We start from the raw sequence: 288358 nt of genomic DNA, 5'->3' as shown, positions 1-288358 counted from the left end.
CCCAGGCGCCCCAATGTTTATTTATTTTTGAGAGACAGAGAGCGTAGTGGAGGGGCAGAGAGAGAGGGAGACACAGAATCCGAAGCAGGCTCCAGGCTCTGAGCTGTCACCACAGAGCCCGACGCGGGGCTCGAACTCACAGACCTTGAGATCGTGACCTGAGCCGAAGTCGGACGCTTAAATGACTGAGCTACCCAGGCGCCCCCTGATGATTTTTTTAATTTGACACCAAAAGGAGAAGGAACAGAAGTGAAAATCGACAAGTAGGACCACATCGTACGAAAAAGCTTCTGCACAGCTCAGGAAGCAATCAACAAAATGAGAAGGTGGCCTACCGACTAGGGGAACACAGCATATCCGATTAGGGGGTTATAGCAGAAATAGATAAAGAACCCACACAGCTCAACAACAGTAACAATCATTTCATCAGAAAATGGGCAGAAGATCGGAAGAGGCGTTTCTCCAAAGAAGACAGACAACAGCCAACAGACACGTGAAAAGATGCTGAACATCACTCACCATCAGGAAAATGCAAATCGAGACAATGAGATACCACCTTACGCCTGTCAGAATGGCTAAAATCGTAAAGACAAGAAAACAACCGGCGTGGGCGAGGATGCGGAGAAAGGGGAACCCTCGGGCACCGTTGGTGGGAATGCAGACTGGTGCAGCCACCGCGGAAAACGGCGCGGGGGTTCCTCAAAAAATTAAAAACAGAAATACTACTCCACTTCTGGGTTTTCATCTGAAGGAAATGAAAACGCTGACTCGGAAGGGTGTCTGTCCTCCCACGTTCGCTGCAGCATTATTCACAATTGCCAAGACACGGGAACAGCCATCCATCGACAGGTGAACGGACAAAGAAAATGCAGCATAAATATGGGGGAATATTACTAGGCCATAAAAAAGAGTGGAACTTTGCCATTTGCGACAAGGACGCATCTCAAGGGCATTATCCTAAGTGAAATTCGTCAGATAGAGAAAGACAAAGACTATATGATACGATCTCTCTTACATGTGGAATCTTAAAAAACCAAAAACCAAAACCAGGATCATAGATACAGAGGATATTGGTATTTGCCAGAGGCAGTGGCTGTGGGGTAGATGAGATGGGTGAAGTGTTTTTCTTGTTTAGTTTAAATGAATTGAATAACTTGTATTTTTTTTTTGAAGTATAATTTAGGGCGCCGGGGTGGCTCAGTCGGTTGCGTATCCGACTTCAGCTCATGATCTCGCGGTTCGTGGGTTCGAGCCCCGCGTCGGGCTCTGTGCCGACAGCTGGGAGCCTGGAGCCCGCTTCAGATTCTGTGTCTCCCTCCCTCTCTGCCCCTCCCCTGCTTCTGCTGTCTCTTTCTCTCTCTCAAAAATCAATAAAAGACTTTACTGACTCAGAATGTCAGCAACTAGGAATTTGAAGTTTTTCCCATTAAAAAAAAAAAAGGGAAGTAGGAATATTTGCTTCTATGAAACAGAAAAAACTAAAACGTCTACTTCTTGAAGCACGTTTGCCAGAGGCTTAATACCGTCAGAACCTACCCTCCAGAGTAGGCTGTGAGGAGGCCAGTCCCGACCCTGTCGGCTTTCTGGGTCTCCTTCCCAGGCCCCTGCCAGGGACCCCTGCCTCCACCCCAGCTCCTCACCAGCCGGGCCTTCCCGCCCTTCCTCCCGCGGAGGGCCCGTCGGAGGGGCGAGGACAGCTCAGGGCTCCGGAAAACGGGTCTTAGGTTTAGGCCACGGGCTTTCCTCCTCACTGGCTGCGTTCCTAACTTCTCCCAGCTCCAGTGTCCATCAGTAAAATGGGGAAATACTAATTCCACCATAATTCTCAAATTAGGGGCGCCTGGGGGCTCAGTCGGGTAAGTGTCCAACTCTGGGTTTCAGCTCAGGTCATGATCTCACGGTTTGTGGACTCGAGTCCCACGACAGGCTCTGCGCTGACAGCGGGGAGCCTGCTTGGGGATTCGGTCTGTCTCCCTCTCTCTCTGCCCCTCCCCCACTCATTCTCTCTCCCTCTCTCTCTCTCTCTCTCAAAATAATAATAATAATAATTCTCAACTTAAAGGTGAAATGAGGTCGTGCATCTCGCACATGTAACATTGCGCCTGGCGCTCGGTCGGTTCAGGCACTTCGCGTGTTTTAGGTCACACAGGAGGAGCTGTTGACCAGGAACAGCGACAGGGTGTGCCGCCTGGTAAGGGCTACCCGGGCACACAGAGGCAAGTCCACGTCCCCCACTTCTAACTGGGGAGGCCGGGTCTGCATGCTGGCTGCCACGACCTCAAGGGAAAGAGAGAAAGAAAATCAGGTGAGAAGACCGCCTCGATGCCACTTTCCGGAAGTAACTACTGGTAACAGCGGGGCCGAGATTTGTACCATTTCCCAGGAGAGCAAAACTGGGGCAGCAGAGAAGGAAGTTTGGGGGGTCTGGAGAGAAGCCAGCTGTGGAATGGGGATTGAGGCCTGCTCTGGTCCTGATGGGGGCGGGGGCAGGGGACGGGGGTGGGGAAGAGCAGGGGGCAGGGGCTGGGGTGGGGGGTGGGGGTGCTGGAGGCAGGGGGCAGAGGGCAGAGAGCAGGGGGCAGTGGGGAGGGGGGAGGGGGACAGGACAGGCAGTTATACACACGCCTTCCTTACACCCCCAGCCCTCTCCGCACCGCCTTTTCCTCTGCCTGCCACATTCTCCACGTCCCGTGTCCACACGTGTCCCTGGTCCCGGGCCACCCCAAACAAGGACGGTCTTACTGACCGGGGACCGGGGCGCCGCCAGGCCGCAAGGGCGCCGGGCAGGGGAGTCCTTGGCACGCACTTCCCGGCGAGGCTGCGCGGGCCTCCAGCACCAGCTCTTACTCCTAAAAGCCTTGCAGGGGGCACTCGGGCCCGAGCTCGAAACCTGCGCAGGCCTGACTCTCGGGGGGCCCCGTGACCCCCCCGGGAGCTCCCAGCCTCCGGTTCTGTCTGCCTGCAGCTCCGGCCCCCCCCCCCCCCAGCCCAGGGCCCCTCAGCTCTGTGGGAAGCTGGACGCAAGTGTCCTCCGGGGGGTGACGCCCTCCTCCCTCTCCCTGGAGGTCGAATCCAGCCCTGCCCTGACCGGGTCAAAGGGCCGAAGCGAAGGGCAGGCGCCCTTAGCAGGTGAGGTCCCCCTGTGCCGGGTGGGCCCCGCGCACCAGGGACGAGCCAGGGCTCGGCAGTTGCAGGTCCTGGGTAAGTGCGTGTTGGTGGATTTAGGCCCGGGAGGGGGTGGCCTGGGGGGGGGTGAAGGAAAGATGAGGGTCACCCGTCACCTAGGCCAGTTCGCCAGCGGGCACAGCGCCCAGAGGCCGGGATCGAGTGTCAGACATGGGTGTGAGTCCTGGGCCTACTCTCCAGCCAATGACACTTGGGTGACTCACTTCACATTTTTTTAATTTAAAAAGAATTTTTCTAACATTTATTTCTGAGAGAGAGAGAAAGACAGAGTGTGAGTGGGGGAAGGGGCAAAGAGAGAGGGAGACACAGGATGTGAAACAGGCTCCAGGATCTGAGTGGTCGGCACAGAGCCCGACGCGGGGCTCGAACCTACAAACTGTGAGATCGTGACCTGAGCCCAAGTTGGACACTTTATCGACTGAGCCCCCCAGGCGCCCCAGGTTTTTAGCAGGGTTGAGCCTATCACTCTGGCCCCACAGGGACGAACCTGGCCCACAGGCTCTCGGGTCTGGAGTCGAAGCCCGGCGGTCTGACTCACGCGAGGGGCCCACCATGTTCTAGACCGCGTGCTGGACCACTCCGCAAGGTCTCACTGCACACCCGCCGGAACCTTTCGGTGAAGCGTGATCCCCTATTTACAGGATGAGACCTGCACACCGGACTCGCTAACATCTCCCGGTTGCCCAGCTGAAAGTGGGAGGACTAGTGCACTTGTCGCGATGGGCACCCGGCGACGGATGGACGTGCCAAATCCCTACGTCGTACACTTGAAACGAATACGACTGTAGGTCAACTAGATGGAATTAAAGTAAAAATAAACTACCAGCAAATTGGCAGTGGCGGGGGGGGGGGATTGGCAAAAACCAAGACTTGAACCCAGCGACGCTGATGCCAATGCCACAGGCGGCCAGCCCCTGGGGACACGCGCGAGGGACACTGGCCTGCATGGGGAAACCGCAGTTCAGTCCGGCTGTGTGGACGGCACACCCAGCCTCGGCCCCACCAGCGACCAGCGGCTCCATGAGAGCTGCCCCTGGGCCTCGGCATCTTGTGTAAGGTGAGAGAAAAATCATTCCCCCCACAGAGAGCGCTTGTCTGGACCCAGCGTTCAGCAGGTAAGAGGCCCGACAGAGCTGGCAGCTTCCACCTTTGTGTCTGGGCTCCTGCCCTCCCTTCCTGCACCCCAGCCACTAGGCTCTTCTCTGCCATGAGCTCTGGTCCATTCTAGAACAATCTCCTGACCTGCTCCCAGGGGCCGGGACGGAGCAGAGTATCTTTCCAGCTCTCAGGGTCTAGCCCACAATTTCTTGTCTTTAGACAGTGCTCCCCACAGAAGGGTGGGGGCACCCAGTAAGGTCCTGGAGTTCCCTAGAAGAAATTAATATTAAGCATAAAAAAACAAGAGAAGAGGGGCGCCTGGCTGGCCCGGCTGCTAGGACGTGCACAACTACTGACTTTGGGGTCGAGAGTTCAAGCCCCACGTGGAGGGTAGAGCTCGTGTAAAAAAAAAAAAAAAAAAGCAGGGAAATACAAAATAAAACTTTATTCAAGCAACTAAACAGCAAACCAGAGAACACTTTGTTCCATGGGACACCTAGGGCAGGCGAGTTAAATATCTGCGCACTTTTCTAATTGGAACAATTTTAAGTTGCTCGTACCTTTCCCGTCTGTAACTCAAAGCGAACAGCCCCGCTCACGTTTGTACCTCTGTGTCCTCAACCCGGCAGCAGGCCAACCCTGCCTCAGGCTCCGGCTGGAGGACGTGACCGAAGGAGCCGTCGGCTGCAGGTCTGCAGACCTTCTTGCCGAGTGGGACTCGGGACCGCCCCCACCCACCGCCGGCATCAACCCCCGGAGCAGCGTCCCACAGACGGGATGGGAAACCAGCGTGGCCCGGCCTGAAAACGTCTGAGGAGGATTCGTCACAAGGCCCTGCACACTAGGGAGCCGAACCCGGTCCTGCACAGCCCCTCGGGGATCGGAGGCCTGGTGGCCTCACTCCTTCTTGCCTCCAGGGGCCGGGTTTCTCGTCAGGAGCTTCCCGGAGTTGGAATGGGTCAGCGTGGACACCGTGGGGGACTCCAGCTTCACTCTGTCCAGGAGGGTCTTCTTGAGTGCGGCCGGGGAGATCTTCTCCTGGTCGGCCATGGACTGCAACTCCCTATGGACAGAACCCCGCGGGGGTTACGGGAGCCCGAGCTTCACGAGGCCACCCGGTGCGCACGACCCCGGGCCCCCAAGAACCCGAGCCCGCCCCAAACCACAAGCCCCCAGATCAAACACGCCCGGAAGCTTCTCAGAAGTGCTCTTTAGCTACGTGTGAGTCACCACCAGGTGTGCAGCTCCCCACGGTGCCTGCGGTCACAGGAGGAGTCGGCATGGAAAAGCCCCGGGTTTGGAGTCAACGCTTCCCCGGCCCTGCCTCCACCACGTACTGGCCGCCTGAGCTTGGGGACGTCGTCTCTGAGCCCCACCTTCCTCACCCTGATAGATCACAGCCACCCCACCACCACGGCCACGGTGGGCATTAGCGAAGTAAGGCCTGCAAACTCTCAGCTGAATCAAGTCTAATGAACCGTGGCTCTGACCGGAGCACAGACTCTGACGCCGCTAATGGACCAGGGACGGCAGGATCTGCCCGACGGGGCTGGCCCACGGGCCACGGGGAGATTAACCCACCGTGTTCGGATATAGGAGGCCTCCACGGCGTTGATGAGCAGGGAGCGGAAGCCCCCGCTCTCTAGGAAGTGCAGGGCGTGGATGGTGGCACCCCGGGCGAGCACACGTTGTCCTTGAGCTGGCCAGGGTGCTGCTCTGACGCCAGCAGCATCTTGGCAGCGCCCTGGGGCGGGAGGGAAGGAGGGGGGGCGGGAGCGGCCGGTGGGCCTTCGGAACTTCCACCCTTCCCCACACCAGCCCCGCCCTTCCCCAGCCTTACCCCGGCTTCCCCACCGTGCCCCACCCCCAGTTCAGGGACCCACGGAACCCCCATCCCACACCCCGGTCCAGAACGTGCAGCGTGTAGATACCAACCAGCAGGGCCTGGGCCCCCAGTCGGACGGCCAGGCGCCGGGGCAGGCCCATCTTCACCCCGCCATCAGCCAGCACGTCCAGGGCCATGAATGCCTGCGGGGACACTCGCTGAGCCCCAGGGCAGCAGGCACTCGGGGCATTCCCTAGGGCCCACTCTCCGGGTGACCGGAACTGGCGACCAGAACTGGCCGCAGAGGCTGACCTCCTCCGCTAGCTGGCCACGCCCCCAGCCCCAGTCTGCCTACAGCCCGCCTGCCACCCTCCGTCCCCAGAGGGCCTCACGTAGGCAGGCCCGCTGCCGCTGAGCCCGGTGACAGCGTCGATCAGGTCCTCCTCCACCTCGGTGCAGAAGCCCACGCTGCTCATGAGCTGTTCCAGAAGCTGCCCGTCCTCCACCAGGGCGTGGGTGCCCGTGGCGTACACCGTGGCGCCCTCCCGCACCACCACGGGCGTGTTGGTCATGCAGCGAATCACCTTGGGGGCCGGCTGGAACGCCATCAGCTTCTGGGACGCGGAAGATGCCCAAGTGAGTCTCTGCGGCGCAGCTTCCACCGGCACCCCGCCCCCTCCCACAGGAGCACCCCGGGGAAGAGAGGGGGCACCTTCTCCACAGAGCTGATGGTGACACCGGCAGCACAGGAGACCACGATGTGCCTGGCCTGCACGTCCGCCCCGATCTCGTCCAGGATGAAGGGGATGATGTGCGGCTTCACGGCCAGGAACAGGACGTCACTGTGCCTCACCGTCTCCTTGTTGCTCCGGGTCAGGTTCACGCCCATCTTCTGCAGGAGGAGATGGTCCAGGCTCAGGGCGCGGGGCGGCCTCGCTGGGCCCAGGTCCTCTCCGGGAGCAAGCGAGCCCCTGCCAAACCCACTCTGCCCCTGCAGCCTGGAATTCCTGTCCCTTGGGGAGTCTGCCCCTCCCCCCAGGGGCCCGAAGTCCCCGGTTCCACTACTAGGCGGGCGAGCTAAATACCAGATACGGACCAGCTTCTCCGAGGCAGCCAGGAAACAGCTGTCTCCCATCCAGGGGTTCGCATGGAAAGAGGCGCAGGCAAAGGGAAAGGTGAACCGGGAGCGCCAGTGGGAGACAGAGGAGTTGGGTCCAGCCTTGGACCATGAATGGACACCTGTTCGCCAGGCCGCGCGGTCTCCGCGTGGTCCAGGGGCGACCCGGAGGTCACCCCTCCGCTTTGGACTCCGAACTGAAAACCGGGGCCCTCCAGTTCTGGGAGCTGCCCAGATTTAGGGTGAAGAACTAACTCAGCCAGCTTTCCCAGCGATCACTCGTGCCTCAGAATAACTCCGAAAAGGGGCTACCGTGGGCTCCGCTTTGCAAAAGAGGAAACTGAGGCTCAGCGTGGTTGAGCACCTTAGCGTCGCACTGCCAGCAGGTGAATTAGGCAGTTTGTTCGCCGCGCATCAGTGTGCCGGGCGCTTAGCACACCTCGGCCTCCATCAGTGTCGGGCCCACCCCGCGCCGTCCGCCCCCTCGCCCGCCCCTCGGCCCCGGCCTCCCCGGCCCCGCCTACCCGGAGCGAGGACACGGTGGGCAGGTCCATTTCCGGGGAGCTGGCTATGATCCTGTGGGCCGACAGGATGCCTGCGGAGAACGGGACCCGTCAGCCGGCGCCCCCGGGAGTCCCGGACTGGGCTGCGGCCCGTCCGCCCCCGCGCGCTCACCTGCGGCCGTGAAGCCCCGCGCCAGCGCACAGGCCAGCTGGCCCGCGCCGATGAAGCCCACGCTCATGACCGCGGGAAGGGGCTCGGCGCCACCCGGGAGCTGCACGACGCTGGGCCGACAGAGCCCCAGAGGCCCGCGCGCGCCCCGGAAGCCAGACCCGCGGGGCTTCCGGCGGCTTCGGGACCCCTCCCCACTGCCTCCGCGGCAGACGGCGCCGCGAGGGCGGCCAATCCGCGGCCAGAAGCTCGACGGACCAGTCCGCGGCCAGAACCTCGGACGGACCAGTCCGCGGCTGGGAGCTCGGGCCGTGTGCCCGCCCCTTGCGTCCGGGATTGGGCGGTCGGAACCTCCGGAGCGGAGGCCGGAAGTCGCGTCCCCAGCTGGCGTGTTCGTCTGGGGGCTCCTCCAGGCGTCCGGGGGTTCCGGGCGCGGGTCAGGCGGAAGTGTGGCCAGAGTTGTGCCTGGGGCGGACCGGCGCCGCCGACTGTGGGCGGGAGGCGTCACCGGGTTGCAGGGATGAATGGGGCGGGGATCGGGCCGGCTAGCGGCGGCGCGCACCCGGCTGAGCGGGGCTGCCGCTGGAAGCTCCAGCTGCCCGCTCGCTCCCGGCCCGCGGGCGTGGTGGCCGAGCAGCCGGTCCTCGGCTGGAACCTGCAGGGCTCCCAGGAACTGGTCCCGAGGCGTGGTGGATAGGCTCCTTTCCGGTGCTTGGGAGGATGGACTCCTGAAGTAGGGAGGCGGCCAGCCCCCTGCCGGTCGACCGCCGTCTGTGCTTCCTAATTCGCCCTTCCCGGTTGATCACCCAGGCACCCACCTGCGGGCAGAGCGTCCCCCGTGGGAACCGAGACTTCCCCCTGGAGCGCAGGGACCGCCCTGAGCCTGGTGTCCGACCCCAAGACCGTGGTGACCTGACCTTCACTGCCCACCTGCTCGGACCCACGACCTGTGTCCCACACTTTCTTTATATGAACCTGGACATGCTTTGAGCACTTTGGAGACGGTCTTTGAGACCCTAGTCTGCAGTCTCCGGGTGGTGGTCTCACCGAAATAAATTCCTTTCCTGTTTCCCCACCATCCGTCTCTCTCTGCCTTTGATTTTGTGCGTGGCCAGCAGCCGAATCTGGTCTGTCTGGGACCCCCAGGGCCGGGTACTCTCGCCCCCTGCGCCCTGGGTACAGGTAGGGCCCCGCCAAGTACAGGGAGGTCTATGCCTCTGCCACCCCACCACTCGGTGTATACGCCCCACACACCGGCGGTTTCCACTTCCATCCGCAGTAAAGGTGTAAGTAAGGGGCCTCGGGGACCGGGTGACAAAAAATACGGAGGAAGAACGCAGCATCCCTGAAGGGTTCGCAGGAGCGGGAGAGACCGTGGCCTCCCCAGCCCCGGTCTGCCGGCGGTTCCGCAGCCCCGCCCCTGCCCCCTCCCTGCACCCCTCCCTGGGCTGGGAGCTTCCTCTACCTGCTCCCCCTGAGCAGGCCCCACCCTCTCAGTTCTTGCACCCTTAAAGGTGCAGGCCAAATGTTCACTATTTTTATATTAAAAGTTTTTATTTGTTTTTATTTTTTTTAATGTTTACTTATTTTTGAGGTTGAGAGGGACAGAGCCTGGGCAGGGGAGGGGCAGAGGGAGAGGGAGACACAGAATCTGAAGCAGGCTTCAGGCTCTGAGCTGTCAGCACAGAGCCCAACTTGGGGCTTGAACCCAGAACGGTGAGATCATGACCTGAGTGATGTCGGATGCTTAACCAGACTGAGTGCCCCCAGGTGCCCCATAACTTTTTCTGATTAGAAAAGGAATACAGGCAGGGGTGCCTGGGGGGTTCAGGTCAATCAGACTCTTGATTTCCGCTCTGGTCATGATCTCACCACCTCTTGAGATGGAGCTCCTCGCTGGGCCTGAAACCTCAAGATTTCTCTTTCTCCTTCTGCCCCTCCCCTGCTCCGGCGCGCGCGCTCTCTCTCTCTCTCTCTCTCTCTCTCTCAAAAAAGAAAGGAATACATGCATATTGAGGAAAATACGGGAAATACAAAAACAGTAAAAGTTAAAAAGGGTCAAAATCACCTACAATCACACTTCCTAGGGATAGTTTTTTGGAAACATTGTTGGTGTATTTCCTTAACGTTTTATTTTACAGGCGTATAGACTTTTCCATCTTTGGAAATAAATGATAAACGTAACAGTCTTGAAATTTCTATACTAGATACGTAGTAAGCATTTCCCAATGCCACTGAAAAGTTATTTGAAACAAGATCTTAGTGACTACTTGGCATTCCATTATGTGGACGCGCCACACAGATGTAACCGCTGTCCCAAAGGTCAGAGTGAGGTCCATTCATTGCACAGATGCCTACCAAGCCAGGTTCTGGGGAACAGCCATTGGCAAAGCCAAGTCCCTGTCCTCACAAACTTACATCGGTTTTTAAAATTATTCACACTACTGTGAGGAAACCTTTGCCTAACTCTTTGGTTATTTCCTTAGTTACATGTGGTTAGTGGCTTTTGTTTTTTAATATTTAAAAAAATTTTTTTTATTTTAACGTTTATTTATTTTTGAGACAGAGAGAGACAGAGCATGAGCAGGGGAGGGGCAGAGAGAGAGGGAGATACAGAATCTGAAACAGGCTCCAGGCTCTGAGCTGCCAGCACAGAGCCTGACGCGGGGCTCGAACTCACAAGCTGCAAGATCATGACCTGAGCCAAAGCCGGACGCTCAACCGACTGAGCCACCCAGGCACCCCATGTTTTTTAATATTTATTTTTGAGAGAGAGACAGACAGACAGAGTATGGGCAGGGGAGGGGCAGAGAGAGGGAGACACAGAATCCCAAGCAGGCTCCAGGCTCCAGCCTCCGAGCTGTCAGCACAGAACCTGACGTGGGGCTCGAACCCACGAACCGTAAGATCATGACCTGAGCCCAAGTCGGACGCTTAACCGACTGAGCCACCCAGGCGCCGTAACATGGTAGTGGCTTTAAAGGCTCCCCGTGACGGCCACCCTCCCCTCCTCCCTCCCTCACCCCTACCTCCTCCTCCATTCAGGGGGTTTCAGCTGCTGAGGCCCCTCCCCCCTCCTCCCTCCCCACAGCGCCCGCCCCCCTTCCCTGACAAAGTGCCCCCACTTGTCCAGGTGCTTATCCCAGGGGCCCTCCTTCCTGGCCTCATGAGCAGGCTCCCATGTTCTAGGAATGGACGTGACCCACACATGACCCAGGGAGGATTCTGAACTGCTTCCCGCTAACCCTGTGGCAGAGCCCTTGCCCCCAACCCTTCCTGACTGAGGAGGTTCTCCAGGAAAGCACACTGTGCGTGCAGTTCTTCCAGCAATCCAGCAATTCGTGTTGGCTGTAGAAAGAAAAATGTAGTGTGATCAAAGGGAAAAACGATCATTGCTTTTAATCCCACCACCTAAAGAGATCCCACGTGACTCTTCGGAGTATAGCTCGACGCCTCTTTGGCTGACAAATCGGGCACGTATTACATCTGCGTCTGATTTCTTTTTTTTTTTTAGTGTTTATTTATGTTGAGAGAGAGTGGGGGTGTGAGCGGGAGAGGGGCACAGAGAGAGAGAGAGAGTCCCAGGCAGGCTCCATGCTGTCTGCGCAGACCCCGATGCAGGGCTTGACATGGGATCGTGACCCGAGCCAAAGTTAGGAATCGGATGCCACCCAGGCTCCCCACTTCAAGTCTTTGGGACTTCCTCTTCTGCCTCTATTGGTTCCCACCCTGCTGGCAGCTCCCGGCTGTGATCTGAGTCCGGCCCCCCAACACGGAGGACAGGGAGGGACAGAGGAAAGAGGCCGCTCCAGGTGGGCAGGGGGCAGGGGGCAGGTGCTGTGAACACAGGGAACTGACCTATGAGGCCTGTCTTGGGGCTGCAGGACGCTGGACCCCCGCACCTGCCCGCCACGTCCTAACAGGTCACAGAGCGGCCGCAACGGGGTTCGGTCACCCATACCCTCCAGATGGTCCCGGCGCCACATCTCTGTCTCAAGGCCGTCCTTGGGGCAGCTTCCCGGAGAGGGGTCCCGGGGCCACATTGCAAGGACAGGAGAGGAGGTGAGGCGCCTCCATTGCCCGGGTCCAGCTCACAGGTCAACTGGCAGTCACGTCCTCTCATTGACCTTCCCAAGTAGCCTCATCTCTGTGCCTCCAGCCAGAGAAAGTTCTCTGCTTTGAAGGACTCATGTGATAAGATCAGATATACTTGGGTCATCCAAGATCACCTCCTCATTGTGAGGTCTGTAACCTTAATCCCATCTTCAAAATCCCATTTGACATGTAACCTAACGGGCTCCAAGGACTGGGGGGGTTGGATGTACTCGGGGAGAATATTCTGTCTCCCGCACTGTCTCCCTGCGCTGATGAACACGTCCTTACATTTTGAAACAGAGTCAATCTCCTGGATTTGTTTTTTAGCTCACATCGGATGATGCGAACAGACTCGTCCCTGCCCCTGATGGAGTGTGACTGGCTGGGGGTCCACAGGTCATTTAGAGCCACGGAGAGGTCACGGAGTAGCTGGTAGGATTCTTTAGAAGGGTATGATATCCTTCCTGTAGAGAAAACAGCTGTGCCTGGTGCCCACAGCATCCCACGCGGAAGGCTGTCTTCTGGAGGTGACCTAGCCATCTCTGGGTCAGAGCCACGGCCTCCCTCCCCACCTCCAACGGTATGCCTGCCACGTCCTCAGACCCTGGCTGTCCAGAGACTAACGCCACCTTCCCCTCCACCGTCCAGTTGTTCTTCGTTAGCTCTGCGGGTAAACTGAGTCCCAGATCTTCAACAGCCATGCAGAAGGGACTCCAGCTGACTGGGAAAGGTGAATGCAGGGGGACTGCCCGATGTGGCAGCTTCCAAATGACCCGGTGACTAATGCCCGGGTCGTCAGCCCGGCACGCTTCCTGGGGCTTGCAGCGGGAAGGAGCTTTATAACGCATTCTCCACAGATCTGCATCGCCTCGGTCTTGATTTCTTCACCTGAAAAATGGGACTAATAATACCTACCTCAAGGAATCCGTTGCAGGAATTAAGTGCTGTCACGTATACAAGGTGGCCTGGTTTATGGGGAGCGCTCAGGACGTGTTAGCTTGCCTGCCCCACCACTGTCACCCCGTGCCGTGTCCCCATAAGAGTTAAATTCTTTCTTTTTTTTATGTTTATTTATTTTTGAGAGAGAGAGCACAAGTGGGGAGGGGCAGAGACCGAGGGGAACGGAGGATCCCAAGCAGGCTCTGCTCTGACAGCAGCGAGCCCGACGCGGGGCTCGAACCCACGAACCACGAGATCGTGCTCTGAGCTGAAGTCGGACGCTTAACCGACTGAGCCCCCCAGACGTGCTTTCTAAAGCGGAGGCACATGTGAGCGATCTAGTTTACTAGTTTTGGAATGAGACTCCGGGGAGGACACACAAACAAAATGTAGTCCAAACTTGGCGATTTCTGTCTTCGGCACCCCAGAGGTTGGGGGTCTGTCACCCCCTCTCTTCATGTCATCACGTGACCTGGTTCCCTGTTACCGCCCCCGTTCGTCTTGTGTAAAGAGTGCTAGAAACAACGAACCGCAGAGACCCAGTGAAACATCACTTTATTTTCTTTGGGTGGACACTCCATTGTTTTTGCTACATTTGTTTTAAAAAAGGAAACACGCGTGGGTTCTGGTGGTAAAATCTCTAAAACGGGGGTGGGGAAAGAAGCTAACTTTGCACAGGCAAAGCCGGGTCTGGGGAGGTGCGGGTGAGGGCAGGGCTCCCTGCCCCAGAGGGTAATGACTCTTACAGCTCATTCCCACCTCCTCCTTTTTCAGAGGAACCCGGTGGCCCAAAGGCTGCCCCATCTGCCTGAGGTCACAGGTGTGGCCCTGCTGGCTCCAGAAACCAGGTGTCCTGGGTCCCTGCCCACTGCCCCCAGCCGGACGCCCCTCGTCCTCCCTCCCAGCCATCTCCCAGGGAGCGGGGGACCCAAGGGCGTTTACAAAAGTCCAGAATGGGTCAACGTGTTGGGGAAACGGTTGTAGGGGAAACGGGAAGTTTTTGGTTGTGTTTTAATCCCTCCTGCCATAGAGTAAATCAGTCTGTTTCTCCCATTCTCATCATTGGGGTGTGTTGTCCCCAAGCTTCGTTGCGAATTTGCCAGAGAAGGTCCCGGCTGACCATCTGTCCGTGCTTGGCTACATCCTCTACAGAGCAGTCTGGGATTCCTTCTGGAATTTGGCAATCCCGCTGCATTAGTTACTCCTGTAAGTGCTTGGGGTGACGGAGGGACAGGAGGACAGGGGGAGGGGCACGTAGGCAGGAAAGTTACCGCAGGGGCCAGGGCTATGGTGCTAAATTGGAAGATCTGCACCAAGGCCCCGGGCGGTGCACGGGTCCATCGGAGACCTCGGTGGCCACGGCCAGCCCTAAGGCCCCAGCCTCCTGGGCACGGGCGCCCCGTCCCACGCGCAGCTGCACTTCTCCACCCTCATGTTGGGCAGGCTGACCACCTGGGGCCTGGGCCTGCCGCCCTCCTTGACGCCCACGATCAGGGGCAGCGAGGTCGTCTCCGAGGCGACGCACTGTCTTGGCCCCGGGAACGGCCGCCTGAAGGTCGGGGGCTCCGGGGGCTGCTGGCACGCGCCCACACACTCGTAGGCCAGGAAGCCCGGGGGCTCCAGGACCCAGTTCTCGGCCCACCGCATGCCCCGCAGGTCAACGTAGGTCTCCTGGCGGCAGCAGCGGGCGCCCTCCGTCGCCTCAGGGTCGCAGTCGCCCTGAGCTCTGCGGGGACGGGAGGGGCGCAGGTCAGCTGAGGTCACGGGCCTGGGAGGGCACCCGGGAGGGAGATTTACCGCCAGCTCTCGTCACGTTGCACAGGCTGGGGTTTGCGCCGCGGACGGGGAACCACCAATAACCAGACCCTGCGCAGTACGTGGCCTTAGTCCCGGGACGGGGGGGGGGGGGGGGGGGGGGGAACCCCGCGTCCGTTGATTCCCACGGCGCCCCTGGGAGACCGCACGCCAACCCGCCCGTTCGTGGGGGCCCCCGAGGGCCCAGGCGCCTACCCGTAGGCCCCGAGGCCCAGGGTGTGCAGCTCCAGCTGGGGCTCGCCCTGCCCCGTGCCCTCCTGGCCCTGGGACGCGAAGCGGAGCAGCGTGTGGGCGCCCGAGGCCCGCGGGCCCAGGTGCGCCCTCTGCACGGACACCTGCAGCAGCAGCGGCTGCCCAGACCGGCCCAGCTGGCGCCAGAAGTTCACGGCCTCGGTCACGTCGAAGGCCTTCCAACCACTCCCCTGGAGGGACACCAGCCTGCGACACCCGTGGAGACGGGGGCCTGAGCTGGGGCTGGGGACACCCCCTGGGGGGAGCCTGCCCCCCCCCACACACTGGGCCCACCTGCCCCCTCCCCCTCCCCTCCCCCTCTTCTCTCCCCCCCTCCCCCACACTAGGCCACATGCCACCCTCCCCTTCTCCCCCTCCAGCCCCCTCCACCTCCCCCTTCCCCCCCACGGGGCCCACCCACCCCGTCCCCACTCCAACAGTCCCCCTCCCCCCCCCACTCCCCGCCAACCCCCACCCACCCTGCCTTGCTGGGCCCACCTGCGCCCCCTTCCCCTCCCCTCCCCACTGGCAGCCCGGCCACGGCCTCCCCACCTGGAGTCCACCAGGTAGGTGCGGTTCGAGCTGTCCTCGTGGATGCGCAGCCACTCGACGGTGACGCGGGCGCGGGCGCCGTGCGGGGACAGCCGCTCGAGCCTGCGCAGCGCCGCTTTGGGGACCGGCTCCTGGAAGAGGCGCAGCACGGCCTGCACCAGCTCGCTGTTGGGCGGCAGGCGCCCCTCCATGCCGAACACCAGCACGTGCGTGGAGGCCTCGGCCGCCAGCAACCTGCCCGCCACCTCTGGGGACGGGAGCAGGGTCAGCAGGCAGGTCAGGCCCGCTGGGAGGGCGCGGGGCCCAGAGCCAGTGAGCAGAATCCCCCAGGAAGGCAGGGAGAGGTGGGGGCGGGGCCTCACCTGCACAGCCGCCTTTTTTTTTTTTTTAAAGTTTATTTATTTATTTTCATAGAGAGACAGAGAGAGCGAGTCCAAGAGGGAGAGGGGCAGAGAGCGAGGGAGAGAGGGACTCCCAAGCAGGCTCCGTGCTGACAGCGCAGAGCCTGACGTGGGACTCGATCCCACGAACCCCGAGATCACGACCTGAGCCAAAACCGAGAGTCAGACGCTTCACCGACTGAGCCCCCCAGGCGCCCCGACACGCAGCCTTCTTTAGGGGAAGGCGCTCAGCTAAAGTGGGAGGGCCAGCGGAGAGAGGGAGGCAGAGAGCCACCGTGGATATCTGTGGTCACCAGCTGAGAGTGGCCTTTCCAGGAGGGAGGGCAAGAGCCCCGACTTCCTCTCCACTCCCTGCCTGAGGGGCTCCTGCCCAGTGAAATGTCCCCAACCGGAGGAAGAGGCACCTGGGGCCTGTTGCCAGCTCCTGTTCCCCAGAGGCACCAGGCCCCATGTCCCCAACGCCTGAGGCTCCGGGCTGACGGTGGGGCCACCTGACCACGGGCCACGTGGCCGCCAGCGGTCAGCTCTGCAGAGCGTTCAGGACCAGCCTCCTCGTCCCCAGGCCTCCAGGCGCCTGACCGGCCAAGGCCATCCTCCCTGTCACTAGCCCCAAGTCCCCTTTCTCTGTCTCCCCTCCTCCCACGGGGCTTCTGCACCCACGAGGGTGTCGTTCCTGCCTCGCCTCTGCCAGTGGGGCCCCTGGTGCAGACGGAGCCCAGGGCCCCAGATGCAGCCACGCTCACAGTCCCGTGGAGCTCCCCACCCCCACGACGGCCACCCCGGGACAGGCCCGCTGGCCTCAGCCTCCCCGCTCCCAACGAGCACCGGGCTGCGGTGGGAGGGGGACCTCACCTCGGACCCTCTGGCTGAACCTCTTCCCGCGGGAGTGGGCGCCGTGACTGCGCCGCAACAGGGCCACGTACTGGGCCCTCACGTGGGCCGGGGTGACCAGCCCCTCCACGTCGCGCTGGTCCAGGACGGGCGCCTCGCGGAGGCCCAGCTGCCGCAGCAGGCTGGCCCGCACCTGCTCGCCGGTCAGGGCGGCCCCGGGGCCCGTCAGGGGCAGCGCCCAGAGCGCCCAGCACAGCCACAGGGGCCTCATGGTGCCGCCCGGGGATGGGGGGGCGGGGGTCAGAGCGCACGCGTCCCCCGAGGAGGCTCGGCGAGGGTCCCAGCCCGGTGTGCGGAGGACCGGGCCCGGGCCAGCTTTATAGGCAGCCCTGAGCTGGGCCCGGGCGGAGGGGGGAGGTCACACCCCTCGGACCTCCTGGGAGCTCAGCAGCCAGACGGTCCTTGGGCCTCGAGGAGGGGGCCGTCTGGAAAGGGCACAGAGGCCCGTCTGGATGCCGCACCAGCCCGGGGCCTCTGGCTATTGCTGTCTGGGCAGCTCAGTGATAACTTTAGTGTCTGTTGAACTTCCCTGGCCCTGCCCCAGTCCTAGTCTGCGAAAAAGGGGGCCTATTCTGGGAGAACGAGAGTCCTATTAGGAGACCGTTTAAGTCTCTCCTGGAGGCTAGTGTGGGTCTCCGTTTGGTCATCAGGCAGGAAGGACTCTGGGTTCCTGCAGCGAGCTTCCCCAGAAGCCCCTGGACCCATGTTGCCCCTTTCTCTGTCCCTGCCAGCCCCCCACCCCCCCACCCCGGCTCCCCTCCACAGGCCCTGGGAAGACTGTGTCCCGTCCATGACAGAGGAGGCCCCTGCAGTCAGGACCATCAGGACCGGCTCTCCAGGGGTCCCAGGAAGAGCAGTTTTGCAAGTGTTTGCTGTCACATGACAGACTCGAAGCTCTTTAGGCAGGAACTTCATTCTGGGGGCCCTCCATGCCCTAAAACAGAGGCCACAGCTGCCCAGAGTCTCGTCCTGCCCACAGCCTCAGGTATGGCGCCCACGGGGGTGGGAGCCCCCAGTGCCACAAAGCGCACAGTTGAGACTGGCTGGGTTCAAATATGGGGCGGGTCTAATAGCCAGCAAGTTCCTTACGCCTCGGTGCCTCAGTTTCCTCATCTGAAGGATGGGTAACAATCCGGTCTACTTCACAGGGCTGGTCCGGAGATCAAACGGATTAACACGCAGAGGATGTTCAGCCCGGCCGCTGGCAAGTAGTGGGTGCACGATAAGGGTTTGCCACCCTGATCACCTGTCCACCCAGTGCACCTCCAGGGCACGGCTTTCCTAAAAATGCCAGTAACGAGAACAATCGTTTCTCGAGTGCCCCCTGTGTGCCAGGAAGCCTTCTAAGCTCTGAACACGATTCACAGCAGCCGGAGGCGGCAGGCGTACCCTCCCGACACGCAGCCAGAGCTCTGCCCAGGGAAGGAAGGTGTCCCGGCTCACTCAGCCATTGGAGGCCAGGAGGCCAGTGCCCAAATCTGTCCCCAGAAGCCCCTGTGTGGCGCAGGGGATTTGGGGAGGTGCAGGAAACATGTGGGCCTCATAGCCCAGTGTTCTGACACGGCCTGTGCCTGAGCGCCAAGGGGCCCCGCAGCCAGGAAGCCCCCCGCCTCCTCTGAGGTTCGCTGCGTCACTGACAGGTCTCCCACGCCACCCCCCTGCCTCTGTGCTCCCACACATCCCAGGCAGAGGAAGAGAGAAACTTCTCATGCTCAAGGGCGGAATTGCCACCATGGGCGTATGCATATGAAATATGTAATAACCTGTAATAATGGTGGGAGGGGGCGGTGCTTAGAACTGGAGGAATAATAACACTGATCGTGAACCTCATGGTAACAGTGCCTGCGGCTTACACACGTTCTGAGTGCTTTGCACATATTAACTCTTTTGTTTACACTCCGGTGTAATCCACATGTAACATTGTTAGTTTCACGTATACAAAGTAATGACTTGATTTGTTTACTGGGCCACCTGCTCCCCACAGTAAGTCTGGTTCACATGGGTCACCACACGTAGTTACAGAATTGTTCTCCTTATGCCGAGAGCTTTAAGATAGTACCGAAAAAAAATTTTAATGGTTATTATTCACTTTTGAGAGAGAGAGAGCGTGAACGGAGGGGACAGAGAGAGAGGGAGACCCAGAATCCGAAGCAGGCTCCGGGCTCCGAGCTGTCAGCACAGAGCCCGACAGAGGGCTTGAACTCATGAACTGCGAGATTGTGACCTGAGCTGAAGTCGGACCCTTAAGAGACTGAGCCACCCAGATGCCCTATTGTCCCCGTTTTGGAAAGAAACTGAGCCACGACACTGCTCCCTGGCTTGCCCGAGGTCGTCCGAAGGGAAGGAAACGGGTTTTGGCACATATGTCCCCGGTACGTGGAAGGGTAAGACAGAAACCCGGCAGCAGCCGGACCAGAGGAGAATCGGGGCCTCAGCTCCTTCTCCACCGCCCCCGCCCGTCCCCACCCGCCTCGCATCTGCAGAATTAGTGTAATTCACAGGCAGGAGCCCATGTCAGAGCTCACGTCTCCCATAGTCTGAACGCCCCTGCATGGCGAGGCGCCACCCCTCCCTCCCCGCCCCCCCCCCCCCCAGCGGCCCCACAGGCCTCCCGCTCGCTCTGGGCCAAGTGCATTCTCCCGCAGAAGGGAAGCTGTCACTTTTCTTGGTGAGTGATTAGCAGGGACTTACTTGATGCAAACATTTGGGCCAAAAGGTGCAGAAGTGTCACATTCCCAGGCAAGCGGGACCGTGTCCCTTAGTCCTGGCAGCTATTCTGAGCTGGTGTCCCATAAATATGCAACGGTCCATCACCCTTGCCGCGGGGTGAGCGGAAGCCCGGTGGCTTATCACTGGCCAGTAGGTGCCAAGGAAGTAACACCTGGGCTGCCTCTTGCATGCCAGGGAACCCCTCCCCGGGCCCCCAACATCCCGGCCCCAGGAGCTCCCTGGGGCTGGAGCCTCGCGGTGAGGCCGATGGGCCCCTGTGCTGGTTCCAGCAAGGACGAGGTGTCACAGGCTGCTGTGAGCGGACAGGATGCTCCCCCCCGCCGACACCTCTGGGAGCCCCCTGTGCCCCAAGTCCCTTTTGCACCAGGGGTAACTGACCGGTTACCCTGAAACTTCACTTTCCCAAGAAGAAAGTCAAGCAGAAAGACCTGCAGACCTTCCTCTGCTGGAATCTCTGCCTCCCCCAGGCCTGTCACCGTGCTACTGGCCTGGCCTCCCAGCACGGAGAAGACTCTAGAGCCGAGTCCTGAGTGCGAACTGGACTGCGAGTCAACACCCAGCACCTCTGACTGAGGAATGGGCTTCTGGGCCCGGGTGCTCAGGGGGCCGTGGGCACCTGGGCAGGTGGCTCTCCAGGATTGTGGGGACCTCCCTCAGGGGAGAGCCTGGGGGCCCTCAGCTCCCACCCCAGAGGGACTGCCCCACAAGGTGCCCCTAATTCTCCCCCCGCACCCCGTACTCTGTAGCCTCAGGGATCTGAGAGCTGAAATGCACCGTCCAGGCCATTCTGCCCGCCCCCCGGTTTTACTTTATTTATTTTTTATGTTTACTTGTTTATTATTTTGAAAGAGAGAGAGGGAGAGGCAGAGAGAGGGGGAGAGAGAGAATCCCAAGCAGGCTCCGCACTGTCAGCACAGAGCCCAATGCGGGGTTCGATCTCATGAACCGGAGATCCTAGCCTGAGCCCAGATCAAGCTTACCCGACGCAGCCCCTCCAGGCGCCCCTCTCCCCCACCCCCACCTCCCGTTTTCAAAGCCAAGAAAACCGAGGCTCAGAGAGGCGACCACTTGGCCAAACTCGCACAGTCACGGATGGCTGACAGTTGAAGCCAGGCCATCCAGTTCCCAGGCTGAGAGCTCCTGCCTCACGCTGAGGCCGGCAGGGCACACCCGGCGGCCCCAGTGAGCTGGGGACTCGGTCAGTCCGGGTCGGGCTTGGACTGGACGGGGGCCACAGAAAAGCAGACAGACAGGCAGCCCCCCTGACTCCTGAGGTTTCCTGGGCACAGGCTTTTGGTCCCGAATGTGGATTCCAGGCCGACTGAAGTTCTGCTGGGGAAATAAAGTAATTGGGCAATTAGCCAGTGGCCAAAAAGAAAAAACACGAATGTGGATTGGGACGCTTTTTCCGAGGGACTCATCAGCCAGCAGGAGGGAGGGTGGTGGCCTTTGTCATGCGGAGCCGGGAAGCAGGCCCACCCTGCAAACACTGTGACCTGTGGACAGTCTGGTCTGGCAGCCTGTGGGGTCAGAGTGGGCTCGAAAAGGGGGAGAACTACGAAATCACCTCTTCTGACCTCGTGGGAGGAAGACTTACAAAGCTGTCGAAATCAGCCCTCGCTCCCCCGGGGCTTTGTAAGGCAGAAGGCCAAGCCACTTACCACCCTGTACTGTAGGTTTCCAGTTCTGTAAAGACCTTTTTTTTCAGGTTTGTGTGTTTGTTTATGAAAGAGTGAGAGTGAGAGAGAGAGAGCGCGAGCTTGAGCGGGGGAGGGGCAGAGAGAGAGGGAGGCACAGAATCGGAAGCAGGCTCCAGGCTTCGAGCTATGAGCACAGAGCCCGACGCAGGGGCTCGAACCCACGAACCATGAGATCATGACCTGAGCCGACGTCAGATGCTTAACCAACTGAGGATCCCGGTGCCCCTTTCTCGTGACTTTCCTTTCTCTGCCTTACTTCCTTGTAAGAATACGGTATATTGGGGCGCCTGGGTGGCGCAGTCGGTTAAGCGTCCGACTTCGGCTCATGAGTTCGAGCCCCGCGTCGGGCTCTGGGCTGATGGCTCGGAGCCTGGAGCCTGTTTCCGATTCTGTGTCTCCCTCTCTCTCTGCCCCTCCCCCATTCATGCTCTGTCTCTCTCTGTCCCAAAAATAAATAAAAAACGTTGAAAAAAAAAAAAAGAATACGGTATATAACACACAGAACATGCAACCTACACGTTCACCAGCTATGCTGTCCGTAAGCTCTGGTCCACGGCAGGCTGTTTATTGGTGGTTAAACTGGGGGGAAGTTGAAAGTTCCACGCAGATTTTGACTGCACAGGGGTTGGCGCCCCGACCCCCCCCACATCGTTCAAGGGTAGGCAGTACTCCGCACCCCTATGCATGCACACTCGGGCTCAGCACACGACCCAAGTCCCCTCCCTCCTCCTCGGGTGGCCGGTGCACAGCCCAGCCTTCCGGCTGGCTCCGACCTCTGCGTCGGGGACTCCTTGGTTCCTGCGGTGGCTCTCCCTGACCCGGTGCTGCCCGGCCCAGTCTTTCTGCACGGCTTGGCCGTGGTAGAGCCACAGCGCGGGCCACCCTGAGCTTTGCAGGAGGGCTCCCCGCCCCGCACCTGCCCCGTTCTGGCACCTTCCCTCCCAGGTCAGGTTTATTCCGTGGGCGAGCCCCGGGGTGCGGTGATTTCTGCCCGGAATCACCCAGGAAGCTGCAAAATCATGGACGGCTGGACCCCAGGCCTCCTGAGTGTGCCTCGCTGGGCTACAGGGTCCAGGAATCCGACAGACGCAGGGGGGAGGCTGGCTGGGACTGTGAGAGCAGGCCTGTGAGGGAGACGACATCTGTTCTGCCATTAAGGGCATGGTAACCTGGCCCGTTCCAGACAATTCCTTGGCTTCCTGATTGCCTGAGAGAAGAAAGAAAGGGCTCAGGAAAAAAAAAAAAAGGAAAAGAATTTTTGTCGTGAGGTCTTTTCTGGGCTTTACCTGAGCGTTCGAGAGTAAGAAGAGAGGGACAGAAAGGGGTTTCTCTCTCTAAACGCTCCAAACAAAATCACGATCTATGCAAACGGAGGTTCCTATTCAACACTCTGGAGTTCACACCTTGTGGGTCAACATTTCCCTCTAAATCTCTGTTAATTCTCGGGGCGCGGGGGGTGGGGGCGGTGCTCAGTCGGTTAAGTGACTGACTTCAGCTCAGGTCATGATCTTGCGGTTCGTGAGTTCGAGCCCCGCGTCGGGCTCTGGGCTGACAGCTCGGAGCCTGGAGCCTGCTTCGGATTCTGTGTCTCCCTCTCTCTGTCCCCCCTGCCCCTGCCCCTGTCTCAAAAACGAATACACATTTAGAACATAAATAAATAAGTATTCTCCACCACCACCCTCTCCTGCGAAAAAACTCTTTTCTGTCTTTCTGGCTATCTTCACTTTCCAGAGCCCTGGCCCAGGAGCAGGAGGCCAGTGCTAAGTCTGAACCATGGCGCCTCTGCCTGGGGGACCCCCAGCCTGTCACTTCTGTGACACAGACCCAGGTTCCTCCTCCCGAGCACCCCTGGAGGCTCTCCCGAGGCCCAGCCCAGCTCCCCGCACCCCCCCACCCCTGCCACCAGCAGCACCCTGGCCTCTCACAGAACAGCCCGGGGAAGGTCAGCTACTGGCTGGCCCTCCGTTTCTTCTTTGCCTTGGAGACAGTCTCCACTGGCAGGTGTAACATAAAGTTCACTTCCTTCATGAAAACCCCTCGCTGGTGCTCTGACCACCGCCTCTCTCCCTGCCCGGTCCTCCCTCTGTTCCCTGGATGCCCTTGACCCCTCATGGGAACACCGGGTGACACTCCCTCTTGGCAATCTGGTGCCAGACAGAGTTATCAGCTTGGCCGGGGACGGACAGCCTCTGGTTGGAACCAGTAATCCTGCCCAGCCCGGTGCCTGGCAAACAGCTGGCACTCAGGGTTGGTGGGGTGGGGATGGGGGGCAGGGGGAGGGAGGAAGGGACGAGAGAATACATGGGTGGGCGAGTTCTTTTTTTTAATCTTTATTTGTTTATTTGGGGAGAGAGAAGGAGAGCATGAGCAGGGGAGGGGCAGAGAGAGGGAGAGAGAATCCCAGGAAGTTTCTGTGCTGTCAGCGCAGAGCCCGATGGGGGGCTCGAACCCCCAGACCGCGAGATCGTGACCTGAGCCGAAGTCGGACGCTTAACGGACTGAGCCCCCCAGGCGCCCCTAGACGGGCAGTCACATTTTCCAGGCGGCAGGTACCGAGTCGGTCATGTGGAGCCAGAGCCCGGGAGCAGCAGCAGGGAGGCTCTCTCGGCAGGGCGGCTGATAGCGGGGAGGAAGGATGTGTGGGCTCTCCGGGGGGGACGGGGCAGGTGGGCTAAGGGCACAGGGGGCCCCCGGGAGGCCGCAGCCTTTTGTCAGGAGCTGTCTGGGGAAGGAAACGAGCTTTGGCCCTTTTGTCCCCTCCGGCCTGCTTCCCCCACTCCCCACTCTTCATTAGGGAGTGTGACACCGGGGCCACCGCGCAGCCCCCGCACCTCCTGGGAACACCTGTTGCTTCCTGCGTGGCTCTTGCTGCCCCTTGAGCATTTGGCTCCAAGAGGTTCCTGGTGGGAGCTGGTGGGGTTTCTAAAGAGACGAGTTGGGGGGCGCCTGGATGGCGCAGTCGGTTAAGCGTCCGACTTCAGCCAGGTCACGATCTCGCGGTCCGTGAGTTCGAGCCCCGCGTCGGGCTCTGGGCTGATGGCTCGGAGCCTGGAGCCTGTTTCCGATTCTGTGTCTCCCTCTCTCTCTGCCCCTCCCCCGTTCATGCTCTGTCTCTCTCTGTCCCAAAAATAAATAAAAAAAAAAAAAAAAAAAAAACGTTGAAAAAAAATAAAGAGACGAGTTGGGGGGGGGGGTGTGCGTGCGTGCGCATGATGTGTGTGTGTGTGTGTGTGTGTGTGTGTGTGTGTTAACTTACACGACCCGGTGGACGCCCCGCTCAAAAACCCCAGGTGCAGCCCCTCCCCCGCTCGGCAGTCCATCCTCCCCTCAGAGTTTCAACAATCCCGTGGGTGACTTGGTCCCTCTGTCGCTTTGCAAACGTGTAAACAGCACACGCAAGCCTGGCGCCTCGGCCCCGGGGCCGCAGACGGTCTGTTGTGTCGCCAGATAAATGCAGGGGTCCTGCGTCTGCTCTGGGGTCACCCGTGCCGAGCCGGTGCTCGCAGCCCGGGGGACAGCTGCCACCTGGGAAGACACGCGGGAAGACAAGGGGTCTGCCCAAGTCTCTCCAGGGACAGGTGCCTGGTGTTGAGGCTCGTGGCCGAAACACCAAACACGTACGTACCATCTCACGGAGGCCGGGCCACGGGGCCAGGAACGGCTTTGCTAGATGGTTCTGGCCCAGGGTCCCTGGGGGTTGCGGTCAGGACCACAGTCAGGGCCGCAGGGCGGCCTCCAGCTGGGCTCGCTCACCCCTCGTGGACCCAAGGCAGCGACCCCAGGTGGAACTCTCCAGAAGCTCCAGGACGCAGCTGGAGGGAGGAGGTCAGGGCTGGAAGTAGAAACCTGGGAATTGTCTAGATGGAAGTCGAACGGGATGTCGCAGAAGCCAAAGTCTGAGACCCATTCTGGTTTTAGTTTCAAATGTGACACTTTGGCATTCATTTTGATTTTTTGAAATTCTCAACTAAGACAGTATTTATCTTGACTCCTGAGTTTCCGGAGCCTCCTGAATGTCGCGTGCAAGCTGAGTGCGTCACTGACCCCCCCTCTGGTCCCAGCCGTCGTGGGAGAGGGGATGAGGAGGGGGCAGGAGGGGAGGAGGCTCGGTGGAGACAGGCCCTCGCCCCTCCGGCTCCCTGTGCCCCCCTCCGCTGTGGCCACATCACCAGGCTTGCTCCCGAATGTGGGAAAGGTGGGAGGAAAGCTTAGAACTTTCTAGAGGCCAGCCTCAGCCTCTGTGGGACGTCTCCGGGCAGACCCCCCAGTGGCCTTTGCCCTCACGTCAGTTTCTTCCCCGGGGGTTGGCTGAAGCCCGTCTAAGGGCAGAGCCCCTTGTGAGGAGAAGAGGTAAGTCCAGGCAGGGACCCCAAATGGTGTCCCATGTCCCCTTTCTTCAGCAGGACCAAGAGCAGGGGCAGGCTGGGGCCCCGTGGCTGCCTGCCCTTACCCCCATGGCGTGGCGCCCACGGTGTGTGTCTGTCCGGGGCTCCAGGCCCTCACGTGTCTCTACCCTCAAAACAGTGGAGGCTGGGAAGGGAAACCGAGGCCAAAGTGCCCAAACTAATTCCATGTCAAGGCCACGCAGCCTGTCAGGGGCCCCACCGGGATTTGAACCCAGGGCCCCTGAGCAGCCAGACTGCCCCACGGCTCCTTAATCTCATGGGGAACAAGCCCCTGATCCCAGTGGATGGGCCACTTCTGGGTAGGGGGCTCAGTCGGTTGAGTGTCTGACTTCGGCTCAGGTCATGATTTCGAGGTTCGCGAGTTCGAGCCTTGCGTCGGGCTCTGTGCTGACAGCTTGGAGCCTGGAGCCTGCTTGGGTTCTGTGTCTCCCTCTCTCTCTGCCTCTCTCTCTCTCTCTCAAAACTAAATATTAATAAAAAGGAAAGAGAAAAGGAAAGGAAAGGAAAGGAAAAGAAATAGAGTGATGAATCAGGAAATGTGTGCCTGAGACCCAGGCCAGACCGGCTGGCCTCTTCCCCCAGCAGAGACCCCCCCCTCCCTGCTTCTGAGTGGCCCCAGTGCCTCCTGCCAGGCAGTGTCACCCTCTGGTCAGGCCCAGCTGGCCCCTGAGCCATCGTCCCCATCCTCAGAACAAGGAGAAGGCCCAGCCTTTGCAGGGTTGTTAAATCAGTACTTATGAAGCACTTAAAACGGTTGCCAGAACACGGAAAGCCCCAGGTAAGTGCTTTATAAAATAAAAAAACGAAAAGAAAGGATCCCAGAGGCTGTTTAACTGACCCCAGGGCCCTCAGACAGGACCCATCCACAGAGCAGGGATGGAACAGCACAGCCTGGGCGGCAGGAAGGGAACATCACGCAGGCAGGTGGTCAGTGAGGACCCCTTGTGAAGAGCTGGCGGTCAGCAGGTGTGTTTACAGGAGCCGCCTTTTTTTTTTCCCAAGTTTATTTATTTTGAGAGAGAAAGTGTAAGTGGGGGAGGGGCAGAGAGAGAATCCCAAGCAGGCTCCACACTGTCAGCGCAGAGCCCGACGCGGGGCTCGAACCCACAAACCTCGAGACCATGACCTGAGCCGAAGTCGGGCGCTTCACCAACGGAGCCACCCAGGCACCCCTTAATGTCATCTTTATACTCTCTGTGTTTTCCAGAATTCTTGCAAGCTTTTGTTCCAGAATCAGAAAAATGAGGGGTTTTTTGGGGTGGTTTTTTTTTTTTTTTTTTTTTTTTTTTTTTTTGGCTGTTTTGAATGCACCGATGCTGGTGTTACAACAGATAACTCGTCACAACAGACGGCGTTACAATAACCTGCCCGCTTAGAACCTTGGGTGAGTGACGTAACCAGTGACACTGGGTCTGGTTAGGCACAACGAGGGGCGAAAAGAATGCCAGATGCGGCGGCCTGGCAGAAAGCGCCCATTCCCTGACTCGTCCCTTCGCCACGCTTTGTGCCAGAGGGGATGCCGCGGGGGAAGAGTCGTGCCCACCCCAGGGACGTCAGACTCAACCAGGCTGTTTATGGATTGGCTGTTTGCTGCCCTTACACTTTGGGAAAACGTTCAAGTGCTTCTTGGCCGCACAGGCTGAGCTACACTCCTTAACCCACAAAGTCAAAGGAACTTCCTTCCAAGCCCTCAGATGTAGAGCGTTTGCGAAATGGTCTTGCAGACTAGAGAGGGGACGTCCACGTGGCCGACAAACCCCAGCCTCGCTGGTCATCGGGCCACAATCCGCTGTCAGGAAGGACAGAAAGGGTTGACATTTCTCTGTGTCTCCCAAAGCCGAGCGCATCCGTTCCTATGACCGGCGTAGGCGTGTACCCGACAGAAAAGGGTCACGCGTTCCTCAAAAGCATGTGCTAGGACGTTCATAGCTGGCCGTCGGTGATGCTCCCACACCGGAAACCATGCAAAAGTCCGTCGGTCGTAGAACGGACGCGGCAGGGCAACAAATGTGAATGGACAACTAGCCCGAGCGGTATGCGGAATCCCACACGGACATGCGCACAACAGAACTGACTTCGCGTTCGGTTTCCGGAAGCCAGGATGGCATGTGCCCTTGGGAGGCGTGGCCCAGGAGCAGGCCTCAAGGGGCTTTGCCGGTGCTGGTGACGATCAGATTCTCACTGCGCGTGCTGGTCACACAGTTCCGTTGTAAACAAGCCACCCTGTGCACTGCGGCTTAGTCACGGGTTCTCTGTAAGTGACATTCAGCGGTACATTTATTGAAAGGCCCCATTGGGGCGCCTGGGTGGCTCAGTCAGTTTGTTCATTTCCATTTGTTTTGTGGGCACCAGGGTGGCTCAGTCAGTTGAGCGTCCGACTTTGGCTCCGATCACGATCTCGGGGTCCATGGGTTCGAGCCCCGCGTTGGACTCTGTGTTGACAGCTCGGAGCCTGGAGCCTGCTTTGGATTCTGTGTCTCCCTCTCTCTCTCCACCCCTCCCCCGTTCATCCTCTCTGTCTCAAAACTAAATAAACGTTAAAAAAGAAAAGAAAAGAAAAAAGAAAAGAAAAGGCCCCTTAATGAAAGGACGAGTTGAGAGCAGGAAGCAATACTTCCCTAGAACATCACCGAGGCTTGCCCGCCCTCGAAACCAGGGCCTGGTCGTCTTTCTCTCACCACGTAAGTTTACGTGTTTCTGCAGACACGCGTGATTGGAAACTAAGTTCCTTTTTGCGTATATTGGATCGATTTCCCCCCAGTACGAACTTCTGAATGCAGATGAGTGGAACTTGGGCTCTTTCTCTGGGGAAAATTTTCAAAGAAGTTTCTTATGTTGCCCTGGGTTTCTTTCTTCCCTGTGGTTAAACGATTCGACAGGCTCTTTTCTCAAGCTCTTTATTTTTCCCCCAATGTTGTCAGAGTCTCTGTCTCCTACATCCTGTGAAAGGAAGGAGAAGAGCCTGGGGTGGGGTCCCCTCCCTCGGTGTGAGGTGGGGGGACCTGACCCTGTCCCGCTGAGTGATCCGGGGGTACGGGCGCGGGGACGGGTGGGAGCCGGGACCCCGATCGGTCTAGGTCGGCCCCTTCCCAGGCCGACCGCCGCCTCCAGTACTGCTGTTGTAGATGAGCTTGTAGGACAGTCACAAGCCACGGGTTCAGCCAGGCGCCCGTGAGCACATCCTCCCCAAGCCTGGCAGCTGTGACCCAGACGCGGCCTGGGCCTGGACGGCCCCCCTTCCAGGAGGGGAGACAGACAATAAAGAAGACGCCAGAGAAACCAGATAAGGGAGAGGAAGTAAACAGGGTCATGAAAGAGAGAGTGACAGCGGTGGCCTCCCCGAGAGGGGCGGGGGGTCGTCTGGGATGGAAAGGGCCAGCATGAAGGGGGGTGGAGAGGGCCGATCCAGGGAGGCAGCAGGGGTGTGGGGCCCAGAAAAGGCGAGGTGTGTGTTCCAGGAAGTGGCCCATGCGGCTGCAGACAGAGGCAAGGGGCAGGGGCTGGAGGAGGAGGGGGTCTCCGGCCATGGGAGGGCTCTGACTCAGAGCCCTGGGAAGCCGCTAGGAGTTCTAGGCCAAGAAAAGTGACACGATCTGATTTGCATTTTATGTTTTAAACTTTTATCTATTACGTAATCTCTACCCCCACCATGGGGTCAAACTTTTGACCCTGAGATCAAGAGTCACACGTGGGCCGCCTGGGTGGCTCAGTCGGTTGGGTGCCCGACTTCGGCTCCGGTCACGATCTCACAGCCCGTGGGTTCGAGCCCCGCGTCGGGCTCTGTGCTGATGGCTTGGAGCCTGGGGCCTGCTTCGGATTCTGTGCCTCCCTCTCTCTCTGCCCCTGCCCTGCTCATGCTCTGTCTCTCTCTCAAAAATAAACATTAAGGGGCGCCTGGGTGGCTCAATCGGTTAAGTGTCCGACTTTGGCTCAGGTCATGATCTCGCGGTCCGTGAGTTCGAGCCCCGCGTCGGGCTCTGTGCTGACGGCTCAGAGCCTGGAGCCTGCTTCGGATTCTGTGTCTCCCTCTCTCTCTGACCCTCCCCCGTTCATGCTCTGTCTCTGTCTCAAAAATAAATAAACATTAAAAAAAATTTTTTTAGGGGCGCCTGGGTGGCTCAGTCGGTTGAGCGTCCGACTTCGGCTCAGGTCACGATCTCGCGGTCTGCGGGTTCGAGCCCCGCGTCGGGCTCTGGGCTGATGGCTTGGAGCCTGGAGCCTGCTTCCGATTCTGTGTTTCCCTCTCTCTCTGCCCCTCCCCCGTTCATGCTGTGTCTCTCTCTGTCTGAAAAATAAATAAACGTTAAAAAAAAATTTAAAAAAATTTTTTTAAATAAAAAATAAAAAAAAATAAACATTAAAAAAAATTTTTTTTAAATCAACCAATAAAAGCCCACATGTCGGGCCACTGCAAGTCTCCAAGCCCGGCACGTGTCAGGGCACAGGACGCTGGCCTGGAACTCGCATCCATAAGGGCTCTCATTCCAGCAGGGTCTGGTCCAAGAGCCCCACTCACTCCCGACTCCTGGGCTTTGTCTGACCGCACAGGGTCGTAGCTCCAGCCCCCCAGCACTAGAAGGCACTGGGCCCAAGAGGGGTGCTTTAGGGAAGTGCCTCGTTGAATCCTGAGGCCACCTAGGAGGCAGGGACGCTGGCCCCTATTTCACAAGTGAGGACGTAAGGCTCACGGAGGTCGAATGGTCAGCCAGCCGGGCCGGGGTGGGGACGAGGTGGATTCTCCTCGGGAGACACTCAGACCCTCACCCAGAAACCCTAGGGGCCCCACAGGGGCAGAGGGCGACGCAGAGGTCCTCAGAGGCCTTTCTGGCACCTTCCCCTCTGGGCCGCGGGCTGGGCCCCGCGGGCTGGAGGCTGAGCCCGGCCTCCCCGAGGGGTGCTCTGGGGCCATTCTGCGGAGGGAGAGGCCGGCCGACCAGGCCGGGCTCGGGGAGGCTGGGCGGACGAGGAGGCCGGAAGGTGATGGAAACAGCAGCGCCTCAGAGCCCCAAGTCCTCGGCCTCTCTGCGTCATGTGCCTGGGTCAGTACTGGTCAGCCTCAGTGTTTTGTCTGTAAAACGGGGTGGAAACAGGGTCTGCTTTGAAGGGCGGTTGTGAGAAGCAAGATAGAAAGTGTTTGCACAGCGCTGGCGCTCAGATGCTGTGTTTATCTGGGGAGGCCCGGCGGGGGGAGGTCTGCTGGGGGCTTCAGGGTCAAGGGTGGCCGCCAAGCCTCCCCGCTCAGCTCCGGGCACTAGCTGCGTACGGGAGACCTCGGGGTGGCACGCGGAACCCCCCCCCCCCAGCTTGACAGCCATGTTGTGTCAGGGGCGGGAGAGTAGCTTTCGACCCCCAAGTCACAGATTAGGTAGGGAACGTGGAGATCGGGGCGGGGAGGGGAAATAATCCGTTTCACACCCCCAGTGATAATTCCGGCGAACCTTCCCCTGTATGTCCTGGGACGTCTTCCCGAGGTATAATCTTTGTTTTCGCATAATGATCTTGCGTTCTCTACGCACGATTTTTATATGTGGCCGCTCTTACCTGTACCCCAGGTGCGATATTCCGTTCGTACATCTTGCCATCATTTTCACCCGTTCTTTCCCCTTTACCCAGTTTGGGACTCTCCGTTTTTCCAAAACCCATGTTTCCATAAAGAATGAATGCCCAAATGCTTTCAAAATTGTTTTTATCAACAAACCCTATTTCTTTATATTTTACTTTTGTTTTTGAGAGCAGGCCTGCGCATGCGGGAGCACCAGTGGGGGAGGGGCAGAGAGAGAGGGAGACACGGAATCCGAGGCAGGCCCCAGGCTCTGAGCTGTCGGCACAGCGCCCTCCGCGGGGCTCGAACGCACGAACCACCGGGAGATCATGACCTGAGCCGCAGTCGGAAGTTTCACCCACTGAGCACCACCCCCCCAGGTGCCCCGCCCCCCAATATGTTTTATAACACAAAAAGGAAGCGGTTGTCAAATATGCAAATTCCTCCAGCAGAAAACAAGAGTGAGTAGGAAGGAAGCATTTATGGAGAAGCAGAGGTTTGGGGGGGACTGTAAATGATGGGTTCACGGCTGCGGCGCGGAGGCAGAGGGGAACTGGGAGAATCCAAGAGCCAGGAAGGACTGAGTCTGGTCCAGTCCAGGCCGGCCGCCTCTAACCGTAAGCTGTCCCTTATTCTGTGTGGGGGACGGTGGGTCTGAGGGTCTGAGGGACCCTCCCCGCCGCCAGCCCCTCCTCGCTTGCCGATCCCGTTTGTAGGCGCCCAGCTCCCCCTGCTGGCAACAAGGGCCTGCCTTCCTCGCAGAGCTGGGCGGCGAATGGAGACCCCTTGCTGCATGTAGGACAGACAGCCTCTCACACGGGCGCTTGGGCTGCTCTCGGATTTGCTTTCGGTAAACCATTCAGTTCCGGTCATTTTCCTTAACAGCCGTCCAAGGCATCCCATGTCGGCAGGCGCAGGTTTCAAACACACCCCGTGGATGGGCCGTGTGACCCACTGATGAACGGGGAGAATATTTGGAATTCTATTATCGCCTTATAGGATACATCACATTAGTCCAACAGTACGTTCCCTCGTTCAATAACTATTACCCGGCATGAACGAAGCAGGCAAAAATCTCTGCCATGAATGGAGCTTATTCTCCGTGGGGGGAGAGGGATATTTGATAAGTAAAATAACTAGTAGGGAGCATTGGCAGATGGGAAAGGGCAGCGGCTAGTCCGGACCGAGTGAAACACACCAGATTTCAAAGACTTATTACCAAAACAAAACAAACAAACAAAAAAAGCGAACTATCTTATTATTGTCTTATATTGATTACATGTTGAAATGATATTTTGAATGTATTGGGTTCAATAAAATGTTCGTTTTCCTTTTTTAATTTTTTTTAATGTTTGTTTATTTTTGAGAGAGAGAGAGAGAGCATGAGCAGGGGAGGGGCAGACAGAGAGGGAGACCCAGAATCCCAAGCAGGCTCCAGGCTCCGAGCGTCAGCCCAGAGCCCTATGTGGGGCTCGAACCCACAGACCACAAGATCACGACCTGAGCCGCAGTCGGATGCTTAATTAACCAGCGCCCCTATACTCTTTAATGTGACTGTGGGAAAATTTCAGATTACGTGTGCGGCTCACGCAGCTTTTCTATCGGACGACGGTGGTCCCCAGAATACTCCGGCACCTTCTGTTTATTGAGCACCCACAAGCTGTCAAGCATTTACCTACAATCTTATTTAAGCCTCGGGAGCCGAGAACGGATAGGATCCCCATTTCGTGGCAGGTTTAGGGACCGGATGCTCGGAAAGTTTACGTAGCTCGTTTGAGAAAACGCTACTACAAGGTGGGAAAGGCAGGATTTGGTCCACCAGGGCCACACTTTGGGCCGACGCTTTCTGGCCAGTCAGCACGGCGGCAGCACTGAGGCAGCCCCAGCCGGCAAGATGCCCCTTCTGACAGGTCACTTTAGCTGGAGGCTCCTTCGTCGGTTTGGCCGAACCTTCCTGGGAAATGCGCTGCAGTCTGGGACTCCTCCTACACTGGCCTCCCTTCTTCCCTCGCCTTCCATGGGAGTCCTGCGTCTGGACCCTTCCTGCCCACTTCCGCACAGGCCCCCAGAGGATCTCCTGGACGTCTATCTCCTCCTAAAAGACCTCCATTCATGGACAGGTGGACATGTTAAACAAAAAAAAAAGAGTATTTGCAAAGAGATCAACTTGAGGGATGAGAGGAAACGTGTCCCCATGAAAGAAACAAGATCTGGTTAAGCGTCTGACCAACTTCGGCTCAGGGCATGATCTCGCCGTTCGTGTGTTCTTGCCCCGCGTCGGGCTCTGTGCTGACAGCCTGGAGCCTGCTTCGGATTCTGGGTCTCCCTCTCTCTGCCCCTTCCCCACTCACATTCTGTCTCTCTCTCTCTCAAAAATAAATAAAAACATTTAAAATTTTAAATAAACATTTAAAAATTGAAAGAAAGAAAGAAAGAAAGAAAGAAGAAAGAAATAAAAAAAGAGATTCGCCAAGCCCAGCGTGTACGTGCACATTTATAAGACCAAAGCCAGCGTGACCAGGTCCGATCTGGAGGGAGAAAGATTTTCTACGGGAAAAATCTAACTGTTGAATCGACAAGGACATGAAGAGTGGTAAACGGCAGACTGGATGCGACAGAAAACTCAGGTTCCGTGGGAACAGAGCAGAGAAAAAAGCAACAATTGAGTAGTAGGAAAAAAATGGTCTAAAATAAGGCCAGTCTTGAAACCTCAAAAGGGTCACCCGATACTAAGAACTATTAAGGAAGAGACCACGCCTAGAAATAACCTGGCGACTTTTTAATGTTTTTTTCATTTTTGAGAGACAGAGCGCAAGTAGGGGAGGGGCAGAGAGAGAGGAAGACACAGAATCCGAAGCAGGCTCCAGGCTCCGAGCTGTCGGCACAGAGCCCGACGCGGGGCTCGAACCCACGAACCGCGAAATGGTGACCTGAGCCGAAGTTGGCCTGACGCTTAACCGACCGAGCCACCCAGGCGCCCCACCTGGTGACCTTTTTTGATTGAAGGAGAAAGAAAATATAGAAGTGTCTAAGGAGAAAAACTCACACCGTATGTAATGAAACAGAAATGACACTCAGAAACAGGCATAAAGCTTCTTCCTCTTCCCTGACACCGAAAAACAATAGCAAACATCTGGGCGTTTGAAAGCCAAGGTTTGGATGCCCCAGTCAAGGCCTTGCCTGTGCGAACCAACAGAATGCCGGCCATGTGAGGGTTCAGAAAATGCACCACTCACATACTGTTGATATTAAAAAAGAAAAATAAATTAGGAATACCAGAGGACCAAAGACAAAAATAAAGAATTAAAGACCTGGCCAGACTTCAGGCAGCCAAACGATGAACACTCATTTGGGCCCAAATAAAAACCCGAGCCATTACAAAAAAGGGAAGGGAGGGGAGTTCAGATATAGTAAAAATAATAATAAATTAATTAATTAATTAATTAATTAAAAGCAATTAACGGAAACCAGGAAAAACATAGTAAAACCTCTGGAAGGTTGTTTTCTATCACCATGAAACGAATACTCAAGACATGCTTGGAAATACCAAAAAACGCACTTCCTTTTGAAACTTCAGTCGATTCCCTCTGTAGACACCTGAGCTCAATCCCAAGATTTGTTTCGGCCTCGGAAACGTCGGGCCAGATGCTGGACGTACGTCTGCACCTCACTCCCCCTTGCAGACTCTCACCTGCCCCAGGGGGAATCTACAGATCACAGGGGATCGCAGAAATGGGTTTTTCTTTCTCTGAAACTTGAAGCCCCGTGATCCCTCTGAAGTCATCTGATTCGGGGCCATCTGCTGTCCCGTTTTGCCCAACCATGTCGCGGAATGCCAACCAAGAATTCCTGCCCCCTCTGTGCAGGGCATCGTGGCAGTGACTTTCGTTCAGGAAAATCGTCTGCAAAATCAGATCACGTAGGGCGCATGGGCGGCTCGGGTCATGATCCTGGTTCGTGATTTCGAGCCCGGGGTCGGGCTCCGAGCCTGCTAGGGATCCTCTGTCCCCCTCCCGCTGCCCCTCCCCCGCTCTGTCCCCTACTCTCTGTCTCTCTCTCAAAATAAATTTAAAAAAAGAAAGAAAGTTGGGGCGCCTGGGTGGCTTGGTCGGTTAAGCATCCGACTTCAGCTCAGGTCACGATCTCACAGTCCGCGAGTTCGAGCCCTGCGTCGGGCTCTGGGCTGATGGCTCAGAGCCTGGAGCCTGCTTCTGATTCTGTGTCTCCCTCTCTCTCTGCCCCTCCCCCATTCATGCTCTGTCTCTCTGTCTCAAAAATAAATAAACGTTAAAAAAAAATTTAAAAAAAAAAAGAAAGAAAGAAAAATCAGATAACACCAACAGCTTAGAGAGTGTCTTCTAAGTGCTGTGCAGGGTTTAGCGCTGGACATTTATACCTTGTGTACCCTCTACCACAACCCTACCCCTACTCCTTTTACAGGGGGCTGGCCTGATTCCAAGAGAGGCCAGTTCACGTGTCCAAAGCCACACGGCGAGTGAAGCCGCGCGAGAGCCAGGACCACAGGGTCTCCAGAATCCACACTCTCAACCGCGACACTAAGAGGCGTCGCTCTCCCCGGGACGAGAGCGCGTCCGCGCGAAACCAGGCACACCGTCTCATCCCACTGAGTTAAGACTCAGAACGGGTGTGTCCGAACGGTTCCGCCAAGTTCAAATGACCCCTTCGGATCTCAAAATCTACGCATCTCTTGGGAGTTTGCAGACCGATGCAGGCGCACACGCATCCGTAGTGCGATAGCAGAGGGTCGGCTTCTGGTACGCCGACCGGCCCTCCCGTGACTATGAACTATAGACCCTGGACGGGATATAAAAACCCAGCTGAATACACTGCCGAAAACCAGGAGCAGGCAGAGACCAGAGGGGCGCTGACACTTAGAAGAGGCAAGGGCTCTAGGGAAGTCTCCTACTCTTACAGCTTTGGCCCCACCCCTGGGCACCGTCCCCGGGGACTCGCACACCGAGGAAATCTGGGAGGCACAGGATAGAACCGATTCTCCGCATCATTTACCGCATCCAAGACTGAATCTGAAGCCGTCTCATGGGTGAGGAATTGGGAGAATGAGACCCCTTCTCAAGAGAGGCCACCAAGACTGACGCCGAGATAATCCAGTGTCAGGCTGAGCAAACAAGGGAGTCCGCGATCGTTAGGGGAGGACTCAGCTGTCCTAACCGTGCTTAGGGATGTGCCGGAAATCATGCGGGTAATGTGAAGGCAGGAGGTGCCAGCAGAGAGACAGAAACTTAAAAAAAAAAAAAATCCATAAAATGGAAATTGTAGAACTGAAAAATATAAAATCACAAAATCCAGTCAGTTCCTTATACGGGCTTAGCAGAACGGAAAGGAGATCATCAGAGAACCTTCTACACAGCAGAAGTTGATAGGCACGTGTGCGTGGGAACGGGGTACAGAACACTCAGGCACGGAAGGGACCACACAGAGGCCTGCTGGCGCCCTTGTAGGCAAGGTCTCTGAAGGAGAGAAGAGAAAACATAGGACAGAAAAACAATCTGAAAAAACAATGGCCACAATTTTCCCAAATCTGATTAATGGTATTAAGTTTACAGATCCAAAGGGGCGCCTGGGTGGCTCAGTCAGTTAAGCGTCCGGCTCAGGTCATGATCTCACGGTCCGTGAGTTCGAGCCCCGCGTCGGGCTCTGTGCCGACAGCTCAGAGCCCGGAATCTGCTTTGGATTCAGGGTCTCCCTCTCTCTCTGCCCCTGCCCCTCTCATTCTGTCTCTCTCAAAAATAAACAAACATTAGAAAAATTAAAAAAAAAAAATTCTTCAGGCCAAAGGGAAATGATACCAGGTCTCTAAGTAGGAATGAAAAGCATCAGAAATGGTAAATATGTGCATAAATATAAAAGACTTTTCCTCTTAATTTGAAATACATAACAAGACCATAAAAGACAGAGATGGTAAACAGACCTATACAGTTGCAAGATTTCCACATAAAAAAAAAATTTTTTAATACTTGTATTTGAGAGACAGAGACAGAGCGTGAGCAGGGGAAGGGCAGAGAGAGAGGGAGACACAGATTCCAAAGGAGGCTCCAGGCTCCGAGCTGTCGGCACAGAGCCCGACGCGGGGCTCGAACCCACGAACCGTGAGATCGTGACCTGAGCCGAAGTCGGACACCCAAACTGACTGAGCCCCCCAGGCACTTCTCAAGATTTCCACATTTTATGGGAAGTGATACATTAACTCTAGGTAGACTGAAAACCTGAGAATGTATATTGTGACTTCTAGAGCCTCCGCTAAAAAAATTATGTGAAGACAGTACAGCTAAAAAGCCAGTAAGTTAAAATGCAATTCTAAAATAAAAAACTAAGCCAAACAGAAAACAAGAAAATGATAAACTGAGGGACACCCGGGGGGCTCAGTCAGTTGAACATCAGACTTCGGCTCAGGTCATGATCTGGCGGTGCATGGGTTCGAGCTCCACCATCAGGATCCTCTGTCCCCCCCTCTCTGTCCCTCCCGGCTTGTGCTCTCTCACTCAAAGGTAAACAAACATTTTTAAAAAATAGAATAAAATGATACACCCAAATCGAACTATACCAATAATCACATCTAGTGTTAATAAACACACAAAAAAGGCTCAGCCTAGGGCATCAGGCTGGTTCAGTCGGTGGAGCATGCAACTCTTGATCTTGGGGTCGTGAGTTTGAACCTCATGTGGGGTATAGAGATTATTTTTTAAAAATCTGTCTGGGAATGCAGGCTGGTGCAGCCACTCCGGAAGACAGGATGGAGGTTCCTCAAAAAACTAAAAAGAGAACTACGCTACGACCCAGCAATTGCACTACTAGGCATTTATCCAAGGGATACAGGTGTGCTGTTTCGAAGGGATGCATGCACCCCCATGTTTATAGCAGCACTATCGACAAGAGCCAAAGTATGGAAAGAGCCCGAATGTCCACTGATGGATGAACGGATAAAGATGTGGTGTGCATACACACACACACACACACACACACACACACACACACACACACAATGGAGTATTACTCGGCAATCAAAAAGAATGAAATCTTGCCATTTGCAACTACGTGGATGGAACTGGAAGGTATTATGCTAAGCGAAACTAGTCAGAGAAAGACAAAAATCGTATGACTTCACTCACATGAGGACTTTTGAGACAAAACAGATGAACATAAGGGAAGGGAAACAAAAATAATATAAAAACAGGGAGGGGGACAAAACAGAAGAGACTCATAAATATGGAGAACAAACCGAGGGTTACGGGAGGGGTTGGGGGGGGGAGATGGGGTAAATGGGGGAGGGGCACTAAGGAATCTACTCCTGAAATCATTGTTGCACGATATGCGAACGAATTTGGGCGTAAATGAAAAAACAAATAAATGAAATTAAAAACTAAAAAAAAATCTGTAAGTGATAAGGACATAAATAACTAAGTAGCAGGGCCAGAACAGAGAAAAGTGTGAGATCCAAGTATACGGGGTCTACAGGAATTTCCTTTCTTTTAAATAGAAAGACACAGAGAGGTAAGAAGTGAGTGAACAGAAAAAGGTATGCAAACAGCATCAGAAGGCCGGAGAAGCTCTAATTCACATCAGATACAGCGGAGTTGGAAACAAAGGACGTCACCAGAGGTAGAGAGGGAAGTTTCGTAGAAACTCCAATGTAAGTCTGGAGGCCAGGATTCAAGGGGAGGTGAGGGGAGCGCTGAATTCTTTTAGGTAATTCAAATGATTCCTATACATTCATTAAATTAATTGGTTTCTCACATTTTAAAGAAGATGGCTAAGGAGATAGCAAGATGGAGAATTTAGATGATTAAACCATTACTGAGTGCCGACCATCCAATCCATGCCTGGCAACACGGATGTGGTTTTGTCACACACTGACTCTGGGTCTGGAGATTCCAGGCAGAGATGTGATTCTCAGTACTCAGTCTGACAAAGTGGATTATTTCATTATGTTCCTAAAGTATAGCCTAGGAGATCCTGAACAGTACCGTCCACTCTATTGCTGTGCTGTGAATGATCTCCATCTCCACTCTCCTCTACGGTAGCAACCAGCTCTGAGCGGCTCTCGAGCCCTTGAAATGTGGTCACGTTTCATGTGTCACAGTGGAAATCTTAACATTTTGGATGGATCGGATCAAAAATATATTACTCACATTAGCTTCACTGTTTTACTGTTTTTGATTTTCCTTTTTCCAGTGTGTTTACTGGCAAAGCCAAAACTATGTATGTGCTTTGCATAATTTTTATCAGAGAACAGTGACCTGGAAGGTGGAGAATTGTGCCCTGTTGGAATCCTGAAAGTCACCCTTGTCCTGGGTTCATGTCTAGGCCAGGTAGTACATGCAGACAGAACGGGGGATCCTGCTAAGTCTGGGTCCTCCTTGCATCTCAGCTCAAAGCCCTGGACATTTTTTTTCTTTTTTTGCAATGTAAATACATATCTTTATTACTTAATTTTATACCTTTATAAAATCTATATTAATTTAATACCTTTCCTATTGTTTTTCTGATGAAAACATACATACAATGGCAGAGTAGAAAATCTTAAGATTTAGAACATATAAAATTAATAGAAGTCTCATTCTACCATTCAAAAAGAACACGATAACATTTCTGTTCACCTTTCCCATATTGACACAAGAAAATTTTCCCTTAGTTTTAGCTGAAAATTTTCTTTTTATTATCTTTTCTTAATGTAAATATTATTTTAATTACTATTTTTCATTTTATGACTTTTTCTATATGTACCATCCCTGATTCTAAACTCCTAGACTAATTTGGTAGAGAAAAGACATGTAATTAATGTAGCTGTTAGTGTTTTATCAAAAACACAGGCATGTGTGTTTCAGTGAAGAGCTAAAGGTAAACTCCTTGTCCCACACCTTTGCTAAGAAAATAAATATGCCTTCTGTGTAATTACTCTACATCAAATTGTGTTTATAATTAATGGGTCTATAACCTGACTAAATTACTTTAAGATATAATGATTACTTCTAATATTTCATCTGGGACAAAATTTAAACTTTGTTCTAGAGGTGTCCTGGGACTGAGGTTGGTAGAAATGGGTATGGATTGTGTTGCAAATAAAAAAATGGGACCTCTCTTTATTCTCAAAATATTCTCTTTTTCCCTCTTCACCCTGCAATTTTGACTAGTTATTATAATTGGTGTTGGAGGGGTCAGGTCATTTCCCTTCATGTAATTTATTTTCAAAACAGAGAATGACAATGTGTGAGACCAGGATTCAGCTTTTGAAACACAAGCACTTAATCTCCAATGGTGTCCCTGTGTCTGTAGAGCCGCACCTGTCCACACAGCAGACGTTGGACGGTGTGCACCTGCATTCCCCATGAAAGCTCTGTTGCCATGGCGATGAAATGATGTAAGATGCCCGTTTTTCCAACTGCCAGTCTCTGAGCTGAGCACTTCAAATCTGATAGCGAGTGAGTTCTCAGATCTATACCTAGCGTCTTCGAAGATGGGCAATCTGATTTGTTGCTGCCGTGGTATGTTCATAAAGATCTTCTTAACACTGTCTGCTACTAACTGGACAGTTATCTGTTGCTCAAAATATTTTTCCATGGTTTAAAATCTCCTCTATCTGGTCGTTCGGAGTTATGAATATGTTTTATAGTTTTGTTTTATCTCTTGATTTTCGGTTATTCTATCAAGATAGCTCTCTTGATATTTTTTCTTCATTGAGAAAAGTGGCCTATATCCTGCACCCCTTTCTTGTCACCACTAGGTATTCCTAGGAGAAAACATATGGCAATGTCTATTGTAATGTAGGATCTTTTAAAACTCCAAAAGTATGTATTCAAATTATTCATTACAGAAATGTAGAGTGAATCCAGAATGGTTGATATGGAAGGTATCCATCATTGTTTTTAACATGCTTTCCCTATAAGCTTTATACCAAAAATGGGTACTGGGTTCAGTATTTGGGGAGATGTGTTCCTTCATTCACATAAAGAGTTGTCCAAGAGAGACCTTAAGAATATGAGAGTTCCAACAATTTGTGGCCCCCAAACACACATTTACTTTTATCCTTTGGGTGTTATCCAGAATTACACTGTATACATTGGATCACTCTGGAGAAGAAATGATCACAGAGAGGGAAAGGAGAAGAGGAATAATTAGCAGGCCTCTGCAAAGTAATGGAGAAACCTGGGTAAAAGGGATGGCTGTCTACACCACCTTGCATAAAATCACATCAATTGCTCCCTCTCTGCTTCCTTCATGTTTCCCTCCCACACCTTGTTCCCACGCCTCTCCTGCCAGGAGATAGATCACATGCTACACGTTCCTACCCAAAGAAATAAATAACCACGAAAGAACACACATCCATTTCTGGAGGTGATGGGTATGTTTAGTACCTTGGTTATAGTGATGGTGTTACAGGGGAGTGCATAGGAGAAAAGTCATCGAGATGTATACAATGAATGTGTGCAATTTGTTGTAAAGAGAGGGAGACAGAGAACATAAAGTTAAGGCAGCAAATGTTAACAGTTGATGAATCGCAGTTAACAACTGATGAATTCGGTTGATCAATATATCAAGATGCTTTGTGCGGGGCTTGAATTCCTCCGCCCACCACCCCCACAGGTTTCAAACTGTATCAAAATTAAGAGGCCTAGAAGCTGTGAAGAAAGGATTTGTGCATTCCTACTTAGCGATGCAGGATGTAATCTGTCAACTGAGAGAAGAGGCAGAGCTGAAATAAAAACAAAGTTATTTATCTGGGGTCTCAGAATTGCAGTTTGGGAAAGACACATGTGGGCAGCAACCAAAAGAGTGCCTCTACCCTCCCCACCCCCATCCAGGGAAGAAAAGTAAGAGGTTTTTGAAGACAAAAGGGAATGCTTGTATATGTCATTTACTAAGAATTCTGATGACCAAGATTGGTGTTGGTGGCAGGAGAGTAAACTTGGTGACCGTACCTGGTTTCTAAGGCTATCACTAAGCGGGGTCTCTCACTATAGCAAGCTGCGGGTGTTTGGGCAGAGGCCCTGGAAGACATGCAGTTTGGCCCGGTTCCAACACTTGTGGTTCTCCTACCGGTGAGGATGTGCATAAGGCCCATCTCCTTACTGGCCTCTGGCTCCATTTGAAAACCTGTTGACATAAGTGACTCTTTCATTTCACCTTTCACAATGTAATATATTGAAGAAGATAGTATTAAGAGGCCAAAAGTGAAGCTTGGGCTCATGTCCGTGTTGTGTTGAAAGCAGGCAACCCAAACTCTAAAGCCCCTTAATGCAGTGGCTGGCACACAGCGGGTCCTCAATATATGGTTCTAGTATATGGGGGGGGGGTGTTGGCTACCAAGCAACCATTTCACATTCTCTGGGCTCCCCAGGGACTCTCACTGGAGATAGTGGGGTGGTGGGATTGTGGCTGAGACTCCCCTTGCCCAGCAAGAAGCAGGCGTAGGTCTCAGGCCAGGCCAGTAGGATGCTCCCTCCTTGGAACGGGAACCTCCAACCCCTGGAGCTCCTTCCACCTGAGTGGTGGCACCCTAACCACTCCGTCCTTGCCAGGCGACTATTCCCAAGGGTCTCTCTTTCTGGAGCTACCTTGCTTTCAGCCCAGTCCTCCAGGCCCCCCTTGGACTCTGGGAAGGCCCATTATCCTTCCAGCTTCTTTTCTTTTCCCTAGGCTAGTGAAAATCATCTTCTCTGGCTTATGGCACTGACAAATGGAGACAAGGGACTCTGAATCTCCTCAGCAAGAGGGCTGCTCTGAGCTGTCCCCAGTCCTAGTGACCGGAGGGCTGAAACCCGGGGGGCTCTTGAGGGCAGGATGCAAGTCCTTTAAGTGGACTTCAAGGCCTTAACAGGACCTTGGAAGACTGCCAGTCCTTCTTGTTCATGCCACTCCAGCCCCACTGGCCTCCTAGCTATTTGTCCCACCCAGTGGCACCCTCCTACCTCAGGGCCTTTGCACTTGCTGTTCCCTTTGCCTGGAATGCTCTTCCTCCAGAAATCCCCCAATCTACTCTTCTCTTCTTTGCTCAATGGCATCTCCTCACGGGGCCTGCCTCAAGCACCCTACTTCAAAAATACACCTGTCTCCTTCGCCTACTTCAGTTTTCTCCAGAAACTTCCAACATACCACATCATCTGCTTATTTATTTTTCTGTCTACCTCCCACGCCCTGTGAGGGCAGGCTTTTGCCCATCTTGCTCACTTCCGTATCCTCAGTACAGTAACCTGGCATGTGGTAGGTGTCAATAAACGTTTGTAAACCCGAGTTGCCGTCTGGGTGGACGCGGTCAGGAACTTGGTGGAACGAGCGTTGGTCGCAAAGGGTCTTGGCTGACTCACTCCTGGCAGACAAGTGCCCTATTGGGGTCCTGGAAGGATCCCTCTCTGCCACTCTCGCAGTGACCTGCGTGTGGGGGAGGGAGCCACGTAAGGCCTGGCCAGTCTGGGTGGAGAGCCACTGTATCTTGGAAGACCCAATGATGATGATGATGATGATGATGATGATGATGGCAGCTTTTATGGTTGCTGGTGTTTTTTCCTAGGTCTCTGTTAAGTGCTTTATATTCACTATCTCGTTTATGTCTGGTATCGTTCCGAAGAGGCGGTCCTATTACATCCATTTTATACGTACACATATATTTTAATGTTTGTTTATTTTAGAGACAGACAAAGCACGAGCGGAGTCGGGGCAGAGGCAGAGGGAGACAGAATCGGAAACAGGCTCCAGGCTCTCAGCAGTCAGCACAGAGCCCGACGCGGGGCTCGAACCCGCGAACCATGAGATCATGACCTGAGCCGAAGTCGGACACTCAACCGACTGAGCCACCCAGGCGCCCCTATTACATCCATCTTAAAGATGGGAACCATGGGGCTTGGAGCGTGTCCGTAACAGGCTCCACCGCCTCAGGCCACTTCCCTGCAGCCCGGCCAGGAGCTGCTCCAGGAATGAAGGATACATTTCCGCCCTGCCCAAAGGAGGGGGAGTGGTAGCTGGGCCGCCGGGCGTGGGAGGCGGGGCTTCCCGCGGAGGCGGGGCTGCGGGTGGTAGGGGCCCAGAGCGTGCGTCGCCCCGAGGACCTTCCCGCCAGGGGCCAGGCTGCGCGGCGGCAGGGCAGGCGGCGGCTCCTCCTCCCCCCTCCTCCTCCCCCCTCCTCCCCCCTCCTCCTGCCCCCTCCTCCTCCCCCCTCCTCCCCCCCTCCTCCTCCCCCCTCCCCCCTCCTCCTCCCCCCTCCGCGCGGGCGGCGGCGCGGCGCGGCCTGACGTAACCGGGCGCTCGGCCCCGCCCCAACGCGGCTGAAGCCTCGCAGCCAGAGAGCCGGCACCGCCGCCGCCTGGGCTTGGAACGCAGCGCGAGCGGCCATGGCCTCCGGCGCCGCAGCTAAGCGGGCGCAGGGCGAGCGGGCGGCGGGACGGCAGCCCCGGCCCCGTCCCCAGCGCTTGGCTGACCGTGTGCCCCCTCGTCTCGTCCCACAGGCCGACACTCGACGGAGGCTGCTGCGCACCGTCAAGAAGGAGGTGGGTGCCGGGGGCGGGGGCGGGGGCTCGGGGCGCGATCCTGGGGGAGGGGGCTTCCAAGCCCCCCCGGGGAAGGGTCTGGAAGGAGAGGTAGCCGGTTTCGGCGGCGGGACGGCCATTTCCGGTTTGGGGCTCACCTGGCTGGGTATGTACCTCCCGCGGAACTGAAGGCGGCCGAGTTTGGGGGTGGGGGTATAGGGGGACTCTGGATGTTTTTATGCTGCGTGCAGGGGCGGGTGCAGCGGGAGGGCCCCCCGCGTGTGGGGCACCCCTGGATATGTGTGGGTAGGACCTCCTCTTGTGGTTGGGTCTCAGTCAGGTGAGGCCAGCGCCTGGGGGTGCTGACTGGGCGTATTGGGTGGTGGGGGGCTGAATGGAGCTGCAGAAGGGAGACCAGACTTCGGAAGGGGGGAAAGGTTCACTGGAAAAATGCCCCTCATCCCAGATCTGCCCTTTCCCGCAAATTCTCAATGCTTGGAGCCACCCCCAGGAGCCAAGAGACTCCCCCCGCCCCCATCCCTGAAAGCCCCTGGCAAGTGGGTTACTCCATTTGTGGGCTCGTCCCCTGCTGTTTTGGCAGCTGGGTGTCCCTTAGCCCCTACCCCACCCCCACATGCAGTAGAGTGAGAAGCAAGCAAGGTTCAGCTGTCCCTCTGCCCCTTCCCTCTCCTTGGGGCCAACTGGGAACCCAGTCCAGCCTTTAGCTTCTAGCCCTGGACTGCCCGCAGAGGGGAGAATCCGTAGTGGTTGGTTCCTGGGAAGCATTTAGATGCTTGGACCGTGTGTGTGCGTGTGTGTAAAGCATGCACACGCCTCTGTGGGCGAGGACATGTGGCTGTGAGTGTGTGCCTCTGAGAATGTCTGTGCATCGGTCTGGAGATATCCAAGTACATCTTCTTATCGCGTGTACACGGGTCTGTGTGTTTATGTGTTTCCGCGAGTATGAGGTGCATCTGTGTGATGCATGAGTCTCTGTGTACATGGGAGAGGCCGTGACCGTGTACGTGTGATTGTGTGTGAGTCTGTTGCCTTCCTTACGTGACTTCACATCCTGGGACCCTGCCACTGCTGAGCTGCCCCAGCCCTGTATCCTGAGTCCTCAGCCTGAGACCACAAATGCCCGCAGCCCTTGGGGGCTGGCCTCATTTCTGCGCCTGTGGATGTGTGTTGAGGGTGTCCGCCTCTGGTGTCATCACTGAGCACCAAGAAGCCCCTCCCCTCCTGGTGGCAGACAGCCACCAAAGGACAGCCTTGAAGCCGGGACCGGTTGCTGCCCCTCCCTGCGCAGAAAGCTCGGGCATATGTGTCTGCGTGTAGGTCTCTAGGTGTGGCGCGTCCCGCGTTGTTGAAAGAATCAGCTCCAGGGCTGACTGTACATTATAGCGTTTCTTCTTCTTTTTTTTTTGTTTTGTTTTTTTAACGTGTATGTATTTTTGAGACAGAGAGAGAGCATGAATGGGGGAGGGTCAGAGAGAGAGGGAGACACAGAATCCCAAGCAGGCTCCAGGCTGTGAGCTGTCAGCACAGAGCCCGACGCGGGGCTGGAACTCACAGACCGCGAGATCATGACCTGAGCCGAAGTCGGACGCTTAACCGACTGAGCCACCCAGGCACCCCTCATTCTCGCATTTCGGAATAAGGTGGGATGTGTGGAATTCCTCAGAAAGGCCCAGATGTTTCCAGTTTAGCCCTCTTAGAGGCCCTGTGGGGACCTGAAGAAAGCTCTGTGTAGATAGACCACCTTCCAACAAAACATACAGACCTACAATATTCTGATGACTATGTTAGGGGAGGGTGTCTCTAGCACCTCCCCGAAAAGCCTTCAGGTTAAAAACCTGCAGACTCTTTGCTCATTGTTTAACCAAACCTGGTTGTAATATGTGCTCTCCAGATGTTTGCAACTGGAATTGCTGTGTTTTCAAGGAAATGGTTGGCTGTTCAACTGGGAGTGGGGGCCACAGGCAGAAGAATGTGTGAACAAGGCATCTGCCTCTGGGCAGGGCTCCAGCTGGGACCCTGGTCCCAGCTCTGCCAGCAGCTCCCTCGATGCCCTGGACAAGTCCTTTCCCCTCTCAAGGACTCAGTTTCCACACGTGGAGAAGGAGCGTCCTTGGAGGTCCCACCCATGTCAGTCTAGTTTGGATTATTGGCCGCGGGGAGGGGGGGTGGGGTGGTGGGGTGGGTATACTTTGCCCCTGGTGACCAGAGGTGTGGGCGTGCATCCTGCCTCCTGGGAGCAGCCGAGTTTGGGGCATGGAATGAGCTTTCTGCCTGACAGGAGGCCAAGGCCATCGCCTGATCAGAGAGACTGTGTGGCATCCCCCTTGGTGCCTCAGGGGGGCAGGGACAGAACCTCGCAGATTTGGGCAAAAGGCCTCTAGCGCCCATTCACTCCGGATCTGCAGTCAGAAGGCACGGCTTACAGTAGTGAGTTGGTGGCTGATTCTGAATTCTGTCTTTCTTGGGGCACATCGTTTCAGGAATCAGAACTTCCATTTACTGGAGGCTACTCTGTGCCGTACCTTGTGTGGACAGGTAACTTTCTGAGGTGAGTGCAACTGTCCCCACTTTAGAGACAGAGAAACCGAGCTTGGAGGGGAGGCGTGAGTTGCTCAAGAGCATATGGCCGACAGGGTGCGGAGCCAGGGACTTCACCCCCAGGTCTGTCTGGCACAGAGCCAGGTTTTTACCTCTCATAACCCAAACGTGTCCATCCACGTGTCCGCAGCACTGCAATGTCAGCACGGGTGGTGGATGATGTCCATCGCACGGATGTGAAAACTGGCCCAGAGAGAATAAATGATGTCCCAAGGGCAGAGAACAAGTAAAGGACAAGTTCAGGTCTTCTGTTTGTCAGCCCTTTGTTCAGCCCGGGTGCCCCCTGAGAGCATGGCCACAAGCCCATGTCCCACCAAAGCCGACTTCCTCTCTCCTTCCCTTTCTCTGCCCACCTCTTTGGGGAACATCTCCCCCCCAGTATCAGAGAGCCAGGCTCCAGTGGAGTGGCATAGGGAAGCTCTTTGCCTAGAGGATCGGGAGTCAAGTCAACTCTTCCTTCTCCCATTTTCTGGGTTCAGAGGAGCCACATCCCTGCCTGTCACAGCCTTTCCCAGAGACACCTCCCACCCTTCTTTCTGGAACTGTTGGCGTAACAGTCAGTTGCTTTTTAATTTTTTTCTATTTAAAAAATGTTGTACTGTTTTTATTTATTTTTGAAGGAGAAGGAGAGACAGAGCAGGAGTGGGGGAGGAGCAGAGAGAGAGGGAGACCCCGAATTCGAAGCAGGCTCCAGGCTCTAAGCTGTCAGCACAGAGCCCGATGTGGGGCTCAAACCCAGAAACCGTGAGATCATGACCTGAGCCGAAGCCGGACACTAGTGCACTGTACCATCTGAAAAGTAGGAAGAAAGCTTTAACTTGGTAGGCTGTTACCAAAGACCTTCTGTAAGTTAGTTTTGGAAGTTACAGGAAAGACAGAGATCGAGCAGACAGTGTTTGGATCATTAAGGTGCTCATAACAGAATAGAGCTGTCCCTGGGGTTTTTGAAACAGGAAACTTTCTGTAGTTTTTAAAAATAATTTTCAAAGGAATTCATTTTTATTCATGGCCATTTGTTCACTTCACAAGTAACTCTTAAGTGCCTGTTAGCTACTAAGTGTTATCCTGTTGTAGAATACAAACGTTCCAAAACCAGTCTCTGCACCCCAGGAGTTTGTTGTTACCACTGTCCTTTGTATTATTTACTCTGTTTAGTGCTTTCTAGGTGCCAGAGTCTCGTAGAGCTTATAATTATCATTGTTATTTTGTATTGGCATTTGTTCCAGTTACCGTAAGTTCCCGGTGAGGAATCCGAGTTTTCAAAGACTGGGTAGAACCTACGGTAAGCGTGCAGAGTGAGTAGTTCAGTTTGCCAGGTAGAGAGGCAGAAGGACCAACATTGGTGTGTTTGACAGTGTTTGTAAACTATCACGATTACGTGTTTGGTGGAGTACACAGCAGTGCAGAGGCGAAGGTGTACGAGTGAACTTAGCAGGATTTAGGAGCAGCTGGGTTTTGCTGGTAGAAAACGTGTGCTATGGCAATGGTTGGGAATGAGGTGAGTACCTAGGTAAGACAAGCTTATGGAAGTTTGTTAGTGCTATAGAAAGGAGTAGATCTTACCCGATAGGCCTTGGGAAATTTCTTTGGTAGAATGCTTTTAGCGGCAAATAATAGGTGACTTCTATCAGTGACTAAAGCAGTAGGAAACAGAAATGTTTTGATGGTTCAGTGATGTCATCAGGATGCCAGTCGTCTCTTGTTCAGTTTTGGAGTTGGTGGTATTTTTATTTCTCCTTTCTGGGGTGGCTAATTAGCAACGGTTCCAGGTATCATATTCTCATGGGAACACCCAGTGGGTGGGAAAGACTGCTTTTCTTTAGGTGTTTCTTTTCACTAGGAAGAGGCTTGCAGTAGACTTCCTCTAACATTTTAAAGACTAGGTTAGGTCACACACTCATTCCTCAACGGGTCCCTGGTAAATCAGGTACTGTGATTAGCTTAGAATAATCCTTTCTCTTTTTGAAGCCAGGGTGAGGCCACCTTCTCTGTGTATGGAGACAATAAATATCCAAATAAAGTTGTGATTCTCTAGCAAGAATGAAGAATACGGAATGGCTCTTAGAAGGAGGGAGCCAGCAGTATTTGATGCAGGGATTTTGGAGAATTTGAAGCAGAAGACTAATAAGATTAGATTTGAGTTAGGACACTCTGGTTGATGCATAAAATACAGATCACCAAGCCTTTTTCCTAAAGAGCCAGTGAACATTTTAGGTGATGTGGTCTCTCAGCTCTGCCCTTGTAGTGTGAAAGCAGCCATAGCAATATGTAAGTGAAGACATGGGACTATGCCCCAAGAAAACACTGTTTACAGAACCAGATGGCAGGTTGGATTTGGCCTGTGGCCGTAGTTTGCTGAAGCCTCATATGGAGGATCGCTTATAGGAAACCACATATAGAGACTGGGAGGCAGAGGAAGCTCCTGTTTTCTTAGCCTAGTATTAGTCCATTATGAAACTTTCAGCTGTGTAGATTGAAAACGTCAGGGGGTTCAATTTACTCCGTTAATTTTTGTTTCTGGGCCTTGTGTCTTTCTCATTTGTTTTGGTTAACTTTTTTTAATCATTTAAGAAATACCAATAATATTTGGTGGCTTTTTTTTTCCCTGCGAAAATTATCAGTTAAGAACTCATGTTTGACTACGGCACTGGCACGGGAAAGATAAAGCAGAGACCGAAACAGTATAGTTAATATGAATTTGTGATTCCTGAATATCAAAAGTTAGGGGGTGAGAGAGAACTCTCAGAAGATTCAGAGGTTTCCAGGTGGTGTGCAGGCATTTAAATTGGGCGTGAAGAATGAGTAGGACTTTATCAGATGAACAGAGGAGAGCAGCAGGAATGAGGACACAGTAATTATGACTTTTTGATTATCTTGGCAATAACTGCCTTTAATAGGTGAACTATATTTTTAATTTTCTAAGAAATTAAGGAAAAGACACAAACAAGCAAAACACTATAATCAATAGTATGTTGTTATACTGGGTCTGATAGTTCTGTTTTTTTTCTAGAACAATCCCTGTTACTTCTCTTGATTCCTATCTGCCAGAAAAAATGAACTAAGACCTAGTTAGTGGGAGAAGATTAACTGATTTTTCATATTTGAGAGGAACTTGTATATGGTAGAACATAGTGGCAACCACCAGGATTCTCTTTTGTTTTTTTTTCTGAGTAAAATAGGATTGTTGCTTGTTTCACACTTTCTGACATGATTTCATCTATTCCTTTTAAACCTTTCTTCAAATGGGTATATAGGAATGTAGGAATTTTCAACAAATCCCAAGAAAAAGAGTTTCCGGGAAAAGTGTTCTGTGACATAACCTTCTGACTGTAACCACGTGTAAGACATCAACCCAAATAATAAAAATTTCATATAACACAGTTGTGTTGGAAGCACCCTAACGACACCCAGATTTGATTATTGACTAGAAGAGCTCACAGGACTCAGCATATACTTGTACTCGTGCCTGTGGTTTGGTACGGGGACAGGCTGAAAGGCCAATCACCACAGAGGAAAGGTGCATGGGGTGAAGGCCAGAGGAGACCAAGCGCAGGCTTCCAGGAACCCTTTCTCTATGGAGTTAGCAGGATGTGAATTCCTCCAGCATGCAATTAGGGCAGCACAAGTGAAATGTTGTCTGCCAGTACGAGGCTTATGGATACTCAGTGCCCGAGGTTTCATCAAATGCTGATCACATAGGCATCTTCTCCTTAGCATGTCCCCAAATTCCAGGTTTCCAGAAGGAAATCAAGTGTACGGCCTGAAGCACATTGATTGTACCAGCACTTAGGCAGAGTGAGCGACTCTTAACCAGCTAGGGAATGGTGGGAACCCTCCTGAGATCCAAGATCCCAGGGAACCACCAAGGGCCAGTCATTCAAGTAGGATGTTCGGAAGGTAGCCATCTTTGGCCCGCTGGATGAAACCTGTTCTGCATAGGAATTATAGCCCTGACTTAATTTTTGGTGCTGTCTTAAGATTTTATTTTGCTAGCAAGTAATATGATGGTTACCATGGTACTGGTTTCAGTTTCATCATCCATATGAGGTAGGTATTTGCACAAAAATTACTAGGGCAATATTAGTTCATTATAATCTTTTTATGTGGCTAAGCTTTCATTATGATTCTTAGATATGATCAACATAATGATTTTTGATTTAAAATTAGAATGAAATCTCGTAATTATATGGAAAACCCAGGTTTGATTCCTATATGCTGAATCCCTGTTTATAGTTATAAGATATTTGATCATATTCACCAAATGTTTTCTTGCCTAAGTATACAAATAACTTTTGTATTTTTGCATTTTGCTTTATGTATTTTCATATACTTCCATATGGGAGACAGTCCCCCTACTGTGTTACTTTGATCTCTATCTTCATTTTCAAGGTGACTGTATCATGCGTTAATATATGCTAAGAGTAGCTTCAGTGGATACCATGTCTTGTTGTTGGTGTTGTTCTATACATTTAATAAGCCTTACTTTTTACACAAGTTTTAAGTTCACAGCAAAATATAATAGAAAGTACAGAGAGTCTCCATATACCATACCCCCGTACACACCTAGCCTCCCCTGTTGTCAACATCTTGCACGACAGTGGTCCATTTTTCGTAGTATATTTTTTTCAGTTCCTTGGTTTAGTTTTGAGCGAGAGAGCATGCATGTGTGTGAGCAGCAAAAGGGCAGAGGGAGAGGGGAGAAAGAATCCTGTGGTGTCAGCACAGAGCCTGATGCAGGCCTTGATCCCATGAACTGTGAGATCATGACCTGAGCTCAGATCCAGACTTGGATGCTGAACGAACTGAGCCACCCAGGCACCCTGAGAACAGTCGTGCATTTTATATGGACACTAACTCATCATTTTCAGGCAAAATCTCTAATTTGCATTAGTGGTCATCCTTGGTGTTACACATTCTGTGAGTTTTAACAAATGTGTAATGATGTGAATCCACCTTTGTGGTATCGTGTGAAAGAGTTTCACTGTCTTAAAAGTCCTCTGTGCTGTGCCCCTTTATCCCTCCATTCACCCCAACCCTTACCTCCATAGCCTTGCTCTTTCCAGAGTGTCATATAGTTAGAATCATACAGTGGATATCTTTGAATGTTTAGAAAGTTAAAATTCCCTGGTAATTGAAGGTAGGCATTCAAGACATTCTTTGCCCTTTGTTTTGTTTTGTTGCTCACCAGGAGAGGATCTGATGACCTATGCCTTCCATGAAAAAAAGCATGATTGCTCTAGATGTGTGTCACCTAATGGGGAGGGTTGAGAAAAATGACATCATGAACCACTACATAGCACTCACATTGGGAGCATCCTCCTCTGTGATGTGCGGTGGGTGGAGATAGACTCTATAGCAATGGAAAGAGACAGTCTCAAGAGGTTAGAACTTTACCTAACTGGAATGGCAATCTTTCCTTCTTAGTTTGCCATTGGAAATAAGGCCAGGGAGAGTCTGTTTGCTGTGGTTTGGACATGCTGCAAAGGACAATAGCTATAGAGCCCACTTTGTGAGGGGGTGTTTCATCCTAAAACTGAACAGTCTCTACTGAAGGCTGGGGAATTCTGTTGATTTAACATGTATTTTGCTTTCTTCTTTAGGAACAGATAAGAATGCTGAGGAAGACTCTATAACCAGGTAGGATTTGTATGGATTTGTAAAAATGACATTTGTTGGGGCACCTGGGTGGCTCAGTCGGTTAAGGGTGTGACTCTTGATTTCACCTCAGGTTTGTGAGTTCAAGCCCCACGTCGGGTTTTGCGTGGACAGGCTCCGTGGGATATCTTTCCCTCTTTCTGTGTGCACTCACTCTGAAAGTATAAAGGAATGAAATGAAACGAAAAGGAAAAGGAAAGGAAAGGAAAGGAAATGAATGAACTGAAAATGATGTGTTTCTTAAGGGAATGCAGAGAACAAAAGCAGTTGTTGAGTGTTCTACCCTGGACTAGACACTATATCCTATGCGTAACATCCGTTCAGTTGTATAGTCATTGCATAGCTTTGCAAAGTAGCTGTGTTATTGTAGCCTACTTTTTATTTCTTTGGCAAGTGTGGTTTAGGGAAGTTGATTACTCGCCCCATGATTCCATAGTTAATGGGTAGCTGAGGGGCTTTGCCCATCAGCCCGTGAAGCTTCCACATCCATTCCTTGGTTCCTCAGCAGCACTGAGATGAAGATCCGGATCCTAGGGCAGATCAACTCAGAATGTCAAAGGTAATGGTGTCGGAACTCTAATTTAGGGTTTTCTTAAGAACCCAGGTTAGTCCAAGCATTTGCCCTTATATATTTGACTACTAGTGCTAACAAAATAATTAGTGCAGTGGTAACTACTGCCATGTTTTTGCCATCAGAGATTTTAGGGTGGATGTCAGCTGTGGCCATGGTGTCACAGCTTTCACATAATAAGCAAGGTCTCTTCAGGCAGCGCCTTAGATATGGTGATATCTCCTCTTCTGAGACAAATCATTTTTCTGTAAGGGAAGGATATCTAGTTGTAGGCCATGTTATGTTAATTAAATTCAGCCTCTCTTTCGAGGATATTGCTATATGATTCTCTGTTGCCTAAGTTCCCAGTCTGGTTTCCCTTTGGGCTAGTACCCTTGACTAGTTCTAGGAAGCTTTTATTTTTTTTGGAGATGTTTTTCCCATGACTTTTCTGTACTGTGTTTTTGCCTTTTTACTTTCTCTCTGATTTTCTTGGTATTCCTTTTTTTTTTCCATTAATTTTTCCACTTCTGCCAGCGAAGGACTCTCCATTTTTCCAGAGGTCAAAGCAAAAGCTCTTAGAATCTCATGATTTAAGGAACCTCAGAGATTGATTCATCAAAATACCCTCTGGTACGTCAACCTACATTTAACCTCCTTGACCAATGGTTGTTTCCATGGAGAATTTGAAACTCAAAAGAGATTGAAGTGACCTATTTGGATATGATAAGTGACAGAAATGAGATTTCAATTTGGGTTCTTTTCTTTCTTTCTTTCTTTCTTTCTTTCTTTCTTTCTTTCTTTCTTTCTTTCTTTCTTTCTTTCTTTTCTTTGTTTTTTTTTCTTCACCTTGCAGGCAAAATTTAAATAATAGAAAGCTGGGGAGTGGGTCTAATGAATACAGTGAAGGAGGGTAAGCATCGAATTAGCAGAGGAGACCGGGTTTCAAGAAGAACAACACTGAGTTAGGTGGGAATAAGAGTTTTAGAAGAGATGTCAGAATATGGGGGTTTTTGCCCAGTGAGATATAGGTAAATGACAGAAATGAAGGACCCAGGATTCGGGGAGTTGTTTAGAAAGGCATATTCAAATAGAGAGTTCAAGAGGGTCCTGACCAGGTTTCTGCTCCTGTGTGTGTTGGTTTCATTGAAGGTGTGAGCATACCTCAGATTTTCTGATGAGAGAGATTAAAAATCATTTGCGCTGCTGGGACAGTCTGTTTACAGCAAATAGAAGTATGATATCATCGACTTCCACCCCAACTTAGGGAGGATGGCTTAGATCCTCTCAAGGAATTGGGGGTGGGTGGTGGAGATTCTGAACAACAGAGATGTATGGCCCAAGGCAAGCTGTCTCCTCACTCCACCTCTTTTCCTAAATCTGTGATGCCTTTCCCATGTACCTGTAGGGCTGGGCAGGGGTAGGACTGACTTGTCAAACCAGTAAGGGAGCTTCATCTGGATAGGTGATAACATGCCTATGTTGAGGTGACTGTGCGGATGACTGAGACTCCCAATTAGCTTGTTTTCCAGGAGCAGGACATGGCTCCTACCCTCGGTCATTTGAGCCCATCCTTGTTGTAGGAGTGTGTGCCTTCATAGGCTAAAGATTGAAAGGTTGGAGAATGCCACTGAACCGTGTCGAAGAGTGATGTAGGAGTGGGAGCTCATCGGGAAGAAAATATTCAGGCAGCATATAGAGAAATAGAGGCACAACTACCAGGACCATTTTGTTCGCAGTCTCTCTCCTTGGGTAGCTGAATGCCCCTGAAGGCTTGGAAGGTCTTGCTAGTTATTATGGACCTAAATAAGGCAAGACCAGTGGAGGAAAAGAGTTGGCCTTGGTAAGTTTTTGTCTTTTAATCTCTAGTTAGTACTTCCACTCATATCATAGAAACATTAACTTTGGTATATTTACTTAAACGGAGGTCTACCTGACACACAATGTAATATGTGATGCAACAACTCTGGATGTTCCACGATGCTCGCCATAAGCGTAGCTCCCATCTGTTAATGTACGATGCTATTACGATACCACTGACTAGATTCCCTATGCTGTACCTTTGAGCCTTGTGATTTATTCATTCTATAACTGGAATCCTGAACTTCCCTCTCCCCTTCACCCACTTTGTCCAACCCCCCACCAGCCCTCTCTTCTGGCAACAGCCAATTCTCTGCATTTATGGGTCTGTTTCTGCTTTTTCTCTATTTGCTCATTTGTTCCCTTTTTTAGATTCTACATAGAAGTGAAATCATAGGATTTGTCTTTCTCTGACTTATTTCACTTAGCCTCATACCGTCTAGGTATATCCATGATGTTGCAGATGGCAAGATCTCATTCTGTTTTATAGCTGTGTAATATTCCAGTGTGTGTGTGTGTGTGTGTGTGTGTGTGTGTGTGTGTGTATGGGTGTGTCTGTGCGTGGTCTGTTCATGTATTGATGGACAATTGGGTTGCTTCCATATCTTGTCTATTGTAAATAATGCTATAATAAAGATAGGGGTGCATATATCTTTTCAAATTAGCATTCCATTTCCCTTGGGTAACGAAATACCCAGTAGTGGAATTACTGGATCCTATGGTATTTGTATTTTTAATTTGTTGAAGCCCCTCCGTACTGGCTTTCACTGTGGCGATACCAATTTACATCTCGACCAGTGCGCAAGGGTTGTTTTTTCTCCACACCCTGAGCAACCCTTGTTGTTTCCTGTATGGTGAAACTGAGCCAATCTGACAGATGTGAGGTGAGACGTCATTGTGGTAACGTTTATAGATTTAATTTTCAACCATTTCAGAGAATTCCCTGCCTGTCACCCTTGGTTATGGAAACTCAGACTGGGTCTTTCCTGGAGATTTCACAGGTTAGGAGAGGTGGAGGCAAAATAGAGAACTGGAAGCTTTCTTAAAACAGGGTGCAAATTTTGAAAGACCTGTACTCTGGAAACCGTAAAACACAGATGAAAGAAATTGAAGGTGACGGAAAGAATGAGAAAGATATCCAATGCTCATAGATGGGAAGAATACATATTTTTCCCAAAAGCAATCTACAGATGTAATGCAATCCCTGTCAACATACCAACAGCATTTGCCACAGAGCTAGACAAACAATCCTATACATTGTATAGAACCACAAAAGACCTTGAATGGCCAAAGCAATATTGCAAAAGAGGAAAACTGGAGGTATCGCAATCTCAGCTTTCAATTTTATTCCAAAGCTGTAGTAATCCTAACAGTATGGTGGGTACTGGCGTACAAAATAGCCACATAGCTCAATGGAATAGAACCGAAAACCTAGAAATAAATCCACAAGTGCATGGTCAGTTAATCTTCCACAAACAGGAAAGACTATCCAGCGGGGAAAAGGCAGTCTCTTCACCAAATGGTGTTGGAAAAACTGGACAGGTCACATGCCAAAGAATGAACCTGGACCAATTTCTTTACCATACACACAAATAAACTCAAAATGAATTAAAGACCTAAGTGTGAGACCTGAAACCATAAAAAATCCTTGAATAGAGCGCAGGCCGTCATTTCTCTGACTTTGGCTGTAGCAACATTTTACTAGTTATGCCTCTTGAGCCAAGGGAAATAAAGCAAGAATAAAGTATGGGGACTATACCAACCTACGAAGCTTTTGCACAGGGAAGGAAACCGTCAAAACTGAAAGGCAACCTCTGGAATGGGAGAACAAATTTGGAAATATTTGGCAAATCCAGTAAAGGGTTAGTATCCACAATGTCTAAAAACTTGACACATGTCAACATCACCCCCCTCCAAAAAAGCCCAGTTTACAAATGAGCAGTACACATAACCAGACCCTTTTCCAAAGACAACATACAGATGGTCAACAGACACATGAAAAGATGCTCCCCAAACTACAACGAGATACCACGTCACACCTGTCAGAATGGCTACACTCCAAGACACAAGAAGCTAGTGTTCGCGAGGATGTGGAGACAAAGGAAACCTCTTGCACCGTTGGTGGAAATGCAAATGGGTGCGGCCCCTGTGGAAAACAGTATGGAGGTTCCTCAAAAAATTAAAAACAGAACTCTCCTATGATCCAGTAATTGCACTACTGGATACTACCCAAGAGAATACAAAAACACGAATTCCACGGGACACACGCACCCCTGTGTTTATTGCAGCATTATTTCCAATAGCCAGCACAAGGGTCCATTGACAAATGAGTGAACGAAAAAGAAGTCCTATATGTATGTGCGTGTGTGTATATGTATATCCATACACACACACACACACACACACACACACACACACACACACACACACTGGAATATTACTCAACCATAAAACGATGAAATCTTGCCTTTTGAAATCACCTGGATGGAGCCTGAGAGTAGTATGTTAAGCAAAGTCAGGGAAAGACAAATACCATATGATTTTACTCATGTAGCACTTAAGAAACAACGAATGAGCAAAGGGAGAAAAAAGGGGGGCACAAACCAAGAAACAGGCTCTTAACTGCCGAGAACAAACAGATGGTTCCCAGAGAGGAGGTGAGTGGTGGGCGGGGTGAAGGATGTGATGGGGATGATGGAGTGAGTGTCCTTGTCATGATGAGCACGGGGTGAGTATGGAGTTGATGAATCGCTGTATTGTACAACTTAAACTAATATAATACTGGATGTTACTATTACTGGAATTAAAATAAAACTTAGTAGAAAAAACAGAGGCCAACTTCTAATTATAACAAGAAACTTCGTTGAATAAACAGATAGCTGACCTTTCCCATAATTTTTGAAAATTTCGTTTTTAAAAAAATGAACATGTTTTTGTTGTATATTTTTGCTCTAAAGGCTTTCTGACAAACCTGGTCCTGATGATTCATGGCCTACATCAGCTAGCCAAGACTTAGATTTCGGTACCAAGGTAAAGTACCCTCCTGTGAAACTCACTTTCCTGCTCTGAATTTAGTTTTCTCCCTTATTTACTCTGAAAATTTAAGAGTAGCCTGTGCATCATCATTTTATGTGTGTAATGGAAATTTAGCAAGAACAAACCCCTTGACAGATACATGACACGTTGAATTTTTTGTTTTGTTTTGTTTTACTTTGGTAATTCCTAGAGGTGGAGGCTGAGAAAAGAATGGGCTGGAAAATATATAATGACTGTCAAATTATATTGGGAAAAGCTTTCCCATAATGGAGGAAATATGACATTTGGTTAAGGATAAGGATTCTTACTGTGATACTAACATGACTGATAATACTGAAGCCTAATGAAATCTTATTGGATCTAATTATCTATTGTAGGTTGCCCCTGCCCCGGGCAATTTTTATTTTGAGAGAGAGATACAGGATTTTCCTTTGTCTGTATCCTTTGTTCTACATTTAGACTAAAATAATATTAGAAAATGTAAAAACTTAGATGTTTACATTATTTCTCAACATTTACCTTACAAAGGTGTTTCCCTGTATTTTTGAAATAACTCCATGAAGAGTAAGTTAAAATTGTGCATCTCCCTGAAGAATACGTATTTTGCTGAGAAGAGTAGCTCTATGAGCAGAGGCTCTTCTTAGCCAAGTTGTCAAATTTCTAATTTCAGAAATCTTTGATATTCTAGCTTTTAAAAATATCTCCTCCTAATCGTTGTGTCAGATTCTAAAATTTAAGTTTCAGACACCTGATATTTAGTTAAATATTCATTTCAAAGCCCCTAAATCATTATAAGCTACTGGAGGTTAGGAAACACACTTGTTTGACTCCTGGAGCTCCTAGAATGAAGTCTTGCTTGTAAGAAGCAATGTCATAGTTGTTGAATGTGAATAAAGGAGTAGGGAAATGGAATTCCGTAGAATGGAATTTGAAAAGTAATGAAATACGCATGATATGTCACAATTAGATATGTGAATTTAAAAAGTAAGGTCAGTTTATATTCCGTTTTGGTGTTTCATACGTATAAACGCAAATGAATTCTATTGAGGAAATCAGGAGTTACATACGAAAGAAGATTACCGTATATTTTTAGTATCCTCCCATTGTGAGCTTAGAATTGCAAATAAAAATTCCTCAGCCTTTGTTTTTTTTTAACCCCATCTGTGTCCCATTACATACATCTTTTGAAGGTTCACATTTCTTTCTAGAATTCTCATTCCCAATTCTTTCTCCATAGTGACAGTTGATGTGTTAGAAACCTTTCTTTTTCTGTTTTTTCATTAGTCTAGTAATAATTTATAGCTTTTAGGAAGCAATAGATACCAGTAATTGAACAATTTATTTTATAATGACAGAACTTAAATATTAAAGTATTTATAACCAGATAACTGTAGAGTGATAAAAGTCAGTATTATTAGGGATATACTGTGAATCAAAGCCTCTGTTTTACGTATAGATTATATATATATATACCTTGAAAAGCTTTCAAAGAGTCTATTGTTCATAGTATATTCCCAATCCTACTTATGTACCTGCTGAAAAATGTATGTTGTTTCCACTTACCTTATTTTACTCACATTTCTCCTTTTCTTCCTTGTCTTAAGCTCATGCTTGATTGATTGGTCGTGTCTTCTATTGTTTCCTTTTTTCCTCTTATCCCCCCATACTTTTTAATGTAATTTTTATTTTTTAAAAGTTTATTTATATTGGGGAGAGAGAGAGAGAGAGAGCAAGTGGGGTAGGGGCAGAGACAGAGGGAGACACAGAATCCAAAGCAGGCTCCAGGCTCCGAGCTGTCAACACAGAGCTCAATGAAGGTCTCACACCCACAAACCGTGAGATCATGACTCATGAGCTGAAGTTGGAAGCTGAACTGACTGAGCCACCGACGTGTCCCCCCCCCCCACCATGCTCTTTTTTAATGGTTTACCCCTACCCTAATATTTCCTTGCAGAAAACATTTCTTTAGTGTCTGTTCTCTTAGTACATCACTTTCTGTCAACTCTGTTGTCAACATATTGGTTATGGAATTCTCTCTGTGTGTGGTTTTCATCCATGACTCATTGCCCCACAAGGTTTATTCTTTTCTTCTCTTTCTTGAAAGAAGGTGAGCTAAATGTTTTTGTAATGTTTGTATTTCTCTTGGAAAGGGAGGGCGAGAGAGAAAGAATGAGCAAGTGCTCGTTGTTGTGATCTGAAAATATGCAAGGTACGATCTCAGTCCTTTTATATTTGTGGAGGGCTGTTTTGTGACCCAGGATGTCACTTATACTGGAGAATGTTCTATGTGCACTTAAGAAGAATGTGCATTCTGGGGCGCCTGGATGGCGCAGTCGGTTAAGCGTCCGACTTCAGCCAGGTCACGATCTCGCGGTCCATGAGTTCGAGCCCCGCGTCAGGCTCTGGGCTGATGGCTCGGAGCCTGGAGCCTGTTTCCGATTCTGTGTCTCCCTCTCTCTCTGCCCCTCCCCCGTTCATGCTCTGTCTCTCTCTGTCCCAAAAATAAATAAAAAACGTTGAAAAAAAAATTAAAAAAAAAAAAAGAAGAATGTGCATTCTACTGCTGTTGGATGAAAAGATCTCAATATATCGGTGTTGATATCCGTGTATGTAAATGTATATCTTAAGGCCAATATATATGTATGTATATCTGAATACATCTGGTCCAGTGACACATAGGATCTGTGTTTCCTTACTGATATTCTGCCTTGACGATCCGCCTATTGCCATGCGTGGAGTCTTAAAGTCGTCTACAATCATGGTATTTGTATGTATACATTTATTCATGTTTGTGATTCATCGATTCATATATGTGGGCGTTTCACTTTGGGGGCATAAACGTTTGCAATTGTTAGGTCCTCTTGATGGATAGACCCCTTAATTATGATAAAACGCCCTTCTGAATCTGTTACTACCGTCTTTGGTTTAAAATCTAGTCTGTCTGGTGGAAGTATGGCGACTCCAGCTTTCTTTTGACTTCTAGTAGCATGATAGGTTGTTCCCCACACCTTCACTTTGAATCTGGAGGTGTCCTGGGGTCTAAAATCAGTGTCTTGTTGACAGCATATAGATGGATCTTATTCTTTGGTTTTGTTTTGTGTCTTATCCATTCTGATTCCCTGTGTCTTTTGATTGGGGCATTGAGTCCATTGACATTCAGAGTGATTAGTGAAAGATATGGATTTCGTGTCATTGTGTTATCTGAAGGTTTCATGCTTTTGGTGAGGCCTCTGGTCCTTTGTCGTCTCTGCTGCTTTCCACTCACAGAGTCGCCCCTTAGGATCTCCTGCAGGGCTGGTTTAGTGGTCATGAACTCCATGAGGTGTTGTTTGTCTGGGGAAGCCTTTCTCTCTCTTTCTATTCATATGACAGCCTTGCTGGGGAAAGCGTTCTTCGCTGCATATGTTCCCGTTCAACACATTGACTGTTTCCTACCCCTCCCTTCTGCCCTGCCAAGTTTCATTGGACAGGTCTGCTGCTACCCTTATGTGTCTTCCCTTGCAGATTAAGCCCCGTTTGTCCCTAGCTGCTTTCAGAATTCTCTCTTGATCTTTGTATTTTTCCAGTTTCGCTATGACATGTCATGGTGTTGACCGGGTTTTGTTGATTTGGAAGGGAATTCTCTGTGCCGCCAGGACTTGGATGCCTGTTTCCTTCCCCAGATGAGGGAAGCTCTCAGCTACAAGTTGTTCAAATAAACCTTTGCCCCTTTCTCTCACTCTTCTTCTTCTGGGACCCCTATGATGTGGCTGTTATTTCATCTCACCGAGTCAATTAGATCTCTAGTACCTGCCTCGTGGTCTAGTAATTTCCTTTCTTTCTTTCTCTGCTTCATCTTTGTCCACAATTGTATCTTCTGTTTCACCGATTCTCTCTTCTGCTTCTCCCATCCTTGCTGTCACTGCATCCCGTTTATTTTGTATCTCCTTGACAACATTTCGTTTTCAGCATTCAACGTGACAGTTCCAAAAACTTGATCAGATATATTGTTTCTGTCTCTTTTGAGCCCTTCTCTGGCTGTCCTTTCTTCCTGGAATTGTTTTTGAGGAGAATTCTTCCGTTTTGTCGTTTTGGCTAGTTTCTTGTCCTTTATGTGTTGTAATAGCTTGTTCTGTGTCCCACACCTGTGAGTACTACTATAATAAAAAGGGGTCATACACTGTCCAGGGCCTGGCGGTCGAACGAGTGTTTTTGGAGTGTGTTGTGTGCACTCTTTTGGTGCACCTTTGCTTGCTTCTCACACTACTTGGAGTGGTAGTTTGGGCCTTCCACCCAGTGTGCTTTGATTTGTTTGTTGATGTAATCTTGGGAAAAAGGAGAAGAGGGTGGTGAAGAATCCTTAGCCCAAACAAAGCGAGAAATGACAGGAGTGGAAAAAAAGACCAGGCAGTGACTCAAAGGAGCTCTAGGGCTTCATGCAGAAAGAGAAGGAGGAAAAGGAAGAAGGAGATCTGGAAAGGTATGGAGAAAATGCCCGATCAAACAAACAAACAATCAGAACAGAGGAACAAAGAGAAAAAAATATATATATATAATTAGCTTTGACTGAAAATCAACTCGAGACTACTAGGCTGATTCCAACGGGAGAAGAGGAAAGAGGAGAGTAGAAAGACAAAAAAGGGAAAAAGAGGAGAAAGGGACAGAAAAGGAAAGAAAAGATGGGCGCCTGGGCGGCTCATTTGATGAAGTGTCCGACTCTTGAATTTGGCTCAGGTCATGTTGTCGCTGTTGGTGGGTTCGATACCCCCACCAGCCTCTGCAGTGAGAGCATGGATCCTGCTCGGATTCTGTCTCTCTCTCCCTCTCTCTGTACCTCTCCTGCTTGATCACTCACTCTCTCTCTCAAAATACAGAAATAAACATTAAAAAAGAAAAGATGAAAAGAACAATAATTCAAATGAAAACAAACAAACTCAGATACGAAACCAGAGGAGAGTTGTCTGTTGGTGCCTGGGACTGGTGGCTGTGCTGGTGTAGGGGAGGGGCTGTCTGGTCCCATCAGTGTCAGTGTCACTCCCATAGAGAAGCAGTTACCAGGCACAGAGAGGCAGGGTTTGGTGTAATGGGCCTGCCTCCACTGAGGCTCACTGTCCGTTCCCTGAAGCCCCACGATGTAGGTCATGGGGAGAGAAATGGCGACACCCCAATCTCTCCTGCCCACACGAGGTGTCTCAAAACTCACTGTTCAGGCCGTCCTCACGGAATAGCCTGGGGGGCCGGCTTGCCTTGCTGCACAGTCTCCTGTGCTCCCTGAGCACTGAGTTGGGATTCAAAACCCTGTAGGATCCCGCTTTGCTCGGACCTGGTTCTGGAGTAGCGCCACTCTGTGCAGTGGACAGAGGGCCTCTGGCTCGTGCCTGCAGGGTCTTTTTCCCTTGGGCAGGGCAATACCTCCCCTTTCCACCATACTCAAGGTGTTCTCTCCCAGGGTAGCCCTGAGATTGCTACCAAGCCTAGGGGCGGCTCCCTCCCCACCAGGCATGGGAGGTGGTAGCTCTTTTCTAGAGAAAGTCTGGCAACCTTGAAAATCCTGTTTTTTAGCCTCTAAGGCTGTTTTCCAAAGTAGAAACTGGCTCTCTGGACCTCTCCTTGGTCTGTGGTCCAGACAGGCTTTCTCATATCCAAATGCACTTCCCGCAGCCCCTCTCTCTATCTTCCTTTGGTTTCTCCACCAAAGGGCTTCCCCCACTCCATGCCTGTGCTGCCCATTTTATGTCTCCCAATTCGCATACACACCCTTCTGTCCTCCCGCCAAGCTGTCTGTTTGCACCTGTGGAGATTTTTCTGTCCCTCTGCAGCCTGTACTCCTGGTATTCCGAGTGTTGTGACCTCAATACTGCTGTGTTTGAGGGACAAGGGAAATTCTGATCCCCCTCCTCTGCCATCTTAACTCCTCCCGCCTCCTTTTACTTTCCTTTTCACAACTTCAGAGTTCTGTGTAGGTTTGCATTATATCAGTTTAATATGTTTTATAGATATTTATGATGGGCTTTTTTCTTACTTGGACTGTATTGATCTGAATTTTCTGTCTTTTTCTTTTCTTAAAGTTTATTCATTTATTAATTGGAGAGAGAGACAGAGAGAGCACCAGTGGGGAGGGGCAGAGAGACAGAGGGAGAGAGAGAAAATCCCAAGCAGACCCTGCACTGTCAGCGCAGAACCAGATGGGGGGCTTGAACCCATGAACTGTGAGATCATGCCCGGAGCCAAAATCAAGAGTCAGGTGCTAACTGACTGAGGCATTCAGGCGGCCCTAACATGTTCTTCCTACGTCCCCTGGGTACTTTAAATTTAATACGCCCTAGTTTAAAGACATTGTTTCTGATGCTTTCCCTTTCCTCTTTCCTGACTCTTTGTAATCTGCTCTGTCATTTGTGTTCCCTAGTCTGATAAATAGCATCCCTGAAACAGGAAAAGTCCTGGACTCCGAACTTCCCTGAAATGACCGCATGCTGTCACTCACCACATTCGATAGTTTGTACCTGCTTACCATTTTTCATATGTTAGTCCTGTAATTCAGTCTCTCACCTATAATTTTGCAGTACTCTTCTGGTTTTGCTTCCTTGACATTCCTCCTACATTGCTTCCAGAGTGACCTTTCTAAAATATACTTGTGACAGTGTCATTCTTCTGCTTATTCAATGGATCCCCATTATCTGAAGGAGAAAATTCATGTTCTAGCATAACACTGCTCCCCCCCTTTTTTTTTTGTTTCGTCCTCATGTTCCAGTAATCTCTATCTATCCCATTGCCAAGAACTCTGTTCCAGTTTTGCCATATCGCATAGGTGTTTTCACTTACTATGTTATTTCATACTTGATCCTTTTGCTCCTTCTAGAATGCCCTTCACACCCTCCCTGTGCACTTTGTGTGTCTTTTAAGATACAGCCCTATCTTCCCAGTGTTTGCTGAGCTTCCCAAATGTAAGTGTTTCCTCCTTTGTGCCTTCACTGTACGTTATTCACTTCCCTTGCAGAACTAGTGGATGGTATTTTTCTGTCCTTACCTGTTTTCATGCATCTCTACCGCTACTAGCATATAGAACAGACTCCTTGTTTTATTTCTGTTTCCAGCTCTGCCCCGGATCGTGGCTATTACTTGACAGATACAGGATGTGCCTGTCTTTCTGAGTGGGTGAGTGTGTGACCAAATGAATTAATGTGATATTTTTCTGAAGTTGGGTTTTTGTTTTGTGCTGTTTTTCTAGGAAGGAACAGCAAAGTCAGCAACGGAAGCAAAGGAAGATGGTGTTGGTATTATTGAAAATGTGCCACCAGAGCAAACAGTTAATGGCAGTTTGACTTCTGCTGGTGGAGTGCATAAAAATGACAGAAGTGGTAAGCTAGTGAATCTCTGTGAGTTGTTTTCCTATGATTAAATTCTAGTTGAAAAAAATATGAAAGTATGTAGTTCCAAATATATTATCCTTTTTTAGTGAAGGTATTTTTCTGTTGCTATCTTTCTTTAGAAGTATCCCAAGTACTACCCCCTTTTACTTCCAGAAAATCTTGAACCCCCTGAACATCTTTTCTGCTATTCCTTTTATTTTATTGAAATATTCATGAATGGAGATAGACTTGTGTATGTGTTTATAATTCATAGTAACACATGTTTTCATTAATTTATCTGTGACCCTATTCTGTAGATATCATGTCAGCATTAGAATTAGGAGAAGAGGAAGATGTAGAATCACCTTCTCTTCCTGAGGTACTTTCTTCTGCTTATTTTTTTTTTTTTTAATTTTTTTTTTTCAACGTTTTTTATTTATTTTTGAGACAGAGAGAGACAGAGCATGAACGGGGGAGGGGCAGAGAGAGAGGGAGACACAGAATCGGAAACAGGCTCCAGGCTCCGAGCCATCAGCCCAGAGCCTGACGCGGGGCTCGAACTCACGGACCGCGAGATCGTGACCTGGCTGAAGTCGGACGCTTAACCGACTGCGCCACCCAGGCGCCCTCTTCTGCTTATTTTTAAGTATAGTCATGGAGCGATGTTAAAACATCCAAGAGATGCTTTGACTTTGACTTTTGAATGATTAAAATAACATCGCAGTCATACTTGTAGTGATATAAGTAAAGTAATGATGACCTGTTCTAAGATGACAACTAGGGAAGGAGGTAAAAAAGTCCTGATCTCTTAGGCCCAGGCTGCTGATGCATAATGCTACAAGCACTGTATTTGAAATCAAAGACATGGTAGCATCTTGGTTCCGTCACTTCCTAGCTGTGGGATCTTGGAAAAACTTGCCTCAAGGTCAATGACCTCCTTCCTAAAAATGGCACCAATACCCACCTCTTGGTTATGCGTAATGAACAAATGTGGCAACGTTTTGTAACCTGTAAAGGGTGGTATAGAAATAGAAGACAAAATGATCACAGTGGCTTTTAGTGACTTACTAAATATTGAGGATACTTTGTTTGGTGAATGTTTGTTTATTGTTGAGAGTGGGGTGGGGGGACAGAAGATCCGAAGTAGGCTCTGCACTGAGAGCAAAGAGCCCAATGCAGGACTTGAACTCATGAACCGTGAGAACATGTGCTGAGCCAAAGTTGGGCACCTAATCGACTAAGTCACCCAGACCCCCCAAGAATATTTGTTTTAAATGTGAAGATGTCTGAAGGCCAATAAAATGGTCGTAGGGTCCAGAAAAGAATGGGAAAGTAGGAATGGGTTTTTGATTTTCTAATTTGACACTATGTTAAGTTCTGGTAATCTCTTAGAGGAGACATCATATAGGTATACAGTTGACCCTTGAACCATGTGGGTTTGTACTGTGGGAATCAACTTACACACAAATTTTTTCAATAAATAGAGTACCATCATGTAAATGTATTTTCTGTTGCTTATGGTTTCTTTTTCTATTAATTTTTACTTTTGAGAGAGAGAGTGAGGACAGAGCACGTGGGTAAGTGAGGGCAGGGTGAGAGAGAGAATCTTAAGCTGATTCACACTGCCAGCATATTTCTTTCTCTTTGATATTGATTTGGCTGCTAATAATTTAAAGTTTTCTAATTCTCTAGCTATTAATCTTTAAAAAGCACTCAAATACACTTTAGTGCTCGTTATAAGGGATGGTAAGCTAAATAGTTTTTAAGATTTGTAACAGTAAAAATCATCTAACTTATTTTTTGGTTGATTTAACACGTAATGAATTGTTTAGTTCCAAAAACTGACAAGCTTAAGTTTATGAGTTCATATTTTTCTTCTGTCTTAGGCTAAGGCAAGTTAGTTTTCACTTCTTACAGGAAGTTACAATCCAGTGACTTGGGAACAGCTAAACATAGATGAAGAAAGTTAACAGTACAATTGTAATTATTTTCTCATTTTTCTTTGTCCGTACTTGATTACTTAAGGACAAGGTGTTTTTACAAACATGTATCCTGGCAGAAAAGACATGTGAAAATCAAAACAAGGAAATTACCATCCGTTTTTGCAACTGCAGAGAATGACTCAAGGACCAGAAATGAATAAGGAATGTGATAGGGAGCATGATATATGTCTATATTTAAGACATGCTTCTATGCAAAACTTTGAGGAAATGTGGATCAAATGAGGCAAATTAGACTGGAAAAATAGCTTAAAACTCATCACCAGTGAGTGAAAGCTGAAGTTTGGTGAAATTTGTTAACAATACAGCATTCCTACTCATCTTGAAGAAGAACCACCACGGGGTCACTCTAAGGAGGATCCAACTGAAAGGAAATACCTTCGAATTGGACAAATACTGTACTTGATTGTGAGGAATAAGATGCATTTGGAGTGTCTGTCTCGGTAGTATTTCAGGCATTTCCTGAACAAAAAGAGCCTAGTCTTGAAAATGTCATTCTCTCTCATTCATACTCTGCGTCCCCAGAATATGCTTTCCAGTCATCTTCTAAGCTTTCTTTTTTCTTTTTTTTTTTTTTTAATTTATTTTTGGGACAGAGAGGGACAGAGAGAGACAGAGCATGAACAGGGGAGGGTCAGAGAGAGAGGGAGACACAGAATCGGAAACAGGCTCCAGGCTCCGAGCCATCAGCCCAGAGCTTGACGCGGGGCTCGAACTCACGGACCGCGAGATCGTGACCTGGCTGAAGTCGGACGCTTAACCGACTGCGCCACCCAGGCGCCCCTCTTCTAAGCTTTCTTTAAATGAAAGCAAATCATCCGGGACATATAAATCAAAACCACACTGAGATACCACCTCACACCAGTCAAGAGTGGCTAAATGATCAAATCAGGAGACTATGGATGCTGGGGAGGATGTGGAGAAACAAGAACCCTCTTGCATTGTTGGTGGGAATGCAAACTGGTGCAGCCACTCTGGAAAACAGTGTGAAGGTTCCTCAACAAATGAAAAATAGACCTAACCTATGACCCAGCAATAGCACTGCTAGGAATTTACCCAAGGGATACAGGAGTGCTGATGCGTAGGGGCACTTGTACCCCAATGTTTATAGCAGCACTTTCAACAATCACCAAATTTATGGAAAGAGTCTAAATGTCCATCACCCGACGAATGGATAAAGAAATTGTGCTTTATATACACAATGGAATACTACTTGGCCATGAGAAAGAATGAAATATGGCCTTTTGTAGCAACATGGATGGAACTGGAGAGTGTGATGCTAGGTGAAATAAGTCATACAGAGAAAGATAGATACCATACGTTTTCACTCTTTTGTGGATCCTGAGAAACTTAACAGAAGACCATGGGGGAGGGGAAGTGAAAAAAAAAAAACAACCTTAAAGAGGGAGAGAGCCAAACCATAAGAGACTCTTACAAACTGAGAATAAATTGAGGATTGATGGGGGATGGGAAGGAGGGGAGGCTGGGTGATGGGCATTGAGGAGGGCACCTGTTGGGATGAACACTGGGTGTTATATGGAAACCAATTTGACAATAAATTTCAAATAAAAGAAAGAAAGAAAGTAAGTAAATCAGACTATGGAAATGAGAACAAACCAGACATTGAGCACCTTTTTAACAACAATGAGGATTTTTAAAATGATATAGAAAATAAAAAAGCAAGGAACCCACTAGTTACATTTAAAGTGAAAGAAGGCCAAGAGAGTTTGACATGCAAATGGCAAAAAATATGGACCAAAATACCACCGATTGTAAATTAGACCTCAGTCTAGTGATTCAGAGAGCCTTTTTCATTTGTGGCTTGCCTGCTGCGATGTGATGAAGCACATGGTTCAGACAAAAAAGCATGATATTTGTGATGTCACAAACACGAGAAAACAAAACCAGTACAAGACTTTTTTCCAGAAGCCATTATATGCAGAGAATGACAGTAATCATAACTGTAAAAGTACTGATTCTGAATTAGAAATTGTGAGTTCTTTTTCAGCATCTAGTTTTCCAGCATCTGAAGTACATCTAAGTGAAGAATCACATCAAGATATGCAAAGGTTTAAGAATGAGATAGGCATGTCTCAAGTAGAGTTCCTGTCTTTGGAAAGAGAGAAAGTTCAACCTCCAAAAGAGAAGGAGGTCCGCCTTGCTGTTACTCTTGTTTTTTTTTTTTTTCTCTTTAGCAATTATCTGATCGATTCTGATTTTCCACTCAAGAGAACAAGAGTGTGCATACAATGGAATTGTCTAAATAAGTAATTGTGTCTGGAAATAGATTATTTCTGCTATCTAACAAATAGGAGTTCAGGGAAACATTCTTGTGATTTGCTTACCTTAAAGTTTCTGTGTCAGTCTTCCAAGTAGTATAAGAACTGGGAAATTAACTTAGCTATATAAGTACCATGTGACCTCACGAACCAGAATAACCATAAAGAAACTGCTTAAAAAACATAATTATCTCCAGGTTGTTGTTTTTTTTAATATATTGGCTTAAATATAAATTGCCTTTCCATAAACAATAAAATGAGAAAGAAGCAATAACTAAGAGAAGGAATACAAACACATTCCCAGCTAAAGCAATCTATGTATTGCTTCAGTATGTGTCTGTAGACTCTGGGTCTAGGGTTCTTGCTTGTCTAGCAAGACAGCAGTGGGATGCAGGATTACAATGGGAGAGACAGCTAATGTCCCAGAGCACACACGAGCCCGGATTAAGGGTCCTTGCTCTGTTTTTAATAGGATCAGAAGGCTTCCAAACATGGTGATGGACGTGCACAAAGAGAAAATCAATCTGTGAACATGAACTCATGGGCATGAGGGAAAGGGGGTTTCAAGATATAGGGTGTTAGGTGTTAGGGTCAATATAAAACAAAATCCTGGTGCCTGGTAGATGGTTGTTAACAGCTGACCTGAGGCAGCTTCTCTGTTTATCTTAGCTAGTCTAGGGGAGAAGACAGATGCTACCTCAGGATCCACAAGGCACCTTTCTTTTGCTAATTAGCTCCCCTCTGGGCATCTTCACCCTGCAGCCTACAGCCTATAGCCCTACTTACCTGTTTACCTCATTTGGTCCTTCCTTCCTGTGAAAGCAGCTTTCTGCCATAGTACTAAATTGGGGAGTGTGTCCTCCTGAATATCTAATCTTGTTTACCTCTCACACCTTGGTCTTGGAGACTTTGCCCCGCCCTCTCTATACCTAGATACCTAATATTGTTTACCCAAACTTGGGTGTGAGCATCCTATGGCTTTGTAATTTTCTATGCCTGGTTAACCCATCAGTGCAGGCTCAGGGAATTCCTAAGCTTATTGCCCACAAATATAGGCAGTCTTGTCTGCTTTACTCAAAATCTTGGAACTTAGAATTTCAACATGACCCCTTTGAGATAGGCTTAATAACAGCGATTTGTGTTATCACCCCTTTTTTCACATTTTTTAATCTCATTCTCAGATGTTTCTGTTGAGTCAAACCTTCACTTTATGTTCAATAGCGTATGATACCTTTTGGCCTGTATGATTTTTACCATGTAGGTAGCATAAACCTTCAGCAAACCTTCAGTATTTAACTCTAAGGGAGAAAACTGAGTTTTGAGATGTGTGGACTTTGTCTATTTAGACAAAACCTAGAGATACCCTCCTTTAAAAAGAATAAGTAGCTAATCTCCTTGTCCCTTATCAAGGTATTAATTTACTGTGCCAAAGTCACACTTTTCATGCATCTGACTAATTTAATGAATTTGTGGTCATTTCTCTGATTCAGCATTCAAGAATTATATCGTCTCTTTTGGTGCCATAAAATGCTAGCTAATGACACTTTAGGAACTTGGGACAAATCGTTTAACTTTTTTGAGTTTTACTCGCATTATCAGTAGCAAATGGGATTAAAGGTGATCATTACTTTTATACCCTCTCCCTATAAAGTTTTATGGTTATTGAATGTGAGATTTGGAGAGCATTACTAATTTCACAGAATTCCACCCTAACGTCCATTTCACTTTGTTCCTTTTGTGTTGTGGCAAACTTTGGTTCATAAATTTAGGGGACACTGTCACTTTTTTTGAGAACCTTAAGTTCCAAAAGAAAAAGAATTGTAAAAGGCATTCAGGGAAAGAATAGCTCCATGCAGAAAGGGGAAAGCTTCCTGGTATTGTTACAGGAGCACCTCCATGTCACATGTTTTAAATCTGGCTGTTGTGTTAAACCCAGGTGGTAAGGATAGAAAAGGACAAATTTTGTCTCTTGTCTTTTTATTTCTTTGTATCTTTTGGTCAGATGGGGTGGGTGGGGGTGGGTGGGGAATTCTCAGTAGCAACGTGTGGATATGAATAAGAGTACAAAATTAAGAAAGCCCTTTTAGAAATTTTGGTAACTTCTGCTTTTTTTAAATTCCATCAGAAATGAAGCCGAGTTTATAAAAATTACAATTACTTGTAATGATAAAGTAAACACAAAATATTTTCCTCCATTGAATTTATGACAAACTAAGTGTCAACTGATAAAGTTAATGAAAAAAATTTCTTTTTATTGACTAAAGTAACAATTACCTTTAGTATCAAGTTCCATTAAAGGTTGAAGAAAAAAAGAAGCACAGAGGAAGTGACATAGAAGTATCAGAAAACATACATGATGCTGCGGCTGCTGGATTAATTCCACAAAGACAGAATGGAAAAACTGATAACCATCAATTGCCTATTACAGAAAATAAAGATTCTGATAGGTAAGCCTATAGCAATATTTAAATAGTAGGTAATTGTTATTTTCCTATGCAACAAACTTTCCTAGTTTGAGTTAATGTTCATGATGAACAAATTTTGTATTTTTCGTGGAGATATTTCATCCTACGTGCTAATGAGAAAAATGTAAATACCAGTGAGATAGTGATTTTTGCAGTCATAGTAATAATATTTTATTTTACTGTTTCCGATTCTGTGTCTCCCTCTCTCTCTGCCCCTCCGCCGTTCATGCTCTGTCTCTCTCTGTCCCAAAAATAAATAAAAAATGTTGAAAAAAAAAATTAAAAAAAAAAAGGGGCGCCTGGGTGGCGCAGTCGGTTAAGCGTCCGACTTCAGCCAGGTCACGATCTCGCGGTCTGTGAGTTCGAGCCCCGCGTCAGGCTCTGGGCTGATGGCTCGGAGCCTGGAGCCTGTTTCCGATTCTGTGTCTCCCTCTCTCTCTGCCCCTCCCCCGTTCATGCTCTGTCTCTCTCTGTCCCAAAAATAAATAAAAAATGTTGAAAAAAAAATTAAAAAAAAAAATAACCCAAGTTAGGAAATGTGAGGAAAATGACCTTCTTAGACCCTGTGGCTGGATGAAATTGGTAACTCCTTTCTGAAAGGTGATTTAGCAGTGTATTTCAAAATTTCAAATATGTCGGGCACCTGGATGGCACCGATAGGTAAACATCCAACTTTGGCTCAGGTCATTATCTTGCACTTCACGAGCTTGAGCCTTGCATCACGTTCTGTGCTAACAGAGCAGAGCCTGGAGCCTGCTTCAGATTCTGTGTCTCCCTCTTTCTCTGCCCCTCCCCTGCTTGTGTTCTGTCTCTGTCACTGTCAGAAATAAATAATATAACGTGAGAAAAATATTTCAGGTAGGTCATCCGTTTATTCTAATGGTTTCATTGCCAGGACTGGGTCCTTCTGAAATACGTGACTTCTATAAGCAAGCACATGCTCCTGCACGTGCAAACACACACACACACACACACACACACACACACACACACACCACACTCTAAGGGCATTTATTATATATTATTACATATACAAAATAGAACAGATATATTAAGGTTACTTATATAAATATGTTACATGTATATGTGAAGGATATTTATTATAGCATTCCCATATCAAACATTTGGAGATTGTCTAAATGTTTATTGACTTATTTTGAGAGACAGACGGAGAATGTGCACACTCGGGAGCCCAAGCATCGAGGGGGAGCAGAGACAGAGAGGGACAGAGAGAGAATCCCAAGCAGACTCCACGTTAACAGTGCAGAGGCCAACACAGGGCTCGATCTCACGACTACAAGATCATGACCTGAACCAACATCAACAGGCAGATGCTCACCAGACTGAGCCACCTAGGTGCCCCAGAGATAGGCTAAATATCAATTCATTAATAAGGAAGTAAAGTTTCACTTCTATAAAGTAATGGGGCATGTGACCATTTTAAAAAATGAATTTAGGGGCGCCTGGGTGGCTCAGTGGGTTAAGTGGCCGACTTCGGCTCAGGTCATGATCTCACGGTCCGAGAGTTAAAGCCCCGCGTTGGGCTCTGTGCTGACAGCTCAGAGCCTGGAACCTGTTTCAGATTCTGTGTCTTCCTCTCTCTGACCCTCCCCCGTTCATGCTCTGTCTCTCTCTGTCTCAAAAATAAATAAACGATAAAAAAAATAAAAAATAAAAAATGAATTTAGGTCTATGTGTACTGATGGTTTAACAAAGTATATTTAAAGCATTTGGTTTGGTTTGGTGTCATGTCTTATGCACATTTTGTTAGAATACTTTTAATATCTACTGAATTGCAAACAGAAGTTCCCTGCTACACTGGCAGTCTACCAACAAAATTCCTAGTTCTTAGATTTTTGGTTTTGTTTCCCAGTGCATGAGTGCTCCAACGTCGGACCCTCAACTTAGTCTGAATATTGTCAAGAGGATTCATGTGGCAACATGTCTCATATTCTATATAAACATTTCATGACCCCTGTGCTATAAACCAAGATGCTGGTAATGCAATGAATCGTTTTTATAAAGGTACCTTGCTTGCATGCCATTATCCTGCCTTTGTAGAGAATATATTTCAACATGAACCACACCAAATTTTTCAACAGTACCTTCATGTTATACAATTTGTACAATTCAGTTTACAAAGTAGGACTATTTTCTGCATTCCCAACCCCTTTTCTTCTGTGTATAAAATTTTAATATGACTCATTACTTTGGATAGTATAAAATATCCTAGAGTTGGGTGACTTTTTAAAAATGTTTGTTTATTTTGAGAGAGAGAGATAGAGCGAGCATGAACACGTGAGTGGGGGACGAGCAAAGAGAGAGGGAGAGAGAGAATCCCAAGGAGGCTCCATGCTGTCAGTGCAGAACTCGATGCTAGAGAACATAGAGATCATGACCTGAGCCAAAATCAAGGGATGGATGTTTCGAGGACTGGGCCACCCAGGTGCCCTTAGAGTTCAATAATTTTTATCAAGCATGAAATACTGCCCTTGAAACTTAGTTTTTCTGTGGTCTTTCTAAGCATGAGAAAAATGGTAATCAGCTTATATAATATCATATATCTAGAAAATTTTTAAGGAGTCTTCTCAGTGTATAATTTTGTGAGTTATTTACTACCTTGGTCTGGTATTTCAAAAAAGCAAAAAAAAAAAAAAAAAAAAACTACTGTTACATATATGCAATTTTTAAGACTTCCAAATATTACAAAAATACTACCTAATCATTATGTAACAATTGAAAACTACAGCAATAATAGAAAATTAGATCAACCATGACCATTCCACTTAGCTACGAAATCCTTCAAGAGCCTTCTTCACTCTTTGATCCTGATTTCCCTCCCTCCCATCCACTCTTGAATTCATTGTAGCAATTTTCCCTCTCCTCCAGAATTGTTTTTTCAAGGTTACCACCGATTTTCACTTTAATAAATCTAAACATAATTTCATACATCTCATTTTACTTAACCTTTCAGCAATATTTGACCCAATGGAAAACTCTCTCCTCCAAAATTCTGTCTCCATGTTGCTTGTAGGATATCACTCACTCACCTGATTTTCCCGCTGCCTTTCTAGTCTGTACACCTCAGCCTGATTTGCTTGTTTCTTCTCGTCCCCCACCTTTTAACCCATTGATGTCTTCCAGGAATTTGCCTTTGATTTTCCTTCTCTTGACTTTTACTATCTTGTATATTCTAATGATCCTCAAGTTTATATCTCCATCCCGGATCTCTCTCCATAATTCCAGGCCCGCATATCAAACTGCCTACTTGATATCTTTTTCTGGATAGCTATTGCAAACTTAACATGTCCCAAATTGAACTCCTGATATTCCTTCTTAATATTTGCCTTTCATGTCTTTCCTAATTGAGTTAATAACAGTTCTATGAGTTGCTCTGCTAAAAAACTTGGTGTCATCTTTGACTCCTGTCTTTTTTTCTTTTCCTTTCACTTTTTCCTTCTATTTTCTTTTTCTTTTTCATACACATCACATCTCATCTGTCAGCAAATCTTGTCACGTCTTCCTTCAAATATATCCAGAATCCAAACACATCTTCCATGACCAATAGACTGTCATCTGTTGTTTATATTGGTATAATAGGTAACTAAATGGTCTTCTTGTTTGTTTGTTTCTTCCTTTTGTTTTTCCGATTTCTGTTAATTCTAAACACATTGGATCTAGTAAAACATAAGTCGGATTGTGTCCTTCCTCTGCTCCAAGCCGAATTGCCTCCCATTTCACTCAGAGTACATGCCCAAACTCTTCCTAATGCCGACAAGGCCTGTATATGATCAGGTGTCTCCTTCTCTCTCTCTGATTTGAACTCTTTTCTACCCCTTTCATTCTGTCCAGCCATACCGATTTCTCACTACTCTTTAAGTACTTTGGACATACTTCTGTACTTGCTGTTAACTCTGTCTGGAATGCTTTCCCTCAGATACCTCATGGCTTGATTTTTCCTTTGTTGTTTGTTTTTCCTTTCAGGTTTTTGCTTAAAAGTCACTTTCTCAGCACGGCCTTTCTTGGCCATCCTGACTAGTACTTCAACTACCCTTTTCCCTATAACACATCAAATGTGATTTCTCTGCTTTAGTTTTTCTCCTCTAATACTGTATATTTTGCCTGTGTAGCTTATTGTTATTGTATGTTTACTTCACTCATGAATAGGATTGTTATCTGTTCATTGCCATGTCCCCAATGCCTAGAAAATGTTCTAGTCTATATAGTACTAGTAAACTATAGTATAGTACTAGTACTATATAGTACTAGTAAACATTACTCAATAATGTTTACTGAGTGAACGGAGTTTAACTTGTGTGTAATTTTTTTAACCTAATACTAGTCCCCACTTTGACAAAGTTTGGCGTGGGTTCATTCTGACAACTAAACCTGCCAGTTATATACAGTTTTTGGATTTTGGGGGACCCAATATTGTGTTTACTTGCTACTTATTCTTTTAGTTGTATTTATGTTAGTTTTCATTATGGTGAAATGTATCAAAGGAATAGCAAACTTCCTTTATATTTATTAAGGAAACTAAAATATGGTGGCAATTTTTTATAGGACTTTAAAAATTCTTGCCAAAGGATTATGAGCCCTCAATATCTGAAATAAAAAGATGAAGTTGGAATTGATCACTTCCAAATAAGAGCGAGCTATGCTGGTTAGGTGTAGTCTTTTCTAACAGAGCAGTCTGCTATTCTTATACAGGGTTTGGGGAAGAGTGGAGTTTAAGGATTGGGGAACTTTCAGAAAATTAAATGGTTTGTCATCATCTGAAGCACCATGCTTATTTGGGTGAGACTGTTGTGGATTGGTTGGCACGCTGAAGCATGTGTATTGGAGTGATTTTTGTCCTTTATTCGCTGTCTTTCAGAAGGAAGGAGCTGAAATGGATTGGTTGGTGAGTAGGGCTGGTGCACATTGATTAACACATTTAAAACTGATTCTGGTGGCTTCTTGTTACCACAGCTACGTGTTAGGGTTTCTTTTTGTTTTGTTTTGTTTTGTTTTTTCTAAGTTTGAGGTGGCTTTCACCAGATGTTTTCTACTTAAAGGTTGCTTCTATTGACTGGGTTCAAAATGAAAGCTATTTCAAATTCTATAATTACAGATTCATTTTTGAAGTTTGAGTCAAGAGGAATTGTTTGATAATTGCTTTCAGAAAGATTCTTCTTTTCTTGGATGTTATTTCCATGAGAAAAGTTATCTGTATAACAGTTTTTTTTGAAAAAAAAAAAACAATTGTTAGTTTTGTTTTTGTTTTTGGTGCTCTTCGGGGCTCATGTTTAAGTCCTAAATAATCTGTGGGAAATTTCATTATTTTTTGGAAATGTACATAGCTGTATGGTAATAATATTCTGTTGCATGCATTTAGTCCATGAAAACAGAATTATAATTTTCTTTTTGGGGAATCCCCCATTTTTTTCTATTAGGATTAGATATTAGGCTAAAAGTATACAAAAGTTAACAAATCATTTTTTAAAATTTTTTTAATGTTTCTTCATTTGGAGAGAGACAAAGTGAGAGTTGGGGAGGGGCAGAGAGAGGGGGAGACAAAGATTCCAAATCAGGCTCCAGACTCTGGGCTGTCAGCACACAGCCCGATGTGGGGCTCGAAGCCACAAACCCTTAGATCACAAACTGAGCCAAAGTCATACACTTAATGAACTGAGCCATCCGGGCGCCGCAAACCATTTTTTTTTAAACAAAAGCATAACTAATCCGATGATTTTTATTTTTGAGCGATAGATAATGACATATGAGTACTTTTGAATTTTTGAAGTTTTTCCAGATTTATGAGATATAAGTAACACACATCTGTGTAACTGTAAGGTGTACCTGTATTAATTTGATACACTTTTATATTGTCAAATGCTTACCACAATAGTGTTAATACTTCCATCATCTCACATAAATATCATTTCTTGTTTGTGATGATCTAGTCTTGTAGCAACTTTCCAATGATAGGATACAGTATTGTTCACTGTAATCACCATCCTGCACATTAAATCCCCAGAATGTATTAATCTTGTAACAGGTAGTTTGTACCCTTTGACCAATATCTACCCATTTCTCAAAGCCTCCTAACCCCGGCAACCACCAGTCTGTTCTGTTTTTCACGCATTTTTTTCTTAATTCCACATATAAGTCAGATCATACAGTGTTTGACTTCCTGTGTCTGACTTATTTTCACTAAGCATAAAGCCCTCAAGTTTCACTCATGCTGCCACAAATGGCAGGATTTCCTTCTTGTTTGTGGCTGAAAATATTCCATTGTAAATGTATACCATATTTTTTAATCGATGGATCCACTGATGGATGCTTAGGTTGTTTCTTGACTATTGTAAATAATGCTGCAATAAACATAGGGCTGCAGATATTTCTCCAAGGTAAGGATGTCATGTCTTTAAGATATATACCCAGAAATGGGATTATTGGCTCATATGGAGGTTCTATTTTTAGTTTGTTGAGGAGCCACCATACTGTTTTACATAGTGGCTGTCCCAATTTACAGTCCTACAGGAGTACAAGGAATTCCTTTCCTGTACATCCTTGCCAACGATATCTCTTGTCTTTTTGACAATAGCCATTTTAATAGGTCAAAGTGATATCTATATACTGCAGTTTTGATTTGCATTTTCCTGATGAATAGTGATATCGAGCACTTTCTTATGTACCCTTGGCCATTTGAATATGTTTTGAGGAGAGACGTCTTTTAAGGTGCCTTGCCCAGTTTTTAATTATATTTATTTTTAGCTGTTGAATTGTACGAATTCCTTACACATTTTTAGATATTGACGTTTATCGTATTTGTAGCTTGCGAATGTTTCCATCCTTTCCATAGGTTGCCTTTCCGTCATGTTGCTTGTTTCTTTTGCTGTGCAGAAACATTGTTGATTGCATTGGTTGGTTTTGCTTTCATTGCTTGTACTTTGGATGTCCTATCCTAAATCATTGGTAAGATCTATGTCAAGGAGCCTTTATCCTATGTTTTCTTCTACGAGTTTTATGATTTAAGACTTTATATAGAAGTCTTTATTTGCGTTTGGGTTGACTTTTGTGAGTGGTGTAAGGTAGAGGCACAGTTTTATTCTTTTGCATGTTAATATCCAGTTTTCTCACCATCATGTATTGAAGAGATTACCTTTTCTCTTTTGAGTATTCTTGGGTCTCTTAACAAAGAGACTTTATGCACGGGTTTTTAGTTGACTTTATGCATGGGTTTATTTCTGGGTTCTTGATTCTGTTTCATTCATCTTTGTGTTTTGTTTTGTGTGTGTGTGTGTGCAACTTCATACGGTTTTTATTACCATAACTTTGTAATAGTTTGACACCAGCAAGTGTGATGCTTCCAGATTTGTTCTTCTTTCTTAGGATTGTTTTGGCTATTTGGGGTCTTTCTTGTTCCTTGCACATTTGAGGAATGCTTTTCCTATTTCTGTGAAAAACGTCATTGGAATTTTGACAAGGATTGCATTGACTCTGTAGGTGGTTTCAGGTAATGTGGATATTTAATGATACTAATTTTTCGAATCCATAAACAACAGGGTATCTTCCCATTTGTTTGTGTCTCTGCTGTTTCTTTTACCAATGTCTTGTAGTTTTTACTGTACCTATCTTTCAGAAAGTCCTTGATTAAATTCATTCCAAAGTATTATGCTCTTTTTCATGCTTTGGGGAAGGGGATTTTTTCCTTATATTTCTTTTTCAGCTATTTCATTGTTATTGTTTAGAAATGCAACTGATCTCTTGATGCTGATTTTGTCATTTTTTTTTTTACTACATATAATCTATTGTCAAATTGGTTTCCATACAACACCCAGTGCTCATCCCAACAGGTGACTTCTCAATGCCCATCACCCACTTTCCCCTCTCCCCCACCTCCTATCAACCCTTAGTTTATTCTCAGTGTTTACGAGTCTCTTATTGTTTGCCTCCCTCCCTCTCTGTAACTTTTTCCCCCGACCCCCCCACGCATGGTCTCCTGTCAAGTTTCTCAGGATCCACATGTGAGTGAAATCATATGGTATCTGTCTTTCTATGCCTGACTTATTTCACTTTGCATAATACCCTCCAGTTCCATCCACGTTGTTGCAAATGGCCAGATTTCACTCTTTCTCATTGCCAAGTATCATTCCACTGTATGTATAAACCACATCTTCTTTCTCTATTCGTCGGGTGATGGACTTTTAGGCTCTTTCCATAATTTGGCGATTGTTGAAAGTGCTACTGTATACATTGGAGTACATGTGCCCCTATGCATCAGCACTCCAGTATCCCTTGGGTAAATTCCCAGCAGTGTTATTGCTGGGTCATAGGGTTGTTCTATTTTTACTTAGTTGAGGAAGCTCCACGCTGTTTTCCAGAGTTTGCATTCCCACCAACAGTGCAAGAGGGTCCCTGTTTCTCCACATCCTCGCCAGCATCTGTAGTCTCCTGATTTTTTTCATTTTAGCCACTCTGACCAGTGTGAGGTGGTATCTCAGTGTGGTTTTGATTTGTATTTCCCTGATGAGGAGTGACGTTGAGCATCTTCCCATGTATCTGTTGTCCATCTGGATGTCTTCTTTGGAAAAGTATCTATTCATGTCTTCTGCCCATTTCTTCCCTGGATTATTTGTTTTGTGGGTGTGGAGTTTGGTGAGCTCTTTACAGGTTCTGGATATTAGCCCTTCCTTTATCCGATATGTCATTTGCAAATATCTTCTCTATTCTGTCCGTTGCCTTTCGGTTTTGTTGATTGATTCCTTTGCAGTGCAGAAGCTTTTTTATCTTGACGAGGTCCCAATAGTTCATTTTTGCTTTCCATTCCCTTGCCTTTGGAGATGTGCCAAGTAGGAAATTGCTGCAGCGGAGGTCAAAGAGGTTTTTTTTCCTGCTTTCTCCTCTAGGGTTTTGATGGTTTCCTGTCTCACATTCAGGTCCTTCATCCATTTTGAGTTTATTTGTGTGTATGGTGTAAGAAAAGTCATCTAGTTTCATTCTTCTGCATGTTGCTGTCCAGTTCTCCCAGAAGAAAGAGACTGTCTTTTTTTCCCATGGGATACTCTTTCCTGCTTTGTCAATGAGTAGTTGGCCATACATTTGTGGGTTCACCTCTGGGGTTTCTATTCTATTCCATTGGTCTGTGTGTCTGTTTTTGTGCCAATACCATACTGTCTTGATGATCACAGCTTTGTAGTAGAGGCTAAAGAGACAGAGTGTTAACAGGGGAGGGGTAGAGAGAGAGAGACAGAGACAGAGAGAGAATCCAAAGCAGGCTCCAGGCTCTGAACTGTCAGCACAGAGCCCAATAAGGCGCTTGAACCACAAACCACGAGATCATGAACTTAGCCGAAGTCAGAAGCTTAACTGACTGAGCCACCCAGGCACCCCTGCATCTTAATGTTGATTTTGTATCCTTCATCCTTGGAACAGCTTTTTGGTGGTATCTTCAGGATTTTCTATATATAAGAATATGTCATCTGCAAAAAAAGACAGTTTTATTTCTTCTTTTCTGATTTGGATGCCTTTTATTTCCTTTTCTTGCCTGACTGCTTTGGCTAGGACTTCCTCTATCCTGTTGAATAGGAGTGGTCAAGTGGGCAACTTTGCCTTGTTCTTGAACTTAGAGTAAAAGCTTTCCGTTTTTTACCACTGCATATGATGTTGGCTATGGGCTTATCATATTGGGCTTCATTATGTCCAGGTGTGATAATTCAGTACCCACTTTGTTGAGAGTTTTTATCCTGAAAAGATGTTGAATTTGGTCAAATGCTTTTTCCTCCCATGCTGGGATGATGATATGACTTTTTTTTACTCTGTTAATGCGGTGTATCAAATGTATTTATTCGATTTGATTCTGAAGGATAATTTTGCTGAGTAAAGTATTCTTGATTGGTAGTCTTTTTTCTCTTAGCACTTTGAATATGTAATCCCACTGCCTCCTGGAATGTAAGGTTTCTGCTGAGAAACTGCTAATAGCCTTATGAGGGTTCACTTGTAGTCACATAGTCTTTCCTCACTCTTTTTCATTCTTTTGACTTTGTTCTCTGCTGACTGGATAATCTGAGAGTTCCTGTCTTTCAATTCACATTTTTTTTTTTGCTTGACCCATTTCCTGTCAGTGATCACTCTTGCTTTTTTCATCTCCTTCATTATACTCTTCAGCTCCAGGATTTTTGTTTAGTTAGCTTTTACTATTTCCAGCTCTTCGTTAAGCTTCTCATTTTATTCATAGAGTGTTTTTCTGATTTTATTGAATTGGCTTTTTGTGTTTTTCTTGTAACTCACTGAGTTTCCTTAAAACTGCTATTTTTGAATTCTCTTTTGATTAAATTACAGATCTCCCTGTGTTTCCGATTGATTACTGGAATATTATTGTGATCCTTTGATGGTATAATATTTCCTTGATATTTTATATTCTTTGCAGTTTTGCATTGCTGTCTTTGCATTTGAAGTAGCAGTCACCTCCTCCAATCTTTAATGACTACCTCTTCAGTGTGTCCAAACCTGATTTTTTTGCTCCAGTGGGATGCTGGAAATTCTCTGCAGGACACCTGGTTTTCCAAAAAGGCTCTCTCATCCACGGGTGATTATCTTAGAGAGTGTTTTCTAGGGAGGGGCTCACCGATGTGGCTGAGAGGGAGGGGCTGGAGGCGCTTTATGGGCTATTGCTAGGTCCACAGATTAGACTGTAGTATGTCTGCCTGTTACCTGATGCACGGGTAGGCAAGACTTTTCCTCGGTCCCTTGGAATATAGTGCTAGATCCCCACAGCTCCTGCAAAGGCAGTTTTGCCCGTGGGTGGATAAGATGCCAGTTTGTTGTAGGTGGGGAGACGCAACAACGTACATCTTGTTCAGCTATGATACTGATATCGCTCTGACATATGGGTATTTTAAAAGTAGTTTTTCCCCTAAGATATTTCCCTGATTTCTTCTTTCATGTTATATGGACCTCCTGCTACTTTAAAACTTTGTTGAAATTAAGCATTCTTATATTTAAAAGCAAAGCCAAAAATAGAGCACACATCTAGTTATCACTCCCATGTCTAAGAGTCACTGCCTTTAGGAAATGAACTCTAACTTTTTAGTGTAACCTTCAAGGTTCTTCAGAATTTCTTTCCTGACTGATCTCTTACTACTTGCTTCCATGTATTTTATGGTTTTTTTTCCAAGTTCCTATAAGCTTATACTTTTTCCTTTCAAGGCACCTAGATGCCATCTGTGTAATCTTTGTGCTCACATTCTAATCTCTAAGAAAATGGTTTTCTCCCGTTTCTTTCCCTGGTGACCTCTGCTGTTTATTTTCCCTCTTCAGTAAAGCCTTTCTCGTCCTCACTTACAGCTTTTCACATGTCAATTCTTACAAATCACATTGTATTCTAATTGTATATTTACCTGTGTTTGAAGCAACAGATGAGTATTTCCTTTTGTACGGTTGGTACTTCAGCACTGTTCTCTGAATTAATCAAATTAAGTCAGATAGGTAAAATTCAGAACTTGATGAAAATGGTCTTTTTATTCTTTATCAGTAAAATTATTAGAAAACATTGGCTTTTTTATGGCTTTTTAATGGCTTTGTTTTTTTTTTTTAAGGAGGGAACCTGGTTTACATGTGAAGAAGTTAAAGAAAGGTGAAAATGAAAAAGGGACATCAAAAGGATCTGTGATCACACCAGTGTTGCAGAAGGCAGATTCCCTAACTGGTGGTCCACTACAAAAGAATGATGGCAGCCATTTCAGTGAAAAGGATCAGCATGAAAGCAGGTAAAATCTATAAATTCTTTATGTGCCTGTGAAGGAATTTTAGCAGTGATTACCTTTTGTGGAAATAAAATGCTGTAGTGCAGGTAGGTCCAAGCTAAAGCAAGAAATACTCAACATATCAAACACACTGCTTGAAAAGTTGTGATGAGGGTAAGTGACTTTGTCAAGGAGCAGTTTCAGTAGTCACCATGGAAGCATGGAAGATGAGTAAGTGTAAACAACTCCTTAGAGCATTTTAATTGGGAAAGGTAATAGAGAAATGGATGATAACTGAAAAAGAATGTGAATTGCAAAGGCATTTTCTTTCTCTTTTTATTTTAAGATGGGAGCTTTTAGAGTATGTATTCTGTTGGAAATGATCAATAGAGATAGACATGGTTAGTTAATTTAATATTGTTTGCATTTCCAAACATTAGGAAGTTTGTTGATTGTATTACATTATCTTTTAAAGATTATAGTAATTGTCTTTAGTACTCTTATTCATGTGATTTTGTGCAAGAAGTTGGTTTATTCTGAATTGGTTCCACAATGGGGTATTCTCATACAATTGAATATGCAGATTTAAAAATATATATGTATGTATGCAAGTATATATATATATATATATATATATATATATATATATATATTTACATATATGTTTATATATATATTTACATATATATATTTATATATATATTTATATATATATGGCTATATAATTTCTTATATGTATGTATATGTATATTTATTATATGTATATTATATGTATAATATACATATGTATATGTATATGCATAATATTCAAATTAGATGTATAATTTCTTATATATGTATATATAAGTATATGTGTATAAGTTCTATATGTATATATTTGTATACACACACACACACACACACACACACACACACACACACCCTTATCATAAATGTATGCAAACACTGAGGCCATTCTGAATAAAACTAATCCTTCCTTGATGATTTTAGATATCCAGTGCCTTTGATAGTATCACAAATAGCTATGATTGTGTTAGGGACTTTAAAGTATCTGGTTCTATTAAATTAATATTATTTAGGTTCTGGGGAAAGGGGAAGATTTTGTTTATTTACAATTGGAAAAGAAACTAGTAATCCATAACAGATTATTCCTTTTGGACTAGAGAGCTCTAAATTACCAAAACCATGCTTCCTGTACCAACAGTGCCATTGACACAGATTGTATGCTCAATAAGTATGTGTTAAATGTGGAATTAAACAGTGGAATGAATGAATGAATGAATGAATGCCTGTTGAGGAACTTCTCTAGAAGAAGCAAATCTTTAGTTTATTGAAAGTAGATTTCTCATCTTGCCAAGTATAAAGTCTCTTAAAAAATGTGTAAGATTCAGAAATTGTTATGTATCACTATAGCTAGAAATCGAATCATAATATAGATTCATTTGCTGTCATATTAGTTAGAAACACTGGAGTATTACTTTAACCACATAGTATAAAACACATGCTTTGAAGGCACATTCCTGGGTTTGAATTCAGGGTCTGTTCTTGGCCAGCGACGAGGTCTTCTTGGGAAAGTCACTTCGACTTTCTGTGCCTCATTTTCTTCCTGTGTAAAATACCTAATATAATAACCTACTTCATAGGATTGTTGTGGGGCTTCAAATACCTTGAAGACATGTAAAGTGCTCATAGTAATGCCTAGAGAGTAGTTGCATAGTGAGTCTTCAACACGTTAATATCATGATTGTTAAAAAGGGGTTCTTTCATATAGGGACTTAACTTGCACTTTCCAAGTAGGTTTTAGTGCCAGTAAAAGTTTATTTTTAGTAAAATGACAACAACACAAACAATGGTATCATTCCTATCAAATAATGCAAGTAGCATTAGGATTTTCCTTTGCTTTTGTTAGTTATTACCTAACTTTAGTACTTTGTTGTGCTTGCTTCAGCAGCACATATACTACAACTGGATACACCTAATCCCTTGTTAATATTAGCAGTAGTATGTTTTCTATGTTGTTTAATGTTACTCTGTTGTTTAATCCCCTTTGTAGAAAATTAGATTCAAATGCAGAGATTTTATATCAGAAACAATAGGTTTAGATACGCTTTGTATTTTAAGTATTTAATATTTGCCTGAAAAGAATTGTTTTTTTTTTCAGACCTGCAAAGAAAATTTCTAAGAAAAAGAACAAGGTAAGCAAAAGAGACAATGTAATTTTATTTTATTTATTATTTGTTTTATTTTTATTTTATTATATTATTTTGATACATATTTGTTAGGAATATTGTTCAGTGGCAAAAAATTACTTTATGAAAGATGTAGTGAAAAAATAGAAAATCTTCCTTTGTTGTAGAGACATTTGCTGTGAAAAAGTTATTTAGAAATACTAGCTATGGATAACAGTGTCTTTTTGATAAAAATCCGTTCTTTTAAAAAGTCTCTATGGTTTTGCTTTTAAATGTTCATTCACTTATTTTTAAAATGTATTTTGAGAGAGAGCACGCACAAGTAGGGGAGGGGCTGAGGGAGAGGGGGAGAGAGAATCCCCAGCAGGCTCCATGCTGTCATTGTGGAGGTCAACGTGGGACTCAAACTCAGGAACCCTGAGGTCATGACCTGAGCCAAAATGGAGTCGGATGCTCAACCGATTGAGCCAGTCAGGTGCCCCTGTTTTTGCTTTTATAAAAAGATGGCTATTTATCACTTCTCTACAACTAGTATATTTTATAAATATTTGGGGGACATTTTGAAATGGTATTATTCATTGGTAGGTCAAAAAGCAAATTACTTCTATGGATGATCTTGTCGACTTCATTCAGTCATCTGAAGCAGCTTCAGAGCATTGTGAGTTGCCTTACTCTAAGAATTTCATGTTGCTGATTGAACAACTTGGCATGGATTGTAAAGGTACGTATATTGCTGTAGTAATATGTGCACACCTTGCCTACTACTGCACCATAGAACACTGCTGTATTATAGAGCTGCTCATCTCAGAAATATGTTTTATATTAAAATAAAAGCAGAACTATTGTATCCTCTCAGCCAAAGAGTCATCATTTCTACTGTACCTTTCTTAGAGGGAATGGCACATCTAATGTGTTTGTTAACTCTGCTTCTCTTCTGTGCCTTCACCCAGTTCAGGTCATTATTTTTCTCCTAGATGACTGAAATAACTTCAGGACTGTTTTCCCTGCTGTTCTACCTCCCAGGACCTTGGTCTACACTGCAACCATAATTAGTATATGTTTTAAAACAATGTGTCTTTCATCATGGTACCCCCTTGCTTAAAGCTTAGCTAGTACTTCTCATTGCTATTAGGTTAAAGGCCACAGTCCTCTGGCTTCATCTTGTATTGTTTTACATCCTTCTTTCCGTCTGTGTCTTATCCACTGTTTTAGACATTTCTTCCTGTGAAAGAGCTTTTCGTTTCCAACATTTTTAGTTCATATATGAAGTTTAGTTCATATATGAAGTGTGTCATTTGATAGTTTTGACATATGTTTACACGTATGAAACGATAACCATAATCCAGACAGTTAACATATTCATCACCCTTAAAAATCTCATGTCCCTTCATATTCCCTTATTATGAAGCTGCCAAATTGTTTTCTAAAGGAGTTGTACGGTTTTCCATTCCCAACAGCAGTCTGTGAGAGCACCAATTCCTACATACATATTCATGAACACTTAGTATTGTCAGCTTTTTGAATCCTAGCCATTCGGATGGATATTTAGTATATATCTCATTATGGTTTCAATATACATTTCCCTAATAACTGATGAGCATATTTTCATGTGCTTGTTTGCCATCTGTGTATCTTCTTTGAATTGTCCAAATCTTTGGTTGTTTTAAAAATTTGTTTGTTTGTTTTCTTACTTGTTGAGTTTTCAGAATTCTTTGTATATTCTAGACACAGTTCCTTATTTTGTTTTCTTTTTTTTGTGGTTGTTGTTGTTGTTGTTGTTTCCACTGAGGCATTTTATTTTCACATATGTATTACATCCCTAGAAAAAGAATCCCAGGATTTCCCCTTCTGTGTGTTTTCATCTTCCTTCTTCATGGTCCATGACTGTAGCTGAGGTGGTCAGTATAATGAAACCAAACTGAGCAGATTATTCTGCCATTTTTCTAGATCTTTGCATTTTCCATCAATTCTGGGGCCAGTCACTCCATGCTTGCTTAACCTGCCTGTGAGTTTCACAACAATTTACCCAACTCTTTTGATCATCAATGATTTTAAATTCACCAGTGTAACCATGCTTCATCATCACAGTTAGAAAGTGGACAATGTCTTTGGAGCATGGCCTAGTAAGAACCTGGCGTTTGCTTCTCTTTTCAGTATTGTTATGCTTTGGGAAGCATCTGCCACGACATTCACTTGCATCATGATGGTGGCACAGAAAGATGGTGGAAAGAGCTAGGTACAGTTCCTTTCTCACCTCTCTTTTTTTTGCAAGGTTTTTCTTCTCCCACTCTGTGACTTTTCCTTGTCTCAACAGTGTTCTTAAATTTTTTTTCAACGTTTTTTATTTATTTTTGGGACAGAGAGAGACAGAGCATGAATGGGGGAGGGGCAGAGAGAGAGGGAAACACAGAATCGGAAACAGGCTCCAGGCTCCGAGCCATCAGCCCAGAGCCTGACGCGGGGCTCGAACTCACGGACCGCGAGATCGTGACCTGGCTGAAGTCGGACGCTTAACCGACTGCGCCACCCAGGCGCCCCTCAACAGTGTTTTTAAAGAGCAGTTTTTCTTTTTGGTGAAGTCCAGTTTACACATTCATTTGTTCTTGTATGATTCTTGCTTTTGGTTTTCATATCTAAGAAATATTTGCATAGCACAAGGTCACAAAGCTTTTATCTCATGCTTTCTTTTAGAAGTTTTATAGTTTTTAGGTCTTACATTTAGATCTATGACCTATTTTATATTCTTTTTTTATTTGTGAAACAGAGTATGGATACAAGTTAATTCTTTTGCATATGGATATCTAGTTGTTCCAGCACCATTTATTGAAAAGGCTGTGTTTTCTCCACTTTATGCCATTGTTCCTTTGTCATAATAAGTTGGCCACATATGTGTGGCTTTATGTATGGGCTCTATTCTGTCTCATTGATCTCTTTGTCCATCTTTGTACCAATATTATGCTGTTTAAATCACTGCCAGTTTATAAGGATTTTTGAAATCAGGTAGTGTTTGTCGTCCTGCTCTGTTCTTTTCAGTGTTCTTCCGCTACTCTGGATCCTTTGCATTTCCACGTGAATTTTAGAATCAGTTTGTCTGTTTCTTAAAACAAACAAACAAACAAACAAACAAACAACAACTCTGGTGGTCTTCTGGAAATTAAGTTTAGATTATGTTGAATCTACAGATTTATTTGGGGAGAATTGGCTTCTTGACTCTATTGAATCTTTTAACCCCTGAACAGAGTATATATCTCTCCCTTGATATAGGTCTTTTAAAATTTTCTCAGTAATATTTTGTAGTGTTTAATGTATAGGTCTTTCTGTCTTTTATGATATTAACTGTGATTATTTTTTTATTTTAAGTGCAATTGTAAATAATACATCTTAAATTTAATTTTTTTTAATGCTTACTCTTGAGAGAGCGACAGAGCATGAGTTGGGGAGGGGCGGAGAGAGAGGTAGACAGAATCTGAAGCAGGCTCCAGGCTCCAAGCTATCAGTACAGAGCCCGACGTGGGGCTTGAAATCACCAACGGTGAGATCATGACCTGAGCCTGAGCCCAGTGCTTAACCAGCTGAGCCACCCAGATGCCCTGAAATTTTAATTTTTGATTCTTTATAGCTAATATATAGAAATACAGTTGATTTGTGTGTAATGATTCTGTATCCTCCAACCTTGATAAGTTTATATGTATGGATATATTTAATATTAGAGAGAATACATGAGCAGGGGAGAGGGGCAGAGAGAGAGAGAGAGAGAGAGAGAGAGAGAGAGAGAATCTTAAGCAGTCCCCATGCTCAGTGCGAGCCTGACATAGGGCTCCATCCCATGACTCTGGGATCATAGCCTGAGCTGAAATCAAGAGACAGACATTCAACCGACTGAGTCATCCATGTGCCATAATACATTCATTTATTAATTCTAGTAGCGTTTTTCTTAATCCTGTCAGATTTTCTACATAAGCAAAGGTCATAAAATTCATTTTTAACTAATATTTTACTAACAATGGTAAATATTGTAGACTTGTAGCCAATACATTCTCTGTCACAACTAATCAGCTTTTCCATTGTACTATAAGAGCAGCCAATAGATACTGCATAAATTAATGGACATGGCTGTATTTTGATAAAATTTAATTTACCAAAACAAGTAACATGGACCATAGGCTGGAGATTGCCAACTTCTATTTTGTGACCATGTCCTTGCTAGTAGAGACAGTTTCACTTCATTTTCTATCTGGATGTCCTTTGTTGCTTTATCTTGTTTGATTGCATTGGCTAGACCTGCTAGTATAGTGCTGAACAGAAGAAGTCATTCAGTGAATGTCATTCCTGTCTTCTTCCTGATCTTATAGGAAATGCATTCAGTTTTTCACCATTGTTTATAATGTTAGCTATAGAGTTATCATGACTTGTTTTGTTTTGTTTTAAATCATATTGAAGTTCCCTTGTATTCCAGGATTGCCAAAAGTTTTTATCTGGAATGGATGTTGAATTTTGACAAGGAACTTATTTTATCTACAGAGATAGATACGGTTTTTGAATCTTAAACCAACTCTGCATTTCTGGGATAAACCCCATTTGGTAATAACAAATTATCCCTTAGCGTATTGTTAGATTCCCCCCCCCCACAAACACACATGGCTGTAGTTTAATTAATTAATTAATTAAATATAATTTATTGTCAAGTTAGCTAACGTACAGTGTATACATCGTGCTCTTGGCTTTGGGAGTATATTCCCATGATTCATTACTTACATACCACACCCAGTGCTCATCACAACAAGTGCCCTCCTCAATGCCCATCACCTATTCTCCCCTTCCCCCACCCCTCCATGAACCTTCAGTTTGTTCTCTGTATTTAAGAGTTTCTTATGGTTTGCTTCCCTCTCTGTTTGAAACTATTTTCCTCCTTCTATTCCCCCATGTTCTTCTGTTAAGTTTCTCAAAATCCACATATGAGTGAAAACATATGATATCTGTTTTTCTCTGACTGACTTATTTCACTTCACATACTACCCTCCAGTTCCATCCATGTTGTTGCAAATGGCAAGATTTCATTCTTTCTCATTACCAAGTAATATCCATTGTATATATAAACCACATTTTCTTTTCCCATAAATCAGTTGATGGACATTTGTGTTCTTTCCATAATTTGGTGATTGTTGATAGTATAAATGTTGGGGTACATGTGCCCCTATGAATCAGCACTCCTGTATCCCTTGGATATATGCCTAGTAGTGCAATTGCTGGGTTGTTGGATAATTTTATTTTTAACTTTTTGAGGAACCTCCACTCTGTTTTCCGGAGCAGTGGCACCACCCATGCATTCCCACCGACAGTGCAAGAGAATTCCCATTTCTGCACATCCTCACCAATGTCTGTTGTTTCCTGTGTTGTTAATTTTATCTACCCTGACCGGTGTGAGGTGGTATCTCAATGTGGTTTTGATTTGTATTTCCCTGATGATGAGTGACGTTGAACATTCTTTCATGTGCCTGTTGGCCTTCTGGATGTCTTCTTTGGAAAAGTGTCTATTCATGTCTTCTGCCCATTTCTTCCCTGGATTATTTGTTTTTTGGGTGTTGAGTTTGGCCAATTCTTTCTAGAGTATGGATACTAATCCTTTATCCGATATGTCATGTGCAGATATCTTCTCCCATTCCGTTGGTACCTTTTAATTTTGTGGATCGTTTCCTTTGAAGTGCAGAAGCTTTCTACATTGATGAGGTCCCAATAGTCCAATTTTGCTTTTATTTCCCTTGCCTTCAGAGATGTGTTGAGTAGAATTTGCTGTAGCCAAGGTCAAAGAGGTTGTGGCCTGTGTTCTTCTCTAGGGTTTTGATGGTTTCCTCTCTCACATTGAGGTCTTTCATCCATTTTGAGTTTATGCACGGTGTAAGAAACTGGTCCTGTTTCATTCTTCTGCATGTTGCTGTCCAGCCCTCCCAGCACCATTTGCTAAAGAGCCTATCTTTTTTCCATTGGATACTCTTTCCTGCTTTGCCAAGGTTTAGTTGGCCATACATTTGTGGGTCCATTTCTGGATTCTCTATTCTATTCCATTCGCCTTTGTGTCTCTTTTTGTGCCAATAGTATACTCCCTTGATGATCGCAGCTTTGTAGTAGAGGCTAACGTCTGGGATTGTGATGCCTCCAGCTTTGGTTTTCTTTTTCAACATTATTTTGGTTATCTGGGATCTTGTGGTTACATACAAATTGTAGGATTGTTTGTTCTAGCTCTGAGAAGAATGCTGGTGCAACGTTGATTGGGATTGCACTGAATGTGTAGATTGCTTTGGGTCATTATCGACATTTTCACAATGTAGCTTCAATGCCAACTTCGTGAAAGCTTGTCTTATCTCTCTACTGCTTGCAGTCCTGGATACTCCAAGTAAACTGTAAACATCCAGATCTGTGCCCACTAAAATGGCCATATACACTATTAGGAAACAGAATGACCCTTTTCAGGTCCCGGACGTAGTCATTTTCATTGAACCAGACTCCCATTCTTTCTCTGATACAAGTTCTGATGAAAGTGAACATTCATATATACAGCTGGTTCCAACTGAGAGGATATGCAGGTTTGAGAACTTGTGTTCACGTTACTCCAAGAGCGAATCAAGCATCATGAAATTTTCTCCCAAAATGTCAATCTGTGTAGGCTCAGTAATCTCCACTTCCTCAGATCACAAAAGATATCAAAATACTTTGAGGAATCTAACCTTCTTAACATTCTGTTTCTCCTTTCTTCCTTTAATCCTAAATGTCTAAATCTTCTCCTTACCTGAGAATGGTCTCTGGCTCATTTCTAACTCCTTGTCATGCAGCCAAAACATACGTTTGTAAAGTATAGCGGTGGAGGTAACAAATATTCAGACTAAAATAAGCAACCAGAGGAAAATTGAGAACATATTGTCCAATACCACCATGGGACAAGTGGTTCTCCTAGGGGTCCTTCTCAGCGTGGGTGTGGTGGACTTGATCTGCGCCAAGCTTCAGGGCCAGGTAGAAACTGCCGGTAAATGCAATAGGAAGGATTTCTGGCTGCCATCAGCCCAGAATAGGATGTGGGGAGAGGGGAAGGATGGGGACATCCCATGAAAGAGAATGCTGGCATATGAAGTCTCTGGCAGGACTAGGGTGAAAAGAGCCTGAGTAACTGAAGCTTAAGTGAGAGAAAGGGTCGCAAGAAGCTGGGAAGCGAAGTCAGAAGAAGGCTGATGATGTAGGTAGTGAGAAAAAGGTGGGGAGCTAGAACACAAAACTCATAGCAGGGGCGGAGATGAAGGGAGGAGAGACAGGTGCACAGGCATTGGGATTTCCCTTCCAGAAGGCCATGCCTCTGCCACTGCCGCCGCCTCCCGCTCCAGCAGAGCCTGGGGCCCGGCCCATGCCCACCTCAGTCTAGGGGGGTCGCCTCCTACAGCTACTCCCCCACCTTCAATTCCCGGCAGGTGGCGGACCCCGCCCCCACAAGGCCAAGTGCCTGCTGTGAGCCTGTGAACAAAACACCTGCTCTCCAGCCACTGCCAGGGTGGGGCGGGGCAGGGCGGGGCACTTGGGAAGCTGGGGGAGGAGCCACAAAGGCAGCAAGGAGCACCGCACTTCCCTCTTCTTTTTTAATGTATACATTCAGTGCTATCAGTCTTCATGTGAGTGCTACTAGGGTAGCACTACAAATTCTACTATGTTTTCATTTTCATTCAGTTCAGAATCCTTTCTATTTTTTTTTCTTTTTTCATTACTTCTTTGACCCAGGGGATATTTCGAAGTGTTCTGTAGTTCACAAACAGTTGAGTATTTTCCAGAGATATTTTTGTGCTTGTTTTTGATTTGATTGTTTTGTGGTCAGGGAACACACTATTATGACTTCAGGCCTATTGACTTCTTCCTTTTATTAAGGCTTATTTTTGACCCAGAACATAGTCTTTTTTGGTAAGTGTTCCATAGATCCTTGAGAAGAATAGTGGTGGCCAAGTCTACTATGCCCTTGCTGATGTTGAGCCTATTGAAATATCAGACTATAATTGTGAATTTGCCTATTTCTATTTTCAGTTCTATCAATTTTTACTTCATGTACTTTGAAGCTATTAACAGATACATGAACATTTAAGATTGCTCTTAATTGACCCTTTTATGATTATATAATGACCTGTTTACTGCTGGTAATGATTTTTTTGCTTGAAACTGTTTTGTCTGCTATTCATATAGCCACTCTAGCTCAGCCTTCTTTGGTCAAGTGTTAGTGTGGCATATCATATTTCTATCTTTTGAACAAATTTCTGTCTTGACATTTAAAGTGCATTTTGTATAGGTGGCATATAGTTGAGTCTTCCTTTTTTATCCATTTTGACAGTCTGCGTTTTAGTTGAGGCTTTTAGACCGTTTTCATTTACTGTGATTTTTTTTCAATATATGAAATTTATTGTCAAATTAGTTTCCATACAACACCCAGTGCTCATCCCAAAAGGTGCCCTCCTCAATACCCATCACCCACCCTCCCCTCCCTCCCACCCCCCATCAACCCTCAGTTTGTTCTCAGTTTTTAAGAGTCTGTTATGCTTTGGCTCTCTCCCACTCTAACCTCTTTTTTTCTTTTTTCCTTCCCCTCCCCCATGGGTTTCTGTTAAGTTTCTCAGGATCCACATAAGAGTGAAAACATATGGTATCTGTCTTTCTCTGTATGGCTTATTTCACTTAGCATCACACTCTCCACTTCCATCCACGTTGCTACAAAGGGCCATTTACTGTGATTTTTGAGATAGTTGATTTGAATCTGTCATCATGCTGTTTGATTTGCATTTGTCTTATCTGCTCCTTGTTCCCGTTCTCTTCTTTTTCTGCTTTCTTTTAATCGAGTAATTTTTATGATTCAGTTTTATCCATTTATTTATTTTTTCACGTATTCATTTATTCATGTATTCATTTTTTCACTTATTTATTTAGGCTTCCTAGCTAGAACTTTTCAGTTTTGCTGCTTTAGTGGTTGGTTTAGGGTTTATAGTCTATGGCTTCAGCATCACAGTCTCCCTTCCAGTAATGTTATACCACATCGTATATAGTTTAGGCAAATTACAAGAGTTGACTTCCATTTCTTCTTTCCTAGACAGATCCTTCCTGGGTCAGTGGGATTATAGTTTTCATGAAATTTAGGAAGATTTGGGCCATATTTTTTTCCTGTCCCTTTCCCCTGCCTCTTTGGGCAATTGTATATTTCCCAGTTGAAGTTTTCTCCCAGGTTTCCAATGTTAAACTTCAGTCTTTTGTTTTGTGATGTCTAATATGTGTTTATTCCTACCCATCGTATTGTTCATGGCTAACATAATTTACATCTCTGTAAGTGCTATTTGGTTTTTAAAACTATAGCTTCTATGCCTCTAGTTATCTTTTCATGCTTTGTTTGGAGATATAGTTAAGTTACTTACAAACAGTTGGATCCTTTAATCTTGCTCTTACGAATTATTGGCTGAATCCAGAGTGGTGATCAGCCTAAGGCAAATTATGAGTTTTTCTATCTTAGCTAATGTGAATAGACACTGTCCCTCGTGCTGTGGGAGCACCAGGCAGTGTTTCCTCTACTCTTTTCAGATTTTTTTCCCTTGATGACTAGGAAGTAACAACCATGTATGCACTGGTTGTTACTCTGCTGAATAGCCAAAGGGGACCCTGTGCAGATGCCCAGGGTTCTTTCTGTGTCCTGCTTTCTCCTCTCCTGGATGCTGACCTGTCGTCTCTATCTGTCTTGACTTCACCACACTCTCAGTTTTGCCACCTTGACACAAGGAGTATGGTGAAATCTACTTAAATAATTTATGTCTCCTGTGTCGTAGCCTGAAAACTCTCTCAAGGGAATGAGTTTGGGCATACGTGTTAGGCTAACGTGTTTTGTTTTCAGGGATCATTGTCCTTCATTTTCTGAAGATCTGTGTCTTGAAAATCATGTTAAAATTGTATTTTGTCTGTTTTGTTTTTGCTTGCTTCAGGTAGGAAGATAGGAAGATCAATCAGTATGGGTTACCCCATCTTGTCCAGAAGTAGATTACAGTGGAACTTCAGCACATGCTCTAGACTGTCGAGAGTGCTTGTCTTCCTCCTTTGCTTAATTGCCTCCTGCTCCTCCTTCATTCCTCAGTATAGTTATCTCTTCCTCAGGGACATCTATCTTCCTTGGGCCCAATCTAGATCAAGTTATGATCACAGAACTCTGTCTTCTAATAGGAACTATCTGAATTTAGAATTACCGTTTGAGTTGTCTTTCTCCTTCACTAGACTTTAAGCTAATCAAGAGCCAGGGGTCTTCTCTATTGTATGTGTAGAGCTGAGTATAACATCTTCCAATGAAGGTATATATTTATTCAATGTTTGAATGAGTGAATTGAAGATGCACAGGCCTGTATATGCAAAAAGTACTCATCTATTTTATTTCTGTTTCTTCTCTGATGCAGATTATGCTGGCTTCTTGAAAATCCAAGATATACGTGTTTCCTATGAGAAATTAAGGAAACTTAACAAAAATCACTGTAAACTTCTTATGGGAAAAATGACAAAAATGGAAAAAATGGTTAGTGCACTACAAAACGAGCTACAAGAAACCAAAGACATGATATCACGGTTAGAGCATCAAAAAGTTGAATGGGAACGTGAATTCTGCAGTTTGAGGTACAGCATCTTGGCTTTAAGGAAATATTTCAACTGTTTCCTTTTTTCCCAAAGATGTGTAGAGGCAGTTTTGTAATTGCTGACTTACCTTATGGGATTTTTCTGGAAAGAATACTTGTTTAGTGTTGTGAGGTGTGCGATTCTTGGAAAAAACACAGCAAGTTCTTAACAGTGAATACTTCTAATACTTTAATGTATATTCCAAATCACAATTTTAATGGCCATATAAAAGTCCACCATAGTCCAAGAAACATCATTATTTAAGAGATTGAATTCTGCCTGTTTTTCATCTTTCTGTATTTTAATTAATGCTGTCAAGAATGTCTTTTATAGAAATCTGTTTCTACATGTCTGGTTACTTACTTGGAATCAATTCTTCAATATAATGTTATCTGGATAAGGTATAAAGATTTTAAAAAAGGTCTCTGATCCATATTTTTAAATTGTTCTCAGGAAAGTTTATATTACTTTCTGTACCTACCAACAGAGTATAAAATGGTCATTTTTCTCAAGACAGTAAAATTCCCCAAAATTGATTCCGTTTGCTTCTTAACATGCAGGGGTTAAAAGGTAAAGTGGGGGTGCCTGGGTGGCTCAGTTGGTTAAGCATCTGGCTTCGGCTCAGGTGATGATCTCGTGAGTTTGAGCCTTGCTTTGGGTGGGCTCGAGCCCGGCTTTGGGTGAGCACGAGCCCCGCTTCAGGTGAGCTCCTCTTCTCTCACTGTCTCTCCCTCTCGGTCTGCCCGTCATGGGATTCTGTCTCTCTTTCTCTCTCTCTGCCCTCGCTCACTTGCGTCATCTCTCTCTCAATAAAAAATTTAAACAAAGTAAAATGGGGGCGCCTGGGTGGCTCAGTCAGTCAAGCATCCGACTTTGGCTCAGGTCATGATCTCAGGGTTCGTGAGTTCGAGCCCCACATCGAGCTGTGTGTTGTCAGTGCAGAGCCCACTTTGGATTTTCTGCCTCCCTCTCTCTCTCTATGCCCCTCCTTTGTTTGCATGGGCTCTCCCTTTCTCAAAAATGAATAAACTAAAAAAAAGTAATACAGAAAGTGATTACTGATAAGTTTTTTCAACATCTCTGTCATAGGTAGATAAAATTAATTCAAAAGTGTATGCTGAAAGGTCATATTACTCTTTATTGTTTACTTAATTAATACGTATCCTGTCGTGTTCTAGAATGGATGTTTAAGTGATTCCTAAAGTAGGTATGCATCAACAAGGTAAGTTGCAAGTGTTGTGGAAGAAGAAACAAAAAGCATAGGCAACAGATATTAGACTAGTCAGCGTAGTCTTGGACGACAGTAATCTGCACATGTATGTTGTGTAAACAACATCCACAGATGCTCTCTTTCACTGCACATCATTTTTGGAGGTACCTGTAAGGTTTCATCAAGTGGAGATTTCATTTCCAGTGAGTTGATAAACTTGCTTATAAACAGCAACTTCTCTTTTTAATGAGAAACTGAATTATCTGTCCTATGGAGGAATAATTATACCTGTGGGAAAGGGGGTAATTTTCAACTCTAACTTTCCTGAATAATTTCAAACTTCCTTTCCTACAACATCTACCAGAGTTATTACTGACTGAAACTAACGAAGTTGCATAATGCTTTCTCCTGGCTTTTTTTCAACTGTATATATGGTTTGGAAGAGATTGAAGTGACAAATTAAAAACATGAGCCCTACAAGAAAAACAATCGGAAAACATAGAAATTTTTCATTTGGATAATAAGCCAACATTTGTGGAACCAGATCATCAAATGAACTTTTTATGTCTAACAAAGCAAATTTTAAAAGAAGCACATGTAATTGCAGATGTACCTTAAAACAAGAAGAAGAAGAAGAAGAAGAAGAAGAAGAAGAAGAAAGAAGAAATGCTGATATGTTATATGAAAATATTAGGGAAAAGTTAAGAAGAAAAGAAGACGAATATAAGAAAGAAGTTGAAACAAAACAACAAGTTGAACTCGCTCTTAGAACGCTAAACATGGAATTGAAGGCCACCAAAAATCAGGTAAATCAGTTTTTGATAAAAACTGTATTTCCATCCATATTACATAGTGTAATATTATACATATATATTTTATAGTATCCCTTTGACTCAAGATATATTATTTAGGTTTAAAATAAATTAAAACATGGGATTATGTTCTTTTGAACATTTTTTTAAAGTTCTCCACTTCAGCTTTTGACCTTTTTTTTTTTTTAACGGTATGAGACCAGAATCACAATGAAATGTGTCTCCAGGTTGTAGAAGAGCGCAGTGACACTCAGTGGCAACTTTCTCCAGATCAGAAGGCCAGAGTCTTACAAGATGGAAGTCTAAACAATCACCTTTACAAGCAAAAGGAGCTAGAAATGGCTCATAAGAAAACTAGTTCTAAGGTATCTTCTTTAGTTATTTTGAAGTACATGTGTGTATGTATTTGTATATATTCTATTTTTTAGTTATTATTACTTTTTTCTCCGTGTGTGTATGTATATATATATGTATGTATGTATGTATGTATATATATATATCTATATATATGTGTGTGTGTGTGTGTGTTATGTATATATATGTGTACATATATATGTATGTATATATGAAACTGAACTGTGTTCATCATGGAAACTATAGAGGATTTTAAAAGCACATATATTTTGAGGAGGGTCATGGGGGATGGTGGCATTTTTGCTTCACTGGATAAAATAATATTCTTGATTAAATGCATTTGTCTGCAACAAATAGTGACATTCATAATGTCCTCATCCAAGGGAGAGGCTTTTATTACTTTCTGTAGGAATTGATGAGCTCTCCCTAATCTCAAAACTATTGCTACTAGCAACATGTGTTTTGGTTTTGAACAGTTACTTCACTGCCTTGATATATTACTAGGTTAGTTGAACACTTCCGCTAATGGACAGGAGGGCAAGTGTAGCCAGTTCACTGATCATATTTTCGGTATCAAGTCTCCTACTTTTGAGAAAAGTAACAGTTTTGCTTCAAGAAGCATCCTATTTCATTACAAGGAACTTTTGATAACAATGGTATGCTGTGGTATATACTTAATGATAATTTATTGATAGGTATTTTATTCCTAATAAAATAGCTGAGTGTATTTCCCCTCTTTTATATTTATTACTGTTTTCAACAAGAGGCAATACAAGTTATTGTAGCAGTAAATAATCTCATGGTATTCTAAGAGATGTATAAATTTCACCTTATTTCCTATGAGTATTTTGAAATACAAGACTTCTTTCGTACTTGTGTATTTACACTAGAGAAGTGGCAGTGGTTGGTGCAAGAGCACTTGTTGTGGAGTGAGAAGACCTGGGGAGAGTCCTACAGCTCACCATTTTAATCTCTCCATTCTAGAATTGTGATAACCAAATGAGTTCATTGATGTGTGTAGAAGTGTTTCTATTATAGTACAGTGCCTAGATTTTTCAGTTATCAATAGATATAATTCTTATAACTGACTATAGAAATGGTAGCAAAGTAGATACCTATGAAATATTCTCAGGAAAGAAGAATTTTAGGAAATTTAATCTGTCCGAGTATATGCAGAGCTAAGGATTTTACTGTGGGGTCTCTGTGTTCGATATCTACTGTAAATTCAATTTTTAAGTGTAGTCGGGTTTATTAATCTTTTATTTTAGGCCTTCTGGTTTGTTGTAAATCAGAGAAAGGCTTTTCCAATTCTGAGATTCTGAACACTTTTCTCACAAATTCTTTTTTACTTTCATGCCTTCATTTTCTACAGTTAAAGTTCTGAACTTTTTGGAACTTACGCTTGTATAAAATTTGAGATTTGGAGCCAACTTTATTTTTTTTCCAGTTGGATATTCACTTACTGTAATCGTCCTTCCTTCCTTCCTTCCTTCCTTCCTTCCTTCCTTCCTTCCTTCCTTCCTTCCTTCCTATGTTTCTTTATTCATTAGAGAGAGAGAGAGACAGAGAGAGACAGAGAGAGAGAGAGAGAATGCAAGCAGGGGAGGGGCAGGGAGAGGGAGAGGGAGAGCGATAATCCTCAGCAGGCTCCTGACTGTCAGCACAGAGCCTGATGCAGGGCTTAAACCCACAGAATGTGAGATCATTCCCTGAGCCAAAATCAAGAGTCAGACACTCAACCAACTGAACCACCCTGGCACCCCCTGAAACCTTTTCATTGTTTAAACATAGATTATGCTTTCATTTAAAAGAAAATCATGATAATGCCATTTTATTGAGTGCTATCTGAAAATGTTTTTGGTTTTACTTAGCTTTCTGATAATCATGAGAAAACACAAGATCGGTTGCATAAAAACCACATGTTGCAGGATAAAATTGTCGTGCTGAGACTGGAAAGAGACACCATAAACAATCAGAAGTAGACAGGGAGATAACACCTTTAGTGTCTTTAACTGAATTCAGTGAACAGGAATGTGTATGTGTTACAAAAAGACGGTGAATTGATGTATGTGTTGATATTTCTCAAAGTACGTATGTGAGAGTTGTCTATTATTAACATAATTTAATAATAAGATGATTTAGAAAATCAGTAACAGAAATGTCTTATTAGGTAGTTGTGAGACAACTTCAACAAGAACTGGCTGATACTCTGAAGAAACAGTCTATGTCACATCTTCATCTGGAAGATGAAACACGGAATCTCAAGAAGAAATTAGGTCAAATCAGAAGTCAGGTATGTAGTAAATGTAACCTGTCAACAGCTAACTTATAGCTAGTTAAATAATATAAAGTGTTTTAGGATACCAATTTCCATGGACCGCTTTCTTTGGTATTTTCATTATAATTAATTTATTATGATTTTAGTATCTTTACAATGCATTTATTTCATAAACTTCTGCCTCTCCTTCTCCTATTTGTGTTATACATTGTTTTCTTATAATACTTACTTTTAGGAAAGTTGAGGCTTTTGTATCCTTCCTCAGAGAAATTGAGAGACTTTTTTCGTTCTTTCTTTAATTTAAATTTTTTTGACAGTTTATTTATTTATTTTGAGAGAGAAAGTGAGAGAGAGTGTGTGCATGCATGTTAACAGGGGAGGGGCAGACAGAGGAGAGAGAGAGAATCCCAAGCAGGCTCCATGCTGTCAGTTTAGAGCCAATGTGAGGCTCAGTCTCATGAACCGTGAGATCATGACCTGAGCTGAAAGCAAGAATTGGACGCTTAACTGACGTAGCCACCCAGGTGCCCCAAGAGACTTTGTCCCATACTAAACAATGTTTTTTAATGATATCTCTATTACCATGATGAGGCAAGCTGGATCAAATCAGAAGATAATGTTTAATGGAATGATTCAGATAATTATCTTAGTTCTCATCTTCACTTTTGAGAAGAATGTATATTGATTTCAGGATGACTTGTACAGAAAGATCACTTAACAAACCACTTGAACTTCGGCATTTCCTTCATTTTCTTTGCCTTTTAGACATATTGTCAAAGCACGGAAATACTCTGATCATGTGTAGTATGGACGCCCAAAAGCGAGAATTAAGAACATTCTCTGTGTCCTGCCATTGGGTTTTTTTTAAAGCTATTTTGAGGTACAATACACATACCATAAAAGTCACCCATTTGCCACGCACAGTTCACTGTCTCTGTGTACACTCGTGCAACCATCACTGCCATCAAGTAGAATGTTTTCCTCATCCTGAAAGGAAACCCTTACCATTGCCCCCAGCCTCAGGCAACCACCAGTCTACTACTTGGTCTCTCAATGGAGTTGCCTCTTGTGAATATTTCATATAAATGGAGTCACACAACGTGTGGTCCCTTGGGACTAGCTAGCTTTACTTAATGTTTTCTGGGTTCATCTGTGTTGGTTACAGCTTATATCAGTGCTTCATTTCTTTTTATTGTCAAACAGTACTCCATTGTGGGCTAAGGCCCTTGTTCATTCATCAGTTGATGGACCTTTGGGTTGTGTCCACTTCTTGCCTATTAATATGGCTGCTTATGAACATTTACGTAGTTCTTGTGTGGACATCCGTTTTTAATGTCTCTGCCATCAGATTTTATCCTCTGAGTTAATCGGGTTGATTTTACCATCTCTCAGCCGTTACTCATGCTGTCCTGTCTTTTTAGTTCTGTTCCTCTTGAGTAAACCTATGTTATTCAGACTTGGCTCACAGTCTCCTTTCCAATGAATTTTCTCTGACTGTTCTAACTCCCATTAGCTTTAACTCTCTTGACACTTGTCATCTAGCCTGTGCAGAACAATTTAGTCCTTTATTTGACATTGTTTTTATTTTTTTCATGACAGGTAATTTCATCTTCCTAAGTATAAATTTAAGGGATAGTAATATTTGACACGGGTGATACTTATCCTTGTATAAATTGAAAATACTTTAACTTAACAGTTTTTCCAATAAAATTAATTACTTTATACCGTATCAATAAATTCTTCTTGAAAACATTGGTATAGCAAAGCTTTTATTCTAAATGTATGCTAAGAAATGAAATACTAAATTGAGGGGTGCCTGGCTGGCTCCAGTCGGATTAGAGTCTGCCTTTGGCTCAGGTCATGATCTCCATGTTCTTGAGATGGAGCCCTGAATTGGGCTTTCTGCTGTCAGCAGAGCCTGCATTGGATTCGTTGTGTCCCTCACGTTCTGAGCCACTCAGACTCGTACTCTGTATCAAAAAATAAACGTTAAAAAATGTGTGTATATCTCTATACACACACACACACACACTTATATAAGTAAAACTATTAATGAAAGCACTTAATCAAATAGAGGAGAAGTGTTCAATCAAATGTTTAGTTTTTTTTTTCCCTCTCACTATGAAAAAGCACGCTAAATTTGTCTTTCTTTCTTACACAGCCAGAACTGTGATTTACAGATTTGTATCACTTTACCAATGCAAATATCTGGGGACAGCTTTTCTGATATTCTTTTACCACAAACCCTTAATCTCTTCATCAGAGTACATGCTAAAGCAGCCTAACGTAAACAGTATGGGCATGAAATGATGGAGGAACTTTAGTTTCACAAGTCTCGTTTATTTCCATGTCAGTGGCTTTCCCTTGCCTCTGATGGTCATGTAAAGGATCTACTACTGAGTCAAAGAGGTGCTATTTGTACCGTAGTCTGTGAGCATTGTCCACTCAGTGGTATAGAGAGGAAGTAAGTTAAAAGGATTATAAGTGGAAAAAAGTACTGTTGGCTAGTGGCATTGGCAAAGTTTTTTGAAGTACTGAGGAGAGATTCTGGGCCTCATGCTCCCCATTTGCTACCACTTGCGGTGGAATGAAGAATAACTTCAGTATAATTTGTATAGGGGAAAACTTGTTTTGGCAAGCCACCTGCCTAAACTATCACATTGTATTGGAACACAAACTACAGCAACAGTAATCATGCTACATGCAGACACTTAGAGCTGACTATGTGCCACGTACCCTTCTAAGTTGTTCATCTATTATTTCCTAATGTAATCTTCCCAACATCCCAGTGGGGTAGATACTATTATTATTTATTTTGAGATCACTTTTTTAAGGTCCTTTGTTTTGAGAGAGACAGAGAGAATGTGGGGAAGGGCATGTAGGGAGAGAGAGGAAAAGGGAGAGAGAGAGAGAGAGAGAGAGAGAGAAAGAGAGAGAGAAAGAGAGAGAGAATCCCAAGCAGGCTCCTCACTATCCATGCAGAGCTCAATGTGGGGCTCAATTACATGACCCTGTGATCATGTCCTGAGCTGAAATCAAGAGCCAGACACTGAACCAACTGAGCCAGTCAGGTGCCCCAGTAGGTGCTATTATTACCTTCATTTTACAGATGCAGAGATTGAGACATGGAAGTTTTAGGTAGTGTGCTCAAGGTCATACAGCTCATAATGAGCAGAACTGGGAAATCAGACCCAGGCATTCTGGCCCCTACTAGGATATTATTTCTCAAATTCTTCCATTAAATATCTTGTTGTCACTGAAAATAGCATGTTCAGTTTTATAATCATGAGAATAGAAACGTCATTCACCTATGTGAATATGTAAAATCATAGTTGATGTGGTGCTTGGAATATGAAAATAGAAATGTTTACCATGAGGTAAATTCTTATATTTCCTCCATTTGACCAATAGATACATTTGTACATTTATGTGATCATATATAATTTAAAAAGATTAACAATGTTATGTTTTTGTAGGAGAGTAAGGTTGGTAAACTATTCTGTAAGAGTATTGAAACATTTCATCTTTGTAAGCCATAGTCTCTGTTGTAGAAGCTGAACGCTTTTGTTATGACCTCAAAGTAGCCATCAATCAGCATGTAGAGGAGAGAGTGGCTGGCTCCAAAAATATTTTACTTACAGCGGCGCTTGGGCGGGTTAGTTGGCTGAGGTCCTGACTCTTAATTTCCACCCAGGTCATGATCCCAAATCCCACATCATGAGACCAGTCATGAGACAGAGCCCCACATCAGGCTTCGCCCTGAGCTTGCAGCCTGCTTACCATTTTCTCTGTCTCTCCCTCTGTCTCTTTTCCCCACTTCTGCATGCTCTCTCTCTCTCTCTCTCTCTCTCTCTAGTCAAAAAAATTAAAGAAACAGGTGATAGTGTTCTACTAGATTTTCAGTGGTTAAAATTATTTTTTCTCTATTTTAGTTGCAAGAAGAACAGGAACGACATGCAGAGGCCGTAAGATATGCTGAGGAGATGAAAGATCATGTGCAAAAGTATAATTTAAGCCTCACAGAAAATAACTTGTTTATTTATAAAGCAGATAAACAGTGTAGTATGGGAAATGTATTAGTTATGCCAGTATATCATTGTTAAGCTGGATACAAATTCCAGCTTTGAGCTATTTTTAAATGCAGAATTGTGGCATATTATCTCTCAATTTTGCACCTTATCCACAAAACACGATGAGAAAAATGGCACAATTCCGAAATCTTCCTCTTGACAAAATTTTAAGGATTTCTGTAATACCCTCATTTGTTCAGAAAGTATGTGTTGTTGTTTTAAATTTATGTGTGAGAATAATTACCTTAAGATCTGCATTTTAGGCTACAGGTTAAAAATGCCATGCAAGAAGCAACCATCAAACATCAAGTGGCCCAGATTCAAGATCTTGAGAGCAACGTGATAAAGACACGTTTGGTAAGTCGGTCTCTTAATGTCTGTCCTACTGAAAAGGAATCCGTATTTCACTAGTAGTAGTACATAAGAATGTTTTGGACCATATGGAAAATCTCACTGCTGCAAAGGTTTGGTTGATATTGTTCCTACTTGCTACTAGTGATGTAATTCTTCTATATAGATGAAGTTGATTGAATTCATAAAGTAATGACCTTTATAGTGAGATTTTCATAAAAAACATTGTGAGAATCTAAAAAAAGCAACATTTTATATATACCACATTGAGCATCTGTTTTAGTCCACCTTTGGCTACTGTTAATAATGATGCTGTGAACATTGGCATACAGATGTGTGAGTCCCTGCTAATATTTTTCAGCGTGATTCAAACATCCCCAATCTTTGAGTGGTCATTTGATCTTGAATACTGACATTCTCTTGTAATCTCATCCCTTCAGTGAGAGTTTGAGAACGGGTTATTTTAATGATGATTTGTTGTAATTTGTAATTATAAGTTTGCAATTTATTATCTTCATTAACAATGACCGGCAGATCATTATGCAAACGTCCTTCTCAAAGGAATGGACTTTTCTCCTTGTTGGATTTTGTAAAGGAAAAGAAATGCCAGTGAAAAAGGAGAAATGGCTGCTCTGTCAGGGCCTTACCTAGTAACATAGTGCTCCTACCATTGCAAGTTCAGACTCAATTTTTTTTCCATTCACTTCAGTTAGTCAGACTTTCAGAGATTTCACAATTCAATCTCAGAAAAGACTAATGTGCATTCAGGATTCTCATTTATTGATATGTAGTGAAACCCCAACTGTTTTCCAACCAGAACAGTTAATGTCCTCACACTCTCACCCTCCTTTGTAGGATTCTCATTGTAAATCCTAAGTGGGAGCAATGAGGTAGATACGCTGACCAACTCGTTTCTGTCAGTCACAAAAGCTATATAATATACATCCAAGTTTCATTAGACAGCTATACCCGTCAGGGGAACTAGAACATTCTGTTGACTGGTCCTTTTTGTGGCTGAAGAGACATTGAAAATTACTTCCTTTTCTAGACGTCTTATTAATGAGTCACATTGTATTAGGGAACTTTTCATGCGAGTAACATGATACTCAGTTGATCAGTCTTCTATGAATGAGAGTGCTAGGCATTGTCTTGCTACTGTGTCCTGAAGAAATCTTTAAGGTCTCAAAAACTAAAATTTGTAAGAATATCCGAAACTGGTGAAGCTTATTAAAGAATAATGAGGGATTTAGTGTAGATACCTATAGGAAGGAATTAGGGTTATGGCATGAAATTACCTGCCACTTTAAGGTGTTCCCTGTGGGAAAAAAAAAAAAAAAACTTAGATAGCTTTCAGCCAACTCAGTCCATAGCTCTGACTTCTCTAGAAGGTCCTTATCTCCTGAATCCCCAAACCAGGGGCTACCTGGGTGAAGATATTTGATGCACACAATTTTGAGGTGAAGAATCTGGATTGGGAAGAAGAGGTAGCTCTAGCCAACTTAACCTTCCTAACAATATAGTCAAGTATGCGTCTGAAAGGAACTTCAGAAGACTTCCATAAGTTGAAATCTCTATGGACGAAGAAGTTACTCAAAAGGAAACAAAGGCAAGCCAGTGATCATCCAGCCCTTGTGATAAATGTCGTGTTATAAAGAAAAGTGAGACAAAGTATGCTGGTCAGCATCCTAAGGGTAAGGGTGCCCCCTAAGACTCAATAAGAAAAACACACTCAAAGTACCACAGAAAAGAGTCCAAATAAAATGTACACGATTAGCTGTCTACAAAGGTACTCCATGTCAAGTAATGATTTTTGAGTGTGCGGTTGAGGATGTTGTCTATGAGCACCTACATGGAAGAGTGAAAAGTACACATGGCCTAGGTAAAGGGGCCAAAGCTAGAAATGTGAATTAGAGAATCTGGTTGTGAAGGCTTAAGAGCAATTCAAAACACAGATAGCAAGGGGCAAGGACTTAATGTCAGGGGTTGCCGTCCTTCAGAATTACAGTGTGGTTAAAAGAGAAGAGGGAGGGCATGGTCATTTTTCTCAGCTGCTGCTGAAAAGTGAAGCAGGATAGAGACCTTAATAAAATAAAAAAAAAGAGGTTCTTGATGACCCTCAAAATGTCTTAGTGGAATGATAGGAGTGAAAGTTAGATTTTAGTGTAAAAGAAGGAAATAAGTGAAGAAAAGTTGATTCTGTGGATGAGACAATACATTAAAGAATGCTCGAGTCCACTGCAAGGGGAGAAGCAGCGTGATAGGTGGACAAATCTTCAAAAGTTAAGCAAATGGTTACTAGAAACGGAGAAATTGAAATCTTTCTTCCTTATGCAGCCAGTGCTGGAATTTACAGATTTGTAGCACTTTACTAACTGCAAAGCTCTGAGGCCAGCTTTTCTGATATGTTGTTACCACAAAGCCTTAATCTCTTCATCAGAGTACCTGCTAAAGCAGCCTAATGTAAACAGTATGGACATGAAATGATTGAGGAACTTTGGTTTAGCAAGACTCGTTTATTTCCATGTCAGTGGTTTTCCCTTGCCTCTGATGGTGATGTAAAGCATCTCTTACTCAGTCTAAGATGTGCTTTTTGTACCGTGGTCTGTGAGTATTGTCCACTGAGTAGTATAGAGAGGGAGTTAGTTAAAAGTATTATAAGTGGGGGGAAAAAAAAGTACTGTTTGCTAGTGGCATTGGCGAAAGTTGTGTGAAGTACTGAGGAGAGATTCTGGGCCTCATGCTCCCCATTTGCTCCCACTTGCGGTGGTATGAAGAATGACTTCAGTATAATTTGTATAGGGGACCACTTGTATTGGCATGCCACCTGCCTTAACTATCTCATTGTATTGGAACGCAAAATACAGCAACAGTAATCATGCTAAATGCATACACTTAGAGCTGACTATGTACCATGTACCCTTCTAAGATGTTCATGTATTATTTCCTAATTTTATATTCCCAAGATCCCAGTGAAGTAAATCCTATTATTATTTATGTTTCAGATCACTTTTATAAGATTCTTCATTTTGAGAGAGAGAGAGAGAGAGAGAGAGAGAGAGAGAGAGAGAGAGATTGTGGGAAGAGCAGGTAGGGAGAGAGAGAGAGGGAGGGAGAGAGAGAGAGATTGTGGGAAGAGCAGGTAGGGAGAGAGAGAGAGGGAGGGAGAGAGAGAGAGAATGCCAAGCAGGCTCCTCACTACCCACCCAGAGCTGGATGTGGGTCTCAATCACGTGACCCTGAGATCATGTCCTGAGCCGAAATCAAGAGCCAGACGCTGACCCGACTGAGTCACCTAGGTACCCCAGTAGGTGCTGTCATTACCTTCATTTTACAGATGCAGAGGCTGAGACACAGAAGTTTTAGGTAGTGTACTTAAGGTCATACAGCTCATAACCAGCAGAATTGGGAATTCAGACCCAGGCTTTCTGGCTCCTACTAGGATTCTGCTTGTCAAACTCTTCCATGAAATATCTCGATGTCACTGAAAATAGCATGTTCAGTTTCATAATCACGAGAACAGCAATGTCATTCACCTATGTGAATATTGAAAATCATAGTTGATATGGTGCTTGGAATATGAAAACTGAAATGTTTACTATAAGGTAATTTCCTATATTTCCTCCATTTGACCATTAGATACATTTGTATGTTTATCTAATCATATATAATTTAAAAATATTAACAACGTTATGTTTTTGTAGGAGAGTAAGATTGGTAAACTATTCTGTACCAGTATTGAAATGTTTTCGGCTTTGTAGGCCATAGTCTCTGTTGTACATGCTGAGCTCTTTTGTTATGACCTAAAAGTAGCCATCAATCAGCATGTAGAGGAAAGTGTGGCTGGGTCCAATAAGATTTTAGTTACAGGAGTGCTTAGGCTGCTTAGTTGGTTGAGCGTCCTGACTCTTAATTTCCACTCAGGTCATGATCCCAAACCCCACATCATGAGACCGGTCATGAGACCGAGCCCCACATCAGACTTCGCCCTGAGCTTGCAGCCTGCTTGCCTTTTTCTCTGTCTCTCCCTCTGACTCCCTTCCCACTTGTGTGTGCTCTCTCCCTCTCTGTCTCTCTTTCAAGTACAAAAAAACAAGAAACAAAAACATTTAGTTACAGAAACAGGTAATGGTGTTCAACTAGATTGTCAGTATTTAAAATTATTTTTTTTTCTTTATTTTAGTTACAAGAAGCACAGAAACGACATGCAGAGGCCGTAAGATATGCTGAGAAGATTAAAGATCATATGCTAAAGTATAATTTAAACCTCACAGAAAATAACTTGTTTATTTATAAAGCAGATAAGCAGTGTACTATGAGAAATGTATTAGTTATGCGAGTATATCATTGTTAAGCTGGATACAAATTCCAGCTTTGAGCTATTTTGAAATGCAAAATTTTGGCATCTTATCTCTCAATTTTGCACCATTACCACAAAACACAACTAGAAACTTGGCACAATTGCCAAATCATCTTCTTGATACAATTTTAAGAATTTCTGTAATACCCTCACTTGTTCAGAAATTACACGATACAGTTTTAAAATTATGTGTGAGAATAATTATCTTAAGATCTGCATTTTAGGATAAAGGTTAAAAATGCCAGGCAAGAAGAAACCATCAAACATCAAGCGGCCCAAATTCAAGGTCTTCAGAGCAACTTGCTAAAGGCAAGTTTGGTAAGTCGATCTCTTAATGACTGTCCTACTGAAAAGGAATCCTTATGTCACTAGTAGAAGTACATAAGAATGTTTTGGACCATATGGAAAATTTCACTGATCAAAATATTTGGTTGATATTGTTCCTGCTTGCCAGTAGTGATGTAATTCTTCTATATAGGTGAAGTTGATTGAATTCATAAAGTAATGATGTTTGTAGTGAGATTTAAATAAAAATATTGTGAGAATCTAAGAAGAGCAACATTTTATATATACCACAGTGAGCATTTGGTTTAGTCCTCCTTTTGGCTATTGTATATAAAGGTGCTGTGAACATTGGCATACAGATGTGTGAGTCCCTGCTAATATTTTCCAGTGTATTTCAAATGTCCCCAGTCTTTGAGTGATCATTTCATCTTGCATTCTATCTTTCTGTTGTAAACCCAACCCTTTAGTGAGAGTTTCAGAAAGGTTCTTTTAATGATGATATGTTGTAATTTAAAATTACAAATTTGCCACATATTCTCTTCATCAACAATGACTAGCAGGTCATTATGCAAACGTCCTTCCCAAAGAATAGAGTTTTCTCTTTGTTGGATTTTGTAAAGGAAAAGAAATGCCAGTAAAAAAGTGGAAATGGCTGCTCGGGCAGGGCCTTACCTAGTAACATAGTGCTCCTACCATTGCAAGTTCAGAAACTCATTTTTTTTTCCATTCAGTTGAGTTAATCAGCCTTTCAGAGACTTCACAATTCAATTTCAGAAAAGACTAATGTGCCATTCAAGATTATAATTTATAGATATGTAGTGAAACCCCAACTGTTTCCAACCAGAACAGTTAATGTCCTCACACTCTCACCCTCCTTTGTAGGATTCTCATTGTAAATCCTAAGTGGGAGCAATGAGGGAGATACACTGACCAACTCGTTTCTGTCAGTCACAAAAGCTATATAATATACATGCAAGTTTCATTTGACAGCTATATACGTCAGGGGAACTAGAACATTCTGTTGACTAGTCCTTTTTATGACTGAAGGGACATTGAAAATTACTTTCTTTTCTATACGTCTTATTAATGAGTCACACTGTAATAGGGAACTTTTCATGCGAGTAATATGACACTCTGTTGATCAGTCTTCTATGAATGAGAGTGCTAGGCATTGTCCTGCTACTGTGTCCTAAAGAAATCATTAAGGTCTCAAAAACTAAAATTTGTAAGGATATCCGAAATTGATGAAGCTTATTAAAGAATAACGAGCGATTTTCTGTACATCACTATAGAAAGGAATTAGGGTTATGGCATGAAATTACCTGCCACTTTAAGGTCTTCTCTGCGAATCAAAAACTTAAGATTGCATTAGGCCAACTCAGTCCATAGCTCTGACTTCTCTAGAAGGTCCTTATCTCCTGAATCCCCAAACCAGGGGCTACCTGGGTGAAGATATTTGATGCACACAATTTTGAGGTGAAGAATCTGGATTGGGAAGAAGAGGTAGCTCTAGCCAACTTAACCTTCCTAACAATATAGTCAAGTATGCGTCTGAAAGGAACTTCAGAAGACTTCCATAAGTTGAAATCTCTATGGACTAAGAAATTACTCAAAAGGAAACAAAGGCAAGCCAGTGATCATCCAGCCCTTGTGATAAATGTCGTGTTATAAAGAAAAGCGAGACAAAGTATGCTGGTCAGCATCCTAAGGGTAAGGGTGCCCCCTAAGACTCAATAAGAAAAACACACTCAAAGTAACACCGAAAAGAGTCCAAATAAAATGTACACGATTAGCTGTCTACAAAGGTACTCCATGTCAAGTAATGATTTTTGAGTGTGCGGTTGAGGATGTTGTCTATGAGCACCTACATGGAAGAGCGAAAAGGACACATGGCCTAGGTAAAAGGGCCAAAGCTGGAAATGTGAATTAGAGAATCTGGTTGTGAAGCCTTAAGAGCAATTCAAAACACAGAGAGCAAGGGGCAAGGATTTAATGTCAGGGGTTGCCCTCCTTCATAAATAAGGTGGGGTTAGAAGCGCAGAGGGAGGGCATGGCATTTTTCTCAGCTGCTGCTGAGAAGGGAAGCAGGATAAATACCTTAATATTTTTTTTTTTAAAAAGGTCCTATATGACCCTCAAATTTTCTTAGTGGAATGATTGGAGTGAAAGTTAGATTTTAGTGTAAAAGAAGGAAATAAGTGAAGAAAACTTGAATCTGTGGATGAGATGATACATTAAAGAATTTTCGAGTCCACTGCAAGGGGAGAAGCAGCGTGATAGATGGACAAAGTTTCAAACTTAAGCAAATGGTTAATAGAAAAGGAGAAATTGAAATCTCTCTTCCTTATGCAGCCAGTGCTGGGATTTACAGATTTGTAGCACTTTACCAACTGCAAAGCTCTGGGGACAGCTTTTCTGATATACTGTTAGAACAAAGCCCTAATCTCTTCACCAGAGTACCTGCTAAAGCAGCCTAACGTAAACAGTATGGGCATGAAATGATTGAGGAACTTTAGTTTAGCAAGACTTCATTATTTCCATATCAGTGGCTTTCCCTTGCCTCTGATGGTCATATAAAGCATCTACTTCTCAGTCTAGGCGGTGTTATTTGTACTGTACTCTGTGAGCATTGTCCTCTGAGTAGTATAGAGAGGATGTAAGTTAAAAGTATTATAAGAGGGGAAAAAAAAGTACTGTTGGCTAGTGGCATTGGCGAAAGTTGTGTGAAGTACTGAAGAGAGATTCTGGGCCTCATCCTCCCCATTTGCTGCCACTTGCGGTGATATGAAGAATAACTTCAGTATAATTTGTACACAGGGCCACTTGTATTGGCATGCCACCTGCCTAAACTATATCATTGTATTGGAATGCAAAACACATCAACAGTAATCATGGTAAATGCATACACTTAGAGCTGACTATGTGCCACGTACCCTTCTAAGTTGTTCCTGTATTATTTCCTAAATTTATATTACCAAGATCCCAGTTATGTAGATACTATTATTATTTATTTTGAGATCACTTTTTTAAGGTTCCTTAATTTGAGAGGGAGAGAGAGAGAGATAGAGTGAGAGAGAGACAGACTGTGGGGAAGGGAAGGTAGGGAGAGTGAGAAAGAGGGAGAGAGGCAGAGAGAGAGAAAGACAGAATTCCAAGCAGACTCCTTGCTGTCCACGCAGAGCCCAATGTGGGGCTTAATCACGTGACCCTGAGATCATGTCCTGAGCAGAAATCAAGAGCAACACGCTGACCCGACTGAGCCACTCAGGTGCCCCAGTAGGTGCTGTCATTACCTTCATTTTACAGATGCAGAGACTGAGACATGGAAGTTTTAGGTAGTGTGCTCAAGGTCATACAGCTCATAACCAGCAGAATTGGGAATTCAGACCCAAGCTTTCTGGCTCCTACTAGGATACTGCTTGTCAAACTCTTCCATGAAATATCTCATTGTCACTGAAAATAGCATGTTCAGTTTCAATCACGAGAATAGAAGTGTCATTCACCTATGTGAATATTTAAAATCATAGTTGATGCAGTGCTTGTAATGTGAAAACAGAAATGTTTACCATAAGGTAATTTTCTATATTTCCTCCATTTGACCAGTAGATACATTTGTATGTTTATCTGATCATATATAATTTATAAATATTAACAACGTTATGTTTTTGTAAGAGAGTAAGTTTGGTAAACTATTCTGGAAGAATATTGAAACATTTTCAGCTTTGTAGGCCACAGTCTGTGTTGTAGCAGGTCCACCCTGCTGTTTTGACCTAAAAGTAGCCATCAATCAGCATGTAGGGGAGAGTGTGGCTGGGTCCAAAAAGATTTCAGTTACAAGGGCACTTGGGTGGCTTTGTTGGTTGAGCGTCCTGACTCTTAATTTCTGCTCATGTCATGATCCCAAACGCCACATCATGAGAGCGGTCATGAGACTGAGACCCACATCAGGCTTCACCCTGAGCTTGGAGCCTGCTTACTAGTATCTCTGTCTCTTCCCTTGACTCCCTTCCCCATTTGGGCATTCTCTCTCTCTCTCTCTGCCTCACTAAGTCAAAAAAAAATTACATTTGGTTACAATAACAGGTGATGGTGTTTTACTAGATTGTCAGTAGTTAAAATTATTTTTTTCTTTATTCTAGTTGCAAGAAGCAAAGGATCGAGAGGCAGAGGCCATAAGATATGCGGAGAAGACGTAAGATCATATGCAAAAGTATAATTTAAACCTCACAGAAAATACCTTGATTATTTATACAGCAGATAAGCAGTGTAGTACGAGAAATATACTTGTTATGCCAGTATATTATTGTTAAGCTGGATACAAATTCCAGCTTTGAGCTATTTTGAAATGCAAAATTGTGGATATTATATCTCAATTTTGCACCTTATCCACAAAACACGAGAAAAATGGCACAATTCCCAAATCTTCCTCTTGATACAATTTAAAGAATTTCTGTAAGACCCTCATTTGTTCAGATATTATATGGTATTGTTTTACATTTATGTGTAAGAATAATTATCCTAAGATCTGCATTTTAGGCTAGAAGTGCAAAATGCCAGACAGGAAGAAACCATCAAACATCAAGCGGCCCAAATTCAAGATCTTCAGAGCAACTTGTTAAAGACAAGTTTGGTAAGTCGGTCTCTTAATGTCTGTCCTACTGAAAAGGAATCCGTATTTCACTAGTAGTAGTACATAAGAATGTTTTGGATCACATGGAAAGGCTCACTGATCCAAATATTTGGTTGATATTGTTGCTATTTGCTATTAGCGATGGAATTCTTCAATAGAGATGAAGTTGATTGAACTCATAAAGTAATTACTTTCATAGTGAGATTTTCATAAAAACTTTGTGAGAGTCTAAAAAAGCAACATTTTTATATATACCACAGTGAGCGTTTGGTTTAGTCCACCTTTTGGCTACTGTTAATAATGCGGCTGTAAACGCTGGCATACAGATGTGTGAGAGTCCCTGCTAATATTTTTCAGCGTGTTTCAAACTTCCGCACGCTTTGAGTGATCATGTCATCTTGAATTCTGACTTTCTCTTGTAGTCTCAACCCTTCAGTGAGAGTTTGAGAACGGGTTATTTTAATGATGATTTGTTGTAATTTGTAATTACAAGTTTGCAACTTATTCTCTTCATCAACAATGACTAGCAGGTCGTTATGCAAACGTCCTTCTCAAAGGAATGGACTTTTCTCTTTGTTGGATTTTGTAAAGGAAAAGAAATGCCAGTGAAAAAGGAGAAATGGCTGCTCTGTCAGGGCCTTACCTAGTAACATAGTGCTCCTACCATTGCAAGTTCAGAAACTCATTATCTTTTTCCACTCACTTGAGTTAATCAGCCTTTCACAGATTTCACAATTCAATCTCAGAAAAAACTAATGTGCCATTCAGGATTCTCATTTATTGATATGTAGTGAAACCCCAACTGTTTTCCAAGCAGAACAGTTAATGTCCTTGAACACACACCCTCCTTTGTAGGATTCTCATTGTAAATCCTAAGTGGGAGCAATGAGGGAGATACACTGACCAACTCGTTTCTGTCAGTCGCAAAAGCTATATAATATACATGCAAGTTTCATTAGACAGCTATACCCATCAGGGGAATTAGAACATTCTCTTGACTGGTCCTTTTTGTTGCTGAAGAGGCATTGAAAATTATTTTCTTTTCTAGACGTCTTATAAATGAGTCACATAGTAATAGGGGACTTTTCATGCGAGTAACATGACACTCTGTTTTCAGTCTTCTATGAATGAGAGTGCAAGGCATTGTCCTGCTACTGTGTCCTGAAGAAATCATTAAGGTCTCAAAAACTAAAATTTGTAAGGATATCTGAAACTGATGAAGCTTATTAAAGAATAACGAGGGATTTAGTGTAGATCCGTAAAGAAAGGAATTTAGATTATGGCATGAAATTGTCTGCCACTTTAAGGTCTTCCCTGTGAAACAAAAACTTAGTTATCTTTCAGGCAACTCAGTCCATAGCTCTGACTTCTCCAGAAGGTCCTTATCTCCTGAATCCCCAAACCAGGGGCTACCTGGGTGAAGGCATTTGATGCACACAATTTTGAGGTGAAGAATCTGGATTGGGAAGAAGAGGTAGCTCTAGCCAACTTAACCTTCCTAACAATATAGTCAAGTATGCATCTGAAAGGAACTTCAGAAGACTTCCATAAGTTGAAATCTCTATGGACGAAGAAGTTACTCAAAAGGAAACAAAGGCAAGCCAGTGATCATCCAGCCCTTGTGATAAATGTCGTGTTACAAAGAAAAGTGAGACAAAGTATGCTGGTCAGTATCCTAAGGGTAAGGGTGCTCCCTAAGACTCAATAAGAAAAACACACTCAAAGTAACACAGAAAAGAGTCCAAATAAAATGTACACGATTAGCTGTCTACAAAGGTACTCCATGTCAAGTAATGATTTTTGAGTGTGCGGTTGAGGATGTTGTCTATGAGCACCTACATGGAAGAGCGAAAAGGACACATGGCCTAGGTAAAAGGGCCTAGGTAAAGGTGTGGTTAAAAGAGCAGAGGGAGGGCATGGTCATTTTTCTCAGCTGCTGCTGAAAAGTGAAGCAGGATAGAGACCTTAATAAAATTTTTTAAATTTTTTTTTCAACGTTTATTTATTTATTTTTGGGACAGAGAGAGACAGAGCATGAACGGGGGAGGGGCAGAGAGAGAGGGAGACACAGAATCGGAAACAGGCTCCAGGCTCCGAGCCATCAGCCCAGAGCCTGACGCGGGGCTCAAACTCACGGACCGCGAGAACGTGACCTGGCTGAAGTCGGACGCTCAACCGACTGCGCCACCCAGGCGCCCCAATAAAATTTTTTTAAAAAGTGGTTCTTGATGACCCTCAAAATGTCTTAGTGGAATGATAGGAGTGAAAGTTAGATTTTAGTGTAAAAGAAGGAAATAAGTGAAGAAAAGTTGATTCTGTGGATGAGACGATACATTAAAGAATGTTCGAGTCCACTGCAAGGGGAGAAGCAGCGTGATAGATGGACAGAGCTTCAAAAGTTAAGCAAATGGTTACTAGAAAAGGAGAAATTGAAATCTTTTTTTCCTTATGCACCCAGTGCTAGGATTTACAGATTTATAGCACTTTACCAACTGTAAAGCTCTGGGGCCAGCTTTTCTGTTATGCTGTTACCACAAAGCCTTAATCTCCTCATCAGAGTACCCAGTAAAGCAGCCTAACATAAACAGTATGGGCATGAAATGATTGAGGAACTTTGGTTTAGCAAGACTCCATTATATTCATGTCAGTGGCTTTCCCCTGCCTCTGATGGTCATGTAAATCATCTATTACTCAATCTAAGAGGTGCTATTTGTACTGTAGTCCGTGAGTATTGTCCACTGAGTAGTATAGAGAGGGAGTTAGTTAAAAGTATTATAAGTGGGGGAAAAAAAAGTACTGTTTGCTAGTGGCATTGGCGAAAGTTGTGTGAAGTACTGAGGAGAGATTCTGGGCCTCATGGTCCCCATTTGCTGCCACTTGCAGTGGTATGAAGAATGACTTCAGTATAATTTGTATAGGGGACCACTTGTATTGGCATGCCACCTGCCTTAACTATCTCAATGTATTGGAATGCAAAATACAGCAAAAGTAATCTTGCTAAATGCATACACTTAGAGCTCACTATGTGCCACGTACCCTTCTAAGTTTTTCACCTGTTATTTCCTAATTTAAGCTTCCCAACATCCCAGTGGGGTAGATACTATTATTATTTATTTTGAAATAACTTTTTAAAGGTTCTTTATTTTGAGAGAGAGAGCGAGATTGTGGGAAGGGCAGATAGGGAGAGAGAGAGAGAGAGAGGGACAGAGAGAGAGAGAGAGAGAGAGAATCCCAAGCAGTCTCCTCGCTGTCCACGCAGAGCCTGATGTGGGGCTCAATCACATGACCCTGAGATCATGTTCTGAGCCGAAATCAAGAGCCAGACGCTCAACCAACTGAGCCACCCATGTGCCCCAGTAGGTGCTGTCATTAACTTCATTTTACAGATGCAGAGATTGAGACACGGAAGTTTTAGGTAGTGTGCTCAAGGTCATACAGCTCATAACGAGCAGAATTGGGAATTCATACCCAGGCTTTCTGACTCCTACTAGGATGCTGCTTCTGAAACTCTTCCATGAAATATCTTGTTGTCACTGAATACAGCATGTTCAGTTTTATCATCACAAGAATAGAAATGTCATTCACCTATGTGAATATGTAAAATCATAGTTGATGCAGTGTTTGTAATATGAAAACAGAAATGTTTACCATAAGGTTAATTCCTATATTTCCTCCATTTCACCAGTAGATACATTTGTACATTTATCTGCTCATATATAATTAAATAAATTTAAAAACGTTCTGATTTTGTAGCAGAGTAAGGTTGGTACATTATTCTAGAAGAGTATTGAAACATTTTCAGCTTTGTAGGCCATAGTCTCTGTTGCAGCAGCTCAACTTTATTGTTACGATCTAACAGTAGCCATCAATCAGCATGTAGCGGAGAGCCTGGCTGGGTCCAATAAGATTTAATTACAGGCGCACTTGGGCGGCTAGGTGGTTGAGTGTCCTGACCCTTAATTTCCACTCAGGTCATGATCCTAAACCCCACATCATGAAAGCGGTCATGAAACCGAGCCCCACATCAGGCTTCACCCTGAGCTTGGAGCCTGCCTACGATTTTCTCTGTCTCTACCTCTGCCTCTATTCCCCACTTGTGTGTGTTCTCTCTCTCTCTCTCAAGTAAAAAAATAAAAACATTTAGTTACAGAAACAGGTGATTGTTTCTACTAGATTGTCAGTAGTTAAAATTATATTGTTTTCTTTATTTTAGTTGCAAGAAGCAAAGGATCAACATGCAGAGGCCATAAGATATGCTGAGAAGATGTAAGATCATATGGAAAAGTATAATTTAATCCTCAAAGAAAATAGCTTGATTTTTATAAAACAGATAAGCAATGTAGTATGAGAAATGTATTCATTATGCCAGTATATCCTTGTTAAACTGGATACAAATTCCAGCTTTTAGTTATTTTGAAATGCAGAATTGTGGCACATTATATCTCAATTTTGCACCTTATCCACAAAAGACAATGAGAAAAATGGCTCAATTGCCAAATCTTCCTCTTGATACAATTTTAAGAATTTCTGTAATCCCCTCATTTGTCAGAAATTATATGGTATTTTTGTAAATTTATTTGTGAGAATAATTACCTTAAGATCTGCATTTTAGGCTAGAAGTGCAACATGCCAGGCCAGAAGGAACCATCAAACAGCAAGCGGCCCCAATTCACAATCTTCCGAGCAACTTGTTAAGGACAAGTTTAGTAAGTCAGTCTCTTGATGTCTGTCCTACTGAAAAGGAATCCTTATTTCAATAGGTGTAGTACATAAGAATGTTTTGGATCATATGGAAAAATCTCACTGATCAAAATGTTAGGTTGATATTGTTCCTACTTGCTATTAGCGATGGAATTTTTCTATAGAGATGAAGTTGATTGAACTCATAAAGTAATGATGTTTATAGTGACATTTTCATAAAAACATTGTGAGTCTAAAAAAGCAACATTTTATATATACCACAGTGAGCGTTTGGTTTAGTCCACCTTTTGGCTACTGTTAATAATGCTGCTGTGAACGTTGGCATACAGATGTGTGAGAGTCCCTGCTAATATTTTTCAGCGTGTTTCAAACTTCCGCACGCTTTGAGTGATCATGTCATCTTGAATTCTGACTTTCTCTTGTAGTCTCAACCCTTCAGTGAGAGTTTGAGAACGGGTTATTTTAATGATGATTTGTTGTAATTTGTAATTACAAGTTTGCAACTTATTCTCTTCATCAACAATGACTAGCAGGTCGTTATGCAAACGTCCTTCTCAAAGGAATGGACTTTTCTCTTTGTTGGATTTTGTAAAGGAAAAGAAATGCCAGTGAAAAAGGAGAAATGGCTGCTCTGTCAGGGCCTTACCTAGTAACATAGTGCTCCTACCATTGCAAGTTCAGAAACTCATTATCTTTTTCCACTCACTTGAGTTAATCAGCCTTTCACAGATTTCACAATTCAATCTCAGAAAAAACTAATGTGCCATTCAGGATTCTCATTTATTGATATGTAGTGAAACCCCAACTGTTTTCCAAGCAGAACAGTTAATGTCCTCGAACACACACCCTCCTTTGTAGGATTCTCATTGTAAATCCTAAGTGGGAGCAATGAGGGAGATACACTGACCAACTCGTTTCTGTCAGTCGCAAAAGCTATATAATATACATGCAAGTTTCATTAGACAGCTATACCCGTCAGAGGAATTAGAACATTCTCTTGACTGGTCCTTTTTGTTGCTGAAGAGGCATTGAAAATTATTTTCTTTTCTAGACGTCTTATAAATGAGTCACATAGTAATAGGGAACTTTTCATGCGAGTAACATGACTCTCTGTTGATCAGTCTTCTATGAATGAGAGTGCTAGGCATTGTCCTGCTACTGTGTCCTAAAGAAATCTTTAAAGTCTCAAAAACTAAAATTTGTAAGAATATCCGAAACTGGTGAAGCTTATTAAAGAATAACGAGGGATTTTCTGTGTATCCCTTTAGAAAGGAATTTAGATTATGGCATGAAATTGTCTGCCACTTTAAGGTCTTCCCTGTGAAACAAAAACTTAGATAGCTTTCAGCCAACTCAGTCCATAGCTCTGACTTCTCTAGAAGGTCCTTATCTCCTGAATCCCCAACCAGAGGCTTCCTGGGTTGAAAAATTGTGTGTGTGTGTGGGGGGGGGGGGCGTTACTCTTTTGTTGTATCTTTAGTTTTATTTTTTTTTAATTCGCATCCCAATTAGTAAGCATTTAGTGAAGCAATGATTTCAGGAGTAGATTCCTTAATGCCCCTTGCCCATTTAGCACATCCCCCATCCCACAACCCCTCCAGCAACCCTCAGTTTTTTCTCCATATTTATGAGTCTCCTGTGTTTATCCTCCTCCCTGTTTTTATATTATTTTTGTTTCCCTTCCCTTTTGTTCATCTGTTTTGTCTCTTAAAGTCCTCATACTAGGGAAGTCCTATGAGTTTTGTCTTTCTCCGACTAATTTCACTTAGCATAATACGCTCCAGTTCCATCCATGTAGTTGCAAATGGCAAGATTTCCTTCTTTTTGATTGCCGAGTAATACTCCATGGAATGAATATATATATATATATATATATATATATATATATATATATATATATATATATATATATATCACATCTTTTTTTTTTAATTTTTTTAACGTTTTACTCATTTTTGAGACGGGGAGACAGAGCGTGAACAGGGGAGGGTCAGAGAGAGGGAGACACAGAATCTGAAACAGGCTCCAGGCTCCCAGCTGTCAGCACAGAGCCCGATGCGGGGCTCAAACCCATGAACCGTGAGATCGTGACCTGAGCCCAAGTCAGAAGCTTAACTGACTGAGCCACCCAGGCACCCCGAACATCTCCCTTTTAACGTGATTATTATCCATTTCTGTATCGTCTTTAAAGAACTAATCCATTCTTTTGCCCGTTATTATATTGGATTGTCTTTTCATTATTGGAAGAGTTATTTAAATATCCTACATGCAAATCCCTTAGCAGATATGGGATTTTCAGGTATTTTCTCCTATTTAGTCACTTGCCTTTTCACTTTCTTGATGGTGATATTTGAAACATAGTAGTTTTTAATTTTGATGAAATAAACTTAATCTGCTTTTGTCTTTTGGTGTCATGTCTAAGAAATCATTGTCAAATCCAGTCACAAACACATACACGTAAGCTTTTTTCCAAGAGTTTTATCATTTTAGCTCTTAGATTTTAAGTTAATTTTCTATATATGCTATGGGGTAGAGGTCTGATTTTATTGCTTTGCATGTGGATATCCATTTGTCCCAGTACCGTTTGTTACAAAGACTAGTCTTATTCCATTTAATTGTCTGGCACCCTTGTGGAAAATCAGTTCACTATAATGTGAGAGTTTATGTTTAGATTCTCAATGTTAATACATTGATCTATATGTCTGTCCTTATGCCAGTACCATATCAAATTTTATGAAAACTTTTTCCGTGTTATCTTGCAAATTACCAGTCACTTATGTAATAATAAAAAGTCAATGTAGTAGAACTTAACTTTGCTCCTATAGAGATTTTTGTTTCTTGAAGGACCCTTTCGCCAGCCTATGCCTTGCTGACCCCATGACTCGATGTGAAGTCAGGCTCAAAAACATAAAATGCTCTTTCTTTAGTGTGTTCAGACTTTTATTTATTTATTTATTTATATTTATATATTTTTTAGAGCGTGCACAAGCAGGACGAGGGGCTGTGTAGGGAAAGAGAGAGAGAGACAGAGAGAGAAGAGAGGAGAGAGAATTTTTAGCAGGCTTCACGCTTAGTGTGGAGGCTGACAGGGGTCTTGATCCCATGACCCTGGGATCATGACCTGAGAGGTTGAGGTTCAACTGACTGAGCCACCCAGGTTCCCCGCCTGTGCAAACTTTTAGTGTCTCAGTCAGTGCTGCCCACTTTCATTTCCATCATATCTTGGCCATAGGATCTCTTGACTCAGTCTACCGTTTACTTCATTATGTTTTATTATCTCATTATAATGCATAGACTCATCCATAGTTTTCACCATCTAGGAAGGAAAAGATTAACTCTGGGCTATTCCTCTTTCCTGTTAAGCAATCTTGCTAACCCATCATCTTACAATTCACAATGAGATCCTCTTTTGACCTAGTTCTTGTGTGTAACACTGGTGTTAATCCTGTTCTTGGCACAGAACCTACATTCTTGGAAAACACGGTAGCCTGTTTCCCCTTCTTTCACTTAAGTAGAAAGATATGCATAGCTATATGTTTTAGCTCAGTGTATAATTAATGGAATAAACATTACATCATTCAAATAATACAGCTGTACAAAGTGAGGTAGTATTAAGTTGATTTATCAGAGACAAATAGTAGATTGGTAATTTGAATGACAACAAACTTTTGAAGCCAACTTGTATGATATGGAGAAGCATTGTGGGACAACACAAAGATGAAGTGATCTTACCTCCCCACACAAAGAAGGTTGGAGTAAGGTAAAGGAGAATATGCAGTTAATTTAAGTAGTGCTAAAGGACAGTGCATTTGTTTTGCTACTGAAAAGATGAAAAATGATTCCATAATATTCTCTTTATTTCCTCACTGAGGAAAGGAGAATGAAGATTGAGCATTCAATGGTTTAAAAAATACTCAAAACTGCCTATTTCCTTTAATTTAAATCAGATCAAAGGCCCAATTTTGGTTATCAAATTGACTCTTTCTAGTTTTTCAACTATTGTGCTTCAAATCGTATGTCTCTGTGTTTCTACCTTAACTTGAGGGGACATTCTAAAGAGGCATTCCTTCCTACTTGTAAGAATTGTTGGAATTGAAGGGAATCTTAGAAAAAGATCTTAGAGATAGGAAGAAGGCAGAGGAGTAGGAGGACTCTAGGCTTGCCTCATCCCACGAATACAACTAGATAACAATCAGCTCACCCTAAATACCCCAGAAATTGACCTGAAGACTGACAGAACAAACTCCACAACAAAAGGGAGAGAAGAGGCCACATCAAAGAAGGTCCTTGATGCAGAAATGTCGTCTAGAAGAGAAACAGATCCTGGCTTCTGCAGAGGGGAGGGAGTTGAGGTTGTGGGTAAGGGTGAGAGAGAGGAACGCACAAGGGAATGCACAAAGAGAACATTTCCCCATAGCCACTGGCTTGGAAAAATTTCGTGAGTTCTTGCAACCAGTAGTGCGTAAAGTCTGGAGTTTTAAAGGGAATCCGGTTTAGCTGGTTTAGAGCCCTGAGGTACTGCACTGCTCATGGACAGAGGGCAGGCAAACAACATGGGAGCATATAGCATGGGTAGAGTGGTCTGAAGAGTGCCTGGGGCACACAGTGGGGAGATTATTTGCTCTTCTCAGAGCACGTCCCTCAGAGGCAAAGTTCAGAGAGACCTGTCTGTAGGAACAAAGCCGCTGGCTGGCACCATCTCCTTCTCCTGCCCCTCACCACAAACATAAAGCCACTTGTAAGAAGCAGTGCATTGCTAACACTGGGTACCTAACTTGCTTACACCAAACGCCACCCCCTTGCACTCTGGTGGAACTACCTTTCTCAATCACTCTTGCTTGAGTTCCAGCACAGCTACCCCTCCCCCAGAAGACAAGGACAAATGCCTGCCCACACCACATCTCCCAACCAGAGAGTTTCCCTTGGCCTCAGTTCCAGGAGAGGTGGTGACAGGTCTCATTTCCTAAGCAGACCAGAGCACACCTAGTTAAAACTCGCTATGTTCAGGCCAGGGACCAAACACTCACCAGACCAGGCAAAGAGAGCCTCTGCAGATGACTGGCCTGAAGGATAGCATAGCCAGAACACAACAGCAGACCGCATGCAGCACACACTGGTGACACTCCCTGAAGTGCTAGACCCTGGGCATTACATGACGTCTTTTTCCTAAGTCCATTACTTTCGGGAGCAGGTGACATAACTGGCTTCTCTAACACACAGAAGCTGGCAGATATTTAGACAAAATGAAAAGACAGAGGCATTTATCCCAAATGAAAGGACAGGATAAGGCCATGGCCAGAGACCTAAATGGGACAGATGTAAATAACACGCCTAATGGAGAATTTAAAACCATGATCATAAGGATATTCACTGGACTTGAGGAAAGAATGGAAGACATCCGAGAGACCCTTACCACAGACATAAAAGAGTTCAAGTATCAGAGATGAAGAGGGCAGTAAAAATGAACAGCAAGCTGGAAGAATCAGAGGAACAAATTAATGACCTAGAAGACAAAGTAATGGAAAGCAGTGAAGCTGAAGAAGACAAAGACGAATTATCCAATGCAAGAATAGACTTAAGACACTCGATGACTCCGTCAAATGTAAAAACATTCATATGATAGGAGTCCCAGAAGAAGAAGACAGAAAGAAGGGGACAGATAATTGATTTGAAGACACAATAACTGAATAATTCCCTAATGTGGAGAAGAAAACAGACATACACATCCAGAAGGCACAGAGAACTTCCATCAAAATCAACACCCAAGACATGTTGTAATTAAATTTGCAAAATATACTGCTAACATCTTTTTTTTTAGTGTTTTGTTTTTTGCTTTTTTTTTTTTTTAATTTCCGTGACAGAACGCAGACACAAGCATGGGAGGGGTAGAGACAGAGAATCCCAAGCACTCTCTGTGCTGTCAATGAAGAGCCCACTGGAGGGCTTAAACCCACGAACTGCGAGGTCACGACTTGAGCTAAGATCAAGTCATGCTTCACCGACTGAGCCACGCAGGCGCCCCACTGCTACAAATCTTAAAAGCAGCAAAACAAGTCATTCACTTCCAAGGGAAAACCCACAAGGCTAGCAGGAGATTTTTCAACAGAAACTTTGCAAGGCAGAAGGAAATGGCATGATATATTCAAAGTGCTGAATGAGAAAAATCTGCAGCCAAATATACTCTATCCAGTAAGGCTATCATTCATAATAGAAGGAGAGATAAAGAATTCCTCAAACAAAAATGGAAGGAGTTTGTGACCACTAAATCAGCCTGTAAGAAATATTATCGGGGACTCTGAGTGGAAAGGAGAGATCAAAAGTGACAGTATAAAGGAAGGAAATGTAAAAGCAGTAAAAATGTATATTTCTGTAAAAAAAATATCAAGGAATGCCCCCCAAAAGGATATACAATATAATAGCTTATCAAAACATGGGGAGGAGAAAAAAAATGAGCTCTAACTTAAGTGACCATCAACTTAATATAGACTGCTACACGCAGAAGAGGTGATATACAAATTAATGCTTATCATATACCAAAACCCACTAATAACCATGCAAAGAATAAAGAGAAAGAAATCCAAATATATCATTAAAGCAAATTAGAAAGACATCAAAGGGAGAAAAACAATAAAGGATTTGAGAAAATCTCCAGAAACAACCACAAAACAAGTAGTAAAATGACAATAAATACATACCTGTCAATAATTACTTTGGACATAGATGGAATAAACACTCCCAACCAAAAGACCTAGGGTGACAGGATGGATTAAAAAGACCCATCTGTATGCTGCCTATAAAAACCTCATTTTAGACATAAAGACACCTGCAGATTGAAAGTGAGGGGATGCTTGCACTGTTGGTGGTAATGCAAACTGGTGCAGCCGCTCTGGAAAACAGTGCGTAGGTTCCTCAAAACAATTGAAAATCGAACTACCCGACGACCCCTCTATAGCACTACTGGGAGTTTATGCAAAGGATACAGGAATGCTGATTTATAGGGGCACATGTACTCCAATGTCTATAGCAGTGCTGTCAACAATAGCCAAATTCTGGAAAGAGCCTAAATGCCCATCAACTGATAAATGGATAAAGAGATGTGGTTTATATATACACTGAAATACTCCCTGGCAAGGAGAAAGAGTGAAATCGTGCTATCTCTTGCAATATAGATGGAACTAGAAGGTATTATGCTACATGAAATAAGTCACAGAAAGACAGATATCATATGTTTTTGCTCCTATGTGGAACTTGAGAAACTTAACAGAAGACCGTGGGGGAAGGGAAGGGGAAAACAGTTACAAACAGAGCAGGAGAGGGGCAAACCATAGGAGACTCTTGAATGCAGAGAACAAAGAGAGGGTTGATGGGGGCGGTGGGTAAGAAGGGAAAGTGGGTGGTGGGCATTGAGGAGGGCACTTGTTGGGATGAGCCCTGGGTGTTGTCTATAAGTGATGAACCACGGGAATCTACTCCCAAAACCAAGAGCACACTATACACAGTGTATGTTAGCCAAGTTGACAATAAATTCTATTAAAAAAAAATGAAAGCGAGGGGATGAAGAAAAATTTATCACGTTAAAAGAAAAAAAATAGCGATACTTTTGTTAGACAAAAGAGTCCTTAAAACAAAGACTGTGGGGCACCTGGGTGCCTCAGTCATTTGAGCAACTGACTAGGTCTTGGCTCAGGTAATGATCTTATGGCTGGTGGCTTTGAGCCCCATGTTGGGCTCCAGGCTGACAGCATGGAGGCTGCTTGAAATTTTCTCTCCCCCTTTCTATGTCCTTCCCCAACTCTGTCTCTCTCAAAATAAATAAACAACCAAAAACAAAGACCGCAGCAAGAGCCAAAGAATGCTACTATATCATAATAAAGGGTACAATCCAATAAGAAGATCTAACAAATGTAAACATTTATGCACCCACCACAAGAGCACTCAAGTACATAAAACAATAACCAACATAAAGGAACTAATTGATAATAAGACAGTAATAGGGTACTTTAACACCCCATTTACATCAACAGATCTTAACAACCAAAGAAACAATGGCTTTGAGCCATACAGAGAAAGACAGATATCATATGTGTTCACTCTTATGTGGATCCTGAGAAACTTAACAGGAATCCATGGGGGAGGGGAAGGAAAAAAAAAGAGGTTAGAGTGGAAGAGAGCCAAAGGATAAGACACTCTTAAATAAAACTGAGAACAAATTGAGGGCTGATGGGGGGTGGGAGGGAGTGGAGGGCGGGTGATGGGTATTGAGGAGGGCACCTGTTGAGATGAGCACTGGGTGTTGTATGGAAACCAATTTGACAATAAATTTCATATATTTAATAAAAAAAAAAAAAAAAAAGAAAAAGAAACAATGGCTTTGAATGACAGAGTGGCCCAGATTGGACTTAAGAGATTTTTTCAGAACGTTCCATCTTGAAACAGAATACACGTTGTTTTCAAGTGTCCATGGAATATTCTCAAGAATGGATCACAAACAAAAAACAGGCCTTAATTATTAAAAACAATACATGCAGGTTAAATAACATGCTACTACACTGGAATGGGTTAAGCAAGAGATACAAGAAGAAACTTAAAAAATTACGTGTATACAAATGGAAATTAAAAAAAAAAACAAAAACAACAAAAAAAAACAATGGTCTGAAACCTTTGACATGCTGCAAACGTGGTCCTAAGAGGGAAGTACATAGCAATATAAGCCTACTTCAAGAAGCAAGAAAAAATTCAACCAACCTAACCTTATACCTAAAGGAGCTAGAAAAAGAACAACAAATGAAGCCTGAAGCCAGCAGAAGAAAGCAAGTAATAATGATCAGAACAGGGGCCCTTGGGTGGCTTATCTGGTTAAGTGTCTGACTCTCGATTTTGGCTCAGGCCATGATCTCACAGTTGTGAGATCGAGCCCCGTGTTAGGCTCTCTGCTGGCAGCATGGAACCTGTCTGGGATTGTCTCTTTTGCTTTCTCTCTCTCTCTCTCTCTCTCTCTGCCCATCCCCCACTCATGTGTGGTGTCTCTCAAAATAAAATTTAAAAAAAGAGATTAAAGCAGAAATGAATGATAGACAAACAGAAAACAGAAAATACTAGAACAGATCAATGAAACCTAGAGCTGGTTCTTTGTAAAAATTAAAACTGATAAGGTGTTAGCCAGAGTAATCAACAAGAAAATAGAAAAGACCAAAATAAAACCACAAATGTGAGAGTAGAAATAAGAACCAACACCACAGAAATACAAACATTTATGAGAGAATATTGTGAAAAAATGTATGCCAACAAGTTGGACAACTTAGAAGAAATGAATAAATTCCTGGAAATATATAACTTACCAAAGTAAGACAAGAAGAAATAGAAAATTTGAAAAAAAAATCAATAACCAGCAAGGAAACTGAATCAAGAATCAAAAAACTCTCAACAAACACAAGTCTAGGACCAGATGCCTTCAGACGTAAATTTTAACATGTAAAGAAGAGCTAATACAAAAAAAAAAAAAAAAAAATTTAACCTGTTCTTTTCAAATTGTTCCAGAAAAACATAAAAGGAAGGGAAACTTCCAAATTCATTCTATGCCAGCTTTACCCTGATACCAAAACCAGATAAAGACGCCACAGAGAGAATTACAGGCCAGCATCTCTGATGAACATGCAAAAATCTTCAACAAAATAAGCAAACTGAATCCAACAATACATTAAAAAATCATTCACCGGGGGCAGAAGCAGCTGGGTGGCTTAGTCAGGTAAGCATCCAACATCAGCTCAGGTTATGATCTCATGGTCCATCGGTTTGAGCCCAGTGTCAGGCTCTGTTGACAGCTTGGACCCCGGAACCTATTTCAGATTCTGTGTTTCCCTCTCTCTCTGTCCCTCCCCTGCTTGTGATCCTTCTCAAAAATAAACATTAAAAAAATCATTCCTTTGCTGTGCAGAAGCTTTTTATCTTCATAAGGTCCCAGTAATTCACTTTTGCTTTTAATTCCCTTGCCTTTGGGGATGTGCCGAGTAAGAGATTGCTACGGCTGAGGTCAGAGAGGTCTTTTCCTGCTTTCTCCTCTAAGGTTTTGATGGTTTCCTGTCTCACATTCAGGTCCTTTATCCATTTTGAGTTTATTTTTGTGAATGGTGTGAGAAAGTGGTCTAGTTTCAACCTTCTGCATGTTGGGCACTTGTACCCCAATGTTTATAGCAGCACTCTCAACAATCGCCAAATTATGGAAAGAGCCTAAATGTCCATCAACTGATGAATGGATAAAGAAATTGTGGTTTATATACACAATGGAATACTACGTGGCAATGAGAAAAAATGAAATATGGCCTTTTGTAGCAACGTGGATGGAACTGGAGAGTGTGATGCTAAGTGAAATAAGCCATACAGAGAAAGACAGATACCATATGGTTTCACTCTTATGTGGATCCTGAGAAACGTAACAGAAACCCATGGGGGAGGGGAAGGGAAAAAAAAAAAAAGAGGTTAGAGTGGGAGAGAGCCAAAGCATAATAGACTGTTAAAAACTGAGAACAAACTGAGGGTTGATGGGGGGTGGGAGGGAGGGCAGGGTGGGTGATGGGTATTGAGGAGGGCACCTTTTGGGATGAGCACTGGGTGTTGTATGGAAACCAATTTGACAGTAAATTTCATATATTAAAAAATAAATAAAAAAAATAAAATAAAAAAAATAAAAAAATAAAATAAAATAAAATAAAAAAATCATTCAATCACTCACTATAACCAAATGGGATTTATCCCTGGTTTGCAGGGGTGGTTCAATATTTGCAAATCAATGAATGTGATATCTCATATTAATTTTCAAAAAAGCATAAAGTCATATCATTGCAATAGATGCAGAAAAAGAATTTGACAAACTATAACATCCATTCATGATACAAACCTCAACAAAGTAGGCTTAGAGGAACCATACCTCAACATAATAAAGGCCATATATGGAAAATGAACAGCTAATATGATCCTAGCTGGGGAAAAACTGAGAGAAAAATTTCTTAGACCTTGCTTCTAGTTATCTGCTTCTCATGAGCACCATTGGTTGTTAATAAATTAATCTTAACATTTATTATATCCTACTTTAATGGAGACCAATTTCTCCTATACAAGTTTATGTGTCTTATATCTTTTTTTTCATCCACTTTTCAATTTATCATTTTTGTTTTTTTCTTAACAAACTCCCCAAAGGTTAGATTTATTTTGTTCACAAATCTGTTAGGAAAAGTGTGGCCAGGACAGGTAGTCTCTGCCCTGCTCAGCTTCAGGTGGGGCAACTGAAAGGTTTGGGGCTGGATCCATTTGAAGATTTGTTCACTAACGTCTGGTGGTTGATGCTGGCTGTTGCCTGGGACTTCAGGAGGCAGCAGAAACAAACTGACACACCTAGACCCTCTTTGTGGCCTAGGATTCCTCACTAGATGGGGAGCTAGATTCCAAGTAAGCAGCCTGAGATACAGAGCAAGGCAGAAGCTGTATCGCCTTTTGTCATCTAGGCTTGGAATACACACAGGATCATAGTCACATATTCTGTTCATTAGGAGCAAGTCACTAAGGTTGTTCCATGGCCTTTTTTTTTAATGGAATTAATATTTAAAACCTATGGACACCTTTAAAAAGTAGTATAATTTACCCGCTGGCCACAAATGTTTGTATTCTTCCCACCTGAAAAATACATTCACTCCCCTCCCCCTCGAATACCTCCTGCAAGTCTCAGTTATCATGGCATCAGCTTCAGGGCTTGAGTCCAAGATCTTACCATCTTAATCAGGTGCAGTGGGGATAAGCTGCCTGGGTTATGGTATCTCAAGTATAGCCCCTTGATTGCAAGGGTTCTCAATATGAGGACTTGAGAACGAAAGAGACAGTTATTTACCACTCACAAATGGAACATTCTAGTCAACTGCTGAAGACTCTCCCATTCAGAAAAAGAAGATGGGAAGCACCATAGTCCATAAGAGTTTTGAAATATAGCCTGATGCATGCTGTCAGTTCTTAAGTTAGGACTTAGTCCTAACCACGGGAATACTTCCTCCATGTCTCTTCCCTTTCTTTACTCTTTAAACTCTTGGTTCCTTCCTTTTCATAAGGAATGACTTGTATTTGCAGCTGTTTTTTCATCCTGCTTCCTCCCTGTGGGACTTCTAAGACCCAAAGGCCTCTTTTCATTTTACACTATTTGGCCCCTTTTAGTCCAAGGTAGCAAATAGTATGTTTGCTACTATAAATCTCTTACCTTTTTTAGTTTTCTGTAAATATTACTGGATTTCATGTCGTGTTTTAGCAAAGCGACCCTCGCAAGTCCTTTTGAGATAAGCTTTTCGCTTCAGTTTCCTGTGAAGCTCTTATAGGAAAATGCCTTTAAAATTCGTCTACTCTTGGGGCTCCTGGCTGGCTCAGTTGGTAGAGCATGTGACACTTGATCTCTGGGTGCTGAGTTTATGCTAATTCCACACCCATGTCGGGTGTGGAACCTACTTTAAAAAAAAATCTTACACTCTTAAGATCCTTAAAGAAATTGGAGGCATACCTTAAATCTTCCTGTTTTCCTGGTAGCACCCTGGATTTTTTCTTAACCCAAAAGCCATTTCTTTATTTTAGCATTATTTGACAGTTCAACATGTAGAGAGGCTGTAAAGGAGAAACAGATACTTGAACCCTGTAAGTCCTGGTTCCTTTCAGTTGCATAGTCTTTCTTTAGTTTCTCTTTCCTATCCGTTTCACTTTCAGGTATTTTGTAGCATGACTTTCCTTTCCTCCAGTGTCATTTTCTTCACTTGCTTAGAGACCCTTGCTGTCAGCCTCTTCATAGGCCTTCAGGGTTCCACTAAGAGTCTTGTGGAGGCCATTTTTGGGTCTCATCCTTACGCTTTTCTACATCTTTCCACTTCCACCTACTCTTGGTTCAAAGGAAGTTTACTTTTAGGGTTTTTTGAATAGCAGCACACCATTTTTAGTATCAGTATCTGTGGTAGCAATTTACTGCCGCATAATAAGCCACCTCAAAACCTAGTAGTTCAAAACAGCATTTCTCTTGTTCACCAATCTTATTTTAGGCAAAGCAGAGTAGGGCAACTCATTTCTTCTTCATTTGGCATCAGCTGGCATAACTGGAAGCTGGAGACTAGAATCATCTAAAGGCTTGTTCACGCACGTGTTTGGCTGTTGAGGCTGGCCTTTGGCTAGGACGTTGGCTAGTCTCAGCTGGAGTATCTACACGAAGACTCACTAGGTAGCCTAGGATTCCTCACAACGTGGTGGCTGGGTTCTAAGGGTGAGCTTCCCTAGAGAAAGAAAGTCAGATGGAAGCTGTATCACATTTTCTAAACTGGCCTTAAAAATCACAGCAGTTGGGGCGCCTGGGTGGCTCAGTCGGTTAAGCGTCCGACATCAGCTCAGGTCACGATCTCGCGGTCCACGAGTTCGAGCCCCGCATCGGGCTCTGGGCTGATGGCTCAGAGCCTGGAGCCTGCTTCCGATTCTGTGTTTCCCTCTCTCTCTGCCCCTCCCCCGTTCATGCTCTGTCTCTCTCTGTCCCAAAAATAAATAAATGTTAAAAAAAAAATTTTAAAAAAATCCCAGCAGTTCTGCATATTCTGTTCACTAGAAACCAGTTACTGAAGCCAGCATATATTTAAGGGGAGGAATTTTCACAGAAGTATCAACGAATTTATTAAACCACCACATCCATTCACCTTGTCTTACCAATCATATAGAATGGATGGAAGTCCTTCCCAACTCAGCATCACTGAAACTCCACCAGTTTTGTTGTTGTGGTTGTTTTTGTTTAGTATGATCTCTTATTTTCTGGAAAGTAACAACGGATTACAAGATAACAGTATTGAATTAAATATTTTTTTGCTTCAAAAAATATGTGGATCATCCAATTAATGTTTTATACTGGGAGATGTGATTTCTTAACACATCCTGGAGAATCATTTCTCCTGTGAATGCACTTCAAATTAGCATAAAACATTTGCAGTTCAGAAACAGACCATGGTGTTAGAGTCATTACTTATAGATTCATGAATTAGAGTCTTATTTCCAGAGTCTTATCTTGGGACGTATTTTTTGACGTGGGCATACATAAGTCAATATGATATTGCTAAAACTTCTTTAAAAGTTATGGAGTGTTAAGATGGGGGAAGGGCCAAGAGACTTTCTCCTAAGAGGGGACTTATGAAAGAAAGATATGAAAAAATCATAGAAAATAAAAGTATAGAATTGAGTGCAAATGTTGTGTAGTAAAGAGAATGATAGCAAAGATCTATTTCAGTAACACCTGATGGCTTTAACTTGGCTCTTGATTTTCTGAGTTGTTTAAGGTTCCACATTCTAAGACAGGTAACATTTTATTGCAAATGAGTTTATTTAAAATTTGAGTGCCTGGCTGGCTCAGTTACTCTTGATCTTGAGATTGTGAGTTCAAGCATCACACTGGGCATAGAGATTACTTAAAATCTGAAAAAAATTTTTTTTTCATAGTAGTTTTGAGTTAGACTCTTTTCACTCCCTTCCAAACTATAGTGTTTTATTCATGCAGGCTGATGTCCTTACAACAGAACTGGAAACTACATCTTCAAAATGTCTACACCTGGATGCAAAAAATCAAGTTCTTCAACAAGAGTTATTATCAATGAAATCTTTCGAAGAAGAACGTGAAAAACTAGAGAGCAATAACAAGAAGTTACAGCAAGAAGTAGTAAAATTGAAACAATTTATGGAAATGAATATGGTAGAACGCAGTCAAGTGGAACAGTATAAACGGGAGATTGAAGAAAGAGCACGACTGGACATAGAAGAAAAATTACACGAAGTCAACCTGTTTTTACAGGTTAATTGATTGATCTGTAATGTGCTGTAATTCATTTCACTGCAAATTACATTTTGGATAGATGTATTGTAGGGGTTTCCTCTACTTGCTTTATGGTAATTTGTAGATTTCTGGAGGCATTTGTTCCCCCCTTTAAAGATTTCAGTTTTCATCATTATTCCTACTAAATCGAGAGGATAAGAAAAAATGATGATTTAAACAACTAGTCTCACTATGAAGAGGAAAAGAAAAATGATTTAAAAATTGCACTGTACTTGGATTATTCTTAAGTTTATTGTTGACTTTTAAAATTTTGTCATTGATTCTACTATTTGAATTATCAGATTGTGTGAATACTAATACAAGAATGATTCAACTTTAATTTTATAAATCATATGATAAATATGATATGATATTTATGATATGATAAATATTTTACATTTGAGCTTTTTTTCATTTAAAATTGCTCTCTGAATCATTGACTCCGAACTAAAGGAAACAGGTATAATTAGTTATTCAGTTTATAGCTATTTTAAAACTATCCTGTTAATTTGCTTTAGGCACAAGCAGCAGCTCAAGAAGACTTGGACCAGTTAAGAGAAAATGCTCATGCTTCAACGAGAAGTCAAATGGAACTTAGAATTAGAGATCTGGAATCTCAGGTCTCTACAATGAAGACTTCTCAAGAAGATTCGACTAAAACAGAGTTGGAAACCTACAGGCAACTCTACCTAGAAGAATTAAAAGTTAGAAAGTCCTTGAGAAATAAGCTGAACAGGTAAGTCAAAACAGAATCATAGTCAAGAAATTTAGCTTATTAATTTGCTTCTAAAGCATAATTTCTGTGGAGCCAAGATCATGAGATGAGTAGGAAGTGAAAGCCAACTAGATCGTGTCATTTTGAGAAATGATGTTTCTAAGTGAACTTACCTTTGAAATGTTAGTCCAGGACAGTTTCAATCCCTCCTCTTTTTTTCGGTTTTACAGACCTCTTCCCCCACCCCCTCCCACACCCCCCGCCCTGTATATTTTCCATTGATCGGATCTGCTAGTCTTTAAGTGCATTGTTTGAAGCTTTCTCATTTAGAAGCATATTAGTATAAAATTGATTGTCAGAATTACCCTAAATAGAAATGTCGATGAGTTTCTTTTTGGAAGATTACATCTTTAACCTAAAAGGTCAAGTACTACTACTACTATTCATCCTGGCAGCTTGGTACATTTATTCTCTTGATTGTGATCTTTGGTATGATTACTAGAGTGGGCCTTGAGAAAAACTATCCTTTATGCTTTTTCTACATTACATAAAGGCATACAGGTGAAATACAGAAAGACTCACACAGGGCTGAAGGGTAGTATAATTCCCAAAATGGCTAAAAAGAGCACCATGGTGGAAGGGAGATATGTGGAAGACTGAAGACAGAAAGGGCAGATTCTGCCTCCAGTGCCTTGGTAACTGTTATAAGCTAATTGCCTCTGTAGCTGTTTTAGTTCTTTCTGATCACACGTCTGTCATCTACTATCTCCCCTAGAGATTGTTGGTCTCATGATTCCTCAGTGTCAAATGCTCAGTTTCTTTGAGATAATAAGTGAAATGTACAAGAGTGGTGAAAGAAAATGCTTGAAAATGTCTTTGAGGGATGGTTTAGTTTTATATCTGTAAACAGGTTTACTAAATATAAGTGTGTATATATAATGGTATCCTGAAGCATCCTGTCAGTACAGCCATCCCAGAAGACAGCAAGTATTATTTGTTAAGCCATGTACATCACTGATAGCCACTTATTTCCCTTCCCTAATTTGAATTGTTAGGAATCCCCCTGGAAACAAAAGTATTTCTTTAGAACAGTTTTAAAAGTACAATTTTAGATAGTAGGTGTGCTCTGTCACATGTTCAGTGCTAAAACACTGTTCAATGGCAAATGCTATTTACTATTATGGAAACTTAAAAAAATGTATGTCATTTAGGAATGATTTAGGGAAAAAGAAAATGTATTTGTGTTTTTTAATCTTCACAGGACTAATGAGAGACTGTCAGAGAGCAATACAAAACTTCTTGTGGAGAGACAGCAGCACCAAACTTTACTCAGGACCCTTACTATGAGCCCAGGCCTGGAACCACCTTATTGTGGACATTTTGAAAATAATTTAGTGCTCAATGGAAACTTTACTCCAGGAGGAAACTTAGTGATTCCTACCTTGAACCCACGGCCGTCATATGACTACTGAGAGACTTCCTTGTGGAAGGTTAGTTATATTATCTGTTTTACTTTGGGTTTCAGATATCTGATATAATAGTTACTTTTATTTTGGTGAAATTCTGAGTTGTTTAAGTAACTAATACATACGAAGTAAAAGTCATAATTATATGTGCTAAGAAAGAACTGAGGTAAAATTATATATATATATATATATAATATAATATATATAATATATTATATATATAATATTAATATAATGTATATAATATATATTATAATATAATATATAATATATATAATATTAGTCCCTTGATCTCTCATTTCTAAGAGATACTTATTTTTATTTTATTTTACTGAGAGAATGAGTGAGTGCATGCAGGGGAGGGGCAAAAGGAGAGGAAGAAAGAGAATCCCAAGCAGGTTTCATGCTCAGCACAGAGCCGAATGTGGGGCTCGGTCTCAAAACCATGAGATCATGGCCTGAGTCAAAATGAAGATTTGGACACTAAAAACAACTGAGCCACACAGATGCACCACAAGAGACACCTAGTATTAACTGTATTCAGTAAATACAACTAAACTGACCCATGTAAAATTTCCTGAAAAGCTTTCATTTAAATTTGATTTTAGAAAGTAAATGTGATTGCCTGCTAACCATAGGTACACTTAGATGCTTGGACTTATTTTCAGTTGGCAGTGGTTCATAAACATTTGAACGTTTTGTTATAATCCAGTTTTTGCACCCCTGTATGTCAGTGAATGTTCGTCCTCCAAACACTTAACGACATGAATGTTTACTATTTAAAAGAATCCATGGGGGTGCCTGGGTGGCTCAGTCAGTTCAGCGTCTAACTCTTGATCTCAGCTTAGGTTTTGATCTCAGGGTCATGAGTCCAAGTCCTGCATTGGGCTCTACGCTAAGCATGGAGGCTACTTAAAAAAAAAAAAAAAAGAATCCATGGTAAGTCCTTTTTATGAATTAAATCAACTTGTAACACTAAAAAGATTAATTTCTCTTTTAAGTTAAAATTTTGCTATTTTCTTACACGAGAATACATCTTTAATTGCTTTCTTATTTATGGCACTCTTTTTTCTTTTTCCTTTTTTTTGACTTATACCACCTTTGTTTCTATTTTTATAAAATATCTTGATGAGTGATTGTAGAGCATTTTATAAATAGCTAAATCAAGCAAATATTTGAATTTTTAAAATGAAACCTTTTTTTCTTCAAATGAGTTCTTTGCCCCTTTCTCTTTTCTTTTTCTGGAAGCCCTTGAATGCAAGTATTATTACACTGGATGTTGTCACACAGGTCCCTTAACCTAGCCTCATTTTAATTTTTTTTTTTATTTTTTATTTTTGGCTTGGATGATTTCTACTACCCTGTCTTGCAAATTGTTGATCTGTTCTTCTGCATCTTCTTATCTGCTGTTGATTCCCTCTAGTGTATTTGTCATTTCTGTTATTGTATCCTTCAGATCTGATTGGTTCTTTTTTATATTTTCTGTCTCTTTGTTGATGTTATCACTGGATCCATTCATTCTTCTCCCAAGTTCACTGAGCATCTTTATGACCATTACCTTGAACTCTTTATGAGGTACATTACTTATCTCTGTTTCACTTAGTTGTTTTCTTAGGTTTTCTCATGTTCTTTCATTTGGAATGTACTCCTCTGTGTCCTCAGTTTGTCTGACTTTCCATGTTTGTTCCTAAAATGGTTCCTATCAACTTTTTCTCTCTTTCGAGTGGGCGTTGCTTTTGAACAATGTACGTTAGTTATGAAGTCAAGGAAGAAGAGAATGTTTCTGTAAGTGTTGTCTAGTCATTTTTCTCGGTGGAGCTGTGACAGGTGACACTGGGTAGGTGGCAAGTAACCCTGGTCTTTTCTTTCTAAATTCAGAACACAGGAGACAGGGAGATGGAGATAAACTTAGTAGCTTTATTACTAATACACACTAACAAATTGGAGGATATGATTTAGGTTATGTTAGCCACATTGGGCTTCCTCCCAAATTGGGCACTTCCCCACACAGTTGTAAATTGAGGAAACAAATGCTTGACACCCACCCCGGGGGCAGGGTGCTTACCACAGAGCTGAGAGCAGACCCAAATTCATGTTACTGTGGGCAGGCACATCTTTTCAAAGAGGAGATTCAGAAACACATAAGCACTGCTTAGCTCCTTCTCCCAAATTCACCTGTTAGGTAAGTCTCCTTTCCCGTCGGGAGGGAGAGAGAGATAAGTCCACATGTGAGAAGTGAAGATTCACCTATAATTTCCGACTGGATTTAAATTATTAATAAAGTCAATTGTGTCTTTTGTACATACCAACGAATGATGAGAGGTTAGGCAGAAGCATGCTAGATGGGAAAGAGAAATCTGTGTTGGGTTTCAAATTTTGCTATAAATAACCACACCATGGGTTCACTCATTGGTTGATTGATGTTGATAAACCAAATTTTCTTTGGAAAGAATAAATAATGCTTTCAGGAAGAATTTCCTCAGTTTCAGCTTGCTTGCTTCACCTAAAGATTTTCTCTTTCAAGTTCTCTGTCCTGTGGTTTAAAAAAGTTGTGCTTGGGGCGCCTGGGTGGCGCAGTCGGTTAAGCGTCCGACTTCAGCCAGGTCACGATCTCGCGGTCCGTGAGTTCGAGCCCCGCGTCAGGCTCTGGGCTGATAGCTCGGAGCCTGGAGCCTGTTTCCGATTCTGTGTCTCCCTCTCTCTCTGCCCCTCCCCCGTTCATGCTCTGTCTCTCTCTGTCCCAAAAATAAAAATTAAAAACGTTGAAAAAAAAAAAAAAAATTAAAAAAGTTGTGCTTGGCGCGCCTGGGTGGCTCAGTCGGTTAAGCGGCCAACTTCGGCTCAGGTAATGATCTCGCGGTCTGTGAGTTCGAGCCCCGCATCGGGCTCTGTGCTGACAGCTCAGAGCCTGGAGCCTGTTTCAGATTCTGTGTCTCCCTCTCTCTGACCCTCCCCCATTCATGCTCTGTCTCTCTCTGTCTCAAAAGTAAATAAACATTAAAAAAAATTAAAGAAAAGTTGTGCTTAAAAATTGACTGCTACTAAAAGAAGTTAACATAATTTCTGTTCCTTTATTTTCATTCATGACTTTAAAATTTGTAATTTAGTTAGAGAGCTACTATTGTGTACCTCATACCTAAGCATTACTGAACCACATGACAAAGTTTTATGTATTCATTTTCTCTGAGTCATACTTAAAATACACGTATTTTTCCTGACTATGAGGAAGTAACTGGCATAGAACTCTAGGCTTGGTAAGACCACAAGTGTATTCCTGGTCTGCATCTAGTTGGTTTCATGACCTCAGGCAAAGTACACTCTCTCTGAGCCCTATTTGTCTATTACGCAAAATTCGGGATTTTGACTAAATTAGTGACTTTTATACCTTCAAAATAATTTTTTTCAAAGAATAGAACGTTGCTTTTTGCTTTTTGCATTAAACTGTATTGTGTAAAACAGAGAGAAGTAGAGCTGTCTAACTAAAGGAGAGATGGAGACTACGGCTGTGACTTCCTTGTCCCTCAATCCTGCAGTGTCCCCAACCGAACCTTAGATTTCTATGGGCCATATTTGAATGTTAACAGTTAATGAGAAAATCCTTCTAATTAAAAATCCTTTAAAAATGTTCTTTGAATTAAAATTTGCTGATATATAGTTTTTCTGTGTATAATTTTCTCACCCTCTTATATTTCTGATCAATGGAAAGGTATACATAAAAGTACACATGTGTTCTTATTCATGGACTTGAAAGCTATTTTCACCATCGAAACACAGTTTTTACTTAGATAAAAATATAAAGGTCACAAAGGTAAATATTTAGGAAAAAAGCTTTTGGGGAAAAGATGCAACATTACCTTGGTAGCTCCTTAAGTCATGTCATATAGAAAACGAGGTTTATATTTTATATCGTATTTATTAATGGTAATATAAAATTGTTTGAATAAAGCCTTCTCCCATCATCTGGTATTGAGTTATTAATTTTATAAGTCTGGTATAGTCATGTTGTCCCATTCATTTTATAAGGCCTGAATATAATGCTACTGTCAAAAAAGTGTTATGGTTCCTCAAAAACTTAAAAATAGATATTCATTAATTCCACTGCTGCGTATTTACCCAAAGAAAATGAAAACACTAATTTGAAAAGTTGTATGCATCCCTATGTTTATGGAAACATTGTTTGCGATAACCAAAATAGGGAAGCAACCTAAGTGTCCATGGACAGATGAATGGATAAAGACAATGTGTAATATGCATACAATGAAATATAGCTCAGCTATCAAAAAGAATGAGATCTTGCCATTTGTGACAACATTGATAGACCTAGAGGGTATTATGCTAGGTGAAATAATTCGGAGAGAGACAAATAAATACTATCTTATTTCACTTACATGTGGAGTACAAAAAAAAAACAAAACAAGTGAACAAACAGAATCATAACTACAGAGGACAAATTGGTGGTTGCTAAAGGGGAGGTGGGTAGAGAGGTATGGGCAAAATAGGTGAAGGGGAGTAAGAGGTACAAATTCCAGTTATAAAGTAAATAAGTCACAGGAATGAAGAATACAGCATATGGAATATCCTCAATAATATTGTATTAATGTTGTATGGTGACAGAGGGTAACTACACGTATGGTAGCAAGCTTAGCATAGTGTATACAATTGTCCAATCTGAATTTGTATACTGAAAAACTAGTGTAACATTGTATGTCAACTATACTTCAATTATAAAAAAGGTATTAGGGAAAACAGTCTTTGAAAATATTGGGAAATATGTCAGCCAAAACATTTGTCCTCACACCTAAATTTGTAAAGACATTGGAATCCTTATCACCACAGTGTTGATTATGTCCTGTACACTATTTTGGAGCCTGTTTGGGGCATTCAGGGAGAGGCTACCTTGTCTAAGAAAGATCTAAATAAGAACATTCTAGACAGGAACAGTTGTAATATACAGTTGACCCTTGACCAACATGGTTTTGCACTGTGCGGGTCTACTTTACTTACACATGGATTATTTTTGGATACTGTACAGTACTGTAAGTGTATTTCCTCTTCCTTCCATTTTTCTTAATGTCATTTTTTGCCCTAGCTTATTCTACTGTACGAAACATGTATGAACCGGCTGTTTATGTTACCGGTAATGCTTCCAGTCAACAGTAGGCTATTAGTAATTAAGTTTTGGGGGATGAAAAATTATATACAGGTTTTTGACTGTACCCCACCCCTGTGTTATTCAAGGGTCACCTATAGTTTTAAATATTCGTACACATTTCATAAGTGGATAACCATAACTTTAATAAGTCAAGTGTTTCAAAACTTGGTCCTAATTTGGAGAAAGGAAACAAAGTTACAATTGAAAATTGTATATTGTTTTCCTTATCTCTAATGGAGAAAGTTATACATCAGAAGCTAACTTTGAAAACTGTTGTAACCCTCTATTTTTCCTTTCTTCAAAGAGATTTTCTGAAATCTTTGTGTGCATATGAAAATAAATAAGTGTTTTAGTCATAATACAGATAGCAAAATATTTTTACTCAATTTTTTGCCAGTAGAATTTCCACATGACAGTAAGACAGTCCCACTTTTTTCATTTTATATGTATTTAAGAGTCAGTCCTGAAAAATTAATAGCAAAAAGCATTCCTTCAAATTTTGTTTTTCTAAAAGTGAAAAAATGGAAAGCCCATTTTAAGGAACTATTCATTAAGGTAAAAAACTGATTAAACTTTCATAAATGGCAGTTTTTCTAATCATTTCCAAGTAATAATTCAGTATACAATATGATTCTTGTTTAAACTTTTTGTACCAGTAAGACCAAACATCACGTTTCAGAGATTATACACATTCAATAGATCAATATTGATTGTGCTTTTTATCACATTCACTTAAATAGTATTATATATATATGTATATATACATATATATATAATATGCACATATTATATGTATTAGTATAATACACATAATGTATTATATATATAATATACACATATTATATATATGTATACAAACACACGTGTATATGTATACATATATATAATACATATGTATTATACATACATATACACGTGTATACATATACACGTGTGTGTGTGTGTGTGTGTGTGTGTGTGTGTATGTATCTGTTCTCCGTTATCTAAAACTAAAATAAAATAGGTAGGAATTTATTTTATTCATGTGATAGTTTTTCTATTTAAGCAATCCCTAACTTTGGTTTAATCTCTACAAGTATTATTTCAAGACCACATGTCGTAAGCTATATATAATTCTTACCATGTCTTGTTTACCTTACACATTCTAAATAATATTTGGCTTATTTCAGATGCAGCGGGAGTTGGAAAAAGAATAACCAGAGCACTAGAAGAAGGTATGTTGCCAAAATGTATGAAGTTATATATCATTGATTTCTGAACTAAACTATAAATAGTAAATGTCATCCCTTTCCATTGTTTGGATAATAGATACTACATTCACATTTTTTGTACATATCTAATAAAAAATGTAAAAGCATGAGCATAATGAAGAACACAATTCCTCCTCATTTAGTCCTCATGTTTCATAGCTCTTTTAAAATCTCCCACAAGTCTAGGGGCACCCAGGTGGCTCAGTCGGTTGGGCGACTGATGTCAGCTCAGGTGGGTTCAGGCCCCACAGAGGGCTCTGTGCTGAAAGCTCGGAGCCTTGAGCCTGCTTCAGATTCTGTGTCTCCCTCTCTCTGTGCCCCTGCCCGCTTGTGGTTTGTCTCTCTCTCAAAAATAAACGTTAAAGAAGTTTTTTCAATCTCCCTAAGTCTATATATCTGTTATTATTTCTGGCGACAATCTTCCTTCACTGGTGCCATCCCTGTGGAACTGTCAACCTGCACAAGTCTCAGAAAAGGTGTGCTTTATCAAATTGTTGTTTCTGCTAGTGATAGAAGACCCAAAAATCCAAAGTCGTCTTAGTAATGCTTGGTTAAGTAATTAGAGGTCATATAGCTGTCACTTGACAGGTAACGGGTTTCAATCTTCACTCATTGACTTTGTCATTGCTTTTGCCCTCGGGTAAAACTTCAAATTCCTTAGCATGGAATGAAAACACCCAAATCAGTTTGCTTCTTGCCAGATGATTCAGCCTTGTCTCTCACTATTTGCCCTACTCTGCTGCTTTGCTCTAGCACCTTGTCAAACTAAACTACTCATAATTGCACAAGTGTTCTTCCTCACTTCTAGCTCTTTGTATGTGCTTCTTCCCTCTACCTAGCATACTTTTTCCTTGTCCTTCAGGTATCAGCTGACATATCACCTTCACCAAAGAGCAGACAATATTGACACAAAACTGGGATGTCCCTTCCGTATGTTCCAGTAGTGCTGTGTTTTATACCTGTCACTTACATCTGTTTACTTGGCTCTGTTTGGAAATGCCTGTTTGATTTTTCAGTTTATAGTTTATGATGGTTCAGGGTGGACTGTGTCCTCATCTTGTAATTTCACCTTGTAATGAAAAAACCAGAAACTCTGATATGTATCCACAATAGCAATTAATTCAGTGTGCAACCCTGAGCAAAATATATTTAATACTAATCTTGGGTTTCATATTGCAGTTGTACATAGGTATTTTTCATTTTTCTTAACATCATAAAGGCCCCAACTTTCTTTTTGTCTTTTTATTTTTTTTTTCTTTTCTTCTTCTTTTTTTTTTTTTAATCACTTGTAGTTGAAAATTATTTTGGAGAAAGAAAATAATTCTTTCTTTTCCTTTTCAGCTGCTACCGAATTTGAATGAGGATCCTGTAGAAATCCTTTAGTATCTACTGATGATTCAATTCTAAATCAAGATCCAGTATGGAAAGCGCCACGAGAATATGTACAGATTTTGAACAAAAATTATACAATTTGAAAAATAAATAGAAAAAATTTACTGGATGCTTACAAAACATTTTCATTGCTTCCCAATTGAACACACTATACGGCAAAATCTTGATTAAAGGAAAAAGTTTTTGTTTCATATGTGTGTAATGAAAATCTTTATAATATTTCAAACTATGTTTCTTGGCATCCCATTAACTTTTAAGCACATTTTGTACGTGGAAACCAGCACTAGAGGGTTTTACATACATCAGACCGCTCCACTACCAGCGGTTTGAACAGCACCCAAACAACCAAGTTGTCATTAATACTTCAGTAGTGTTCATGGATGGCTTTTTGTATTTTCCAATTTTTATGACTATATGTGGGCCTAAAGATTTAGACATTATTTTGATGTATTCCTGCTGTGGCTATTGACAATGTTTGTACATATTACATTTTTTTTATAGTGCCATAAAACCTATCTATGATTTTAATTGTAAACACTGATTCGTAGCTCTTTCCACATGGAGAAATAAGATTTGCCAAAGGCTTTTCACCTTTTCTAGTTATTTATTTATTTATTTTTGATTTGCTTTTTAGAAACAAAGTTAGAGAAAATAAAAATTAGAGAAAAAAAAAGAACTCCCCCCCCCCGCCCCAAAGCCATTTGCAAGTAAATTGCTAATGGGATGCCTGATTCCTGTAGCATTTAAATCCTACAAGTCAGTACATTCCACATAACTACCATACAACCTTCACAATCAGAACATTAACTCTAATACACTGGATGCTTGAACAATGGGGTTAAGGGCTCTGACCCCACCCTCCACAGTCAAAAAGCCATGAACAACTTTTGACCCCCAAAGACTTAACCACTACTACTACCAATAATCTTTTGTATATGTATCATACTCTATTCTTAAAATAAACCTACAGAAAAAAATACCATGAAGAAAATTATAAAAGAAAATACATTTCCAGTACTGAAAAAAATATCTGTGTGCAGTCAGTGCACCCATTAAAACTGTTTTGTCCAAGGGTTAAGTATAATTCTATCATTTATTCCTCATAATTCTTTTTTTTTTTTAACGTTTATTTATTTTTGAGACAGAGTGAGACAGAGCATGAACGGGGGAGGGGCAGAGAGAGAGGGAGACACAGAATCAGAAGCAGGCTCCAGGCTCTGAGCCATCAGCCCAGAGCCCGACGCGGGGCTCGAACTCACGGACCGTGAGATCGTGACCTGGGCTGAAGTCGGACGTCTAACCCACTGAGCCACCCAGGCGCCCCCTCATAATTCTTTTTAAGTTTGGTCACTTATCTGTAGTATACGTTATACCAAGGAAGGTCCTGTTCAGAGCCATGTATTGAATTCAGTTGTATGTCTTAGTCTCTTTCACTCTAGAACAGTTCCTTTGTCTTTCCTTGACTTTCATGACTTTTAACCTTTTGACGAGTAAATTCCAGTAATGTGGAATGTCTTTCAACGTGGATTTTTCTTAGGTTTCCTTATGGTAAAATTCAGACCATACATGTTTAGCAAGAGTATCACTACAACCTACTCTTTGCATCCTATCATGTGACCTACAATTTTGAATTGTCCCCATACTGGTGATGTTAATGTTGGCCACCGGAGGTAGTATCTGCCAGGTTTCTCGCCTGGAATGTTAACTTTCCACTTTCCAATTATTTAGTATTTTATGGGGAAGTACTTTGAGATACGTAAATATCTCCTTTCTCAGACACCCTGTGCCAGGCTACGTCTTCTGCAGATGATTTGCCCCCTGCAGGTTCTGAAAACCCACACTGGGCTATTCTTCCCCTGTGCAGATGCCTCCCTACCCTGTTGAGTCTGTGATACTTCATTATTCTATACCATTCACTTTTCAGGGATGCTCTCACTTGAGCTCCAACACGGTGCAGGGTGACCTTACCGCACGTAATGCCTTCCCATTCTAAGCTCCAACACCTCACTCTGGACCCCAACTCCATGCCTCTGTTTCTAGGACTGGGAACTAAAGTGTTGGGGATGAGAAAGAAGAAAGGAAGGAAGGGCTCCACAGGTCTTTTATAATCAACTTGGCAAGCTCTCCAAAGCTGTTTCTCATTGGAATTGCATCGAATCGGTCAACAGTTTGTAAGGAAAGACATTTCTTATACTGATTTTTCCAAACACTTAGTCTTTTAATTGTCTAAGCTTATTCCCCACAATATATTGTTTCTTACTCGAGTGTTTTATCTGCAGATTCCTTTGTATTTGGTACATGCAGCGACATATAATCTATAAATAGTGGCATTTTTGTTTCCAATTCCTAGAGCTTTCATTTTTTTTTTGTTTCCTACTATAAGAATGATGTTGAGTAAATGTGAGGATAGTGAGTGTTCATGTCTTCTTGAAATTGCAACATGTAAAAGTAGTTTCCTATAACTATGTAGATAGTGGGGTTTTTAAAAGTTTATGTCTTATTAGTCTCTTAGTTTGCTCTTGCCGTTTACAACAGATCACCATCAACACAGCGCCTTAAAGCCACACACATTTATCTCACATTTTTATGGGCCAGAAGCTAAGCAATGGCTTAGCTGGGTCCTTTGTTCAGGTTCTCACAAGGCTGTAGCCAAGGTGTCTGCTAGACTACGCTTCCCCATTTGGGTGCTTCAATGGGGAAGAATCTGCTTCCAAGCCCATTGAGTTTGTTTTTAAGAGAATTTCCTTGTGACTGTATGACTGGACTCATTTCCACAGCTCTTTGCTAGTTGGAGGCTAGTTGGAGGCTTAGGTCCTAAGCGTTCCCAGACACTTGTCTTAGTCCTTTTGGCTGCTCTAACAAAATGCCATAGGATTATGAAAAAGAAAGTTTTATTTCCACCCTTCTGGAGGCTGGGAAGTACAAAATTAAGGCACTGGCAGATTCAGTGTACAGTGACGGCCTGCTTCCTGGTTCATGGACTCTGGTCTTCCTGCTTGGCGCAGGGCCAAGGGAGCTCTCACAGCCCTCCTTCATAAGGGCATTAATCCCATTCAGGAGGGCTCCACCTTCGTGACTTCATCATTTCCCAAATCCCCCACTTCTAAATACTATCACGATGAACATTAAGAGTTAACACATGTATTCGGGTGAGTGGGGACACAAATATTCAGCCTAGAGCAAGGCTGTTCCTTGTTCTTGGCCACGTAGACTTCCTCAATACAGCCACTTAGTTTAGGAGGCCAGCAAGGAGAATGTCACTTCAGAGAAGGCTCAGTCCTCCTTGGAGGGTGTTCACGTGATTAGATCAGGTTTGCCTAGCATAATCCTCTTTTGACTGACTCTGAATTAACTGAATTATGTCTGCAACCTTCCTTTACATTTGCCATATTCTAAATTTTTTTTCAACGTTTTTTATTTATTTTTGGGACAGAGAGAGACAGAGCATGAACGTGGGAGGGGCAGAGAGAGAGGGAGACACAGAATCGGAAACAGGCTCCAGGCTCCAAGCCATCAGCCCAGAGCCTGACGCGGGGCTCGAACTCACGGACTGCGAGATCGTGACCTGGCTGAAGTCGAACGCTTAACCGACTGCGCCACCCAGGCGCCCCTACATTTGCCATATTCTAATAGCTAGAGTCAAGTCACAGATCTTAAGAGAAAAGAATTATAAAGAAAAGGTGACAACACTAAAGGACAGATATTATGGGGTCACTTAGGGTCTTTCTGCTACAAGTATATTAAGCAAGTTCCCTTATAATACTAGTTTTCTAAGTTCTGTCATGAATGAATATGGAATGTTAAAAGATGTTTATTTCACATCTATTGAGATAATTATTTTTAACTGTTTATTTTTAAGAGAGACCAAGGAAGCCAGCAGGGCAGGGGCAGAGAGAGAGGGAGAAAGGATCTGAAGCAAGCTCTGCACTGACAGTGGTGAACCTAATGCGAACAACACGTGGGGCTTAAACTCATATACTGTGAGATCATGACCTGAGCCTAAGTTGGATGCTTAACCGACTGAGCTACTCAGGCACCCTGAGATAAGTTTTTAAAATATTTGTGTTGGGGCGCCTGGGTGGCGCAGTCAGTTAAGCGTCTGACTTCAGCCAGGTCACGATCTCGCGGTCTGTGAGTTCGAGCCCCACGTCAGGCTCCGGGCTGACGGCTCGGAGCCTGGAGCCTGTTTCTGATCTGTGTCTCTCTCTCTCTCTGCCCCTCCCCCGTTCATGCTCTGTCTCTCTCTGTCCCAAAAATAAATAAAAAAAAATAAATAAATAAAATAAAATAAAATATTTGTGAATGGGGGGAGAGGCCAAGATGGCGGAACAGCATGGAAGTTTTGTGTGTGTCTCCCATCCATGAAATACAACCAGGCCAACACGAAACCATCCTACACACCTAGAACACTGATTGGAGGACTAACACAACAGTCTGCACAACCCAAACCACAGAATTCAGTAGGAATTTACCCCAAAAGAAAGAGCATGAATAAACGACAGCCAGGGATTTAACCAACACAGGTACAAGCAAGATGTCTGAACCAGAATTTAAATTCACGATAATAAGAATATTAGCTGGGGTCGAAAATAGATTAGAATCCCTTTCTGCAGAGATAAAAGAAGTAAAAAATAGCTAGAATGAAATTAAAAATACTATAACTGAGCTGCAATCACGGATGGATTCAGTGGTGGCAAGGATGGACAAGGCAGAACAGAGAATCCGCGATATAGAGGACAAAATTATAAAGAATAACGAAGCAGAAAAAAAAGAGGGAGCTTAAGGCAAAAGAGCACAATTTAATCAGAGAAACCAGTGACTCATTAAAAAGGAACAACATCAGAATCATAGGGGTCCCAGAAGTGGAAGAGAGAGATATAGGGGTATTAGGTTTATGTGCGCAAATCATAGCGGAAAACATTTACGAAACCTGGGGAAAGACACAGACATCAAAATCCAGGAAGCATAGAGGACCCCCATTAGATTCAACAAAACCGACCATCAACAAGGCTTATCATAGTCAAATTCACAAAATACTCAGGCTAGGTGAGAATCATGAAAGCAGCAAGGGAAAAAAAAATGTTCCCTGACCTGAAAGGGAAGACATATCAGGTTTGCAGCAGACCTATCCACAGAAACTTGGCAGGCCATAAAGCAGTGGCGGGATATATTCAGGGTGCTGAATCAGAAAAATATGCAGGGGGACCTGGGTGGCTCAGTCGGTTAGGCATCCGATTTCAGCTCTGGTCATGATCTCGTGGTCTGTGAGTCCGAGCCCCGTGAAGGGATCTGTGCTGACAGCTCAGAGCCTGGAGCCTGCTTCGGATTCTGTGTCTCCCTCTCTCTCTGCCCCTCCTCTGCTCATGCTCTGTCTCTGTCTCTCTCTCTCTCTCTCTCTGCAAAAATAAACATTAAACAAATAAAATAAAAAAATAAATGCAGCCAAGAATTCTTTATCCAACAAGGCTGTCACTCAAAATAGGAGAGAGAAAAAGTTTCCCAGACAAACAAAAATTAAAGGAATTTGTGACCACTAAACCAGCCCTGCAAGAAATTTTAAGGGGGACTTTCTGAGGGAAGAAAAGTTGAAAAAATATATACATACATACATACATATATATGCATATATATATATATATATATATATATATATATATATATATCTCAAAAGCAACAAAGATTAGAAAGGAGCAGAGAACACCACAGAAACTCCAAGTGTACAAGCATCATAATGGCAATAAATTCATATCTTTCAGTACTCACTCTAAATGTCAGTGGCCTCAATGCTCCAATCAAAAAGCATGGGGTAACAGAATGGATAAGAAAACAAGGTCCATCTATATGCTCTTTACAGGAGACCTAGTTTAGACCTAAAGACACCTTCAGATTGAAAATAAGGGGATGAAGAACCATTTATCATGCTAATGGTCAACCAAAGAAAGCTAGAGTAGCCATACTTATATCAGACAATCTAGACTTTAAAATAAAGACTGTATCAAGAGATGCAGAAGGGCATTATGTCATAATCAAGGTGTCTATCCACCAAGAAGACCTAACAATTGTAAACATTTATGCGCCAAATGTGACAGCACCCAAGTGTGTAAATCCATTAATCACAAACATAAAAAAACCCATCGATAGTAATACCATAATAGTAGGAAACTTCAACAGCCCACTCACAGCAATGGACAGGTCATCTAATCAAAAAAAAAATCAACAAGGGAACAATGGCTTTGAATGACACACTGGACCAGATGGACTTAACAGATATATTCAGAACATTTCATCCTAAACAAGCAGAATATACTTTCTTCTCCAGTGCACATGGAACATTCTCCAGAATAGACCATATACTGGGACATAAATCAGTCCTAAGTAAGTACAAAAAGATTGAGATCATATCGTGCATATTTTCAGACCACAACATTATGAAACTCGAAATCAACCACAAGAAAATATTGGGAAAGGTAACACATACTTGGAGACTGAAGAACATCCTACTAAAGAATGAATGAGCCAACCAAGCAGTTAAAGAGGAAATTGAAAAGTATATGGAAGTCAATGAAAGGGATAACACCACAACCCAAAGCCATTGGGACACAACAAAGGTGGTTATAAGAGGAAAATATATAGCAATCCAGGCCTTCCTAAAGAAGGAAGAAAGATCTTAGATACACAACCTAACCTTACGCCTTAAGGAGCGGGAAAAAGAACAGCAAATAAAACCCCAAACCAGCAGAAGACAGGAAATACTAAAGATTACAGCAGAAATTAATGCTATCAAAACAAACAAACAAACAAACAAACAAACAAAAAACAGAAAAATACCAGTAGAACAGATCAATCAAGCCAGAATCTGGTGCCTTGAAAGAATTAACAAAATTGATAAACCACTAGCAAGTCTGGTCAAAAAAGAAAAAAAGGAAAGGGTCAAAATAAATAAAATCAAGAATGAAAGAGGAGAGATCACAACCAACACAGCAGAAATAAAAACAATAACAAGAGAATAGTATGAGCAATTATATGCCAATGAAATGGGCAATCTGGAAGAAATGGACAAATTCCTAGAAACATATACACTACCAACACTGAAACAGGAAGAAATAGAAAATTTGAACAGACCAATAACCAGTAAGGAAATTGAATTAGTAATCACAAATCTGCCAAAAAACAAGAGTCCAGGGCCAGATGGCTTTCCAGGGGGATATTCTACCAAACATTTAAGGAAGAGTTAGCACCTATTCTCTTGAAACTGTTCCAAAACATAGAAATGGAAGGAAAACTTGCAAACTCTTTCTATGAAGCCAGCACTACCTTGATTCCAAAACCAGTCAGAGACCCCACTAAAAAGGAGAACTATAGACAACGTTCCCTGAGGAACATGGATGCAAAAATTCTCAACAAGATATTAGCTAACTGGATCCAACAATACATGAAAAGTATTACTCACCACGACCAAGCGGGATTTATACCTGGGATGCGGGGCTGGTTCCATATCTGCAAAACAATTAATGTGATTCATCACATCAACAAAAGAAAGGGCAAGAACCATATGACCCTCTCAATAGATGCAGAGAAAGCATTTGACAAAATACAGCATCCTTTCTTGATAAAAACCCTCAAGAAAGGAGGGAGAGAAGGAGCCTACCTCGAGATCATAAAAGCCATATATTAACAACCCAATGCTAATATCATCCTCAGTGGGGAAAAATGGGAGTTTCCCCTCTAAGGTCGGAACAAGAGAGGGATGTCCGCTCTCGCCACTGTTACTCAACATAGTATTGGGAGTCTTAGCCTCTGCAATCAGACAACACAAAGAAATAAAAGGTATCCAAAACAGCCGGGAGGAGGTCAAACTTTCCCTCTTCGCAGATGATACGATACTCTATATGGAAAACCCCAAAGATGCCACCAAAAAACTGCTAGAATGGATTCCTGAATTCGGCAAAGTTGCAGGATATGAAATCAATGCGCAGAAATCGGTTGCATTCCTATACACCAACAATGAAGCAACAGAAAGAGAAATCAAGGACTCGGTCCCACTTACAGTTGCACAAAAAGCCACAAAATACCTAGGAATACATCTAACCAAATAGGTGAAAAATGTATATACTGAAAACCATAGAAAGCTTATGAAAGAAATTGAAGAAGACACAAAAAAAATGGAAAAAAAAAGATTCCATGCTCCTGGATATGAAGAACAAATATTGTTAAAATGTCGATACCACCCAAAGCCATCTACATATTCAATGCAATCCCTATCAAAGTAACACCAGCATTCTTCACAGAGCTAGAACATATAATCCTAAAATGTGTATGGAACCAGAAAAGGCCTCGAAGAGCCAAAGAAATCTTGAAAAAGAAAACTAAAGCAGGAGGCATCACAATCCCAGACTTCAACCTATACTACAAAGCTGTAATCATCAAGACAATATGGTACCGGCACTTGAACAGACAGTCAGAACAATGGAACAGAATAGAGAACCCAGACATGGACCCACAAACGTATGGCCAACTAATCTTTCACAGAGCAGGGAAGAATATCTAGTGGCATAAAGACAGTCTCTTGAGCAAGTGGTGCTGGGAAACTGGACAGCGACATACAGAAGAATGAACCTGGACCACTTTCTTACACCTTTCTTACACAAAAATAAACTCAAAATGGATGGAAGACCTCAATGCAAGACAGGAAGCCATCAAAATCCTCAAGGAGAAAGCAGGCAAAAACCTCTTTGATCTTGGTCGCAGCAAATTCTTATTCAATACGTCCCTGGAGGCAAGGGAAACAAAAGCAAAAATGAACTAATGGGACCTCATCAGACAAAAAGGCTTCTGCACAGAGAAGGAAACAATCAGCAAAACGAAAAGGCAACTGACAGAATGGGAGAAGGTATTTGCAAATGACATATCAGATAAAGGGTTAGTATCCAAAATCTGCAAAGAACTTGTCAAACTCAACCACCCAAACAACAAATAATCCAGTGAAGAAATGGGCAAAAGACATGAATAGACACTTCTCCAAAGAAGACATCCAGATGGCCAACTGACACATGAAAAAATGCTCCACATCACTCATCATCAGGGAAATAAAGATCAAAACCACACTGAGCTACCCCCTTATGCCTGTCAGAATGGCTCACATGAACAACTCAGGCAACAACAGATGTTGGAGAGGATGTGGAGGAGGATCTCTTTTGCACTGTTGGAGGCAATGCAAGCTTGTGCAGCCACTCTGGAAAACAGTATGGAGTTTCCTCAAAAAACTAAAAATAGAACTACCCTACGACCCAGCAATTGCACTACTAAGCATTTATCCACAAGATACAGGTGTGCTGTTTCGACGGGACACATGCACCCCATGTCTATAGCAGCACTATCAACAATAGCCAAAGTATGCTAAGGAGCCCAAATGTCCATCGATCGATGAATGGATAAAGATGTGGTATCTAGATACAATGGAATATTACTCGGCAATCAAAAAGAATGAAATCTTGCCATTTGCAACTACATGGATGGAACTGGAGGGTATTATGCTAAGTGAAATTAGTCAGTCATAGAATGACAAAAATCATATGACTTCACTCGTATGAGGACTGTAAGAGACAAAACAGATGAACATAAGGGAAAGGAAACAAACATAATATAAAAACAGGGAGGGGGACAAAACAGAAGAGACTCACAAATATGGAGAACAAACTGAGGGTTGCTGGAGGGGTAGTGGGAGGGGGGATGGGCTAAATGGGCAAGGGCACTAAGGAATCTACTCCTGAAATCATTGTTTCACTCTATGCTAACTAATTGGGATGTAAATTCTGAAAAATAAAAAAATAAATTTAAAAAGTAAAAATAAAAAAATAAAAGAAAGTATTTGTTAATGTGTGGAATTACATTATTTGCTCATGTTAAACCAACTTTGCATTTCTCAGATTAACTGAATATAGTTGTGATTTCATTCATTTTTTTTTCTTTTCATGATTTTATATTTTTATGTTTATTTTTGAGAGAGAGAGAGACCGAGTGTGAGCAGGGGAGGGGCAGAGAGAGAGGGAAACACGGAATTTGAAGCAGGCTCCAGGCTCTGAGCTGTCAGCACAGAGCCTGACGCAGAGCTCAAACTCATGAACTTCGATATCATGACCTGAGCTGAAGTGGTCAACCAAGTGAGCCACCCAGGTGCCTCTAGTTTATTTTATTTGGGAGAAAGAGAGAGAGAGAGAGAGAGAGCGCACACAAGAGTGGAGGGGGGCAAAGGGAGAGAGAGAGAGAATCTTAAGCAAGCTCCAGTCTCAATGCGGAGCCAGACGCAGGGCTCAATCCCATAACCCTGGACTCCTGACCTGAGCAGAAATCAAGAGTCGTATGCTTAAACCACTGAGACACCCAGGCACCCCTCAGGGCCTACATTTTCATTTGGCACTGGGCCCCACAAATTTATCACTGCAAAGTTCCCACCAGGGCACATCCCCCCTCCCCCCACCCCACCCAACCTCCTCCCACAAGACCCTCCCCTCGACCCCACTGCACACTAGTCTCCCTCAGAATGAAATCCAACCTCCTCTCTGGGCCCACAGACCCCACCAATCTGGTCCTCAAATCTTTGCTGCCCTCGCCGCCCTCGTCCACTCGGCTCCAGTCACAGTCTCCACCTTTCCGTCTCAGTGTCCTCCCACTGGCTGCTCCTTGGCCTGGAATGTGGCTGCCTGCTCAGAGGGGCCCTCCTGGCCCTCCAGCTACAGCGGCTGTCCCCTGCCCAGGTCTTCTGCTCCCCAGCACTCACAGCGGAAGCTAGCAGTCTCCTTGTTTACCTGTTCGTGGTCTGTCTCCTCCACCCACACCCTGGCGCTCAGAGTGTCAACAGAACAGGGTCATCTTAAGCCTGCCAGCCTCAGTCAGCGGTCACCGGTCACAGTGGAGCCCCACCCCCTAGAACAAAGCCTGGCCCCGAGCAGACACTCCCTAAACAACTGGTGTCTGAAGACACACCTTGCCTGAGAAGTGATGACAAGTACCATCTAGTGTGGGGTGGCAGGCCCGGCCAGTGCGAGCCCATACATGGCAGGGTGTTCTCCCCTGATCCCAGCCCCAGAGAACCCGCACCCCCCACTCCCCGCACTCCCCATCTGGATCCGCACTGCCACTGAGATCAGCACAGGGTGTCTGGCAGTGCCAGCCCCTCCCACCAGGCTCCCCCATCCTCCAGGGGGACAATGTGCAAAGGGCCACTTCAGCACGGAGCTTCAACTCCATCTCTAGCCCACAGGCCTGAGGTGGGAGAGGGGAGGGGAGGGTGGGCCCCAGCCCTCTTCTGTCCTCTTGGAGCCTGCTCCAGCACAGGGCCAGGAGGGTGACAGATTCAAGCTGTAGTGCGGAGAGGCTTTGTTCCAGGAGCTGAGCCTTGCGGCCTGGGGGAGATGCCCTTGCACAGCGAGTGGATGAGACACATCAATGCACAGGGTCAGCGTGCTGGGGCAGAGGACAGTCCCTGTGTACCCAGGCAGCAGGAGTGGAGTGGCGCTCGCCCATGTGTACAGGGCACAGTTGTGAAGTGCAGCCATGCACTCAAGAGGCTAAAGTGCCTGTAGGGTGAAGGGAGAGAGAGGAGCAGACCAGGCGGGGTCTGGGCCAAGCTGGAGGGCAGAGGCCTGGGCTCAGAGTTGGCTCCCATCCTGCCTGGGACCCTCCGCCGCAAAACCAGGCACAAAGAACTCGCTCAAATACTGTTTCCCAAAACCTGAGCTGATAACCCGAGATGTGACCATCCACCCAGTCTCCCAGGCCAGGAGCCCGGCAGTCATCCTGAATCTGGCTTCTCGTTGACCTCGAGCTCCCCATCGCCAGGCACATCTCTTCGATGCCCAGGTACTTGTCATCCCACCCGGCCCCCTGTGCCACTGTCCCATGCTGCCTGCGCCACCATCCCCGCTCACCTGGACAACAGCAGGAGCCTTGCCAGGGAAGGGGCTCCTGGCTTCAGCCCCAGGAGCCAAGCAAAAGCCACATCTGATGTTGTCCCTCTCAGCTTGGAACACCTGCTCCCAGGATAAAGTCCAAATCCTCTAGGAGGCTCCAAGTTTCTGTGTAATCTTTCACTCCCTGCCCAGGTAGGCTCAGCTGAACTGCAATTCCCCGACTGACGAAGGACTGAGCTCCCTCACCCCTGGCCTGCACATCAGGGCTCCTCACCCTAAACTGTACAGTGCTGACCAACTCTCCTGGGGCCCCAGGACAGACCCTGATACAAAGGAGGTGCTGACGACAGCCCCCCCTCCGCCCCCAAATCCACATACCTGCACCTGCAGTCAGTGCTGCTGGGCTCTCACAACTGGTCGGGGGTTGTAAAAAGTCTAGTCCTGCCTGGGCAAGGCACACCCCGATGAGGTGGCTCATGTACAGGAACTCGACAGGTCCCCCACAATGGGAGGGAAGTGGTGGAGAGCGGAGACATGGGGAAGGGCTCCAGCCTTCAAAGCGCTCTGAGCAGGACGGCTGATGGTCCGGAGGAGACCGGCAAGGAAGGAGGGGAAACAGGAAGGGATCTCAGTTCACCTCTGGGTGCTCAGTTCACCCCTGGTTCACCCCATCAGTGCCTGGCACCATGCCCGGCTGCTGCTGGCTCAAAGGATGGGCTGGGACCCTTGCTCTGCCCCCCGCCCCCAACTCTGGAATCCTACTCTCTTGGAGGCAGAAAAGCGGGGGCTGGTAATGCCGCCTCACGGGGATCTGGGGAAGTGACCAGGCTGCTCCTGGCCCAGATCCTACAGCTCCGGCTCTCTGGGAGCCCGATCAAGGTATTCCACCTCCTTCAGGAGAGGTGGCCTGAAGCAGGTGCGCCTGGGGAGCCTCCGTGTAGCTGGAACAATGAGCCCTTTCTCTTTTCCCTTCCCAATGCACCTCTGCCCACCCCTGCCTTCGAGGGTCCGTGGTGCCCTCGGCTCAGGACCCGACTGTCTCCACCGGGGGACACTCAAGAAGCCCTCACCAAATGGCACAGGGCACCATGCAGGGCTGTAGGCACCGGGCCCCTGCTCCTTCATATGGAGCCGTCAGTCTGTTCTTGCTCCTCTGATTAGTCTTTTCCCTCTGCTAGATCCCGAGAGCATTCCAGAAAAGGGCCGCAAGTGCCCAAATGTCCCACTGAGTGTGAGAAAGAAGAGAAAGGAACAGCAGTGACCAGACCATCACCACAAGGGGACAGAGTCATTCAGGAGTCAAGTGGCCAGGGTCCAGGCCTTAGCAATGCCACTAAGCTTGCCGGGAGAGCCTGAGCACCAGGTGAAGTGCTCCATCTTGTCTCACCATCACGTGACCATTTCACAGAGGGGGAAACTGAGGTTTTCAGAGGGGACAGGACTCGCACCAGGTCAGGCAGCAGCGAGCTGTGGAGAGGTCCTGGCTCAGCAGAGACCACGTGCATGCCACTGCAGCTCACCAATGCTCAAGACCTCCCCGTTCTTGCCAGACCTCAGTTTCCCCCACTGACCATCAGGGGCACAGACTGGATCTTCCAGCTTCTGGCTGACTTGAGTGTTCCAGGTTCTAGAAGGCCCACATTCTAGGTCTGCTGCTCCATCTTCCTCCTCTGAGTTCCGTGATCCCGCTTCTCTGGTCTGGATCATGGGGTTCTACTTTCCAGGTGCTGTGTTCTGGTGCCTGGTCCCCAAGTTCGCCTCTCAGAAAGGTCTGCAGCCCAGGCAGTTTCTCCAGCCCACATGCTTCATTTTCATTCCCTGTATTCTCTCCCAGCCCCCAGCAGTCGGGGCCCACAGGTCACCACCTGAAGCTCCAGTTCCGTCAGCCTTCAGGGCTGCTTTAGGGCATGAAAATAGCTGGGGAGGCCTGTCCCAGGCCCCAGGTCACTGGGCTGAAGGGGATACTGGAGATCATACTCACAGCTGGGCAGGAACACTCTTCCCCACTCTTCCCTGTGTCTCCAGGACCACGTTTCTGACCACCCCCAGCCCTGCTGGCTTCTGCCCCCACGAGTCCGCACGGCGACAGCCCCCAAGATGGCACTTCCCGAGGACAGAGACCTTGGGTCATTTTTCTTTGGGGTCAGAGCCTGGTACTTCCTTAGTGGGTGTCTGTTAAACACTTGCAGAATGAATTAACCAGGTGTGCCCAGAGTCCCAGCAGGATTACACACTGTCACAGCCTCAAAGACAAGAGTTCACATATGACAGAGATGCTCACGCTGTGTGTGCGTGCAGGTGATGTGCACAAAACACGTGCTCAAAAACACAGACACGTCACATCCTCAAGTTAGCAGATCTGTGCCCCTGGCACCTAGCCTGGGCCCTGGCACTTGGCTGAATAATAGCTGATCGAATGAATGGGTGCTCTGTACTAGGTATATGGGGGAGATGGAGATCGAATCCTCACCCAGGATCAAGGCTCAGCTGTGATTCCAAAGACCATTTCCACGAGGTCGAACTTGACTACATTGTAGGAAGACCCCCTGGAAAGGCACTTCGGGGCCGGAGTCAGTAAGGAAGGCAGTCAACAGTGCTACACACCCACCTGGGCACCCAGATGGAGGTGAAGCAAATAGCCTTAGGGCCACCTCTGGCTGGGAGGGGCAGAGGGCAGCCTGGGGTGGGGTGGCTTTCCAGGTGGAGGTGGGAAGGCGAGGGCCCTGAGGCCTAACCCACACGACAGAAAGGACAGCAGAGGTTTGAATGGAATTCTGGGTGTGCTACATCCCAGTAGTCCCAGGTCTGGACTCTCTCTGACCCCAATCCCGAGAAAGAGAGACACATAGGCTAAGCTGTCTGCCCCAGGCACGCCTGTTCTGGGGGATGGGCCCGGGGCCAGGGTCCCTCTGGAAGCCACTGACACTTGGTGACCCCAGAGTCTCATGAATGGGGAGCTGGCTGCTCTCAGGGCACCTTTTCTTAGACCTCTCTCCTTTACATGGTAACTTCATTTTTCTGGCTATAAAGGTTTCACCTACAACCTAGGAAATGTGAAAATCACAGCGAAAGAAGGGTAATATCACCCACCATCCCTGGCCTAACATTTGGGCCTAAGTTCTCACAGGCTTTTTTTCCCGTGCACCTTCTTGCTAGAATGAGCTATCGATGTGGATTTCCTGCCAGCTTTTGGACAGCAAGCCTTTTCTCTAAGGAGCTTTGTCCTCCACATGGGAAGACCTAGTGCAGACCTGAGCCCTGGGGACTTTGCTCTCCTGGGCTTCTTCCCATCCCCCTCAGACCTGACCTGGATCCTGCAGACAAATGTTCCAGCCGGGGACCGGAGTGGGGGAGGGGTACGGCCACATAGCCCTGGGCTCTCCTCTTACAAGCCACAAAGGGACTACCAACCACTCCCCAGGGTGCTCTGGGTCAGTCCCAAGCACCTCGGGCCTTCAATGTTTCCTCTGTGAAATGGACGTGTTTGGCTAGCTCCCCAGCGTGGTCTCCTCTCTGGGCTGCAGGGACAGTTGCCTGAACTGGGCTGCGCCTTACAGCTGTTTTCCCTGTCCACTCCACTGGCATCTCAGACCAGGCCCTCAAGGTTCTCAGCATCTTGTGGAGCAGCCAGATGGAAATCCTGTCAGGGTGGGTCAGCCTGGCCCTTGGGGTTGGAGTCAGGCAGGGCTTCCTGGTGGGGTCTTAAAGGATGATCCAGCACCTGCCAGGAGAGGAGGGGAAGGCCACTGCAGACAGAGGGATAGCAACTGCAAAAGCCCAGCGGCAGGGTGGGGCGGGGCGGGGCGGGGGTGGCGGAGGTGTGTGTGGGGGAAGCCAGCACCTGGATTCTAGTCTGGATGGGGTGCTGGTGCATTTCACCCTCCCCACATGCCAGTGCCTGGAGGCAGACCACAGAGTCTGTTACATCCCCCACTGGTGGCTGTAGGACCACTGCCCCTACTCAGGTATGGCCCTGAACTTCCGTGACAGCAATAATATGCCAGGCCCCACAGCAGTCCTGGACACCCCTGAGAGGGGGTTTGCCTGGGGGCCCTTTGGGGCCAGGCTCTGTGGTTTAATGGCTCTGACAGAGGTCATCCCGCACACACAGAATGCCCCTGCCCCATTCCCTGGACCTCTCCGCCTTGGTGGAGGAGCCTCACACCCTCTGCTCTAGTCCTTATGGCAGGTATAACCTTGGACCCGTCATCCACACCCTGTGGGCCTTGGCTCAAAGACTGGAGACTGATCTGGGCTGTTCCAAGGTCCAGATGGGACCAGAGCTGGCTCTGCCTGAACTGACCACAGGGGTTCCCAAACACCTACTATGTGCCAGAGCCCTCAACACTGCCTCTTTGTTTCTCTCTCCTGCCAGCCCGGAGGCAGGATCTCTTCCCACCACCACCCCTTACAGACACAGAAGGCCCCTGGATGCAGGTTTTCTGACCCTGGGATGTGGGCATAGGTGAAAATGTAGAGCCACACCTCCAAGCCACAGCTAGAACCAACTGAGATAATGTGTTACTGCTTCAGAAACTGTAGAGTGCAGACTCATTTATTTTTTTTTTCACACAATGGGCAAGGCTCCGTTCTGCAGGACCCCTCCCAGCTGTGTGACCCTACTAAGTCACCTGTCTAGGGCTCAGTTTCCATTGAACGAAATAAGGATTACATCAGCACCCCCTCCCAGGGCTCCTGAGATACTGAAATGAAATCAAGCAAGAAAGCACCAGCCCCTCACTCCCATCCAAGCCATAAATGAGTTCGGACCATTAATATTCACGGTCCTCAGAGATGGCCCGGAAGGCACCTTCTCCATCTTTTGCCTAAACCGGCCAATCTGCACTGCTTCTGGAAGTGGCCCTCACCTGTCACACGACCCAGCACCATTCATTAAGCAGTTAAGAAACAGTCATCAAATGCCTTTTGCATGTTAGGCAACGTGCCGGCCCCCAGAGAGTGCCTGTGTGCCCAGCCTAGAAGCCCCACGTGTCATGGGCAGCCCTCCCTTGTTCCGCCTTCCCCGGCCACCATCGCTCACCCACCATGATTCCCCCAGGCTGTGTGCCAGGCCCGGGTTAGCAAGAGTGGGGCCACGATCGACCTGCCCAGAGTATTAAACAAGCTCTGTGGGGTCTGTGGCCAGCTGCGACCTGTTTCCAGAAGGGAACAGCAGCAGCAGGTGCCTGGATAAAGGCAAATTGGGGCGTGGGGGGTCAGTGTGGTGTGGTGTGTGCAGAGCTGGGTTAGGGTAGCAGGGGGCAGAGGCTGAGAACACAAGCGGGGGCAGGGTCATACGGATCTGGGTTAAGGGCAAGGGAGTCTCTTAAAGCAGCCTGAACTCCACTGGGCCGGGCAGTGGTTCTGGGAGTCTGCAAGCCTCTGTATCCCCAGGACAACATTTTAAAATCTGGGTTTCCAGCCCCCTCTCCCGTAGTGGGACTCTGACTCAGCGGGGTGTGGCAGGGCCTAGGAAGTCTGTATTTTCCCCAAGCCACCCAGGTGAGGCTACATGGGGCTTCCATAGACAGAGCCCAGGACTATGGGGAAGAAAGGAGTGGCAATCAGGGCCACAAGGAGGGTGGCCTGGAGGCCAGGACACCAGTGACGTGGTTGTCTTGGGCGTCCAGGCTTCAGAGACCGTTCCCTTTTGAGTGACTGAGGCGCCTATCCAAGGGGCCCCATCGGGCTATGGGGGTCCTTTAGGCTGGATACAATCCCAGCCCCACCACTTCCCGGCCCTGTGCCCCGGGCCCCAGGCACACTCAAACTGCCAAAAGGGGAGAATAATAGTACCTGCTTCAAGGGAAGTTAGCAGGCATAGCTGAAATGATGCCGACAAAGTGCTTGGCCCAGCGCCGAGCACATAGTAAGTGCTCGATAAATAGCAGCAAATTATTATGACTCAGAGGTTGAGCCTGGGAAGTCATCCTTTATGGGCCCCAGTCAACCAGAATCCTGGAGTCTGCCTCTGGCCACCCTCCCTTGCTCAGACCCCCATCTGGGCTGCTGCTTCTGGGAAGTTCCCAGCCTGCTAGGAGAGGGCAACTGGAGGGCAGACCCCGAGGAGGCCCCAGCGTCAGAGCAAGCTCTGGTCTCCTGCCTTGGCCCTCACCCTGCCCCTCCCAGGGGATTCCTCCTTCAGCAGGAGCCAAAGTCTAGAGCCAAACAGGCTCTAAATTCGTAAAGCAATGGAGTAATTAGGGTGTGTGAATGATTGTTTCCAACTTTATTTTTCTAGATAAAACAAAAATAAGTGGGCCAACAGGGGAATTTCCACATGGGGCGGTGCAAGAAAAAGTATTTTGGGACCCCGTTAACTTCCTGGGTTACAGGCAGTGCTGTGGGCCCATGTCAGCCCCACTCTAGACCACAGGAGGGTGGTCCACTACCCTTCTACCATGCCTGCTTTCAGCCCCGCCCAAAGCCTCACTTCCCCTTCCCTTCTGGCAGGTGTGGCTAAGCAGGGTCCCTGTGACCATCCCTCCATGGTGTCAGGATGCCCTCTGGAGGGTCAGTCTCCTCCCACAGGGATGGAAAGGGAGGAGGAATGGGTAAAAGAACAGGGATGCTCCCTGGGGCTGAAAGTCATTCACTCATTCATTCATTCTTTCATTCATTCAAGCTCCTATAGGATAGGGAACTCACGGTCTAGTGGAACACGCCACAGCAAACACACTGAAGAAAGAGAAGTGGTGCTCTGCCCAGCCCACAGCAAGGAGCCTCTCTGCACAACGAATGGATGCTCAAGCCGAGAGGCAAAGGATGGGTGGTCGATAACAAGACAGAGCCTCCATTGCCCCATCTGCAAAAGGGATTATCACAGTACCTCTATCACAGGTTGTTGTCCAGATGCAATGTTAGCTACTAATATTTTTATGGGCAGGCAGGGTGCACAAGAGAGGGGCTGTAAGGCCAGAGAAACAGCAGAAGGGGAGGAGGGTCTGTGGGATTTGGGGTGGAGGCTTTTGAAGGGTGACAGAGTTTCAGGGCACATAGGAAGAAGTGGGTGGAACAGACATTCAGGCAGAGGGAACAGCATAAGCAAGGGAATAGAATCTGACATTTGAGACCCGTCTGGACCCTTTCTCAGAGCTCTGTCAGGTTAATGTTTGGGATCCAGTTAGGTCATGCTGTGCAGACAGCCCAAACCAGGCTAAGGTCAAGAGGATCCAGCACAGAAGTGACGCAGGGTCAGAGGTGCAGAGGTTCCCAGGAAGGGAGGCCACCAGTCCTCCTTCCCCTCTGCCCTCCATCTCACCATGGGTTACTTATTCAGAGTGGTCTCTTTTCCTGGCCTCAGCCTGTCGGATGCCTCCCTCTCTCAGCTACAGTATGGCCTGGCAGCTCTCCAAGTCTCTGGAGCCTTCTCTCCTTATTCAACCATCATTTATTAAGCACCTACTGAATGCCTGGGTGCTAAAGCTGGCATGGACCAGCTCCCACTGCGAGATGGTTAAGCTGTTGGTAACCTCAAATAGGCCTTGCTGGAAGATTTACACCATGGAAACCTGCCAACGCTGTTTATCAGGTACCTTTTTCTCCCAGAGGGCCTGTTGCCAGCACACCATTGCCCCCTGCCCAAGCAACGGACACAGAAAGGCAGGCCCCCGCCTATAGGGACTCACACACAAGAGGGAGATGATAGCCTACTGGAGCAGGCTGTGTAATCTTCCTGGACGCAGGGGTGAACTGGGAGACCCATTCTGGAAGAGGGGGCATAAATGCCCACTAGAAACAGAACCAAGCTGTTCAAATAGCACTAGTGTGCCTTGTTCCCATTTTACAGGCAAGGAAATAGAGGCACTGAGAGGCAGAGTCACCAGTCCACATTCACACAGTAAGAAGTAGCAGAGTTGAGATTTGAACCTGGGCCACTGGATCTGGAGTCCTTGCTTTTAACTTCTGCCCTTGACTGTCCCATGGTGCAATTATTGCAACGCCCAGTCCCCCATCCCCCCAATCCCGGCCCCCCACACACACCCCTAAGCAGCCAGCACAGGGCCACGCAAGACCATGGAGGCCCGACTGGTTTTGCTGCCCAAATAGATTCCATTCTCCTGGGGCTAAGGTCTGTGTCCTCTCCACCCGGCTGCCCATGACAGTGCCCCTCGCAGGAAGATATTGTGTTTGTTGGTCTCAGTGTCTGAAGATCCTTCTGGAAGGGAGCTCTGGTCCCCCATGTGCAGGCCTAGGGCTGACTAGGAGGAAGGGGTGCATCGTGCAGCATGGAGAAAAAAGAGGCTTTGGCCTTGGGGAACACAGCAGGGTCCATTGAATGCCATGGCTAAGGTGCCTATAGGGGCACAAGGAGGGCCACCCCACCCCGGTCGCCGCCCACTGCTTCTCTCTTCTTCCAGAATAGCATGAGCACACGGACTTACAGTGCCCCTAGCCCTGGCTTCCCTGGATCACATCCAGCCCTCACAGGATCCTCATCGCCACAGGGTAAATTGAGACTGGCCCACCAGCTGACATCAATGCCCCCATTTTCCAGGTAAACATACTGGCACAGCGGCCAAGGATTTCCCGAGGCCTTCTCAGGGGCTGGGCTCCCTACACTCATCACCTCATGCAGATCTCCCCACAACCCTGTGGAGGAGTCTCCCCGTTTGACAGATGTGGACACTGAGACTCAGAAAGCAGACTTGCTTGGGGTGGTCCAGCCACCAGCAGATGTGGGCCAAGCAGCCCTGACTACAGCAGGGACCCTGGGCAGACTCCAGAGGGGCTGCTGAGCCAGATGGCAGCACTGCCGCCCCATCAGTTCCTCGCTGTCCTTGGGAGCTTGCTTGTGCCAGATCGCTGGGATGGCCTGACACCTCACCTCCACTTGGCCCTCCTTCCCTTCGTTCACATGGGTCACTCCCATACCTGACTAGCCCCCCCTTCCACAACTCCACCCCGACCAGGCGCTCACATCTCACAGCCTCTGTTCCAGCCATTCCCTCTACCTAGAGTGCCCTTCCCTTTAGTTCTGAGCAAGCCAACTCTTCCAGCAACTTCTCTCTCCTCCCTGGGCTGGCAGAACCTCTTCCAAACTTTCCCAAGACCCTGTGCCTATCTCCTCAGCACCTGGAGGCCTGGATCTTCAGTACCTGCCCTGCCCGGGGAGGTGACCTGCCAGTATCCACAGCTCCTCATCAAGGCAGGTCAGGACTGGTGTCCCAGGAGTGGCAAGGAGTGCTATGGGGATGGGGCAGTGCCAGTTCTGGGGGGCCATGGAGGGGTCTCTCTGGGGTAGTATTCCTGCCCACAGGCCTTCTAGGGAGTCTTCCAGAGCCAGGGGAGTCACGTGACCTCCAGCTACTAGGGCTGGCTGAGACTCACCTCTGCTACTCATGGCACTCCAGCTCAGGTGTCATCATTCTGACTTACATCCAAGCTTCCCTCCCCAACTCAGCTTCCAGAACTCACTATTTGCAGATATTGATAGAGCCCTCCTCCGGCCAGGTTCCCTTCCCCACCCTTTGCAGTGCAGTGAAAAGCAACTGAGCCTCGCCACGCCCCCCCAACCCCAACGAAAGGACTAAGGGTGCTCTCCCCACGCCCCTCTGCCTGGTACAGACGAGCAGCCACAGTCCCAGCCTCCGCCTCGCCCTGTTCCACGACCCCCAAGCTGGAGGCTTGGGGAGTGGGGGGCACAGCTCACAAAGAGCCTTTTGAGCCCAGCGCCTAGGGGACGCCCCTGCCCAGGCCTAGGGAGGGGATCTAAGGCATGAGGCTTTGCCCTCCAGGGCCTGGGAAAGGTCCTAGGGCCAGCCTGGTTGGGTGAGGGGGCATCAGAGCCCAGTAGTCTCCCTGGAATCCCGCCCCCACATCTTTGTCTCTATGCCCCCAATCCCTGTTTCTGGGGATCCCATTCCCTCCCATAGGGTGACGCTCAGGGAGGGAGTGGGCTGTGTGAGCCCTGAGGGCTTGGCGGGGTGGGGGTTGGGCCGGGAGCCCAGAGATGGAGGCGGAAGGCCAGGAGTGCGGGGATGGAGGGACTGCGGCTAGGGTTACCCTGGACGCCAGGGTCAACTCACCCATCTCCAGCCTGGTCTCGGCAGCGGAGGCAACAGCAGCAGCGTCGGCGATGGCTGCGCGGCACTCGAGGCCCCAGCGGGGAGATACTGGCGTCTGCTACAGCCTCTCACCCCATCTCGAGCTCCTGCAGAGTCTGGGGCGAGCGCAGGGCATCGTGGGCCTTGAGGCCCCGCGCCCGGCCCACATCCCCGCCTCACGCCCCCACCTCCACCACTTCAGCCTTCCAGGCACTGCCGCCAGGCTGCACCCTGGGACGCGGCGCGGGGGAGGGGCCCCCCCGGGAAGGGTGTGTGGGGCGAGAGGGGTGCCAAAGGGAGGCCGGAGCTAGGCGAGAAGAGGTGCCAGCTCCTGCCAGGCTCCCCGGCTCCGGACCCCACCCCATTCCCCCACCGGAGCCCCCTGCCTTTTGTTCGCAGTTCCCCTGTAGGCCCGGGGCCCTATAGTCTCCCTGGCATCCAATAGTCTCCCTGGCATCCGACCCTCACCTTTCTGTCTCCACGCCCGCAACCCCCGGGCCCGGGGCTCCCACTCCTGCCCCAAGGGTCACGCTCAGGGAGGGAGTGGGCTGTGGGAGCCCTGACGCTGTGGGAGGGTGGTTGTGCCGGGAGCGCGGAGATGGAGGCTGAGGGCCAGGAGGAGGGCATGGATGGAGGGGCTGCGGAGCGGGTTCCCTGGGATGCCAGGGTCAACTCACCCATCTCCAGCCTGGTCTCAGCAGCGCAGGCAACAGCGGCGGCGGCGGCGGCGGCGGCGATGGCTGCGCGGACCTCGAGGCCCCCGCGGGGAGATGCTGGCGTCTGCTGCAGCCTCTAACCCCATCCCGGGCTCGGGCGGAGGCTGAGGCATGCGCCCGGCATCGCGGGCATCGCGGCCCCGCGCCCGGCCCATAGCCCCGCGTCCCGGCCCCACCTCCACCCCTTCCCGCAGTCCAGGCACGTCGGACAGGCTGCACCCTGGGACGCGGCGCGGGGAAGCGGCCACCTGGGATGGGCGTATGTGGCGAGAGGGGTGCCAAAGGCAGGCCTCAGCGCGGCGAGCAGAGGTGCCAGCTCCCGCCTGGCTTGGCAGCTCCGGACCCTGCCCCACCACCCACCGGAGCCCCCCCCCCTCCGTTCACAGTGCCACGCTGGGCCTGGGCGTGGGAGTGGGAGCCCAATAGTCTCCCTGGCATCCGGCCCCCACCTCCCTGTATCGAAGCCCCCAACCCCCGGGCCCGGGGTTCCCACTCCCGCCCCTAGGGTCATGCTCAGGGAGGGAGGGGGCTGTGGGAGCCCTGAAAGCGTGGGGGGGGGATTGTGCCGTCAGCGCGGAGTTCAAGGCGGAGGGCTAGGAGTGCGTGGATGGAGGGGCTGTGGCGCGGGTCCCCCGTGACGCCAGTGTCAACTCACCCATCTCCAGCCTGGTCTCAGCAGCGGAGGCAACAGCGGCGGTGGCGGCGGCGGTGGCGGCGGCGTTGGCTCCGCGGCCCCCGGAGCCCCAGGCTGGGAGATGCTGGCTTCCGCCGCAGTCTCTCGTCCCATCCCGGGATCCGGTGGCGGCTGCAGCGGGCTCCAGGCTTCGCGGGCGTCGCGGCCCCGGCCCGGCCCCTATCCCCGCCTCACGCCCCACCTCCACCCCTTCCCGCGGTGCAGGCACGACCGCCTGGCTGCACCCTGGGCTGCGGCGCGGGGAAGGGGCCCCTCGGGAGGCGCGCGTGGGGCGAGAAGGGTGCCGAGGCGAGACCCGAGCGTGGCGAGCAGAGGTGCTGGCTCCCGCTGGGTTCCGCGGCTTTGGACCCCGCCCCACCCCCCACCGGAGCCCCCTCCTCTCTGTTCGCTGCGCGGCGCTGGGCCTGGGGGGGGGTGGGGGGCATCGGAGCTTTGGTTACCGTTGACAGTTAGGCCTCTGTGCGCATGCGCAGTGGATGCCTCTTCTGAAGTGCGCAAGCGCGCTTGTGTCTGGCGGTATTGCTTGTTGCCGGTTACTGAGAAGTGGCAGCTACCAAAAGGCGGATCCTCACTGCTGGGGTGTTGTGGCCAGGCGGGTTTGGCCTGTCTCCGGCGCTAGTGTTGGGCTCGGGAGGTAGTGGAAAGGGAGGGCGGGGTGAAGTCTCTGTGGAGCCCGCAGGCTTCACAATGAAGAGGAATTGGGGGTTCGGGAGGGAGAAGGGCATGTCGCCCTTGGGCTCCGCTTCTGGCTTGCAGAGGCAGGGCAGGGGCGTTGGGCAGAAGAACAATGGAATTGACAACTTGCTGCTGGGTTACCATGTCCAAGACAGAGATCTCAGAAAGATCCACAAGGCTGCCTGTGTGGGCAACGCAGCGCAAGTGCAGCAGATTCTGTTCTTCGCGGAAAATGGCGTGGATGATAGAGACAAAATGAACAGGTAATAGGGGCTTGGAGGCTGGCAGGGAGGAGGCGGGACGGACCTGGGAGAAGAGCACACCTGGCCTAGCTCTACCTGTGCATCCGAGCCCTCCCTCGGGGAGCTGGGTTCTCTTCCCTCCTGAGGTCCCGCTGCCCCTCGGTCGTGGGAACCCTATGTGGTCTAGCACCAGGCCAACAGCGTGAGCGGCAAAAACAGAGTCTTCAGCTGCCCTGGCACGTACCCCGTAATTCCTGAATAGACCACTTGACTCTCAAATTTGACGTGATTTACCCAAATTTCAATAGTAATACACACGAAATTAAGTGTCGACAACATGTTGTTTGTAATGGACTCATTTTCATACCATAACGTCACAGAAAAGTGCATAATGGGAGAAATAATTCCTGTAATCAACTTCTGGGCTAGAAATTCTTGGGACAAAATCCAGTATCCAGTTTATGTCTGTGTACACTTAGGTATGTGTGCTATTTCCTGAGGGACCTTGGAAGGACATTTTGAAGTGGAAGATGGCTCTGAATAGGAGGACTCCTTTTTCTCAAAATGTGTGCCCTTCCTGTATTTGTCAGTGTTAGGTAAAGCAAATGAAAGCATCCTGGTTTTAAGAATTTTGAGCTACACATGCTCTTCTTGTGATGTCATTAAGGAAAGTTTTGGACTCACTATCTTGTACATCTGAAATTTATAGAACACTGTATGTTAACAAACTGGAATTAACCTAAGAACTTATGTTTTTATATAGGAGGTAGATTTGCCCTTCCAGATATCAAAATATACCTGAAATTTCCTCAAATTATTCATTTACACACAGCTGAAAAGACAGATAAAGGAGTGGTGCAGTGTAGAACATGACCAACGCTCAAATATACATAAGACTTTAGAATTTCATACTGGTGACATTTCATATTAGTAGGAAAAGGTGAACTATTCGTAAGTAGTGGAGAAACAGCCGATTTGGAGAAAACTTGTTAGAATTTTATCTCCCTAAATTAAGTTCCAGATGGGATGTCAATTTAAAAATTTTAATTGGCAAAATAAGAAAAGTAACAGAAAAAAATCCTACAAATGCCTATTTACCCATCCTAAGAATGACTTGAAAAGCAAGACTTTTGGGGGGTGCCTGGGTGGCTCAGTCAGTTAAGCCTCTGACTCTTGATTTCGGCTCAGGTCATAATCTCAGGTGTTCGTGTGTTCAAGTCCTTCGACGGGCTCCCTGCTGTCAATGTGGAGCATGCTTGGGATTCTGTGTTGCCTCTCTCTCTCTCTCTCTCTCTCTCTCTCTCTCTCTCTCTCTCAAAAAAAAAAAAAAATGGGGCACCTGGGTGGCTCAGTCAGTTAAGTGGTCTGACTTTGGGAGTCATGATCCCGTGCTTTGTGGGTTCGAGCCCCGCTTCAGGCTCTGTGCTGACAGCTCAGATTCTGTGTCTCCCTCTCTCTCTGCCCCTCCCTTGCTTGCACGCTGTGTCTCTGTCTCCCAAAAATACATAAATATTAAAAAATATTTTTTTATATCAAGAATTCTGGAGATTGATTTAGCAACATAAAAAACTAAAAGCCTCTATCAGAAAATAATATTATTAAAATAAAAGACAATGCACTTGCAAATATTTACAACATATTTGTATCAGACAACAGAATCTATCTTCGTTTTACAGAGAAGTCTTTGAAATCAAAATGAACAAAAACCTGTAATTTGAAATCGTGCAAAGTATTTCTTTGCATATCTACAAGGGACCAGTGGACATAGGGAAATATAGTGTCCCTGGGAAAAAAGAAATTTAAGTGAAAAAGCGACTGAAATACAGTTTTCCATCTACAACCTTTGTGAAAATAGAGTGATGGTGCTTATACTGCCGCTAAAGTTTAAGTTGTTTTCAACTTTCCAATAGACAATTTCGTGTAAGTACCACATTTAAAAAATATGTATTCCTTTTACCCATCAATTTTATTTCTACTAAAATATCTTTAGGAAATCACTAGAGATAAATGACATACATTTTGCTTTTCTCAGCACTATTTAAAATAGCAATGTATTAAGAAGAACTCGTATAATGGCTTTTATAAGTAAATGTCATTACATCCATAAGATGGATATGTGATCATTGAAAGTGGCATAGATAATAGATATACACAGAGATGCAGAGCTGTGCTTTAGTTGATCATTAAGTGAGAACAAAAATCAGTGTGATCATAGGTACACACAAGCAGACTACGGTTTTATGTTAAGCCCAAATATGCACAAAATGGGATGACATTTGTTATTTCTGAGCCTTTGTATTTACATGCATTTTTCTTTGCCTTCAAAGAAAATCTGTGCTTTCTACAGGAAAAGGTGTATAAAGGTCCTATTAAAAGTTTATTATCAACAGAAAGGGTTTATTGTCGTTGAAGTAATCCTGGAGAAGAGCAAGAATATTGATCTTATATACATAAAAATAATTTCTCACTTTGTGTTAAAAAATATTTTTGGATGTAAAATAAGAAAAGTGAGTTAATTAAAATGATTTTTGAGGATTGGCATATTTGGACAACTTTTGGCCTCTTCAGAAGTAAAGGGAGTATTTTTATTTGCACTTGTAGATTTTATTATGCATATATTAAGCATATACATATGTTTTCTGTTATAGGTAGCTTTATTACGAGTAATAGGTAAATGGTTTATATTAATCATGAAAATAAAATATATTAGTTGTGTGCTTATGAAAAAAATAAGACAGCAGATATAAGTGATTATTTACTGTTTCAGAAGTATGCTTTCCTTTATATACCTTTTCTTTAAAAATATTGAACTCTCCAAATGTATTTATCCACTCTTTCCATCCATTTATTTATCACCTAGAACCTGCACATATATTATTTAGCGGACATACTCTACCCAAGATCCTTTTGTTCACAAAGACTTCATTTTGCACAGTATGAGCAAGATGAGGAATTTTATTTATTTATTTTCTAAAGATTTTATTTTTTTAAGCTTATTTATTTATTTTTTGAGAAGGATGGGGTGGGGGTGGGGATGGGGACAATGGAAGGACAGAGAGAGAATCCCAAGCAGGCCCCGTGCTGAAAGCAGGAACTTTTCCAATACACTTTTCCAAGAGTCCCAGCATGGGGCTTGAGCCAGTGAACATGAGATCGTGACTTGAGCCCGATCAAGAGCTGCACGCTTAACAGACTGAGCCACCCAGGTGCCCCAGCTTTTATCTTGTTTACTTTATGTTTTAAGTGTTATTTATTGTTGAGGGTGAAAGCATGAGCAGGGGGAGGGGGAAAAGGAGAGGAGGGACAGAGCATCTAAAGCAGGCTCTGCACCAGATTTTATTTTTAAGTAATCTCTATACCCATCGTGGGGCTCAAATTTACAACCCTGAGATCAAGGTCCTATGCGCTACTGACTGAGCCGGCAAGGCACCCCTAAGATGAGAAATTTTACATTGAAGTATTAGGATTTACTCTCAATGGGAAGTTTTCCTCTTTCCTGTCAAAGTTTCTGAAGATAGGAAATTGTAAAAGATAACCTTTACCTGCCCTTCTGAAATTTACGATAGTAGTAGGTACTAATATTGATCACTGGAAATACTTGATTTTCGTACAATCTGTAGACCTCAATACTTAATAAAATGAGCTGTTCCTAGTCATTGGAATCCTGAGTTTCCTGTGGCTTAAACTTTCTTGAGAAGCAAAGTAAGGAGTCCTTAAAAAATGTTTTCCTTTTGTTAATTTAGTCCTCTTTTCCTATAATGCTTTTCAGAACTAAAATTTATTTAAGTGCCAATCATATGACTAGAACTGCAATAGACCTATTGTATATACCATCATTTCACATAATGGAAGGCACCAAGATTCTATGGTGTCCCACTATTTTATATGCCAATTATTTTTTTAAAGTCCTGCCATTTACAGTTGTAAGACATTTTGAGTTATAAATTGCATTCCAATATCAGAGATATTAAAATGTGACAAAATGAGCATCTTAGAATCATTGAAACGCAGTATTCTTGCTAATCCTTAAAACATATCTGCAAAGTAGGTGTAATTGTATCAAGGTACCTAATTGAAGTGTTGTTTATGTAAAGCAGTAGTAATGGTAAAAATTATATTATCCAACAACTATTGAGATGTTATTTAATTATATTATCCAACAACTATTGAGATGTTATTTGTGCTAGGAAATGTTCTAAATACTTGCATAGATCCTCATTTAAGCATCACAACGAGGTCTTGTGAGATAACTACTCAGTATTTCATTTCATTTCATTTCATTTCATTTTATTATCTTTTTTTTTTTTTTACTAATCTCTGCACCTACGTGGGGCTTCAAACTCACGACCCTGAGATCAAGAGTTACATGCTTTTCAGACTGAGCTAGCCAGATGACACGAGACAACTACTATTTTTATCCCCTTTTGTTGAGGACATTGAGGATAAGTCTAAGCAATAACTAGTGAGTGACAGAGTTAAACTAGGATTCAAACCCAAGTGGAGCTGAATCCCCAGGTCATGCTCTTTCTCTTCAAACAGGCCACTCTTTTATTAGTGTGATGAGTAATCACTACTAAATATTGTACTTTCTCCAGAGGAAAACTGAATCTTTGTTTTGGAGGCATAGGAATAACATGCTACTTAATGTTTACAATTTCCTGAATTAACTGCAAGTTTTGAGAGAGTGCACTATCATTTCCTAAAAAGTCCTCTCACTTTTTTAGGACTGCTCTCCATTTGGCCTGTGCCAATGGCCATCCAGAAGTGGTGAGCCTCCTAGTAGAGAGGAAATGTCATCTTAACCTCTGTGATCATGAAAACAGGACAGCTCTCATGAAGGTATGTAGTACCAGCTATGTCTGCCTGAGATAGATTTGATGTCATTACTTAGAATGAAAATGAAATTATTGCCTTGAAACAAAACGAATTGGTGAAACCTGTGGCATGCTTACTTTAAATTCTCAGAATTTACACTCTGTTTCTTGGCATATCACTGACAGGCCGTACAGTGCCAGGAAGAGAAATGTGTAAACATACTATTGGAAAATGGTGCCGATCCAAATATTAGGGATGTGAGTGGCAACACTGCTCTCCACTATGCGGCCTTTGGTGATAATATATCCATAATAGAGAAGCTGCTGCTATACAATGCGAATACTGAAGCAAGAAATAAGGTAAAGAACTAATTTATACATTATTTGAAATTTTATATATACACGTGAATATTTTAGCCACAAAATGTTTTATTTCACACACACACACACGCATGCACGCATGCACACACATACTCACTCACTGAATTCTATATATCAGGCCCTTTCATCATGGAAATAACTCCAATGCCAAGTCAGGGAGGGCTAGAAAAAAGTAGTGCCCACAGAAAGGGCAAAGTTGTATCTCCCAGCCACCCTTCCACCCCAGAAAGAAAATGTTTCCATTAGTGCCTACAAGTGGATGGTAGTCTCAGAGCCCATAAAGGACTAAAGGTCTAGAGGGGAGTGAGGCGACGATGGAGGCTGGGTGCTATGCAGGGGCTTAGGCAAGGGGTGCTGCTGGGGATAGGTGGGAGGAGGAATGGAGACCCAGACCCAGCAGGGAGAGCTTGGATGTGTGCAAGCGGGAGGAGAAAGCAACAGGTTGCAGGTGCTGGGCACTGCAGGCCCCGGTGCTCTGAAGATGAGGACATTGGGGTCAGGTCATGTCTGGACATCCAGCAAAGGCATCTACTTGTGTTGGTAGCCACTCGGCCAGCCATGTACCATGTTGGGGTGTCCCACTTCAGAGAGTAGCTCCTGCTCAACCTTGTGTAGCTCCTCAGCAGGGTTGTAGCTGTACATGGGGAGTAGATGATGGCCACACTTGCTGGCCCACCTTCCTTTTCTTTGACATGCATTACCTCTCACTGCTGAAGCCCCTAGAGGAACACCCTTGGTTGACATGGGCAGGGTCAATTTTACGTATTCGGAAGTTCAAGGGTTCCCTGAATGAAAATATTTGGCAGTAACTTATTTATCTAAGATTTCTTTCTTTCTTTCTTTCTTTCTTCCTATTATTTTTTATTTATTTTTGAGAGAGAGAGAGAGAGAGAGAGAGAGAGAGAGAGAACAAGAGGGGGAGAGGGGCAGAGAGAGAGAGGGAGACTCAGAATCTGAAGCAGGCTCCAGGCTCCCAGCTGTCAGCACAGAGCCCAATGCAGGGCATGAACTCATGAGCCATGAGATTAAGACCTGAGCCAAAGTTGGATGCTCTACCAACTGAGCCACCTAGGCACCCCTACGATTTCATTTTAAATAAGGATACTTCTAAAGAAACAGAGAATACTGCTTTGTTTTATGTATTTATGGCAAATATTTATGAAAACAATATATTTGTTAAAGGTAAAACTTATTTTTTTTCAAATATTTTTCCCATCCAATTTTTTTTATTAGTGAAAAACAACACAGGAAAGCAAAATTTGCCCTAGGCTTTGTCTTAAAACTCAAAGAAAAGAAATGCATTTTACAATAAAAAATATTGCTGCTGTTGACAAGTTCCTATTTGATAAAAAAGTGATTTATAAAAATGGGATTTATCTTTTATTGGCCAAGGCTTAAGAGAAAAAAGGGGAAAGGAGGGAGCAGTCAGAACTAAGTGGGCCAATTTGGAAATTTGACAAGTGAGAGAAAATATCAAGAAGAGGTTGTTTGTTTTATTGTTTTTTTTTCCCCTTCAGTTTATACGTTTAGTCAAGGAGTCTTCAATGTTTGAGGGGAATAATTGTTACTTAGGGAAAGAGTGAGTTGCAAACCTGCCTAGAGACCAAGTGTAGGAGGACTCAGAGGAAATCAGATTGGCAGTGAACAGGTGGTTGATTAAGTGGTCAAGGAGAAAAAAGAACAAATAATTCACTGTCATATAATCCTATTCTGGCAGAAACAGCCACTTAGGTAAGAGTCTAAACTCTGCTCTGAAATCTAGAATATCTTGATTGGAAGTAAGAAGTTTAAAAGTAATGCAATCAAGTTGCATTTGGACTTTACATTTAGTCCCTGTTCTACCTCTGCTCAGGGAAATTAAATGCAGTTTTGATAAGTCATTTTTTTGGCTAAATCTTTAAATGATAGAGGGAGTTGGCCACATAGATGAGACTGATGTGATTGTCTGCTGCACCACCTCTCAGCTAGAATTGTGGTGGTGAATCCCCGTGCCCTGGGGAAGTTTCAATTTTTTTTTAACAAGCCTAAACTCTCCCCTGAAGAGTTTGAGTAAATCTAGTAACATGTATACATAGACATGGATATTTAGAAATATTTTTTTTGAGACTGTGCTACAACTCTTGGTTAAGAACTACTGGGGTGTGTGGGTGGCTCAGTCGGTTAAGTGTCTGACTTCAGGCTCAGGCATCATCTCACAGTTCACAAGTTCTAGCCCCGTGTTGGGCTCTGTGCTGACAGCTTAGACAAAGCGTGGAGCCTGCTTCATATTCTGTAGTCTCCCTCTCTTTTTGCCCCTCCCCTGCTCGTGCTCTTTCTCTCTCTTCCACAAAAAGTGCACATTTAAAAAAAATTAAAAAAAGCTAACTATTGAATGCAGGGGTACACAGGTTTTTCGGTTGATTAAGTGACCGACTTCCACTCAGGTTGTGATCTCATGGTTTGTGAGTTTGAGCCCCACATTGGGCTCTGCACTGATGGTGCAGAGACACATGAGAATCTCTCTCCCTGCCCCTCCCCCACTCGCTCATGCTTGCTCTCTCTCTCTCTCTCTCTCTCTCTCTCTCTCTCTCTCTCATATTCATAGCCATTTGGTTATTACAAGCAGTGTTTTCCTGATTGCAATAGGATAAAATCTTCAATCTTCTTTATTAGTTGAAGCTATGTGACCGACTGTCTTATGATGTCTGTTAAATTCATATCGCCCTGGTATAATCCAAATGGTAGTTTTAAACATGGAAATGTAGTTAGTGACAATGCAGTTGGGAATTGTTTTCATAATTTAGTTTTGGCATAGTTGTGAACTAATTTGTCTATTTGATTAACAGTCTGGGAGAATTAAACACAGATAGATTGCGGTTTTAAGAAGCGTTGGAAAAATTCTTAAAGTGGGTGTTACGAGTCTTTTTGTTGTGATTCTTTTAGACAGAGAGAGTGTGAGTGGGGGAGAAGGGCAGAGGGAGAGAGGGAGAACCTCAAGCAGGCTCCAAGCTCAGTGCCAAGCTTGATGCAGAACTCAGTCCCACAACTCTGGGATCATGACCTGAGCTGAAGTCAAGCGTCAGATGCTCAAGTGACTAAGCCACCCAGGCTCCCCTCTTATGAGTCTTTTTTTTTCTTGTTTTTTAAAATATTTTTTTAACATTTATTTATTTTTGAGACAGAGAGGGACAGAGCATGAATGGGGGAGGGGCAGAGAGAGAGGGAGACACAGAATTGGAAGCAGGCTCCAGGCTCTGAGCCATCATCCCAGAGCCTGACGCGGGGCTCGAACTCATGGACTGTGAGATCGTGACCTGAGCCGAAGTCGGACGCTCAACCGACTGAACCACCCAGGCTCCCCTACCCTCTTATGAGTCTTAATAGCAATTTTTATTACATGTCGGGGCCTAAGTTTTTGCTAAAATGTGATACTGATACTTCAGGAAAGATTTACATACAAATATTTGCTTTATGCACAACCAAAATACCCGTGGGCTATTGACTAAATTTGTCCCCTGGATGTGTTTCGTTTCCTCCATAAATTGAGTCAACATTTAAAATTATGACACTCATGCAGAAATCTGGATCAGACACTTCTTATAGAATCATACCTGGTACTTTGAGCCCATACTACTGTTTGGTATGCATTTCAGCGGCTGACCTTTTTATATGAGGTATGTGTGTCTCCAGTTTGCTACTGTCCCCACTTAGGTTCTTCACTTACTCAAGTCACCTACTTTGCCTCCATAAGCAATGCGTTTACAATTACTGTTTTATTATATATATGTATATATATATGTATATATATATGTATATATATATACACATATATATCATATATTTCTGTGATATACACAAAAACATACACACATATATTTATACATATACATATATATATATATATATATATATATATATATATATATTAGACTGTGCTAATCAGATCTCTTTTGGACACAAAGAAATCTTGGTAATTTTTTTTAAAGTTAATTTTGAGAAAGAGAGAGACAATCCCTAGGAGGCACTGGGTTTGAACTCATGAATCATGAGACCATGTCTTGAGCCAAAGTCAGGAGTCATATGCTTAACTGACTGAGCTACCCAGTCGCCTCTGTTTTATGGTCTATTTTGATAAAGATTTCAAGGGTTTCAAGGCAATCCATATTAATTTATAATATATATTTTGTATTTTATGTTAGTGTCTTCGGAATAGGATTGAATTTTCCAGGTTAGACTTTCTAAGTTGTTTTTGTATTCTATTCATTTTTTTTAATGTTTATTGATTTTTCAAAGAGAGAGAGCACGTGCATGAGTGGGGGAGGGGCAGAGAGAAAGGGAGACACAGAATCCCAAGCAGGCTCCAGGCTGAGCTGTCAGCATAGAGCCCAATGCAGGGCTTGAACTCACAAACCATGACATCATGACCTGAACCGAAGTCGGCCTTTTAACTGACTGAGCCACCCAGGTGCCCCATAAGTTAGTTTGAAAACAAGACACTTTTTCCTTCTGTATACTATAAATAATCGTATTCCTGGGGCGCCTGGGTGGCTCAGTCGGTTGAGCGTCCGACTTCGGCTCAGGTCATGATCTCGCTGTCTGCGAGTTTGAGCCCCGTGTGGGGCTCTGTGCTGACAGCTCAGAGACTGTAGCCTGCTTCGGATTCTGTGTCTCCCTCTCTCTCTGCCCCTCGCCAGCTCATGCTCTGTCTCTCTCTGTCAAAAATAAATAAGCATTAAAAGAAACAAAATTTGAATAATCATATTCCTATTGGAATATTTGCAAACTGTATTAGATTAATCATGGTTACAGTTGAATAGGTTATGCCTATTGCAGACAATATTCTCTTTCTCCTCAGCATTGTTCCCTAAAAATGCAAATAATGTAGTCACTTTCATTATGCTAAAAATGATCTGTATAAATCAGTGTTTGAATTTTTATTGATAAGCCATTACATTTTTATTTCTAATTTATATTTTGCCTAAAATATAAAGTAAGTAGCTATTCCAGTGGAAACTGGAATACAACTAGAATACAAACAATTTTTTTAGAAGTAGATACATATTAGGGTCCCAGGATTATTATAATTGACAATAAAATTTCATATGGAGCTTCCTAACAGTTAAGATAAAAATTTAGCATTTTATAATAGGAGAAAGACCATGGGCTATTTAATATTAAGTAATCAAAGTTCATTTGAGGCTTAACTCTTGGAGTTCTGAGCCCATCTCCTTAGTGACCCATTTGGAGCAGTGATGCCTTATGTTGACATCTCGGATGTCAGTGGATCCTGATACCACTGACAGAAGACAAGCAAGTTTGTATAACTTGGGGAAAAGCTTCACCTTTATCGGAAATCTCTCCAAACTATATCCCTGAAACTCTGATTCCTCAAATGTGAATGTTTGCCACAAAAAGGATTGTCAAATGGGGACTGAGCAGATTTACATGGATTTCTGTAATGCCAGACATATAATGCAGTTTTATAATATTTCTCAAACATAGATGATCATGAAATATTTCCATTGGGACATAGTACTTACCTTCTGGCAAAGTAGGTATTCTTTGGAAGATAATTTAAGAAACACTACTCCAGAGATGATCATTTAGGTTATTAATTCAGTAAAAGTACTTAAATCATATACTGCTGTGTTTTGGAGTTTGGAGATACAGAGATAAGAAATAGCCCCTGCTCTCAAGAAGCTCTTGGTTTAGATAGGGAATAATACAGTATACCATGATAAGTACTGTGATAGAAGCAACAGTCTTGGAACCAGTGAGTGTTTGAAGTGAGTTTAAGAGAATGACTTCATATGATCTGTTGAAGAAGGTGGAGAAGGGCTATTTTATTAAAAACAATTTTTAATGTGTATTTCTTTTTTTTTTTTCAACATTTTTTATTTATTTTTGGGACACAGAGAGACAGAGCATGAACGGGGAGGGGCAGAGAGAGAGGGAGACACAGAATCGGAAACAGGCTCCAGGCTCCGAGCCATCAGCCCAGAGCCTGACGCGGGGCTCGAACTCACGGACCGCGAGATCGTGACCTGGCTGAAGTCGGACGCTTAACCGACTGCGCCACCCAGGCGCCCCTAATGTGTATTTCTTTTTGAGAGAGAGAGAGACAGAATCTGGAACAGGCTCCAGGCTGTGCGCTGCCAGCATAGAGCACAATGCAGGGATCGAACTCACAAACCCTGAGCTCATGACCTGAGCTGCAGTTGGTCACTTAACCAACTGAGCCACCCAGGTGCCCCAGTGGAGGAGGGCTATTTTAAAGAGAAGCAGCAGCAGGTGAAAGCACAGTGGTGGGAAGGAAGAGGCCATTTTTTATTTACTTTTTGTATTATATGTTTCAGTTTAGAGGATCTTTTGTATGTTTTAAAATTCCGTATGGAAAGGTGTAATTTTGTAAATTCTAAATTGTTTTTGCTCTTTTACAGGATAACATCACACCACTTCTAGTTGCCATAAATGAAAACAAACAGCAAATAGTGGAAGTTCTGGTAGAAAAGGCAGCAAATATACATGCAGAGGATAAATTAAAAAGGTGCAGTAGTTTTCTTTTCAACCTTAGTATGGTTCTACAGTGGTAATAATTATTCAAGTCAGGAAGACTAACTTCAGAAGAAGAAGATTAATTTATAATTATATAGTGAAAAATGTCAACACATCACCAGTTAGGTAGAAAGCAATTATTCTGACTGGGCAACATGAAGAACAGGGTATAGCAGAATTCATATTCCTTGATGATGTTGACTCATGTCATTTGCAGTGTTTATTTTTAAGTAGGTTCCATGTTCGGCGTAGAGTCCAATGCTGGGCCTGAACTCATGACTCTGAGATCAAGACCTGAGCTGAGGTCAAGAGTCTGATGCTTAAACAACTGAGTCACCCAGTTGCTCCTGCAATGTTTTTTGTTTGTTTGTTTGTTTGTTTGTTTTCTGCCACATGATTTTGTGTTAACTAAAGGGATTTCATTTTAGTTTTATAAAGGGTGGACTCTCAGCTCTTAATTTACTTAATGGCACACTATTGGCCTTCTTAACCCTTTTATGGTATTTTTTAAACTTCTACTTCATAGAGGGACCTGGGTGGCTCAGTTGGTTAAGCATCCAACTTTGGCTCAGGTGATCATCTCATGGTTCATGGGTTAAACCCCACATCAGGCTCTGTGCTGACAGTGCAGAGCCTGCTTCGGATTCTCTCTCTCTCTCTCTCTCTCTCTCTCTCTCTCTCTCTCTCTCTCTCGGTGTCTCTGCCCCTTGCCCACAGTCTGGTGTGCACTCTCTCTCTTTCTCAAAATAAATCGTAAATAAACTTAAAAAAAAAAGAATTTCTACTTCATATACATTTTTCCTTCAAAGATGTTTATTGGGGTGCCTAGGTGTCTCAGTTGGTTAAGTCTATGACTTTGGCTGTGGACATGATGTCATGGTTCGTGGGTTCGAGCCCCACGCCGGGCTCTGTGCTGACAGCTCAGAGCCTGGAGTTGCTTTGGATTCTGTGTATCCCGCTCTCTCTCCCTTTCCTTGTTTGAGCTCTGTCTCTCAAAAGCAAATAAATGTTAAAAAAAGATGCATATTAAACATAAATAGGAGTTGTTGTGTCTTTTGGATGACACTTTTCTTTAAATTGCTTTTTTTTTTGAGTAATACTGATGTCGTTAGGTGATCTCTAAATGATGATTACTATTACCAAGTCTCATCAGGTTTTATCCTTTTTCATGTACAGTATATGTATTTTTGATTTTATTTTCAATTGGTAGGAGTAGAAAGATGAAAAATAACTTTAACCGTATAGATTTTTCCTTTAATGAGGATAAGTTATAGGTGGGTGATAAAGAAGGAAGAGCTGTGCTTTAGATTCACACAAGACTAGGTTGATTCATAGCTTTCCTACTGGCTAGGTGTTGTGACCTTGGGAGTGTTATGTATCATCACTAAATATGTTTCCTGATATGAAAAGGAGGATAATAATATATCCTTCAAGGGTGGTTGTGTGTAAATCATATTTTATATATATAGCATTTAATTTAGTGCCTACCATATGCTTATCAGCATCGTTAACTATAATTATGCCTGTTTTGTTAGCATTTGCATTAAAATATTATCATTTCAAGCCTGCAGATAGTTTTTATACTTACTCGACCTCTAGATGGCTTTGAAGTGCACTGTATCAGATTAAGGAAAACGTGGGGAATTATTTTTTTTAAATCTTTATCTATTCAGATAAGTGACCTAGCATAGTTTTTTGTTTATCAAAAGACTTTAAATTAACAACTCTATAATACATTACCCAGGTGGGACAAGAAGCTTCCTTTTTGTCCCTTCATTTTAGTCTTGGAGTCATTTACATAGATGAACACTGAAACATGTAAATGGTCGATTCTGAACAGATAGGCAAGATATTAACCTGATAAAGTATATCAAATTAGCTGTTGAAATAACTCTAAATTCCTAAGAATGAAGTCATCTCTGTTATTTTAGAACAGCCTTCATGCTTGCTGTAAATTATGACTCAACAAATGTAGTCAGGCTTGTTCTTCAGCAAGGTATTGACCCCTTTCCTCAAGATGTATATGGATGGGCTGCAGATGAATATGCTTATATTAGGGGTTTTAATCTGTAAGTGTTTGTACTAAAATGCTAGTTATTACTAAACTGAGGTTTAAAATAATTTAACTGTTAACTTCGTATGTAACAGATGGGATTTCGTAGTTTGGTCAGGCAGTTTTGGAATGGCAGTCGGTTAGTCCACAACATTAGCCAGAAATCAAGCAAAGGACTAGGCTAGTTGGAAGTAGGAATGTGTGCAGGATTCTTTATCTCAGGACTTTTGAGACCTTTATCCTCCAGGAGCCTAACCTTATCCATTTCATTTCAAGTATAACCCCTCTGCATGGGACACAAATAATGTTACATCTGTGTTTTCTAACTAGTAACTTGGGTCTTGAAATGTTCAGTTTTGTAGAAGACCCTCTACTTTCCTTTGAGGGCTATCTCCTGTACTCTGTCCCTTGAATTTTCCAAGAACCTAAGGAGCACCCTAAGACCAAAGAGTCCTCTTTCACAAGTCATTTGGAGGGGGAAAAAAGGACATCCTGATCATTCTACAGTTTCCTTTGATTCTGTTGTTGCGGCATTGCTGTTGAAGCTGGTGCTGCAGTCAGGTCGTGATTGACCTTTACTCCCAGGATTCCCTTGCTGATCCAGAGTTTACAGTCTTCATGGTGTTCCACACTTAGATTTCAAAGCTACAAAGTTTCTTTGTTCACTGCACATGCACATATGCTCAGCAGCTATCCCAAAGCACCAGCACCCTGTTTGGGCAGCTGGGCCTCCTGGCTTTTGCCATACACCCCTGTCCCTCCGCACTCAAAGACCTTATGTGGAACCCATATCTTAGCCTAGACTTTCCTTATGAGTTACCCTTTGAGGATCTTGTTGGTCTTTTTTTTTTTTTTTTTTTTTTGCCAGAAGATGTTAGTTGGGACCATTCTAAGCTGTCAGAGAGGTTCAAATGATGCTGCAGGAAGAGATCGGACTTCTCTTTCCCCTTTGTTAGCATATCTGTACCCCTGCCTTTTTTAAAGTAGGCTCCATGCCCAGCATGGATTCCATCATGGGGCTTGAACTCACGAGCCTGAGATCAAGACCCAAGCTGAGATCAAGAGTTGGATGCCCAATGGACTGAGCCACCCAGGTGCCCCTGGACCACTGCTTTAAATCCTGTGGAGCATCTTTTCTGAAGTCAGGGAAGGTCTCATCTTGCCCTTCCCAGAGTAATGAGCATCACCTAAGAGGCGGCCTGAGAGGCCATCTTTTGGGTATAATATCTCATTAAATCCTCTTATCAACCTTGTAAAATAAGGCAGTAATTTCCCTTCTTTTATATAGGGAGATTTTGAGCCAAAGAGAAGTGGCTTCTCCAAGAACAAATAGCTATAGGTTATAGAGCTAGAACTTCTGAGTTCCAAACACTTTCCATTCTGGCAAGCGAATTCTAATTATTCTCATTTCTATTTGATGTGTATTTACTTTTGATAGAGAGAGACGGAGTACGAGCTGGGGTGGGGGGTGGTTGCAGAGAGAGAGGGAGACACAGAATCCGAAGCAGGCTCCAGGCTCTGTGCTATCAGCACAGAGCCCGACGTGGAGCTCAAAGCCATAAACCGTGAGATCATGACCTGAGCTAAAGTTGGACGCTTAACTACCCAGGTGCCCCTGGCAAGCTAGTTCTAATTTACTAAGCTACAATGCCCTCAATTCATGACTGGTTCATCTTCCTGTTTTTTTCTTCTTTAAGTACAGACTTAATGAAAAGCTTCTAGAACGTACAAACTTGAAGTATATGGGGTAATTCAAGTTTTCATATTTGCTCTGTTATTATTTGAAATACTCTAAGAATTTGATGTATTTGGTAAATGTTTTTCATATCAGCGTTAAAATAGTAATATTATTTATCACCCTTTTTTATACATTGCAGTTACGAAATAATTTGTCGACATAAAGGAGAAATCATGCTTAAAAATTCTTTGCAAAACAGCAATCCTGGTAAGACTTTACATAGTGAATTGCTCTTGGTCGTCCTAACATAAGTAAAGTCAGAGTAAGGGTGTTTTGATAATGAAAGAACAATGAAGAAAAGAACACCAATGTGTAAATTGCATGTATATTTTTTCTTTCTTAATTTCTTTCTTTATAGTCTAATGTTCAGAATTATTTAAGAAGTTAACTGTAGGTAATTGAAAATAAGAGGCAGTATTATCTGAAAAGAAATTCATTATTTTAGTCATGACCCCTAAAATACCATGTGACATCTTTGTGTAATAAATACGAAAATGCTTTGTTAACTGTTTATTTAATTTTGAGAGAGAGACAGAGAGAGAGAGAGAGCGAGCAGGAGAGGGACAGAGGAAGGTAGACAGAGGATCCAAAGCAGGCTCCACCGCTGACAGCAGAGAGCCCAATGTGGGGCTCGAACTCGTGAGCTGCGAGATCACGACCTGAGCCAAGGTCAGATGCTTCACCAACTGAGCCATGCAGGTGCCCAGAGGAAAAAAAGATTTTTAAGTTAGCATGTTTTATGTTTCCTCCATAAACATATTATAACAAATTGCACTTGTTATAAAAATGGATCTTTTATAAAATGTTTACAAATGGATTATATTTAGAAAATATTGTTACCTAGCGATTTGTCTCATTAAAAAATGAAAACAGCCCTAAAACTGGGAATTCTACAGTACTTTCCTGGTACCATAAACAAATGGCGAATAATAAGAACTGAAAATCTTAGCTAGTGTGCAGCACTCCCAAGGAGATTGTTTTTTTATAGATAGCTTCCAGGAGTACCGAAGAAAAGCACTGCCTTGTTGAGAGGCATAGGTTATTTCACATATTGTCTCAACAAGGTCTCATCATTATCAACTTCACTCCTCATAAATCAAGACAGAATGAGAGGGGCGCTTGGGTGGCTGCGTCAGTTAAGTGTCCAACTCTTGATTTCAGCTCAGGTCATCATCATCTCACAGTTGGTGAGTTGGAGTCCTGTGTCAGACTTCTCTGTCGGGCTCTTTGCTGACAGCTCAGAGCCTGTGTGGCATTTTCCCTTTTCCTTCTCTCTCTGCCCCTCCCCTGTACATGCATGCTCTGTATCTCTCAAAAAAAATAAACATTTAAAAACAACAACAACAACAACAAATCCAGAATGAGATATGTTGACTTCATTAGAACAATGTTTTCTTCTGTTTGTTGGAGAATTGTCATGACACTGTAATTTTGTTAGAATAAGATACTCTGTTGCCATTAGTCAAAATTTTATCTTCACAAGTATTCAAATAGGGCAACTTGGGCTCCAGAAATTATAATAACAGCACAAAGATGTTTCACAATCACACACACACACACACAAAATGCTACTGTTGCTCCCTAGTTGTGGGACCCAGTGCACTGTACAATCTGAAAAGTAGGAAGAAAGCTTTAACTTGGTAGACTGTTACCAAAGGACTTCTGTAGGTTAGTTTTGGAAGTTACAGGAAAGACAGAGATCGAGCAGACAGTGTTTGGATCATTAAGGTGCTCATAACAGAATAGAGCTGTCCCTGCGGTTTTTGAAACAGAAAAGTTTCTGTGGTTTTTAAAAATAATTTTCAAAGGAATCATTTTTATTCATGTCCATTTGTTCACTTCACAAGTAACTCTTAAGTGCCTGTTAGCTACTAAGTGTTATCCTGTTGTTGTAGAATACAAACATTCAAAAACCAGTCTCTGCACCCCAGGACTTTGTTGTTACCACTGCCATTTGTATTATTTACTCTATTTAGTGCTTACTGGGTGCCAGAGTCTCATAGTGCTTATAATTATCATTGTTATTTTGTATTGGCATTTGTTCCAGTTACCGTAAGTTCCCGGTGAGGAATCCGAGTTTTCAAGAACTGGGTAGAATCTATGGTAAGCATGCAGAGTGAAGAGTTCAGTTTGCCAGGTAGAGAGGCAGAAGGACCAACATTTGTATGTTTGACAATGTTTGTAAACTATCACGATTACGTGTTTGGCGGAGTACACAGCAGTGCAGAGGCGAAGGTGTACGAGTGAACTTAGCAGGATTTAGGAGCAGTTGGGTTTTGCTGGTAGAAAACGTGTGCTATGGGAATGGTTGGAAATGAGGTGAATACCTAGGTAAGACAAGCTTATGGAAGTTTGTTAGTGCTATAGAAAGGAGTAGATCTTACCCGATAGGCCTTGGGAAATTTCTTCTGTAGAATGCTTTTAGCGGCAAATAATAGGTGACTTCTAACAGTGACTAAAACAGTAGGAACCAGAAATGTTTTGATGGTTCAGTGATGTCATCAGGATCCCAGTCATCTCTTGTCCAGTTTTGGAGTTGCTTGTATTTTTATTTCTCCTTTCCGGGGTGGCTAATTAGCAACAGCTCCAGGTATCATATTCTCACATGGCAACATCCAGTGGGTGGGAAGGACTGCTTTTCTTTAGGTGTTTCTTTTCACTAGGAAGAGGCTTGCAGTAGACTTCCTCTAACATTTTTTTTTCAATGTTTTTTATTTATTTTTGGGACAGAGAGAGACAAGCATGAACGGGGGAGGGGCAGAGAGAGAGGGAGACACAGAATCGGAAACAGGCTCCAGGCTCTGAGCCATCAGCCCAGAGCCTGACGCGGGGCTCGAACTCACGGACCGCGAGATCGTGACCTGGCTGAAGTCGGACGCTTAACCGACTGCGCCACCCAGGCGCCGCTAACATTTTAAAGACTAGGTTATGTCACATACTCATTCCTAAACTGGTCCCTGGTAAATCAGGTACTGTGATTAGCTTAGAATAATCCTTTCTCTTTTTGAAGCCAGGGTGAGGCCACCTTCTCTGTGTATGGAGACAATAAATATCCAAATAAAGTTATGATTCTCTAGCAAGAATGAAGAATATGGAATGGCTCTTAGGGAGGGAGCCAGCAGTATTTGATGCAGGGATTTTGGAGAATTTGAAGCAGAAGACCAGTAAGATTAGATTTGAGTTAGGACACTCTGGTTATGGCATAAAATACAGATCACCAAGCCTTTTTCCTAAAGAGCCAGTGAATAATTTAGGTGATGTGGTTTCTCAGCTCTGCCCTTGTGAAAGCAGCCATAGCAATATGTAAGTGAAGACATGGGGCTATGCCCCAATAAAATGTTATTTACAGAACCAGATGGCAGGTTGGATTTGACCAGTGGCCGTAGCTTGCTGAACCCTCATATGAAGGATAGGTTATAGGAAACCACATAAAGAGACTGGGAGGCAAAGGAAGCTCTTGTTTTCTTAGCCTGGTATTAGTCCATTGTGAAACTTTCAGCTGTGTAGTTTGAAAACGTCAGGGGGTTCAATTTATTCCATTAATTTTTTTTTCAGGGCCTTGTGTCTTTCTCATTTGTTTTGCTTATTTTTTTTATTCATTTAAGAAATAACAGGGGCGCCTGGGTGGCGCAGTCGGTTAAGCGTCCGACTTCAGCCAGGTCACGATCTCGCGGTCTGTGAGTTCGAGCCCCGCGTCAGGCTCTGGGCTGATGGCTCGGAGCCTGGAGCCTGTTTCCGACTCTGTGTCTCCCTCTCTCTCTGCCCCTCCCCTGTTCATGCTCTGTCCCTCTCTGTCCCAGAAATAAAAAAAAAAAAAAAAAAAAAAAAACGTTGAAAAAAAAAAGAAATAACAATAATATTTTGTGGCTTTTTTTTTTCCCTGCGAAAATTATCAGTTAAGAATTCATGTTTGACTAGGGCAATGGCAGGGAAAAGATAAAGCAGAGACCGAAACTGTATAGTTAATACGAATCTGTGATTCCTGAATATGAAAAGTTAGGGGGTGAGAGAGAACTCTCAGAAGATTCAGAAGTTTCCAGGTTGTGTGCCAGCATGTAAATTGGACATGAAAAATGTGTAGGACTTTATCAGATGAACAGAGGAGAGCAGCAGGAATGAGGGCACAGTAATTATGACTTTTTGATTATTTTGGCAATGACTGCCTTTAATAGGTGAAGTATATTTTTAATTTTCTAAGAATTAAGGAAAGGAAAGAAACAAAAAACTATAATCAGTAGTATGTTTTTATACTGGGTCTGATAGTTCTGTTTTTTCTAGAACAATCCCTGTTACTTCTTTTCATTCCTATCTGCCAGAAAAATGAACTAAGTCCTAGTTAGTTGGAAAAATTAACTGATTTTTCATATTTGAGAGGAACTTGTGTATGGTAGAACATAGTGGCAACCACCAGGATTCTCTCTCTTTTTTTTTTTCTGAGTAAAATAGGATTGTTGCTTGTTTCACACTTTGTGACATCATGATTTCATCTATTCCTTTTAAACCTTTCTTCAAATGGATATATAGGAATGTAGGAATTTTCCGGGCAAATACCAAGAAAAAGAGATTCCAGGAAAGGTATTCTGTGACATAACTTTCTGACTGTAACCACGTGTATGACATCAACCCAAATAATAAAATTTCATATAATGCAGTTGTGATAGAGGCACCCCAACGACACCCAGATTTGATTATTCACTGGAAGATCTCACAGAACTCAGCATATAGTTGTTGCCTATGGTTTGTTATGGGGACAGGCTAGAAAGGCCAATCAGCACAGACAAAAGGTGCATGGGGTGAAGTCCAGAGTAGACCAAGCACAGGCTTCCAGGAATCCTATCTTTATGGAGTTATCAGGATGTGCTTAACTCCTCCAGCATCAAATTAGGACAGCACAAGTGAAATGTAGTCTGCCAGTACGAGGCTTATGGATACTCAGTGCCCGAGGTTTTCATCAAATGCTAATCACATAGGCATCTTCTCCTTAGCATGTCCCAAAATTCCAGGTTTCCATAAAGAAATCAAGTGTACGGCGTTAATCACACTGATTTTACAAACACTTAGGCACAGTGAGCTTCTATTACCGAGCTAGGGAATGGTGGAAACCTTCCTTAAATCCAAGATCCCAGGGAACAACCAAGGGCCAGTCATTCAAGTAGGATATTCTGAGGGTAGCCATCTTCGGCCTGCTGGATGAAACCTTTTCTGCATAGAGATTACAGCGCTCAATTCATTTTTGGTGGTGTCTTACATTTTTATTTTAATAGCAAGTAAAATGATGGTTAACATGGTACTGGTTTCAGTTTCATTATCCATATGTAGTAGGTATTTGTACAAAAAAGACTAGGGCAATATAAGGTCATTATAATCTTTTTTTATGTGATTAAGCTTTCATTATGATTCTTAGATACGATCAGCATAATGATTTTTGATTTAAAATTAGAATAAAATCTCAATTATATGGAAAACCCAGGTTTGATTCATATAGTGCTGAATCCCTGTTTATAGTTATATTTGGTCATATTCATCAATTGTTTTCTTGCCTAAATATACAAATAACTTGTATTTTTGTATTTTGCTTTATGTATTTTCATATACTTCCATATGGGAGACAGTACCCCTATTATGTTACTTTGATCTCTATGTATACAGTTCAAGGTGACTGTATCATGGTTAATATATGCTAAGAGTAGCTTCAATGGATACCATGTTTGGTTGTTGTACTTTGTTTGATTGTTTTTTACATTTAATGAGCCTTATTTTTTCAGCAGTTTTAAGTAAACAGAAAAATATAATAGAAAGTACAGAGAGTCTCCATATACCATACCATGCACCCGTACACGCCTAGCCTCCCCTGTTGTTAACATCTTGCACGACAGTGGTCCATTTTTAGTAGGAATTATTTTTCAGTTCCTTTGTTTAGTTTTGAGTGAGAGAGCATGCATGCGTGTGAGCAGCCAAGGGGCAGAGGGAGAAGGGAGAAAGAATCCTGTGCTGTCAGCACAGAGCCTGATGCAGGACTTGATCCCATGAACTGTGAGATCATGACCTGATCTCAGATCCAGACATGGACGCTGAAACAATTGGGCCACCGAGGCACCCTGACAAGAGTGGTGCATTTTATATGGACACTAACTCATAATTTTCAGGCAAAGTCTCTAATTTGCATTAGTGTTCAGCCTTGGTGTTATACATTCTAAGAGTTTTAACAAATGTGTAATGATGTGAATCCACCTTTGTGGTATCGTGTGAAAGAGTTTCACTGCCTTAAAAGTCCTCTGTGCTTGGGCGCCTGGGTGGCTCAGTTGGTTAAGTGTCCGACTTTGGCTCAAGTCATGATCTCGTGGTTCCCGAGTTCGAGCCCCGTGTCAGGCTCTGGAATGACAGATCGGAACCTGGAGCCTGCTTCCGATTATGTGTCTCCCTCTCTCTCTGACCCTCCCCCCATTCATGTTCTGTCTCTAAAATAAATAAACGTTAAAAAAATTTAAAAAAATAGTCCTCGGGGGTGTGCCCCTTTTTCCCTACATTCACCCCAACCCTTACCTCCATAGTCTTGCTCTTTAAAGAGTGTCATATAGTAACAACCATACAGTGGATATCGTTGAATGTTTAGAACATTAAAATTCCCCACTAATTGAATGTAGGCATTCAAGATATTCTTTGCACTTTGTTTTGTTTTGTTGCTCATCAGTAGAGGATCTGATGACATATGCCTTCCATGAAAAAAAGCATGATTTTTCTAGATGTGTGTCACCTAATGGGGAGGGTTGAGAAAAATGACATCATGAGCCGCTACATAGCACTGACATTGGGATCATCCTCTGTGATGTTCATTGGGTCTAGATCTCTAGCAATGGAAGGAGACAGTCTCGAGAAGTTAGAACTTTATCAAATTGGAATGCCACATCCTTCCTACTTACCTTGTCATTGGAAATAAGGCCAGGGAGAGTCTGTTTGCTATGGTTTGGCCATGATTCAAAGTACAATAGCTATGGAGCACATTTGTGAGGTGTTGTTTCATCCTAAAACTGAACAGTCTCTACTAAACGGCTGGGGAAGTTCTGCTGTGTTACAGCAAAAAACAAACAAACAAAAAAAACAAAAAAACAAAACTCTCCTTTAACTTCTATAGCAGTGGAAGTCCAGAAAAATCATGCTAGTTTCAGTTTGACATTGTCAGCTTGTGATAATCATTCTCCTAACGACACCATTTTCCACTAGTGTCACAGAGTCAGTCAGCGATGGCCATTGTAAACATAAGTTCACCTGTAGGTGTCAAATTTTGATAAAACCCATTCTTTCTTTTGGTCAACATAGAGGAGAAAGTAAGATTTCTTAGTGCTTTAAGCCTACGAATGGTATAATTACCATTCAGTGTAGTGTGGTTTCCAGGTGTGGTCCGAAAGCAATATTTTTGACAAATCATAAGCCGTACACTTGTAATTTTCCTCTATTTTTCGATTGTTGATTTAACATGTATTTTGCTTTCTTCTTTAGGAGCAGATAAGAATGCTGAGGAAGACTCTATAACCAGGTAGGATTTTTATGGATTTGTAAAAATGACATTTGCTGGGGCACCCGGGTGGCTCAGTCGGTTAAGGGTGTGACTCTTGATTTCAACTCAGGTTTGCGAGTTCAAGCCCCACGTCGGGTTTTGCGCTGACAGCCTCCTTGGGATATCTTTCCCGATTTCTGTGGGCACTCACTCTCAAAGTATAAAGGAATGAAATGAAATGAAACGGATAATGAAAGGAAAGGAAAGGGAATGAATGAACTGAAAATTATGTGTCTCCTAAGGGAACACAGAGAACAAAAGCAGTTGTTGCGTGTTCTACACTGGACCAGACACTATATCCTATGGGTAACATCTGTTCCGTTATATAGTCATTGCATAGCTTTGCCAAGTAGCTGTGCTATTGTAGCCTACGTTTTATTCCTTTGTCAACTGTGGTTCATGGAGGTTGATGACTCGACCATGATTCCATAGTTCACGGGTTGCTGAGGGGCTTTGCCCATCAGCCCGTGAAGCTTCCACATCTATGCCCTGGTTCCTCAGCAGCACCGAGATGAAGATACAGATCCTAGGGCAGATCAACTCAGAATGTCAAAGGTAATGATGTCGGAACACTAATTTAGGGTTTGCTTAAGAACCCAGGTTAGTCCAAGCATTTGGCCTCATATATTTGACCACTAGTGCCAACAAAAGTCATTAGTGCAGTGGTAACTAGTCCCTTGTTTTTACCATCCGAGATTTTAGGGTGGATGTCAGCTATGGCCATGGTGTCAAGGCTTTTACATAAAAAGCAAGATGTCGTCAGGCAACTCCTTAGATGCAGTGATATCCCCTCTTCTTGAGACAAATGAGTTTTCTGTAAGGGAAGGATATCTAGTTGTAGACCATGTTACATTAATTAAACTCACTCTCTATTTCGAGGATATTGCATTATGATTCTCTGTTGCCTAAGTTCCCAGGCTGGTTTCCCTTTGGGCTAGTATCCTTGTCTAGTTCTAGGAAGCTTTTTGGTTTTTTTGGAGTTGTTTTTTTTTTTTTTTTCCAATGACTTTTTGTACTGTGTTTTTGCCTTTTGACTTTGTTCTCTTTTTTTCCTTGGTATTTCTTCTTCTTTTTTTTTCCAATAATTTCCCCACTTCTTCCAGCTAAGGACTCTCCATTTTTCCAGAGGCCAAATCAAAAGCACTTAGAGTCTCCAGATGTAGGGATCCTCAGAGATTAATTCTTCCAAACACCCTCTGGTGTGTCAACCTATGTTTAACCTCCTTGCCCAATGGTTGTTTCCCTGGAGAATTTGAAACTCAAAAGAGATTGAAGTGACCTATTTGGATATGATAAGTGACAGAAATGCGACTTAAATTCTGGTTTTCTTTCTTTCTTTCTTTCTTTCTTTCTTTCTTTCTTTCTTTCTTTCTTTCTTCCTTTCCTTCCTTCTTTTTTTGTCTTGATCTTGCAGGCAACTGTTTTAATAATAGAAGCCTGGGGAGTGGGTCTAATGAATACAATGAAGGAGGGTAAGAATCGAATTAGCAGAGGAGACCAGGTTTCCAGGAGAACTACACTGAGTTGGTTAGGAATACGAGTTTGAGAAAAGATGTCAGAATATGGGGGGTTATGCCAAGTGAGATAAAGGTGAATGACAGGAATGAAGGACCCAGGATTAGGGGAGTTGTTTAGAAAGACATATTCAAATAGAGAGTTCAAGAGGGTCGTGACCAAGTTTCTGCTTTTGCGTGTGTTGGTTTCATTGAAGGTGCGAGCATACCTCAGATTTTCTGATGAGAGAGATTAAAAATCATTTGAGCTTCTGGGCAGAGTCTGTTTACAGCAGATAGAAATATGATATCCCCTACTTCCACCCCAACTGAGGGAGGATAGCTTAGATCCTCTCAAGGAATTGGGGGTGGGGGTGGAGATTCCGAACATCAGAGATGTATGGCCCAAGGCAAGCTGTCTCCTCACTCCACCTCTTTTCCTCAATCTGTGATGCCCTTCCCATGTACTTGTAGGGCTGGGCAGGGGTGGGTCTGACTTGTCAAATCAGTAAGGGAGCTTCATCTGGATCGGTGATAACATGCCTCTGTTGAGGTGACTGTGTGGATGAGTGAGACTCCCAATTCGCTTGTTCTCCAGGAGCAGGACATGGTTCCTACCCTCGGTCATTGGAGCCCATCCTTGTTGTAGGAGTGTATGGCTTCATAGGCTAAAGATTGAAAGGTTGGGGAATGCCACACAACCGTGCCGAAGAGTGATGTAGGAGTGGGAGCTCATAGGGAAGAAAATATTCAGGCAGCGTATAGAGAAATAGAGGCACAACTACCAGGACCATTTTGATCACAATCTCCCTCCTTGGGTAGCTGAATGCCCCTGAAGGCTTGGAGTGTCTTGCTAGTTATTATGGACCTAAATAAGGCAAGACCAGTGTGGGAACAAAGTTGGCCTTGGGAACTTTGAGTCTGTCAATCTCTAGTTAGTACTACCACTCATAACATAGAAGCCTAAACTTTGATACGTTTACTTAAACGGAGGTCTACGTGACACACAATGTAATATGTGATGCAACAACTCTGGATGTTTCACCGTGATCGCCATAAGCGTAGCTCCCATCTGTCAATGTATGAGGCTATTAGGATACCACTGACTAGATTCCCTATGCTGTACCTTTGAGCCTTGTGATTTATTCATTCTATAACTGGAACCCTGAACTTCCCTCTCCCCTTCCCCCATTTTGTCCATCCCCCCACCTCCCCTCCCTTCTGGCAAGAGTCAAATCTCTGCATTTATGGTTCTGTTTCTGCTTTTGCTCTGTTTGTTCATTTATTCCCCTTTTTACATTCTGCACAGAAGTGAAATCATATAGGATTTGTGTTTCTCTGTCTGACTTATTTCACTTACCCTCATGCCATCTAGGTACATCCATGATGTTGCAGATGGCAGGATCTCATTCTCATTTAGAGCTGCATAATATTTCATTGTGTGTGTGTGTGTGTGTGTGTGTGTGTGTGTGGTCTCTTCATGTATTGGTGGACACTTGGGTTGCTTCCATATCTTGTCTATTGTAAATAATGCTATAATAAAGATAGGGGTGCGTATATCTTTTCAAATTAGTATTTCCATTTCCCTTGGGTAAATAAATAGCCAGTAGTGGAATCACTGGATCCTATGGTATTTGTGTTTTTAATTTGTTGAGGCCCCTCCATACTGGCTTTCACTGCGGCGATACCAATTTACATCCCATGACCGGTGCACAAGGGTTGTTTTTTCTCCACACCCTGAGCCACCCTTGTTGTTTCCTGTGTGTGGAAACTGAGCCATTCTGACAGATGTGAGGTGAGAAGTCATTGTGGTAACGTTTACACATTTAATTTTCAACCATTTCAGAGCATTCCCTGCCTGTCATATTTGGTTATGGAAACTGAGACTGGGTCTTTCCTGGAGATTTCACAGGTTAGGAGAGGTCGAGGCCAAATAGAGAACAGAAAGCTTTTTTAAAAACAGGGTCCAAATTGTGAAAGACCTGTACTCTGGAAACTGTAAAACACTGATGAAGGAAATTGAAAGTGACGGAAAGAAAGAGAAAGACATCCGATGCTCACAGATGGGAAGAATACATATTTTTAAAGTGTCTACACTACCCAAAGCCATCGACAGATGTCATGCAATCCCTGTCAACATACCAACAGCATTTGTCACAGAGCTAGACAAACAATCCTAAATGTTGTATAGAACCACAAAAGACGTTGAATGGCCAAAGCAATATTGAAAACGAAGAAACCTGGAGGTATCACAATCTCAGCTTTCAAGTTCTATTCCAAAGCTGTAGTATTCCAAACAGTATGGTGGGTACTGGCGTACAAAATAGCCTCATCGCTCAGTGGAATAGGACCGCAAAGCCAGACATAAATCCACCACTGTATGGTCAGTTCATCTTCCACAAACAGGAAAGACTATCCAGTGGGGAAAAGGCAGTCTCTTCACCAAATGGTGTGGGGACAACTGGACAAGCCACATGCCAAAGAATGAACCTGGACCAATTTCTCTACCATACCCACAAATAAACTCAAAATGAATTAAAGACCTAAGTGTGAGACTTGAAACCATAAAAAAAAAAATCCTTGACGAGAACACAGGCCGTCATTTCTCAAAGTTTGGCTGTAGCCACATTTTACTAGTTATGTCTCTTGAGCCAAGGGAAATAAAGCAAGAATAAAATTTGGGGACTATATCAACCTACAAAGCTTTTGCACAGTGAAGGAAACAGTCAAACCTGAAAGGCAACCTCTGGAATGGGAGAACAAATTTGGAAATATTTGGCAAATCCAGTAAAGGGTTAGTATCCACAATGTCTAAAAACTTGACACATGTCAACATCACCCCCCTCCAAAAAAGCCCAGTTTACCAATGAGCAGTACACATAACCAGACACTTTTCCAACGACAACATACAGATGGTCAACAGACACATGAAAAGATGCTCCCCCAAACTACAACGAGATACCACGTCACACCTGTCAGAATGGCTACACTCCAAGACACAAGAAGCTAGTGTTCGCGAGGATGTGGAGACAAAGGAAACCTCTTGCACCGTTGGTGGAAATGCAAATGGGTGCGGCCCCTGTGGAAAACAGTATGCAGGTTCCTCAAAAAATTAAAAACAGAACTCTCCTATGATCCAGTAATTGCACTACTGGATACTACCCAAGAGAATACAAAAACATGAATTCCACGGGACACACGCACTCCTGTGTTTATTGCGGCATTATTTCCAACAGCCAGCGCAAGCGTCCATTGACAGCTGAGTGAACGAAGAAGAAGCCCTATATGAATGTATGTGTGTGTGTATATGTATATCCATACACACACACACACGCACACACGCACACACACGCACACACACATGCACACACACACACTGTAATATTACTCAATCATAAAACAATGAAATCTTGCCATTTGCAATCACCTGGTTGGAGCCTGAGGGTAGTATGGTAAGCAAAGTCAGGGAAAGACAAATACCATATGATTTTACTCATGTAGCACTTAAGAAACAACAAACGAGCAAAGGGAGGAAACAAAAGGGGAGACAAACCAAGAAATAGGCTCTTAACTGCAGAGAAGAAACGGATGGTTGTGGAGAGGAGGTGAGTGGTGGGAAAGGTGAAAGAGATGATGGGGATGAAGGAGTGCCCTTGTCATGATGAGCACGGGGTGAGTATGGAGTTGGTGAATCACTATATTGTACAACTTAAACTACTATAACTCTGGATGTTTCTATTACTGGAATTAAAATAAAACTTAATGACAAAACCAGAGGCCAACTTTTCATTATACCAAGAAACTTCGTGGAATAAACAGATAGGTGACCTTTCCCTTAACTTTTTTAAATTTTGTTTTTAAATGAATGAACATGTTTTTGTTGTATTTTTTTGCTCTAAAGGCTTTCTGACAAACCTGGTCCTGACGATTCATGGTCTACCTCATCTAGCGAAGACTTAGATTTTGGTACCAAGGTAAAGTACCCTCCCGTGAAACTCACTTTCCTGCTCTGAATTGAGTTTTCTCCCTTATTCACTCTGAAAATTTAAGAGGAGCCTGTGTATCATCATTTTATGTGTGTCATGGAAAGTTAGCAAGGACAAACCACGTTACAGATACATGACGCGTTGAATGTTTTGTTTTGTTGTGTTGTACTTTGGTAAATCCTACAGGTGGAGGCTGATAAATGAATGGGCTGGAAAATATATAATGACCGTCAAATTATATTGGGAAAAGCTTTCCCACAATGGAGGCAATATGACGTTTGCTTAAGGATAAGGATTCTTACTGTGATCATAACATGACTGATAATACTCATGCCTAAATGAAACCTGATTGGGTCCAAGTATCTATTGTAGGTTGCCCCCCGCCCCGGGCACGTTTTATTTTGGTGAGATACAGCATTTTCCTTTGGCTCTATCCTTTGTTCTCCATTTAGAATAAAATCATATTAGAAAATGTAGAAATTTAGATGTTTACATTATTTCTCAACATTTACCTTACAAAGGTGTTCCCCTGTAGTTTTGAAATAACTCCATGAAGAGTAAGTTAAAATTGTGCATCTCCCCGAAGAATACGTATTTTGCTGAAAAGAGTAGCTCTATGGGCAGAGGCTCTTCATAGCCAAGGTGTCAAATTTCTAATTTCAGAAATCTTGCCCATTCTAGCTTTGAACACTATCTCCTCCTAGTCCTTGTGTCAGATTCTAAAATTTAAGGTTTCAGACATCTGATATTTGTTTCAGTATTCATTTCAAAGCCCCTAAATCATGATAAGCTCCTGGAGGTTAGGGAACGCACTGGTTTGGCTCCTGGAGCTCCTAAAATAAAGTCTTGCTTGGAAGAAGCAATGTCATGGTTTTTGAATGTGAACAAATGAGTAGGGAAATGGAATTCCGTAGAATGGAGTTTGAAAAGTAACCAAATACGCATGATATATCACAATTAAATATGTGAATTTAAAAAGTCAGGCTTCAGTTTATATTCCGTTTTAGTGTTTAACATGTATACACGCAAATGAATTCTATTGAGGAAATCAGGAGTTACATAAGAAAGAAGGTTACAGTCTATTTTTAGTATCCTCCCATTGTGAGCTTAGAATTGCAGAGAAAAAGTCCTCAGCCTTTGTTTGTTTAACCCCATCTGTGTCCCATTACCTACATCCTTTAAAGGTTCCCATTTCTTCCTAGAATTCTCATTCCCAATTCTTTCTCCATAGTGGATGTTGACGTGTTAGGAACCTCTCTTTTTCTGTTCTTTTGTTAGTCTAGTAATAATTTCTAGCTTTTCGGAAGCGAAAGATGCCAGGAATTGAACAATGTATTTATAGTGAAAAAAATTAAATTCTTTATTACAGTATTTATAACCAGATAACTGTAGAGTGATAAGAGTCAGTATTATTAGGGATATACTGTGAGTCAAAGTCTCTCTTTTACATAAATATTATATAGACAGATACATAGGTAGATGGATATGGATATAGATAGGTAGATAGATAGATAGATATAGATAGATATAGGTAGAGATATATATAATATACACATATATACACATATATATTTACACATATATAAATACACACTTATATGTATACATATTTATGTACACCTAAACGTACACACACACACACACACATATATATATATATATATATATATATATATATATATATATATCACATATATAAAGACATATATTTTTAAAAGGTTTATTATTTATTTATTTATTTATTTATTTATTTTGTTAATATATGAAATTTACTGTCAAATTGGTTTCCATACAACGCCCAGTGCTCATCTCAAAAGGTGCCCTCAATACCCATCACCCACCCTGCCCTCCCTCCCACCCCCCATCCACCCTCAGTTTGTTCTCAGTTTTTTTTTTTTTTTTTAAATTTATTTTTGGGACAGAGAGAGACAGAGCATGAACGGGGGAGGGGCAGAGAGAGAGGGAGACACAGAATCGGAAACAGGCTCCAGGCTCGGAGCCATCAGCCCAGAGCCTGACGCGGGGCTCGAACTCACGGACCGCGAGATCGTGACCTGGCTGAAGTCGGACGCTTAACCGACTGCGCCACCCAGGCGCCCCTGTTCTCAGTTTTTAACAGTCTCTTATGCTTTGGCTTTCTCCCACTCTAACCTCTTTTTTTTTTTTCCCTTCCCCTCCCCCATGGGTTTCTGTTACGTTTCTCAGGATCCACATAAGAGTGAAACCATATGGTATCTGTCTTTCTCTGTATGGCTTATTTCACTTAGCATCACACTCTCCATTTCCATCCACGTTGCTACAAAAGGCCATATTTCATTTTTTCTCATTGCCACGTAGTATTCCATTGTGTATATAAACCACAATTTCTTTATCCATTCATCAGTTGATGGACATTTATGCTCTTTCCATAATTTGGCTATTGTTGAGAGTGCTGCTATAAACATTGGGGTACAAGTGCCCCTATGCATCAGTACTCCTGTATCCCTTGGATAAATTCCTAGCAGTGCTATTGCTGGGTCATAGGGTAGGTCTATTTTTAATTTTCTGAGGAACCTCCACACTGCTTTCCAGAGCGGCTGCACCAATTTGCATTCCCACCAACAGTGCAAGAGGGTTCCCGTCTCTCCACATCCTCTCCAGCATCTATAGTCTCCTGATTTCTTCATTTTGGCCACTCTGACTGGCATGAGGTGGTATCTGAGTGTGGTTTTGATTTGTATTTCCCTGATGAGGAGCGACGTTGAACATCTTTTCATGTGCCTGTTGGCCATCCGAATGTCTTCTTTAGAGAAGTGTCTATTCATGTTTTCTGCCCATTTCTTCACTGGGTTATTTGTTTTTCGGGTGTGGAGTTTGATGAGCTCTTTATAGATTTTGGATACTAGCCCTTTGTCCGATGTGTCATTTGCAAATATCTTTTCCCATTCCGTTGGTTGCCTTTTAGTTTTGTTGATTGTTTCCTTTGCTGTGCAGAAGCTTTTTATCTTCATAAGGTCCCAGTAATTCACTTTTGCTTTTAATTCCCTTGCCTTTGGGCATGTGCCGAGTAAGAGATTGCTACGGCTGAGGTCAGAGAGGTCTTTTCCTGCTTTCTCCTCTAAGGTTTTGATGGTTTCCTGTCTCACATTCAGGTCCTTTATCCATTTTGAGTTTATTTTTGTGAATGGTGTGAGAAAGTGGTCTAGTTTCAACCTTCTGCATGTTGCTGTCCAGTTCTCCCAGCACCATTTGTTAAAGAGACTGTCTTTTTTCCATTGGATGTTCTTTCCTGCTTTGTCAAAAATGAGTTGGCCATACGTTTGTGGGTCTAGTTCTGGGGTTTCTATTCGATTCCATTGGTCTATGTGTCTGTTTTTATGCCAATACCATGCTGTCTTGATGATGACAGCTTTGTAGTAGAGGCTAAAGTCTGGGATTGTGATGCCTCCTGCTTTGGTCTTCTTCTTCAAAATTACTTTGGCTATTCGGGGCCTTTTGTGGTTCCATATGAATTTTAGGATTGCTTGTTCTAGTTTCGAGAAGAATGCTGGTGCAATTTTGATTGGGATTGCATTGAATGTGTAGATAGCTTTGGGTAGTATTGACATTTTGACAATATTTATTCTTCCAATCCATGAGCAGGGAATGTCTTTCCATTTCTTTATATCTTCTTCAATTACCTGCATAAGCTTTCTATAGTTTTCAGCATACAGATCTTTTACATCTTTGGTTAGATTTATTCCTAGGTATTTTATGCTTCTTGGTGCAATTGTGAATGGGATCAGTTTCTTTATTTGTCTTTCTGTTGCTTCATTGTTAGTGTATAAGAATGCAACTGATTTCTGTACATTGATTTTGTATCCGGCAACTTTGCTGAATTCATGTATCAGTTCTAGCAGACTTTTGGTGGAGTGTATCGGATTTTCCATGTATAATATCATGTCATCTGCAAAAAGCGAAAGCTTGACTTCATCTTTGCCAATCTGGATGCCTTTGATTTCCTTTTGTTGTCTGATTGCTGATGCTAGAACTTCCAGCACTATATTAAACAGCAGCGGTGAGAGTGGGCATCCCTGTCGTGTTCCTGATCTCAGGGAAAAAGCTCTCAGTTTTTCCCCATTGAGGATGATGTTAGCTGTGGGCTTTTCATAAATGGCTTTTATGATCTTTAAGTATGTTCCTTCTATCCCGACTTTCTCAAGGGTTTTTATTAAGAAAGGGTGCTGGATTTTGTCAAAGGCCTTTTCTGCATCGATTGACAGGATCATATGGTTCTTCTCTTTTTTTTTTTGTTAATGTGATGTATCACGTTGATCGATTTGCGAATGTTGAACCAGCCCTGCATCCCAGGAATGAATCCCACTTGATCATGGTGAATAATTCTTTTTATATGCTGTTGAATTCGATTTGCTAGTATCTTATTGAGAATTTTTGCATCCATATTCATCAGGGATATTGGCCTGTAGTTCTCTTTTTTTACTGGGTCTCTGTCTGGTTTAGGAATCAAAGTAATACTGGCTTCATAGAATGAGTCTGGAAGTTTTCCTTCCCTTTCTATTTCTTGGAATAGCTTGAGAAGGATAGGTATTATCTCTGCTTTAAACGTCTGATAGAACTCCCCTGGGAAGCCATCTGGTCCTGGACTCTTATTTGTTGGGAGATTTTTGATAACCGATTCAATTTCTTCGCTGGTTATGGGTCTGTTCAAGCTTTCTATTTCCTCCTGATTGAGTTTTGGAAGAGTGTGGGTGTTTAGGAATTTGTCCATTTCTTCCAGGTTGTCCAATTTGTTGGCATATAATTTTTCATAGTATTCCCTGATAATTGTTTGTATCTCTGAGGGATTGGTTGTAATAATTCCATTTTCATTCATGATTTTATCTATTTGGATCATCTCCCTTTTCTTTTTGAGAAGCCTGGCTAGAGGTTTGTCAATTTTGTTTATTTTTTCAAAAAACCAACTCTTGGTTTCGTTGATCTGCTCTACAGTTTTTTTAGATTCTATATTGTTTATTTCTGCTCTGATCTTTATGATTTCTCTTCTTCTGCTGGGTTTAGGCTGCCTTTGCTGTTCTGCTTCTATTTCCTTTAGGTGTGCTGTTAGATTTTGTATTTGGGATTTTTCTTGTTTCTTGAGATAGGCCTGGATTGCAATGTATTTTCCTCTCAGGACTGCCTTCGCTGCGTCCCAAAGCGTTTGGATTGTTGTATTTTCATTTTCGTTTGTTTCCATATATTTTTTAATTTCTTCTCTAATTACCTGGTTGACCCACTCATTCGTTAGTAGGGTGTTCTTTAACCTCCATGCTTTTGGAGGTTTTCCAGACTTTTTCCTGTGGTTGATTTCAAGCTTCATAGCATTGTGGTCTGAAAGTATGCATGGTATAATTTCAATTCTTGTAAACTTATGAAGGGCTGTTTTGTGACCCAGTATATGATCTATCTTGGAGAATGTTCCATGTGCACTCGAGAAGAAAGTATATTCTGTTGCTTTGGGATGCAGAGTTCTAAATATATCTGTCAAGTCCATCTGATCCAATGTATCATTCAGGGCCCTTGTTTCTTTATTGACTGTGTGTCTAGATGATCTATCCATTTCTGTAAGTGGGGTGTTAAAGTCCCCTGCAATGATCACATTCTTATCAATAAGGTTGTTTATGTTTATGAGTAACTGTTTTATATATCTGGGGGCTCCGGTATTTGGCGCATAGACATTTATAATTGTTAGCTCTTCCTGATGGATAGACCCTGTAATTATTATATAATGCCCTTCTTCATCTCTTGTTACAGCCTTTAATTTAAAGTCTAGTTTGTCTGATATAAGTATGGCTACTCCAGCTTTCTTTTGGCTTCCAGTAGCATGATAAATAGTTCTCCATCCCCTCACTCTCAATCTAAAGGTGTCCTCAGATCTCAAATGAGTCTCTTGTAGACAGCAAATAGATGGGTCTTGTTTTTTTATCCATTCTGATACCCTATGTCTTTTGGTTGGCGCATTTAATCCATTTACATTCAGTGTTATTATAGAAAGATACGGGTTTAGAGTCATTGTGATGTCTGTATGTTTTATGCTTGTAGTGATGTCTCTGGTACTTTGTCTCACAGGATCCCCCTTAGGATCTCTTGTAGGGCTGGTTTTGTGGTGACAAATTCCTTCAGTTTTTGTTTGTTTGGGAAGACCTTTATCTCTCCTTCTATTCTAAATGACAGACTTGCTGGATAAAGGATTCTCGGCTGCATATTTTTTCTGTTTAGCACACTGAAGATATCGTGCCAAGCCTTTCTGGCCTGCCAAGTTTCAAAGGAGAGATCAGTCACGAGTCTAATAGGTCTCCCTTTATATGTGAGGGCACGTTTATCCCTTGCTGCTTTCAGAATTTTCTCTTTATCCTTGTATTTTGCCAGTTTCACTATGATATGTCGTGCAGAAGATCGATTCAAGTCACGTCTGAAGGGAGTTCTCTGTGCCTCTTAGATTTCAATGCCTTTTTCCTTCCCCAGTTCAGGGAAGTTCTCAGCTATAATTTCTTCACGTACCCCTTCAGCACCTTTCCCTCTCTCTTCCTCCTCTGGGATACCAATTATGCGTATATTATTTCTTTTTAGTGTATCACTTAGTTCTCTAATTTTCCCCTCATACTCCTGGATTTTTTTATCTCTCTTTCTTTCAGCTTCCTCTTTCTCCATAACTTTATCTTCTAGTTCACCTATTCTCTCCTCTGCCTCTTCAATCCGAGCCGTCGTGGTTTCCATTTTGTTTTGCATTTCGTTTAAAGCGCTTTTCAGCTCCTCGTGACTGTTCCTTAGTCCCTTGATCTCTGTAGCAAGAGATTCCCTGCTGTCCTGTATACTGTTTTCAAGCCCAGCGATTAATTTTATGACTATTATTCTAAATTCACTTTCTGTTATATTATTTAAATCCTTTTTGATCAGTTCATTAGCTGTTATTTCCTGGAGATTCTTCTGAGGGGAATTCTTCCGTTTGGTCATTTTGGATAGTCCCTGGAGCGGTGAGGACCTGCAGGGCACTTCCCCCGTGCTGTGGTGTATAGCTGGAGTTGGTGGGCGGGGCCGCAGTCCGACCTGATGTCTGCCCCCAGCCCACCGCTGGGGCCACAGTCAGACTGGTGTGTGCCTTCTCTTCCCCTCTCCTAGGGGCGGGATTCACTGTGGGGTGGTGTGGCCCGTCTGGTCTACTTGCACACTACCAGGCTTGTGGTGCTGGGGATCTGGCGTATTAGCTGGGGTCGGTAGGCAAGGTGCACGGGGGCGGGAGGGGCAGGCTTAGCTCGCTTCTCCTTAGGTGATCCACTTCAGGAGGGGCCCTGTGGCAGCGGGAGGGAGTCAGATCCACTGCCGGAGGTTTGGCTCCGCAGAAGCACAGAGTTGGGTGTTTGCGCGGAGCGAGCAAGTTCCCTGGGAGGAACTGGTTCTCTTTGGGATTTTGGCTGGGGGATGGGCGGGGGAGATGGCGCTGGCGAGCGCCTTTGTTCCACGCCAAGCTGAGCTCTGCCGTCCGGGGGCTCAGCAGCTCTCCCTCCCTTTGTCCTCCAGCCTTCCCGCTTTCTGAGCAGAGCTGTTAACTTATGACCTCCCAGACGCTAAGTCGCGCTTGCTGTCGGAACACAGTCCGTCCGGCCCCTCCGCTTTTGCCAGCCTGACTCGGGGGCTCTGCTTGGCCGGCGAGCCGCCCCTCCGCCCCGGCTCCCTCCCGCCAGTCCGTGGAGCGTGCACCGACTCGCCGCCCTTCCTACCCTCTTCCGTGGGCCTCTCGTCTGCGCTTGGCTCCGGAGACTCCGTTCTGCTAATCCTCTGGCGGTTTTCTGGGTTCTTTAGGCAGGTGTAGGTGGAATCTAAGTGATCAGCAGGACACGCGGTGAGCCCAGCGTCCTCCTACGCCGCCATCTTCCGGAACTTCTCCCTTAAAAGGTTTAAAAGGGACTATTTTTCCTAGTATATTCCCAATCCTACTTATGTACCTGTTGAAAAATGTATGTTGTTTCCACTTGCCTTCTTTGGCTCACATTTTTCCTTTTCTTTTTTGTCTTAAGCTCATGCTTGATTGATTGGTCATTTGTTTTTGTTTTTGTTTTTGTTTCCTTTTTCCCTCTTCTCACCCCGTGCTTTTTACGGTATTTTCAAAATTTTTTCAAAGTTTATTTCTTTTTGAGACAGAGACAGACACAGAGTGCAAGCGGGGTAGGGGCAGAGACAGAGAGAGACACAGAATCCAAAGCAGGCTGCAGGCTCCGAGCTGTCAACCCAGAGCTCAACGTGGGGCTGATAACCACAAACCGTGAGATCATGACTCATGAGCTGAAGGTGGATGCTGAACTCACTGTGCCACATATGTGTTCCCTGCACCAGGCTCATTTTTAATGGTTTACCCCTACCCTAATTTGTCCTTGCAGAAATGATTTCTTTAGTGTCTGTTCTTTTAGTACATCACTTTCTGTCAACTCCATTGTCAACATATTGGTTATGGAATTCTACTGTCTGTGTGTGGTTTCCATCCAGGACTCGTTGCCCCACAAGGTTTATTATTCTTGTTTTTCTCTTTCTTGGAAGGGGCTGAGCTAAATGTTTTTGAAATGTTTGCATTTCTCTTGGAAAGGGAGGGAGAGAGAGAAAGAATGAGCAAGTGCTCGTTGTTGTGATCTGACAATATGCAAGGTATGATCTCAGTCCTTTTATATTTGTGGAGGGCTGTTTTGTGACCCAGGATGTCACTTGGAGACATTGGAGAATGTTCTATGTGCACTTAAGAAGAATGTGCGTTCTACTGCTGTTGGGTGAAAAGATCTTATATATCGGTGTTGATACCCATGTATATAAATGTATATATATGAGGCCAATATATATCTATGTATATCTGAATACATCTGGTCCAGTGACACATTGGATCTGTGTTTCCTTACTGATTTTCTGCCTTGACGATCCGCCTTTTGCCATGAGTGGAGTCTTAAAGTCGTCTACAATCATGGCATTTGTATGTATACATTTAATCATGTTTGTGAGTAATCGATTCACATGTGTGGGCGTTTCACTTTGGGGCCATAAACATTTGCAATTGTTAGCTCCTCTTGATGGATAGACCCCTTAATTACGACCCAATGCCCTTCTGAATCTGTTACTACAGTCTCTGGTTTAAAATCTAGTCTGTCTGGTGGAGGTGTGGTGACTCCAGCTTTCTTTTGACTTCTAGTAGCATGATAGGTGGTTCCCCATACCTTCACTTTGAACCTGGAGGTGTCCTGGGGTCTAAAATCAGTGTCTTGTTGACAGCATATAGATGGATCTTGTTGTTTGGTTTTGTTTTGTGTTTTACCCATTCTGATTCCCTGTGTCTTTTGATTGGGGCATTGAGTCCATTCACATTCAGAGTGATTAGTTAAAGATATGGATTTAGTGTCATTGTGTTATCTGAAGGTTTCATGCTTTTGGTGAGGCCTCTGGTCCTTTGTAGTCTCTGCTGGTTTCCACTCACAGAGTCGCCCGTTAGGATCTCCTGCAGGGCTGGTTTAGTGGTCATGAACTCCATTAGGTTTTGTTTGTCTGGGAAAGCCTTTCTCTCTCTTTCTATTCTAAATGTCAGCCTTGCCTGGGAAGGGATTCTTCGCCGCAGATGTTCCCATTCAGCACATTGACCGTTTCCTACCCCTCCCTTCTGCCCTGCCAAGTTTCTTTGGACAGGCCTGCTGCTAGCCTTACGTGTCTTCCCTTGTCGATTAAGACCCGTTTGTCCCTAGCTGCTTTCAGAATCCTCTCCTTATCTTTGTAGTTTTCCAGTTTCGCTATGGCATGTCGTGGTGTTGACCTGGGTTTGTTGATTTGGAAAGGAATTCTCTGTGCCGCCAGGACTTGGATGCCCGTTTCCTTCCCCAGATGAGGGAAGCTCTCAGCTATAAGTTGTTCCAAAAAAACCTTCTGCCCCTTTCTCTCACTCTTCTTCTTCTGGGACTCCTAGGATGTGGCTAATATTTCATCTCACTGAATCACGTAGGTCTCTAGTACCTGCCTCGTGATCTAGTCATTTCCTTCCTTTCCTTTCCCTGCTTCATCTTTGTCCACAATTGTATCTTCTGTTTCACCGATTCTGTCTGCTGCTTCTCCCGTCCTTGCTGTCACTGCATCTAGTTTACTTTGTATCTCCTTTACACCATTTCATGTTCAGCGTTCATCGTGATGATTACTTACGTCCTTGATCTCTGAAGCAGTAGAATGTCTGCTGTCTTCTATGCGTGGTTTCAAGCGCAACTATGCGTCTTATGAGTGTCATTCCAAACATGTGCTCACATATATGGTTTCTGTCTCTTTTGCGCCCTTCTCTGGCTGTCCTTTCTTCCCGGAATTTTTTTTGAGGGGAATTCTCCGATTTCGTCGTTTTGGCTAGATTCCTGCCCTTTATGTGTGTTAATCGCTTGTTCTGTGTCCCACACCTGCGAGTACTACTGTAATAAAAAGAGCCCCTACACTGTCCAGGGCCTGGCAGTTGAACAAATTTTTTTTGAGTGTGTTGTGTGCACTCTTTGGGTGCGTCTTTGGCTGCTGTCCTCGCTACTTGGAGTGGCGGTTTGGGCCTTCCACCAGGTGTGCTTTGATTTGTTTGTTGAAGTAATCCTGGAAAAAAGGGGAAGAAGGTGGGGAAGAATCCTTAGCCCAAACAAAAAGAGAAATGACTGGAGTTGAAAAAAAGACCACGAAGTGACTCAAAGGAGCTATAGGGCTTAATCCAGAAAGAGAGGGAGGAAAATGAAGAAGGAGATCTAGAAAAGTATAGAGAAAATGTACAATCAAACAAACAAAGAACCAGAACAGAGGAACAAAGGAAAAAATATATAGATATATCTCTATATATCTATGTATAGATATATAGGTATATATTAAGATATATAGATAAATGTAGATATATAATTAGCTTTGACCCACGTCAACTCGACACTACTAGGCTGTTTCCAAAGGGAGAAGGGGAAAGAGGAGAGTAGAAAGAGAAAAAAGGGAAAAGAGAAGAAAGGGAAAGCAAAGGAAAGAAAAGATGGGCGCCTGGGTGGCTCAGTAGGTGAAGCGTCTGACTCTTGAATTTGGCTCAGGTCATGTTGTCACTGTGGGTGGGTTCGAAACCCCCAACAGGTTCTGCAGTGAGAGCATGGATCCTGCTCGGATTCTCTCTCTCTCCCTCTCTCTGCATCTCTTCTGCTTGATCACTCACTCTCTCTCTCTCTCAAAATAAAGAAATAAACATTAAAAAAGAAAAGGAAAGACAAAAGAATAATAACTCAAATGAAAACAAACAAACAAACAAACAAACAAACCAACAAAGAAACAAACTAAGATAGAAAACCGGAGGAGAGTTGTCTATTGGTGCCTGGGACCGGTGGCTGTGCTGGTCTAGAGCAGGGGCTGTCTGGTCCCATCAGTGTCAGTCTCACTCCTATAGAGAAGCAGTTACGAGGCACAGAGTGTCAGGGTTTGGTGTAATGGGCCTGCCTTCACTGAGGCTCACTGTCCATTCCCTGAAGCCCCACGATGTTGGTCATGGGGAGAGACATGGCGACACCCCATCTATCCTGCCCACACGAGGTGTCTCAAAACTCACTGTTTAGGCTATCCTCACGGAATAGCCTGGGGAGCCGGCTTGCCTTGCTGCACAGTCCCCTGTGCCACCCGAGCACTGAGCTGGGATTCAAAACCCTGTAGGATCCCGCTTTGCTCCGACCTGGTAGTGGAGTTGCGCCACTCTGCCCAGTGGACAGAGGGCCTCTGGCTCATGCCTGCATGGTCTTTTTCCGTTGGGCAGGGCAATACCTCCCCTTTCCACCATACTCAAGGTGTTCTCTCCCAGTGTAGCCCTGAGATTGCTACCAAGCCTAGGGGCGGCTCCCTCCCCACCAGGCATGGGAGGTGGTAGCTCTGGTCGAGAGAAAGTGTGGCCGCCTTGAAAATTCTGTTTTTTGCCCTCTAAGGCTGTTTTCCAAAGTAGAAACTGGCTCTCTGGACCTCTCCTTGGTCTGTGGTCCGGACAGGCTTTCTCATATCCAAATGCACTTCCCACAGCCTCTCTCTCTCTCTACCTTCCTTTCGTTTCTCCACCAAAGGCCTTCCCCCACTCCATGCCTGTGCTGCCCATTTTATTTCTCCCAATTCTCATACACACCCTTCTGTCCCGCCAAGCTGTCACTCTGCACCTGTGGAGATTTTTCTGTCCCTCTGCAGCCTGTATTCCTGGTATTCCAAGTGTTGTGACCTCAATACTGCTGTGTTTGAGGGACAAGGGGAATTCGGATTCCCCTCCCCTGCCATCTTAACTCCCCCCTCCACCTTTTGCTTTGCTTTTCGCAATTTCAAAGTTGGCTGCCTAATCGACTAAGTCACCCATGCTCCCCAAAGAATACTTGTTTTCGATGGGAAGATGTTCGAAGGCCAATAAAATGGCCCTTGTGTCCAGAAAAGAATGGAAAGTTAGAATGGGTTTTTGATGTTCTCATTTGGGGCTATAATAAGTTCCCCTAAGCTCTTAGCGATGACATCATAAAGGTATACATTTGACCCTTGAACAAGATGCGTTTGGAATGTGGGAGTCCACATACATACAGATTTTTTTCAATAAATACAGTACCATCCTGTAAACATATTTTCTCTTCCTTATGATTTTCTTTTTCATCTTGTTTTTTTTTTAATTATTCATTTTGGGAGCGTGAGAGAGGACAGAGCACGTGAGTAGGGAAGTGGGGGCAGAGAGCGAATTTTCATCAGGCTCCACACTGTCAGCGTTCAACTCAGGAAGTATAGATCATGACTTGAGCCAAAGTCAAGAGCCTGACCCTGAACCGACAGTGCCACCCAGCACCCCTTCCTTACGATTTTCTTAGTAACCTTTCCTTCAGTTTATAGTGTAAAAATACAGTATGTAATACATATAACAGGGAAAGCATGCATTAATCGACTGTGTATATTGTTGGTAAGCTCAGCATTCCGTTATCCTAACCCTGACCTCCCACGCTCAGTTTACAGAGTCAATGGCCAAATTAGGCCGAAAAGGTAGATTAGACCTAGAGAGCATATACAAGCGATTCTGCTTTAATGTTCTGGTTTTCAATACATATATACTTTTTGATTTTTAAGTGTGATTGCTTTTAAAGTAGGAAATTCGGTAGGAATTTTTCTTTTCTTTGATTTGGTTTTGAGGTTTCAAAAGATATTTGTGGATTGTCGAGGGCATGGCCATCAGAGCCCGTAACCCTTGCTTTGTTCAAGGGCCAACGGTATAGTGATTGGGTACTTTTGAGGATCTTCTCAGTGAGATTAGTGTAAATGTTTTGACCTTAATTAATTGGTCCTTGTATACTGAGTACGTACCAAGCAGTTAGCTACTGAGTGTACAAGTGGAGGGTTTAGGTTGTTGTGGTCGGAGCAGAAAAGTAAGTCAACAGCAGTCTGTTAGAAGTCACTATAAAGGCTTCATCGATAGGAAATGGACAATGTTAGTTGAGAGAATATTGGGGGCGTTTGTAGTGAGGATGAGGATGAGAGTGGGAGTGGGAATTTTGGTAGCCAGAAAAGATCTGAGAGTGGCAAAAGGTGCCAAGTGAAAGATGAGAAGGCCCAGTCGTGTAGACCGTGGCGAGGGACATTCTGGACAGAGAGGACCACGGATCATCATTTTACTCCAACGCCTTAGAGTGACCAAGCTGTAGGAAGGCTCACTCCATCATCATAATCACTATTATTATTGTTGTGTGTAAAAAAGAAAATGTGCATAGTGAAATGAGTGCTTGGCACATTTTAGGTGACTGAGACATACATGTTCTTATACTTGCCGTTTGAATGCTTACTACACATTCTGAAGAGTTCCATACCTATATCTACATTGTTTCTGCTACTAGTTCATCACAATTTTAAGAAAAGTTTCTCTTCCAACTTTGCCGTTCGATCCAACCCTTCTTTCGTCAAGAAAAAGGTCAAGCCTATGTTTACCTAAACGAAGCAGCAGCTACGACAGTGTTTTGTTGATACACAACATGATATACTCCAAAGTTTCTGATCATGTGAGGTATGAATTGACACTGAAACAAATGTCGGCCATTTTATTAGAAGCAGTTTTCCTTTATAGCAAGTACACTTTTAAAGATTTTGTTTCAAAACTTATTTCAAGTGTCCTTTCATTTTGGTCAGGAATGCAAAGGAAGGGATTTTTGTTAGTTCCTTTTTGAAATCTGCATACAAGCCAGGCTTCTGCCTTTGAAAGTATTTATTCTGGCCTTCCATGATCCGTTTAGAGAGTCAATAGCCAAATTAAGATTCAAAGGGACGCTGAATCAAGAGAGCATATATGAGGTTTTGTATTTAAATGTTTTGGTGTTCAATACGGTTTTCTTATTTGTAAGTCTGATTGTTATTAAAGTCATAAATTCAGATATTTTCTTGGAAAAGGAATAGGAAGTCTTCACGCAACTCATTACTGATGCTACTTTTAACAGAGTATGTCTGAGAAGCCCAACAAATATGTTCTTCATTTCTCTGGTGCTGCGGATCAGAAAGTGCAAAGTATATTAAATGGACAAGTAGAAGGTAAGACCAGTATTTTATTCAAAGGTTATTTGACAGAATGTTGATTTAAAACAGGAACACTGATATATTCTAATATCTAAAGAAAACCGCCTGTTAAGTGCATAGGAAAGTGAAAGAGATGCGAAAAGGAGATAAGTTGCATATATGTGATGTCAGCAACAGATTAAATTGAGAGTGCCACCAAACGAGCTAAATGACTAGTTCCCTTTCAAGACACTGGAAGGCCTAAGGAACCTCAGGAAAGAAGAGACGAGCCAAACAGGGAATGATGTGAATGGCGGAGACTACAGGGAGTAAATGAAGGAAAGTAAGCCGGTGTGTATTGTGTTCCTACTGGAAGGTGGTAAAATACACTAGTTCTTTAAAGGGAAGAGCAGACTATTTAAAATGCAGCAACACAATCAGGTGAGCTTCTCGTACCAGAATTTGCCAGAGTAGTATCCCCAAATGTTCCCACTCTTACTGTGATCCTCACTGTTGGCAAGACATTAAGGACTGACCTAGCTGATGATGTAGAGTTATGTCCTAACTACCATGGGTGAACATAAGCATTTGTAGTCAGTCATAAATGTATATACGTTAATGCCATATAAAATGGGTGTACTTCATACGGTAGTATCATTTAGGGCAAAATAAGAGAATTGGAAGGAGGGTCAGATAGGGAGACATCAAGATAACTCATCTGACATTTTGGATGCCGTATTTGTGGCTTTTGATTATTTTGGCAATAACTGCCTTTAATAGGTGAACTATATTTTTAATGTTCTAGGAACATAAGGGAAAGAAACAAAAGAACACTATAATCAGTAGTATGTTTTCATATTCTGTCTGACAGTTCTGATTGTTGTAGAATGATCCCTGTTACTTCTTTGATTCCTACCTGCCAGAAAAATGAACTAAGTCCTAGGTAGTTGGAGAAAATTAACTGATTTTTCATATTTCAGAGAACTTTTATATGGTAGAACATAGGGGCAATCACCAGGATTTGCTCTCTCCCTCTGTGTTTTTTTTTTCAGAGTAAAATAAGATCGTTGATTGTTTCACACTTTCTGACATCATGATTTCATCTATTCCTTTTAAACCTTTCTTCAAATGGATAAATAGGGATGTAGGAATTTTCAAGGCAAATACCAAGAAAAGAGATTCCAGGAAAGGTATTCTGTGACATAACCTTCTGACTGTAACCACGTGAAAGACATCAACCGAAATAATAAAATTTCATATAATGCAGTTGTGTTAGAGGCATCCCAATGACACCCAGATTTGATTATTCACTAGAAGAGCTCACAGGACTCAGCATATAGTTGTAGTCATGCGTGTGGCTTGGTATGGGGACAGGCTAGAAAGGCCAATGAGCACCGAGCAATGGTGTATGGGGTGAAGGCCAGAGGAAAGCAAGCGCAGGCTTCCAGGAATCCTTTCTCTATGGAGTTAGCAGGATGTGCTAAATTCCTCCAGCATGAAATTAGGACAGCACAAGTGAAATGTTGTCTGCCAGTACGAGGCTTACGGATACTCAGTGCCCGAGGTTTTCATCAAATGCTAATCACATAGGCATCTTCTCCTTAGCATGTCCCAAAATTCCAGGTTTCCACCAAGGAAATCAAGTGTACAGCCTAAAGGACATTGCTTGCACCAGCACTTAGGCACAGTGAACCACTCTTAACCAGCTAGGGAATGGTGGGAACCCTCCTGAAATCCAAGATCCCAGGGAACAACCAAGGGCCAGTCATTCAAGTAGGATGTTGTGAGGGTAGCCATCTTTGGCCTGCTGGATGAAATCTGTTCTGCGTAGGAATTATAGCCCTGACGTCATTTTTGGTGGTGTCTTCAAATTTTGTTTTGCTAGCATGTAACATGATGGCTACCATGGTACTGGTTTCAGTTTCATCATCCATATGAAGTATGTATTTGTATAAAAATTACTAGGGCAATATGAGGTCATTATAATCTTTTTTTTATGTGATTAAGCTTTCATTATGATTCTTACGTATGATCAACATAATGATTTTTGATTTAAAATTAGAATGAAAATCTCGTAATTATATGGAAAACCCAGGTTTGATTCCTATGGTGCTGAACCCCTGTTTATAGGTATAAGATTTTGGATCATATTCATCAATTGTTTTGTTGCCTAAGTATACAAATAACCGTTGTATTTTTGTGTTTTGTGTATGTATTTTCATACACTTCCAAATGGGAGACAGTACCCCTATTGTGTTACTTTGATCTCTATTTTAATGTTCAAGGTGACCGTATCATGAGTTAGTATATGCTAAGAGTAGCTTCAATGGAAACCATATTTTGTTGTTTTTGCTGTTTCATACATTTAATAAGCCTGATGTTTTACATCAGTTTTAAGTTCACAGCAAAATATAATAGGAAGTACAGAGAGTCTGCATATACCATACCATGCTCCCGTACACGCCTAGCCTCCCCTGTTGTTAACATCTTGCACGACAGTGGCCCATTTTTAGTAGGAATTTTTTTTTCAGTTCCTTGGTTTAGTTTTGAGCGAGAGAGCATGCATGCGTGTGAGCAGCCAAGGGGCAGAGGGAGAGAGGGGAAAGAATCCTGTGCTGTCAGCCCAGAGCCTGATGCAGGACTTGATCCCATGAACTGTGAGATCATGACCTGAGCTCAGATCCAGAGTTGGACGCTGAACCGACTGAGCCACCCAGGCGCCCTGACAACAGTGGTGCATTTTCAATGGACACGAACTCTTCATTTGGAGGCCAAGTCTCTAATTTGCATTAGTGTTCAGCCTTGGTGTCATACGTTCTATGAGTCTTAACAAATGTGTAATGATGTGAATCCACCTTTGTGGTATCGTGTGAAAGAGTTTCACTGCCTTAAAAGTCCTCTGTGCTGTGCCCGTTTCTCCTTACATTCACCCCAACCCTTAGCTCCATAGCCTTGCTCTTTCCAGGTGTCATATAGTTAGAATCATAGAGTGGATGTCTTTGAATGTTTAGAAAGTGAAAATATCCTGGTAATTGAATGTAGGCATTCAAGATATTCTTTGCCCTTTGTTTTGTTTAGTTGCTCATCAGTAGAGGATCTGATGACCTCTGCCTTCCATGACAAAAAGTATGATTTCTCTAGATGTGTGTCACCTAATGGGGAGGGTTGAGAAAAATGACCTCATGAACCACTACAGAGCACTCACATTGGGATCATCCTCCTCTGTGATGTGCGGCGGGTCTAGATAGACTCTCTAGCAATGGAAGGAGACAGCCTCAAGAGGTTAGAACTATATCAAAGTGGAATGCCAAATCTTTCCTTCTTACCTTGCCATTGGAAACAAGGCCAGGGAGAGTCTGTTTGCTATTGTTTGGCCACGCTGCCAAGTACAATAGCTATAGAGCACACGTTGTGAGGGGGTGTTTCCTCCTAAAACTGAAGAGTGTCTGCTGAAGAGCTGGGGAAGTTCTGCCGTGTTACAGCAAAATAAAGATATTCTCTTTCAATTCCTCTAGTAGTGGAAGTCCAGAAAAATCATGCTAGCTTCAGTCTGACATTGTCAGCTCATGATAATCATTCTCCGAACGATACCCGTTTCCTCCAGTGTCACAGTGTCGGTCAGCGATGGCCATTGTAAACATCAGTTCCCCTGTAGGTGTCAAATTCTGATAAAACCCATTCTTGGTTTTGGTCAATATAGAGGAGAAAGTAAGATTTCTTAGTGCTTTAAGCCTACGAATGGTATAATTACCATTCAGTGTAGTGTGGTTTCCAGGTGTGGTCCGAAAGCAATACTTTTTGACAAATCATAAGCCGTACACTTGCAATTTTCCTCTATTTTTCGATTGTTGATTTAACATGTATTTTGCTTTCTTCTTTAGGAGCAGATAAGAATGCTGAGGAAGATTCTAGAGCCAGGTAGGATTTTTATGGATTTGTAAAAATGACATTTGCTGGGGCACCCGGGTGGCTCAGTCGGTTAAGGGTGTGACTCTTGATTTCAACTCAGGTTTGTGAGTTCAAGCCCCACGTCGGGTTTTGCGCTGACAGCCTCCTTGGGATATCTTTCCCGATTTCTGTGGGCACTCACTCTCAAAGTATAAAGGAATGAAATGAAATGAAACGGATAATGAAAGGAAAGGAAAGGAAAGGGAATGAATGAACTGAAAATTATGTGTCTCCTAAGGGAACGAAGAGAACAAAAGCAGTTGTTGCGTGTTCTACACTGGACCAGACACTATATCCTATGGGTAACATCTGTTCCGTTATATAGTCATTGTATAGCTTTGCCAAGTAGCTGTGCTATTGTAGCCTACATTTTATTCCTTTGTCAACTGTGGTTCAGGGAGGTTGATGACTCGACCATGATTCCATAGTTCACGGGTTGCTGAGGGGCTTTGCCCATCAGCCCGTGAAGCTTCCACATCCATTCCCTGGTTCCTTAGCAGCACTGAGATGAAGATACAGATCCTAGGGCAGATCAACTCAGAATGTCAAAGGTAATGATGTCGGAACACTAATTTAGGGTTTGCTTAAGAACCCAGGTTAGTCCAAGCATTTGGCCTCATATATTTGACCACTAGTGCCAACAAAAGTCATTAGTGCAGTGGTAACTAGTCCCTTGTTTTTACCATCCGAGATTTTAGGGTGGATGTCAGCTATGGCCATGGTGTCAAGGCTTTTACATAAAAAGCAAGATGTCGTCAGGCAACTCCTTAGATGCAGTGATATCCCCTCTTCTTGAGACAAATGAGTTTTCTGTAAGGGAAGGATATCTAGTTGTAGACCATGTTACATTAATTAAACTCACTCTCTATTTCGAGGATATTCCTATATGATTCTCTGTTGCCTAAGTTCCCAGGCTGGTTTCCCTTTGGGCTAGTATCCTTGTCTAGTTCTAAGAAGCTTTTCGGTTTTTTTGGAGTTGTTTTTTTTTTTCCAATGACTTTTTGTACTGTGTTTTTGCCTTTTGACTTTGTTCTCTTTTTTTCCTTGGTATTTCTTCTTCTTTTTTTTTTCCAATAATTTCCCCACTTCTTCCAGCTAAGGACTCTCCATTTTTCCAGAGGCCAAATCAAAAGCACTTAGAGTCTCCAGATGTAGGGATCCTCAGAGATTAATTCTTCCAAACACCCTCTGGTGTGTCAACCTATGTTTAACCTCCTTGCCCAATGGTTGTTTCCCTGGAGAATTTGAAACTCAAAAGAGATTGAAGTGACCTATTTGGATATGATAAGTGACAGAAATGCGACTTAAATTCTGGTTTTCTTTCTTTCTTTCTTTCTTTCTTTCTTTCTTTCTTTCTTTCTTTCTTTCTTCCTTTCCTTCCTTCTTTTTTTGTCTTGATCTTGCAGGCAACTGTTTTAATAATAGAAGCCTGGGGAGTGGGTCTAATGAATACAATGAAGGAGGGTAAGAATCGAATTAGCAGAGGAGACCAGGTTTCCAGGAGAACTACACTGAGTTGGTTAGGAATACGAGTTTGAGAAAAGATGTCAGAATATGGGGGGTTATGCCAAGTGAGATAAAGGTGAATGACAGGAATGAAGGACCCAGGATTAGGGGAGTTGTTTAGAAAGACATATTCAAATAGAGAGTTCAAGAGGGTCGTGACCAAGTTTCTGCTTTTGCGTGTGTTGGTTTCATTGAAGGTGCGAGCATACCTCAGATTTTCTGATGAGAGAGATTAAAAATCATTTGAGCTTCTGGGCAGAGTCTGTTTACAGCAGATAGAAATATGATATCCCCTACTTCCACCCCAACTGAGGGAGGATAGCTTAGATCCTCTCAAGGAATTGGGGGTGGGGGTGGAGATTCCGAACATCAGAGATGTATGGCCCAAGGCAAGCTGTCTCCTCACTCCACCTCTTTTCCTCAATCTGTGATGCCCTTCCCATGTACTTGTAGGGCTGGGCAGGGGTAGGTCTGACTTGTCAAATCAGTAAGGGAGCTTCATCTGGATCGGTGATAACATGCCTCTGTTGAGGTGACTGTGTGGATGAGTGAGACTCCCAATTCGCTTGTTCTCCAGGAGCAGGACATGGTTCCTACCCTCGGTCATTGGAGCCCATCCTTGTTGTAGGAGTGTATGGCTTCATAGGCTAAAGATTGAAAGGTTGGGGAATGCCACACAACCGTGCCGAAGAGTGATGTAGGAGTGGGAGCTCATAGGGAAGAAAATATTCAGGCAGCGTATAGAGAAATAGAGGCACAACTACCAGGACCATTTTGATCACAATCTCCCTCCTTGGGTAGCTGAATGCCCCTGAAGGCTTGGAGTGTCTTGCTAGTTATTATGGACCTAAATAAGGCAAGACCAGTGTGGGAACAAAGTTGGCCTTGGGAACTTTGAGTCTGTCAATCTCTAGTTAGTACTACCACTCATAACATAGAAGCCTAAACTTTGATACGTTTACATAAACGGAGGTCTACGTGACACACAATGTAATATGTGATGCAACAACTCTGGATGTTTCACCGTGATCGCCATAAGCGTAGCTCCCATCTGTCAATGTATGAGGCTATTAGGATACCACTGACTAGATTCCCTATGCTGTACCTTTGAGCCTTGTGATTTATTCATTCTATAACTGGAACCCTGAACTTCCCTCTCCCCTTCTCCCATTTTGTCCATCCCCCCACCTCCCCTCCCTTCTGGCAAGAGTCAAATCTCTGCATTTATGGGTCTGTTTCTGCTTTTGCTCTGTTTGTTCATTTATTCCCCTTTTTACATTCTGCACAGAAGTGAAATCATATAGGATTTGTGTTTCTCTGTCTGACTTATTTCACTTACCCTCATGCCATCTAGGTACATCCATGATGTTGCAGATGGCAGGATCTCATTCTCATTTAGAGCTGCATAATATTTCATTGTGTGTGTGTGTGTGTGTATGTGTGTGTGTGTGTGTGTGTGTGTGGTCTCTTCATGTATTGGTGGACACTTGGGTTGCTTCCATATCTTGTCTATTGTAAATAATGCTATAATAAAGATAGGGGTGCGTATATCTTTTCAAATTAGTATTTCCATTTCCCTTGGGTAAATAAATAGCCAGTAGTGGAATCACTGGATCCTATGGTATTTGTGTTTTTAATTTGTTGAGGCCCCTCCATACTGGCTTTCACTGCGGCGATACCAATTTACATCCCATGACCGGTGCACAAGAGTTGTTTTTTCTCCACACCCTGAGCCACCCTTGTTGTTTCCTGTGTGTGGAAACTGAGCCATTCTGACAGATGTGAGGTGAGACGTCATTGTGGTAACGTTTACACATTTAATTTTCAACCATTTCAGAGCATTCCCTGCCTGTCATATTTGGTTATGGAAACTGAGACTGGGTCTTTCCTGGAGATTTCACAGGTTAGGGGAGGTCGAGGCCAAATAGAGAACAGAAAGCTTTTTTTAAAACAGGGTCCAAATTGTGAAAGACCTGTACTCTGGAAACCGTAAAACACTGATGAAGGAAATGGAAAGTGACGGAAAGAAAGAGAAAGACATCCGATGCTCACTGATGGGAACAATACATATTTTTAAAGTGTCTACACTACCCAAAGCCATCGACAGATGTCATGCAATCCCTGTCAACATACCAACAGCATTTGTCACAGAGCTAGACAAACAATCCTAAACGTTGTATAGAACCACAAAAGACGTTGAATGGCCAAAGCAATATTGAAAACGAAGAAACCTGGAGGTATCACAATCTCAGCTTTCAAGTTCTATTCCAAAGCTGTAGTATTCCAAACAGTATGGTGGGTACTGGCGTACAAAATAGCCTCATCGCTCAGTGGAATAGGACCGCAAAGCCAGACATAAATCCACCACTGTATGGTCAGTTCATCTTCCACAAACAGGAAAGTCTATCCAGTGGGGAAAAGGCAGTCTCTTCACCAAATGGTGTGGGGACAACTGGACAAGCCACATGCCAAAGAATGAACCTGGACCAATTTCTCTACCATACCCACAAATAAACTCAAAATGAATTAAACACCTAAGTGTGAGACTTGAAACCATTAAAAAAAAAAATCCTTGACGAGAACACAGGCCGTCATTTCTCAAACTTTGGCTGTAGCCACATTTTACTAGTTATGTCTCTTGAGCCAAGGGAAATAAAGCAAGAATAAAGTTTGGGGACTATATCAACCTACGAAGCTTTTGCACAGTGAAGGAAACAGTCAAACCTGAAAGGCAACCTCTGGAATGGGAGAACAAATTTGGAAATATTTGGCAAATCCAGTAAAGGGTTAGTATCCACAATGTCTAAAAACTTGACACATGTCAACATCACCCCCCTCCAAAAAAGCCCAGTTTACCAATGAGCAGTACACATAACCAGACACTTTTCCAACGACAACATACAGATGGTCAACAGACACATGAAAAGATGCTCCCCCAAACTACAACGAGATACCACGTCACACCTGTCAGAATGGCTACACTCCAAGACACAAGAAGCTAGTGTTCGCGAGGATGTGGAGACAAAGGAAACCTCTTGCACCGTTGGTGGAAATGCAAATGGGTGCGGCCCCTGTGGAAAACAGTATGCAGGTTCCTCAAAAAATTAAAAACAGAACTCTCCTATGATCCAGTAATTGCACTACTGGATACTACCCAAGAGAATACAAAAACATGAATTCCACGGGACACACGCACTCCTGTGTTTATTGCGGCATTATTTCCAACAGCCAGCGCAAGCGTCCATTGACAGCTGAGGGAACGAAGAAGAAGCCCTATATGAATGTATGTGTGTGTGTATATGTATATCCATACACACACACACACACGCACACACGCACACACACATGCACACACACACACTGTAATATTACTCAATCATAAAACAATGAAATCTTGCCATTTGCAATCACCTGGATGGAGCCTGAGGGTAGTATGGTAAGCAAAGTCAGGGAAAGACAAATACCATATGATTTTACTCATGTAGCACTTAAGAAACAACAAACGAGCAAAGGGAGGAAACAAAAGGGGAGACAAACCAAGAAATAGGCTCTTAACTGCAGAGAAGAAACGGATGGTTGTGGAGAGGAGGTGAGTGGTGGGAAAGGTGAAAGAGATGATGGGGATGAAGGAGTGCCCTTGTCATGATGAGCACGGGGTGAGTATGGAGTTGGTGAATCACTACATTGTACAACTTAAACTACTATAACTCTGGATGTTTCTATTACTGGAATTAAAATAAAACTTAATGACAAAACCAGAGGCCAAATTTCATTATACCAAGAAACTTCGTGGAATAAACAGATAGGTGACCTTTCCCTTAACTTTTTTAAATTTTGTTTTTAAATGAATGAACATGTTTTTGTTGTATTTTTTTGCTCTAAAGGCTTTCTGACAAACCTGGTCCTGACGATTCATGGTCTACCTCATCTAGCGAAGACTTAGATTTTGGTACCAAGGTAAAGTACCCTCCCGTGAAACTCACTTTCCTGCTCTGAATTGAGTTTTCTCCCTTATTCACTCTGAAAATTTAAGAGGAGCCTGTGTATCATCATTTTATGTGTGTCATGGAAAGTTAGCAAGGACAAACCACTTTACAGATACATGACGCGTTGAATGTTTTGTTTTGTTGTGTTGTACTTTGGTAAATCCTACAGGTGGAGGCTGATAAATGAATGGGCTGGAAAATATATAATGACCGTCAAATTATATTGGGAAAAGCTTTCCCACAATGGAGGCAATATGACGTTTGCTTAAGGATAAGGATTCTTACTGTGATCATAACATGACTGATAATACTCATGCCTAAATGAAACCTGATTGGGTCCAAGTATCTATTGTAGGTTGCCCCCCGCCCCGGGCACGTTTTATTTTGGTGAGATACAGCATTTTCCTTTGGCTCTATCCTTTGTTCTCCATGTAGAATAAAAGCATATTAGAAAATGTAGAAATTTAGATGTTTACATTATTTCTCAACATTTACCTTACAAAGGTGTTCCCCTGTAGTTGTGAAATAACTCCATGAAGAGTAAGTTAAAATTGTGCATCTCCCCGAAGAATACGTATTTTGCTGAAAAGAGTAGCTCTATGGGCAGAGGCTCTTCATAGCCAAGGTGTCAAATTTCCAATTTCAGAAATCTTGCCCATTCTAGCTTTGAACACTATCTCCTCCTAGTCCTTGTGTCAGATTCTAAAATTTAAAGTTTCAGACATCTGATATTTGTTTCAGTATTCATTTCAAAGCCCCTAAATCATGATAAGCTCCTGGAGGTTAGGGAACGCACTGGTTTGACTCCTGGAGCTCCTAAAATAAAGTCTTGCTTGGAAGAAGCAATGTCATGGTTTTTGAATGTGAACAAATGAGTAGGGAAATGGAATTCCGTAGAATGGAGTTTGAAAAGTAACCAAATACGCATGATATATCACAATTAAATATGTGAATTTAAAAAGTCAGGCTTCAGTTTATATTCCGTTTTAGTGTTTAACATGTATACACGCAAATGAATTCTATTGAGGAAATCAGGAGTTACATAAGAAAGAAGGTTACAGTCTATTTTTAGTATCCTCCCATTGTGAGCTTAGAATTGCAGAGAAAAAGTCCTCAGCCTTTGTTTGTTTAACCCCATCTGTGTCCCATTACCTACATCCTTTAAAGGTTCCCATTTCTTCCTAGAATTCTCATTCCCAATTCTTTCTCCATAGTGGATGTTGACGTGTTAGGAACCTCTCTTTTTCTGTTCTTTTGTTAGTCTAGTAATAATTTCTAGCTTTTCGGAAGCGAAAGATGCCAGGAATTGAACAATGTATTTATAGTGAAAAAAATTAAATTCTTTATTACAGTATTTATAACCAGATAACTGTAGAGTGATAAGAGTCAGTATTATTAGGGATATACTGTGAGTCAAAGCCTCTCTTTTACATAAATATTATATAGACAGATACATAGGTAGATGGATATGGATATAGATAGATAGATAGATAGATATAGATAGATATAGGTAGAGATATATATAATATACACATATATACACATATATATTTACACATATATAAATACACACTTATATGTATACATATTTATGTACACCTAAACATACACACACACACACACACACATATATATATATATATATATATATATATATATATATGTGTATATATCACACATATATAAAGACATATATTTTTAAAAGGTTTAAAAGGGACTATTTTTCCTAGTATATTCCCAATCCTACTTATGTACCTGTTGAAAAATGTATGTTGTTTCCACTTGCCTTCTTTGGCTCACATTTTTCCTTTTCTTTTTTGTCTTAAGCTCATGCTTGATTGATTGGTCATTTGTTTTTGTTTTTGTTTTTGTTTCCTTTTTCCCTCTTCTCACCCCGTGCTTTTTACGGTATTTTCAAAATTTTTTCAAAGTTTATTTCTTTTTGAGACAGAGACAGACACAGAGTGCAAGCGGGGTAGGGGCAGAGACAGAGAGAGACACAGAATCCAAAGCAGGCTGCAGGCTCCGAGCTGTCAACACAGAGCTCAACGTGGGGCTGATAACCACAAACCGTGAGATCATGACTCATGAGCTGAAGGTGGATGCTGAACTCACTGTGCCACATATGTGTTCCCCGCACCAGGCTCGTTTTTAATGGTTTACCCCTACCCTAATTTGTCCTTGCAGAAACGATTTCTTTAGTGTCTGTTCTTTTAGTACATCACTTTCTGTCAACTCCATTGTCAACATATTGGTTATGGAATTCTACTGTCTGTGTGTGGTTTCCATCCAGGACTCGTTGCCCCACAAGGTTTATTATTCTTGTTTTTCTCTTTCTTGGAAGGGGCTGAGCTAAATGTTTTTGAAATGTTTGCATTTCTCTTGGAAAGGAGGGAGAGAGAGAAAGAATGAGCAAGTGCTCGTTGTTGTGATCTGACAATAGGCAAGGTATGATCTCAGTCCTTTTATATTTGTGGAGGGCTGTTTTGTGACCCAGGATGTCACTTGGAGACATTGGAGAATGTTTATGTGCACTTAAGAAGAATGTGCGTTCTACTGCTGTTGGGTGAAAAGATCTTAATATATCGGTGTTGATACCCATGTATATAAATGTATACATATGAGGCCAATATAGATCTATGTATATCTGAATACATCTGGTCCAGTGACACATTGGATCTGTGTTTCCTTACTGATTTTCTGCCTTGACGATCCGCCTTTTGCCATGAGTGGAGTCTTAAAGTCGTCTACAATCATGGTATTTGTATGTATACATTTAATCATGTTTGTGAGTAATCGATTCATATGTGTGGGCGTTTCACTTTGGGGCCATAAACATTTGCAATTGTTAGCTCCTCTTGATGGATAGACCCCTTAATTACGACCCAATGCCCTTCTGAATCTGTTACTACAGTCTCTGGTTTAAAATCTAGTCTGTCTGGTGGAGGTGTGGCGACTCCAGCTTTCTTTTGACTTCTAGTAGCATGATAGGTGGTTCCCCATACCTTCACTTTGAACCTGGAGGTGTCCTGGGGTCTAAAATCAGTTTCTTGTTGACAACATATAGATGGATCTTGTTGCTTGGTTTTGTTTTGTGTTTTACCCATTCTGATTCCCTGTGTCTTTTGATTGGGGCATTGAGTCCATTCACATTCAGAGTGATTAGTTAAAGATATGGATTTAGTGTCCTTGTGTTATCTGAAGGTTTCATGCTTTTGGTGAGGCCTCTGGTCCTTTGTAGTCTCTGCTGCTTTCCACTCACAGAGTCGCCCGTTAGGATCTCCCGCAGGGCTGGTTTAGTGGTCATGAACTCCATGAGGTTTTGTTTGTCTGGGAAAGCCTTTCTCTCTCTTTCTATTCTAAATGTCAGCCTTGCCTGGGAAGGGATTCTTCGCCGCAGATGTTCCCATTCAGCACATTGACCGTTTCCTACCCCTCCCTTCTGCCCTGCCAAGTTTCTTTGGACAGGCCTGCTGCTAGCCTTACGTGTCTTCCCTTGTCGATTAAGACCCGTTTGTCCCTAGCTGCTTTCAGAATCCTCTCCTTATCTTTGTAGTTTTCCAGTTTCGCTATGGCATGTCGTGGTGTTGACCTGGGTTTGTTGATTTGGAAAGGAATTCTCTGTGCCGCCAGGACTTGGATGCCCGTTTCCTTCCCCAGATGAGGGAAGCTCTCAGCTATAAGTTGTTCCAAAAAAACCTTCTGCCCCTTTCTCTCACTCTTCTTCTTCTGGGACTCCTAGGATGTGGCTAATATTTCATCTCACTGAATCACGTAGGTCTCTAGTACCTGCCTCATGATCTAGTCATTTCCTTCCTTTCCTTTCTCTGCTTCATCTTTGTCCACAATTGTATCTTCTGTTTCACCGATTCTGTCTGCTGCTTCTCCCGTCCTTGCTGTCACTGCATCTAGTTTACTTTGTATCTCCTTTACACCATTTCATGTTCAGCGTTCATAGTGACGATTCCTTAGGTCCTTGATCTCTGAAGCAGTAGATTGTCTGCTGTCTTCTATGCGTGGTTTCAAGCGCAACTATGCGTCTTATGAGTGTCATTCCAAACATGTGCTCACATATATGGTTTCTGTCTCTTTTGCGCCCTTCTCTGGCTGTCCTTTCTTCCCGGAATTTTTTTTGAGGGGAATTCTCCGATTTCGTCGTTTTGGCTAGATTCCTGCCCTTTATGTGTGTTAATCGCTTGTTCTGTGTCCCACACCTGCGAGTACTACTGTAATAAAAAGAGCCCCTACACTGTCCAGGGCCTGGCAGTTGAACAAATTTTTTTTGAGTGTGTTGTGTGCACTCTTTGGGTGCGTCTTTGGCTGCTGTCCTCGCTACTTGGAGTGGCGGTTTGGGCCTTCCACCAGGTGTGCTTTGATTTGTTTGTTGAAGTAATCCTGGAAAAAAGGGGAAGAAGGTGGGGAAGAATCCTTAGCCCAAACAAAAAGAGAAATGACTGGAGTTGAAAAAAAGACCAGGAAGTGACTCAAAGGAGCTATAGGGCTTAATCCAGAAAGAGAGGGAGGAAAATGAAGAAGGAGATCTAGAAAAGTATAGAGAAAATGTACAATCAAACAAACAAAGAACCAGAACAGAGGAACAAAGGAAAAAATATATATATAGATATATCTCTATATATCTATGTATAGATATATAGGTATATATTAAGATATATAGATAAATGTAGATATATAATTAGCTTTGACCCACGTCAACTCGACACTACTAGGCTGTTTCCAAAGGGAGAAGGGGAAAGAGGAGAGTAGAAAGAGAAAAAAGGGAAAAGAGAAGAAAGGGAAAGCAAAGGAAAGAAAAGATGGGCGCCTGGGTGGCTCAGTAGGTGAAGCGTCTGACTCTTGAATTTGGCTCAGGTCATGTTGTCACTGTGGGTGGGTTCGAAACCCCCAACAGGTTCTGCAGTGAGAGCATGGATCCTGCTCGGATTCTCTCTCTCCCCCTCTCTCTGCATCTCTTCTGCTTGATCACTCCCTCTCTCTCTCTCAAAATAAAGAAATAAACATTAAAAAAGAAAAGGAAAGACAAAAGAATAATAACTCAAATGAAAACAAACAAACAAACTAAGATAGAAAACCGGAGGAGAGTTGTCTATTGGTGCCTGGGACCGGTGGCTGTGCTGGTCTAGAGCAGGGGCTGTCTGGTCCCATCAGTGTCAGTCTCACTCCTATAGAGAAGCAGTTACGAGGCACAGAGTGTCAGGGTTTGGTGTAATGGGCCTGCCTTCACTGAGGCTCACTGTCCATTCCCTGAAGCCCCACGATGTTGGTCATGGGGAGAGACATGGCGACACCCCATCTATCCTGCCCACACGAGGTGTCTCAAAACTCACTGTTTAGGCTATCCTCACGGAATAGCCTGGGGAGCCGGCTTGCCTTGCTGCACAGTCCCCTGTGCCACCCGAGCACTGAGCTGGGATTCAAAACCCTGTAGGATCCCGCTTTGCTCGGACCTGGTAGTGGAGTTGCGCCACTCTGCCCAGTGGACAGAGGGCCTCTGGCTCGTGCCTGCATGGTCTTTTTCCCTTGGGCAGGGCAATACCTCCCCTTTCCACCATACTCAAGGTGTTCTCTCCCAGTGTAGCCCTGAGATTGCTACCAAGCCTAGGGGCGGCTCCCTCCCCACCAGGCATGGGAGGTGGTAGCTCTGGTCGAGAGAAAGTGTGGCCGCCTTGAAAATTCTGTTTTTTGCCCTCTAAGGCTGTTTTCCAAAGTAGAAACTGGCTCTCTGGACCTCTCCTTGGTCTGTGGTCCGGACAGGCTTTCTCATATCCAAATGCACTTCCCACAGCCTCTCTCTCTCTCTACCTTCCTTTCGTTTCTCCACCAAAGGCCTTCCCCCACTCCATGCCTGTGCTGCCCATTTTATTTCTCCCAATTCTCATACACACCCTTCTGTCCCGCCAAGCTGTCACTCTGCACCTGTGGAGATTTTTCTGTCCCTCTGCAGCCTGTATTCCTGGTATTCCAAGTGTTGTGACCTCAATACTGCTGTGTTTGAGGGACAAGGGGAATTCGGATTCCCCTCCCCTGCCATCTTAACTCCCCCCTCCACCTTTTGCTTTGCTTTTCGCAATTTCAAAGTTGGCTGCCTAATCGACTAAGTCACCCATGCTCCCCAAAGAATACTTGTTTTCGATGGGAAGATGTTCGAAGGCCAATAAAATGGCCCTTGTGTCCAGAAAAGAATGGAAAGTTAGAATGGGTTTTTGATGTTCTCATTTGGGGCTATAATAAGTTCCCCTAAGCTCTTAGCGATGACATCATAAAGGTATACATTTGACCCTTGAACAAGATGCGTTTGGAATGTGGGAGTCCACATACATACAGATTTTTTTCAATAAATACAGTACCATCCTGTAAACATATTTTCTCTTCCTTATGATTTTCTTTTTCATCTTGTTTTTTTTTTAATTATTCATTTTGGGAGCGTGAGAGAGGACAGAGCACGTGAGTAGGGAAGTGGGGGCAGAGAGCGAATTTTCATCAGGCTCCACACTGTCAGCGTTCAACTCAGGAAGTATAGATCATGACTTGAGCCAAAGTCAAGAGCCTGACCCTGAACCGACAGTGCCACCCAGCACCCCTTCCTTACGATTTTCTTAGTAACCTTTCCTTCAGTTTATAGTGTAAAAATACAGTATGTAATACATATAACAGGGAAAGCATGCATTAATCGACTGTGTATATTGTTGGTAAGCTCAGCATTCCGTTATCCTAACCCTGACCTCCCACGCTCAGTTTACAGAGTCAATGGCCAAATTAGGCCGAAAAGGTAGATTAGACCTAGAGAGCATATACAAGCGATTCTGCTTTAATGTTCTGGTTTTCAATACATATATACTTTTTGATTTTTAAGTGTGATTGCTTTTAAAGTAGGAAATTCGGTAGGAATTTTTCTTTTCTTTGATTTGGTTTTGAGGTTTCAAAAGATATTTGTGGATTGTCGAGGGCATGGCCATCAGAGCCCGTAACCCTTGCTTTGTTCAAGGGCCAACGGTATAGTGATTGGGTACTTTTGAGGATCTTCTCAGTGAGATTAGTGTAAATGTTTTGACCTTAATTAATTGGTCCTTGTATACTGAGTACGTACCAAGCAGTTAGCTACTGAGTGTACAAGTGGAGGGTTTAGGTTGTTGTGGTCGGAGCAGAAAAGTAAGTCAACAGCAGTCTGTTAGAAGTCACTATAAAGGCTTCATCGATAGGAAATGGACAATGTTAGTTGAGAGAATATTGGGGGCGTTTGTAGTGAGGATGAGGATGAGAGTGGGAGTGGGAATTTTGGTAGCCAGAAAAGATCTGAGAGTGGCAAAAGGTGCCAAGTGAAAGATGAGAAGGCCCAGTCGTGTAGACCGTGGCGAGGGACATTCTGGACAGAGAGGACCACGGATCATCATTTTACTCCAACGCCTTAGAGTGACCAAGCTGTAGGAAGGCTCACTCCATCATCATAATCACTATTATTATTGTTGTGTGTAAAAAAGAAAATGTGCATAGTGAAATGAGTGCTTGGCACATTTTAGGTGACTGAGACATACATGTTCTTATACTTGCCGTTTGAATGCTTACTACACATTCTGAAGAGTTCCATACCTATATCTACATTGTTTCTGCTACTAGTTCATCACAATTTTAAGAAAAGTTTCTCTTCCAACTTTGCCGTTCGATCCAACCCTTCTTTCGTCAAGAAAAAGGTCAAGCCTATGTTTACCTAAACGAAGCAGCAGCTACGACAGTGTTTTGTTGATACACAACATGATATACTCCAAAGTTTCTGATCATGTGAGGTATGAATTGACACTGAAACAAATGTCGGCCATTTTATTAGAAGCAGTTTTCCTTTATAGCAAGTACACTTTTAAAGATTTTGTTTCAAAACTTATTTCAAGTGTCCTTTCATTTTGGTCAGGAATGCAAAGGAAGGGATTTTTGTTAGTTCCTTTTTGAAATCTGCATACAAGCCAGGCTTCTGCCTTTGAAAGTATTTATTCTGGCCTTCCATGATCCGTTTAGAGAGTCAATAGCCAAATTAAGATTCAAAGGGACGCTGAATCAAGAGAGCATATATGAGGTTTTGTATTTAAATGTTTTGGTGTTCAATACGGTTTTCTTATTTGTAAGTCTGATTGTTATTAAAGTCATAAATTCAGATATTTTCTTGGAAAAGGAATAGGAAGTCTTCACGCAACTCATTACTGATGCTACTTTTAACAGAGTATGTCTGAGAAGCCCAACAAATATGTTCTTCATTTCTCTGGTGCTGCGGATCAGAAAGTGCAAAGTATATTAAATGGACAAGTAGAAGGTAAGACCAGTATTTTATTCAAAGGTTATTTGACAGAATGTTGATTTAAAACAGGAACACTGATATATTCTAATATCTAAAGAAAACCGCCTGTTAAGTGCATAGGAAAGTGAAAGAGATGCGAAAAGGAGATAAGTTGCATATATGTGATGTCAGCAACAGATTAAATTGAGAGTGCCACCAAACGAGCTAAATGACTAGTTCCCTTTCAAGACACTGGAAGGCCTAAGGAACCTCAGGAAAGAAGAGACGAGCCAAACAGGGAATGATGTGAATGGCGGAGACTACAGGGAGTAAATGAAGGAAAGTAAGCCGGTGTGTATTGTGTTCCTACTGGAAGGTGGTAAAATACACTAGTTCTTTAAAGGGAAGAGCAGACTATTTAAAATGCAGCAACACAATCAGGTGAGCTTCTCGTACCAGAATTTGCCAGAGTAGTATCCCCAAATGTTCCCACTCTTACTGTGATCCTCACTGTTGGCAAGACATTAAGGACTGACCTAGCTGATGATGTAGAGTTATGTCCTAACTACCATGGGTGAACATAAGCATTTGTAGTCAGTCATAAATGTATATACGTTAATGCCATATAAAATGGGTGTACTTCATACGGTAGTATCATTTAGGGCAAAATAAGAGAATTGGAAGGAGGGTCAGATAGGGAGACATCAAGATAACTCATCTGACATTTTGGATGCCGTATTTGTGGCTTTTGATTATTTTGGCAATAACTGCCTTTAATAGGTGAACTATATTTTTAATGTTCTAGGAACATAAGGGAAAGAAACAAAAGAACACTATAATCAGTAGTATGTTTTCATATTCTGTCTGACAGTTCTGATTGTTGTAGAATGATCCCTGTTACTTCTTTGATTCCTACCTGCCAGAAAAATGAACTAAGTCCTAGGTAGTTGGAGAAAATTAACTGATTTTTCATATTTCAGAGAACTTTTATATGGTAGAACATAGGGGCAATCACCAGGATTTGCTCTCTCCCTCTGTGTTTTTTTTTTCAGAGTAAAATAAGATCGTTGATTGTTTCACACTTTCTGACATCATGATTTCATCTATTCCTTTTAAACCTTTCTTCAAATGGATAAATAGGGATGTAGGAATTTTCAAGGCAAATACCAAGAAAAGAGATTCCAGGAAAGGTATTCTGTGACATAACCTTCTGACTGTAACCACGTGAAAGACATCAACCGAAATAATAAAATTTCATATAATGCAGTTGTGTTAGAGGCATCCCAATGACACCCAGATTTGATTATTCACTAGAAGAGCTCACAGGACTCAGCATATAGTTGTAGTCATGCGTGTGGCTTGGTATGGGGACAGGCTAGAAAGGCCAATGAGCACCGAGCAATGGTGTATGGGGTGAAGGCCAGAGGAAAGCAAGCGCAGGCTTCCAGGAATCCTTTCTCTATGGAGTTAGCAGGATGTGCTAAATTCCTCCAGCATGAAATTAGGACAGCACAAGTGAAATGTTGTCTGCCAGTACGAGGCTTACGGATACTCAGTGCCCGAGGTTTTCATCAAATGCTAATCACATAGGCATCTTCTCCTTAGCATGTCCCAAAATTCCAGGTTTCCACCAAGGAAATCAAGTGTACAGCCTAAAGGACATTGCTTGCACCAGCACTTAGGCACAGTGAACCACTCTTAACCAGCTAGGGAATGGTGGGAACCCTCCTGAAATCCAAGATCCCAGGGAACAACCAAGGGCCAGTCATTCAAGTAGGATGTTGTGAGGGTAGCCATCTTTGGCCTGCTGGATGAAATCTGTTCTGCGTAGGAATTATAGCCCTGACGTCATTTTTGGTGGTGTCTTCAAATTTTGTTTTGCTAGCATGTAACATGATGGCTACCATGGTACTGGTTTCAGTTTCATCATCCATATGAAGTATGTATTTGTATAAAAATTACTAGGGCAATATGAGGTCATTATAATCTTTTTTTTATGTGATTAAGCTTTCATTATGATTCTTACGTATGATCAACATAATGATTTTTGATTTAAAATTAGAATGAAAATCTCGTAATTATATGGAAAACCCAGGTTTGATTCCTATGGTGCTGAACCCCTGTTTATAGGTATAAGATTTTGGATCATATTCATCAATTGTTTTGTTGCCTAAGTATACAAATAACCGTTGTATTTTTGTGTTTTGTGTATGTATTTTCATACACTTCCAAATGGGAGACAGTACCCCTATTGTGTTACTTTGATCTCTATTTTAATGTTCAAGGTGACCGTATCATGAGTTAGTATATGCTAAGAGTAGCTTCAATGGAAACCATATTTTGTTGTTTTTGCTGTTTCATACATTTAATAAGCCTGATGTTTTACATCAGTTTTAAGTTCACAGCAAAATATAATAGGAAGTACAGAGAGTCTGCATATACCATACCATGCTCCCGTACACGCCTAGCCTCCCCTGTTGTTAACATCTTGCACGACAGTGGCCCATTTTTAGTAGGAATTTTTTTTTCAGTTCCTTGGTTTAGTTTTGAGCGAGAGAGCATGCATGCGTGTGAGCAGCCAAGGGGCAGAGGGAGAGAGGGGAAAGAATCCTGTGCTGTCAGCCCAGAGCCTGATGCAGGACTTGATCCCATGAACTGTGAGATCATGACCTGAGCTCAGATCCAGAGTTGGACGCTGAACCGACTGAGCCACCCAGGCGCCCTGACAACAGTGGTGCATTTTCAATGGACACGAACTCTTCATTTGGAGGCCAAGTCTCTAATTTGCATTAGTGTTCAGCCTTGGTGTCATACGTTCTATGAGTCTTAACAAATGTGTAATGATGTGAATCCACCTTTGTGGTATCGTGTGAAAGAGTTTCACTGCCTTAAAAGTCCTCTGTGCTGTGCCCGTTTCTCCTTACATTCACCCCAACCCTTAGCTCCATAGCCTTGCTCTTTCCAGGTGTCATATAGTTAGAATCATAGAGTGGATGTCTTTGAATGTTTAGAAAGTGAAAATATCCTGGTAATTGAATGTAGGCATTCAAGATATTCTTTGCCCTTTGTTTTGTTTAGTTGCTCATCAGTAGAGGATCTGATGACCTCTGCCTTCCATGACAAAAAGTATGATTTCTCTAGATGTGTGTCACCTAATGGGGAGGGTTGAGAAAAATGACCTCATGAACCACTACAGAGCACTCACATTGGGATCATCCTCCTCTGTGATGTGCGGCGGGTCTAGATAGACTCTCTAGCAATGGAAGGAGACAGCCTCAAGAGGTTAGAACTATATCAAAGTGGAATGCCAAATCTTTCCTTCTTACCTTGCCATTGGAAACAAGGCCAGGGAGAGTCTGTTTGCTATTGTTTGGCCACGCTGCCAAGTACAATAGCTATAGAGCACACGTTGTGAGGGGGTGTTTCCTCCTAAAACTGAAGAGTGTCTGCTGAAGAGCTGGGGAAGTTCTGCCGTGTTACAGCAAAATAAAGATATTCTCTTTCAATTCCTCTAGTAGTGGAAGTCCAGAAAAATCATGCTAGCTTCAGTCTGACATTGTCAGCTCATGATAATCATTCTCCGAACGATACCCGTTTCCTCCAGTGTCACAGTGTCGGTCAGCGATGGCCATTGTAAACATCAGTTCCCCTGTAGGTGTCAAATTCTGATAAAACCCATTCTTGGTTTTGGTCAATATAGAGGAGAAAGTAAGATTTCTTAGTGCTTTAAGCCTACGAATGGTATAATTACCATTCAGTGTAGTGTGGTTTCCAGGTGTGGTCCGAAAGCAATACTTTTTGACAAATCATAAGCCGTACACTTGCAATTTTCCTCTATTTTTCGATTGTTGATTTAACATGTATTTTGCTTTCTTCTTTAGGAGCAGATAAGAATGCTGAGGAAGATTCTAGAGCCAGGTAGGATTTTTATGGATTTGTAAAAATGACATTTGCTGGGGCACCCGGGTGGCTCAGTCGGTTAAGGGTGTGACTCTTGATTTCAACTCAGGTTTGTGAGTTCAAGCCCCACGTCGGGTTTTGCGCTGACAGCCTCCTTGGGATATCTTTCCCGATTTCTGTGGGCACTCACTCTCAAAGTATAAAGGAATGAAATGAAATGAAACGGATAATGAAAGGAAAGGAAAGGAAAGGGAATGAATGAACTGAAAATTATGTGTCTCCTAAGGGAACGAAGAGAACAAAAGCAGTTGTTGCGTGTTCTACACTGGACCAGACACTATATCCTATGGGTAACATCTGTTCCGTTATATAGTCATTGTATAGCTTTGCCAAGTAGCTGTGCTATTGTAGCCTACATTTTATTCCTTTGTCAACTGTGGTTCAGGGAGGTTGATGACTCGACCATGATTCCATAGTTCACGGGTTGCTGAGGGGCTTTGCCCATCAGCCCGTGAAGCTTCCACATCCATTCCCTGGTTCCTTAGCAGCACTGAGATGAAGATACAGATCCTAGGGCAGATCAACTCAGAATGTCAAAGGTAATGATGTCGGAACACTAATTTAGGGTTTGCTTAAGAACCCAGGTTAGTCCAAGCATTTGGCCTCATATATTTGACCACTAGTGCCAACAAAAGTCATTAGTGCAGTGGTAACTAGTCCCTTGTTTTTACCATCCGAGATTTTAGGGTGGATGTCAGCTATGGCCATGGTGTCAAGGCTTTTACATAAAAAGCAAGATGTCGTCAGGCAACTCCTTAGATGCAGTGATATCCCCTCTTCTTGAGACAAATGAGTTTTCTGTAAGGGAAGGATATCTAGTTGTAGACCATGTTACATTAATTAAACTCACTCTCTATTTCGAGGATATTCCTATATGATTCTCTGTTGCCTAAGTTCCCAGGCTGGTTTCCCTTTGGGCTAGTATCCTTGTCTAGTTCTAAGAAGCTTTTCGGTTTTTTTGGAGTTGTTTTTTTTTTTCCAATGACTTTTTGTACTGTGTTTTTGCCTTTTGACTTTGTTCTCTTTTTTTCCTTGGTATTTCTTCTTCTTTTTTTTTTCCAATAATTTCCCCACTTCTTCCAGCTAAGGACTCTCCATTTTTCCAGAGGCCAAATCAAAAGCACTTAGAGTCTCCAGATGTAGGGATCCTCAGAGATTAATTCTTCCAAACACCCTCTGGTGTGTCAACCTATGTTTAACCTCCTTGCCCAATGGTTGTTTCCCTGGAGAATTTGAAACTCAAAAGAGATTGAAGTGACCTATTTGGATATGATAAGTGACAGAAATGCGACTTAAATTCTGGTTTTCTTTCTTTCTTTCTTTCTTTCTTTCTTTCTTTCTTTCTTTCTTTCTTTCTTCCTTTCCTTCCTTCTTTTTTTGTCTTGATCTTGCAGGCAACTGTTTTAATAATAGAAGCCTGGGGAGTGGGTCTAATGAATACAATGAAGGAGGGTAAGAATCGAATTAGCAGAGGAGACCAGGTTTCCAGGAGAACTACACTGAGTTGGTTAGGAATACGAGTTTGAGAAAAGATGTCAGAATATGGGGGGTTATGCCAAGTGAGATAAAGGTGAATGACAGGAATGAAGGACCCAGGATTAGGGGAGTTGTTTAGAAAGACATATTCAAATAGAGAGTTCAAGAGGGTCGTGACCAAGTTTCTGCTTTTGCGTGTGTTGGTTTCATTGAAGGTGCGAGCATACCTCAGATTTTCTGATGAGAGAGATTAAAAATCATTTGAGCTTCTGGGCAGAGTCTGTTTACAGCAGATAGAAATATGATATCCCCTACTTCCACCCCAACTGAGGGAGGATAGCTTAGATCCTCTCAAGGAATTGGGGGTGGGGGTGGAGATTCCGAACATCAGAGATGTATGGCCCAAGGCAAGCTGTCTCCTCACTCCACCTCTTTTCCTCAATCTGTGATGCCCTTCCCATGTACTTGTAGGGCTGGGCAGGGGTAGGTCTGACTTGTCAAATCAGTAAGGGAGCTTCATCTGGATCGGTGATAACATGCCTCTGTTGAGGTGACTGTGTGGATGAGTGAGACTCCCAATTCGCTTGTTCTCCAGGAGCAGGACATGGTTCCTACCCTCGGTCATTGGAGCCCATCCTTGTTGTAGGAGTGTATGGCTTCATAGGCTAAAGATTGAAAGGTTGGGGAATGCCACACAACCGTGCCGAAGAGTGATGTAGGAGTGGGAGCTCATAGGGAAGAAAATATTCAGGCAGCGTATAGAGAAATAGAGGCACAACTACCAGGACCATTTTGATCACAATCTCCCTCCTTGGGTAGCTGAATGCCCCTGAAGGCTTGGAGTGTCTTGCTAGTTATTATGGACCTAAATAAGGCAAGACCAGTGTGGGAACAAAGTTGGCCTTGGGAACTTTGAGTCTGTCAATCTCTAGTTAGTACTACCACTCATAACATAGAAGCCTAAACTTTGATACGTTTACATAAACGGAGGTCTACGTGACACACAATGTAATATGTGATGCAACAACTCTGGATGTTTCACCGTGATCGCCATAAGCGTAGCTCCCATCTGTCAATGTATGAGGCTATTAGGATACCACTGACTAGATTCCCTATGCTGTACCTTTGAGCCTTGTGATTTATTCATTCTATAACTGGAACCCTGAACTTCCCTCTCCCCTTCTCCCATTTTGTCCATCCCCCCACCTCCCCTCCCTTCTGGCAAGAGTCAAATCTCTGCATTTATGGGTCTGTTTCTGCTTTTGCTCTGTTTGTTCATTTATTCCCCTTTTTACATTCTGCACAGAAGTGAAATCATATAGGATTTGTGTTTCTCTGTCTGACTTATTTCACTTACCCTCATGCCATCTAGGTACATCCATGATGTTGCAGATGGCAGGATCTCATTCTCATTTAGAGCTGCATAATATTTCATTGTGTGTGTGTGTGTGTGTATGTGTGTGTGTGTGTGTGTGTGTGTGGTCTCTTCATGTATTGGTGGACACTTGGGTTGCTTCCATATCTTGTCTATTGTAAATAATGCTATAATAAAGATAGGGGTGCGTATATCTTTTCAAATTAGTATTTCCATTTCCCTTGGGTAAATAAATAGCCAGTAGTGGAATCACTGGATCCTATGGTATTTGTGTTTTTAATTTGTTGAGGCCCCTCCATACTGGCTTTCACTGCGGCGATACCAATTTACATCCCATGACCGGTGCACAAGAGTTGTTTTTTCTCCACACCCTGAGCCACCCTTGTTGTTTCCTGTGTGTGGAAACTGAGCCATTCTGACAGATGTGAGGTGAGACGTCATTGTGGTAACGTTTACACATTTAATTTTCAACCATTTCAGAGCATTCCCTGCCTGTCATATTTGGTTATGGAAACTGAGACTGGGTCTTTCCTGGAGATTTCACAGGTTAGGGGAGGTCGAGGCCAAATAGAGAACAGAAAGCTTTTTTTAAAACAGGGTCCAAATTGTGAAAGACCTGTACTCTGGAAACCGTAAAACACTGATGAAGGAAATGGAAAGTGACGGAAAGAAAGAGAAAGACATCCGATGCTCACTGATGGGAACAATACATATTTTTAAAGTGTCTACACTACCCAAAGCCATCGACAGATGTCATGCAATCCCTGTCAACATACCAACAGCATTTGTCACAGAGCTAGACAAACAATCCTAAACGTTGTATAGAACCACAAAAGACGTTGAATGGCCAAAGCAATATTGAAAACGAAGAAACCTGGAGGTATCACAATCTCAGCTTTCAAGTTCTATTCCAAAGCTGTAGTATTCCAAACAGTATGGTGGGTACTGGCGTACAAAATAGCCTCATCGCTCAGTGGAATAGGACCGCAAAGCCAGACATAAATCCACCACTGTATGGTCAGTTCATCTTCCACAAACAGGAAAGTCTATCCAGTGGGGAAAAGGCAGTCTCTTCACCAAATGGTGTGGGGACAACTGGACAAGCCACATGCCAAAGAATGAACCTGGACCAATTTCTCTACCATACCCACAAATAAACTCAAAATGAATTAAACACCTAAGTGTGAGACTTGAAACCATTAAAAAAAAAAATCCTTGACGAGAACACAGGCCGTCATTTCTCAAACTTTGGCTGTAGCCACATTTTACTAGTTATGTCTCTTGAGCCAAGGGAAATAAAGCAAGAATAAAGTTTGGGGACTATATCAACCTACGAAGCTTTTGCACAGTGAAGGAAACAGTCAAACCTGAAAGGCAACCTCTGGAATGGGAGAACAAATTTGGAAATATTTGGCAAATCCAGTAAAGGGTTAGTATCCACAATGTCTAAAAACTTGACACATGTCAACATCACCCCCCTCCAAAAAAGCCCAGTTTACCAATGAGCAGTACACATAACCAGACACTTTTCCAACGACAACATACAGATGGTCAACAGACACATGAAAAGATGCTCCCCCAAACTACAACGAGATACCACGTCACACCTGTCAGAATGGCTACACTCCAAGACACAAGAAGCTAGTGTTCGCGAGGATGTGGAGACAAAGGAAACCTCTTGCACCGTTGGTGGAAATGCAAATGGGTGCGGCCCCTGTGGAAAACAGTATGCAGGTTCCTCAAAAAATTAAAAACAGAACTCTCCTATGATCCAGTAATTGCACTACTGGATACTACCCAAGAGAATACAAAAACATGAATTCCACGGGACACACGCACTCCTGTGTTTATTGCGGCATTATTTCCAACAGCCAGCGCAAGCGTCCATTGACAGCTGAGGGAACGAAGAAGAAGCCCTATATGAATGTATGTGTGTGTGTATATGTATATCCATACACACACACACACACGCACACACGCACACACACATGCACACACACACACTGTAATATTACTCAATCATAAAACAATGAAATCTTGCCATTTGCAATCACCTGGATGGAGCCTGAGGGTAGTATGGTAAGCAAAGTCAGGGAAAGACAAATACCATATGATTTTACTCATGTAGCACTTAAGAAACAACAAACGAGCAAAGGGAGGAAACAAAAGGGGAGACAAACCAAGAAATAGGCTCTTAACTGCAGAGAAGAAACGGATGGTTGTGGAGAGGAGGTGAGTGGTGGGAAAGGTGAAAGAGATGATGGGGATGAAGGAGTGCCCTTGTCATGATGAGCACGGGGTGAGTATGGAGTTGGTGAATCACTACATTGTACAACTTAAACTACTATAACTCTGGATGTTTCTATTACTGGAATTAAAATAAAACTTAATGACAAAACCAGAGGCCAAATTTCATTATACCAAGAAACTTCGTGGAATAAACAGATAGGTGACCTTTCCCTTAACTTTTTTAAATTTTGTTTTTAAATGAATGAACATGTTTTTGTTGTATTTTTTTGCTCTAAAGGCTTTCTGACAAACCTGGTCCTGACGATTCATGGTCTACCTCATCTAGCGAAGACTTAGATTTTGGTACCAAGGTAAAGTACCCTCCCGTGAAACTCACTTTCCTGCTCTGAATTGAGTTTTCTCCCTTATTCACTCTGAAAATTTAAGAGGAGCCTGTGTATCATCATTTTATGTGTGTCATGGAAAGTTAGCAAGGACAAACCACTTTACAGATACATGACGCGTTGAATGTTTTGTTTTGTTGTGTTGTACTTTGGTAAATCCTACAGGTGGAGGCTGATAAATGAATGGGCTGGAAAATATATAATGACCGTCAAATTATATTGGGAAAAGCTTTCCCACAATGGAGGCAATATGACGTTTGCTTAAGGATAAGGATTCTTACTGTGATCATAACATGACTGATAATACTCATGCCTAAATGAAACCTGATTGGGTCCAAGTATCTATTGTAGGTTGCCCCCCGCCCCGGGCACGTTTTATTTTGGTGAGATACAGCATTTTCCTTTGGCTCTATCCTTTGTTCTCCATGTAGAATAAAAGCATATTAGAAAATGTAGAAATTTAGATGTTTACATTATTTCTCAACATTTACCTTACAAAGGTGTTCCCCTGTAGTTGTGAAATAACTCCATGAAGAGTAAGTTAAAATTGTGCATCTCCCCGAAGAATACGTATTTTGCTGAAAAGAGTAGCTCTATGGGCAGAGGCTCTTCATAGCCAAGGTGTCAAATTTCCAATTTCAGAAATCTTGCCCATTCTAGCTTTGAACACTATCTCCTCCTAGTCCTTGTGTCAGATTCTAAAATTTAAAGTTTCAGACATCTGATATTTGTTTCAGTATTCATTTCAAAGCCCCTAAATCATGATAAGCTCCTGGAGGTTAGGGAACGCACTGGTTTGACTCCTGGAGCTCCTAAAATAAAGTCTTGCTTGGAAGAAGCAATGTCATGGTTTTTGAATGTGAACAAATGAGTAGGGAAATGGAATTCCGTAGAATGGAGTTTGAAAAGTAACCAAATACGCATGATATATCACAATTAAATATGTGAATTTAAAAAGTCAGGCTTCAGTTTATATTCCGTTTTAGTGTTTAACATGTATACACGCAAATGAATTCTATTGAGGAAATCAGGAGTTACATAAGAAAGAAGGTTACAGTCTATTTTTAGTATCCTCCCATTGTGAGCTTAGAATTGCAGAGAAAAAGTCCTCAGCCTTTGTTTGTTTAACCCCATCTGTGTCCCATTACCTACATCCTTTAAAGGTTCCCATTTCTTCCTAGAATTCTCATTCCCAATTCTTTCTCCATAGTGGATGTTGACGTGTTAGGAACCTCTCTTTTTCTGTTCTTTTGTTAGTCTAGTAATAATTTCTAGCTTTTCGGAAGCGAAAGATGCCAGGAATTGAACAATGTATTTATAGTGAAAAAAATTAAATTCTTTATTACAGTATTTATAACCAGATAACTGTAGAGTGATAAGAGTCAGTATTATTAGGGATATACTGTGAGTCAAAGCCTCTCTTTTACATAAATATTATATAGACAGATACATAGGTAGATGGATATGGATATAGATAGATAGATAGATAGATATAGATAGATATAGGTAGAGATATATATAATATACACATATATACACATATATATTTACACATATATAAATACACACTTATATGTATACATATTTATGTACACCTAAACATACACACACACACACACACACATATATATATATATATATATATATATATATATATATGTGTATATATCACACATATATAAAGACATATATTTTTAAAAGGTTTAAAAGGGACTATTTTTCCTAGTATATTCCCAATCCTACTTATGTACCTGTTGAAAAATGTATGTTGTTTCCACTTGCCTTCTTTGGCTCACATTTTTCCTTTTCTTTTTTGTCTTAAGCTCATGCTTGATTGATTGGTCATTTGTTTTTGTTTTTGTTTTTGTTTCCTTTTTCCCTCTTCTCACCCCGTGCTTTTTACGGTATTTTCAAAATTTTTTCAAAGTTTATTTCTTTTTGAGACAGAGACAGACACAGAGTGCAAGCGGGGTAGGGGCAGAGACAGAGAGAGACACAGAATCCAAAGCAGGCTGCAGGCTCCGAGCTGTCAACACAGAGCTCAACGTGGGGCTGATAACCACAAACCGTGAGATCATGACTCATGAGCTGAAGGTGGATGCTGAACTCACTGTGCCACATATGTGTTCCCCGCACCAGGCTCGTTTTTAATGGTTTACCCCTACCCTAATTTGTCCTTGCAGAAACGATTTCTTTAGTGTCTGTTCTTTTAGTACATCACTTTCTGTCAACTCCATTGTCAACATATTGGTTATGGAATTCTACTGTCTGTGTGTGGTTTCCATCCAGGACTCGTTGCCCCACAAGGTTTATTATTCTTGTTTTTCTCTTTCTTGGAAGGGGCTGAGCTAAATGTTTTTGAAATGTTTGCATTTCTCTTGGAAAGGAGGGAGAGAGAGAAAGAATGAGCAAGTGCTCGTTGTTGTGATCTGACAATAGGCAAGGTATGATCTCAGTCCTTTTATATTTGTGGAGGGCTGTTTTGTGACCCAGGATGTCACTTGGAGACATTGGAGAATGTTTATGTGCACTTAAGAAGAATGTGCGTTCTACTGCTGTTGGGTGAAAAGATCTTAATATATCGGTGTTGATACCCATGTATATAAATGTATACATATGAGGCCAATATAGATCTATGTATATCTGAATACATCTGGTCCAGTGACACATTGGATCTGTGTTTCCTTACTGATTTTCTGCCTTGACGATCCGCCTTTTGCCATGAGTGGAGTCTTAAAGTCGTCTACAATCATGGTATTTGTATGTATACATTTAATCATGTTTGTGAGTAATCGATTCATATGTGTGGGCGTTTCACTTTGGGGCCATAAACATTTGCAATTGTTAGCTCCTCTTGATGGATAGACCCCTTAATTACGACCCAATGCCCTTCTGAATCTGTTACTACAGTCTCTGGTTTAAAATCTAGTCTGTCTGGTGGAGGTGTGGCGACTCCAGCTTTCTTTTGACTTCTAGTAGCATGATAGGTGGTTCCCCATACCTTCACTTTGAACCTGGAGGTGTCCTGGGGTCTAAAATCAGTTTCTTGTTGACAACATATAGATGGATCTTGTTGCTTGGTTTTGTTTTGTGTTTTACCCATTCTGATTCCCTGTGTCTTTTGATTGGGGCATTGAGTCCATTCACATTCAGAGTGATTAGTTAAAGATATGGATTTAGTGTCCTTGTGTTATCTGAAGGTTTCATGCTTTTGGTGAGGCCTCTGGTCCTTTGTAGTCTCTGCTGCTTTCCACTCACAGAGTCGCCCGTTAGGATCTCCCGCAGGGCTGGTTTAGTGGTCATGAACTCCATGAGGTTTTGTTTGTCTGGGAAAGCCTTTCTCTCTCTTTCTATTCTAAATGTCAGCCTTGCCTGGGAAGGGATTCTTCGCCGCAGATGTTCCCATTCAGCACATTGACCGTTTCCTACCCCTCCCTTCTGCCCTGCCAAGTTTCTTTGGACAGGCCTGCTGCTAGCCTTACGTGTCTTCCCTTGTCGATTAAGACCCGTTTGTCCCTAGCTGCTTTCAGAATCCTCTCCTTATCTTTGTAGTTTTCCAGTTTCGCTATGGCATGTCGTGGTGTTGACCTGGGTTTGTTGATTTGGAAAGGAATTCTCTGTGCCGCCAGGACTTGGATGCCCGTTTCCTTCCCCAGATGAGGGAAGCTCTCAGCTATAAGTTGTTCCAAAAAAACCTTCTGCCCCTTTCTCTCACTCTTCTTCTTCTGGGACTCCTAGGATGTGGCTAATATTTCATCTCACTGAATCACGTAGGTCTCTAGTACCTGCCTCATGATCTAGTCATTTCCTTCCTTTCCTTTCTCTGCTTCATCTTTGTCCACAATTGTATCTTCTGTTTCACCGATTCTGTCTGCTGCTTCTCCCGTCCTTGCTGTCACTGCATCTAGTTTACTTTGTATCTCCTTTACACCATTTCATGTTCAGCGTTCATAGTGACGATTCCTTAGGTCCTTGATCTCTGAAGCAGTAGATTGTCTGCTGTCTTCTATGCGTGGTTTCAAGCGCAACTATGCGTCTTATGAGTGTCATTCCAAACATGTGCTCACATATATGGTTTCTGTCTCTTTTGCGCCCTTCTCTGGCTGTCCTTTCTTCCCGGAATTTTTTTTGAGGGGAATTCTCCGATTTCGTCGTTTTGGCTAGATTCCTGCCCTTTATGTGTGTTAATCGCTTGTTCTGTGTCCCACACCTGCGAGTACTACTGTAATAAAAAGAGCCCCTACACTGTCCAGGGCCTGGCAGTTGAACAAATTTTTTTTGAGTGTGTTGTGTGCACTCTTTGGGTGCGTCTTTGGCTGCTGTCCTCGCTACTTGGAGTGGCGGTTTGGGCCTTCCACCAGGTGTGCTTTGATTTGTTTGTTGAAGTAATCCTGGAAAAAAGGGGAAGAAGGTGGGGAAGAATCCTTAGCCCAAACAAAAAGAGAAATGACTGGAGTTGAAAAAAAGACCAGGAAGTGACTCAAAGGAGCTATAGGGCTTAATCCAGAAAGAGAGGGAGGAAAATGAAGAAGGAGATCTAGAAAAGTATAGAGAAAATGTACAATCAAACAAACAAAGAACCAGAACAGAGGAACAAAGGAAAAAATATATATATAGATATATCTCTATATATCTATGTATAGATATATAGGTATATATTAAGATATATAGATAAATGTAGATATATAATTAGCTTTGACCCACGTCAACTCGACACTACTAGGCTGTTTCCAAAGGGAGAAGGGGAAAGAGGAGAGTAGAAAGAGAAAAAAGGGAAAAGAGAAGAAAGGGAAAGCAAAGGAAAGAAAAGATGGGCGCCTGGGTGGCTCAGTAGGTGAAGCGTCTGACTCTTGAATTTGGCTCAGGTCATGTTGTCACTGTGGGTGGGTTCGAAACCCCCAACAGGTTCTGCAGTGAGAGCATGGATCCTGCTCGGATTCTCTCTCTCCCCCTCTCTCTGCATCTCTTCTGCTTGATCACTCCCTCTCTCTCTCTCAAAATAAAGAAATAAACATTAAAAAAGAAAAGGAAAGACAAAAGAATAATAACTCAAATGAAAACAAACAAACAAACTAAGATAGAAAACCGGAGGAGAGTTGTCTATTGGTGCCTGGGACCGGTGGCTGTGCTGGTCTAGAGCAGGGGCTGTCTGGTCCCATCAGTGTCAGTCTCACTCCTATAGAGAAGCAGTTACGAGGCACAGAGTGTCAGGGTTTGGTGTAATGGGCCTGCCTTCACTGAGGCTCACTGTCCATTCCCTGAAGCCCCACGATGTTGGTCATGGGGAGAGACATGGCGACACCCCATCTATCCTGCCCACACGAGGTGTCTCAAAACTCACTGTTTAGGCTATCCTCACGGAATAGCCTGGGGAGCCGGCTTGCCTTGCTGCACAGTCCCCTGTGCCACCCGAGCACTGAGCTGGGATTCAAAACCCTGTAGGATCCCGCTTTGCTCGGACCTGGTAGTGGAGTTGCGCCACTCTGCCCAGTGGACAGAGGGCCTCTGGCTCGTGCCTGCATGGTCTTTTTCCCTTGGGCAGGGCAATACCTCCCCTTTCCACCATACTCAAGGTGTTCTCTCCCAGTGTAGCCCTGAGATTGCTACCAAGCCTAGGGGCGGCTCCCTCCCCACCAGGCATGGGAGGTGGTAGCTCTGGTCGAGAGAAAGTGTGGCCGCCTTGAAAATTCTGTTTTTTGCCCTCTAAGGCTGTTTTCCAAAGTAGAAACTGGCTCTCTGGACCTCTCCTTGGTCTGTGGTCCGGACAGGCTTTCTCATATCCAAATGCACTTCCCACAGCCTCTCTCTCTCTCTACCTTCCTTTCGTTTCTCCACCAAAGGCCTTCCCCCACTCCATGCCTGTGCTGCCCATTTTATTTCTCCCAATTCTCATACACACCCTTCTGTCCCGCCAAGCTGTCACTCTGCACCTGTGGAGATTTTTCTGTCCCTCTGCAGCCTGTATTCCTGGTATTCCAAGTGTTGTGACCTCAATACTGCTGTGTTTGAGGGACAAGGGGAATTCGGATTCCCCTCCCCTGCCATCTTAACTCCCCCCTCCACCTTTTGCTTTGCTTTTCGCAATTTCAAAGTTGGCTGCCTAATCGACTAAGTCACCCATGCTCCCCAAAGAATACTTGTTTTCGATGGGAAGATGTTCGAAGGCCAATAAAATGGCCCTTGTGTCCAGAAAAGAATGGAAAGTTAGAATGGGTTTTTGATGTTCTCATTTGGGGCTATAATAAGTTCCCCTAAGCTCTTAGCGATGACATCATAAAGGTATACATTTGACCCTTGAACAAGATGCGTTTGGAATGTGGGAGTCCACATACATACAGATTTTTTTCAATAAATACAGTACCATCCTGTAAACATATTTTCTCTTCCTTATGATTTTCTTTTTCATCTTGTTTTTTTTTTAATTATTCATTTTGGGAGCGTGAGAGAGGACAGAGCACGTGAGTAGGGAAGTGGGGGCAGAGAGCGAATTTTCATCAGGCTCCACACTGTCAGCGTTCAACTCAGGAAGTATAGATCATGACTTGAGCCAAAGTCAAGAGCCTGACCCTGAACCGACAGTGCCACCCAGCACCCCTTCCTTACGATTTTCTTAGTAACCTTTCCTTCAGTTTATAGTGTAAAAATACAGTATGTAATACATATAACAGGGAAAACATGCATTAATCGACTGTGTATATTGTTGGTAAGCTCAGCATTCCGTTATCCTAACCCTGACCTCCCACGCTCAGTTTACAGAGTCAATGGCCAAATTAGGCCGAAAAGGTAGATTAGACCTAGAGAGCATATACAAGCGATTCTGCTTTAATGTTCTGGTTTTCAATACATATATACTTTTTGATTTTTAAGTGTGATTGCTTTTAAAGTAGGAAATTCGGTAGGAATTTTTGTTTTCTTTGATTTGGTTTTGAGGTTTCAAAAGATATTTGTGCATTGTCGAGTGCATGGCCATCAGAGCCCGTAACCCTTGCTTTGTTCAAGGGCCAACGGTATAGTGATTGGGTACTTTTGAGATCTTCTCAGTGAGATTAGTGTAAATGTTTTGACCTTAATTAATTGGTCCTTGTATACTGAGTACGTACCAAGCAGTTAGCTACTGAGTGTACAAGTGGAGGGTTTAGGTTGTTGTGGTCGGAGCAGAAAAGTAAGTCAACAGCAGTCTGTTAGAAGTCACTATAAAGGCTTCATCGATAGGAAATGGACAATGTTAGTTGAGAGAATATTGGGGGCGTTTGTAGTGAGGATGAGGATGAGAGTGGGAGTGGGAATTTTGGTAGCCAGAAAAGATCTGAGAGTGGCAAAAGGTGCCAAGTGAAAGATGAGAAGGCCCAGTCGTGTAGACCGTGGCGAGGGACATTCTGGACAGAGAGGACCACGGATCATCATTTTACTCCAACGCCTTAGAGTGACCAAGCTGTAGGAAGGCTCACTCCATCATCATAATCATTATTATTATTGTTGTGTGTAAAAAAGAAAATGTGCATAGTGAAATGAGTGCTTGGCACATTTTAGGTGACTGAGACATACATGTTCTTATACTTGCCGTTTGAATGCTTACTACACATTCTGAAGAGTTCCATACCTATATCTACATTGTTTCTGCTACTAGTTCATCACAATTTTAAGAAAAGTTTCTCTTCCAACTTTGCCGTTCGATCCAACCCTTCTTTCGTCAAGAAAAAGGTCAAGCCTATGTTTACCTAAACGAAGCAGCAGCTACGACAGTGTTTTGTTGATACACAACATGATATACTCCAAAGTTTCTGATCATGTGAGGTATGAATTGACACTGAAACAAATGTCGGCCATTTTATTAGAAGCAGTTTTCCTTTATAGCAAGTACACTTTTAAAGATTTTGTTTCAAAACTTATTTCAAGTGTCCTTTCATTTTGGTCAGGAATGCAAAGGAAGGGATTTTTGTTAGTTCCTTTTTGAAATCTGCATACAAGCCAGGCTTCTGCCTTTGAAAGTATTTATTCTGGCCTTCCATGATCCGTTTAGAGAGTCAATAGCCAAATGAAGATTCAAAGGGACGCTGAATCAAGAGAGCATATATGAGGTTTTGTATTTAAATGTTTTGGTGTTCAATACGGTTTTCTTATTTGTAAGTCTGATTGTTATTAAAGTCATAAATTCAGATATTTTCTTGGAAAAGGATTAGGAAGTCTTCACGCAACTCATTACTGATGCTACTTTTAACAGAGTATGTCTGAGAAGCCCAACAAATATGTTCTTCATTTCTCTGGTGCTGCGGATCAGAAAGTGCAAAGTATATTAAATGGACAAGTAGAAGGTAAGACCAGTATTTTATTCAAAGGTTATTTGACAGAATGTTGATTTAAAACAGGAACACTGATATATTCTAATATCTAAAGAAAACCGCCTGTTAAGTGCATAGGAAAGAGAAAGAGATGCGAAAAGGAGATAAGTTGCATATATGTGATGTCAGCAACAGATTAAATTGAGAGTGCCACCAAAGGAGCTAAATGACTAGTTCCCTTTCAAGACACTGGAAGGCCTAAGGAACCTCAGGAAAGAAGAGACGAGCCAAACAGGGAATCATGTGAATGGCGGAGACTACAGGGAGTAAATGAAGGAAAGTAAGCCGGTGTGTATTGTGTTCCTACTGGAAGGTGGTAAAATACACTAGTTCTTTAAAGGGAAGAGCAGACTATTTAAAATGCAGCAACACTATCAGGTGAGCTTCTCGTACCAGAATTTGCCAGAGTAATATCCCCAAATGTTCCCACTCTTACTGTGATCCTCACTGTTGGCAAGACATTAAGGACTGACCTAGCTGATGATGCAGAGTTATGTCCTAACTACCATGGGTGAACATAAGCATTTGTAGTCAGTGATAAATGTATATACGTTAATGCCATATAAAATGGGTGTACTTCATACGGTAGTATCATTTAGGGCAAAATAAGAGAATTGGAAGGAGGGTCAGATAGGGAGACATCAAGATAACTCATCTGACATTTTGGATGCCGTATTTGTGGCTTTTGATTATTTTGGCAATAACTGCCTTTAATAGGTGAACTATATTTTTAATGTTCTAGGAACATAAGGGAAAGAAACAAAAGAACACTATAATCAGTAGTATGTTTTCATATTCTGTCTGACAGTTCTGATTGTTGTAGAATGATCCCTGTTACTTCTTTGATTCCTACCTGCCAGAAAAATGAACTAAGTCCTAGGTAGTTGGAGAAAATTAACTGATTTTTCATATTTCAGAGAACTTTTATATGGTAGAACATAGGGGCAATCACCAGGATTTGCTCTCTCCCTCTGTTTTTTTTTTTTCAGAGTAAAATAAGATCGTTGCTTGTTTCACACTTTCTGACATCATGATTTCATCTATTCCTTTGAAACCTTTCTTCAAATGGATAAATAGGGATGTAGGAATTTTCAAGGCAAATACCAAGAAAAGAGATTCCAGGAAAGGTATTCTGTGACATAACCTTCTGACTGTAACCACGTGAAAGACATCAACCGAAATAATAAAATTTCATATAATGCAGTTGTGTTAGAGGCATCCCAATGACACCCAGATTTGATTATTCACTAGAAGAGCTCACAGGACTCAGCATATAGTTGTAGTCATGCGTGTGGCTTGGTATGGGGACAGGCTAGAAAGGCCAATGAGCACCGAGCAATGGTGTATGGGGTGAAGGCCAGAGGAAAGCAAGCGCAGGCTTCCAGGAATCCTTTCTCTATGGAGTTAGCAGGATGTGCTAAATTCCTCCAGCATGAAATTAGGACAGCACAAGTGAAATGTTGTCTGCCAGTACGAGGCTTACGGATACTCAGTGCCCGAGGTTTTCATCAAATGCTAATCACATAGGCATCTTCTCCTTAGCATGTCCCAAAATTCCAGGTTTCCACCAAGGAAATCAAGTGTACAGCCTTAAGGACATTGCTTGTACCAGCACTTAGGCACAGGGAACCACTCTTAACCAGCTAGGGAATGGTGGGAACCCTCCTGAAATCCAAGATCCCAGGGAACAACCAAGGGCCAGTCATTCAAGTAGGATGTTGTGAGGGTAGCCATCTTTGGCCTGCTGGATGAAATCTGTTCTGCATAGGAATTATAGCCCTGACGTCATTTTTGGTGGTGTCTTCAAATTTTGTTTTGCTAGCATGTAACATGATGGCTACCATGGTACTGGTTTCAGTTTCATCATCCATATGAAGTAGGTATTTGTATAAAAATTACTAGGGCAATATGAGGTCATTATAATCTTTTTTTTTATGTGATTAAGCTTTCATTATGATTCTTACGTATGATCAACATAATGATTTTTGATTTAAAATTAGAATGAAAATCTCGTAATTATATGGAAAACCCAGGTTTGATTCCTATGGTGCTGAACCCCTGTTTATAGGTATAAGATTTTGGATCATATTCATCAATTGTTTTGTTGCCTAAGTACACAAATAACCGTTGTATTTTTGTGTTTTGTGTATGTATTTTCATACACTTCCAAATGGGAGACAGTACCCCTATTGTGTTACTTTGATCTCTATTTTAATGTTCAAGGTGACTGTATCATGAGTTAGTATATGCTAAGAGTAGCTTCAATGGAAACCATATTTTGTTGTTTTTGCTGTTTCATACATTTAATAAGCCTGATGTTTTACATCAGTTTTAAGTTCACAGCAAAATATAATAGGAAGTACAGAGAGTCTGCATATACCATACCATGCTCCCGTACACGCCTAGCCTCCCCTGTTGTTAACATCTTGCACGACAGTGGCCCATTTTTAGTAGGAATTTTTTTTTCAGTTCCTTGGTTTAGTTTTGAGTGAGAGAGCATGCATGCGTGTGAGCAGCCAAGGGGCAGAGGGAGAGGGGGGAAAGAATCCTGTGCTGTCAGCCCAGAGCCTGATGCAGGACTTGATCCCATGAACTGTGAGATCATGACCTGAGCTCAGATCCAGAGTTGGACGCTGAACCGACTGAGCCACCCAGGCGCCCTGACAACAGTGGTGCATTTTCTATGGACACGAACTCTTCATTTGGAGGCCAAGTCTCTAACTTGCATTAGTGTTCAGCCTTGGTGTCATACGTTCTATGAGTCTTAACAAATGTGTAATGATGTGAATCCACCTTTGTGGTATCGTGTGAAAGAGTTCCACTGCCTTAAAAGTCCTCTGTGCTGTGCCCGTTTCTCCCTACATTCACCCCAACCCTTAGCTCCATAGCCTTGCTCTTTCCAGGTGTCATATAGTTAGAATCATAGAGTGGATGTCTTTGAATGTTTAGAAAGTGAAAATATCCTGGTAATTGAATGTAGGCATTCAAGATATTCTTTGCCCTTTGTTTTGTTTAGTTGCTCATCAGTAGAGGATCTGATGACCTCTGCCTTCCATGACAAAAAGTATGATTTCTCTAGATGTGTGTCACCTAATGGGGAGGGTTGAGAAAAATGACCTCATGAACCACTACAGAGCACTCACATTGGGATCATCCTCCTCTGTGATGTGCGGCGGGTCTAGATAGACTCTCTAGCAATGGAAGGAGACAGCCTCAAGAGGTTAGAACTATATCAAAGTGGAATGCCAAATCTTTCCTTCTTACCTTGCCATTGGAAACAAGGCCAGGGAGAGGCTGTTTGCTATTGTTTGGCCACGCTGCCAAGTACAATAGCTATAGAGCACACGTTGTGAGGGGGTGTTTCCTCCTAAAACTGAAGAGTGTCTGCTGAAGAGCTGGGGAAGTTCTGCCGTGTTACAGCAAAATAAAGATATTCTCTTTCAATTCCTCTAGTAGTGGAAGTCCAGAAAAATCATGCTAGCTTCAGTCTGACATTGTCAGCTCATGATAATCATTCTCCGAACGATACCCGTTTCCTCCAGTGTCACAGTGTCGGTCAGCGATGGCCATTGTAAACATCAGTTCCCCTGTAGGTGTCAAATTCTGATAAAACCCATTCTTGGTTTTGGTCAATATAGAGGAGAAAGTAAGATTTCTTAGTGCTTTAAGCCTACGAATGGTATAATTACCATTCAGTGTAGTGTGGTTTCCAGGTGTGGTCCGAAAGCAATACTTTTTGACAAATCATAAGCCGTACACTTGTAATTTTCCTCTATTTTTCGATTGTTGATTTAACATGTATTTTGCTTTCTTCTTTAGGAGCAGATAAGAATGCTGAGGAAGATTCTAGAGCCAGGTAGGATTTTTATGGATTTGTAAAAATGACATTTGCTGGGGCACCCGGGTGGCTCAGTCGGTTAAGGGTGTGACTCTTGATTTCAACTCAGGTTTGTGAGTTCAAGCCCCACGTCGGGTTTTGCGCTGACAGCCTCCTTGGGATATCTTTCCCGATTTCTGTGGGCACTCACTCTCAAAGTATAAAGGAATGAAATGAAATGAAACGGATAATGAAAGGAAAGGAAAGGGAATGAATGAACTGAAAATTATGTGTCTCCTAAGGGAACGCAGAGAACAAAAGCAGTTGTTGCGTGTTCTACACTGGACCAGACACTATATCCTATGGGTAACATCTGTTCCGTTATATAGTCATTGTATAGCTTTGCCAAGTAGCTGTGCTATTGTAGCCTACATTTTATTCCTTTGTCAACTGTGGTTCAGGGAGGTTGATGACTCGACCATGATTCCATAGTTCACGGGTTGCTGAGGGGCTTTGCCCATCAGCCCGTGAAGCTTCCACATCCATTCCCTGGTTCCTCAGCAGCACTGAGATGAAGATACAGATCCTAGGGCAGATCAACTCAGAATGTCAAAGGTAATGATGTCGGAACACTAATTTAGGGTTTGCTTAAGAACCCAGGTTAGTCCAAGCATTTGGCCTCATATATTTGACCACTAGTGCCAACAAAAGTCATTAGTGCAGTGGTAACTAGTCCCTTGTTTTTACCATCCGAGATTTTAGGGTGGATGTCAGCTATGGCCATGGTGTCAAGGCTTTTACATAAAAAGCAAGATGTCGTCAGGCAACTCCTTAGATGCAGTGATATCCCCTCTTCTTGAGACAAATGAGTTTTCTGTAAGGGAAGGATATCTAGTTGTAGACCATGTTACATTAATTAAACTCACTCTCTATTTCGAGGATATTCCTATATGATTCTCTGTTGCCTAAGTTCCCAGGCTGGTTTCCCTTTGGGCTAGTATCCTTGTCTAGTTCTAGGAAGCTTTTCGGTTTTTTTGGAGTTGTTTTTTTTTTCCAATGACTTTTTGTACTGTGTTTTTGCCTTTTGACTTTGTTCTCTTTTTTTCCTTGGTATTTCTTCTTCTTTTTTTTTTCCAATAATTTCCCCACTTCTTCCAGCTAAGGACTCTCCATTTTTCCAGAGGCCAAATCAAAAGCACTTAGAGTCTCCAGATGTAGGGATCCTCAGAGATTAATTCTTCAAAACACCCTCTGGTGTGTCAACCTATGTTTAACCTCCTTGCCCAATGGTTGTTTCCCCGGAGAATTTGAAACTCAAAAGAGATTGAAGTGACCTATTTGGATATGATAAGTGACAGAAATGCGACTTAAATTCTGGTTTTCTTTCTTTCTTTCTTTCTTTCTTTCTTTCTTTCTTCCTTTCCTTCCTTCTTTTTTTGTCTTGATCTTGCAGGCAACTGTTTTAATAATAGAAGCCTGGGGAGTGGGTCTAATGAATACAATGAAGGAGGGTAAGAATCGAATTAGCAGAGGAGACCAGGTTTCCAGGAGAACTACACTGAGTTGGTTAGGAATACGAGTTTGAGAAAAGATGTCAGAATATGGGGGGTTATGCCAAGTGAGATAAAGGTGAATGACAGGAATGAAGGACCCAGGATTAGGGGAGTTGTTTATTAAGACATATTCAAATAGAGAGTTCAAGGGGGTCGTGACCAAGTTTCTGCTTTTGCGTGTGTTGGTTTCATTGAAGGTGCGAGCATACCTCAGATTTTCTGATGAGAGAGATTAAAAATCATTTGAGCTTCTGGGCAGAGTCTCTTTACAGCAGATAGAAATATGATATCCCCTACTTCCACCCCAACTGAGGGAGGATAGCTTAGATCCTCTCAAGGAATTGGGGGTGGGGGTGGAGATTCCGAACATCAGAGATGTATGGCCCAAGGCAAGCTGTCTCCTCACTCCACCTCTTTTCCTCAATCTGTGATGCCCTTCCCATGTACTTGTAGGGCTGGGCAGGGGTAGGTCTGACTTGTCAAATCAGTAAGGGAGCTTCATCTGGATCGGTGATAACATGCCTCTGTTGAGGTGACTGTGTGGATGAGTGAGACTCCCAATTCGCTTGTTCTCCAGGAGCAGGACATGGTTCCTACCCTCGGTCATTGGAGCCCATCCTTGTTGTAGGAGTGTATGGCTTCATAGGCTAAAGATTGAAAGGTTGGGGAATGCCACACAACCGTGCCGAAGAGTGATGTAGGAGTGGGAGCTCATAGGGAAGAAAATATTCAGGCAGCGTATAGAGAAATAGAGGCACAACTACCAGGACCATTTTGATCACAATCTCCCTCCTTGGGTAGCTGAATGCCCCTGAAGGCTTGGAGTGTCTTGCTAGTTATTATGGACCTAAATAAGGCAAGACCAGTGTGGGAACAAAGTTGGCCTTGGGAACTTTGAGTCTGTCAATCTCTAGTTAGTACTACCACTCATAACATAGAAGCCTAAACTTTGATACGTTTACTTAAACGGAGGTCTACGTGACACACAATGTAATATGTGATGCAACAACTCTGGATGTTTCACCGTGATCGCCATAAGCGTAGCTCCCATCTGTCAATGTATGAGGCTATTAGGATACCACTGACTAGATTCCCTATGCTGTACCTTTGAGCCTTGTGATTTATTCATTCTATAACTGGAACCCTGAACTTCCCTCTCCCCTTCCCCCATTTTGTCCATCCCCCCACCTCCCCTCCCTTCTGGCAAGAGTCAAATCTCTGCATTTATGGGTCTGTTTCTGCTTTTGCTCTGTTTGTTCATTTATTCCCCTTTTTACATTCTGCACAGAAGTGAAATCATATAGGATTTGTGTTTCTCTGTCTGACTTATTTCACTTACCCTCATGCCATCTAGGTACATCCATGATGTTGCAGATGGCAGGATCTCATTCTCATTTAGAGCTGCATAATATTTCATTGTGTGTGTGTGTGTGTGTGTATGTATGTGTGTGTGTGTGTGTGTGTGTGGTCTCTTCATGTATTGGTGGACACTTGGGTTGCTTCCATATCTTGTCTATTGTAAATAATGCTATAATAAAGATAGGGGTGCGTATATCTTTTCAAATTAGTATTTCCATTTCCCTTGGGTAAATAAATAGCCAGTAGTGGAATCACTGGATCCTATGGTATTTGTGTTTTTAATTTGTTGAGGCCCCTCCATACTGGCTTTCACTGCGGCGATACCAATTTACATCCCATGACCGGTGCACAAGGGTTGTTTTTTCTCCACACCCTGAGCCACCCTTGTTGTTTCCTGTGTGTGGAAACTGAGCCATTCTGACAGATGTGAGGTGAGACGTCATTGTGGTAACGTTTACACATTTAATTTTCAACCATTTCAGAGCATTCCCTGCCTGTCATATTTGGTTCTGGAAACTGAGACTGGGTCTTTCCTGGAGATTTCACAGGTTAGGAGAGGTCGAGGCCAAATAGAGAACAGAAAGCTTTTTTTAAAACAGGGTCCAAATTGTGAAAGACCTGTACTCTGGAAACCGTAAAACACTGATGAAGGAAATTGAAAGTGACGGAAAGAAAGAGAAAGACATCCGATGCTCACAGATGGGAAGAATACATATTTTTAAAGTGTCTACACTACCCAAAGCCATCGACAGATGTCATGCAATCCCTGTCAACATACCAACAGCATTTGTCACAGAGCTACACAAACAATCCTAAACGTTGTATAGAACCACAAAAGACGTTGAATGGCCAAAGCAATATTGAAAACGAAGAAACCTGGAGGTATCACAATCTCAGCTTTCAAGTTCTATTCCAAAGCTGTAGTATTCTAAACAGTATGGTGGGTACTGGCGTACAAAATAGCCTCATCGCTCAGTGGAATAGGACCGCAAAGCCAGACATAAATCCACCACTGTATGGTCAGTTCATCTTCCACAAACAGGAAAGACTATCCAGTGGGGAAAAGGCAGTCTCTTCACCAAATGGTGTGGGGACAACTGGACAAGCCACATGCCAAAGAATGAACCTGGACCAATTTCTCTACCATACCCACAAATAAACTCAAAATGAATTAAAGACCTAAGTGTGAGACGTGAAACCATAAAAAAAAAAAAAAAATCCTTGACGAGAACACAGGCCGTCATTTCTCAAACTTTGGCTGTAGCCACATTTTACTAGTTATGTCTCTTGAGCCAAGGGAAATAAAGCAAGAATAAAGTTTGGGGACTATATCAACCTACGAAGCTTTTGCACAGTGAAGGAAACAGTCAAACCTGAAAGGCAACCTCTGGAATGGGAGAAGAAATTTGGAAATATTTGGCAAATCCAGTAAAGGGTTAGTATCCACAATGTCTAAAAACTTGACACATGTCAACATCACCCCCCTCCAAAAAAGCCCAGTTTACCAATGAGCAGTACACATAACCAGACACTTTTCCAACGACAACATACAGATGGTCAACAGACACATGAAAAGATGCTCCCCCAAACTACAACGAGATACCACGTCACACCTGTCAGAATGGCTACACTCCAAGACACAAGAAGCTAGTGTTCGCGAGGATGTGGAGACAAAGGAAACCTCTTGCACCGTTGGTGGAAATGCAAATGGGTGCGGCCCCTGTGGAAAACAGTATGCAGGTTCCTCAAAAAATTAAAAACAGAACTCTCCTATGATCCAGTAATTGCACTACTGGATACTACCCAAGAGAATACAAAAACATGAATTCCACGGGACACACGCACTCCTGTGTTTATTGCGGCATTATTTCCAACAGCCAGCGCAAGCGTCCATTGACAGCTGAGTGAACGAAGAAGAAGCCCTATATGAATGTATGTGTGTGTGTATATGTATATCCATACACACACACACACGCACACACGCACACACACATGCACACACACACACTGTAATATTACTCAATCATAAAACAATGAAATCTTGCCATTTGCAATCACCTGGATGGAGCCTGAGGGTAGTATGGTAAGCAAAGTCAGGGAAAGACAAATACCATATGATTTTACTCATGTAGCACTTAAGAAACAACAAACGAGCAAAGGGAGGAAACAAAAGGGGAGACAAACCAAGAAATAGGCTCTTAACTGCAGAGAAGAAACGGATGGTTGTGGAGAGGAGGTGAGTGGTGGGAAAGGTGAAAGAGATGATGGGGATGAAGGAGTGCCCTTGTCATGATGAGCACGGGGTGAGTATGGAGTTGGTGAATCACTATATTGTACAACTTAAACTACTATAACTCTGGATGTTTCTATTACTGGAATTAAAATAAAACTTAATGACAAAACCAGAGGCCAAATTTCATTATACCAAGAAACTTCGTGGAATAAACAGATAGGTGACCTTTCCCTTAACTTTTTTAAATTTTGTTTTTAAATGAATGAACATGTTTTTGTTGTATTTTTTTGCTCTAAAGGCTTCCTAACATACCTGGTCCTGACGATTCATGGTCTACCTCATCTAGCGAAGACTTAGATTTTGGTACCAAGGTAAAGTACCCTCCCGTGAAACTCACTTTCCTGCTCTGAATTGAGTTTTCTCCCTTATTCACTCTGAAAATTTAAGAGGAGCCTGTGTATCATCATTTTATGTGTGTCATGGAAAGTTAGCAAGGACAAACCACGTTACAGATACATGACGCGTTGAATGTTTTGTTTTGTTGTGTTGTACTTTGGTAAATCCTACAGGTGGAGGCTGATAAATGAATGGGCTGGAAAATATATAATGACCGTCAAATTATATTGGGAAAAGCTTTCCCACAATGGAGGCAATATGACGTTTGCTTAAGGATAAGGATTCTTACTGTGATCATAACATGACTGATAATACTCATGCCTAAATGAAACCTGATTGGGTCCAAGTATCTATTGTAGGTTGCCCCCCGCCCCGGGCACGTTTTATTTTGGTGAGATACAGCATTTTCCTTTGGCTCTATCCTTTGTTCTCCATTTAGAATAAAATCATATTAGAAAATGTAGAAATTTAGATGTTTACATTATTTCTCAACATTTACCTTACAAAGGTGTTCCCCTGTAGTTTTGAAATAACTCCATGAAGAGTAAGTTAAAATTGTGCATCTCCCCGAAGAATACGTATTTTGCTGAAAAGAGTAGCTCTATGGGCAGAGGCTCTTCATAGCCAAGGTGTCAAATTTCTAATTTCAGAAATCTTGCCCATTCTAGCTTTGAACACTATCTCCTCCTAGTCCTTGTGTCAGATTCTAAAATTTAAAGTTTCAGACATCTGATATTTGTTTCAGTATTCATTTCAAAGCCCCTAAATCATGATAAGCTCCTGGAGGTTAGGGAACGCACTGGTTTGACTCCTGGAGCTCCTAAAATAAAGTCTTGCTTGGAAGAAGCAATGTCATGGTTTTTGAATGTGAACAAATGAGTAGGGAAATGGAATTCCGTAGAATGGAGTTTGAAAAGTAACCAAATACGCATGATATATCACAATTAAATATGTGAATTTAAAAAGTCAGGCTTCAGTTTATATTCCGTTTTAGTGTTTAACATGTATACACGCAAATGAATTCTATTGAGGAAATCAGGAGTTACATAAGAAAGAAGATTACAGTCTATTTTTAGTATCCTCCCATTGTGAGCTTAGAATTACAGAGAAAAAGTCCTCAGCCTTTGTTTGTTTAACCCCATCTGTGTCCCATTACCTACATCCTTTAAAGGTTCCCATTTCTTCCTAGAATTCTCATTCCCAATTCTTTCTCCATAGTGGATGTTGACGTGTTAGGAACCTCTCTTTTTCTGTTCTTTTGTTAGTCTAGTAATAATTTCTAGCTTTTCGGAAGCGAAAGATGCCAGGAATTGAACAATGTATTTATAGTGAAAAAAATTAAATTCTTTATTACAGTATTTATAACCAGATAACTGTAGAGTGATAAGAGTCAGTATTATTAGGGATATACTGTGAGTCAAAGCCTCTCTTTTACATAAATATTATATAGACAGATACATAGGTAGATGGATATGGATATAGATAGATAGATAGATAGATAGATATAGATAGATATAGGTAGAGATATATATAATATACACATATATACACATATATATTTACACATAAATAAATACACACTTATATGTATACATATTTATGTACACCTAAACATACACACACACACACACACACACACATATATATATATATATATATGTGTGTGTGTGTATATCACACATATATAAAGACATATATTTTTAAAAGGTTTAAAGGGACTATTTTTCCTAGTATATTCCCAATCCTACTTATGTACCTGTTGAAAAATGTATGTTGTTTCCACTTGCCTTCTTTGGCTCACATTTTTCCTTTTCTTTTTTGTCTTAAGCTCATGCTTGATTGATTGGTCATTTGTTTTTGTTTTTGTTTTTGTTTCCTTTTCCCCTCTTCTCACCCCGTGCTTTTTACGGTATTTTCAAAATTTTTTCAAAGTTTATTTATTTTTGAGACAGAGACAGACACAGAGTGCAAGCGGGGTAGGGGCAGAGACAGAGAGAGACACAGAATCCAAAGCAGGCTGCAGGCTCCGAGCTGTCAACACAGAGCTCAACGTGGGGCTGATAACCACAAACCGTGAGATCATGACTCATGAGCTGAAGGTGGATGCTGAACTCACTGTGCCACATATGTGTTCCCCGCACCAGGCTCGTTTTTAATGGTTTACCCCTACCCTAATTTGTCCTTGCAGAAACGATTTCTTTAGTGTCTGTTCTTTTAGTACATCACTTTCTGTCAACTCCATTGTCAACATATTGGTTATGGAATTCTACTGTCTGTGTGTGGTTTCCATCCAGGACTCGTTGCCCCACAAGGTTTATTATTCTTGTTTTTCTCTTTCTTGGAAGGGGCTGAGCTAAATGTTTTTGAAATGTTTGCATTTCTCTTGGAAAGGGAGGGAGAGAGAGAAAGAATGAGCAAGTGCTCGTTGTTGTGATCTGACAATAGGCAAGGTATGATCTCAGTCCTTTTATATTTGTGGAGGGCTGTTTTGTGACCCAGGATGTCACTTGGAGACATTGGAGAATGTTCTATGTGCACTTAAGAAGAATGTGCGTTCTACTGCTGTTGGGTGAAAAGATCTTAATATATCGGTGTTGATACCCATGTATATAAATGTATATATATGAGGCCAATATAGATCTATGTATATCTGAATACATCTGGTCCAGTGACACATTGGATCTGTGTTTCCTTACTGATTTTCTGCCTTGACGATCCGCCTTTTGCCATGAGTGGAGTCTTAAAGTCGTCTACAATCATGGTATTTGTATGTATACATTTAATCATGTTTGTGAGTAATCGATTCATATGTGTGGGCGTTTCACTTTGGGGCCATAAACATTTGCAATTGTTAGCTCCTCTTGATGGATAGACCCCTTAATTACGACCCAATGCCCTTCTGAATCTGTTACTACAGTCTCTGGTTTAAAATCTAGTCTGTCTGGTGGAGGTGTGGCGACTCCAGCTTTCTTTTGACTTCTAGTAGCATGATAGGTGGTTCCCCATACCTTCACTTTGAACCTGGAGGTGTCCTGGGGTCTAAAATCAGTTTCTTGTTGACAACATATAGATGGATCTTGTTGTTTGGTTTTGTTTTGTGTTTTACCCATTCTGATTCCCTGTGTCTTTTGATTGGGGCATTGAGTCCATTCACATTCAGAGTGATTAGTTAAAGATATGGATTTAGTGTCCTTGTGTTATCTGAAGGTTTCATGCTTTTGGTGAGGCCTCTGGTCCTTTGTAGTCTCTGCTGCTTTCCACTCACAGAGTCGCCCGTTAGGATCTCCCGCAGGGCTGGTTTAGTGGTCATGAACTCCATGAGGTTTTGTTTGTCTGGGAAAGCCTTTCTCTCTCTTTCTATTCTAAATGTCAGCCTTGCCTGGGAAGGGATTCTTCGCCGCAGATGTTCCCATTCAGCACATTGACCGTTTCCTACCCCTCCCTTCTGCCCTGCCAAGTTTCTTTGGACAGGCCTGCTGCTAGCCTTACGTGTCTTCCCTTGTCGATTAAGACCCGTTTGTCCCTAGCTGCTTTCAGAATCCTCTCCTTATCTTTGTAGTTTTCCAGTTTCGCTATGGCATGTCGTGGTGTTGACCTGGGTTTGTTGATTTGGAAAGGAATTCTCTGTGCCGCCAGGACTTGGATGCCCGTTTCCTTCCCCAGATGAGGGAAGCTCTCAGCTATAAGTTGTTCCAAAAAAACCTTCTGCCCCTTTCTCTCACTCTTCTTCTTCTGGGACTCCTAGGATGTGGCTAATATTTCATCTCACTGAATCACGTAGGTCTCTAGTACCTGCCTCGTGATCTAGTCATTTCCTTCCTTTCCTTTCCCTGCTTCATCTTTGTCCACAATTGTATCTTCTGTTTCACCGATTCTGTCTGCTGCTTCTCCCGTCCTTGCTGTCACTGCATCTAGTTTACTTTGTATCTCCTTTACACCATTTCATGTTCAGCGTTCATCGTGACGATTCCTTAGGTCCTTGATCTCTGAAGCAGTAGATTGTCTGCTGTCTTCTATGCGTGGTTTCAAGCGCAACTATGCGTCTTATGAGTGTCATTCCAAACATGTGCTCACATATATGGTTTCTGTCTCTTTTGCGCCCTTCTCTGGCTGTCCTTTCTTCCCGGAATTTTTTTTGAGGGGAATTCTCCGATTTCGTCGTTTTGGCTAGATTCCTGCCCTTTATGTGTGTTAATCGCTTGTTCTGTGTCCCACACCTGCGAGTACTACTGTAATAAAAAGAGCCCCTACACTGTCCAGGGCCTGGCAGTTGAACAAATTTTTTTTGAGTGTGTTGTGTGCACTCTTTGGGTGCGTCTTTGGCTGCTGTCCTCGCTACTTGGAGTGGCGGTTTGGGCCTTCCACCAGGTGTGCTTTGATTTGTTTGTTGAAGTAATCCTGGAAAAAAGGGGAAGAAGGTGGGGAAGAATCCTTAGCCCAAACAAAAAGAGAAATGACTGGAGTTGAAAAAAAGACCAGGAAGTGACTCAAAGGAGCTATAGGGCTTAATCCAGAAAGAGAGGGAGGAAAATGAAGAAGGAGATCTAGAAAAGTATAGAGAAAATGTACAATCAAACAAACAAAGAACCAGAACAGAGGAACAAAGGAAAAAATATATATATAGATATATCTCTATATATCTATGTATAGATATATAGGTATATATTAAGATATATAGATAAATGTAGATATATAATTAGCTTTGACCCACGTCAACTCGACACTACTAGGCTGTTTCCAAAGGGAGAAGGGGAAAGAGGAGAGTAGAAAGAGAAAAAAGGGAAAAGAGAAGAAAGGGAAAGCAAAGGAAAGAAAAGATGGGCGCCTGGGTGGCTCAGTAGGTGAAGCGTCTGACTCTTGAATTTGGCTCAGGTCATGTTGTCACTGTGGGTGGGTTCGAAACCCCCAACAGGTTCTGCAGTGAGAGCATGGATCCTGCTCGGATTCTCTCTCTCCCCCTCTCTCTGCATCTCTTCTGCTTGATCACTCCCTCTCTCTCTCTCAAAATAAAGAAATAAACATTAAAAAAGAAAAGGAAAGACAAAAGAATAATAACTCAAATGAAAACAAACAAACAAACTAAGATAGAAAACCGGAGGAGAGTTGTCTATTGGTGCCTGGGACCGGTGGCTGTGCTGGTCTAGAGCAGGGGCTGTCTGGTCCCATCAGTGTCAGTCTCACTCCTATGGAGAAGCAGTTACGAGGCACAGAGTGTCAGGGTTTGGTGTAATGGGCCTGCCTTCACTGAGGCTCACTGTCCATTCCCTGAAGCCCCACGATGTTGGTCATGGGGAGAGACATGGCGACACCCCATCTATCCTGCCCACACGAGGTGTCTCAAAACTCACTGTTTAGGCTATCCTCACGGAATAGCCTGGGGAGCCGGCTTGCCTTGCTGCACAGTCCCCTGTGCCACCCGAGCACTGAGCTGGGATTCAAAACCCTGTAGGATCCCGCTTTGCTCCGACCTGGTAGTGGAGTTGCGCCACTCTGCCCAGTGGACAGAGGGCCTCTGGCTCGTGCCTGCATGGTCTTTTTCCCTTGGGCAGGGCAATACCTCCCCTTTCCACCATACTCAAGGTGTTCTCTCCCAGTGTAGCCCTGAGATTGCTACCAAGCCTAGGGGCGGCTCCCTCCCCACCAGGCATGGGAGGTGGTAGCTCTGGTCGAGAGAAAGTGTGGCCGCCTTGAAAATTCTGTTTTTTGCCCTCTAAGGCTGTTTTCCAAAGTAGAAACTGGCTCTCTGGACCTCTCCTTGGTCTGTGGTCCGGACAGGCTTTCTCATATCCAAATGCACTTCCCACAGCCTCTCTCTCTCTCTACCTTCCTTTCGTTTCTCCACCAAAGGCCTTCCCCCACTCCATGCCTGTGCTGCCCATTTTATTTCTCCCAATTCTCATACACACCCTTCTGTCCCGCCAAGCTGTCACTCTGCACCTGTGGAGATTTTTCTGTCCCTCTGCAGCCTGTATTCCTGGTATTCCAAGTGTTGTGACCTCAATACTGCTGTGTTTGAGGGACAAGGGGAATTCGGATTCCCCTCCCCTGCCATCTTAACTCCCCCCTCCACCTTTTGCTTTGCTTTTCGCAATTTCAAAGTTGGCTGCCTAATCGACTAAGTCACCCATGCTCCCCAAAGAATACTTGTTTTCGATGGGAAGATGTTCGAAGGCCAATAAAATGGCCCTTGTGTCCAGAAAAGAATGGAAAGTTAGAATGGGTTTTTGATGTTCTCATTTGGGGCTATGATAAGTTCCCCTAAGCTCTTAGCGATGACATCATAAAGGTATACATTTGACCCTTGAACAAGATGCGTTTGGAATGTGGGAGTCCACATACATACAGATTTTTTTCAATAAATACAGTACCATCCTGTAAACATATTTTCTCTTCCTTATGATTTTCTTTTTCCTCTTGTTTTTTTTTTTTAATTATTCATTTTGGGAGCGTGAGAGAGGACAGAGCACGTGAGTAGGGAAGTGGGGGCAGAGAGCGAATTTTCATCAGGCTCCACACTGTCAGCGTTCAACTCAGGAAGTATAGATCATGACTTGAGCCAAAGTCAAGAGCCTGACCCTGAACCGACAGTGCCACCCAGCACCCCTTCCTTACGATTTTCTTAGTAACCTTTCCTTCAGTTTATAGTGTAAAAATACAGTATGTAATACATATAACAGGGAAAGCATGCATTAATCGACTGTGTATATTGTTGGTAAGCTCAGCATTCCGTTATCCTAACCCTGACCTCCCACGCTCAGTTTACAGAGTCAATGGCCAAATTAGGCCGAAAAGGTAGATTAGACCTAGAGAGCATATACAAGCGATTCTGCTTTAATGTTCTGGTTTTCAATACATATATACTTTTTGATTTTTAAGTGTGATTGCTTTTAAAGTAGGAAATTCAGTAGGAATTTTTGTTTTCTTTGATTTGGTTTTGAGGTTTCAAAAGATATTTGTGGATTGTCGAGGGCATGGCCATCAGAGCCCGTAACCCTTGCTTTGTTCAAGGGCCAACGGTATAGTGATTGGGTACTTTTGAGATCTTCTCAGTGAGATTAGTGTAAATGTTTTGACCTTAATTAATTGGTCCTTGTATACTGAGTACGTACCAAGCAGTTAGCTACTGAGTGTACAAGTGGAGGGTTTAGGTTGTTGTGGTCGGAGCAGAAAAGTAAGTCAACAGCAGTCTGTTAGAAGTCACTATAAAGGCTTCATCGATAGGAAATGGACAATGTTAGTTGAGAGAATATTGGGGGCGTTTGTAGTGAGGATGAGGATGAGAGTGGGAGTGGGAATTTTGGTAGCCAGAAAAGATCTGAGAGTGGCAAAAGGTGCCAAGTGAAAGATGAGAAGTCCCAGTCGTGTAGACCGTGGCGAGGGACATTCTGGACAGAGAGGACCACGGATCATCATTTTACTCCAACGCCTTAGAGTGACCAAGCTGTAGGAAGGCTCACTCCATCATCATAATCATTATTATTATTGTTGTGTGTAAAAAAGAAAATGTGCATAGTGAAATGAGTGCTTGGCACATTTTAGGTGACTGAGACATACATGTTCTTATACTTGCCGTTTGAATGCTTACTACACATTCTGAAGAGTTCCATACCTATATCTACATTGTTTCTGCTACTAGTTCATCACAATTTTAAGAAAAGTTTCTCTTCCAACTTTGCCGTTCGATCCAACCCTTCTTTCGTCAAGAAAAAGGTCAAGCCTATGTTTACCTAAACGAAGCAGCAGCTACGACAGTGTTTTGTTGATACACAATATGATATACTCCAAAGTTTCTGATCATGTGAGGTATGAATTGACACTGAAACAAATGTCGGCCATTTTATTAGAAGCAGTTTTCCTTTATAGCAAGTACACTTTTAAAGATTTTGTTTCAAAACTTATTTCAAGTGTCCTTTCATTTTGGTCAGGAATGCAAAGGAAGGGATTTTTGTTAGTTCCTTTTTGAAATCTGCATACAAGCCAGGCTTCTGCCTTTGAAAGTATTTATTCTGGCCTTCCATGATCCGTTTAGAGAGTCAATAGCCAAATGAAGATTCAAAGGGACGCTGAATCAAGAGAGCATATATGAGGTTTTGTATTTAAATGTTTTGGTGTTCAATACGGTTTTCTTATTTGTAAGTCTGATTGTTATTAAAGTCATAAATTCAGATATTTTCTTGGAAAAGGATTAGGAAGTCTTCACGCAACTCATTACTGATGCTACTTTTAACAGAGTATGTCTGAGAAGCCCAACAAATATGTTCTTCATTTCTCTGGTGCTGCGGATCAGAAAGTGCAAAGTATATTAAATGGACAAGTAGAAGGTAAGACCAGTATTTTATTCAAAGGTTATTTGACAGAATGTTGATTTAAAACAGGAACACTGATATATTCTAATATCTAAAGAAAACCGCCTGTTAAGTGCATAGGAAAGAGAAAGAGATGCGAAAAGGAGATAAGTTGCATATATGTGATGTCAGCAACAGATTAAATTGAGAGTGCCACCAAAGGAGCTAAATGACTAGTTCCCTTTCAAGACACTGGAAGGCCTAAGGAACCTCAGGAAAGAAGAGACGAGCCAAACAGGGAATGATGTGAATGGCGGAGACTACAGGGAGTAAATGAAGGAAAGTAAGCCGGTGTGTATTGTGTTCCTACTGGAAGGTGGTAAAATACACTAGTTCTTTAAAGGGAAGAGCAGACTATTTAAAATGCAGCAACACTATCAGGTGAGCTTCTCGTACCAGAATTTGCCAGAGTAATATCCCCAAATGTTCCCACTCTTACTGTGATCCTCACTGTTGGCAAGACATTAAGGACTGACCTAGCTGATGATGCAGAGTTATGTCCTAACTACCATGGGTGAACATAAGCATTTGTAGTCAGTGATAAATGTATATACGTTAATGCCATATAAAATGGGTGTACTTCATACGGTAGTATCATTTAGGGCAAAATAAGAGAATTGGAAGGAGGGTCAGATAGGGAGACATCAAGATAACTCATCTGACATTTTGGATGCCGTATTTGTGGCTTTTGATTATTTTGGCAATAACTGCCTTTAATAGGTGAACTATATTTTTAATGTTCTAGGAACATAAGGGAAAGAAACAAAAGAACACTATAATCAGTAGTATGTTTTCATATTCTGTCTGACAGTTCTGATTGTTGTAGAATGATCCCTGTTACTTCTTTGATTCCTACCTGCCAGAAAAATGAACTAAGTCCTAGGTAGTTGGAGAAAATTAACTGATTTTTCATATTTCAGAGAACTTTTATATGGTAGAACATAGGGGCAATCACCAGGATTTGCTCTCTCCCTCTGTGTTTTTTTTTTCAGAGTAAAATAAGATTGTTGCTTGTTTCACACTTTCTGACATCATGATTTCATCTATTCCTTTTAAACCTTTCTTCAAATGGATAAATAGGGATGTAGGAATTTTCAAGGCAAATACCAAGAAAAGAGATTCCAGGAAAGGTATTCTGTGACATAACCTTCTGACTGTAACCACGTGAAAGACATCAACCGAAATAATAAAATTTCATATAATGCAGTTGTGTTAGAGGCATCCCAATGACACCCAGATTTGATTATTCACTAGAAGAGCTCACAGGACTCAGCATATAGTTGTAGTCATGCGTGTGGCTTGGTATGGGGACAGGCTAGAAAGGCCAATGAGCACCGAGCAATGGTGTATGGGGTGAAGGCCAGAGGAAAGCAAGCGCAGGCTTCCAGGAATCCTTTCTCTATGGAGTTAGCAGGATGTGCTAAATTCCTCCAGCATGAAATTAGGACAGCACAAGTGAAATGTTGTCTGCCAGTACGAGGCTTACGGATACTCAGTGCCCGAGGTTTTCATCAAATGCTAATCACATAGGCATCTTCTCCTTAGCATGTCCCAAAATTCCAGGTTTCCACCAAGGAAATCAAGTGTACAGCCTTAAGGACATTGCTTGTACCAGCACTTAGGCACAGGGAACCACTCTTAACCAGCTAGGGAATGGTGGGAACCCTCCTGAAATCCAAGATCCCAGGGAACAACCAAGGGCCAGTCATTCAAGTAGGATGTTGTGAGGGTAGCCATCTTTGGCCTGCTGGATGAAATCTGTTCTGCATAGGAATTATAGCCCTGACGTCATTTTTGGTGGTGTCTTCAAATTTTGTTTTGCTAGCATGTAACATGATGGCTACCATGGTACTGGTTTCAGTTTCATCATCCATATGAAGTAGGTATTTGTATAAAAATTACTAGGGCAATATGAGGTCATTATAATCTTTTTTTTTATGTGATTAAGCTTTCATTATGATTCTTACGTATGATCAACATAATGATTTTTGATTTAAAATTAGAATGAAAATCTCGTAATTATATGGAAAACCCAGGTTTGATTCCTATGGTGCTGAACCCCTGTTTATAGGTATAAGATTTTGGATCATATTCATCAATTGTTTTGTTGCCTAAGTACACAAATAACCGTTGTATTTTTGTGTTTTGTGTATGTATTTTCATACACTTCCAAATGGGAGACAGTACCCCTATTGTGTTACTTTGATCTCTATTTTAATGTTCAAGGTGACTGTATCATGAGTTAGTATATGCTAAGAGTAGCTTCAATGGAAACCATATTTTGTTGTTTTTGCTGTTTCATACATTTAATAAGCCTGATGTTTTACATCAGTTTTAAGTTCACAGCAAAATATAATAGGAAGTACAGAGAGTCTGCATATACCATACCATGCTCCCGGACACGCCTAGCCTCCCCTGTTGTTAACATCTTGCACGACAGTGGCCCATTTTTAGTAGGAATTTTTTTTTTCAGTTCCTTGGTTTAGTTTTGAGTGAGAGAGCATGCATGCGTGTGAGCAGCCAAGGGGCAGAGGGAGAGGGGGGAAAGAATCCTGTGCTGTCAGCCCAGAGCCTGATGCAGGACTTGATCCCATGAACTGTGAGATCATGACCTGAGCTCAGATCCAGAGTTGGACGCTGAACCGACTGAGCCACCCAGGCGCCCTGACAACAGTGGTGCATTTTCTATGGACACGAACTCTTCATTTGGAGGCCAAGTCTCTAACTTGCATTAGTGTTCAGCCTTGGTGTCATACGTTCTATGAGTCTTAACAAATGTGTAATGATGTGAATCCACCTTTGTGGTATCGTGTGAAAGAGTTCCACTGCCTTAAAAGTCCTCTGTGCTGTGCCCGTTTCTCCTTACATTCACCCCAACCCTTAGCCTCATAGCCTTGCTCTTTCCAGGTGTCATATAGTTAGAATCATAGAGTGGATGTCTTTGAATGTTTAGAAAGTGAAAATATCCTGGTAATTGAATGTAGGCATTCAAGATATTCTTTGCCCTTTGTTTTGTTTAGTTGCTCATCAGTAGAGGATCTGATGACCTCTGCCTTCCATGACAAAAAGTATGATTTCTCTAGATGTGTGTCACCTAATGGGGAGGGTTGAGAAAAATGACCTCATGAACCACTACAGAGCACTCACATTGGGATCATCCTCCTCTGTGATGTGCGGCGGGTCTAGATAGACTCTCTAGCAATGGAAGGAGACAGCCTCAAGAGGTTAGAACTATATCAAAGTGGAATGCCAAATCTTTCCTTCTTACCTTGCCATTGGAAACAAGGCCAGGGAGAGGCTGTTTGCTATTGTTTGGCCACGCTGCCAAGTACAATAGCTATAGAGCACACGTTGTGAGGGGGTGTTTCCTCCTAAAACTGAAGAGTGTCTGCTGAAGAGCTGGGGAAGTTCTGCCGTGTTACAGCAAAATAAAGATATTCTCTTTCAATTCCTCTAGTAGTGGAAGTCCAGAAAAATCATGCTAGCTTCAGTCTGACATTGTCAGCTCATGATAATCATTCTCCGAACGATACCCGTTTCCTCCAGTGTCACAGTGTCGGTCAGCGATGGCCATTGTAAACATCAGTTCCCCTGTAGGTGTCAAATTCTGATAAAACCCATTCTTGGTTTTGGTCAATATAGAGGAGAAAGTAAGATTTCTTAGTGCTTTAAGCCTACGAATGGTATAATTACCATTCAGTGTAGTGTGGTTTCCAGGTGTGGTCCGAAAGCAATACTTTTTGACAAATCATAAGCCGTACACTTGTAATTTTCCTCTATTTTTCGATTGTTGATTTAACATGTATTTTGCTTTCTTCTTTAGGAGCAGATAAGAATGCTGAGGAAGATTCTAGAGCCAGGTAGGATTTTTATGGATTTGTAAAAATGACATTTGCTGGGGCACCCGGGTGGCTCAGTCGGTTAAGGGTGTGACTCTTGATTTCAACTCAGGTTTGTGAGTTCAAGCCCCACGTCGGGTTTTGCGCTGACAGCCTCCTTGGGATATCTTTCCCGATTTCTGTGGGCACTCACTCTCAAAGTATAAAGGAATGAAATGAAATGAAACGGATAATGAAAGGAAAGGAAAGGGAATGAATGAACTGAAAATTATGTGTCTCCTAAGGGAACGCAGAGAACAAAAGCAGTTGTTGCGTGTTCTACACTGGACCAGACACTATATCCTATGGGTAACATCTGTTCCGTTATATAGTCATTGTATAGCTTTGCCAAGTAGCTGTGCTATTGTAGCCTACATTTTATTCCTTTGTCAACTGTGGTTCAGGGAGGTTGATGACTCGACCATGATTCCATAGTTCACGGGTTGCTGAGGGGCTTTGCCCATCAGCCCGTGAAGCTTCCACATCCATTCCCTGGTTCCTCAGCAGCACTGAGATGAAGATACAGATCCTAGGGCAGATCAACTCAGAATGTCAAAGGTAATGATGTCGGAACACTAATTTAGGGTTTGCTTAAGAACCCAGGTTAGTCCAAGCATTTGGCCTCATATATTTGACCACTAGTGCCAACAAAAGTCATTAGTGCAGTGGTAACTAGTCCCTTGTTTTTACCATCCGAGATTTTAGGGTGGATGTCAGCTATGGCCATGGTGTCAAGGCTTTTACATAAAAAGCAAGATGTCGTCAGGCAACTCCTTAGATGCAGTGATATCCCCTCTTCTTGAGACAAATGAGTTTTCTGTAAGGGAAGGATATCTAGTTGTAGACCATGTTACATTAATTAAACTCACTCTCTATTTCGAGGATATTCCTATATGATTCTCTGTTGCCTAAGTTCCCAGGCTGGTTTCCCTTTGGGCTAGTATCCTTGTCTAGTTCTAGGAAGCTTTTCGGTTTTTTTGGAGTTGTTTTTTTTTTCCAATGACTTTTTGTACTGTGTTTTTGCCTTTTGACTTTGTTCTCTTTTTTTCCTTGGTATTTCTTCTTCTTTTTTTTTTCCAATAATTTCCCCACTTCTTCCAGCTAAGGACTCTCCATTTTTCCAGAGGCCAAATCAAAAGCACTTAGAGTCTCCAGATGTAGGGATCCTCAGAGATTAATTCTTCAAAACACCCTCTGGTGTGTCAACCTATGTTTAACCTCCTTGCCCAATGGTTGTTTCCCCGGAGAATTTGAAACTCAAAAGAGATTGAAGTGACCTATTTGGATATGATAAGTGACAGAAATGCGACTTAAATTCTGGTTTTCTTTCTTTCTTTCTTTCTTTCTTTCTTTCTTTCTTTCTTCCTTTCTTTCTTTCTTCCTTTCCTTCCTTCTTTTTTTGTCTTGATCTTGCAGGCAACTGTTTTAATAATAGAAGCCTGGGGAGTGGGTCTAATGAATACAATGAAGGAGGGTAAGAATCGAATTAGCAGAGGAGACCAGGTTTCCAGGAGAACTACACTGAGTTGGTTAGGAATACGAGTTTGAGAAAAGATGTCAGAATATGGGGGGTTATGCCAAGTGAGATAAAGGTGAATGACAGGAATGAAGGACCCAGGATTAGGGGAGTTGTTTATTAAGACATATTCAAATAGAGAGTTCAAGGGGGTCGTGACCAAGTTTCTGCTTTTGCGTGTGTTGGTTTCATTGAAGGTGCGAGCATACCTCAGATTTTCTGATGAGAGAGATTAAAAATCATTTGAGCTTCTGGGCAGAGTCTCTTTACAGCAGATAGAAATATGATATCCCCTACTTCCACCCCAACTGAGGGAGGATAGCTTAGATCCTCTCAAGGAATTGGGGGTGGGGGTGGAGATTCCGAACATCAGAGATGTATGGCCCAAGGCAAGCTGTCTCCTCACTCCACCTCTTTTCCTCAATCTGTGATGCCCTTCCCATGTACTTGTAGGGCTGGGCAGGGGTAGGTCTGACTTGTCAAATCAGTAAGGGAGCTTCATCTGGATCGGTGATAACATGCCTCTGTTGAGGTGACTGTGTGGATGAGTGAGACTCCCAATTCGCTTGTTCTCCAGGAGCAGGACATGGTTCCTACCCTCGGTCATTGGAGCCCATCCTTGTTGTAGGAGTGTATGGCTTCATAGGCTAAAGATTGAAAGGTTGGGGAATGCCACACAACCGTGCCGAAGAGTGATGTAGGAGTGGGAGCTCATAGGGAAGAAAATATTCAGGCAGCGTATAGAGAAATAGAGGCACAACTACCAGGACCATTTTGATCACAATCTCCCTCCTTGGGTAGCTGAATGCCCCTGAAGGCTTGGAGTGTCTTGCTAGTTATTATGGACCTAAATAAGGCAAGACCAGTGTGGGAACAAAGTTGGCCTTGGGAACTTTGAGTCTGTCAATCTCTAGTTAGTACTACCACTCATAACATAGAAGCCTAAACTTTGATACGTTTACTTAAACGGAGGTCTACGTGACACACAATGTAATATGTGATGCAACAACTCTGGATGTTTCACCGTGATCGCCATAAGCGTAGCTCCCATCTGTCAATGTATGAGGCTATTAGGATACCACTGACTAGATTCCCTATGCTGTACCTTTGAGCCTTGTGATTTATTCATTCTATAACTGGAACCCTGAACTTCCCTCTCCCCTTCCCCCATTTTGTCCATCCCCCCACCTCCCCTCCCTTCTGGCAAGAGTCAAATCTCTGCATTTATGGGTCTGTTTCTGCTTTTGCTCTGTTTGTTCATTTATTCCCCTTTTTACATTCTGCACAGAAGTGAAATCATATAGGATTTGTGTTTCTCTGTCTGACTTATTTCACTTACCCTCATGCCATCTAGGTACATCCATGATGTTGCAGATGGCAGGATCTCATTCTCATTTAGAGCTGCATAATATTTCATTGTGTGTGTGTGTGTGTGTGTATGTATGTGTGTGTGTGTGTGTGTGTGTGTGGTCTCTTCATGTATTGGTGGACACTTGGGTTGCTTCCATATCTTGTCTATTGTAAATAATGCTATAATAAAGATAGGGGTGCGTATATCTTTTCAAATTAGTATTTCCATTTCCCTTGGGTAAATAAATAGCCAGTAGTGGAATCACTGGATCCTATGGTATTTGTGTTTTTAATTTGTTGAGGCCCCTCCATACTGGCTTTCACTGCGGCGATACCAATTTACATCCCATGACCGGTGCACAAGGGTTGTTTTTTCTCCACACCCTGAGCCACCCTTGTTGTTTCCTGTGTGTGGAAACTGAGCCATTCTGACAGATGTGAGGTGAGACGTCATTGTGGTAACGTTTACACATTTAATTTTCAACCATTTCAGAGCATTCCCTGCCTGTCATATTTGGTTCTGGAAACTGAGACTGGGTCTTTCCTGGAGATTTCACAGGTTAGGAGAGGTCGAGGCCAAATAGAGAACAGAAAGCTTTTTTTAAAACAGGGTCCAAATTGTGAAAGACCTGTACTCTGGAAACCGTAAAACACTGATGAAGGAAATTGAAAGTGACGGAAAGAAAGAGAAAGACATCCGATGCTCACAGATGGGAAGAATACATATTTTTAAAGTGTCTACACTACCCAAAGCCATCGACAGATGTCATGCAATCCCTGTCAACATACCAACAGCATTTGTCACAGAGCTAGACAAACAATCCTAAACGTTGTATAGAACCACAAAAGACGTTGAATGGCCAAAGCAATATTGAAAACGAAGAAACCTGGAGGTATCACAATCTCAGCTTTCAAGTTCTATTCCAAAGCTGTAGTATTCCAAACAGTATGGTGGGTACTGGCGTACAAAATAGCCTCATCGCTCAGTGGAATAGGACCGCAAACCCAGACATAAATCCACCACTGTATGGTCAGTTCATCTTCCACAAACAGGAAAGACTATCCAGTGGGGAAAAGGCAGTCTCTTCACCAAATGGTGTGGGGACAACTGGACAAGCCACATGCCAAAGAATGAACCTGGACCAATTTCTCTACCATACCCACAAATAAACTCAAAATGAATTAAAGACCTAAGTGTGAGACGTGAAACCATAAAAAAAAAAAAAAAAATCCTTGACGAGAACACAGGCCGTCATTTCTCAAACTTTGGCTGTAGCCACATTTTACTAGTTATGTCTCTTGAGCCAAGGGAAATAAAGCAAGAATAAAGTTTGGGGACTATATCAACCTACGAAGCTTTTGCACAGTGAAGGAAACAGTCAAACCTGAAAGGCAACCTCTGGAATGGGAGAAGAAATTTGGAAATATTTGGCAAATCCAGTAAAGGGTTAGTATCCACAATGTCTAAAAACTTGACACATGTCAACATCACCCCCCTCCAAAAAAGCCCAGTTTACCAATGAGCAGTACACATAACCAGACACTTTTCCAACGACAACATACAGATGGTCAACAGACACATGAAAAGATGCTCCCCCAAACTACAACGAGATACCACGTCACACCTGTCAGAATGGCTACACTCCAAGACACAAGAAGCTAGTGTTCGCGAGGATGTGGAGACAAAGGAAACCTCTTGCACCGTTGGTGGAAATGCAAATGGGTGCGGCCCCTGTGGAAAACAGTATGCAGGTTCCTCAAAAAATTAAAAACAGAACTCTCCTATGATCCAGTAATTGCACTACTGGATACTACCCAAGAGAATACAAAAACATGAATTCCACGGGACACACGCACTCCTGTGTTTATTGCGGCATTATTTCCAACAGCCAGCGCAAGCGTCCATTGACAGCTGAGGGAACGAAGAAGAAGCCCTATATGAATGTATGTGTGTGTGTATATGTATATCCATACACACACACACACGCACACACGCACACACACATGCACACACACACACTGTAATATTACTCAATCATAAAACAATGAAATCTTGCCATTTGCAATCACCTGGATGGAGCCTGAGGGTAGTATGGTAAGCAAAGTCAGGGAAAGACAAATACCATATGATTTTACTCATGTAGCACTTAAGAAACAACAAACGAGCAAAGGGAGGAAACAAAAGGGGAGACAAACCAAGAAATAGGCTCTTAACTGCAGAGAAGAAACGGATGGTTGTGGAGAGGAGGTGAGTGGTGGGAAAGGTGAAAGAGATGATGGGGATGAAGGAGTGCCCTTGTCATGATGAGCACGGGGTGAGTATGGAGTTGGTGAATCACTATATTGTACAACTTAAACTACTATAACTCTGGATGTTTCTATTACTGGAATTAAAATAAAACTTAATGACAAAACCAGAGGCCAAATTTCATTATACCAAGAAACTTCGTGGAATAAACAGATAGGTGACCTTTCCCTTAACTTTTTTAAATTTTGTTTTTAAATGAATGAACATGTTTTTGTTGTATTTTTTTGCTCTAAAGGCTTCCTAACATACCTGGTCCTGACGATTCATGGTCTACCTCATCTAGCGAAGACTTAGATTTTGGTACCAAGGTAAAGTACCCTCCCGTGAAACTCACTTTCCTGCTCTGAATTGAGTTTTCTCCCTTATTCACTCTGAAAATTTAAGAGGAGCCTGTGTATCATCATTTTATGTGTGTCATGGAAAGTTAGCAAGGACAAACCACGTTACAGATACATGACGCGTTGAATGTTTTGTTTTGTTGTGTTGTACTTTGGTAAATCCTACAGGTGGAGGCTGATAAATGAATGGGCTGGAAAATATATAATGACCGTCAAATTATATTGGGAAAAGCTTTCCCACAATGGAGGCAATATGACGTTTGCTTAAGGATAAGGATTCTTACTGTGATCATAACATGACTGATAATACTCATGCCTAAATGAAACCTGATTGGGTCCAAGTATCTATTGTAGGTTGCCCCCCGCCCCGGGCACGTTTTATTTTGGTGAGATACAGCATTTTCCTTTGGCTCTATCCTTTGTTCTCCATTTAGAATAAAATCATATTAGAAAATGTAGAAATTTAGATGTTTACATTATTTCTCAACATTTACCTTACAAAGGTGTTCCCCTGTAGTTTTGAAATAACTCCATGAAGAGTAAGTTAAAATTGTGCATCTCCCCGAAGAATACGTATTTTGCTGAAAAGAGTAGCTCTATGGGCAGAGGCTCTTCATAGCCAAGGTGTCAAATTTCTAATTTCAGAAATCTTGCCCATTCTAGCTTTGAACACTATCTCCTCCTAGTCCTTGTGTCAGATTCTAAAATTTAAAGTTTCAGACATCTGATATTTGTTTCAGTATTCATTTCAAAGCCCCTAAATCATGATAAGCTCCTGGAGGTTAGGGAACGCACTGGTTTGACTCCTGGAGCTCCTAAAATAAAGTCTTGCTTGGAAGAAGCAATGTCATGGTTTTTGAATGTGAACAAATGAGTAGGGAAATGGAATTCCGTAGAATGGAGTTTGAAAAGTAACCAAATACGCATGATATATCACAATTAAATATGTGAATTTAAAAAGTCAGGCTTCAGTTTATATTCCGTTTTAGTGTTTAACATGTATACACGCAAATGAATTCTATTGAGGAAATCAGGAGTTACATAAGAAAGAAGGTTACAGTCTATTTTTAGTATCCTCCCATTGTGAGCTTAGAATTGCAGAGAAAAAGTCCTCAGCCTTTGTTTGTTTAACCCCATCTGTGTCCCATTACCTACATCCTTTAAAGGTTCCCATTTCTTCCTAGAATTCTCATTCCCAATTCTTTCTCCATAGTGGATGTTGACGTGTTAGGAACCTCTCTTTTTCTGTTCTTTTGTTAGTCTAGTAATAATTTCTAGCTTTTCGGAAGCGAAAGATGCCAGGAATTGAACAATGTATTTATAGTGAAAAAAATTAAATTCTTTATTACAGTATTTATAACCAGATAACTGTAGAGTGATAAGAGTCAGTATTATTAGGGATATACTGTGAGTCAAAGCCTCTCTTTTACATAAATATTATATAGACAGATACATAGGTAGATGGATATGGATATAGATAGATAGATAGATAGATAGATAGATATAGATAGATATAGGTAGAGATATATATAATATACACATATATACACATATATATTTACACATAAATAAATACACACTTATATGTATACATATTTATGTACACCTAAACATACACACACACACACACACACACATATATATATATATATATATATATATATGTGTGTGTGTGTATATCACACATATATAAAGACATATATTTTTAAAAGGTTTAAAGGGACTATTTTTCCTAGTATATTCCCAATCCTACTTATGTACCTGTTGAAAAATGTATGTTGTTTCCACTTGCCTTCTTTGGCTCACATTTTTCCTTTTCTTTTTTGTCTTAAGCTCATGCTTGATTGATTGGTCATTTGTTTTTGTTTTTGTTTTTGTTTCCTTTTTCCCTCTTCTCACCCCGTGCTTTTTACGGTATTTTCAAAATTTTTTCAAAGTTTATTTATTTTTGAGACAGAGACAGACACAGAGTGCAAGCGGGGTAGGGGCAGAGACAGAGAGAGACACAGAATCCAAAGCAGGCTGCAGGCTCCGAGCTGTCAACACAGAGCTCAACGTGGGGCTGATAACCACAAACCGTGAGATCATGACTCATGAGCTGAAGGTGGATGCTGAACTCACTGTGCCACATATGTGTTCCCCGCACCAGGCTCGTTTTTAATGGTTTACCCCTACCCTAATTTGTCCTTGCAGAAACGATTTCTTTAGTGTCTGTTCTTTTAGTACATCACTTTCTGTCAACTCCATTGTCAACATATTGGTTATGGAATTCTACTGTCTGTGTGTGGTTTCCATCCAGGACTCGTTGCCCCACAAGGTTTATTATTCTTGTTTTTCTCTTTCTTGGAAGGGGCTGAGCTAAATGTTTTTGAAATGTTTGCATTTCTCTTGGAAAGGGAGGGAGAGAGAGAAAGAATGAGCAAGTGCTCGTTGTTGTGATCTGACAATAGGCAAGGTATGATCTCAGTCCTTTTATATTTGTGGAGGGCTGTTTTGTGACCCAGGATGTCACTTGGAGACATTGGAGAATGTTCTATGTGCACTTAAGAAGAATGTGCGTTCTACTGCTGTTGGGTGAAAAGATCTTAATATATCGGTGTTGATACCCATGTATATAAATGTATATATATGAGGCCAATATAGATCTATGTATATCTGAATACATCTGGTCCAGTGACACATTGGATCTGTGTTTCCTTACTGATTTTCTGCCTTGACGATCCGCCTTTTGCCATGAGTGGAGTCTTAAAGTCGTCTACAATCATGGTATTTGTATGTATACATTTAATCATGTTTGTGAGTAATCGATTCATATGTGTGGGCGTTTCACTTTGGGGCCATAAACATTTGCAATTGTTAGCTCCTCTTGATGGATAGACCCCTTAATTACGACCCAATGCCCTTCTGAATCTGTTACTACAGTCTCTGGTTTAAAATCTAGTCTGTCTGGTGGAGGTGTGGCGACTCCAGCTTTCTTTTGACTTCTAGTAGCATGATAGGTGGTTCCCCATACCTTCACTTTGAACCTGGAGGTGTCCTGGGGTCTAAAATCAGTTTCTTGTTGACAACATATAGATGGATCTTGTTGTTTGGTTTTGTTTTGTGTTTTACCCATTCTGATTCCCTGTGTCTTTTGATTGGGGCATTGAGTCCATTCACATTCAGAGTGATTAGTTAAAGATATGGATTTAGTGTCCTTGTGTTATCTGAAGGTTTCATGCTTTTGGTGAGGCCTCTGGTCCTTTGTAGTCTCTGCTGCTTTCCACTCACAGAGTCGCCCGTTAGGATCTCCCGCAGGGCTGGTTTAGTGGTCATGAACTCCATGAGGTTTTGTTTGTCTGGGAAAGCCTTTCTCTCTCTTTCTATTCTAAATGTCAGCCTTGCCTGGGAAGGGATTCTTCGCCGCAGATGTTCCCATTCAGCACATTGACCGTTTCCTACCCCTCCCTTCTGCCCTGCCAAGTTTCTTTGGACAGGCCTGCTGCTAGCCTTACGTGTCTTCCCTTGTCGATTAAGACCCGTTTGTCCCTAGCTGCTTTCAGAATCCTCTCCTTATCTTTGTAGTTTTCCAGTTTCGCTATGGCATGTCGTGGTGTTGACCTGGGTTTGTTGATTTGGAAAGGAATTCTCTGTGCCGCCAGGACTTGGATGCCCGTTTCCTTCCCCAGATGAGGGAAGCTCTCAGCTATAAGTTGTTCCAAAAAAACCTTCTGCCCCTTTCTCTCACTCTTCTTCTTCTGGGACTCCTAGGATGTGGCTAATATTTCATCTCACTGAATCACGTAGGTCTCTAGTACCTGCCTCGTGATCTAGTCATTTCCTTCCTTTCCTTTCCCTGCTTCATCTTTGTCCACAATTGTATCTTCTGTTTCACCGATTCTGTCTGCTGCTTCTCCCGTCCTTGCTGTCACTGCATCTAGTTTACTTTGTATCTCCTTTACACCATTTCATGTTCAGCGTTCATCGTGACGATTCCTTAGGTCCTTGATCTCTGAAGCAGTAGATTGTCTGCTGTCTTCTATGCGTGGTTTCAAGCGCAACTATGCGTCTTATGAGTGTCATTCCAAACATGTGCTCACATATATGGTTTCTGTCTCTTTTGCGCCCTTCTCTGGCTGTCCTTTCTTCCCGGAATTTTTTTTGAGGGGAATTCTCCGATTTCGTCGTTTTGGCTAGATTCCTGCCCTTTATGTGTGTTAATCGCTTGTTCTGTGTCCCACACCTGCGAGTACTACTGTAATAAAAAGAGCCCCTACACTGTCCAGGGCCTGGCAGTTGAACAAATTTTTTTTGAGTGTGTTGTGTGCACTCTTTGGGTGCGTCTTTGGCTGCTGTCCTCGCTACTTGGAGTGGCGGTTTGGGCCTTCCACCAGGTGTGCTTTGATTTGTTTGTTGAAGTAATCCTGGAAAAAAGGGGAAGAAGGTGGGGAAGAATCCTTAGCCCAAACAAAAAGAGAAATGACTGGAGTTGAAAAAAAGACCAGGAAGTGACTCAAAGGAGCTATAGGGCTTAATCCAGAAAGAGAGGGAGGAAAATGAAGAAGGAGATCTAGAAAAGTATAGAGAAAATGTACAATCAAACAAACAAAGAACCAGAACAGAGGAACAAAGGAAAAAATATATATATAGATATATCTCTATATATCTATGTATAGATATATAGGTATATATTAAGATATATAGATAAATGTAGATATATAATTAGCTTTGACCCACGTCAACTCGACACTACTAGGCTGTTTCCAAAGGGAGAAGGGGAAAGAGGAGAGTAGAAAGAGAAAAAAGGGAAAAGAGAAGAAAGGGAAAGCAAAGGAAAGAAAAGATGGGCGCCTGGGTGGCTCAGTAGGTGAAGCGTCTGACTCTTGAATTTGGCTCACGTCATGTTGTCACTGTGGGTGGGTTCGAAACCCCCAACAGGTTCTGCAGTGAGAGCATGGATCCTGCTCGGATTCTCTCTCTCCCCCTCTCTCTGCATCTCTTCTGCTTGATCACTCCCTCTCTCTCTCTCAAAATAAAGAAATAAACATTAAAAAAGAAAAGGAAAGACAAAAGAATAATAACTCAAATGAAAACAAACAAACAAACTAAGATAGAAAACCGGAGGAGAGTTGTCTATTGGTGCCTGGGACCGGTGGCTGTGCTGGTCTAGAGCAGGGGCTGTCTGGTCCCATCAGTGTCAGTCTCACTCCTATGGAGAAGCAGTTACGAGGCACAGAGTGTCAGGGTTTGGTGTAATGGGCCTGCCTTCACTGAGGCTCACTGTCCATTCCCTGAAGCCCCACGATGTTGGTCATGGGGAGAGACATGGCGACACCCCATCTATCCTGCCCACACGAGGTGTCTCAAAACTCACTGTTTAGGCTATCCTCACGGAATAGCCTGGGGAGCCGGCTTGCCTTGCTGCACAGTCCCCTGTGCCACCCGAGCACTGAGCTGGGATTCAAAACCCTGTAGGATCCCGCTTTGCTCCGACCTGGTAGTGGAGTTGCGCCACTCTGCCCAGTGGACAGAGGGCCTCTGGCTCGTGCCTGCATGGTCTTTTTCCCTTGGGCAGGGCAATACCTCCCCTTTCCACCATACTCAAGGTGTTCTCTCCCAGTGTAGCCCTGAGATTGCTACCAAGCCTAGGGGCGGCTCCCTCCCCACCAGGCATGGGAGGTGGTAGCTCTGGTCGAGAGAAAGTGTGGCCGCCTTGAAAATTCTGTTTTTTGCCCTCTAAGGCTGTTTTCCAAAGTAGAAACTGGCTCTCTGGACCTCTCCTTGGTCTGTGGTCCGGACAGGCTTTCTCATATCCAAATGCACTTCCCACAGCCTCTCTCTCTCTCTACCTTCCTTTCGTTTCTCCACCAAAGGCCTTCCCCCACTCCATGCCTGTGCTGCCCATTTTATTTCTCCCAATTCTCATACACACCCTTCTGTCCCGCCAAGCTGTCACTCTGCACCTGTGGAGATTTTTCTGTCCCTCTGCAGCCTGTATTCCTGGTATTCCAAGTGTTGTGACCTCAATACTGCTGTGTTTGAGGGACAAGGGGAATTCGGATTCCCCTCCCCTGCCATCTTAACTCCCCCCTCCACCTTTTGCTTTGCTTTTCGCAATTTCAAAGTTGGCTGCCTAATCGACTAAGTCACCCATGCTCCCCAAAGAATACTTGTTTTCGATGGGAAGATGTTCGAAGGCCAATAAAATGGCCCTTGTGTCCAGAAAAGAATGGAAAGTTAGAATGGGTTTTTGATGTTCTCATTTGGGGCTATGATAAGTTCCCCTAAGCTCTTAGCGATGACATCATAAAGGTATACATTTGACCCTTGAACAAGATGCGTTTGGAATGTGGGAGTCCACATACATACAGATTTTTTTCAATAAATACAGTACCATCCTGTAAACATATTTTCTCTTCCTTATGATTTTCTTTTTCCTCTTGTTTTTTTTTTTTTAATTATTCATTTTGGGAGCGTGAGAGAGGACAGAGCACGTGAGTAGGGAAGTGGGGGCAGAGAGCGAATTTTCATCAGGCTCCACACTGTCAGCGTTCAACTCAGGAAGTATAGATCATGACTTGAGCCAAAGTCAAGAGCCTGACCCTGAACCGACAGTGCCACCCAGCACCCCTTCCTTACGATTTTCTTAGTAACCTTTCCTTCAGTTTATAGTGTAAAAATACAGTATGTAATACATATAACAGGGAAAGCATGCATTAATCGACTGTGTATATTGTTGGTAAGCTCAGCATTCCGTTATCCTAACCCTGACCTCCCACGCTCAGTTTACAGAGTCAATGGCCAAATTAGGCCGAAAAGGTAGATTAGACCTAGAGAGCATATACAAGCGATTCTGCTTTAATGTTCTGGTTTTCAATACATATATACTTTTTGATTTTTAAGTGTGATTGCTTTTAAAGTAGGAAATTCAGTAGGAATTTTTGTTTTCTTTGATTTGGTTTTGAGGTTTCAAAAGATATTTGTGGATTGTCGAGGGCATGGCCATCAGAGCCCGTAACCCTTGCTTTGTTCAAGGGCCAACGGTATAGTGATTGGGTACTTTTGAGATCTTCTCAGTGAGATTAGTGTAAATGTTTTGACCTTAATTAATTGGTCCTTGTATACTGAGTACGTACCAAGCAGTTAGCTACTGAGTGTACAAGTGGAGGGTTTAGGTTGTTGTGGTCGGAGCAGAAAAGTAAGTCAACAGCAGTCTGTTAGAAGTCACTATAAAGGCTTCATCGATAGGAAATGGACAATGTTAGTTGAGAGAATATTGGGGGCGTTTGTAGTGAGGATGAGGATGAGAGTGGGAGTGGGAATTTTGGTAGCCAGAAAAGATCTGAGAGTGGCAAAAGGTGCCAAGTGAAAGATGAGAAGTCCCAGTCGTGTAGACCGTGGCGAGGGACATTCTGGACAGAGAGGACCACGGATCATCATTTTACTCCAACGCCTTAGAGTGACCAAGCTGTAGGAAGGCTCACTCCATCATCATAATCATTATTATTATTGTTGTGTGTAAAAAAGAAAATGTGCATAGTGAAATGAGTGCTTGGCACATTTTAGGTGACTGAGACATACATGTTCTTATACTTGCCGTTTGAATGCTTACTACACATTCTGAAGAGTTCCATACCTATATCTACATTGTTTCTGCTACTAGTTCATCACAATTTTAAGAAAAGTTTCTCTTCCAACTTTGCCGTTCGATCCAACCCTTCTTTCGTCAAGAAAAAGGTCAAGCCTATGTTTACCTAAACGAAGCAGCAGCTACGACAGTGTTTTGTTGATACACAACATGATATACTCCAAAGTTTCTGATCATGTGAGGTATGAATTGACACTGAAACAAATGTCGGCCATTTTATTAGAAGCAGTTTTCCTTTATAGCAAGTACACTTTTAAAGATTTTGTATCAAAACTTATTTCAAGTGTCCTTTCATTTTGGTCAGGAATGCAAAGGAAGGGATTTTTGTTAGTTCCTTTTTGAAATCTGCATACAAGCCAGGCTTCTGCCTTTGAAAGTATTTATTCTGGCCTTCCATGATCCGTTTAGAGAGTCAATAGCCAAATGAAGATTCAAAGGGACGCTGAATCAAGAGAGCATATATGAGGTTTTGTATTTAAATGTTTTGGTGTTCAATACGGTTTTCTTATTTGTAAGTCTGATTGTTATTAAAGTCATAAATTCAGATATTTTCTTGGAAAAGGATTAGGAAGTCTTCACGCAACTCATTACTGATGCTACTTTTAACAGAGTATGTCTGAGAAGCCCAACAAATATGTTCTTCATTTCTCTGGTGCTGCGGATCAGAAAGTGCAAAGTATATTAAATGGACAAGTAGAAGGTAAGACCAGTATTTTATTCAAAGGTTATTTGACAGAATGTTGATTTAAAACAGGAACACTGATATATTCTAATATCTAAAGAAAACCGCCTGTTAAGTGCATAGGAAAGAGAAAGAGATGCGAAAAGGAGATAAGTTGCATATATGTGATGTCAGCAACAGATTAAATTGAGAGTGCCACCAAAGGAGCTAAATGACTAGTTCCCTTTCAAGACACTGGAAGGCCTAAGGAACCTCAGGAAAGAAGAGACGAGCCAAACAGGGAATGATGTGAATGGCGGAGACTACAGGGAGTAAATGAAGGAAAGTAAGCCGGTGTGTATTGTGTTCCTACTGGAAGGTGGTAAAATACACTAGTTCTTTAAAGGGAAGAGCAGACTATTTAAAATGCAGCAACACTATCAGGTGAGCTTCTCGTACCAGAATTTGCCAGAGTAGTATCCCCAAATGTTCCCACTCTTACTGTGATCCTCACTGTTGGCAAGACATTAAGGACTGACCTAGCTGATGATGCAGAGTTATGTCCTAACTACCATGGGTGAACATAAGCATTTGTAGTCAGTGATAAATGTATATACGTTAATGCCATATAAAATGGGTGTACTTCATACGGTAGTATCATTTAGGGCAAAATAAGAGAATTGGAAGGAGGGTCAGATAGGGAGACATCAAGATAACTCATCTGACATTTTGGATGCCGTATTTGTGGCTTTTGATTATTTTGGCAATAACTGCCTTTAATAGGTGAACTATATTTTTAATGTTCTAGGAACATAAGGGAAAGAAACAAAAGAACACTATAATCAGTAGTATGTTTTCATATTCTGTCTGACAGTTCTGATTGTTGTAGAATGATCCCTGTTACTTCTTTGATTCCTACCTGCCAGAAAAATGAACTAAGTCCTAGGTAGTTGGAGAAAATTAACTGATTTTTCATATTTCAGAGAACTTTTATATGGTAGAACATAGGGGCAATCACCAGGATTTGCTCTCTCCCTCTGTTTTTTTTTTTTTCAGAGTAAAATAAGATCGTTGCTTGTTTCACACTTTCTGACATCATGATTTCATCTATTCCTTTTAAACCTTTCTTCAAATGGATAAATAGGGATGTAGGAATTTTCAAGGCAAATACCAAGAAAAGAGATTCCAGGAAAGGTATTCTGTGACATAACCTTCTGACTGTAACCACGTGAAAGACATCAACCGAAATAATAAAATTTCATATAATGCAGTTGTGTTAGAGGCATCCCAATGACACCCAGATTTGATTATTCACTAGAAGAGCTCACAGGACTCAGCATATAGTTGTAGTCATGCGTGTGGCTTGGTATGGGGACAGGCTAGAAAGGCCAATGAGCACCGAGCAATGGTGTATGGGGTGAAGGCCAGAGGAAAGCAAGCGCAGGCTTCCAGGAATCCTTTCTCTATGGAGTTAGCAGGATGTGCTAAATTCCTCCAGCATGAAATTAGGACAGCACAAGTGAAATGTTGTCTGCCAGTACGAGGCTTACGGATACTCAGTGCCCGAGGTTTTCATCAAATGCTAATCACATAGGCATCTTCTCCTTAGCATGTCCCAAAATTCCAGGTTTCCACCAAGGAAATCAAGTGTACAGCCTTAAGGACATTGCTTGTACCAGCACTTAGGCACAGGGAACCACTCTTAACCAGCTAGGGAATGGTGGGAACCCTCCTGAAATCCAAGATCCCAGGGAACAACCAAGGGCCAGTCATTCAAGTAGGATGTTGTGAGGGTAGCCATCTTTGGCCTGCTGGATGAAATCTGTTCTGCATAGGAATTATAGCCCTGACGTCATTTTTGGTGGTGTCTTCAAATTTTGTTTTGCTAGCATGTAACATGATGGCTACCATGGTACTGGTTTCAGTTTCATCATCCATATGAAGTAGGTATTTGTATAAAAATTACTAGGGCAATATGAGGTCATTATAATCTTTTTTTTATGTGATTAAGCTTTCATTATGATTCTTACGTATGATCAACATAATGATTTTTGATTTAAAATTAGAATGAAAATCTCGTAATTATATGGAAAACCCAGGTTTGATTCCTATGGTGCTGAACCCCTGTTTATAGGTATAAGATTTTGGATCATATTCATCAATTGTTTTGTTGCCTAAGTACACAAATAACCGTTGTATTTTTGTGTTTTGTGTATGTATTTTCATACACTTCCAAATGGGAGACAGTACCCCTATTGTGTTACTTTGATCTCTATTTTAATGTTCAAGGTGACTGTATCATGAGTTAGTATATGCTAAGAGTAGCTTCAATGGAAACCATATTTTGTTGTTTTTGCTGTTTCATACATTTAATAAGCCTGATGTTTTACATCAGTTTTAAGTTCACAGCAAAATATAATAGGAAGTACAGAGAGTCTGCATATACCATACCATGCTCCCGGACACGCCTAGCCTCCCCTGTTGTTAACATCTTGCACGACAGTGGCCCATTTTTAGTAGGAATTTTTTTTTCAGTTCCTTGGTTTAGTTTTGAGTGAGAGAGCATGCATGCGTGTGAGCAGCCAAGGGGCAGAGGGAGAGGGGGGAAAGAATCCTGTGCTGTCAGCCCAGAGCCTGATGCAGGACTTGATCCCATGAACTGTGAGATCATGACCTGAGCTCAGATCCAGAGTTGGACGCTGAACCGACTGAGCCACCCAGGCGCCCTGACAACAGTGGTGCATTTTCTATGGACACGAACTCTTCATTTGGAGGCCAAGTCTCTAACTTGCATTAGTGTTCAGCCTTGGTGTCATACGTTCTATGAGTCTTAACAAATGTGTAATGATGTGAATCCACCTTTGTGGTATCGTGTGAAAGAGTTCCACTGCCTTAAAAGTCCTCTGTGCTGTGCCCGTTTCTCCCTACATTCACCCCAACCCTTAGCTCCATAGCCTTGCTCTTTCCAGGTGTCATATAGTTAGAATCATAGAGTGGATGTCTTTGAATGTTTAGAAAGTGAAAATATCCTGGTAATTGAATGTAGGCATTCAAGATATTCTTTGCCCTTTGTTTTGTTTAGTTGCTCATCAGTAGAGGATCTGATGACCTCTGCCTTCCATGACAAAAAGTATGATTTCTCTAGATGTGTGTCACCTAATGGGGAGGGTTGAGAAAAATGACCTCATGAACCACTACAGAGCACTCACATTGGGATCATCCTCCTCTGTGATGTGCGGCGGGTCTAGATAGACTCTCTAGCAATGGAAGGAGACAGCCTCAAGAGGTTAGAACTATATCAAAGTGGAATGCCAAATCTTTCCTTCTTACCTTGCCATTGGAAACAAGGCCAGGGAGAGGCTGTTTGCTATTGTTTGGCCACGCTGCCAAGTACAATAGCTATAGAGCACACGTTGTGAGGGGGTGTTTCCTCCTAAAACTGAAGAGTGTCTGCTGAAGAGCTGGGGAAGTTCTGCCGTGTTACAGCAAAATAAAGATATTCTCTTTCAATTCCTCTAGTAGTGGAAGTCCAGAAAAATCATGCTAGCTTCAGTCTGACATTGTCAGCTCATGATAATCATTCTCCGAACGATACCCGTTTCCTCCAGTGTCACAGTGTCGGTCAGCGATGGCCATTGTAAACATCAGTTCCCCTGTAGGTGTCAAATTCTGATAAAACCCATTCTTGGTTTTGGTCAATATAGAGGAGAAAGTAAGATTTCTTAGTGCTTTAAGCCTACGAATGGTATAATTACCATTCAGTGTAGTGTGGTTTCCAGGTGTGGTCCGAAAGCAATACTTTTTGACAAATCATAAGCCGTACACTTGTAATTTTCCTCTATTTTTCGATTGTTGATTTAACATGTATTTTGCTTTCTTCTTTAGGAGCAGATAAGAATGCTGAGGAAGATCCTAGAGCCAGGTAGGATTTTTATGGATTTGTAAAAATGACATTTGCTGGGGCACCCGGGTGGCTCAGTCGGTTAAGGGTGTGACTCTTGATTTCAACTCAGGTTTGTGAGTTCAAGCCCCACGTCGGGTTTCGCGCTGACAGCCTCCTTGGGATATCTTTCCCGATTTCTGTGGGCACTCACTCTCAAAGTATAAAGGAATGAAATGAAATGAAACAGATAATGAAAGGAAAGGAAAGGGAATGAATGAACTGAAAATTATGTGTCTCCTAAGGGAACGCAGAGAACAAAAGCAGTTGTTGCGTGTTCTACACTGGACCAGACACTATATCCTATGGGTAACATCTGTTCCGTTATATAGTCATTGTATAGCTTTGCCAAGTAGCTGTGCTATTGTAGCCTACGTTTTATTCCTTTGTCAACTGTGGTTCAGGGAGGTTGATGACTCGACCATGATTCCATAGTTCACGGGTTGCTGAGGGGCTTTGCCCATCAGCCCATGAAGCTTCCACATCCATTCCCTGGTTCCTCAGCAGCACTGAGATGAAGATACAGATCCTAGGGCAGATCAACTCAGAATGTCAAAGGTAATGATGTCGGAACACTAATTTAGGGTTTGCTTAAGAACCCAGGTTAGTCCAAGCATTTGGCCTCATATATTTGACCACTAGTGCCAACAAAAGTCATTAGTGCAGTGGTAACTAGTCCCTTGTTTTTACCATCCGAGATTTTAGGGTGGATGTCAGCTATGGCCATGGTGTCAAGGCTTTTACATAAAAAGCAAGATGTCGTCAGGCAACTCCTTAGATGTAGTGATATCCCCTCTTCTTGAGACAAATGAGTTTTCTGTAAGGGAATGATATCTAGTTGTAGACCATGTTACATTAATTAAACTCACTCTCTATTTCGAGGATATTCCTATATGATTCTCTGTTGCCTAAGTTCCCAGGCTGGTTTCCCTTTGGGCTAGTATCCTTGTCTAGTTCTAGGAAGCTTTTTGGTTTTTTTGGAGTTGTTTTTTTTTTTCCAATGACTTTTTGTACTGTGTTTTTGCCTTTTGACTTTGTTCTCTTTTTTTCCTTGGTATTTCTTCTTCTTTTTTTTTTCCAATAATTTCCCCACTTCTTCCAGCTAAGGACTCTCCATTTTTCCAGAGGCCAAATCAAAAGCACTTAGAGTCTCCAGATGTAGGGATCCTCAGAGATTAATTCTTCAAAACACCCTCTGGTGTGTCAACCTATGTTTAACCTCCTTGCCCAATGGTTGTTTC

At 43.5% G+C, this 288358-nt stretch overlaps 3 protein-coding genes, 1 long non-coding RNA gene and 1 pseudogene across 4 annotated transcripts; 2 read left to right on the top strand and 3 right to left on the bottom strand.

The window, feature by feature from the left end:
- Positions 1-4714: 4714 nt before the first annotated feature.
- LOC131495890 (pyrroline-5-carboxylate reductase 2-like) lies at positions 4715-8047 on the bottom strand (annotated as a pseudogene).
- Positions 8048-13579: 5532 nt separating this feature from the next.
- Positions 13580-17518, bottom strand: LOC131495937 (left-right determination factor 1-like). Its single transcript, XM_058701110.1, has 4 exons — positions 16784-17518; positions 15531-15777; positions 14943-15185; positions 13580-14658 (listed from the first exon to the last, which is right to left on the bottom strand). The coding sequence occupies exons 1-4, from the start codon at positions 17031-17033 to the stop codon at positions 14301-14303; spliced, it is 1098 nt and encodes a 365-aa protein (XP_058557093.1). The 5' UTR covers positions 17034-17518; the 3' UTR covers positions 13580-14300.
- Positions 17519-54839: 37321 nt separating this feature from the next.
- On the top strand, positions 54840-145097 carry LOC131496453 (ankyrin repeat domain-containing protein 26-like). Its single transcript, XM_058702010.1, is given in 25 exon segments — positions 54840-55363; positions 58338-58410; positions 65624-65753; positions 66062-66123; positions 72304-72470; positions 84071-84241; positions 86379-86412; positions 86992-87127; positions 96852-97065; positions 98883-99081; positions 99315-99452; positions 101612-101734; positions 105652-105722; positions 106053-106146; positions 110321-110485; positions 110631-110686; positions 110743-110815; positions 114922-114974; positions 115319-115412; positions 134659-134949; positions 135489-135706; positions 136947-137175; positions 143473-143491; positions 143494-143517; positions 144895-145097. Coding segments are annotated over 25 exon segments (3051 nt in total). The 5' UTR covers positions 54840-55280; the 3' UTR covers positions 145029-145097.
- Positions 123363-123595, bottom strand: LOC131495995 (uncharacterized). Its single transcript, XR_009254250.1, has 2 exons — positions 123528-123595; positions 123363-123429 (listed from the first exon to the last, which is right to left on the bottom strand). It is a non-coding gene; the product is annotated as an uncharacterized LOC131495995 (long non-coding RNA).
- Positions 145098-168784: 23687 nt separating the features above from the next.
- Positions 168785-183645, top strand: LOC131496452 (ankyrin repeat domain-containing protein 26-like). The gene is made up of 5 exons (XM_058702009.1): positions 168785-169248; positions 173952-174066; positions 174228-174401; positions 180842-180948; positions 183555-183645. The coding sequence occupies exons 1-5, from the start codon at positions 168998-169000 to the stop codon at positions 183643-183645; spliced, it is 738 nt and encodes a 245-aa protein (XP_058557992.1). The 5' UTR covers positions 168785-168997.
- The last annotated feature ends 104713 nt before the right edge of the window (positions 183646-288358 follow it).

This window comes from Neofelis nebulosa, chromosome 15 (genome assembly GCF_028018385.1).
Source record: "Neofelis nebulosa isolate mNeoNeb1 chromosome 15, mNeoNeb1.pri, whole genome shotgun sequence".
Lineage (NCBI taxonomy): Eukaryota > Metazoa > Chordata > Mammalia > Carnivora > Felidae > Neofelis > Neofelis nebulosa.
Note: the sequence above shows the minus strand (reverse complement) of the source record. Positions and strands in the feature narration are given on the sequence as shown.

What these genes read in the sequence shown, in the direction of transcription:
- LOC131495937 (XM_058701110.1), bottom strand. Translation starts at nt 17,033, where the DNA reads ATGAGGCCCCTGTGGCTGTGCTGGGCGCTCTGGGCGCTGCCCCTGACG. An exon ending in GTTCAGCCAGAGGGTCCGAG is followed by an intron (nt 15,778 to 16,783) that starts GTGAGGTCCCCC and finishes TCCCGTCCCCAG; the next exon opens with AGGTGGCGGGCAGGTTGCTG. An exon ending in ACCTACCTGGTGGACTCCAG is followed by an intron (nt 15,186 to 15,530) that starts GTGGGGAGGCCG and finishes CGGGTGTCGCAG; the next exon opens with GCTGGTGTCCCTCCAGGGGA.
- LOC131496452 (XM_058702009.1), top strand. Translation starts at nt 168,998, where the DNA reads ATGAAGAGGAATTGGGGGTTCGGGAGGGAGAAGGGCATGTCGCCCTTG. An exon ending in GATAGAGACAAAATGAACAG is followed by an intron (nt 169,249 to 173,951) that starts GTAATAGGGGCT and finishes TCACTTTTTTAG; the next exon opens with GACTGCTCTCCATTTGGCCT. An exon ending in ACAGGACAGCTCTCATGAAG is followed by an intron (nt 174,067 to 174,227) that starts GTATGTAGTACC and finishes TATCACTGACAG; the next exon opens with GCCGTACAGTGCCAGGAAGA.